General features: G+C 40.5%; 7 protein-coding genes and 2 long non-coding RNA genes across 17 annotated transcripts in view; 5 read left to right on the top strand and 4 right to left on the bottom strand.

Annotated features, from left to right (window-relative positions):
- LOC125296124 (alpha-tectorin-like) overlaps positions 1-945 on the top strand; it is a 4,291-nt gene extending 3,346 nt beyond the window's left edge. Inside the window, exons 7-8 of the mRNA XM_048245817.1 lie at positions 271-373; positions 735-945. Of these exons, the coding sequence (XP_048101774.1) occupies positions 271-373; positions 735-847 (216 nt within the window). The 3' untranslated portion in view covers positions 848-945. The remainder of the gene's footprint in view (positions 1-270; positions 374-734) is intronic.
- Positions 946-23,771: 22,826 nt separating this feature from the next.
- On the bottom strand, positions 23,772-27,846 carry LOC125296756 (kallikrein-7-like). The gene is made up of 5 exons (XM_048246837.1): positions 27,782-27,846; positions 25,916-26,210; positions 25,506-25,777; positions 25,288-25,388; positions 23,772-24,005 (listed from the first exon to the last, which is right to left on the bottom strand). The coding sequence occupies exons 1-5, from the start codon at positions 27,825-27,827 to the stop codon at positions 23,838-23,840; spliced, it is 882 nt and encodes a 293-aa protein (XP_048102794.1). The 5' UTR covers positions 27,828-27,846; the 3' UTR covers positions 23,772-23,837.
- Positions 27,847-48,731: 20,885 nt separating this feature from the next.
- LOC125296686 lies at positions 48,732-49,814 on the top strand. The gene is made up of 3 exons (XR_007193829.1): positions 48,732-49,062; positions 49,200-49,295; positions 49,567-49,814. It is a non-coding gene; the product is annotated as an uncharacterized LOC125296686 (long non-coding RNA).
- Positions 49,815-49,877: 63 nt separating this feature from the next.
- LOC125296685 lies at positions 49,878-51,451 on the top strand. The gene is made up of 3 exons (XR_007193828.1): positions 49,878-50,443; positions 50,827-51,010; positions 51,138-51,451. It is a non-coding gene; the product is annotated as an uncharacterized LOC125296685 (long non-coding RNA).
- Positions 51,452-57,646: 6,195 nt separating this feature from the next.
- odad4 (outer dynein arm docking complex subunit 4) lies at positions 57,647-106,376 on the top strand. 2 transcript variants are annotated; one of them, XM_048246776.1, is made up of 12 exons: positions 57,647-57,859; positions 64,310-64,441; positions 65,859-66,012; positions 66,091-66,149; positions 84,772-84,928; positions 85,762-85,986; positions 93,155-93,271; positions 93,356-93,434; positions 99,298-99,384; positions 100,424-100,620; positions 102,932-103,032; positions 106,265-106,376. In XM_048246776.1, exons 1-12 carry the CDS (start codon positions 57,743-57,745, stop codon positions 106,298-106,300), a joined length of 1,461 nt encoding a protein of 486 aa, XP_048102733.1. In that variant the 5' UTR covers positions 57,647-57,742; the 3' UTR covers positions 106,301-106,376. The 2 variants fall into 2 exon arrangements, with proteins under 2 accessions (XP_048102733.1, XP_048102734.1); XM_048246777.1 differs by lacking the exon at positions 102,932-103,032.
- On the bottom strand, positions 66,871-159,091 carry LOC125296715. Of its 3 annotated transcripts, XM_048246783.1 has the most exons (6): positions 158,952-159,091; positions 70,383-70,469; positions 69,548-69,706; positions 68,082-68,177; positions 67,879-67,962; positions 66,871-67,326 (listed from the first exon to the last, which is right to left on the bottom strand). In XM_048246783.1, exons 3-6 carry the CDS (start codon positions 69,578-69,580, stop codon positions 67,015-67,017), a joined length of 525 nt encoding a protein of 174 aa, XP_048102740.1. In that variant the 5' UTR covers positions 69,581-69,706; positions 70,383-70,469; positions 158,952-159,091; the 3' UTR covers positions 66,871-67,014. The 3 variants fall into 3 exon arrangements, with proteins under 3 accessions (XP_048102740.1, XP_048102741.1, XP_048102739.1); XM_048246784.1 differs by lacking the exon at positions 70,383-70,469; XM_048246782.1 differs by lacking the exons at positions 70,383-70,469; positions 158,952-159,091 and adding an exon at positions 92,623-92,817.
- Positions 125,105-150,192, top strand: LOC125296714 (diencephalon/mesencephalon homeobox protein 1-A-like). Of its 4 annotated transcripts, XM_048246779.1 has the most exons (9): positions 125,105-125,394; positions 125,567-125,724; positions 126,193-126,298; positions 126,458-126,624; positions 140,007-140,149; positions 140,235-140,413; positions 149,028-149,108; positions 149,208-149,328; positions 149,460-150,192. In XM_048246779.1, the coding sequence occupies exons 5-9, from the start codon at positions 140,017-140,019 to the stop codon at positions 149,834-149,836; spliced, it is 891 nt and encodes a 296-aa protein (XP_048102736.1). In that variant the 5' UTR covers positions 125,105-125,394; positions 125,567-125,724; positions 126,193-126,298; positions 126,458-126,624; positions 140,007-140,016; the 3' UTR covers positions 149,837-150,192. The 4 variants fall into 4 exon arrangements, with proteins under 4 accessions (XP_048102736.1, XP_048102735.1, XP_048102737.1 ...); XM_048246778.1 differs by lacking the exons at positions 125,105-125,394; positions 125,567-125,724 and having other exon boundaries at positions 126,138-126,298; XM_048246780.1 differs by lacking the exons at positions 125,105-125,394; positions 125,567-125,724; positions 126,193-126,298; positions 126,458-126,624 and adding an exon at positions 139,218-139,246.
- Positions 159,092-166,337: 7,246 nt separating the features above from the next.
- On the bottom strand, positions 166,338-193,341 carry pif1 (PIF1 5'-to-3' DNA helicase homolog (S. cerevisiae)). 3 transcript variants are annotated; one of them, XM_048245824.1, is made up of 13 exons: positions 192,487-193,341; positions 192,283-192,396; positions 190,664-190,793; positions 189,995-190,120; positions 188,697-188,850; positions 187,260-187,374; positions 186,145-186,251; positions 181,672-181,811; positions 180,882-180,988; positions 176,577-176,664; positions 175,604-175,749; positions 170,078-170,269; positions 166,338-166,486 (listed from the first exon to the last, which is right to left on the bottom strand). In XM_048245824.1, the coding sequence occupies exons 1-13, from the start codon at positions 193,045-193,047 to the stop codon at positions 166,457-166,459; spliced, it is 2,010 nt and encodes a 669-aa protein (XP_048101781.1). In that variant the 5' UTR covers positions 193,048-193,341; the 3' UTR covers positions 166,338-166,456. The 3 variants fall into 3 exon arrangements, with proteins under 3 accessions (XP_048101781.1, XP_048101782.1, XP_048101783.1); XM_048245825.1 differs by having other exon boundaries at positions 180,894-180,988; XM_048245826.1 differs by lacking the exon at positions 192,283-192,396.
- A 5,117-nt stretch (positions 193,342-198,458) lies between these two features.
- Positions 198,459-272,406, bottom strand: kdm4ab (lysine (K)-specific demethylase 4A, genome duplicate b). Its single transcript, XM_048245633.1, has 22 exons — positions 272,328-272,406; positions 256,369-256,513; positions 253,160-253,335; positions 242,858-242,972; positions 242,189-242,382; positions 241,281-241,330; positions 240,975-241,078; positions 240,743-240,880; positions 239,964-240,178; positions 239,698-239,879; positions 237,765-238,222; positions 237,550-237,676; positions 235,514-235,707; positions 235,006-235,210; positions 226,892-226,968; positions 225,209-225,264; positions 222,265-222,373; positions 221,338-221,526; positions 216,808-216,978; positions 208,711-208,830; positions 208,424-208,516; positions 198,459-198,809 (listed from the first exon to the last, which is right to left on the bottom strand). Exons 2-22 carry the CDS (start codon positions 256,501-256,503, stop codon positions 198,684-198,686), a joined length of 3,234 nt encoding a protein of 1,077 aa, XP_048101590.1. The 5' UTR covers positions 256,504-256,513; positions 272,328-272,406; the 3' UTR covers positions 198,459-198,683.
- Positions 272,407-288,358: the final 15,952 nt, after the last annotated feature.

Here is a 288,358-nt window from a genome sequence, read left to right as displayed (position 1 = left end):
GTAGGCGAATTATATTTTGAGTATTGTCAGTAGTATAAAATAGCACTTGTTTTTTGACGTGCTCCCTGACCTCTTAGCCTTCACTGTAAGCTCATTCAGTGATAATGCAAATAAACGGTCTTGCTCAAAACTCCACCAATTAATATAATTTTGCTCTCAAACAATTTTGAAGTTGTTAACTACCATAAAAAGACCCTACAGTAGGTTGTAAAAAGGACATCTATTCTCAGCTGGTCCGGCAACATTTCCTCTTTCTCTTCCTGTTTACAGCACTGTTACCCAGGTTACCATCAGAGGCATCGACGTTCTGTTGATTTCCATGACAGCGCCTCCATCTCACTGGGGCCTCTGGTTTTGGCCAATGGCAATGAAGGTAAACAAAGATGATTCAACACTGACTGTTTGTCATTTACTGTAATTATTGTGGTCTGAAATTGTTCCCTTTGTTCCAAATGTAATTCAGCAATGCATGACAACATCCATAACTTTAACAGCTGAGAAAACAGCATCTTTGTCATCACTGTGACACTAGTTTTGCTGGTGTTGTTGCAGTTTGTCAGTTTGTTTACCTGAAAAAAATTGTCTTTGTTATTGATACTTAAAGATTTCACTTCACACTGCTCTCTTACTGACTGCCTCCATAACTGGAATAGGCTACCAGCAAGCGTGCCTCTTATTAGCAACATTTGACATTCTTCTATCAATCATCTCATTTGTTTTTTCTCTTTTTCCAGAGGGAAGAAACATGTTTGTCCCACAGCCTGTGAGGGTGTCTAAGGCCTCGGGTCTGACTGCATCTCTGATGGTCCTGCTCTCTGTTCTCCCTCTCAGGGCTCTGCTCATCTAACACACAACACAACACAACACAACACACAGCTCAGCTATATAAACAGCTACACAACACAACACACAGCACAGCTACACAACAGCAACACAACACAACACAACACAACACGACACAACACAGCTAACAGCAACACAACACACAGCACAGCACAGCTATATAAACAGCTACACAACACAACACATAGCACAGCACAGCAGGGCTATATAAACAGCTACACAACACATAGCACAGTTATACAACAGCAACACGACGCAACACAACACACAGCACAGCTACACAATACAACATAACACACAGCACAGCTGCACAACAGCTACACAACCAACCTGGTCTGACACACACACACACACACATTCAAAAATGAAAGGACAAGAATTTCACACATATAATTTACATTATGGCCCTTTGTGTGTATGGAAAATATATTGGTTCATTCAACAGTGATCTTACTGTGACAAAAATGCACAATTGTATTCAGTCTTTATAAAGGACTGTTGTGACACTCAGTGAACAGTAACCACAGTAATGGGAATAGGTGAACAGACATATGGAAGGACCCACAGAGAAAGTGTAAAGAGTTTCCTGACACTTTTATATGGGTACGTTTTAACATTTGAAGATTTAAAAATACTGTGATGATATATGGGCTGTATGCAGTGTTTTAGAACCCTAGGCTTTTTTCAGGGCAATTTTATAATAGCTTTGATTTTTAAGCTCTTATTTTGGTCATTATAAGGGCCATCTTTGTATGCTATATCAGATATTTTTTTAGGACAGTCTAGGCTCCCCAAATCCGACATGTAGCCTATGTGTAATACTTATATGATGTAATAAAATGTGTAAGGGATAATGTATAGAACGCCAGTCATTATCGGAAAATAAGTCCCGACAGCGCGAACAACGCCCTGAAGGACTTATTTTCCGATAATGACCGGTATTCTATATACATTATCCCACTTATTACACGGTTACTTGCCTAAACGAAAAAATAAACTTCATGATATGACTCTTTACATTTATTTGCTACTGTTTCATCATGTTTTTTGCTGAGAAACAAATAGTTTGCAACACATGCTGAACTTGAATCAAACATTCTTTAGAACACAGCTGATAAACTGTCTGCTTTCACTTGTGAATGAAGTTCCATTATTGCTACACAACATAACAACAGCTACACATCACAGCTATCTATAAAACACAGCAAAGCTAAATAACACAACACAGATGCACAACAGCCACACAACACAGCTACACAACCACCTGGATCTGACAACCACACATTCACAGCATTCATAGCACACAACCAGGCCAATCAAGACGGTCACTGCGAAACAGACTACATTTGAACCCTGAATACCTGCACATTGCCTATTTAGCCTATAATATTAGCAATTTACCTCAATTAATTTAGCACCAGCTCCTCTCTGTGGTAATGTACAGGAGAGAAAAGCTAGAAACTCATGTGGCAACTCCGTGTCTCAACCAGGAGGATCTGAACAGGGCAGGGCAGTGGTAGTGTAGTGGTTAACATGCTATCCACCGTTTTTACACTAAATTTCTTGGTTGGGAACTGTATGTTACACATGTGTAATGTTCACATTCAAAAGCATTCCAGTAAAAAGCAAATCAGTTTTTTCCCTTTACTGTTTACAGGTACAGTAGAAATACTGTTTACAGTATGATAGAACAGAAAAGGTTTTACAGTATTGCTTACAGTGAACAAAATATCCATGAAACACATAAAAGCTGAACAAAAAACAACAGCAAAAAGCCAGATAAAAAGCGGGGGAACTAAAAATAACACAAAATTACTGTATCTAATCTCTGCAATCTTCAGAGTTAGGCCACACGTTTTCATCAACATCACATCTGATCAGATCTGATGCACCTGGGATAAAACCATTTGGAAGCAGAGCAGAAGCAGAGGTTTTTATACTGTATCTAAGGTTTGGAATATTGTGTTTGCTATTGTGGGATGTTGTGTGTTAACATTTGTAAATACTACAAAAACAATCCATAGTTTTGTTGGGAGGTATAGCTTGTCTGTTAAGAAAATGTAAGCATTGTGGAAATGTGTTCACTGGCTGCATATTGTGTGAAAACGACATGAAATGTGTGAATGGTATGGCCACAAAAGACCGACGCTGTGCTAATTGTGTTTAGAGTTTTGAAAATGTGACAACTGGTTAGACAAACGCTTGTTAGCACACACTAACTTTACCAAAACACTGGAAATCTGACTCAAAATGAAATTATTCTGTCAAAAAATAACACTTGTTTTCACTTCACAAGGTACATGCAGTCAATCAAAGTACACCAGGTTTCAAAATACTGGCTATTGTTGACATTACAAAAACTGCATAGACTTTTATGTTTCAGTTTTACAGGTATTTGCATGCCATTTTTACACTAAATTTCTTTGAGAACTGTATGTTTACATGTTATGTTAACATTCAAAAGCATTCCAGTAAAAAGCAAATCAGTTTTTTTCCCTTTATACTATTTACTACAGGAGGTACAGTAGAAATACTGTTTACAGTATGATAGAACAGAAAGGGTTTTACAGTATTGCTTACAGTGAACAAAATATCCATGAAACACACAAGAGCATTCTGAACAAAAAAACAACAGCAAAAAACAAAAAAGCCAGATAAAAAGGGGGGGAACTAAAAAAAAAGCACAAAATTACTGTATCTAATCTCTGCGATCTTCAGGGTTAGGCCACATGTTTTCATCAACATTGCATTGGTTACATGGTCAATGATAGTGGCACGAATTTCATTACTGATAACTGTTCTTGCAGCCTTTGGAATGCCACCACCACGCATTCTTACACCTCTACCTTGCCCTCTCTTTGGGCCTGCTCTTTTCCCTGGCCCTGCTCCTCTCACTGCTCCTGCATCTCTCACTGCATCTCTCACTGCTCCTGCACCTCTAACTGCACCTCTCACTGGGCCTGCTCTTCTCCCTGGGCCCCTTGCTCTTCCTCTTCCTCGTCCAGACATTACAGTGTTTGTCTTTTTCTTTTTCTGTTTCTACCTCAAAATCCTCCTTTTACTGTATAAGTGTCAATGTAATAGAAAAAATAACCCCTGCCACTGAGTCTAAGCCAGACTGGAATCAGCTGTGGTTGGCCCAATTTACCCAACATAAATCAGTTGTGTGTCAATTATTCAATTGTTTGTTTATTATCAGCTGAGATATATTGTTTTTGAACTGATATCATTGCAGAAGCAGAGGTTTTTATACTGTATCTAAGGTTTGGAATATTGTCTTTGCTATTGTGGGATGTTGTGTGTTAACATTCGTAAATACTGCAAAAACAATCCATAATTTTGTTGGGAGGTATAGCTTGTTTGTTAAGAAAATGTAAGTATTGTGGAAATGTGTTCACTGACTGCATATCATGTGAAAACGACATGAAATGTGTGAATGGTATGGCCACAAAAGACCGATGCTGTGCTAATTGTATTTAGAGTTTTGAAAATGTGACAACTGGTTGGACAAACGCTTGTTAGCGACTGAAAAAAACTGTTATAAAACCATATGCCAGGGTGAGATCACGGTTCAGAGTGACGCATTATTTTGAGCGCGGGTACTTTTTAGGATATTGTAGAAGGATAGATCGATGAAGGTGGTTTAAATTATATATTTTTGGAATGCTTGCAGTGTGCAGGTATGATTTAAGCTATAATAAGCTATATTCCACCCTTCTGTATGCTTAATAAAACCATATGCCAGGATGAGATCACGGTTTAGAGTGACGCATTATTTTGAGCGCGGGTACTTTTTATTGTAGAAGGATAGATCCATGTGGGTAGCCTAGAAACATCTTTATTTGCATTCACAGCTCTCAAAATTATTCATATAATACCTACCAAGCCTTTTCATGACTCCTTCATGACCACACCTTTTTAACAACAATCTGGGTTTTCAGTCAGAAACAATTATTTGCCATCAGTCTGGCCTTGGGCTCACTTTTTTTCTATAAGTAAACGGTAACACTAAAGTAAGAGGCTACATTAAAATTTGGAGGAAAAGATCAGGCAGTGTGCCAAGAGACTTGCCCCATTAGGTGGCATTTTGACCATTAAACCACACAATGATCCAAAACATATAGCCAAACAAGGCAAGAAATGGTTTACAGAGAACAATATCAACATTTTAGAGTGGCCCAGGCATAGTCCAGACCTCAATCTGTCAAAAAAAAGTTAGCACAAGGCCAGAGTGATGGCAAATGAACGTTCCTGCCTCAAAACCCGGATTGCTGCTAAAAAGATATGGTTTAGAATAATTGTGGAGACATGAAGAGGCTTGGTATTGTGTTATATGAACCATTTTGAGAGCTCTGATGGCAAATACATATGTTTCCAGTGATTGTTTAAAACGGGTATGAATAATTTTGGACAAACCATTTTTCATAAAAATGTTAAAAGATAAAAACGCTTGTTTTTTTATTCCATCACATTGTCTTACAACCTTTTGGCATGTGGCAGTGTCCGTTTCAGTCAGAACAAACATATTGGTCAAGAGAAAATCAACATTAAATCAATATTTGTTAGGGGTATGAATAATTTTGTTCTAACTGTATCTCTTTTGTACTTTGAGACAGTTTGTGCTCCTCTTCTTCAGGGCCAGGCTCCACAGATTGTGTTTTGGCTGGATGAAGCACAATTAAGGTGTAACAATGTGTAAATATTCAAATACTACAATACAAAAAATATATATAACCAACTGTCAACACTGCAGTTTTGGAAGAATATGTGCAATTCAAATGCAGGAAAATACAGTACTGTGGACAAGGAAAAAAACTTCATTGCACATAATGCAATATTTTGGACACTGAAATATTAGTGTAGGCCTACTGCATTCTACTTCAGAAAAATGGCAGTAGTCGTTTTTGTCCTTTGAATGCAGATATTTTTTGTACAGGAAGACCCAAAATATTTAAACAAATAGGCTAGCAATATGACTGATGTAATGCCAAACATAACACATAACTGTAAAAGTCAAACATTATGGGGCGCCAAATGTAACATGCCTTATTTCGTGGACAGAATGACTTTCGTGTGACGAAATACATATATTCATTACGAAACCATGTTACATCGTAACGCCTTTTGTCCAAGGAATGCACAAATTGGTTTGCATTGTGTCCACGAAACACTGAAGAGAGCGCATCATTTCGTGGACGAAATTGACTGGTGGCCTTTTTCTTTCGTGGACATAATGCTGAATGCAGTATTCACTGTCGTAGACGAAATGTTTGGTCAAAAGTAATTCTGTCTACGTGAATACGGCATGTACCTACACGCATCGTGCATCCTATTTCAATTTCGTCCACAGAATTAGTGTTGTGTTACAGAAGGCATTCCGTCCACGCAACAGTAACTTAACAACTTACGAAATGCATTCAGTGACATATGCTTGTTGGAAAGACACTTTAAGTAGAATGCTAATAGAATGTTTTTTGTGTGTTTTCTGTTATCATGCATGACGTAATCTGTCAGTTGGGTTTTGATTTGAATTTAAATGTCCAATTAAGCTGTAACCGTCACTCCCGTTTTGGATGTATGTGAAGTGCAGGTGTGCTTTAAGTAAAGGGGCTTTTTCTTCATTTTAACCCTCCACGAGAGTCATCTCATTATTATTATAACCAGTAGGTTATGGGCCCAGGACATGCTGAGAAGAAGCCATAAGAATTATTTGAGAAAACTTTAAAAGAAAGAAGAAGGATGGCGGAATTGAAAGTTTCAATTATTCCGCTGAACGGCTCTAACTATCCGACGTGGAGAGTGCAATGTCAGATGGCTTAGTGAGAGAGGGCCTGTGGGGAATTGTGAAAGGCGAGGTATAGGCCTACAGCCCTAGTCGATCAGAGAAAGAAGAATTTGCGAAGTTTATTTCGAAGAGAGATCGCGCTCTGTCTACGATTGTGCTGTCAATCCAACCATCTCTGCTTTACCTAAACGGAGAGCCTACGGATACCTCCGTTGTCTGGCGCAAGCTCGCGGATCAGTTTCAAGCAAGAACGTGGGCAAACATACTGGCACTGAGGCGAAAACTTCATGCTCTACGCCTGATGGATGGTGAGTCAGTTCAAGATCATATTCAGTTATTGGAGATCTGATAGATGAAGATGACCGTGTAGTTTGTCTGCTCGCAAGTCTGCCTGAGTCATTTAACATGATAGTGACAGCGTTAGAGGCAAGTGTGGATATGCCGAAAATGGAAGTTGTGACTGAGCGTTTGCTGCATGAGGAGCGCAAAATGAAGCAACGTGACACTGATACAAGCAGTGATGCAAAAGCAATGACCAGTAAGCAGAAATTTAAAGAGAAAGGTCCAAAATGTCACCACTGTGGAAAGTTTGGCCACATCAAACGAAATTGTAGAGATTTGTTGAAAAATGAACAAAATGGAGATAAACGAAGTCAAAAGGGATCAAAGCATAAATTAAACAAGGCTGAAGTGAAAAGAGCAAATGACAATGAAGACAATGAGTGTGTTGGTCTAGTAGTGAGTCATGCATTATCAGTGAAATCTGCTGGAAAAAGTAATAGCTGGATTGTGGACTCTGGAGCTACCTGTCACATGTCTAATGATAACAAGATGTTCATTAAATTCAATAGCTTACAGCCAACACAAGTAGTCACTAGGTGATGGCTATTCAGTTGAAGCAACAGGTCGTGGTGTTGTTATGCTGGAAATGATTCTTGCTGACACAACTAAAAAATGCAAGCTGAACAACGTGCTGTATGTACCACGCCTGTCATACAACCTGTTGAGCGTGTCCATGGCAACACAGTCTGGGAAGATTGTGAAGTTCATTGAAAATGAGTGTAGTTTAATGGATGTGAATGGAAAGCAAATTGCAGTTGCAAAGAAAGTGGATAGCCTGTACTACATTCATTGCCAAGAACAATTGCCAAAAAAAGCTAATTCAGTTGCTACGGAGAGTGTGCACAAGGAGAGAAAAGAAACCATGGTAACACTTTATTTTAATGTGTCGCTGTTACAGTGTACTTACCTAATTAGGTACAGTGGTACAACCTGTGTAACAACATGTACTATCAGGTACTATCATTGTACTTGCATAATGTATTTGTGAGTACCTACATATAGTTGTTACATTGTAATACTGAGTGCTTTTACAAAACTTTGCCAATTTGCCTAAATTTTCATCAGAGGCAAAGAGCTGACCTGAGACCTGCTGGATGGGGTAAATCGGGTCATGATAGATTTGATATACAAAGCATGCTTAGCTCCAGTCAAGGCCTCATTGTCTTCAGTGTACATGTAACAGCTGTGCTGCTACAAACTTGTTACTCTTTGATACAGTGGAATAAACTGGAACAGGTCTTGTCTTGGAACAGGTCTACTAATTCACATGTACTGTGTGGTGTAACAGCAGACACATTTTAACACATCAATTACAGGATGTATATATGTAGATGTAAGTACTTAACTGGTACACTTTATTTTAATGGGTTTATTCCACTGTATCAAAAGAGTAATAAATGTGTACCAACACAGTTGATACATGTACTACAGTATGTAGGGTAATGGCTGACATGTTCCAAGACACCAATGACACAACATACATGTAATATGTAATTGTAAGTACTTAACTGGTACACTTCATTTTAATGGGTTTATGCCACTGCAATAAGTGTGTACCAACACAGTTAATATATGTACTACGTAGTGAATTAGTAGACCTGTTCCAAGACATCGAAGACATAACATACATGTCATATGTACATGTAAGTAATTAACTGGTACACGTAATAGGTTTATTCCACTGTATCAAAGAGTAACAAGGTTGTAGCAGCACAGCTGTTACATGTACTGAAGACAATGAGGCCTTGACTGGAGCTAAGCATGCTTTGTACATCAAATCTATCATGACCCGATTTACCCCATCCAGCAGGTCTCAGGTCAGCTCTTTGCCTCTGATGAAAATTTAGGCAAATTGGCAAAGTTTTGTAAAAGCACTCAGTATTACAATGTAACAACTATATGTAGGTACTCACAAATACATTATGCAAGTACAATGATAGTACCTGATAGTACATGTTGTTACACAGGTTGTACCACTGTACCTAATTAGGTAGGTACACTGTAACAGCGACACATTAAAATAAAGTGTTACCGAAACCATTTGGCATCGTCGTTTTGGTCACCTTGGACAGCAAAATTTGAAGAGGCTGGCTAAAGAGCAGTTAGTGGAAGGATTGGACTACGATGTCCTGAAAGACACTGACTTCTGTGAGTCATGCGTTGAAGGAAAACATCATCGTGGCAAATTTCCAACTGATGGCAGAAAAAGAGCTAACGAACCACTTGGCTTAGTGCACAGTGATGTTTGTGGAAAAATAAATGAGAAGTCACTGAGTGGAGCAGAATATTTTCTAACATTCATTGATGACAAGACTCATTATGTGTGGATGTATGTCCTGAAACGCAAAGATGAAGTCTTCAAAAAGTTTGTTCAGTGGAAAGCAGAAGTGGAAACATACACTGGGAGAAAACTAAAAGTTCTTCGCACAGATAATGGAGGAGAATACACTTCGAAGGAGTTTGAAGCGTTTCTGAAAGCAGAAGGAGTGCGATATGAACTAGCCGTGCCAAAGACCCCTGAACAGAATGGTGTTGCAGAGAGGATGAACAGAACACTGGTTGAAACGGTGAGATCAATGCTGGCTGATGCAAAGCTGTCTCAGAGGTTCTGGGCAGAAGCTCTCGCAACCGCAGTATACCTGAGGAATCGAAGTCCAACAAAAGCAGTAGCAGACATGACTCCATTTGAAGCCTGGGCTGGAGAGAAACCTACTGTGAGTCATCTACGTGTATTTGGATGTGATGCCTATGCCCACATACCAAAGGATGAAAGAAAGAAATTGGACTCAAAGGCAAGAAAATGTGTTCTGCTGGGCTATGGAACAGAAACAAAAGGATATAGATTGTATGACATAAAACAGGCAAAAGTCTTCTACAGCCGAGACGTGATATTCAACGAATCAGTCTGTGGTGCTGAGACATCTGACTTATGTGAAGAAAACATTGAGCACAGTTTGGTGGAATTTGACTGCATTAACAGTGAAGAACCAGATATCACTGAGACAGCTGAGCCTGAGACACGAAGGCCAGAAAGAACTCGAAAACCGCCTGATCACTACGGAGAGTGGGTGACAGTTGCTAACACTGACCTGCGTGAACCTGAAACTGTGTGTGATGCGCTTACCAGTCCTGAGAAATCGAAGTGGAAAGAAGCAATGCAGAAAGAGATGGAGTCTCTATATGCAAATGAAGTGTGGGACCTTGTGGAATTACCTGAGAACAAGAAAGCCGTAGGGAGCAAGTGGGTCTTCAAAGTCAAAGTTGACGCTGATGGAGAAATCGAAAGACACAAAGCTCGCCTGGTGGCTCAAGGTTTTTCTCAGAGATTTGGATCTGACTATGATGAGACATTCAGTCCAGTGGTCAGGTTTGAGTCTGTCCGCACAGTTGTTGCACTTGCAGCGCAACATGGACTGAAGCTGCATCAACTGGATGTAAAGCAGGGCTCTACAGTGCGCCCATTTCACTTGCACATGCGAGTAAAAATGATGCCGTGCGAGTGCAAAAAAAATATTTAGGCGCACTGGTGCGAATGACTTCTAACCATGTCAATGTTTGTCTACAAAATACACCGCAACATCGAGAAACATTACTGGTGCAAACCATAGAATCGCGTCGCGAATGCAGCATAAAAACTACACCTCCCATCAACGTTAGCAGTTTCGCGTTGTGACTCGCTAGTAGTCGCTTCAATCAAATCCAAGAGCGCGCAGAAAAAGCGGAAAGTTAGACTACCCAGCCAAGATGCAAAGATTGAAGAAATTAGTTCTTCTATCCACCGAATTCATTTGATATAAGAGGAACAGGATGAGATTCTGAGAATGCAGTGAGAGAAGAAAAGGTAACCTAACATGCCTTTCAGCCCAGTTGACGTATTGGCTGCAATATGCAAAATATAGCTGTAGCGAACCGGCACAAAAGTAGCCTCCTGTAATACTCCCATTTTATTCAAAGGTAGAACGCTACTGACAACTCCAGGCTTCCACGCATGCTTGTTTGTTTACACCGAATACAAGCTGAAGTGCAAAACGAAAGTAGGCCTAACGTTTGCCTACTGCCCCTATCAATGCAGATATTTCAAATAAAAACTAAAAGTATAAAACATATATCCTTGATTAGCCTATGTTGGGTTTTGTGGAAGAGAAAATGGGCTGTTTTAGTAGTAGTATTAGGCAGTATGCAGTCAGATAGGTCACCATGGGCATATTTGGTTTAGCTATAGATGGATTCACAAATAAATAAATTAGCCTACATTTGGCAGGATACTTGATATACAAGCTAAATGCAAATATGGCAATGTATTATATTATTTTACATTAACAAAATGTAGGAAAATAGAACAGACTGAAAATAAAGTAGACACTGATCTTTAAAATCCTGTTTCCTGTAGCCTAAATGTTGTCAGTCATTCTTAATGTGACTTAACTGACTGTGCGCCCAAATTTTTTGTCTGTGCTCCTAAATTTTTTAACTTGGGCGCACAAGTGCTCCTAAAAAAAAATGTTAGTGTAGAGCCCTGTAAAGACTGCCTTCTTGAATGGTGAACTTAAAGGGGAATTGAACTCAAGACTTTCTAGCCGTTATCACGGGTAATTTATTTCTATTTTGCATTTTACTTGAGAAAAAAAACGAAATTTGCATTATTTCGATAAATTAAATTAGATAGTGTGTTGAAGCAGAATTTTCGGAACTGTTTTGATGGACTCATTTAACCAGAATGCACTGCGCTAAACTAAGTCAGTAGCTCCACCCACTAACCACGGAACGACGCGACGTTCAGCTTCGTTTACCGCCGCTCTCAACTCAAGTCAACTTGAACTTTAGCCAGCAGACGAAACCAAACCAAACTCCGTTTTTACACTCTCACCAAAAACCGTCGATAAAAAAATAACTAGAACCTGTACAGTATGTGGATGTAAGGACAACAAATTCAGGCCACCGGGAGTTCGTTTTTATAGTTTACCTCAACGCGACCCTCAGCTCTGCACCCAGTGGCCAACTGCATTAAATTTGTTAGTTGACACACCGCCAACAGACTCTAAAATCAGAAAATGCAGCCAGCACTTTCGTCAGGAGGACTTTGAATACTGTTTTTCAGCCCAGTTTTTGGGAAGTGCGGTGTCACAGGCCAAAAAATTGAAGCCAGGTGCGTTACCAAGGAACATTGCAGTTAGCAACTCAACCCTGACTGAGTCTCCATCATCCACCCCTGGCTTCGACATCGATATGGAAGAGATGCCGACCACCTCCACGCCTCAGAGTGTCCCGCGGAGTCAGGTAATGTAAAATGGTCACTTGTCTAAGGGGTGTAACCATCCCTTATAAACATTGCCGTAGCAAGGTTTGCTATTTTAAGGGTTTATAATTTGATGCAGTGGATGGGAGATATTTGTAATGATCAGTCAGATTGTAAGAAATTCAACCAGTAATTTTGGATTGATATGCAACATCCTAAATTATGTGGGCCAGAAGAGGTGAGTCTGTCTTATTAACAGTGTAGATGGAATATAGTTATCTACAGTAGATGGAAACAGGCATTAAACATGTACCAGCTTCCCCAATGCTATGGACAGCACTAATGTATTTCTGTTGTAGTTTGATTTCACCTAATCTCTTTCAAGGATGAGTCAGGGCACCCTTTTATTTGTTGACAGTAAAGGTAATCTAATATATTACATCTCTGCTGAACAACCATGTGCCTTGGAAGTATTCCACAGTTCCTTCTTGAAATATGCTCCAAAGAGACAGTGCTTTTCCTCAAGAGTATGAAGCAGAGAACAAATTTGGCCATCATGCATCATAATGAGAACCTGAATCAGAAACCAAAGCTGGACTCAGAAGGTCAGTGTTAGAATTGCATTTGTGTGTGTGAATATATATATATATATATATATATATATATATATATATATATATATTAAACAGACTATAATTGCTCAAATAATCCTTTCATATCTTACAGAAAAACCTGTGATCGTTCAAGAATGGAGCAAGCGTTCAAAAGAATGGGTCACAAGAAAGATGTATCAGCAAAACACAGTCAACTTTAGAACAAAATTGATGCAGTTGCTGTTGGAGAGGAGGAATGATCCTACAGTCATCTTCAGAGACACATCTTCAACTCTTCTAAAACCTGACCTGCCTGCTAACATAGGAACACTCCCCAAACCATCCCCAAACCATCCAAAGATGATGCTGCCCGGAAACACAAGAGTCGTTTTGCTAAATGAGTAACTCAGTGTCAGTGTCTATTTATATTGTATATGTACTTTCTGTACTTTTTTACTGTATCTGTACTGTAAAAAAAGTCTTGTGATTCTCTCATTACAGTTTGCTAATGCATCAGTGGCCTGTGTCATTACTTTCATGTTTATTTACACGAGTGAAATGGCTTTGGCTTACTTACTTTGGCTTGAATTCCTGCAACCTAAAGAATGTGTGTCACCGTTACATGTGGGGCTAAAAATGACTAGACATGTATAATTACTAGACTGTGCATTTGTGAGGTTATGATCAAGAAATAGCTTGGCTATGTGTATTCAGGTAAGTGTATTAAAAAAAAAACACAGGGTCGAAGAACAAAATAAATGTTTATTAAGAGCACCCAGAACTATTTACATTTGTTGAGTAGTAGTCTACTCGATTCCTTCTGCTGCCTCTCTCACCTCGAGGAACCCAGTGTATTGGCCGTCAGGGGACGCATACCTTACATGCCTTACAATATCAACGAGGCAGGCGGGGAGTACTGCTCGGTTGTGCTTCCCCAAACGCTCGCCTCTTAGCACCCATTCCAGAAGGATACGATAGCCAACCAAACGAAACTGGTTAGAAGAAAATAGATAAATTAAATGGCTTCCTAGCACATTTACTAGCTGAATTCCATTTCATATCAAAAATGAGAGATGGTAGCCCTGTAACCGCCTCCGTTTCAGAACATGCAGTGACTGTAGCAGAGAGGGTTCAAGCGGAGCTAGTAATCAAGGATCTTTGACTAGCACTAGTCTACTCTGGTGTTGTTTTGTTATGGGCTTAGCAGCTACATTACGGTACCTATTAGCAACCAGCAGACATAACGTACAGAAAAACAGAAATATGATTAACTTACTTGTCTGTTTGACATTTGTCCTACTGGTCCCTGTGATCTTCTCTTTTTCCTCCAATTAATCATTTCCAAGTGGAAAAACGTTTCCAGGACCCCTCTGTCCAGATGAGCACAAAAGCTGCTGTGTTGGGTTAGGCAGGACAGCTCGGATGCGTCCCCCATCTCATCTGCCTCTCTCAGCAAAAACTGACCGCAGTCCCACTCCTGACAACAAAGTGACTCCACTTCTGTTGGTTGTGGTGGGCAATGTTGACAAGAGCACCACCAACTGCTGTCAACTCGAGGACGGTCAGCCGCAACGATGGCGTTAACGTTACTGCTACTATCCAGAGCTGCCTGCTGTTGTTCCCTCCGTTGCCTTATTTCCTCTGCAGAATATTCTGGCTCAAATAAATAGCCTTCAAAATCTTCGGCATTAAGTTCCTCAGCTACCAAAAAATCACCGTCGGTATCGTCCATTTTTTGTGAGGCTCACCTGCTTTGGTTATACTTAGGCTAGGCCTAGCCTAGCTGCAGCTGTCATCCAAAGAACGATATAATCTAACTGTCAATCATCTCGCCTCAAGACCCGCCCCATTCAGAACGTTCAGAATTGTAGTCGTGCATTTTCATTCCGGTGATTTGATAACGCGTCAAATCACCGTTACTGTAACAGTTAAAAACTTAACTCTTTTATATGGAGTCAGTACATTTGATGGCAGTGCAATCAGCTATATATATGTGATGAAATATTGTGTTGGAGCATAATGTTGTTTTAGGGTTGAGTTCCACTTTAAAGAGGAGGTGTACATGAAACAGCCAGAAGGGTTTGTTATGAAAGGAAAGGAACATTGTTTTGGATGAGAAACTAAGGAAGATGGGATTCCTGCAAACAAAGAGTGATCCCTGCATATACACAGCACCTGAAGGCGAGACGTTTTTAGTTGCAGTGTATGTGGATGATATTATTTTGGGTGGAGGAAGTAACAGACGCATGACGGAGGTGAAGAAGGAGCTGGCAAAGTACTTCGATATGAAGGACATGGGAGAGCTCAAGCACTTCCTGGGAGTGAAGATCATACAACGTCAAAATGGAAGCATTTGGATGGGCCAGACATCTTACACGAAGAACATTCTGGGAAGATTTGAAATGGAGAATGCTAAGACTGTCACTACCCCAACAGACACAAGTACAAAGCTTGTCAAAGCTTCTGAGAATTCAGAAAAAGTGGAGAAAGCACTGTACCAGAGTGCCGTGGGTAGCCTGCTCTACCTGTCAACAAGAACAAGACCTGACATAGCATTTGCTGTAAGCAATGTAGCCAGTTTCTGTTCTGACCCAACTAAGCAGCACTGGACAGCTGTGAAGCTAATCCTGAGATATTTGAATGGAACACAGACACTAGGTCTACTCTACAGCAAGAACAAAGAGAAAGAGTGCATTGGATACTCCGATGCAGATTGGGCTGGAGACCTAGATGATCGAAAATCTGTGTCAGGATACATGTTCAAGATGAGTGGCGCAGCAGTAAGCTGGAAGAGTAAGAAACAGTCATGCTCTCTCTACAGCAGAGGCTGAGTATATGGCATTAGCCAGTGCTGCACAAGAAGCAGTCTGGATGTGACAGCTGCTTTCAGATCTAAAGAACTGTCCTGCAGGAGCAACAGTGATCTATGAAGACAACCAGTCAGCTATCTGCATGGCCAGGAATCCGCAATTCCATGGGTGTGCGAAACACATAGACATAAAGCATCATTTCATTCGAGATCAAGTTGCGAGTGGAGCTGTGGATCTAAAGTATTGCAAAACTGATGACATGATTGCTGACATGCTGACTAAAGGCCTAACTCAAGTAAAGTTCATAAAGCTGAGAGAAATGGCTGGACTGAAACCATTAGAGTAGTTTGGACCTAGATGGATATTCTACCTGCAAGTGAGAAGGAGTGTTGGAAAGACACTGTCGTAGATGAAATGTTTGGTCAAAAGTAATTCTGTCTACGTGAATACGGCATGCACCTACACGCATCGTGCATCCTATTTCAATTTCGTCCACAGAATTAGTGTTGTGTTACAGAAGGCATTCCGTCCACGCAACAGTAACTTAACAACTTACGAAATGCATTCAGTGACATATGCTTGTTGGAAAGACACTTTAAGTAGAATGCTAATAGAATGGTTTTTGTGTGTTTTCTGTTATCATGCATGACGTAATCTGTCAGTTGGGTTTTGATTTGAATTTAAATGTCCAAGTAAGCTGTAACCGTCACTCCCGTTTTGGATGTATGTGAAGTGCAGGTGTGCTTTAAGTTAAGGGGCTTTTTCTTCATTTTAACCCTCCACCAGAGTCATCTCATTATTATTATAACCAGTAATGCTTTCATTCTGTGGACGAAATGCATAATAGAATCACGTACAATACATTTCGTAAGTCAGCAGTTTACGAAATGAATTATGTGTCATGATAATTTCATTACGTGGACGAAATGCATAACAGAATCACGAAATCAGTTTTGTGACCTGCTGCAATACATTTCGTGAGTCAGCAGTTTACGGAATGAATTATGTCATGATAATTCCATTATGTGGACGAACTGCATAACAGAATCATGAAATCAGTTTTGTGACCTGCTAAAATACATTTTGTGAGTCAGCAGTTTACGGAATGAATTATGTGTCACGATAATTTCATTACATGGACGAAATGCATAATAGAATTACGAAATCAGTTTTGTGACCTGCTAAAATACAGGTTGAACTAGAGGTCTGCGCGGGACTGATTTTTCCCGCCCCGCCCGTCCGCATCTGTAACATGATGTCCCGCTCCCGCCCGCTAAAGCCCACATGCAGGAGGGATAGCCTATTCAGCTTTTCTTTCTGTCTCACGAAAGGAGCACACACACACCTGAGAAAGACTCCAGATGTCAGTTTCTTAGTTCTGAATGTAAGCTAACAACTGAAGTAGGCCTAGCCTGGTGCCCTCTTCCTCTGTCATGCTTTCGATTTCGAGTTTTGACAATGAGCAGCAGGAACAAATTGAACCCACGTAAACGACAATATAGGCTATAGGCCTGCTATCCATCAGTTATGCTACCGAGGTGAAGTTAGTTTGATATTTGATATTCGAATATTGGACAGATATTCTTTTTTTTTTAATGCGGCCGGTTTTACCCCGTGTTTGCAGACAATGTACAAACAGATGACCTGTCTACTTACTCCCAGCCGACCTACTAAGGGACCGTCTATAAAGTACCTTCTGAATTACCTTCATAGTCTTTTTTGTCAATAGCTCTGACATCATGACATCAGTTGCTATAAAAAGAGGTGTGTCTGATGAGTCCCATATAGGATAACTATTCTGCATTGGTTTGGAGTCACTAGGTCATATGGCTTGGGAGGTATTGAAAAAAGGAGACTGTTTCTTATTGGAAATAATGTATTTTCTTTAAAATATTCCTATAAAACACAGTGTGCACATAGTCGCTATAAAAAGAGGTGTGTCTGATGAGTCCCATATAGAATAAATATTCTGCATTGGTTTGGAGTACCTAGGTCACATGGCTTGGGAAGTATTGAAAAAAAGGAGACTGTTTCTTATGGGAAATAATGTATTTTCTTTATAATATTAGTATAAATCACAGTGTGCATACAGTGACTATAAAAAGAGGTGTGTCTGATGAGTCCCATATAGGATAACGATTTTGCATTGGTTTGGAATCCCTAGGACATATATGGCTTGGGAGGTATTGAAAAAAAGGAGTCTGTTTCTTATATGAAATAATGCATGAAGGTAATTCAGAAGGTACTTTGTAGACTAAGTAGGTCGGCTGGGAGCAAATAGACAGGTCATCAGTTTGTACATTGTCTACAAACACGGGGTGAAACCGGCTGCATTAAAAAAAAAAGAATATCTGTCGAATATCCGAATATCAAATATCAAACTAACTTCACCTCGGTAGTTATGCTTAAACCACGTTATTTAATGCTGCCTAACAGAACATCCAGCTGAACTATAGTTATGAACACTACTTTAATCATTTCCATATTTAATTGTACGCACTTATTTAATTTGCTGGAGTGCAGTGAATCATCGGTTTGTCCCGCACCCTCGAACGCACCCGCCCGCTCCCGCAAAGAGCCTGGCCACTCCGTATTAAGTCCCATTGTACCGAATTTTAGTTGCAGTTCCACCAAAGTTCCACTGGGAGCGATCGCCATGAGTGCAAAATGAATGGGAGTCAATGGAGCTAGACGGCTAAATTGGTCTCTTTCACCTGATTGTCGTTGACAAATCTCCAGTGTTGAGGAGTAACGGAATACATGTAGGCCTACCGGCGTTACGTATTCAGAATACAAATTATGAGTAACTGTATTCCGATTTAGTATTTGGTATTTAGAATACAGTTACATTGTTGAAATCAATGGATTACATGACGATACTTCTCTATTTCATAAGTTTATTCACTCTCTAAATAAATTAAGGCAACTCCATTTCCCAGAAGCTCCTGAAAGCAATCTATGATAAAATTGTTTCCATGTTTAAATCCAAGCCCCGCCGTCTTGCACTTGCCTTAAAACGCAGTCAGCACGCATTATGGACGCGTCATCGGAGACCCTGACATGACTGTTTGCACAGCAAATTAGGAGTAAAGTAAGTGGAGGTAACTCCTGTTCCTCACTGATCGTGGCTCCTGATGTCTGTTCAAAGGATATTTTCCCAAGTATTAACAGCTCAAGCTACTTTGGCCAATCGGTTACACAGTTTGCTAATCAATAAACAAAGCCTAGTTCACGTGTTGATTTAGACCTAGGCCTACAATAAAACCAATCTCTAAAATAGGCACTGCATTCTAAGTTTTTTATTCTAACTTAAAATAGATTTATGGATTTTTTTATTTTTATTAGATCTACATTTACGTTTTAAAAAGAATTATATGGTGCAGCCTCTGAAGAATTATTCTTGCGAGTAGCATATTAACGTGCGGTTTTTGATTGTCATTACGCGATCACGTTCATTTTGAGAGCCCTGATATACAGTAGCCTATAGTGTTTACATTTACAGGTAATTTGCGTTCCACCTGTCATATGCGCCCCTCACTTGTACTGGGTTGATGCCACCAAAAAATCTCACAGGCACATCTTAATTATAATTTCTGGCTACGCCCTTAAAGTAGCCTATTTATTTTGTTTGTTTTAATTAGCCTAGTCGCCTGCTGTAGTTTTAGTGGTCACCTTGCTATTTTAAACTTTATATGCCTCTGGTTAAGTCTATGGGGAAAATTTGAGTAGTTTTTAATTAATAGTTTAAAAAGTATAAAAGTTACAAAGATGAAAAATACAAAGCCCAGTTGTCCTAAGTAAGACCTAGGTAACATAGTTTGAATGAAGTTTCTACGTTAAACGGTTGAAGCTGCATTAACTGCGTTAGAAGAAGAAGAAGACTTCGGATAACAGAACAGTGCATTTCCATGCACTGTAATAATAAGCTTTATTTACTGTATACATACAGGGTCCTTTTCTTTATTTATACCTGAAGTCATACTCATTAAACAGCTACATATTTCACAAATATGTAGAGAGAACATGGGAAAAATAAAATCAAGAAGCCAATAACAACTTTTTATTGAGCTTACTAATCCTCTCTCTCTCTCTTTCTCCCACTGTCACACAGGAGTCTTCACAGCTCCAGTCAAAGGGGCCTACCATTTTGTTTAATTTATACATGGCCATGCTTCAAGAATTGTAGTAGCCACTCTGTATAAAAATGAAGAGGGGATTGTCAGTCCTTACAGCTACACAAGTGGAAGTATGACTCCCTCTAATGGAGCTTCTGTGCTGCTGGAGATGGGAGATGTGGTCCAGGTGAAGCTGTGGGTCAATGCGTGGCTCTATGATAATACAGCCCACCACACCTCCTCTGGCCACCAGATATTAGATTTGGTGATGGCCTTGGAGTCTGGCTGGCTCATATTCAGTGAGGTGAAGTTTCATGCAAGAATTGAGGCTGTCACCATTTAAGGGCAACTCCGCTCAAAACTGTCATATCCATAACGGCAACTAAATACCATGGCATTGTGTTGGTGTTATGGATGTGACAGTTTTGCGCGAAATTTCCCTTAAACGTGAGCGCAGGTTTGTCTTTATATTTTTCATATGTGAGAGATTTCTCACATGCAAGTGGAACCGAACAGGGTTAACACAGCAATACTAACTCGTTGCAGTGTGCGATATATAACGGGCAGTTCATTTCGCATTTTCAGAATCTGTCTTCGGATGGAAACTTTCCCATTTCAGCCCGCTTGTGTTCGCGCTCGCAAGCTGTGGTCGCTGACGTTTCCTTTTTGACATTTTACGGCGAAATCCTAAGATATCTGGAAAAGAAAGGTCTCATACCTCTTCCAAGTGTATTGAGTCATTTGTGTTGAATTCGGTGCACTTTTGTAGTGTGCAGGTCAATTCTGGGTTTTAAACTTCCTACATAATTATTATTTTTATAGTCAGTAAAATAGTAGGCCTACTTTGTGTGATTAAGTCCTTCATTTTTTGTTATAGTTAATTTACATTGTGTTGTGTTTTGCCAATAAAGTAGCTTTAAATAGCCAAACTAGGCTAGATCAAGGTCAGTGTTGAAATTACTGCATGCAAATCACTGAATGCTATGCAGAGGGGCCTAATCTTTAGGCCTTCTGATGTACAGTATAGGCTTCCCTAGGCCTTCCCGTGTTCATGGGATTTCTTTGACAGTTGCAAAGGGAAAAATGTGAGGATAGTCTTCTTTGCGCCCAGTGTACAAGTACGACGTTCCAACCACTCAGGTCTTTGTCAGATAGGCCTACACCATTACCTGTTGCAATTGTCTGTGTGCATTCCTACATTAGCCTATGTCTATTTCTTTGATAACATGATTTGCTACCACGTAACAATAAGCCGCTATTATTATTAGGACTCAACACGCTTTGGTGGTATTGTATGCTGTGGGCTTTAATTAGCGCATTTCGGGAAGCCTATCCTACATCTGGGCAATACTTATTGAACAAATTGCAGTCTACATGCCATGACAAATATTACCAGTAGTACTGACCGAACATGAAATAGATTGTTTATAAGTTGTGGTAATGTTATTCTGGCGTGAACTTTGCGCTTTCATCACGTTAGCACCCTATGATTACAGCTCGTTATGTCTCGTCAAAATGATTACAGCTCGTTATGTCTCGTCAAAATTCATTGATGAAGGAAGGTTCGCTTTATCCCAGAGAACCATACTGGTTTCACTTAGGCTAGACTAAAACAGAAGAGAAGAACTTGACACTAACCATGTAGTCGTGTTTTCTATAGCATATTCGTTAACCTGTCGTTCTTTGAACAAAAATGTTGGGATATGTCTGCGAGGTGTTAGGCCAAGTTCCATGCGTAGCCTACTGCTTTTAAATGACTTTGAAACATATTTCACAAACGGGCCTCTGTGTACCTGATGGCTTGCCTTCACTTTTCGCGATGTATCCGAAAAAGTTGCAGATTTCACTTCACCTTTTGTTTTATCCACAAGGCCGAGGACGGTCGGCAAAGAACTACTGTATGTTGACGTTAGCTGCGCACTCACTCACTCAGAGCTGGCTGCTTGACACGCCCACTTGCCTAGATGCGTGCAAGGAGCAGTGAGAGCAGCAGTTCACGCAGACACAGAACGTTAATTTTAATAAAGTATCGATTCTAAAAACGTCGGAAATCGTATCGTTTTTTGCGTGAAGGCATCGTGATACCTTTTTAGTATCGATACACCGTGCAACACTACACAGCACTCAAAAAATACTCCATAGAAATGCATGGGGCTAGTTTGTCACGCCAATATGGCCGTTGTCTACACATATCCCACCCCTTCCTCGGCAAAACGCTGACATGTGAATACATTGAGCCAATCATGTGGTGTGATGTGAATACATTGAGCCAATCATATGGTGTGTTGTGAAGACATCGTGCCAATCATGTGTTGTGATCTCGCCGCTGGAGCAAGATTGGTGTCGTGAAGCCTTGTGCATGCGCAGTTCGACCCAAAGACTGTGCCCGATGAGTGACCATAAAACGTTGGTATATGGCCGCCGAGTGGAGGGACTTGCCTAAAAGGACTTTGATTAAACTACGTGAACATATATTATATTTCGAACACTATTTTAACATTTTGATTTCAGTAGGTCCATTTTTTGACCTGAGATCAAAGAGCCGCGGGTTGCCGACCCCTGCTGTACAGTACATCGACGTAACCGTGAACTTCAGCGGTAGAGAACAGACATGGGATGGATTAAACTACGTGAACATATATTATATTTCAAACAGTATTTTAACATTTTGATTTCAGTAGGTCCATTTTTAATTTAATACAGTACCAAAATTATTCATGACTGAGTAAACAAATGGCAGGTTTGTCCGAGAGCCAGATGCAGTTCCCAAAAGAGCCACATATGGCTCGCGAGCCATAGGTTCCCGACCCCTGATGTAGCTGTACTGTTCTAAAATGTACCAGCAATGTAGGTAGGTAGTATAGCATAACATATTTCCAACAACAGGCAACAAAGTTGCCATGTTTATTTTGTGTTGTTTCAGTTGTCCTATTGTGATAACTGGTATAAATGACATTAAGGTCTACCACAATCTAGGTAATTTGGCTCTTTACACATAGGCTTCAGTTATTTTTTGGGGCTGCTATAAATTGAGCATTGTATAGTTTAAATGTAGCCTATTGAATTATTTGAAATGATACTTTGAATTCAAGCAGAAACTCTTCTTTCATAGTTGCTTGTATAGCCTACTTGAATATGGAGATCATGTGCTCCATGGCTACCTCTGATCAGTCAGAATGGTGGCCAAAGAGGCCTACATTTGCCCACTTTCAGTGCTTCACGACGCTTAGTTGAAAATATATGCATATTTCAGGGTAATGCACAACCAATGCAGGGATTTTGTATTTAATTAGGTGTGCCCGACCGATAAATACGGATTTTGTGTTTAATTAGGTGTGCCCGACCGATAAATACGGATTTTGTATTTAATTAGGTGTGCCCGACCGATAAATACGGATTTTGTATTTAGTTAGGTGTGCCCGACCGATTAATACGGATTTTGTATTTAGTTAGGTGTGCCCGACCGATTTGAGGGCCGCTTGGGCCATTTTTTGGGCCACTCCGTCCCTGAAGAACGGTGCCCCAACAAATCTAGCGGAATCGTGAAACATTATCTTGTCAGTAGATATAGCTCTTTGGAGATAAGTCACTAACCAATTCGTCTGCTGCAACTCAACCTTGTTCCTGGAAGTTAGCCTACGGGGACTATTTTCAGGTGCTGCATGATATCATTGTGCTACTGTGCCAATGGAGTTCCTTGATTATTATGCCGGAATTAGAGTATGGTTCCATGCATGTCAAATCAGCCTAGAAAATCACCACGTTTAATTTTCTGTTGGTCTTATTACACTTTCTAACTTGAGAGGAGAGAAGCTTTAAATAGGAAAATTACCGGAAATCTTAGTTGCTATCAAAATGCTAATGGTCTCATCCGGTTCAATGATCTATGCTAGGCTGAAGCTAAAAGTGGTATCGCCAGACTCAGAGAACGGCTGGATGACCTGGAGAAAGGTCATGTTAAGTCTAACATGTCAAACATGGACCAATCAGTAGCCTCGTTGCTACTGCATCAACAGAATGAAGAGAAATAGTGAAGATATTTGTGCATCATTTTGAGTTCTTTATTCTTCATTATCATCAAACAAAGCACCTTTTGAAATTACCTTTGTAATTTCAAAATATGTTTTTGTACCATTTAGAATTCTTTTCCATTATCTTATTGATCCACTTCTGGTAGAAACAGATACTTGAGTACTTGATTGAGCAAGAAGTCTTTTTCTCTTTGGCACTGACTACTCCATAGAGCAGTCCATCATAGATAAGTGCACCGCCAGAATCCCCCTGTGTAGAGAGAGAGAGAGAGAGAGAGAGATGAAATACATGTTGTAAGATAGAACCTTAAAAGAAAAAGAGCAATTAGATGTAGACACGACTAGTCATTAATAATATGATACAGTACAGTGAGTAGAACTTTCTCAGTATCTCTGTGGCAATGTACTGCATGTTTCAGCATTCCTCTGTGTGTCTTCCATGCAACAGTGGACAGTTTAGAGAATGACATTTATCCCGGTGCATTTTCAAAAGTTCTGTCTACTACACAGAAAGGCAAAATAGAGAGAAAACTGCAACTTATAGCCTACAACTAACATATTGGACAAGATCCTAAAATGGTTTATTTGTGGAATCGAGGAATGGGTTTGGGCAATGTGAAAATGTGGTCTGGCTTCTACTTCTGCAAAGTGAATGTACTTTTATTACCCTTGCTAAACGTTTAGGACCCTAATTTGTTTGTCAACATGTAGCATGTGGGAGAAATGTGTTAAATTAGCATTGAGCTGACTCATTTATATTTGTGGTTAAAGTCTTGCCCATGGTGTTAAATTAGCATTGAGCTGACTCATTTATATTTGTGGTTAAAGTCTTGCCCATGGTGTTAAATTAGCATTGAGCTGACTCATTTATATTTGTGTGACCATAATAGCGCATTTATTTGTGGTTAAGGTTTTTCCCATGGTGTGTCCATATCAGCACCTTTTCCCATGGTGTGTCCATATCAGCACCTTTATTGTGCCGAGTTACTAAATGACCTTTGGTTAGACTTAAGACGGCACTGCCCATCATTCAAACAAGGGCCATTAATATTACTTCATATTCAACTAATCAAGCTCTTTGGTCACTTCCCAGAGAAAAACACAAATTAGAACTGAGAACTCTCCTTTGTTTACACTACTTCTCCAAGTCGCAGTTAAGCTCAATTTAATATCAATATGAGATTTTGCCCATTATCTCTCCAACTTCAGAGAAATAGCTTTTAGAGATTTAGTTTTTAGGCACATGAGGCTACTTAGAAATTGAACAAAATTGGCTGATTGCAAGAACTGTTTTTAGATCAGCACTACAATTACATCATGTGTTTGTATCTCAGTGTCTAGACCTGTTTCTGTGTGAGTGTACCTATGTGTGTGTGTGTGTGTGTGTGTGTGTGTGTGTGTGTGTGTGTGTGTGTGCGTGCATGTGTATGTGTGCATGCCTGTGTGTGTGTGTGCGTGCATATGTGTGTGTGTGTGTGCATATGTGTGTGTGTGTGTGTGTGTGTGTGTGTTAAGAGGTGAAGGCCACTTACACTACAGGCATTGCTGTCGTCACCCTCAGTGCAGAGTAGTTCAGGCGAAGCCCCACATTTCGTCACCTTCAGGTCCCCACACATGGCAAAGGGTAACCTGTCTGTGGAGGGTTGGGCAGAGCTAGGCATCAGCATGTACATGTGTGTCAACAGCCATTGGATCAAGAACAATATCATTAGGGATCACAAGATTTTGTGTGTGTATATGATTTCTTAACCTTTATTTAGTGCTCCACCCTGTCTTTGGACATTGGTGGCTTCCTTCCAGCCAATGAGATGTATATTGTTGTCGGGCGCCGGGTTGGTGCACGCCCCCTTGGCTGGCATGCTGATGAGCGGGTATTTTTTTAGCCGTTCGAGCAAGGGGTTGTCCAGTTGCAGCAACATGATGTTGTGACTACCAGGCTGATCGTAGGTATACTTTCCCTTGATCTTGTACACGACCCGTTTCTCCAGCTTGAGGTCTTTACCAAGCACAGCCACCAGATCACTGCATTTGGCAAGAAGAAAAATAGTTATTCCCTTTGCTGCCTGTCAGTCAAAGCACCTTGACATACATAGGACATATACTGTATTACAGCAACCAACAGTTTGCCCCCCCCCCACCACACACCCCCAGGCTCCTTACGGATGGTCACAGTTGGCAGCGGTCAGCACCCAGTATCGGTCAACGAGGCTTCCGCTGCAGCGGATCTGGCTCGGGGTCTTGCTTTTGGGAAGCTGTGTCATCAACAGCACCTGGTGACTGGACTTCTTGGTGGTGCACTCTGTCCTGGCTCCACCTGGCTTCGCCTGGCCTCCATCGCCCCAACCTCCTCCACCCTGAGACTCTTCACCACCACCACCACCGTCTCCCCCCTGGCCTTCATCTCCCCCCTGCTCCTCGTTCTCCTCCTCTCCCAAGACAACTCCTAGCTGCCAGCCTTTGGAAGGAGGCAGGGAGAGACCGCATAGACAAGAAGCAATTTAATTTGATTTACAATGAAACGTTACATTTAGTTTAAATCTATTAAACATGGCAACAATCAATGGTTTTGGTTGTTGTTATGGCTGTTTAAGATGAAGTTTCTTTGTTGGATATGGGCTTAAGTAACAAAGTATGAGGCATACTAGGTATACTATAATGTTAATTATGCTTGTCTTTATATCTACATCTTTATTATACAATACAGTACAGAAATTATGGAGGCCTGGAGGTGTTATTGCAAGATTGTTTTGTATATTGAGAGAATGTGAGCTCATTTTACTAAATTGTGCTCTTAATGTAGTAAATAATGTGCTAATTTTACTCAATTGTACTCTCAATTCACTAAAATCGTGGTTAAGATGACTGCCTCTCAGTCCTCTGGGTCTGAACCTGTCAGATCTAATCTTGTCTCACGTTTCTCTCCTCCCTAGCTGCTCAACCGTCTCTTCAGAGTGTCAGATTGAATTGACAAACGTACCCCGATTTGTTAAACCATGCTCAAAATTAAGTGGTGCAACATAGCTCGAATTCAATTTAAACCTATCTACAAATCCTAGATTAGACTTAAACCAAGATTCATTTAATACTTGTTGGTGGAACCCACCCTGGATGCTTCATGGATTATTGGAATGCTGTGGTGAATATTACATACTGTGAACACAATTGTTTACTTTATTTTATTAGACAAGGAAAACAGATTTAATGATGGTTCTCAGAAAAGAAGTTCTCCCAAAACACCTTTTCCTTTTTTAGCTTCATCAGCAGGTGTAGTTGTACAAAAGAAAGACTTATAATTGCAGTTGCACTATCTACACTGCCTAAACATGCTTTAAGAATCAACGCCAAATGTGTGTGTGTATTTTTCACTTCAGTGCACATGACGCATCGTGTTCATTGGCTGAAATTTTTATTCTTTATTTAAAGACAATCGCAGTGAGTTTAGTATCCACTCAATGCCTTTTCTTGTCATTCTTTCCTTAACCTCACATCTCTCTCTCTTTCTCTATTCACTTCCTTCTCTCTTTTCATCCAACCCCTCCTCACTCACACCATTCCTCTTCTCTGTTCAGTAACAATTTACTTGACAGTATCGACATAAGAGTGACATGACACTGTCATGACACATGAAACCTAACCCTAATCTCTAACCCTAACCTTAAATTGGTATGACAAAAACCGAATGTCACTTAATAACAGAAGCGTTATGTCATAAACGTTTATGACTTATTTATGACACATTCATGACAGTGTCATGTCACTCTTATGTCGACACTGTCAAGTAAAGTGTAACCCTCCATTCTCTTTATAGATGGTCGCATCTTCTCCCTCCTCACTCTTTTCATCCCTCCATCTCTCCCTCCTCACTCTTTTCATCCCTCCATCTCTCCATCCTCACTCTTTTCATCCCTCCATCTCTCCATCCTCACTCTTTTCATCCCTCCATTTCTCCATCCTTCTCACCGACAAGTTTGGGCAAAACCCCTAAAGTAGTTCATCCTCTAAACAGAAGATTAAAATGGTTCTCACCTGCCAGCACCAAAACCAAGAAAACACAAGTCTTCAATGAAGCCATGATGGACTTGCTTGCATCCGATGATGATGTAGGTTCACAGTGTCAGGACACTGTGAATTTGTAGACCACAATATCGGTCACCCCAATCACTGTCCAATCAGATTTACGCAAGTCAGCCCTAGTTTCATCTCTCATTTGCTGGGCAAGTACACGTTGACACCTCTATTTTTGAGAAGCCATTGGGTACAGTATACAGCCTACGTTGATGATGTCATTTTGCTCTGTACGACCGCTAACGTTCAATCACATAGGACACACCCACAACGTTTCCAAAAGGATATTATCTAGTAGGTGTCTGTGTGGCCCTGAAGCTATGACAAAAGGCCTTTGCACACCAAACTCTATATTTGTTGGATGCGCCCATAAGAATATGTCAAATAAAGAACTTGCAGTAGGAAACCTTGTTATCTTTGCTGACAACATATGGATGTGGAAAAATGCAAAATTCTAAACTGCTCCAAAAGCCTTGTTGACGAACAAACATTCTAACATTGAGCGACACAGTATGAGGCTGTATGCATTTTTAACATTGCGACAATTTCAGCAGAAATATACAGACTTAGAATACAGTGGCATTAGGTGAAAGAAGGCAATCTTCATTATGAGGCTGTTAACCCCTCTTCTTCCAAACCTAGTTGGAATTGAATTAGGTTGTTAATGTACATATCACAGTCACCTGACAGAGTCAGCTAGGCTACACCTATTCTTTCATAACCATTGTGTCAGTAAACAGATTGAATCTCCTGTGATTGTGAATTAAAAACTAGAGTGGGATTGCTACTGGTCTTACATACTGAAATCAATGATTTGGTTTTAGTTTGTTTCCCCTAAAAAGGGACATGGTGCTGAGAGCTTTCTCTGTATGACTATTGCCGGTCCAATGTAGGCCTATCAGATTCACACATTTGACTATGCTCTCTCCTCACATTGTTTGAAATATGATACCTTAAATATTTTCTGATAACGGGGGTTGCAACTGTAAGGGATGACACAGACGCTCCTCAGGATGAGAATTGCATTGGCCATCAAAGGTTTAAACGTGTATTAAACAATAGGACAGACTGGTCAAGTTGTGGTAAATATTACGAGAAACAATGATTAATCATCTGACCCCATAATCAGAATTTGTATTGACCAAGTATACTGTACTAACCATGCACAAGGAGTTTGACTTCGGTAGGTGTTAGCTCTCTATACATTCAACAAATAGACATGTAGTGGTATACATTCAGTAGACAAATAGTAAAATAGACATATACCGTACAATAGAGACAGCAATATACATATAGGCACACATTTTGACCTAGAATAGAAGAGAAGAGAAGAGAAAAGGCAAAAGTGAGAAGATTCAGTGTTCTTCCGCTACTTAACAACAACTTAACATATTAACATATAGATGCCATTCGTCTAGAAACCCCTGAATCACCAGGGCATCTCTGTTATTTGAGACCAAGGGGTGTGGCCGCATCTCATCAGAGAATGCATCAAATATCTCAGGTTACAGAAACATCATATGCATATACTGTTCTACAGCTGAAAATACAGTATTTCTCGCATGGAGACTTTAAAAATGATATCCAAAGGCCTTATCAAACATGCAGAATGTGCTCACCGCTAGCCAATCAGGCTGCCCCCTCCTCAGTCAGTTCTCACCGCTGGCCAATCAGGCTGCCCCCTCTTCAGTCAGTGCTCACCGCTAGCCAATCAGGCTGCCCCCTCCTCAGTCAGTGCTCACCGTTCTCATTGCTTTGGAGACGGTTCTTTGACATGCTCCCATTCATGTGTTTCACATATTGAAATACTGTGTGATAAAGGGGTTGCAACACTTAATATGATGCATCATTGCCATATAACAGCTAAGGCAGCTAAATGGCTCACTGCATAGACAGATGATGGGGCAATTCCAGGGAAAATTGACTTTTTGTCACATCCATAACGCCAGTGAAATGCCTTGGCATTTGTATGATGTGAATGATAACATACATTTTTTGTGCATTTCCTTCTCATGTACATTCTTCAGCCAAAAATAGCAAATGCTCAAATTTCATGTAATCATTCACATCATACCATACCATCACATTTTATTGGCGTTATGGATGTTACAAAAAACGTAATTTTCCATGGAATTGCCCATAGGCAAATGTGCTCATAGCGGCAGGCTCTACACTTGGGCCCTTATCAAATATATTTGAATAACCAACAGACATCTTTATTTTTTCTGGGTAGTGGAACTCTTACTCTGTTGGAAATATTGAAATATTATGTGATAACGGTGTTACTACACTTATAGTAAGTGTTCATTGCCTACAATGTAAGACTTCAACAACAACAACACACACACACACAATGAGGATTCTGAAGGTAGTCTGTTATAGAATGAGGAACTGGAGGGCATTTTGATTGTCTTTTGCTTGCCATGACACAAACACACGCACACACACACGCACACACACACACACACACACACACACTCCAGTAGTTGCCATGAGAAGCACTGAGACTGGTTGTTACGGCCTCGTAGACGCTAGGTAGACAGGAAAGGTTGAACTATTAGGGGTTTGCACAGCGTGTCATCAGATCACAGCAATTTACCGATGTACAGCTCCCATTGACTTCCATTCAACACATCAAAACAAGAGGCCTACGTCAATTATGTGCTCAAACTAACGCCACTGACTTATGCCAGCAACCATCACTTAAAGTAGGCTTACATTTTGGTACAACATACTGTATATATATACTGTATATATATATACAGCAGGAATAACAGAATTTGGCTGAAGCAGTGAGGAAAAATTATACACCGGTTTCCCATTTACCAACAAAACTAGATGCGCACGCAGCCGTGGGGCAGAAGACGCTTGGTGGCCGTCCACAACGTTATAAACTTAACCTAAATAGTCGGCTGCTGTAAGCTACAATCTGATTTTATTGTATATCCCAGTTGTCTCAATGATAATAACATCTCATTTCAGACTATATTTCAAAGTTTGCCGTTCATTTGCATTATTAATATAACATTGTATTTTGTCATTTTTGGCGAAGACATGCATTCCGTTAGAGATATTGAACATATTTAACATTCTCTAACCATCGTGATTTCGAATTGGTGCAGTTTTCAGCACAAAAACTCATTTTATTCTTGTGCTCTTTTGCATTGCTCTATGCTGTTTTATGGTGCTTTCTGCCTCTTGGTTGCGCACGCATGTTTTCCTGACGTTGCATAGAAATCCATGTATATGCAAAGTGTCAGCCTCTAAGACTGTGCCCACTGCTCAAATTTATGGTCGTGTAATGTCGAATGTCAGAGTAATTACATTCAAGAACATAAGAAGAGTTCAGATGCAAAACCAGCTAAACGCCACCTCCGTGAAAAATGAGATAACGTTGGTTACTGAATGCTCTCCGCACCTAAAATACGTTAATCAAATCATTTTGCTTCAAACCCCTCTAAATCCATAGGCAAAAAATATGTAAAAGATGTAGTAAAAGATATGGACAGAGTCATCACGTAGACGTCAATCGAGGCGGGTGAAGCAAATTTCAACCGTTTCCTATTGGTCGACGAGGCTTTCTGCGCAGGCTCAGGGGACGTAAATTTAACGTACTGTAGGCACGTAGTCTGACTCGTGTAACTCTTGTGATAGCTGCACCGAGAGATTGGGTATGTAGCCACTTACTTCGTTACCACCATGTCTACATTACTGTTCTAAATGTCCTAGTTGTTCATAGATAAATGTGATTTCATATAAACAGCACTCGCCACATTCATAGCCTAGGCTACTGTCAATCCATCAAAACTTCGCAGAAATGTGCTCCGATGCTTTCGTTCTTATCCAGAGAATACGGTTATTTTGCTCCTGTGCGACGCTTTCACCCGCTCTGGTTGTATGCTCATTACATCACTTTAGCATTGATTTCAGAAAAAAGTTTATTACTCAGCCGTTAAGTCAGTTACGAGGTTATGACGGCAATTACACAATGTTGTATTACTCTGAAAATAGAAAAAGTTCATATAAAGGCTTAAAACGCTTCAGCTGTAACGTTATTTGATGTCAAAGTGGCGCCAAAATTGAATGGGCTTCAATGGGATGGCTAGGTGAACTGGGGGCCTGTACTATGAAGCGGGGTTACTGGCTTATCTGGGTAACTTCGAGAGTAACTTGATCACGTGTGGCATAACTTCCCGATTAACCCGTACTACGAAAGGTGGATATGTTTTAACCTAGGTATGCTGCCATGGCAATTTACCCTGCATCTCAAACCTGCTCCGACCAGGTTATGTTCTTGGTTAACCCGAGGTTTCCGTTAACCACACCCTTTATAAGTACCACCCCTCCACTAACAATTCGAGACAATGTCGGCGTACCTGGATGATCCATACGACATTGGAGCACAAATCGTGAGGGGCTCTCTTCGCAGGGCAAGGGGTTTTAGAGACCGCCATATATAGACTATATCCTATATATACATATATACCCGGACGATATTCTCTATGAAGATATAGATTGTCAGCCGAAGGAATTTGTTATCTTTGTCATATGATCTAGGCAGAAGTCTTTAATGTCACCCGTCATAGCAATGCCCTTACGTGGACATTCATGTATTCCATCTAATCGGTGATGCTGGACATAGATAGATAGATAGATGGATAGATAGATACTTTATTGATCCTCAAGGGGAAATTCAAGGGTCTCAGTAGCATACAGACATCACACAACATGCACTTACAGCAGAAATGGTAAACATAAGTATAAGTATAAACATATAACTAAACTCCACTGTACAATAAAGACAGTAGAAGATAAGAAAGATAAGAAAACTAACAAAACTAAATACTAAATACACTATATAAATTAAATTAAGAAAGTCCAATGTGCTTGAGGGTGATCAAGCATAAGACGCTTGTAGTGACAGGGCCGGGACTGGTGAGGTGCTAAAGGGAGTGAGTGTCATGGTGAAGGTGCAAACAGTAGTCCAACCATAGTCCTTAGTTATGTGTGCCTGGCAAGGTGCTCAAGAGAGTGAGTGTCATGGTGAAGGTGCAAAAAGTAGTCCAACATTAGTCCAACAGTGCAAGAGTAAGGTCTAGAGACCAGCATAAATAATATGGACAAATAGGAGAGTAAAGTATAATGTAGACAAGGTAAAAAAAAAAACTATTTCAGTGCAAGAACAGGTTGAGGTAATAGGGTTATAGCCATTCATTCATTCAGTATTGTAGCAGAAGCCTGACCTCAGCCATTGATCATGTGTGCAAATATAGCATGAAAAACAGTGTAGCAGTAAAACAGTAGTGAAAACATTAGGCTGTGTACATTAGTAAAACAGTAGTAAGCAGTAGTGGGCAGTCAGTACTCAAAAAACATGGACATGGAGAGGGTGGAGAGGCAGACAGACTAAGCAGAGAAGTCTATCTCTCCTCTTCCCTTTAGTGATTGAATTGAGTGATTGAGTTTGCACCACTGCACAAAGTCCTCCACCAAGCTCCTGTACTTCTCCTCTTGCTCGTCCCTGATACACCCCACAATTGCAGTATCATCAGAAAACTTCTGCATGTGGCATGACTCGGTGTTGTAGCAGAAGTCAGATGTGTACAGGGTGAACAGGACTGGAGAGCACAGTTCCCCTGTGGCTCGGTGTTGCTGATCACAGTGTCAGAGAGGCAGTTCTTCAGTCTGGCGAACTGTGGTTAAAATTTCGGTCAGGTAATCTGTAATCCAGGTTACCAGGTGGCGTCCACACCCGATCTGCAAGAGCTTGTCTCCCAGTCTGAGGGGTTGGATGGTGTTAAAAGCACTTGAGAAATCAAAGAACATGATTCTCACAGCACTTTTCCCCTTGTCTAGGTGAGAATGTGTCCTGTGTAAAAGATAAGTGATGGCATCGTCCACGCCCACTTTCTCCTGGTATGCAAACTGTAACTGGTCTAGTGCATGGCGTATCTGGGGTCTGAGCATACCTAAGACCAGCCGCTCCATTGTTTTCATCACATGTGATGTTAAAGCGACAGGCCTGAAGTCATTAAGCTCGCTGAGGTGTGGTTTCTTGGGAACGGGGGTGAGACATGATGTCTCCCACAGTGTTGGAACTTGTCCGAGACGTAGACTCCAGTTGAAGATGTGCTTCAGTGGCTCCCCCAGTTCAGCAGCACAGGCCTTGAGCAGCCTTGGACACAGTCTGTCAGGCCCGGCTGCCTTACGAGGATGGAGTTTTTTTAAAAGATAACTTACTTGATCCGCTGTAATGATGGGGGGGATGAGGGGAGTGGAGGGTGAGGAGGAGGGCTGCTTCTGTGAGGGTTGTCGTGTGGCTAGAGACTGATGGCCATTGGCTGAAGCCATTGTTGCCGCACTACTCGTGGTCACCATGTGGGGGAGAGGTGCGATAGCCTGATCAGCAGTGATGATGGAGGGGAGGGAGGGGAGGGGGCAGCATCTGGGGTCTGTGTGTCTGATGGCTGTTGACTGAGATCGTTGTCACCTCGTTGTTAAAATTGGGTCGCCATGTGGGGGAGGGGTGCAATATCCAGTGATGGTGGGGGTGAGTGTTGCACTGGTAATGAGGTGGGGTGGGGGCTGGGGGATGGGCAATCAAACCTGTTGTAAAAGTGGTTCAGCTGGTTAAGCCCTGTCCAGGTCTCCTCCACAGAGCTGCTGTTCTTCTTAAGGCCAGTGATAGATTTCATACAGTCCCACACCTCCTTCATGTTGTTATCTTGCAGCTTCTGTTCCATCTTCCTTCTGTAGTCCTCCTTAGCCTCTTTCAGCTTATTCTTGAGTTCCCCCTGTACTCGCCTCAGCTCTGCCATGACCCCCTCCTTAAACGCCATCTTTTTCCTATTGAGAAGGGTCTTGACATTACTGGTTATCCAAGGCTTGTTATTTGGATAGCAGCGTACAGTCCTTATTAGGAACAACAATGTCCATACAGAAGTTCAGATAGTCAGTAGTGCAATGTGTGACCTCCTCTAAGTCCCCTCCATTCAGTAGCACACTCCAGTCAGTGGACTCAAAGCAGTCTCTCAAAGCCTCATCCACTTCCGGTGTCCACTTCCTGAAGGTGCGCGTGGCAACTGGTAGCCTCTGAACTTTTGGCTTGTATATTGGCTGCAAATGAATGAGGTTATGGTCCAACTTCCCCAGCGGGGGAAGGGGGGTGGCACTGTAAGCATCCCTCACGTTTGCATACATGAGATCTATTGTCCTGTTTTTCCTAGTTGGGCAGTCGACAAACTGGTAAAAGTTTGTGAGGGTGGAATGCAGTGTAATGTGGTTGAAGTCACCAGAGAGAGCAAAGAAGGCATCACTGTGCTGAGTTTGGAGCCTAGCGACTGTAGAGTGAATGACGTCACACGCTGTGTCCGGGAGGCCGACATCTGAGCAAGAATACTGTATGTCCGAAAATAAATCGGACATAGGCCTAGCCTAGCCTACAGTATGCTGAACATCTGAGCAAGCCTAAAATAAATACTAGGCCTAATAAATTTCACCATTTTAACAAACTTGTTGAATTGAATGTCATATTACTGTACCCTGCACATAAAGGCTACACATTTCCACAGCACCAGAATCCACAATCGGCCTTCCACTATTATTTGTGATGGCCAACTCCTCTGCTACTGTAAAACACTCCTTACGCCTAGGCCTAATAACCAACTCCTCTGCTACTGTAAAACACTCCTTACGATGTCCAACTCCTCTGCTACTGTAAAACACTCCTCACGCCTAGGCCTAATAAATTTCACCATTTTAACAAACTTGTTGAATTGAATGTCATATTACTGTACCCTGCACATAAAGGCTACACATTTCCACAGCACCAGAATCCACAATCGGCCTTCCACTATTATTTGTGATGGCCAACTCCTCTGCTACTGTAAAACACTCCTTACAGTAGTGTTCAAAGACACCTTTAGGCATACACTAAATCAGTCAATGGGGGCTACTTAAACATTGAATTATCCTATTACTGTAATCTATATGCCCACTTCTAAATTGTATTGCATCTGTAGGCATTTCTATGAACTCAAAATAGGCTATTTAATTATTTCAACTCATTTCAGACATTCCGCAAGCTATTAATCCTCCGTAACACATATTTGAAGAACGTGGAAATAAAACTTTACTTTTAGGCATTTAGGCTCACAGCGATCTGCAATCGTTGCCAACAGCCTTGCCTTGCTTTTTTTTCACTGCCGGCGTATTTGATTTTGTTAAGAGAGTGGGTTTAATTCCCTCATAACTTGGCATAATAATTGTGCATTCCTCATCCGTGAAATAAGGTGATCGTCATCATTGAAAGTGGTGACTTTAGCTGCAACCCGCCTCTTTTTATGTGAACGCGCACAAACTCAATTAGGTTAACCCCCAGCTCAAACAAATCAACTTCATAATCAGCGTCGTAGTACCGATTAACACCACTTAAAGGATAATTCGGTGTGATTTTTTGACCTAAAGTATGTTGGAAACATGATGCAGTGTGAATGTATGTCTCATAGCTCACCTCGGCTTGTCCCTGCACTCAGAAATCTGGCTAGTTAGCCAACGCTACCAACACAGTGTTTTAGTTGTGGTGCCTCGGGGCATCGGCTAGCCATGCAAATAAATCACTGTTTTACACCATTTACGAGGCTCAAAGTAGCTCCATACTTCATTAGTAAACTTCGAGGGGCCTTGACATTTTAAAACGAGACATAGAGAACTTTGAAAAGCACTGGTAGTTTATTTACAAGACGATTTATACAGACAGTACCTTAAGGAATTTTACCGCTCGACCCATCTTGAATTTAGGGTAACGATAAGTCGAAATTTGTGCACTGAACCAACAAGTATGATAAGGAATCAGATTCCAAAAAATAATTCGGGGGGAAATGCATTTCTACTGCGAATTATTTTTGGAATCTGATCCCTTACCTGTTCGGCTCGTGTATTGTCGCTCAACTTAAAACATTGCTTGGTGTGGGATATTTTGAGGCATTTTAGTTGAAAATTGATAGTTTTAGTGATGGAGTACGATGAAATGGATCTAACCTGTCCTAGTGACAATAAATGGAAGGCAAAGATCGCCGGCCTCTAATTCTGCTTTGTAAGGCAAAAGAAAATAGATACAGCGGAATGGCTTGGTCGCAAGCATAGCTTTGCAACCATAATAGTTTGTCTTGTGCTGCTGCTAGTTTAACGGCAACGGACCTAACTTACATCAAGGGAGCAGCTCTATTCAACAACCGACAAAGTTAAAACAAGATGCCATCCTGCTGTCTCATATGGATGTCAAGCCGTGCAAACGAAGGAGGCATCAAGTCGAAGATGAGGAGAAGAGACGCCGGAGGGGCGGTCATTGAAGTACGCGGTTTTAAAGGAAGATAAGACAAAGTTCCTGTCTGTCAGGCTTCCTTCCTGAGCATTTTCTGTAAGTACTTTGTTTTGATTTGGTGTGGCTTTTTTACTGGTCATAGGTTTTCTTCAACCAGTGGCACAAGATATTATCGGTAGCCTAGTAGACTATCTGATGATATGCCTGATGCTGATCTGATGATGAGTAAGGGTTAGTCATGATCACTCATGGCCATAGCGTACCTAAATTAAACATGTGTTATTCATGTTGTGAAATTGTGTGGGTGAATTAATGAATTCTTCATGGAAAGTCTAAGATAGATACATAACTTAGATAGATACTTTTGTTTATTCATCCCAGAGGGAAATTTTAGACATCCAGTAGCTTATAAATAGCCTACACACACATACACACATAACTCACACACAGAAGGAATGTAATCACTCACAGGTATATAAAAGTAAAGGGTAGAGTGCAGAGTAAATGTGATTACTAGGCCTGATAAAGAATGATTCTTGACCATGATAAGGTGCTATGGTGGGAGAAGTATGTGCAGTGGTGGTAGTGAAAAAAGTAAACAGTGCAGGGACATAAATAGTGCAAGTATTGCCTGTTGTTAAATATAAAAGGAATATATATATCTGTAATATAGAATAAAAAATAGTAGTAAGTATAAATATGGAACACAAGAGTATGAACATGAATTGGACATGAATGAACATGAAATGTCTAGAATTATATAATGTTAGGAACAATGATGATAAATCTCTTCCTGACGTGAACTGTGTCAAGGAAGTCAAAAAAAGAACACGCCTTGAAGCTGTTGGCTGAGATGGGTGTCCCCAGAGCTGTGAAAGATTTTTACAACAATGTCCTTTCAACTGCTGGTGACAGAGACATTGTACAAGACCTTGAGGATGAGTGAGGTGTCTTTTTCACAGCAGTGAATACAGTGATTATACACTACACCATTTGAATTTAATGTGTTTTTATACTTTGAGTCTTCATAAAATGTTTTGCACTTTGACATACTTGCTTATACACTACAATACGGAATCTAATAAGCTTTTTATACCAGAGTTTTAATCAAATTATTTTGCAATGTTCTCGTGATACTTTGAATCTAATGTGTTATTTATACTTAAGTCTTCAGCAATGTTTTGCACTTTGTTTACATATTTGCTTATACGCTTTACAATATGCAAATCTAATAAGCTTTTTTATACCAGGGTTTTATCAAGTTATTTTGCAATGTTCTCGTGATACTTTGAATGTAATGTGTTTTTATACTTAAGTCTTCATCAATGTTTTTGCACTTTGTCTACATACTTGGTCATACACTACAATATATGCATCTAATAAGCTTTTACAACAATTTTTATCAGATCATTTTGCAATGTCATACTTACCGTGATTACACACTACTGCTGTATTTGAAAGTAATGTGTTTTTTATACTTGAGTCTTCATAACAATGTTTTGCACTGTTTTCTTTTATACATAATTTATATTAAATATTGAATGTGTGATCTTTACCCATTTTCAGTGTTTCCTAATGCATCTTAAGTGATTTTGCAATGTTCTACTATGTATTGTACAAAAATGTGGATTTAGAGGTTTTTGCTAAAAAAGGACCGGTGGATTTAGCTGGTTTTGACGCAAAAGAAAATCTAATTTGTTAAAAAAATAGTAAATAAATTTACATTTTTAAGAAATATATAGTTTATTCATTAACTAATAACAGTATCATCTTTAAAATTAAATTACTTAACTTGAACATAGAAGCCTGGTAAAAAAAATGCTAATTTAACAGAAAAGTGGTCAGACGGATTTAGCTGGTTTTGCATCTGAACTCTTATTAACTTAATGATACACCACAATTTATAAAGGAACGAAGTAAAAATAAAAACACAATATATCAGATAAATTACACAAATAATAATCAACGGCCACTTCTTCTAATAAATATAGTGGGCTATATTAAATATTTTAGGCCACCAGATGGAGGTATGGCACTGCACTTTGGGCCTTTTCTGGATGTAAAAGCAAGCAGTGAAATGGCGCTATCTGGTGGCTGTACAGCGCAATAGCGCCATGACATTTAATTTAAACATCGGGCAGACGGTGAAACAAGGTGTTAGGTTTCTTAATCAGTCATAGGTGTGTTTTGGGCATAACATCATTTAAACCAATGACAATGAGCAGCGCAGCTTTAAATAGCGATCGGTATTTTGATAGTCAGCGCGATTTGAAGTAATCTGCTTGCACACCAGTATAGAACAGTCCATATGGAACAGCCCCCACCCCCACCCTGAAAAACTGAAAAGACTAAATGTATTGAATAAAAAATGAATTGTATTCATCCCTCCCAAGTAACTGTCATTGACATTTAACACCTACAGTAAGCACCAAGACAAAACACATTTAATTGAACTACAACTTGCCATTTTTCATTGAAATACCTGGACTTGTGAGCTTTTATATTGTTTTCTTCACCAAATAGGCAATACAGCACTTTATCTAAAATGTCCTTAGATCCATATTTGCAAATATCAGCATTAGGGCTGTCAAAATAACTGATTAATTTCCCCGATTAATTAATTTGAGAAAAATAACTGATTAAAAAAATAACGCAGATTAATCGATTCCATTGATGACCTTTGACCCCGAAATGCTTCTAGTCAGTAACCATTAGACTATAAAATGAAAGAGAGAGAAGAAAATGTACTGCCTAGATCATTGATTGGAACATTTACTTTTAAAAAACGACCTGATGGTGTTGATGAAAATAAAGTGTTGATTAAAATAAAGTCCTCTGCAATGTCTGCAGCAAGAAATTTGCATATCACTGGAGTTCGTCAACTCTAAAGTCGCACATCAATGCAAAGAAATAGTGTTGACATAGAGGGAGGTTAATTTATTTTCATTGTGTCCCCTAGGTTATATCTGTGGCCTGAAATGCCTTGTATGTGAAAAAAAAAACTTATTCCCAAAGCACTTTTGAATTTATTTCCTCAGCATATTAGGTCATATCATAGATTATTATGGCCATTATTTAAACAGTGAAAATAATAATAAGAGTGTTTTTTAACTTTAATGTCACTAATGCTGATTATTCAATGATTCATTTGAGTTTAAATATTTAAAATACTTTCACAGCAAAAATTATATATGTGATTAATTTAGATTAATTAATCACAGAGTATGTAATTAATTCGATTAAATTTTTTAATCGATTGACAGCCCTAATCAGCATAGAACAGACATGGTATCTCTTATGGATAATGAATGATTGTTGATTGAAGAATTGTGCAAAGGAGTTTAAGAACTCCTTTTGTTTGGAGTTTGGAGCCTAGCGACTGTAGAGTGAATGACGTCACACGCTGTGTCCGGGAGGCCGACATCTGAGCAAGAATACTGTATGTCCGAAAATAAATCGGACATAGGCCTAGCCTAGCCTACAGTATGCTGAACATCTGAGCAAGCCTAAAATAAATACTAGGCCTAATAAATTTCACCATTTTAACAAACTTGTTGAATTGAATGTCATATTACTGTACCCTGCACATGTTAAAGACATTTCCACAGCACCAGAATCCACAATCGGCCTTCCACTATTATTTGTGATGGCCAACTCCTCTGCTACTGTAAAACACTCCTTACGCCTAGGCCTAATAACCAACTCCTCTGCTACTGTAAAACACTCCTTACGATGTCCAACTCCTCTGCTACTGTAAAACACTCCTCACGCCTAGGCCTAATAAATTTCACCATTTTAACAAACTTGTTGAATTGAATGTCATATTACTGTACCCTGCACATAAAGGTTGATTACATTTCCACAGCACCAGAATCCACAATCGGCCTTCCACTGTTTTTGTGATGGCCAACTCCTCTGTTACTGTAAAACACTCCTTACAGTAGTGTTCAAAGACACCTTTTAGGCATACACTAAATCAGTCAATGGGGGCTACTTAAACATTGAATTATCCTATTACTGTAATCTATATGCCCACTTCTAAATTGTATTGCATCTGTAGGCATTTCTATGAACTCAAAATAGGCTATTTAATTATTTCAACTCATTTCAGACATTCCGCAAGCTATTAATCCTCCGTAACACATATTTGAAGAACGTGGAAATAAAACTTTACTTTTAGGCATTTAGGCTACGCGATCTGCAATACGTTGCCAACAGCCTTGCCTTGCTTTTTTCACTGCCGACGTATTTGATTTTTGTCGTAGAGTGGGTTTTAATTCCTCATAACTTGGCATAATAATTGTGCATTCCTCATCCGTAAAATAAGGTGATCGCGTCATCATTGAAAGTGGTGACTTGCGCTGCAACCCGCCTCTTTTATGTGAACGCGCACAAACTCCAATTAGGTTAACCCCAGCTCAAACAAATCAACTTCATAATCAGCGTCGTAGTACCGATTAACACCACTTAAAGGATAATTCCGGTGTGATTTTGACCTAAAGTATGTTGAAACATGATACCGAGTGTGAATGTATGTCTCATAGCTCACCTCGGCTTGTCCCCTGCACTCAGAAATCTGGCGCTAGTTAGCCAACGCTACCAACACAGTGTTTCGTTGTGGTGCCTCGGGCATCGGCCTAGCCATGCAAATAAATCACTGTTTTACACCATTTACGAGGCTCAAAGTAGCTCCATACTTCATTAGTAAACTTCCGAGGGCCTTGACATTTAAAACGAGACATAGAGAACTTTGAAAAAGCACTGGTAGTTTATTTACAAGACGATTTATACAGACAGTACCTTAAGGAATTTTACCGTTCGACGCCATCTTGAATTTAGGCACGATAAGTCGAGCGACGAGTACGAACCAACAAGTATGATAAGGAATCAGATTCCAAAAATAATTCAGTGGAAATGCATTTCTACTGAATTATTTTTGGAATCTGATCCCTTACCTGTTCGTTCGTACTCGTCGCTCAACTTAAACATTGCTTTGGTGTGGGATATTTTGAGGCATTTTAGTTGAAAATTGATAGTTTTAGTGATGGAGTACGATGAAATGGACGAACCTGTCCTAGTGACAATAAATGGAAGGCAAAGACGTCGCCGGCCTCTCGACTCTGCTCGTTGTAAGGCAAAAGAAAATAGATACAGCGGAAATGGCTTGGTCGCAAGCATAGCTTGCAACCATAATAGTTTGTCTTGTGCTGCTGCTAGTTTAACGGCAACGGACCTAACTTACATCAAGGAGCAGCTCTATTCAACAACCGACAAGGTTAAACAAGATGCCATCCTGCTGTCTCATATGGATGTCAAGCCGTGCAAACGAAGGAGGCATCAAGTCGAAGATGAGGAGAAGAGACGCCGGAGGGACGTGTCATTGAAGTACGCGGTTTTAAAGGAAGATAAGACAAAAGTTCCTGTCTGTCAGGCTTCCTTCCTGAGCATTTTCTGTAAGTACTTGTTTTGATTTGGTGTGGCTTTTACTGGTCATAGGTTTTCTTCAACCAGTGGCACAAGATATTATCGGTAGCCTAGTAGACTATCTGATGATATGCCTGATGCTGATCTGATGATGAGTAAGGGTTAGTCATGATCACTCATGGCCATAGCGTACCTAAATTAAACATGTGTTATTCATGTTGTGAAATTGTGTGGGTGAATTAATGAATTCTTCATGGAAAGTCTAAGATAGATACATAACTTAGATAGATACTTTATTCATCCCAGAGGGAAATTTTAGACATCCAGTAGCTTATAAATAGCCTACACACACATACACACATAACTCACACACAGAAGGAATGTAATCACTCACAGGTATATAAAAGTAAAGGGTAGAGTGCAGAGTAAATGTGATTACTAGGCCTGATAAAGAATGATTCTTGACCATGATAAGGTGCTATGGTGGAGAAGTATGTGCAGTGGTGGTAGTGAAAAAGTAAACAGTGCAGGGACATAAATAGTGCAAGTATTGCCTGTTGTTAAATATAAAAGGAATATATATATCTGTAATATAGAATAAAAAATAGTAGTAAGTATAAATATGGAACACAAGAGTATGAACATGAATTGGACATGAATGAACATGAAATGTCTAGAATTATATACGTTAGGAACAATGATGATAAATCTCTTCCTGACGTGAACTGTGTCAAGGAAGTCAAAAAGAACGACGTCTTGAAGCTGCTGGCTGAGATGGGTGTCCCCAGAGCTGTGAAAGACTTTTACAACAATGTCCTTTCAACTGCTGGTGACAGAGACATTGTACAAGACCTTGAGGATGAGTGAGGTGTCTTTTTCACAGCAGTGAATACAGTGATTATACACTACACTATTTGAATTTAATGTGTTTTTTATACTTGAGTCTTCATAAAAATGCTTTGCACTTTGACATACTTGCTTATACACTACAATACGTGAATCTAATAAGCTTTTTATACCAGAGTTTTAATCAAATTATTTTGCAATGTTCTCGCATACTTTGAATCTAATGTGTTATTTATACTTAAGTCTTCAGCAATGTTTTGCACTTTGTTTACATACTTGCTTATACGCGACAATATGCAAATCTAATAAGCTTTTTATACCAGGGTTTTATCAAGTTATTTTGCAATGTTCTCGCATACTTTGAATGTAATGTGTTTTTTATACTTAAGTCTTCATCAATGTTTTGCACTTTGTCTACATACTTGGTCATACACTACAATATATGCATCTAATAAGCTTTTTACACCAATTTTTATCAGATCATTTTGCAATGTCATACTTACCGTGATTACACACTACTGCTGTATTTGAAAGTAATGTGTTTTTTATACTTGAGTCTTCATAACAATGTTTTGCACTGTTTTCTTTTATACATAATTTATATTAAATATTGAATGTGTGATCTTTACCCATTTTCAGTGTTTCCTAATGCATCTTAAGTGATTTTGCAATGTTCTACTATGTATTGTACAAAAATGTGGATTTAGAGGTTTTTGCTAAAAAAGGACCGGTGGATTTAGCTGGTTTTGACGCAAAAGAAAATCTAATTTGTTAAAAAAAATAGTAAATAAATTTACATTTTTAAGAAATATATAGTTTATTCATTAACTAATAACAGTATCATCTTTAAAATTAAATTACTTAACTTGAACATAGAAGCCTGGTAAAAAAAATGCTAATTTAACAGAAAAGTGGTCAGACGGATTTAGCTGGTTTTGCATCTGAACTCTTATTAACTTAATGATACACCACAATTTATAAAGGAACGAAGTAAAAATAAAAACACAATATATCAGATAAATTACACAAATAATAATCAACGGCCACTTCTTCTAATAAATATAGTGGGCTATATTAAATATTTTAGGCCACCAGATGGAGGTATGGCACTGCACTTTGGGCCTTTTCTGGATGTAAAAGCAAGCAGTGAAATGGCGCTATCTGGTGGCTGTACAGCGCAATAGCGCCATGACATTTAATTTAAACATCGGGCAGACGGTGAAACAAGGTGTTAGGTTTCTTAATCAGTCATAGGTGTGTTTTGGGCATAACATCATTTAAACCAATGACAATGAGCAGCGCAGCTTTAAATAGCGCATCGGTATTTTGATAGTCAGCGGCGCATTTGAAGTAATCTGCTTGCACACCAGTATAGAACAGTCCATATGGAACAGCCCCCCCCCCCACCCTGAAAAACTGAAAAGACTAAATGTATTGAATAAAAATGAATTGTATTCATCCCTCCCAAGTAACTGTCATTGACATTTAACACCTACAGTAAGCACCAAGACAAAACACATTTAATTGAACTACAACTTGCCATTTTTCATTGAAATACCTGGACTTGTGAGCTTTTATATTGTTTTCTTCACCAAATAGGCAATACAGCACTTTATCTAAATGTCCTTAGATCCATATTTGCAAATATCAGCATTAGGGCTGTCAAAATAACTGATTAATTTCGATTAATTAATTTGAGAAAAAATAACTGATTAAAAAAAATAACGCAGATTAATCGATTCCGTATGACCTTTGACCCCGAGCCGTTCTAGTCAGTAACCATTAGACTATAAAATGAAAGAGAGAGAAGAAAATGTACTGCCTAGATCATTGATTGGAACATTTACTTTTAAAAAACGACCTGATGGTGTTGATGAAAATAAAGTGTTGATTAAAATAAAGTCCTCTGCAATGTCTGCAGCAAGAAATTTGCATATCACTGGAGTTCGTCAACTCTAAAGTCGCACATCAATGCAAAGAAATAGTGTTGACATAGAGGGGAGTGTTAATTTATTTTCATTGTGTCCCCTAGGTTATATCTGTGGCCTGAAATGCCTTGTATGTGAAAAAAAAAACTTATTCCCAAAGCACTTTTGAATTTATTTCCTCAGCATATTAGGTCATATCATAGATTATTATGGCCATTATTTAAACAGTGAAAATAATAATAAGAGTGTTTTTTAACTTTAATGTCACTAATGCTGATTATTCAATGATTCATTTGAGTTTAAATATTTAAAATACTTTCACAGCAAAAATTATATATGTGATTAATTTAGATTAATTAATCACAGAGTATGTAATTAATTCGATTAAATTTTTTAATCGATTGACAGCCCTAATCAGCATAGAACAGACATGGTATCTCTTATGGATAATGAATGATTGTTGATTGAAGAATTGTGCAAAGGAGTTTCACACAGGTGTATCAGAGATTCAGACTTACTGTATGCAAGGAATATTTAAACCATGTGAATAGGTTCCTATTCCTAGTTTTCTTTTTTAGCACAAGAAAATCAATAGAGTTTGGGATCTTTGAATGACATCTGTGACATCTGTCTTAACTGTGTGAACCCAATGAAAACGTGTGAGCCCAATTGCAAGAGATGACTTCTGCTGTGCAAAGAAGGTGTTAATGAAGACCAAGTGGATCCCAGTTTCTTTAAGCAGGTCAAAGCAATCGAGAAAAACTGTAAAGCGATGCCGTGCTCTTCAACAGTTCAGGGGCCGGTTCCCCAAAACGTTCTTATCGCTAAGTAGTTCTTAACCTATTCCTTAACCTCTCTCTTAACGTTATGGCACGATTCCCGACACGTTCGTGCGCTAAGTATATCATCTGTAAGTCACACTTTCGTAAGGTTGGTCTGGACCATTCGTAAGCTCTCTCTTAGCGTTGTTTGAGCTCTCAAGGCGCTAGTCGCCGCCACTGTGCAGCAGTCTTTAGAAATCAGCGCAGCGCAGTAGCCTACAACACTATGGTACAGTATGTTGATGATGTTGTTGCTCAACGGTGATTTTATGTTATGGACATTTTCAGGGCCGTTTCAAGGAATTTGGGGGCCCCAAGCAAAATGGACATGGAGGCCCCCCGCACGCAAAGCCAACAGGAACCACCGCATAGCCATACAGTTTAAGTTCACCCACAGTTTACGTATATAAATACAACATTTTGACAGTGCAATACTGCAGTTGCATATATATATATACTGTGCATTAGTTTTGAACATTTGAACATTTGCAAAAACACCATCGTACCATAAAATACAATATAAATGTAAAAAAGTGCACAATAACTAAATCCAACATACTTAAACACACACACACTCACATTAACATTTTTCAGTTCTCACAAAGTGAGAAAATAAAACACTGCCATCTTATGCAGAAAAAGTATGCATTGTTCAAACTATAAAGAGTGCAGGTTGTTTAGAAATGTAAAAATCCAACATAAATACAAGTACACACACACACACACACACACATAAGATTAACCTTTCAGGCCATCTTGATCAGTGGAGGTATCCTTAGGAAGAGCCTGAGGGCTGAGAAATTTAAAAAAAAGCAAAGCACCTTGAGGGAGAAAGAAAAGATATGTTAGCATTTCCATATTTTGATATTTAGAAGGGATGCAGCTGCTTTCACAACTACCAATTTACCAATTTGGTAAATAGATTATCACGGTCGAATAGTTTCATCAAAACCTATTACAAAGCTATAGCAATGTTATGTCATTAAATACGATAAACAGTGATTCTGGAACAGATCTGCGTCTTCCTTATCCTGTTAATAAACATATTACAGTATGTAACCATATTCCGTCCGTTCGAAAAAAAAGTTGCGCTAACTGTTCTAGTTTGTTACAAGCAGCATGGGCCGTCAGGCAGGTAGTTAACATAAACATTTTTTGCTACAGTAGGCTAGCCTTCCTGCTGCGACATTTTTTTATTTATTTATTTTTTTAAAAAGAAAATTTATTTCAGACACATTCTTGAATGTCAACAAAAGAGCTGCATTCTTGCAATTAGAGTGGTATTCAAAGTACAGTTATAAGGACCTTATGATGGCAAATACAAAAAAAACAAAGCAAAACAAAAAAACTAAAATATGATAGACGTACCTACCAACCTACATACACAAGATATTGTGCTGTGCACCTTTGGGAAAACAGTTAGCTACTTCCATAGTTTAAATCCTCTCCCTAAAACTGCTCCAGGCTAGAACTACCACTAAGAAATAAAAATAGGACTGAAGACACATAGTGTTAACTTAAAAGGAGAATAACACTGTACATCTTAAAAACCTTTCATATACACAGCCTAACATGTCTTGTTCCTGTTGTACTTTGAGAGGTGAAAGTGTGTACAATTGGGTTTAATGGCACCAACAGGAATTCAGGCTATATCAGTAGCTAATCTATTCATCCTGCTGCGACATTACACCATTTGTACAAGACAAGTAGAGCTATTGTATCCAGTGTAATTTATCACTTACCACTATCTTGTTTTTTCTTGTCATCCTATTCCTTTCTCTTCTGGCTTCCGGATGCATAACTCCGCTTCATCATGACTGCCTGTTTTATATTTTCGCGGCAGCAGCAGAGACCACAAACCTGGCTGGCTGGCTGCTGTCAGCGACTACTGAGAGGGGCCCTCTTGAGGGGAATCCCGGTATTGCCGGTAACAGTGTGGTTGCACTTTACTGCATTGACTATCAAAGGGGCGCTCACAGTTTGTCGTTGCATTTTATTTTTAACCAGTCGTTGTCTTGGGGCCCCTGGCCAGCTCGGGCCCCAAGCAATTGCTTGGTTTGCTTGCCTTCTAGCGACGGGCCTGGACATTTTAAGACTAATAATAAAATATGTTCGCAATGGTTGCAGGCCTATTTATGAAGTTTACTTGATTTGGTATCAGAACTAATATGTGGTAAGCCTAGGCTATTTCGTAATGTCATTAAAGCGTTCAAATTGGCAATCACTTTTGATAATTAAAAGCTGGCAAAGAATTTGCCTTTAAATGGCTAAGATCTATAAATAGGTAAGCATGGTGTCCAGTAAGCAACCAACTAGGCCTATGGCAGCGATCCAACGTGTCCTTGTATTGAATCAAAAACGGCGCCGGCCACGGAGCCGTGTAGTCCATGTCGCTCCATATCTCTTTTTTGTTGCTGTTGCACAAGTTACTTAGCCTAGAAATCTAGACGCACCCTAGCAGCGGCAAATTCATTTGCTCAGGATGGCCCGCCAGGCAAATTAGCTGGGTTTCAGTCACGTCATGATTATGATGCGGCCAGGCGGCGCGATTTCAGATGGAGGGCAGGGTATGAAGTTAGATGAAGTAAACATGAAGGACACCGTTACAGAGAGCCCGTATTGTATAGAGTTAGAGCCCGTTTCAAGACATAGATACAAGGAGTTAATTGACAAATATGTTGGACGTGACCCGTACCTCATGAAGATGAGTGAGTTTTCGGTGGAGCTTAAAGATTTGCCGACAGTGGAGGCCGTTGACATTACAAACTATCTGGTCCTTCAGACATGTATTACACCAAACAGCAAATGAAGGCCTATAAAAGTATGGAGGCATATAACTTTTTTGTCCACAACCTCGGCACCAAACGTCTCCACGACGATCATCATTTAGTCTTCGCCAGGGTGAGTGTTTGTTCTTATATTGTTTTATGTGTTAAAAGATGCAAAAAATGCAAGCGTTAGCAGTAGCGCTATAATGTCAACGATCATGCAACACATCTTAACAACAACAATAGCCTGACAGTTGTTTATGTTTCAAGGTAAACCACTCTCAACGATCAAGCGAAACACCTCTGAAGACTTATTGCGAAGAAGGATGGAGAAGTCATTGCAGCTCATTGCAATTGCATGGCAGGGTAAGTAAGGCTAGGATGTTTATCACGAGATCTCTCTCTCTCACACACGTAGCACTACTACTAGCATACTGCCAGTGTACTTCAGAACCAGGGAGAGCTGTAACGTTAAGGGATAAACATGTTTATTCATCAATTAAAGGGCTACTCCATATTAGTATAATTAGGCTATATTGCACATCATCAAAAATGTGCTGATATAGATTGCACTTTGCTCCTGGTGTAGATTGCATTTTGGGGTTTAAAAAAATGTCATATTGTATTCTATTCACAGATTATCAGAATCATGTTCTCATGTAGGAGCTGTGCTTTTTTCCATTGAAGCTGGGGTAAAAATGTGAGATGCAGCTTCCTGCACAACAGATCAGTGCAAGTGGCTGATGCCATCACATGTAAAAAAGGTAGGGTGATAATTTACCTGTTGGGCAAAGAGGAGCTAAGACAGCAAAGACCCACATAAACACAGTTTGGCATCTCAATCCTGTGATGATAGCCCTACCTGTTTTCCTCACAGCCATCAGATAAACGGCAGATTTATACTGCATATAGATATGTTATGAAATATAATGATCTTATTTGTATTAACTTATTTTCAGATTCCTGCTGCTCCAGTAGCTCAGATAGACTTCTCCTCAGCAAAATAATAATAAAAAAAAGCTTGACAGTTCCATTGAAGGCAGGACAACTAGAAACAAGGTTGGGAAATCACTTCCAGTTCCATGCCCAAGAGTGAAGAGAGGGTCAGAGACATATGCTAGTTTTTTTGCAACATTAAGCAAAAACTTCCAAAGGAGTGCAGCATTGATGGCTAGGGAGCCTTACCACAAAGATTTCATTCCCGTATCTAGCATGCTTCCTAAAACTCTTCTTGAATACAGAACACCAGACACACTGCAGTTACCCCCCAAAGAGCTTGGAGAGCTATGCCAGGATTTCAAGCTAGAAGAGCTCACCCTGTCCCAGGTCCAGGCTGTAGAGAGGGCAACTCGGAGTCAGAGTGCAGGCAGGACTTGGTTTAGACAAAGAGCTGGGCGCATAACTGCCTCTAAGCTTAAACAAGTACTAAAGACCAACCCCCAGCAACCATCAACGAGTTTGATCAAGGCCATATGCTACCCAGAAGCATAAAGGTTCACCACAGCCGCTACAAGGTATTTAGGGTTTGAATTAGGGTAAGGCAGAGGTAAGATTTGGGGTATGAGGCTGTCTACATTAAGAATTGTAACTAAAAAAGTGTTCTATGAAGTGGGAGGAGAGTCCATACCACAACTATAAAGCTGTGGTCCTTACTATGCCATCTACTGTAGACCTTTTTTTACGTTAGAACAAATGTTTACTGTTTTCATAGTTCATTTGTGGTATGGACAGCTCTGAAGAGTCAACATATGTTATAGGGTTATAAGGTTAGGGTTATGCAGGAGTAGAACTAAGTATAGGGGTTAAGGTAATGGCATTTAAATCACTGAACTGGCTCTACACATCCAATACTAAGTAATAATTTCTTTTTCATGTTTTGCATGTGTACTGTGTACAGTTATGGATGCAAACATGAGGCACAAGCCAGAGGAGCATATGAGAAGCTGATGGGTCGGGAGCATGCTGGCTTCTCCTGTATGGACAGTGGTCTCTGGCTGAACCCCAAGTGGCCATACATGGGATCCTCTCCTGATGGGATTGTCGCTTGTGACTGTCACGGAACTGGCATCTGTGAAATTAAGGTGATAATACAGTCTCTGTTGTAGTAAAGTCCCTAAATCTTCGAGTCTGAAGTCCTGAACTGAGCAAAAAAGCAGAAAATATATTTGCTAATCTATTGTTCACATGTCCTTCTCACTGTGATTTTAGTGCCCATACTCTCACCAAGATGAAGCCAATCTACGTTTGTGTGCTGGGAGAAAGGGCTTCTGCCTTATCAACGATGGGGATCATGTCATGCTGGACCGGAGTCATGATTACTACTTCCAAGTTCAGGCACAGCTTCACATTGTAGATGCAGAGTACTGTGACTTTGTTGTGTGGAACCACAATGACATTTTTGTGGAAAGGATTTTGCCTGATTTTGAACTTTGGGATGATGTGATTCCTAAAGTTGAGTGTTTTTTTAGAAACAGTGTACTTCCAGAAATACTGGGACAGCAAGTTACAAACGTACATGTGTAATGTTTACTGTTAAGATTAAATGCCATTTGAGAAGATGAATATTACATGGTGGTTTATTTACAAGATTAGATTTGTCAACAATTGCCTTTAGACCCCTCTTAAAACACCTAAAACTATCATTACATTTCAAAACATATTTACATTACATTACATATTTACAGATTGATGTGTGTCAGGGCTCAGGTACTGGACTGACTGATTATCCCTACCCCCCTCCTCCTTACTCCAATGGGACGACAGACTGAGAAAGATTAGACGAGAGACAGCAAATAACCCCAATCTTGTCAATCAATGCTAGTGCCTCACCTGGTTTTGTTGCCATGTGCTCAATCAGAAATTTTACAGTATGGTGATGCTTATAGTTTGACCACGTTTGTGCTTGGGCTAGTAAATTAGAGGGCTTCTCAATAAAAAATTCAAAACAGTCAATTATCACAGCAACTTTACATCCAAATGCCTGTCTGAATCCCATTGGCATTGTAGCTTGAAGTACATGTCGCTCTGGCCACTCAATTTGAAATTCTAACCTTTCATGAAGTATGTCAATTATTTTATGCCAAACTCTAGAGGCGGTGGGCAGAGAGATATTGAACCTGAAAGCTAAATCTTTCAGTGGGAGATTTAGTCTCAGCCTCAGCAAAACTAAAATTAACTGTTCAAATTTTGACAGCACAGACATAGGACCACAGGTAATGTAGGGTTCACACAGCTCAAAAATCTGAATTAAAACTAAGAAGTTGGGGAGCCCTGTGTAGAACTTTGTCTTGTCTTGTTCAAAGGACTCCTGGTTGAACTGTGTGTCCAGTGCTTTGGTTCGAAGATCTCCCAGCTCTGTTGTGTTCTGTCCCAGAACATCCTCCATCTTCTCAATGTCATCCATTGTTAGCTCAGTCTGGCATCCGGCATCTGCATAGGCTGCAATATGTGAATTGCTGTGAAGTTATCTTTTTGACAACCTTTTTACAAGCATGCAAGTTCTCATAACATTTAATAATAATGCTGTTTACACATCTTAGTACAATAATTTACCTAGATCATTTAATGTCCCATTGTCCCCACTGCTGCCCTCTGATTGTGGGTTGTCAGCTGGCTGCTTCGGTTCAGAGCAGTCGGCTGTCTGCGTTAGATTGGAGCTCATACCCAGGCTCTCAGCTGTCTTTTGGAGATCCGCCCCGTAACTCATTTTTTTTCATGGGTTTTACGGGGGTTTACGGCTTAGAGTAATGTTGTCAAATAAGCCATTACTTCAATTCATCGTGTTTTCTTACTATCTGACAACATATGGAGATCATTTTTGGAATGGTTACAGTTTATTTTCCATTAATTCCTACATACTGGACCTTTAATTATAGGATGGCCCGCCAGGCTACAAGTTACTCCGAAAGCTGGAAAACAGTGTCACCTTGTGCAAGCTCACCTCGTCCAGCAAAATTTCAAGTTCCTCTGACGAGAAGCTTGGTGCCTTTTTTTTTACATTGCTTCCCCACCATACTGTAGGCTATCTAACTCTCTCTCTGTTCATTATAGATAGGTTGCTTTTTATTGACAACATTAACCAATGGCAATCAATACCGCATTAAACAGAAGTAACTGCAGCTGCTTGCCAATCAATTCTAATTGTAAGGTACCTTACCATTAATATAAGTTTATTACATAATTTTTGAAGTCATTAAACCCATCAAGAAGCGGCACAAGTGGCACAACGGGATAAGGAGGGTGGATGATTAGCGAAGCGAGGGATACCCGTCACAACATATCGTGTGAACATATTACTCACAATTTGATAATTTAGTTAATAGTTTATATTTGACTGATAACTTATACTATGTTAAAATAAATGTCACTGGAATAATTTGAGGAATGTTTTATTTGCAGAACATGTTGTCTTTCTTAACGCCGTCATGCACCTTCGCGTAAAGTAGAAAATCGATTCCTGAGCAATCGATGCCAACTAATTCAGCACCTTCACTTGGGACAGCACCTTTGTAACGTTGAACGTAAGAGGCAGCGTGTTAAGAAGCTTCCTAAGCGACACTTCGGGAAACACACTTAGGAACATAAACAACTTTGGAAAGATATATCTTTTGAGTCTTCTTAGCATGCCAAGAGTGAGCGTTATCAGGGAACTGGCCCCTGATCGTGCATCTGGTGGCCTAGTGTAGTCATACAAAGCATCCACTAGGGGGGGGCAAAAGTACTTGGCATTAGTACTTGACAGACCGATACTGAGACATGAAACCATAAGTGATCTTGGAGGTATGATTATTATACGATTATATATTAGACCTACTCAACATATTATAGCCTACTGAATATGGAGATATTGAATGATTGAAGTACTACACAAAAGACTTTTCAAAGTGAAATTCAGAGTGACATAAATGTTGCTACTGTCACAAACTTGACTGTTCCGTCTGCCCGTCTGTCTGTCCGATCTTGAGAGCAGCACTGCAAAGCAATCCAGTGGTTGGCACTGGACCCCAAGTCCCCCCCCTCCCCGACACACACACACACACACACCGGCCTACGGAGGGACCGAGACCGAGACAACAAGCAACAACAAGCTTTTTGGTGGAAAAGTGGTGTTTAATTTCCATAAACTTTAAGCGCTTTCAGACATACGTGTAAGACCGGAGGTTCTGCGGATGTTAAATGGTGGGGCCGTATATCTGAACGACATAACCGGTCATATGGAAGTCCGAATTTAGCCGGTTGTTCTACTACTCCCCACCTAGTATTTCCTCCGGAGATTATGTAAATGTGCTGTGTCTGAATGAAGCGTAGAACATGCAGTTAAAATTCACACCTAGTGAGAGGGCGTGTCGGTGACGTTTCTTTCGTGCGTCCATGTGGTTAGATCTGACTTAAATGCCAGTGTTATGATGGAGTGGCATAGTGCTGTCCAAAAAAATCTGACCTGGGAAGATGCAGACATCACGGAGCTACTGTCCATGAGGGCATACGACATTTTGATAGAACACATGAAGGGAACGGCAAGAGACACGTTGTAGCCTACAACTGCATGGCAAGGCCAAACGAATTCAAAAGACTGAATCATAATAAGCAGAAGGCGCTGAAAAGGCAGTAGCCTACAGCGACAGCGACGTCGTTGACGTCAATAACAGGACTATTTAATAAATTGTTAGCCAACACGGTTTTCTGTTCATTGATAGCCTTCTCATGACCTCACATGCTGAGCTCGCTGATATTTGTTGAGCATTTAAATATGCCTAGAGAAAATGAAAACGAAGAAAACCCAACGTTGTTCCAAGCTCCTTACTTAAATGCAATAGACACATGGGGAGAGGATGTGTTTGGAAAAAATAAACCATGAAAAAACGAACCACTTCACTGTTATGTTAGTATTTTGTTTGTTGCTTAAAAACGTTGTATATGATGGCCTTGAAGTCTTGAGTTAGCCTACTAAATTGGCTGGTACCATAAAGTTCGTGCATGCTCTCTCTCTCCAGATTTGGGGTTCCATATCCAAGTAATTCTGCTACATAACGTTGAAAACAGATAAATGTGTTTATTTGAAGCACACATACAAATACTGTAGGTCAATTTCAAGTGCGCACTTATGTGACTACTTCAAGTATTAGCCTATTATCCTCTTCTTTAGCCTACATAATGCATACACTTTGTAAACAAACAGCAGCTGTGACAGGCAGCGACCGCATATATTCTGCGTCATATCTCGCATCTTGTGAACTCTACAAGCCCCCACCCCTCACGACAACCACACGGAGATTCTGTAATGTGCGTGTATGTCGTTCACACATAGGTCCGTATAAGGTCAGTATAAGGTCCGCAGGTTAGCATCATATCTGAATCATCCGGAGGGCAGGACCTCCGTTTGACAAACCTCCGCATATACTCTGGAGGTTATATCTGAAAACGCTTTTTGTTTAGTGAACGCATAAAACCGTCAGTTTGTAAGTGAAATCAAGAATTACGATCTTTGAGTTTGTTTATTGTTAAACACCACATTTCTATCAAAAAGCTTGTGTATGTTAAATGTGCTTTAAAAATAAAACTGACTTGACTTGTGTAGGGAATGGGAGAGGCCGCTGTGCGTCCGCGCATTCTAAAGTGCCCCATTGTGCCACTATGTATATTTATTATATTATATGATTCATTCTATGTATGGCCTGTATTAAGCCAAAGCTTATGATAAAGTCATAGTATAAATCTAAGGGGCCTGACTTTGTTATTTATATTTATTTATCATATTGTATAACTTCTGTATAAATGAATTTTTGTCATTTATATCTAATTATTATCATATGAATAACTTATTATTTATAATTACTGGTGAGTTGCAAAGTGGAAGCTGTAAGGGGGAATGGGAGAGAGACCGCTGTGCGTGTGTAGCGGGTGTGTACTCTCTCTCTTGCGTTGTGTTATATAGACGACGAGGCGTTGACTCTCTCTGGCTACCACAGCCGTTTATTCTGATAGAACAAATGTCTCACAGTCACACACATTTGCCATAGAGAGCTCCAGCACGAGAACAGGCTACTGCATACTGGTTAACAGTATTTACACAAGACATGAACAAAAGTATGAATCACGAAAATAGACAACTGTACCTGATAGAACAAATGTCTCACAGTCACACACATTTGCCATAGAGAGCTCCAGCTAGCAATACGAAAACAGAAATGATTCAGTTCACGGTTCGTAAAGTATTACAAAAGTTAAGCTATCGAGCTAGATTCTAACCAGACTAGCAAGCCAGCACAACGTGGCGAACTATTTCACTTTAAAGCTAAACCAAAAGAAACAAAACAAAATTGTCTCTAATATACAATTAGAGACCTCCTGTGTGGATTTACTACATGCATACTAGCATATTATTACACTGGACACATTTATTTACGCTATAACAGCGGAGCTCAATATATGCAACTTACCACGAGAACAGGCTACTGCAGACTGGTGATTGCGTGTAAGAACCTATTTTTTACAGTCTATGGTAAGAACTCACCCTAAACGTCAGCAGAATAGCACCAATAGATGGCGCTCGTGTTACATGAAAAGCCTGTCTCATAGAGAAATTACTAGCTAAATGAAAAGTTACATTTTTAATGGCAAGTGGAATTTACTCCGCTACACGTGCACGGATTATAAAGTGCCCCATTCTGTGCCCAGTAGACAGAGTTGCAGATATCCTTCCGTGTGTGTCTGTGTGTGTGTGCAATTCATTCGTCTTGACCTGTGCATTCAACGGATCCTAACCACTTGACATCTGCTACACTGGCACACCTGCAGTATCACCGATTACAGCTGTTACAAGCATAGACAGTACAAGAAAACAAGAGGTTACAAGTGCAGACATCCCAACCTGCAAAAAGTAATTTCAGGGAGGTATCACGAAGTCCCCAAAAAAAAAAAAATAATAATAATAATAATAATAATAAATAATAATAATATTAATAATAAAAACGTTTGCCTACTTAGTTACTGAAATACAGATTAATATGTTTGTTCAATAATGTCTAGTCAGCACACCAAATAAGGCCTATAGATAGAAATTGTGAAAATAAAGTATGTAGATTTTGGTAGTTTGGTCTTTTCATGTAGCATTGGCAACTAGCCATCTAGTATAGGCCTGAATAATATGCACATGAATTGACACTAGTTAAACTCACCTCAACATGTTTTTTGCAATCATTTAACCCGCCATGGGCAATGCTAAAGTCACTGTTACAAACAGTGCAGCGTGCAAAACTAGGCCTATCATTCTTTTTTACTCTTATGACTATGAGACAAGGGTACACTTTGAAATGGGTCTTACATTTTCCTTTTTGGGGGGCACTGACTCTGCCATGACGCTCCTGTTCCTAGATACACTGAACTGATTAAGTTCGGGAGAAAAGAGATAAAAAGCTCGCCTACACTGAAAACTGATTGGTTGATTTAGCGAAACACCGCACTCGACCTGACACGCTGCTTGTCAGAATAAACCAAACCATTTGTTTGTCATATTAAAATGTGTTTCTTTCCCCTGACGTGATGTATGTGCACAAGGCCTTTTATCAGGCAGGCAGCACAGATCGCGTACAGACAACTCCCCCTACTTGCCTTCTTGCTCGCAAAGCGCTGTGCACCGTATCAGAGTTCCGACCAAAGGTTTGGTTCCGACTTGTCCCGAACGCTTCTTCCTGTGTTTTGCAGTGTTGCTAGGCGACGTCGTGCGAAGCATTTAGTTCCTGTCTATGTGTTAGGCTAGGCTTTACAATTGTCTCTAACTTTAATGTTATAAAGTTAAACACTCTCGAAGAGAAATGTCTGAAAGGGAAGGAGAACAAGGTCCCAAAAGCACCTTTTCCACTTATATGGCAGAGGGTGACCAACTATTCCACAAAGGAGATTATGTGAAAGCAATTGAAAGTTACACCACGGTAAGATCTTCTAACCTCAGAAAACCTGAAGCATTGTCTTAACACCTCCAATTATCACTCATTTCGTTCGAAAAATCTAAAACAACGATGTTTTTTAATACTTCCAAATAACATTTGATAAATGAACCTTACATTTTTTAGTAGCCATAGGTGTGTAGATTTGAACAACATCTGGTTTGGTTCTTACCGGGGCTTTTACTGCCTGAAATATCCGATTTTGTTTATCGCGCTCGGAGGTGGTGGGTCGTCTGCTTTCACACTTTCAACAGCACATGAACGGTTAGACTCGTCGCTACTTCAAAATTCCACTGGAGCTCCAAGCGTACACGCTGCCTTACAAGACTGTTTACAGCTCTTCGAGTCACGGTAAAATGTAATTTTTGGTACATAGCTAATTTAGATACATTTATGGTGTGGGTGCTTGCGTTTCTTTAGGAATCCACCATCTTGGTTTGTATAGAAATGAATAGTAAGTGACAAATACACTAGAGCAGGGGTATTCAATTAATCTTCAGCGAGGTCCAGTTACGGAAAATTTCCTCAAGCAAAGGTCCGGAGCATCATAATGTTTAACGTGCGTGTTTAGGCTATGTATATGTATGTATAATATTAGGATGGATGGATGGAGCCTAGTTGTAGATAGATAGATAGATAGATAGATGGATACTTTATTGATCCCCAAGGGGAAATTCAAGAAATAGAAGATGGCCAAGGCCTAATGTTTAATGTGAAATAAAATAAGTAGCCTAAAAGGCAACATTCGAAATGAGGAGAAATAAGGCAAGATAAGAGTAGCCTAATTGGGGAGAAAAACTGAGTAGCCTTGGCTATTTTTAAGATCTTAACGTGAACTTAAAATAAAATTTGAGCTGAGACAAGGATGGATATTCCACAGCTGGTTCCTTAAACCCATTAATCAGCAAGTTTAATTTAATTTGTTTAGTTTTTTTTATGTTGACCCGAAATCCTGGAAACCCAGGAATATCACGTTGTTGAATATCACGTTGTAGGATCATTATGACACCCTCTGAATGCACGCCAAGTTTCGTGGAATTCCGTTCATGGGGGGGCCACACAATTAATTAATTTATGTTACTATACACCAACCGGCCTGTAGGTGGCCGGAGACAGTTTTCTGTGAATATCTCGAGAACCGTGGGGCCTAGGAGGTCCACCTTTTTGTATGTTGGTCTTAAGGGGCATGTCAACCCATCCCATTACCACTTATTTCATGTATAAGCCACCTAGTTAAAAAATTAAAAAGCAAAAAATTAGGTGTTTTCATCACAATATCTCTGGCTGACATGGTCAAAACTGCACGAAATTGAAAGTGTAGGATCATTATGACACCCTCCGAATGCATGCCAAGTTTTGTGAACTTTCTTTCATGGGGGGCCTTACAATAAAATAATTTATGTGTACATTTAGTGACCGTACACCAACAAGGATTCCCGGGACACTGAAAGACCGGGGTACACGAAACTTGGTGGGCATGTAATCCCACATGGATAGCATGGAACCATCGTTTTTCGTTTTGATCTGTAGCCCCCGCTGTACTGGACCCCCCGAAAGGAGGGTAGGGCAGACACAGTTTTCTGTGAATATCTTGAGAACCGTAGGGCCTAGGATGACCAATTTTTTCCGTATCTTTGGCTACAGGGGTCATGTTAACCCATTCCATGTGCACACATGTGCATAAACAGATACACACGCACACACATACATTCACAGTAATCATACGTATGACACACTCACACAGTAGACATATGTACGCATGCACGCACATGCACAAACACACATACGCAGGCAAACACACAAGCACGCACACACACACACACACACACACACACACACACACACACATAAACCTAAACGTGTACACATGCACACAATTCAAGAATTTCTCAGAATTATGAACAGGCAAGATGGGGGTGGGGTTGTATAAAATGAATTTTACATGTGAAATCTATGAACTAATCATGTTTTGGTACTTGTTGTCTAGCAGATACCAGTGAGAATTGAGTGTGGATAATGCAATTTAGTGAGACAGTTAGAATCATATAGGCCTTTCAGCGTGATTTATTTTTGTGGAAAAAATGTGCTGGACTGGGCGGCGGTCATATTTTGTACTGCTCTGCGGTACATCTAGTTGAAGAACATACTGTCAGATCTTTAAACATGTTTTTCTTATTTTTTATCCTTTTTCTTTTTATTCCCTGCTATGTCATGAGAGAAATCCTTATGTGGTACATATGCTGTAACCATTACATCCCTTGTTCCTGTCAAATAGTTATGAACTGTTTGTGATATATAGTAGGGACAGAAAAAAGGGCAATGAGGGGAGATAACTTAAGTGGATGTATTATCTATGTACACCTCCTGAATTGTAATATTCCTATTGTCCAATAAATAAAGAATTAAAAAAATTAATAATAACAAAGAAAACTCATTTGTGGATCCATTCATACTCAAACCTGCTCCAAAGTTTAATCATTGAAATCATCAAACTAATTTAAAAAAAAAGTTTATCTCCAGCGAATGCGAGGTAGAAGTGTTTATCCGACGAAATGGCAAGAATCTTATGTCTTTATCATCTGTAATTAATAACAAAACAAAAAAAACAGTGGTGGCAGAGCGTAGCAGTGGCTAGGTATAGGGTCAGAGACCGTGGCAGAATTATTGGTCAGTCTGCAAGTAGGTGACAGGGTTCGCATAACTGGGTTTGATGCATTTGAACACAACTGCATTAATTAAAAAAAAAAACATTAAATCAATCGTGTCCAAGTACGCATCGCGCACTCGAGGTGGAATAAACAAAGTTGATCCAGGCCACATCGCCACAACATTATGATATGTATGATATACTCGAGGAAAGTCAAAGTATCCTATGCAGTCAATCACACTAAGGGAAATAGCTCATATCTGCGCGTATTAGTCAGCCTATCTATTCTATCAATATGTGTAGGCTATAGGTTTCACATTACCTTTTAATTCGTATCCTCTAATAAGTCTACAGTTGAATTTGAGCATGTTGCATGTCCATTTATATAGAAACATAGGACTACTTTCGAAGTGTTATCATTTTTAATAACTCACGTTTTACAATATACTGTGCAAATAAAGGCCTAGACTCGTGATCAACTAATGTTGTTGCGCTGCATTGCCTCTAAGGCTACGTTTATACAGTGACGATGAAAAGAGAAGACGCAAAAGTGGTTTTATTTGCGTTTAGACGAGCATTCTCAGGGGGAAATCTTTGTTTATATGAAGACGCAAGAGTATGTGATATTCGATTGGATATGCTTTCCAGACCGCTGGGTGGTGGTGTGATAGAACCCGATGCGTCCACGCACAGACATTCTAATTTGACAGTTTAGCCAGAGAGGTAATCAAGGATCTTTGGTTTAGCCGTTTAGGCGGAGGCGCGAACCGGGTCGTCTTCAAAACTCTACACTCTGGAAGGAGTCTTCAGATTTTTGCGTCTTCAAGCCCCGATGGCGGGGTCGCCGTGTAAACGAAAGGCACTTATGATAAAATATTTTGTCGTCTTCCTTCGCAATCGTTCTCGTATAAACGGCCCCAAAGTGTCGCCAACTGACGATACACATTGGAAATGTGTGTACGCCAGACATGAAGTTTGTGTGGAGGACATCACATTCTCACGTTCAAGTCAGTCTTTGTACATCCGGACGTGAGTGTGAGAAGTGGCGTACGCAGCATTTTTGTGTGCACGCAAGCTTTGTACATGAGGCCCCAGCACATTTTCTTCACAAAAATAAGTCACGTTTGTCAAATTGTGTTCATGTCATACTTTGTTACTTTTTTTTGTGTTTGTAATTGAGTGTGTGCAGAGTGTGTGGTTGTTTTTGTGTATGTTTGCTTCTGTGTGTGTTTATTGAGTGTGTGTGCCTGCATGTAATTTTTTTGTGTGTGTGTTTTTGTGTGTATGTGTTTGTGTTTGTGTGGGTGCATGTGTGTGAGGGTGTGTGTGTATGCATTGGGGTGATGTCACATATTGCGAAGTGTAACCGCAGCCTTTGTGGTTAGAAAGTCGTGTTTCATCATATCACAATATTATTGCAAATGCAGTTAATCGTTCAGCCCTACTGCATATTATCAAACTACCCAGACATGGTTGAGCTGCTGTGCTCAAGAATCTGTGCATAGGCGCGATTATAAGCCCAACTGTACCGTGCTCGAATCCACCTCCTCAAGCGGACCCAGGCACAGATAAGCGTACTGTGCCCGGGTACAGTATGGAGCGATCACACTGGTCAAACAAATCGGAATTTGGGGGTCAAACGTACTCGGGTACGGTGCAGATGGCATTGTGTGAGTATGTCCTTAGTCCTGTTGTACTAACTCTCCCATTCACAGAAATATGTACGGTCTTTTAGATTTGGTATTGGAATTCATATTTATTCACTAATTTGTTGTGTTAGTGACTAAAATTGTCATAAGGTTTGACATGAAAGTTATTGTGTGTAAAATTATAATTGAGTAATTTTTTTATGTGAGTCAATGTATCATAATCTTCTATCATTACTTCATTAATATTTAACATTTACTTGTGCAAATGTATTACATTTTACAGTATATTTCTTCGGCAATACACAAAGTAAGGCATTTGTCCTCAATCTTTCAATAAACTTAATATGTTTTTACCTTGAAAGAAAGAAATTGCTTGTGACTTTTGCTGACGCTTTTTCCCATCTTTCCCATTGAGATTTGTATGATTTAGACCCAAAAAGCCTTTTTATTTTCATAATTTCTTCATGTCACACCAAAGGATATGGTGTCATGCTATTATGATAAATCACACCACTGTTAATGCAAAAATGTGTATTATATGTATTTCACAAACAACAAGACAGTCCAAGACAGGTAACTTATATCACTTAAAGGCTGTAGTGTGAGTGAGTGATTGTGTGTAGGGGTGATTTCTGTGTTTTATGTGTGTGTGATTCACCATACATCATGTAATAGGTGCACATCTTAAAGAATAAAAGTTAAACAATTTTAAATATGTATTAACTATTGTATTTAAATATATATTACACCTAACTATCAGTTAAACATAGGAAAAAACATTATTTATGTAGGAAAAGCATATATGTAATGTTTATATGTAATGGAATGGAAATGGGTCACACAACTTTCAAATGGTATCATCAAATCAGCCGGCGCGTTCGATAATGCAGCGCTGTGCAGATCTGGCTGAGTCTTTTAATACAACGTACATTTAGCCAGATTTGCGCAGTGCTGATTCGAAACGTGCCTGTTGATTTAAACATACCAGACCAGGAAGCCATGGAATTTTCTTCCTACAGATACTGGTCTTGTTATAACCTCTGTACACTTTCAAAGTTAACAATACTTTGATTTGCGATGAGTTTTTTTAGCAAACAGAACTTTCTCAAAGGATGCATCATTGACAAGGCATTTATACCCTGCTGTTATTTTCCACCGGCAAACCATTCCATTGTATTAGCTAACGTTAGTGTTGTGGCTAACTAATCCTGTCAGTATGGTCAGAAAATGAATGGGATGACAGTCAAAAGAGACAATTGCAGTGCTGTTGTGTAGTTACTCAGTATAACTGCGTTTATGTTTCACAACTACACCAACAATCAAATTAGCCTTCATCACTCAGCCAATGCTAACGTTTACGTTATTTTACCTTTGGACGTAGGCTAACATTTGGATGTTGACCAATGGCTCTAACCATAACGTTACTGCAGTACAAACCAAGCATGTCTGATAAACACTCACACTAAACAGGTTTATTTAGGCTTCCAGAAGAAATGGCAGTGACATTTCACGTGAAAATCACCCAACCGTGAAAACACAAGCCACCTCATAAAGCCAAGTGTTGTCATTGTAGGAAGTGAAAACAAGTCGATGTGTCTTGCAGCAAGAAGCTGCACCATCTGGTGGACAAACCACGCGATGACAATACTGGACATGTAAATGAAAGATCGGTTTTCCTTTACTTAATTTAAAAATATTTATCTGTTATAGCTGTTCTAAATGCCGATACCAATAGTTTAGAAAATGGCAAATATCGGCCAATAAATCAGTCGGGCTCTAGCCTAATGTGTATTGTTTGTGTGATAATATTATTCATTACATTACATTAAATTACATTACATTACATTTAGCCAAAGCGACTAACAACATGGTAAATAGTTTAAGTTTTAGAGCAATTCTCAACAATTTTAGGACAATTTAAAAAACATTAGAGTACAGTAAGAATAAGTGCGTCAGTGAGTGCTGTTTTTAACAGTTACGTGTCAGTTTAAGACGGCTGGTGAGTGCTAGGATCAGCAAGACTTGTTGTAAGTGGTGCTATGAGAGGAGATGTTCTCTAAACAGCTGGGTCTTCAGGAGTTTTTTTAAAAAAATTATTCATATTCATCCATCTCCATCCATCCATCCAACCTCTTGTAGGCATTGATTTTGCAACCCGATGAGAAGAACTGCCTTGTTGCCAGGTCCAGATGTTATGTGAAGATGGGGGATTCTGAGAATGCCTTACGAGATGCAGAGGCTTCCCTCAAAGAAGACAAGGAATTTTTCAAGGTGAGTTTTATAACATTCTGTATTAGCTGCTTATAAACAGGGAAGTTTTCCCTAAATTAAAGAATATAAAAGAAGCATAACAGATGGCCACAGAAAATATGCAGCATTCAGTTAAAAAAATATGCTATTCCTATAATAATAAAGTTTTCCTTTAATGACTAATACAGTGAAAAAAAATTACTGCCTACTTGGATTAAGCTACGGATAGTTGACTAAATGCCTACATGGTGTATGCTGAAGTGTTTCGATTCCCAGCACTAGTAGGCATTTTAACAGCTATGCGTAAAACAGGCTACCTCCCGTCAGAGCAGCTTAATTAGTGATATCGTGCAGTGATAGTTTCATAGCCTCTTTGACAGCTCGGGAATATTAATGCAGCATAGGTATGTTTGTCACATGTTTTTAGCATCAAATTTCTAGCATGAGCTTCAAATTCATTGTGATGATATGGGCCTCATGCATAAAAATTAATGTCATCATCTAGTTTGGAAGTTATCGGAACCGTGAAACAAAGTTTTCACATTGCAACTTTGCAACATTTTTAAATAGATGCCAGTTAGAACATTAGCAAGTTTTTGTGTAAACTAGGCTGTTGGTGTTGTTTCATAGCCTTTTGCTTGTGGGTTATTTGCTGGATTTTAACAAGAGCTTGGGATATTGCTTTAAAGTAGGCTACTTGGCAATGGACAAACCATCGTGACCCAATTCACATTAGGCATGAATTGGTCCGATTCAATATGTTTTGGAGTTGTTGGCCTATTTAAAAACAAAAACATTAGGCTATGCACTAAGCATTAGGCTATGGTTGTCCTTGTCGTCTTCAAAAGTTGATCGAACATTATAGGCTACCTCACAAGTTATAGGTAACTAATAATGTCTCACAAGTTGTACCGCCTGCCTGAATGGAGCCTTTAGAAGCTGCGCTGCGTTGTGTAGTTCGGATCTTTTTGGATTCTGAATTCAATCTTTGGCTACAGATTTCTTTGGAGAACAGGCAACAGAGATTGACAGCGACAGCACTGGGGCTATTTTAATTACAAAGGCAAAAGGAACTTTATCAGGATGCATAGTCTTGTGGTGATTGGTTGAGGGGAAATAGGCTATACATAATATGCTCATTTACACTTCACAAACTTTAAAGCTGATTTTTTTTTAAAAACTTGTTTTTTTGCTGAGTTGAGGATAGCTTTCACATTTTGGCCAACATCTCTGGGTTCAAATTAAATTAAACAAATGATCCCTTGTTTTAAACCCTAAGGTATGTGGATTATGAATATCCAATAAACCCATTATTTAATTTTGTCGAACTGGACTCATTTCGTCGTGGAATGACCCAAATGATTTGTCATAATTCCAGCTTTAACATACAAACATGTGAAAATGCCACTTGAAATTATACTGTTTACTGCTCCCCAAGGGTTTGTACCAGAAGGCAGAAGCATTGTACACCATGGGGGACTTTGAGTTTGCACTGGTCTTTTATCACAGAGGGCACAAACTCCGCCCTGAGCTGCAAGAGTTCAGACTGGGAATTCAGAAGGCACAAGAGGCCATTAACAATTCAGTGGGCAGTGAGTATATGAAACATAAATGATAGTTGAAACAAAGGTCAGGGTAGAATTCTGAAAACCTTCTCTTTTTTGATTTAGGCCCATCATCTGTCAAACTGGAGAACAAGGGTGATGTCTCCTTCTGTAAATCCGATGAGGTAACTAAACATTTTTTTTGTAGTTGTGGTGTAATTTTATATAATACATATGTCAAAGTATGATTGGTTTCTCATTTAATGACACACTGTAAAAAAAGAAATGGTTGCGACAACTCAAATTTTCTAGGCAACATGATGCAAGAGATTTTTGAGTTTTCTCAACTCAAGTTTACTACTGTTGACCTTACAAAGGTTTTTGAGTTTAGCCAACTTAGTTTATTTTGTTGCCCTTACAAAGGTTTTTGAGTTTAGCCAACTTCGTTTTTTGTTGCCCTTACAAAGGTTTTTGAGTTTAGCCAACTTAAAGTTTTTTGTTGACCAAACTAGGTTATTCTCCTTACAATAACAGCATGTAGTTCTACCTTCAACAGTTTATCTTTCTCAAGTTACCTGTACCCTAAAATTATGAAATGTTAGATATAATTGAAGTTAATTAAATACATTTAGGTACATTTTCCTTAACATAATTTTCAGTGTCCCGCTGGTTACCCCCCCTCCCCCACCTCCCCAACATTCTAAATCAATTGTATGCACCATATTGCTATGTAGCATAGTAATGTTATACACCATTTCAAAGCTTTGACTCTTGGGAATCCAAAAATGACAACTTTTTTCATGTACAATCTGTAGTGCTTTACAGTTTCAGATTAATCTTATTATGTCTCAATTAAATTTGATCTAAAATTAATTTGAATAGGCATTTTACAAAACGGTGTGTCCATACCATGTTTATTTCTGAGGAAACACGTAAAACATTTGGCACTGAGCATATATGCAACTCTTGCTGGGAACTGCCTAAACAGACAAATGTAACTTCACTTTGACCAGAGGGTGAAAGAGAAAGGACTCAACAGTCTACAAACATTTAGTGCAAAAGCTTTGTTTTGAGAGACCTGATGCGCCGTGAGCATCGGGACCCAAGCTCAAAAAAGATGGTCTGAATTGCTTCGAAGGTATACTTCAACAATTTTGGATATTCAATGTTTATGGCATACAAAAGGCCAAAGAGGTATGCAAAGGCAGTCTGGAGGTCAGGTAAGTCATGCAGTATGATGCATCCTTCCAACACAACAGCTACATCTCGCACAGTTGGTGATGTGGAGGCATCATCATCTTTATAGACAGTCAGAATGCCAACAGACACACCTTGGACCACAGCATTCGCAGGGTCAGTCTCCTAAAGAAATCAGAAACAATATTAAATACAAAGCAAAACAGTTACACCGATATTCTACCATCATTATGCTACGGACTTTTCCATTCAACTCCCAACTCCAAAAGCAACCCAGTAGAGTGTGGGAATTAAAGGTATTATCTGGAGTGGATCCACCCGTGGGCCTGTTGTCTCTTTTGCCGAGTGCTGCCGATAGGTATGAGAACGATAGAATTTCATGCAGGGTTGACCAAATAGCGAAACGGCAGCCAACTCTAACCGAAGAGGGCATGCAACTCATTGCTGTCGTTATGATAACCATCAACAGCACTCAGCAGCCTCAAAGAACAGGGATATGGACTGACTCTCCAGAGTGTTCCTTTAACGTCACTGAAACTGGCATTGTGATATGTGTTTGGACAACATTCATGAAGAAAGCAAACACAGGGATCTGGGAATGGTGTAGAACTTTGTGTTTTAAGTACATGCAACCCCATGATAGATTTAGCTCTGTCACAATCTAAAAGGGACAGATGCTAGAGCATAAATACCATCACCCATTAGTATACCAGTTACCAGAAGTAGTTTAACATCAATCCTTGCAACACACATCTGGACTGATGAACCGCTCATGGAATGACAGAAAGTGCGTTTGAGCATCTGGGGATATGTTTCAAAGTTTATTATGTTCAAAATTATCAGAATTCGCTTAGAAATCATATCATTGGTAACACCACAGATACATTTTTTAAAGTCTATTAAACAAAGAAATCACTTACCAAACACTTCAAGAAAAACTTTGATGTGTCCTCACGGATGAAGATGGGTAGTCCTCTCAGAGCTATTGTCTTTCGTTGAGATGCAATGTCACTTGTCTAAAAATAATAACAACACACAAATACAAACACCATTCACATAGTGCAAAACTGAAAATAAACAGTGTAAATGAAATGAAAAATTAAACTGTAGATATTAAATGTAAAACGTGTTTGTTTAGCTGTTAACATTTCTACTGAGGAAGTATGGAGTGCTGCTGGAGTTAAGCTACCATTTTCAGCATTAATTATTCATAAAATATGACATTTTCATCCAAGTCATTAGTATGGAAAAACACAATGTTCTCAGTCTAAAAGTGCAAAAGTAAATATTACATTTATCATCAAGAGAAATGATCCATAATACTGTAAATTCACAATGCTAGTAAAAAAGCAAGTGAACTGCTCTTCAGAAAATGAAAATTTGCCAGAGCACCTTGCTACAGGGAGAATGTTTTGTGGAATGGTAACAATGACCAACATGGCACTGAAAAATGAAACAAACAATCTGCTCCCTTTGTATGTGCAGTTGATGGAACATCATGACTAATTTGATGCCTTACAGACAACCTCCATCAAAAATAATTCCCAAGTTTATCAACATTTCAATAGCCTAATGACCTTAACCAGCTGCTACATCAACATCATTCTCAACACATACTAGGAACATGGAAATAGTGTCATGGGAAAGATACCTCTTGTATACTGGGCAGGTTTGATTTAGTTATCAGTAGCCCAGGCTTGAGTGTAGGTTCAAACAGGATTAATGAAAAAAGTTCACTTTTGCCACCAACATTATGTAAAGTATGGATCAATAAAGACAAAACATAGTCATCACTTTTGTGCTGTCAGCTTCAACATACTGAGTTTGGGATTTAGGTCACATGAGTGAGGCAGCGGCCATATTTAGGGACACCGAACATAAAGTGATTACTAATGGGAACATAATTGCTCACATAACTGTCCATTAGTTTTGTTCACCTCTGTGACAATTAATTAGCCTAGAAATCTAGACGCACTCTAGCGGCAAAAGTTTGAACTAGCCAACTAGCTCCGCTGGTGGGAAAACGCATGGGACTCGCATTGAGGATAGAGCGGTCCTATTGCGTGCAGAGGGAATTTGAAAGACAACCGATTATCCCGCCCCTGGGACTGAGCACTGCGAACGGTGAGTGCCCAGACCCTACATTTTAGTGTGGTTCTGGCTCGTCAGGCTAACAATTAATGCTACCATTAGTAATATTGTTTTTGGCAAAGTTCAGGGTCCCTAAATATGGCCGCCGCCACACTGATGTGACGTAAATCCCAAACTCAATTGTGTTTATCTACACTAGTGACTTGGATGAGGCTCATAACCAATAAATGCAGAAAACTAGGCAATTGCAAAGGAAAGAGTTCACATACATAATCAGCTTCAGGCACTTACTTACCTCTTCATCAAGCTTATCCAGGAAGTCTTCCATCTCTGGACCAAATGTTCCCTTCTTTGCCCAGTAGAGTTTTAATAGGTGAAGCACATATTTGTCAAGTGATGCACGGAAAGTGACCAGGAGGTTCTTGCTTGTGATCCGATAAAACTCTTCAGAAATCTAAAAACATTGATTGAACAAAACCATGTATTTGATGCCATACATCAATATAACAATGTCTAAAAGGATCTGTAGTATAAACCATCATGTTGCAGTTCATCTGTGGCCTAAACCTTGATTAAGTCAAACTTTAAAAATGCATTCTAGGAACATGCAACACTGTTTGCATAGAAAGAAACAAAGCAGCCAATTTGTGTTCACATTTTCATCAAACTCTTGTACTTCATCTGCGCTAACATTATCCTGTGATCCTCCTACTTCATTATCCTGTAATTCTCCTACTTCAAAATTAACTTGTTCATCATCATCATCATCATCATCATCATCATCATCTGCATCATCTAAAGTGCTGCTTCTTTCTACAGTTCGATAGTCTTGAATTGAACAATTTCTATGATTTCGACTTCTATGGGAAGTAAAAGTGTGACGAATGTTTGTTTTAAAAGTACATTTACGTATGGGACATTGCACAGTTTCCTGATTTTGTAAGTGGTGTCCAAGATGCTTTCAAAAATCTTTCCACTGCAGGTCTCTCTAAAGTCACATAGCTCACACTGAAATATTGAACTTGGTGTATTTGCAGTCTCTCTGTGTGATCTCGAAAGGTGTGATCTAAGTGCACCGGGTGTTTTGAACACACAAACACACGCCGTGTAAATGCACGGCCAGTGATCACCTTTGTGACGGAGGCGACAATGTTTCAGTAGCAACTCTTCAGAAGAAGTGTCAAACTTACAAAATTGGCAATGCATGCATACCACTTCTATAACACAGAAACACAAGAGACACAAAATATTAAGACATTTTTAGTAATAACTTACACAAATTTTAACTTTTAATGGGAAAAATGTATGTCTGCACTGCACATCTAGTAGGCTATGACTGGTAAACTAGATTTACAAAATGCTCAGATCAAAAGTATGTCTACGATTGTATCTTGTATTAATATTATGGTTGTTATTAGTCAACAACTGTGATATTCTTTATAGTATTCCGTGTAATTATTATAATTACTTATTGAATTGCATCGTTTTACTATGTAGTCTACAGATAACAATATTAGATCAATGTAGATAATAAACTGAAGCCAGGTTGAATTTGGCTTGAAGGGAGGATGGCTAACTATAGGAAGTTAGTTAGGCAAACTAACTTACACTATGCAGTTTGTACCCTCACAGCTCTAACTCATTACAAAGTTCATATTCCATGCCTGATGCACCGATGTCTTAGCTAAACTTAAGTGAAGCAGGCCTTCTCACGCCCGTTGTCAAAGTCCCACTACTAGAGTTAAAGTTACTGCACACTGGTGACGTTACTGCATGCAGACATTGCCAGTCACCCAATTTAGCATGTAACCTGCTAACTAACGTTACTATCATTTCTTCTACTTGGAAGATCCGTCTCCCCAATACCTTACTCCCCCATTAAAGCACATTTAACGGTTGTGCATAATTTAGAGTAGGCCTATGTAGCGTAATTATTTCAGAAATTCTACAAAGATGGCCAATGCATAAAACCCCATCTATAAATTCATCTTAACGTGTTAAATCGCCGTTGTTAGCTAACGTGGCAAACGTGTCTAGCGAAGCTAAGGTTAACAACAATGTTGACAATGCCAACTTTTCTAACATTCGTCTGAGATGATAAACGTGCTAACTAACTGAATCCTTCACGCATTCAAGTACACAATAGTGATGGGACATTCGACACTGAGGCACCGAAGCTTGTATCACTCCCGTGAAGCAAATTGTTTCGACACAGTGTGTTGGAGCTTGTATCAAATTGGAATAAGCACGTGACTGGTGACGTCCGAAGCTTCGAACGTCACCGAAGGGTTTTGCTGAATTCGAAAGTTTGCTGCTGCGCTGATACCCAACAGGAGCAACACTGCTGTATTCTCTGTAGCCTACTGCTGTAATTTAACAAAACCTGTGTCACGTGTCAATCATTGTTGCTAAAGAACTTTTTAAAGTTTTAAAGTCAAATTTCAAATATTTTTTGTTATTGCATAAGCCTAATAAAAATTCCTTGTATAGTGACTCACGGGGTTTGAACCCACGTCGACAGATTTATCGTCCTCATCACTACCTCTACTCTATCGTAGGTATACGGCAAGAATGGATGTTCATGAACTATTTATTTCTAACAACGGCCTGTTTACTTCTAAAACACACTACCTAAATAATGCCTCTTGGTTATGAGTAGGCTATGACAGTTTATTGGATAAGGCCTACACTTTATTTATTTAAAGTAAATTGATATTGCCACATAGCAGACGGCTGCATTTCTTGCTGCAGTTTGTTAACACCAACTGAACACACGTACATTCAAACGCTGAACACACTAGGCTATATTCAAACATTATACCCTAGTTCTAATTAATTTATCTAATTTTCAGTCATCTCATGCCATGTGTCCATTCTGTCCCTCATGTTCATGTTGTAAGCTTCGTTCGGGTGTGTCGAATTCATAGCCGCTGTCATTTCTGCTGACCACCAGATGTCACTGTGTTGTCTTCGATGCTTTGATGCTTCGGATCATTTTGCGATACAATCAGGAAAAAGTTTCAAAAGCTTCACAAGGCTTCGTTCACCCATCACTATGGTATTAACACGTCTTATATCAATATAAACACCACTTACCAAAAAAGACAAGGCTATGTCCACCGCAAGGTAATCAGCAAAATCCACAGGCATGAAAAGTCATGTCCACAGTTGAACTTGTCAACTTGTGAACTTGTCAAGTAGGCCCCTGCTCAGAGGTACGGAAACCCCATAGAGTACTGCAACGCACATGCCTGTGAGGCTGAAGTTCTTACAACTCAGAAATCTTTGATACTTTGATTTTAAAATTCTAGTGAGGTCATTATGGAGACAAGTGTGTTAGGTAGACTTGGTTTTGTTCATTGTAAGTGGAAGCTCTTGTTTCTAAGTCAAATAAATTCTAAAATCTATTTAAGAGCAACAATTGCCAGTATCCTCCTTTTTTTGAGTAGTATTGAGACATCCTTTTTTTGAGTAGTATTGAGACATCTCCTTTGTCCCTAGAGCCTTCCTCTGTGGAATTTCTAGATATTGAGAAATATGATTGTTGGTCATCACATAGGGCAAGAGGGGTGACTAAGGGGCTTTGCGATGTCCATATCTCTGATTATATTAACTGGTTGGATGGACTATTGTTATGGGTAACCCTTACAGAAATTTCAGGTTTCTGGCGAACAGTTGCCGCAAGTTTGCGGCAAGGTCATATTTTCACATGCAAATTAGGTTTCTGGCAAACAGTTGCAGTTAACTTATGGCAATGTTGCAGCAAATTTGCAGCAATGTCATATCCAAATTAGGTTTGCCGCCAGAAGTTCACTGGAGGTTTGCCATTATTGACCGTTCGCAAAACCCCGCCCATCGAACGCAGATGAGCCAATGGCAGTCCAGTAGCTCCATGCAGGCAGACATGGCCCATCAACTTCACCTTATGGCTCCATAGAAATGTATTGGGAGCCTTGATATTTGTCCGGTTTTATGGGATTTTATAGTGATATGAGTTCAAAAGGACAGTCAAATGATATGTGGGATTAACACAATACCGATACACAGAAAAATGCCTTTTAATCTTGATTAAGTTTTCTGTAATTATGTTAAATCAGATTAAATTCTCTCGTCCCAGATCTCCACTATTTTAAAGCAAAGGGTTAACATTACTCCTTAGCAAACTATAACGAAAACAGTGCTCCACCACATCTGTGGATTAAGCCACACAGTCAACTCTAAGTAAGTAAGATAAATAAGGATGTTAATTGTTTAGAGCATTGCCAGCATTATATAAAATGATGCCGTCAATGCTCTAAGCAAGACTTGTAGATAACTAACGTTAGCATAGTTAGCTAACTGTGCTAATAACGTGCTAGCTTCGTCACGTCAGAGAAGCATGGGGCTGTGCTATAGATCAGTGGGCTGTGCACAGTAGTATAACATTTATTCACCATATAATAATAAAGTTGAAGTGGCTCTGCAATTTAGGCTATGTTTCCGTTTTTTTGGCAGCACCATGTTCCTTACATGACATGGCCCAGTGTCCTAACATGCATGCAAGTCTATCTAGCACAGCTAATATTAATATCAGTGAATCACACTCGCCTCCCGTTTAAGTTTGTCATCCAACAAAGCTAGATATGAGTTTTTATGTGTCTCCATGTCATACTGCAGTCTTTCAACAGATTGTAAATGATTGAAAATTAATTTAGGTCTGTGGCTCTCTAAAAGACCCTCTTGTGCTGTAACTTTTACAGAGTCTTAACAGCTACTGTACGCTACTGTACCATTGAATTTCTAGATTTCTAAACTCTCTGAGTTTGACGGGCTTAGTAACAATAACTAGGGGGCGTGGCTTTTGCAAACGGTCAATTGGCAAGTGTGGTGGCAAATCACTGGCGAACATATTTGTGACTAGTGGCAAACTTCTCATTGTTGCCAGAACTTTGCTGGAAGTTTGCCTATAGCTATGGAGTCAGAACAACGCCAAAAAGATTGTGTGCCCGTGAAAAGATATTCACATGTGGAATAGAGTTTTGTCTTCGAGAATATGATTTGCACAAGTGTAGAACCGTTTTGTAACTGTGGAATTAATTTGTCTGTGTGCAAAAAAAAATACGTACCTGCAGAAATATTTTGTGCACTTGTGAAAAACATTTGTCCACAGGGATTTAGTTTGAATGTGTGTGGAACAGCTTTATAGCTACAGGCATGGGAGAAGTGCGACATCTATCTTTCGTGTGCAAACTGCATCTACGAAGCTACTTTTTTACAGACACGAATTTTGGCAGTGTTTTGTCGTCGTTTCTGAAGAGCCAATCAGCGAATTTTGGCACTGTCTTGAAAGTTTCTGCAGAGTCAATCAACACATTGCATCGCCTACTGACTAGCCAATCAGGGGATGTCCTGTGTCACATCTCTCGACCAGGGTCGGCAGGCACAGCGCTAGCGAACTTAGGTCTTAAATCTAACAAGTTATGCCTTTTACAACAAGGTTTTTGATGGAGAAGTGGTGTTTAATTTCCATAATCTTTGTTTAGTGAACGCATAAAACCGTCAGTTTGTAGGCTAAGCAAGAAGACTAAAGAATTATGATCTTTGAGTTTGTTTATTGTTACCTAGCAACCGAGGCTTTAAGTGTTAAAAATGATTGCCGTTTCAGTGTATACAAGATGTGCCGTACCACAGATGTTAGAGGAGTTATGGCAGCCGGATGAATAAGGCGAATAGTGAGGTAGGACTAGGCTATTTGCTGATTATGGGTTGGTTGTGTTGCTTGGGCGGTGGCGATTAAAACACAATAATTCACAAAGCTGTCTTCTTTTAATGTAGGTATACCTTCATCAAAGGCTATAGGCTTACTTCAAGCCGGGACAGGATAAGTCTATTTGAGTCTATGTGCGAGTGGAAACCATTATTATTATTCCATTCTCACAGTTTTATATGGGCTTATCATGGTAAAGTAGCTTATTATCAGTTGGATTTATTTTCTCCTCCAAGGCAGTGCTTCACGTGTGCGTGCGTGAAGGTGAGAGAGGCTGACGTAAAGGAAGAGTCCGGCAGAGTAACATCAGTTGAACTTGTTACAATTAGCCGTGGAATGCAAGGGCTTTTTCGTAATGTTTGCTGAGCCTATAGGAGTACAGTTTTCCTAAACTGCATTAAAACGTGATCCCTATATGAGGCGTTCCTGACTGTAACGTTGAAGATATCAATTTGCGGGTTGCCTCGGGTGGGGTTGATATTTAATGCACATATTGGTAGGTCGGGTGGGTTGGTATAACAAACTCTTATTTGGCTACTTTTACAAGCTTTTGTGTTGGCATGTAAATATCCAGTCCAAAACTAACATTGGCAGAATGATTGATGCTGGACTTGAACCAAAGATCCTAATTTTAACTCTTAAACCCTCGGTTGTTAGGTTACGATAAACAAACTCAAAGATCGTAATTCTTGATTCTTCTTGCTTAGCAAAAAACGGTTTAAACGCATAAAAAGACGGTTTTATGCGTTCACTAAACAAAGATTATGGAAATTAAACACCACTTTTCCATCAAAAACCTTGTTGTAAAAAGCATAACTTTTAGATTTAGATTTAGTTAGATTTAAGACCTAAGTTCGGTAGCTATGTGCCTCCCGACCCTGATCGAGAGATGTGACGCAGGACGTCCCCTGATTGGCTAGTCAGTAGGCGATGCAATGTGTTGATTGGCTCTGCAGAAACTGTCAAGACAGTGCAAAATTCGCTGATTAGCTCTTCAGAAACAATGACAAAACACTGCCAAAATTCGTGTCTGTAAAAAAGTTTTGTAGCTTCGTAGATCCAGTTTGCACACGAAAGATAGATGTCGCACTTCTCCCATGCCTGTAGCTATAAAGCTATTCCACACACATTCAAACTAAATCCCTGTGGACAAATGTTTTTCACAAGTGCACAAAATATTTCTGCAGGTACGCATTTTTTTTGCACACAGACAAATTAATTCCACAGTTACAAAACGGTTCTACACTTGTGCAAATCATATTCTCGAAGACAAAACTCTATTCCACATGTGAATATCTTTTCACGGGCACACAATCATTTTGGCGTTGTTCTGACTCCATATATAGCGGCCAACAATGGCAAACTTCTGGCAATATTTTCTAGTGAACTCATTTGTTTTCCACAAATCAAGGTAAGGGAACATCTCTTGATTTCTGTTTTGTGTTTAATAATTGGGTTTATTACTTGACATTGATGGCTCTTTTCCATTACGGACCAGGCTGGCCCAAGGCTTTTCCTGGGTCTTATTACACGGCTCTTCAGAGTGCTGCAGAACGTTCCATTCACATGAATGGGCCTTCCCAACGTTCGGGCCTATGTTAAATCTACATAAATCACCGGCAAAGCATTTAATGACCGCTGTCAATGGCAACGGGTTTTGTGCTTCTGATTAACGTCTTTCATATCACTACGCAAGGACTGGAACTTCATTCAAACGTGAAAGCAGACGGTTGATCAGCTGTGTTCTAAAAAATGTTTGATTCAAGTTCAGCAGCGTGTGTTGCGAACTATTTGTTTCTCAGAAAATGCCACGATGAACGGTAACAAATAGGCTAGGTTATGTCGGCTAAAGTCATATCGTGGGGAGTTTATTATTTCGTTTTGGCAAGTAGCCGTATAATAAGCAGGATAATGTATAGAACGCCGGTCATTACTGTGAAAATAAGTCCCTTCAGGGCGGAACAAGACCCCTCCGCTGCGCGTCGGGGTCCGGTTCGCCCTGTCGGGACTTATTTTCCCAGTAATGACCGGCGTATCCCTTATCCCTTACTTAAACACCGGTGTTTGGCCTTAGCTAACAATGCTAGAAACTTCTAAACATTGCTTAGCAACGACACCGCGAGCATACGTCAAATTAATTGCAAGGACATTTAAACAAGTAACATTGTAAGAACCTGTATCCTTAATTATTTTACAGTTTTTATATATATGTAGATCTTTTTCTTAGGCAACCCTAAACAAATGCTAACGGTCTATTTTTATGAGGTTTTACCCCATAGTGGGTAGCACATCCCCAGTGCCGTGAATAAAGCTACAGTCTCACACCTAATGGCGGCCTTACATTGTACGATTTTGGTCTGTTTTCACAGTCGGCGACTAAATTTCCAAAGTCGGACAGAAATCATGGGAGTTGTACTGGAATCGCGGCGCGCTCCCATCAACTAGATCGTTAAGTGTAAGGTGCCAATCTTAGCGGTTTTAAGTCAGTCGGAGTCAGTCCTTTTCTAGTTTTGCCGTTACGACAATATTAAACATGTTTGATATTATCGCAAGTCTTTCTAGTCGTGGCTCATGCAAATAATGACATGAACTATAAAAACCAATAGTGACCTCTCTTCAACACCAAGCAGGAAGGGGCAAAGTAGGCGACAGCTGTAGCCTATATGATTATTTGTTATTCTTATAATATTTGTCATTTCTTATACATATTTAGTCGGCTCTTCCACGTGACAGAACAACTCTATATCGGTTAGGGATTGTGAGAGAGAGGCTTTGCAACCCCCAACTCACATTTAAGGGATGGGCGTGTCCAGAAAACTCCAGTGGTTGAAGGGTTGGCAGACAACAAATAGCTCTCGAGTTTTAAGTGATAAAGGTGCAGGTTTATTTACAGTGCGCAGGTGCAATATATGAAATAACAAACAAACAAAAATACTTTGGAAAAGAAAAGAAAACCGGCCATCATAGGCATTACAAACTCACACATACAGCCTCGCAGCAAGCTGACGCAGTACTCTGCCATTCCAAACTACTTCTTCCATTCCACTCTCTTTCTCCCTTAAATAGGCCTACCAATCAAAAGTGAATTGGTAGAGCTCACTGTCCAACAGGGTGTAATACATAAGGAATAACTATAGACCTTTTCCATACACATGCATAATATATATGACACAACACATAATTTTACCATACAAAGTATATAAATGGCCACACATATACTTTACATACAGACAGGTACTTTACATGCAACAATCAGAACAAATAATAAACTAATTAAACACACGCCAACTCACCACCCCCGCGCCAAACAACCCACTTTCCACTGTCCCGGGACAGTGAATAAGGAACTGGCTCCAATGCGGTTCGTGTTTCCCCAGGGGACCAGTATTCGGACATACCCAGCAGAACGTTGGCAAACAAGATGCGTGAGTGTTGTGTATGTTTCAAAAGTGAGTTTATTGCTACTACGGAATGAACAATGGAGCTGAATCAGTGGGTACCTCACTGTTCGCTATGTCTGTTGATAAATAAATGTAGTAGACTGAACTGACATGCATTGTGGTTGTTTTAAATGTAATGTTTGTAGCGTCGCTAGCACGGTAGGCTTTAAAAACCGCCGGTCGGTGTATGTGATGTACGCCGGGAACTGTAATCAGTGTATATGCTATGTGGGAGCTCTGGGAATTAAGGCTCACTAACGGTGGGACCCGTGAAAGCGAGACCTTCGCTTTTCACATTTCTTCCCCCCTCAGAAGGCTCGTCACTAGGGTGACGAGACAGGAAGTCTGCAACAGGGTTCTGTTTCCCTGCCCTGTACTGAACCTGAAATCTGAATGGCTGCATGGACAAAAACCATCGGGTTATGCGTGCATTTGAGTCTTTCATTTTCCCAACCACTGCAATGCCCTATGGTCAGTTTCAAGTATAAAGTCTCTACCCAACAGGTAATACTTAAAAGTGTCCAAGGCCCATTTCACTGCCAGGCACTCCAGCTCCACCACAGAGTACCTGGTCTCACGGGGAAAGAGCTTACGGCTTATGTAAGCCACAGGCTTTTGCTGCTCCGCCTCCCCTGTAGAAGAACCGCCCCCAGTCCAACTCCAGAGGCATTCGTCTGCACAGTAAACTGTCTCTCAAAGTCCGGACTCTGCAGCACGGGCTCACTGAGCAATGTCCTTTTTAAGTCCTGGAAAGCCCGTTCATGCACCTCCTCCCAACGGACCTGTACAGCACCCGCCTTCCGGGTCAGATCGGTGAGAGGTGCTGCTCGGGTAGCAAAGTTCGGGATGAACCTCCTGTACCACCCGGCAAGCCCCAAGAACGACCTTATGTCCTTTTTGGTCTGGGGTCGCGGACAGTCCCGGACAGCTTCGACCTTATCCTTTTGAGGCCTTATCACCCCACCTCCAAGAATGTGTCCAAGATACCTGACCTCCTGTTGAGCCAGGGCACATTTTTTTGGCTGGATTGTCAGCCCTGCATTGTGAATGCGCCGCAGCACCTCTGCCAAATGTTCCAGGTGCTCCTGCCAGGTGGCGCTATACACAACTATGTCGTCCAGATATGCCGCTGCAAAGGTACCAGTGCCCTCCAAGACCTGGTCCATTAGTCTTTGGAAGGTGGCTGGCGCCCCCTGCAGGTCAAAAGGCATAACCTTAAACTGGTACAGGCCTTGTGGGGTACGGAAGGCAGTGTATGGCTTAGCTCCCTCAGCCAACGGGACCTGCCAATAACCCTTACAAAGGTCCAAGGTAGAGATGAAGTGAGCCCTTCCAAGGCGCTCTATGAGGTCCTCAAGCCTCGGCATTGGGTACGCATCAAAATTTGACTGAGCATTGACCTGCCTGAAGTCAATGCAAAACCGAATGCTCCCATCTTTCTTTGGCACTAGGACTACTGGGCTGCTCCACCCACTGTAGGAGCGCTCAATGACCCCAAGCTGCTTCATCACCTCCAACTCCTCCTGGAGTGCAGGCAACAAGCATTCAGGGATTCTGTACATCCTCTGTCTCACCGGCCGGGAGTCTTTCAAGAGGATGTCATGCTCCACCACCGAGGTACACCCCGGCTGCTCTGAAAACAGGCCCTCAGGCATGATGGCCTTCAATTCCAACACCTGCTCAGCAGTCAGGTGTGAGAGGTCCAACTCAGTGGCGGCGACACCCGAAGGGAAAAACTGCTCCGGAGTTTCCTCCTCCTCCACCACTGCTTGCACCATCAGCTGGTGGCTGAGCGGCAACTCCCGTTCATGCCACTCCTTGAGGAGATTGACGTGGAAGACTTGCTTTGTCTTCCGCCTCTCTGGCATCTCCAACTCATAGGTCACCGCCCCAGCTGACGGTGTAATCCGATAGGGCCCCTGCCATCGGGCCAGAAGCTTGTTCTCCGGCGTTGGCAAAAAGCAAAAGAACCTGCTGTCCTGTCTTGAAGGTCCTCTGCCTTGCTGACTTGTCGTACCAGCGAGCTTGGGTCTGCTGGGCCTGCTGCATGTTCTCCTCCACAAGACTTGCCATCTCCTCCATTTTGTCCCGCATTCTGAGGACATAGGTGAGCAAGCTGTGGGTCTCGGCAGGCCTTGGCCTCACCCAGGCCTCCCGCAGTAAATCCAGAGGGCCCCTCACCTGGCGCCCGTACAAGAGTTCAAAGGACGAGAACCCAGTAGAGGCTTGGGGCACCTCCCTGTAGGCGAAGAGGAGGTATGGAAGCCATTGGTCCCAGTCTTTGCCGTTGGCTGCAACAAATTTCCTCAGCATACTCTTCAACGTCCGGTTATACCTCTCCACCAGCCCATCAGTCTGAGGGTGGTAGGGAGTGGTCCGTATTCCCCTTATCCCCAGTAAACTGTACACTTGTCTGAGTGTTTTGGATAGGAATGCCGTGCCCTGGTCTGTGATGATCTCCTCTGGAATGCCTACCCTAGAGATCAACTGAAGCAAGACACGGGCAATCGCGCCAGCTGTGATCTTGCGCAAGGGGAAAGCTTCGGGGTATCGGGTAGCATAATCACACACAACCAGGATGAATCTGTGACCTGACTGCGTTCTCTCCAAGGGCCCTACTATGTCCATCGCTATTCGGCTGAATGGAATTCCAATAATGGGAAGTGATTGCAGAGGGGAAGGCTTAACCTTATGGCTGCTGGTTAGCTGACAGGTGGGACAAGATTTACAGTACTTTTGTACCTCACTGTATAGCCCTGGCCAATAGAACCGCCCAGCTATTCTCTCCAGGGTTTTAACATTACCCAGGTGTCCTGCCCATGGGATATCATGGCCTAAGGCCAGCACATTGTCTCTGAGACCTTTTGGGACTACCAGCTGCTCAACACCGCCCCCTTCAGGTTGGTGGTACAATAGGCCCTCCCGGATAAAATAGTGTTCCCCAGATAAAGCTGTGGCTAGACCTGTCTTCTTGCCCTCTACCTCTGTCACTTTACTGAAAGGCTCAGTTAAAGACTCATCGTCTTTCTGCAGATCACCAAAGTTACTGGGAAGCTCTGACCAGTCTTTTCCTGTAACCTCTGGAACTGGTCCCTGCTCTCCCATCTTCTGCACTATTCCCTGCAGTTTTTCTCGTCGCCTCTGTCTGCGACTCTTATGCATCTTGACACACTCAGGGGGGCTAATGTCAGCATGGCTATATGGCATGTCTAGTAGTGTTGTCATATCAGGAGTCTTCTCTGCCTCAGCCTGTGCTTGGGACCGTGTTACCACCATGCTAACTGGCTTGGAGGAATGCACCAGTAGTATCAGCACATCCTGCCCCAACACTACAGGATGGCTTAACCCCTTCACCACACCAGCCGTTAGACAATAGGCCTGTCCTCTGACCTCAAGATAAATCTCTGCCACAGGATAAACATGCTCGTCTCCATTGACACAGCAAACCCTTAGTTGCCCATTCCCCAGCTCATCTGACCTCTCTATCAGATGAGGCTGAACTAAGGTCTGTGTGCTGCCTGTGTCTAGGAGTGCCACTGTAGCTCGGCCATTCACCCTAACGGGGGTAGTTTGGACTCTTCCAACATACTGTCCAGCTTCCTTACCAGGTCTAGGTACACTGCACATGCTTGCTCCCTTGGCTTTTCGGACGGGACAGTCCCTAATCATGTGCCCTGCCTGATTACAAAAGTGACATATGACACTGGCTCTATTCAGGGGGGTTGTATGTGCTGGGGCCTGTCTAGGCTGTGAAGTGGAGGGAGCAGGGTAGGTTTGCCTAGGATGTGTGGTAGAGGGGGAAATGTAGGTCTGTGTGTCAGGTGTCCTACCCTGCCCAAAACCCTTAGGACCAACTCCACCACTGTATCCCCCAGACTTACCTCCGGCTAAAGCTCTGGAACCAGAAGGTCTTTGGTCCTCGACGAGCACCCTGGAATGCCTCCACGAGCTCTGCAGCTTTCTGGCCTGTAGTCGGGTTGTGCTCCTTCACCCAAACATGCACCTCCGGAACCAGGGAACGCAGGTACTGCTCCAGGATGAAAATTTCTCCTATCTCCTCCACAGTCTTCCCTGCTGGTTTAATCCACTTTCGATAGAGGTCCTTCAGGCGATTGTATAACTCCCTAGGGGTCTCCCCTGGTCGGACTTCGGGATCTCGGAACCGTTGCCTGTAGATCTCCTCGTTGATCTCATACTTTGCTAGTATGGCCTCCTTAACATTACCATAGTCCATGGCCTCTACCATGTCCATAGCCACATAAGCAGCCCGAGCCCGCCCTGTGAGATAAGGCACCAGGTACACGGCCCAGTCGGCTCTCGGCCACCTATAGGCCATGGCCAGTCTCTCAAAGGTGGTGAGATATTGTTCAATGTCATCTCCTTCCTCTAGCCTAGGCACTGCTGCCCTGGTCCAAGCTGCTGGAGTCGGTGCGGCTGGGTCGGGTGCTGGATACTGTGGGGCTGCTGGAGGTGCCGCTGGAATCTGTGGATCTGCTGGTGGGAACCAAGCATTGTCTGGCACCGGCTGCCTATGTCCATCATCGTCGCCCCTCCGTTCAGCCTCCAGCTCGTCTCTAAAGCTGTTCAGCTGGACTTGGACACTCCGCCACCTCTGCTCCTGCTTGAAGGCCTCGCGCTCCTGGGTCTGTAGGGACTTTGTGATGAGCTTATACAAAGAACCTAGGTCAAACGCCTCTGGTCCTCCTTCTGCTCCCTTCCCAGCTCCTGGCTCTCCTCCTTCGGTTCCGTCCTCACCATCATCACCGGATGGCTTCTCTTGCAGGCCCTCCTGGGCCAGCCGTTTGAACGACATTGCCTGCCTCGTCAGTTATTGTCTCTGGACTCCCTTCTTCTTCAGCTTCCCGGAGGGCGCCACTATCCCACCACTGCCACCAATTGTGAGAGAGAGGCTTTGCAACCCCCAACTCACATTTAAGGGATGGGCGTGTCCAGAAAACTCCAGTGGTTGAAGGGTTGGCAGACAACAAATAGCTCTCGAGTTTTAAGTGATAAAGGTGCAGGTTTATTTACAGTGCGCAGGTGCAATATATGAAATAACAAACAAACAAAAATACTTTGGAAAAGAAAAAGAAAACCGCCATCATAGGCATTACAAACTCACACATACAGCTCTCTCAAGCAAGCTGGACGCAGTACTCTGCCATTCCAAACTACTTCTCCATTCCACTCTCTTTCTCCCTTAAATAGGCCTACCAATCAAAAGTGAATTGGTAGAGCTCACTGTCCAACAGGGTGTAATACATAAGGAATAACTATAGACCTTTTCCATACACATACATAATATATATGACACAACACATAATTTTACCATACAAAGTACATAAATGGCCACACATATACTTTACATACAGACAGGTACTTTACATGCAACAATCAGAACAAATAATAAACTAATTAAACACACGCCAACTCACCACCCCCGCGCCAAACAACCCACTTTCCACTGTCTCGACAGTGAATAAGGAACTGGCTCCACGCGGTTCGTGTTTCCCCAGGGGACCAGTATTCGGACATACCCAGCAGAACGTTGGCAAACAAGATGCGTGAGTGTTGTGTATGTTTCAAAAGTGAGTTTATTGCTACTACGGAATGAACAATGGAGCTGAATCAGTGGGTACCTCACTGTTCGCTATGTATGTTGATAAATAAATGTAGTAGACTGAACTGACATGCATTGTGGTTGTTTTAAATGTAATGTTTGTAGCGGTCGCTAGCACGGTAGGCTTTGAAACGCCGCGGGTCGTGTATGTGATGCACGTCGGGAACTGTATGCGTTTATCAGTGTATATGCTATGTGGGAGCTGCGTGTAGGGAATTAAGGCTCACTAACGGTGAGACCCGTTTTCACAGGGATGTCACGCATGAAACAATGCTGCAGAAACACGAAAATATGGCTTTGAATTTAGTAGGCCATCATTTCAGTTCCTGTTGATATCTATTGCACGATGGGTAATAATTTAAAGGAATCTAGTTGCAGTCTTGTAAATAGTGACCCTGCAAGATCCCCAGTCATTGCAAAATCATAGTCTGTGACTTAAAACTCTTTTACTTGTCTTTAGATGTGAGAGGGTCTGAGACTGTAGTCTTTCAAAAATCTTTTCCAAATCTTTGCAAATCTTTCCAAAGTCTGTCAGTGTAAGGAGGGCTTCAGTTGTCTTGGGTTTTTTTTAACCACATACTCATTAGCACTGTACTAGAGGAAATTGCACACTCTGTATTCTGAATTAACTTTATTAGAAATAAAGTGCTAGTTTGCATTACAAGTAAACTTGTTTACATATTGTAAATAGACATTTTCATGTATTACTGCAGATGAAGAAGAATCGTGCCAAGGTTTTAATCTATCCTCTAAAGAAGGACGACAGGTTGCATGGCCAGAAGACTCCAAAAGCTGAGAAGACAGCCAAACAGCTGCTAGGAGAGCTGTATAGTGATAAAGAGTACCTGGAGAAGCTTTTGAGAGATGATGGTATGTTTAATTGCCTGCATCTGCTTTTGGCAGTGATTATACTGACCTGAATTCACAGTGACAAAAGTCAAGAAGTGTGTTGTTCAAAGCCTTTCTTTTTAGTAAACTAGTGTTCAAAAGTAGCCCGGGTGTTCCCATGCTGCCTTGCACGCGATTTGATTCACGCTGCTAAGGCAGCCTGGAGACCATGGAGCAAATTTTCGCCTGAGATAGGGAACCAATCACAGAACAGGTGGGAAAGCAAGACGATGATGAGCTACGCACAGACGCATTTGATAGACATCCGTGGCACCCAATAAACGGATCTGGGCATTTTTTTCAAATACGAGAAAATGAACGTTTGGTTCCCAGACCACGTCTCATTGAGAAGTGGTGGCACTAGCCAGGCTAGTTCAAAAGGCCATTTGACCCGACAACAAAAATACGGTCAATCTTAAAAGTGGCACTTACATTGTAATTATGCTTTTAAACAAAAGTTTGACCCGGGTACATTCACAAAAAGACCCTAGGTTGCATTTTGGCGAGAGTTATGCTTTAAGAGAAAAAGTTTGTTTTGTGATGTAAGGTAACTTATTCAGACCAGAACTGTTCCCCTTTTGCTCCCATAGAAACAAATTACATTGCTCTATCTTCGTCAGTAATCAAGGATCTTTGGCCCTAGGTACAGCATATAATAATGACTTACAGTCAGACATTTCTTTTGAGTTTGAACACTTTACCTCTGCCACTTTGTTATTCCAGTATAAAATGAAAGCTGAGATGGGAAGTCCATTGCTCCTGCCGTTATGATGTCTTTTTTTCTTATTATGTCAAATATGTATGTTTTTCTTTAGACCTGGTAAAAGGAAGGACCAGCAGTGGGGAGCGTTTGCAGGACCTTATTTTAAGTTGTATCTCATATTTGGACACACGCACAGAGTTCTGGCAGCAACAGAAGCCCATTTACGCCCGTCAGCGGGACCGGAAGCTTCTTCAGCAACAGCGGAAAAATACTCGATACAATCCCCTGTCTGACCCCACACGCTATGTTCTTACCAACCTGGAGCAAATTGACAATGGTGGGTCTGAGCTTTTAAAAAGTTACAACATTTTACAACTCTTGATTTACATGACCTAGTCTTCATCATAGTCACTAAGTCAACAATTATTATATTTATGTTTATTTTATTTAGCCAACACTTTTGTCCAAAGCGACTTACATTATATTAACATTAAAATGAACAGTTAACCCTTACGTGCCTGACCGTTCAAATTTTGTTACTATTGTAACGATGACCAATCGAGTAATATGTCAGCTGTCCAATGACTGATTTTATTTCTGAAATCTTCCCCGTAATGCTGACAACATGAGCTTTAATTTGATATGATTGGTTAAGAGGTTTATGGCACAAAAATGTTGGATACTTGAAGATGAGTCATGAAAAAATAATGTCACTTCAGTCGACTTGGACATTGAAGTGGACAGCCGGACGGCGTCTTCACTTCGGGAGATTATATCGATTGATACCCACACAGCTGGATAAACTGAGGTAAGATATATTTTAAATCAGTTCTAGTTATGGTTCATCTTAATTTGTAGTCCTAAAATTATGTTATTTGACAGTAATATGCTTTCTCATCAGCGTCAACATTATGGCATTGCGGGGGCTAGTGCACACCTTGTAAACTTTAGCTAGCTGCATTACTCTGAACTGCTTGCAATATTCTCGTTTGGTTTTGATGTCAGTTATTTTCATTTGACAATTTCATTTCAAAACCTGTTAGTATATAACCTAAGTTTGTTTTCTAGTACCAATTTGCTTGTTAGATAAGCATTATATTGGCAAGTCAGTATAGCATACCAAAGCTGAATACATCAATGGGCGCCGCGTTTCTAAGTTGCATTACGTTCTCTGACATGAAATAAGTTGAGCGATATTTTTAATCCTCTCAATATGTAGTTCTAGAAAACAAGATGTGAAATCACATATTCTGTCAGAAATGCAATTACAGTGCATGAAAATGCACTGTTCTGTTATACAATGTCTTCTTCTTCTTCTTCTTCTTCTCCTAACCAAAATTTCTGCATCTAATTCAGCTTCAACCATTTGACGTAGAAACTTTGTTCAAACTTTGTAACGTAGGTCTTGAAAAGGACACTTGAGCAATGTACTTTTCATTTCTGTAAACTTTATACTTTTTGAAATATTAACAAAAATCAAGCTTATTTTTCCCCATAGACTTTGCAATGGCACTGTGACCTCACAATGAGCTAATTAAATTGATTTGCACCTGTATCAACTGCCAGCTGCTCAACTAGGCCCCCTCAAAGAGTCAATTAAGCTGACTGCACCTGTATCAACTGCTTTCTGCTCAACTAGGCCAACTGTCTCTGTGCCTCTCCATTCTACAAGGATATAAGGCACATTCCATCCAACTTATCTTGAATTTCCCCTGGGGATCAATAAAGTATCTATCTATCTATCTATCTATCTATCTATCTATCTATCTAACTTTTTATCCATCCATCTTATTTAAACCATTCATTTATCCACCCATTAAACTATCCATCAACATCCATTAAACAATCTGCCTATCAACATCCAATAAACTGTCTATCAACATCCATTACACTATCTACATTCAACTACTTCAACTATCTACTCTGTCTCAGGCTTTAAGGCTCTCTTAAGACATATATGGCTCTCTTTAAGACTACAGATCCTGTTTCCTCTGCCCACAACTGTTTCAAAATAAAAGTCCGCACTACAATAATTTCCTTATTAAGTAATTTAACCAATTAAACAACTCAACTTTTTAACTGTTCAGCCATTCCAACTGTCAGTTATCACCAACAATGACTCCTATGACTCCCGATCAGACAATCAGATTTAGGGTAGCTAAACCCATGTGTAATAAAATGACTTTTCATACTTCTAAATATTTTGAGTTACTCAGAATGCTTCAATAGTTTAGGCTACCTCTTCTTGTGTGTGTATGTGCATACATGCACACATCTGTAGTTTTGTGATTTTATTTTTTAAATTAATAAAGGTATTACATTTGTATGATTTTGCTGTTGTTTCAGATGGAGGATGACAAGACCTACACAGACCTTCTTGCAACCCTCAAGAGGAAGAGGGAGCTGACTGCTAATGAGCTTGCGCTCACAATGCTGAAGACCATGAGGGGATGGGGGAAGAAGGTATAGATTTAGGTGGCATGTATAGGGTGGTGCAGACTGCCACTAAAACACTGTCTGAAATAGACTTGTTATGTTTTTTTTCTCACGTTATTGTCTCAGGTATATTATGTGGTATTACCAACCGGAAGGGGTGGGAGCTTGTGCAGGCCGACGTATGCAAACAGTGCAGGGGCATGGGACGAAGAGGACCCCAGAAGAGTTTCACAGGTTTCTGGGATTGATCATTTACATTGGGTTCACTTCCCTCCCTAATATCCATTGCTACTGGGGAACCAAGTGTCTGCAGGGATCATAGGCGAAATTGTTTATGTCGCGTAATTGTTTTAAGGCTTTGGCTGCCTAGTAGATCCAGCTACAGAAAACAAATCAAGATTGTCTTAGAAAACTGCATTATTTGATGGACCACCTCAAAAATAATGGGGACATGAGGTGGCGTAGAAGAGGGTCATGTCTTAGCAGTACAGTGGAAGGTCCAATTTCCACAATGCGAATGATTTGACTGATGTATGTAGACTAGTGAAGAACAATTCAGTGGTAAGTGATTACATGATTACAACAAATACATGGGGGTGTTGACCAAATGAGTACATAACTAATACATAAATAAGTACACTGTTTCTCCATTGACTTTGCTGTTGTCAGTAGTTTCTTATTGTTTCAAGTTTGTTAGTGCAATGCAGAACTGGTGTTGAACCTAGGTTTTGTAGCTACAGCCAGAAAGACTTTGGGGAAAGTCTATCACAACAGCTGGCAGGCATTTATGTCAAAATTTCAGCCTCACCTTCAGCTGCTCTAACTACTACTCTGTCGTCTTTCCATCAAGTACATATTTCTGTACAGCAGGAGCCACAAAACAATTGTTGGCTTTGTTATAAAAAATGTACATAATAAAACTAAAGTAGCTTGTATGGCCCCGGAGTATAACAGTAGGCGACTTTGTTATATTGGTAAACAAAATTGCTGTCAGATTTGGCATTCTGCAGAAGGGGATGCGTTTCGTAATGAGTCATAGCGCTTCTGTGTTCAACCTTCAGGTTCCCCAGCCCACCTTTCCCTATCCTCCTCTGTGTGTGTGTGTGAGAGAGTTTGTGTGTGTGTGTGTGTGTGTGTGAGTTTGTGGTATATGTGTGTATGTGTTTATTCTCCACAAGCTTGTTCTATGTAATCGACTTTCAAATGTTTAGAACACATTGCTTTTTGAGTGATGTTGAAGTTGATTGTATTCTTAGCTTTTCATAAATAATAATACATTTTATATATGTATATCGTTTTCATAGTATACGGATTTATATAAGGAAGTTGTATCTGTTTAATCAAATGTATTTTATCTCTTTTCCAAAATGGTCTTCTGTATTACTGGTAAAGTATGTTTTTTTTTACGTCATTCAGCATTTGCTTATACAAATAAATGGTTTATTCTTATAGACCAAATAAATCTAAACCATTGTGTCTGACTTCATTATTAGTTTTTATGCATACTATGTTATTGGTGAGAAAAGAGAATGTAAATTCTGTCAACATTCTAAATCCTGTTTCCTGCATTTTTTACACTGATCACTAAATTTATCATAACTTTTGAAAAGTTAAGGATATTCCAATTCAGTCTATTTTGTTAAATAACCCACAACTTGCTGAACGTCATACACTCTATATTTTTCTCTATCTTGTAGAGAAATATGATGAAAATTCATTTTTATGTGAATGAAATAAAATTGACAAATTTTGGATATACATTGGAGAGGATTTTCATTACTATATCAACATTACCATATGTATTTTACATCATTTCATAGAATCCTTCTGATTACAATGGTATGTATATCCCATTGATGGTATGTATTATACTCAATAAATAATTTTTTTTGTGTGAGGAGGTCATCCAGCAACAAAAATGGAATGTCTGGCACGGGCACAAAAGGGTTAAATAGTAAAATCAAATCGCCTAAAAAATACAAATATTACAGACTGATATTAACAGAATAATGAACAAGATGAACAAATAAGTCTTCAGACGCTTTTTGAAGATCCTAAATGCTCTATCTCAGATGTCGTCAAATGGCGGACCCCGGTCTGAGTCCGGACCCGGACCATAATAATTTAGATTTTCAGAGAAGATTTCAAAGCTGCGCTAAATGTTTCGTAGGTTAGGATAACAGCATTTACTTCAGTAGGTTCAGGAACCATCATCTCGCTTGCTGCTACTCAGCCAGTGAAATCTGTGCATTCTGATTAAGTCGGGGGCAATTATCATGCAAAACTGTGACAGTCATAGTGTCAACTAAATACCATGGCATTGTTTTGGCGTTATGGGTGTGACACTTTTGCGCAGAATTGCCCTGGACTGACTCTTATACATATTCTGAGACAGGTAATTGTTAAAAGCGCCAATTTGAAGCACCTAGTGCCAATTTGAAGCTAGGCCTACCCATTCAACAGTGAACTGAGACCACAGAATATTTACGATTTAATTAAGAAGGCAATATGATTGATCCGCCACAGTCTTAACACATCCATTCACTGCCCAACAACTTGATGTTTCTTAAAGGTTTCCAGGATTTTGGGTCAACATTAAAAAAAAAAAATTAAACTTGCTGATTGATGGGTTCAAGGAACTAGCTGTGGAATATATCCATCCTTGTCTCAGCTCAAATCTTATTTTAAGTTCACATTAAGAGTTATTTGTACACTTATCACTTGTGGTTTAGTGTCTAGTTCTATTTGAAAAGAGCATCTTTGATAAGTATTATTAGGGGTGAATAACTGTTCTTGTGGTACTACCACCTTACAAGCCCCATACTGAGCCATGCATATTTAGGTCATAATTTATATGCAACAACTTATTTAATAACTATGAATACGGGGTAATTAGGAGCTTACATAGGGGACATTCTTAATTAAGGGTCTAGTAGGGGTAGAATAAGGTCTTGCAGAATAAGGTATTAATTAGTGACTTATAATGACTAACAAATGGCTAGTATGCTACTAATATACATGTTAGTAAGCAGCTAATTAATGGTGAATATGTGTGTCTTAATATAAAGTGTTACCATAACATTTACATAAAACAGGTACAATTTGGCATAGGAAGGTTTGTGATTACAGATCTGAATTGATTATAGGAAAGTAGAGAGTTAATTTTGATGCTACATTTAAGATTACTAGTGCAGTGCCTTTTCAAACATGCTATTCCTTTAGCCCAATTACATGCTTGCAGGTAGGCCTGCTTTAAAAAAAAGGATGATAGGGAAAAACATAATTCCAGGTAAGCATTCAATAATGAATACAGATAATTTAATAATATAATAAATGTGAAGTGAGCAGAATTTAAGCATGGCTGCATGTGACATTTTAATCAAAATGGCAGTATCCTAACAGCTGTTTTGAGTCAAGGCTATATGCTTAGCCTATTGAATAACTTGATGATAGAGAAAACAAACCATTTTGTGGAATAATGAATTATCATATGAAATTTGCAACGATGTGATTCAAAAACAGTCTCTGGTGGCCTATAAGTGACATCACACTCTGTCTGCCACTCGTTGCTTGTCGCTGGTTAAGCTTTGCATGTGAGGCATTCTGAGACGTTCTTTAATTCGGAACCATTTTCGCTTGTTTCAATTTAGGACCTTGCAGTTGGAATTGTCGTTTGCTTATTCAAAGTCTAAAGACAGTCCAAAGTAGCCTGGGCTATTCGAAGTGTCTGTTTATTGCACATCATTTTTTACGTCGCTTTGAAGAGCCACTGCCTACCTGTCACTGCAGACCTGTGTTGTTGCAAAATCCGCGGAGTCATTTTATGCAAGCAAACCGCATACAGGGGGTCTTTATTGTTGAGGTCAGACATGTTAACACATCTTGCACTCGCTTAACTTTGTTGCAAAATCCGGCGAGTCATTTTATGCAAGCAAACCGCAAACAGGGGGTCTTTATTGTTGAGGTCAGACATGTTAACACATCTTGCACTCTTTTAAATTTTTACCCGTGTAACACTGATCCAGTTCTGCCAAAGACTTGCTTCTATCCTCACTGGTAGCTTACAGTACAGTGCTGTGTGGGAGGGGGAGTGGCTAGCGGCGAAAGCCAATGTGTGCTTCTTTTACCGATATATTTAACAATATTTTTTGCATTTCTTATTCAAACAACGTCAAATTTGGCACTGCACTTACTCATGCCCGTAGCAAGACACCTGCCAAGTTTGAAATCAGTCTGACAAACGGCCAGCGAGATATGCGTGCCACAGACATTAGGACAGACACACAGACGCTTCTTGCTTTATAGATAGATTCCAGGAAGTAGGGGCACCATAACAAAAGGCCGACTTTCCCAACTCAGAGTGGATACGAGGAACCTTGAGCATCAAACAGTCATTTGATCTGGTCTGATAGGGACCAGAATTCCAAACAAGCCTATTTGAAATATAACCTGGTAATTTTCCAACAATACCTTTGTAAATTAACAGATACCAATGATTATGTGCCCTGTACTGTAAAAGATGACCAACCCACTTTACCATAGAGGACACAATGATGAGTGCTATAGCCAGTAATGAATCTCAGGGTAGAGTTCTGCTTCAACAACTTGCTTCCTACATTCCATAGGGAGGCTGGCTTCGTTTCTGTAGAAGAAAACAATTTTTTATCTTTTTTTACTAGGACGGCTATATGGTAATTAAATGTGATTCATCCAGCCAGATACCGAGATATTTGTATTCAGAGACTCTATCAATGCTGGAACCATTTACAGTGGTATATATGATATAGTAGTAACACTATAAATGACTGTATTTATCCATATATTCATTCTTTTATAGTTTGTTCAACATAATAATCACACAGTTGTCTGTTGCTTTATTTTAGTCTTCTTGCCTAATCTGTGCCGGGAGCAGTGTAGTAGCCACATGACGGTGTGTGTGTGTGTGTGTTGGTATCAGTCAAGTCCCAGTGCTCACCACAATTTTTTTTTAATTATTATCATCATAAATTATTGGTCTGTATTGCAACCACAATTAATGTGTGTTTTTTCTCCTGTTTTATGGTCCATAGGCAGTCCACAGGAGACCCTGAAGAGGGCAAGTGAAGTGCTGAAAGTAGTACAAGGATGGACAGAGGAAGCTTTGCCCAATAAGAGGGAGATACTGGGAAATCTACATAGCTGCATTGGTAGTTAAATAAGCTGCTGTAAACTGTGATTATAGCATCTATAAGAAGCATCTACTTTAAGAGCCATAATCTTTCTTTGCTAAGGTAATGCACTTATGGACCTTGGGGATATGGAGAAGGCCCTAGACCACCATCATAAAGACCTGGAGTTAGCCACACAGAGGTGAATATCATGATAATAATGTGATAAAATCAAATACTCTATAATTGTCCTACTCTGTAAATACTCTATAAATACTCTATAAGAGTCATCAGGGTCACCAATGAAGTGGAGTCAACTGGGGAAGTGAAAACCTTGAGCTAGTGGGTTTAATGGTTGCCTGAACTAGGGAGCCTTGTAATCATGATGCACCTACACATACACATACACATAAAGCACATACATTGCACATGTTGCCTGACAATATGTCATCAACGACACAACTGTCAACAGCATGACATACCTGACCATGTTCAAGTATGAAAATGAAAAAAAAAATCATGAAATTAAATCAAATTGCATCATCCTGCGCACATTACTCTCGTTTGAATTACTTGCGAACCCTTGATCGCATAGATATGGCAAGCATATCTATATATGCTATGCCATATCAGCCAGTTAAGATATACACATCAACCTACCGAAATCAAAGTCCCTCTGAAATCACCGGTGTGTAAGTATTAATTCATTCACGTCAATTAAAAGTAACTTAGCCTACTCAACTTAGCAAGTGAAAAGGTGATTTAGTTAAGTAATTTAGATAAGTACATATTCCATGAACACTAACCTTGGGTCTCTTCGGAGTGTGCTGAAACAATCAAATAATCATTCTGTGTTGTTTCATTTCACTATGTTCACGTCTCTGTTTTAGCCTAATGTTAGTTCTGTTTACATTACAACCTCGCGGTTGGAGGTTTCAAAATAAAAAGCGGTTTCAAAATAAAAGCCCCCCGAAACAGAAAAGGAAAAGGCCAAAAAGAGTCAATAACATATAAGGAATGCATTAATAGTTATATTAAAAAAAAGATCGAAAATCGAATCGAATCGTGACTTTAAAATCGAAAATTACATCGAATCAAGGATTTGGAGAATCGTGACACCCCTATCATGTACACAAACCAACGCTGCACACCCATTACTCTCATTTGAATTACTCGCAGACTGGATAGATATGCTACGCATGTCAGATCAAAGAGGAGACACAGAGCTATCATTTGATACCAAGTACATCCTTCTGGGTGATAAAACAGATGAAGTGACAGCAAAATAATAACTTCATATAGCTGGACTTACCCCACGTTTTTGTGTGTTTTTGTGGCAAAGCATGTAATAATCCAACGCTATGTGTTTCTCTATGGCAAAGCATGTTCAAAATCTGGTTTTGAGATCCTAGCCAATTCCTGCATGGCATCCAATTCAAGGCTCATATTGCATCCCAATTTGTTCGATAAAGAAACACCTTTTTTGCCTTTACTTGGCACATGTACATGGCAGTAAAAAGTTGTTGTAGAGAATCATCATGAGTGCACACACAGGCTAACACGCAAACGCGGGTCAAGTCAGGTCAGATCTGTTCGTCACAGATATGGAGTGGAGAAAGGTAATTTTTCCTCACTAAATAAAAAAAATGTTATTTATTATGACCGCCGTTTGCGAAGTTAGCGAAGCGGTCATATAGGGATTGTCAAAGTTTTTTTTTTTTTTTTTTTCATCTACTTCCTGAATTTTTGGTCAACGATACCCGGGACACCGAACCACCGGGGCACATGAAATTTGGTGGGTATGTAGCCCCACTAGACTTTTACGGAAAAATTTCGTTTGGTCCCCAGGGGCCACTCCCCCACCGCGCTGGGCCCCCCGAAACCCAAAAAATGCAGTTTTTCCTAAATAACTACCTGAACTGTGGCACCGAGGATGAAGAAATTTTTATGGTATGTTGGTCTCACAGGGCCCACATCAACCTAGCCCATAATCACTCATTTGTAATTTGCACCCCCAGTAAAAAATGAAAATGCAATATCATTCTGCTTTAATCGCCCCTCTCTTCGGTTAAGATGTTCAGAACTGCACCAAATTTTATGTGTATGATTAACCTGACATTCTCTGAGGGTATGCATATGCCATTTCATCCATGGGGGGGGTCTAAAAAAATTAAGTTATGTGTACATTTAGTGACTGTACACTCATTGGCCTGTAGATGGTGGTGCAGATATATACACACGCACGCACGCACACACACACAGGAACGCACATACCATCAGTATCGGCAATTACAACGGCCGATACATAATTACAAATTCAGTAGGATTAAAGGAAAACCAAATATTCATCATAATAATAATTTGGCTGCATTTCCAGTATTGGCGTCACATAGTCGTTTGTCCACCAGATGGCGCATCGTTGCAGTGAGACGTAATTTTGTTGGAAGTTAATCTAAAGTGGGTCGGAAAGACATTATGCTTCCTACAAGGACAAGACTGTAGTTTACCGCTGAGAACGTCTAATAAGGGTAGGATGATTTCTGCATGACATGTAATTCCCATTTCTTCTTGAAGCCGAAATAAATCTGCGAATGTTTATCGGACATGCTTGGTTTTTACTGCAGGTAGGCTACGTTAATCTTAAGTTATATCAATAGCCTAGAGTAGGTAAAATAAATGTTACCGTTAGCATTGGTTGAGTGATAGAGGCCAATTTGATTATTGATGTATTTGTAGAAAACCATAAATGCGGTTATAGGCTACCAAGAACATTGATAACAGCACTAATTGCATCTTTCACCTGTCATCTCATTTGCTTATAACCATAACCTAGGCTACTAACAGGAGCTAGAAGTGAGTTAGCCACAACACGTTCGCTACGTGATGGTTTTCTAATGGAAAATATAGGCTACCTGAAAGATAACCTGATGATGCATCCTAAACACCGGGCTGGGACATTTAGCTCAAAGTCTCAAAAAGCATCTGAGTCAACGTTCATTCCCAAACACCCATATACCGTAAAACTCCAAATAATAGCCCGGGCTTTTATTTTCCCAAATCGCCAAACTGCACCGGCTAGTATTAGAGACAGGCGTCTATATGAGACAGGCCTTTAATTCCCTTTACACAAAACTTTTCCTCTGCAAAAATGGAAAATATTATCGAATTAATTATTTCAAACACACTGAATGTCTACCTATGACTCGGCTATCTGATGACAATTACGGATCATCATTCATTTAGTGTTGAGATGTTGTTCATTGAGTGAGATACAGTAAGATCCAAATAGCAGGGATAGCCAGAACAGATGAAACACGTTTTAATTACGTAATTTACAGAGATCGTATCACACTGAAAGCTCATATTTTGTCACTAGCAAATAGCCTATATCGGTCCTTTGTCAAATACAGTTGTATTATCAGCCCTGACCAAAACCGTTCAGGAATTATTTATGCAAAAGTGGAACGTGCTTAATGTTTAATTCTCCCTCCTTTTCGGCATGAATGAAACAGCATGAGAGAGCATGAACCATATTGTTTCTCCCGTTTTGTATTTGCCAAATTTGACAACAGTCTACATTCAAATCATAGCCTACTTCCAGGCGCGCGCGCACATATTTTTGACCAGGGGTGCTGAATAACAAAATAATCATGGATGTCCGACGATTTCTCCCCCAGCATATGATTCGAATTTAGACAGGTAAATACGCCATTTCACCGCCGTGTATAAGTAGGTCTAAGAGTGAGAAGTTTTATAATGCCCTGGGCAGCCACATTCCACTGCAACTATGCGCTTGCCACTCCGACTCATCAATAAAAACTGTGCGTGCACACACCAGTCCCATAGAAGCGCACTTGACTTTACATCATTAACCTATTTCAGTATATAGCCAGAGAATGTCCGTAGACGGGCTCTGATATAGCCTAGTCTAAGGCTATATTTTAAACACAAGGGATGAATTGAACGATGACAAAGTCGGACATATAGGCATAGTTCATATTGAAAAAAAAAGCTATACAATTTGGAACTCTAGCTTTTCACCGCAGTCTTTTAATGCCATAATCATAACGTGGGCAGTCTGCGCCATACTTAAACCCAAATCACACCCAAGATTCACTACGAGATGAGCAGCAACTTGATGCAACATTCTAAAACCTTGCAACTGTGACCAGACAAGGTGAATGCTTTGCGACGGCTTGCAACGATGTGCAACATCTAATTCACACTGCTGTAACCTCCTTTTTGTAACGGTTTCGTGTCATTGCGAATCTTTAAACAGACGATCTGACGGGTTTTAGAAGAATAAATACAACCCGAAACTAAAAAACAGACCAGGCCTCTACTGGAAATCGGCCTTTAACCCAAACCTGTACCCACGCCAGGCGTTTAAAAGAGACAGGCGTCTCTTAGGGACTCGCCGATTATTTGAAGTTTTACGGTAGGCTACTTCAATCCTCTATTTTCAAAGGTGATTCAAGTAAGGAAGAGCATGGCTCAAAGTAAAGTAACTAGGACTGAAACTACATAAATTCGTCAAAGTGAATAATTTGTGTCAACTCGCCGCAATGTAGATTTGTTAACGCACCCGTGATCTACATCTCCATTTAAATGTTTTAGAGCGCACGTTGAGCGATGTATCCTGGGCAGGGCTGTACCTACACATATTTGTCGCACGTGCTACAAAAATCATTCTTTGTGATGGATGATTTAGTACCAACGTTACACCGGTCCAATACAGTTTTGCCTATGGCTATACCGTGAGACTGAGACGTTTTTTGTTTGTTCGAAGTGAGTGTTTAGGCTGTGATTTGTGATTGAATAATACCGTTTAGTTGTGGACATTGCAAATTACGTTATGGGTGGTGATGAATGCTGTTAAAAAGCTTAGTAAATTCCACACAATATGGCAAGGCACGGTGCTTTCTGCACCCAGAAAAAATCGGTATCTGCGCTGTCTTCGTACATCGGCCCCACAGTGTTTCCCATACGTTGACTAGTCTGTGGCGGGGCGCCATGAAATCAAAACCGGCCGCCACACATTAATGTTCTATGTTGTAGCCTACTATTTAAATTAAAGATAAGATAAAATCCTTTCTGAGCCGCACTTTTTACGCACGCAGCCATTTCTTGCCCCGGCCCGCTCTCTCTCGTAACGAGCCCACTGCCCCTCCTCTGCATGTGCATTTAACAAAACATTAATGATTGTTGAAGGATTGTTGTTGCCACATAGAAGCATTGCATAGAAGACGGCGGGCTAAATTGCTATTAAATCCGCTTAGCATCGTGACCATGCTGCGCTAATTTGTTCAAAACTGCTGCATTCAAGTTAACTCTGCTAAGTGTCATGACAACGTAGTCGGCCTACATTGAGGAGACTAAACCAGAGACTTTCTAATGACGAGACACAGCACTCAAAAAATCCTCCATAGAAATGCATGGGGTTAGTTTGTAACGCCAATATGGCCGTTGTCTACACATATCCCACCCCTTCCTCGGCAAAACATGTGAATACATCATGTGTGTCAATCATGTGGTGGGATGTCAATACATTGAGCCAATTATGTGGTGTGTTGTGCAGACATCGTGCCAATTATGTGTTGTGAACTCGCTGCTGGAGCAAGGTTGGTGTCGTGAAGCCTTGCACACCCGCAATTCTGCCGAATAGGATGCCCGATGAGTGCCCAAAAAGCGTTGCAATATGGCCGCCGAGTGGAGGGACTTGCCTAAAAGGACTTTGACTAAACTAAGTTAAGTTATGCACTCAAGCAGTATCTCAAAGCTAACGTTAGAGTACTGTTAGCTGGATGTCGATTTCTTGTCAATTTCGTTACTCATGCAGGCGGAAAAGTGTTTTCCAAGACTAAAAAGTGCTTGTCCCAAGGAGAAGTCCGAACCTTTGTTTGAACTAACTACGTAGAAAACGTTATGAATTGCATCCACACATCAGCAGCCTTTTTAACTGTGTTACAATGACAAGGCCCCCCCCCATTGTCCAAGTCAGCTACCGCCACAAATTGAATCCAATTCTGTGGGAAACACACCCATAATGTCTGTTTTCTTTGCAGCAATTGTTTGGATCCAAAATCAAGAGCCCTGGACAACATTGGTCGTGTTTATGCTCGTATTGGCAATTTCCAAAAGGCAATAGAAATGTAAGTATAAGCACTTTGTACTTAATTGCCATATTATGCAGAATTATGCGTAAACAATGTGAGTAATTTATTCTAAATGTTGTGACTTTGTGGTTGCATATTTAGTGATTGTCTAAATTAATTGTCAGGAAATTTATTGATGATTTTAAAATGCATTCTGGAGGTTTTTTTGGGCTACTTTATGTAAGCTAACTAGCTGACAGCTATTAGACTTTCCATCCAAACATCCAATCAACGGTGCAGTATCACGTTATTAAAGGCACTTATCCTTCAAACCGATTACAGAATCATGCTGTATAATCACTCGCAACACTGGTGATGTGTAGCTCAAGCAAATCGGTGCAAACAAGCGACGTTTAAGGCTATTTGGCGCATAACAGTAACAGTATACATGTATGTGATTGAACTTGCATGAAGTATTGCAAGACATAAGTCATGTCACTTGATAGTGAAGTTAGCAGACGTTTAAGTTAAACATACTGCTTACACGTGGTCACCTTCTTAAAATAATGGCATAAGTCATTTTTTGACTTTTATTTTTTTTGTTTGCCTAAATCATCTTCATTCAATTTTTGCTTAACTTTTTTTGTGTTTTCCGAAATACCTGAAAAGGATTTTAGGAAGGTGATGGCATCCTGCCTTGCATTTTATTTGTGAATGTAGGCCTATAGTGTTCAGAATAAATAACATGTACATGAAATTCAACAGGCACTTTTGCATCCTGATGTTTGTTTAGCTTACGGTTTTGCCACACCGAGGTGGTGCGTCAAAATAAAAGTTTCAGGAGATATTTTTTCTTATTAGCACCATTAGATTTTTTTTTTATTAGCACCATTTATATTACACCATAGACATGTAAAATTAACGCCACATGCATGACAGTTACTATCAAATGGTGTAGAAAAAACAGCAAGGATGGGATTCCTTTTAGGATGGGATATCCACATACAGTATTTTGTAATTTCGTATAGTTACAAGAGTTAGTTTTGTCTTTGTCCGAATGACTGTTATAAAAAATGTCTGATTTTGATTGTTTTAGCTGGGAAGAGAAAGTGCCATTGGTCCAGGATGGGCAAGAGAGAGCCTGGCTGTTTCATGAGATTGGGCGGTGTTATCTTGAGCTGAAACTGCATGACAAGGCACGGAACTACGGCTCCCAATCTCTCACCGCTGCTAATGACATCAGTGATGAAAAATGGCAGATGAATGCCAATGTGCTAATAGCACAAGCTGAACGTAAGTCCACATTTTTTAACTTGGAGTATACCCAGTGCCGTATTAAGGAGTTGTGAGGCCCGGGGCTATGTGCCAGGAGGAGGCCCTATATCGCCAGCCTTTCTCAAACTTCTTGGACCTGAGGCCCAGTCATGGCAGACTTTGGGGTCATAGGGCCCACCTACACAAACACCCCCAACCCCCTTCAAATTATCATTATGATTATCATTATCACAATTATTATTGTTATGCTTGTTATACATGCACTTCAAAGCAGTCAAAACTAGGGGTGGGCGATATGGACAAAAAATAATATCTCGATATTTTTTGTGATTTTGACGATGACGATAATTAGTCGATATCCTTTAAAAAATTGTTTTTGTTAAAGTCTGAGTTACTTTACAGCTCATTATTTATGAATAGCATCATTACAATAATAACCAATAACCTAACCTGTGACTTTTTAACCAAATCAACCAATGCATGGTCACTCTATGACACATTTCCAATTCTGCCCCCACTTGTGTGTGTGGCAATGACATGGTCTAGCCAGCTACATTAGAGAAGATGAATAGGCCTAACAGTTTCCCAAGAGAAAGTCTGAAGCTGAAGTTCCTTCCAAACCTTTACATAGGATTAATTGTAAAACTAAGCAGACCAACAGAGTATATCTCAGTTATTTCCTTCATGTTTTGTTTAAGAGCAATCATAGGCTAGCATTCCAAGTTACAAAATAGAAACTAATGTGTTAGCTTATGGCTAATGTATATGAGAAATCCCATAGAGATGCTAACGGTTAGCATAATCGGCAAACATAGATATTTAGAGCGAATTTCAGTCCATTTACAAGAGTTAGGCCTACATGAGAATAGTCAAAATCCCAAGTAGGCTACTCTCGCAGCACAAAATAAACATTAGGTGTGCGTGTGACAAGTTGTGACCCATTAGTGATCACGTGACACTTGCTCTGCTGCAGCCAGGGGCTTCTCTCGCATACACCTCCTGGGAATGTATGAGTCTTCAATGCGTGATTTCGAGTGTTTTTTTCCCCATAAGTAATTTAAATACTCGATAATGTCAATTTGCACATCGTTAAAACAACAATCACGATATTATCGCAGACGATATATATCGCCCACCCCTAGTCAAAACACATAATTGTAGTATGTTGAAGTATGATGCTTGCATGAGAAATACTTCTCAAAACAACAGCAATTATATGGGTGCCATTTCTTTGGGATGTTTCCCTCATGCAAGCATCATACACTGGTTGGCAAAAGGAAAAAAATATTGATATATATATCCTTTTCAATGAAATTTCATTCGAATGCCTGAATGTAAGGATTCAGGAAACACAGTACAAGCTTTTGTGTATGATAAATGGCGGACCAGATGGGCATAAATCACTGATCTGGAGATATTTAACAGGAAGACTAATTATGCTACAATAGCTTTTGGCCAGGTTATATTCAAATTTGACTATACTATACTCAATGTTAGACAGTGTATTAAATAGTCTCTGCTCTTTTTTTTGAAGTTGAAAGAATCCACGTTGTTCTATTAAAGGAGCATTTCACCGATTAGCATTAAGCTTTGTATCAGTAGAAACCCAGTAGTATCTTCGAATGACCGTGCTTCCCTCCCTCATGTCCTCCTGAGACGAGAGATATCTGTATTTTTAGACGAGAGATATCTGTATTTTTTTGTCTGGGGAAAAAACCTCTGATTACGCAAAAATCGTCATTCGTCAACTATGATGGGGGAGGGTAGTTTTGAAACTGATGTGACAAAAGGTAATTTTGATATGGTGCAGGAATCCGATTCTCATTACTGCCTGTATGAGCCGCGATACAGCGACGAACAGGAGGCCTGCAGCAAGACCTGTCTGTCGATTAGTAGGAAAGCCCGGGCCGACTCGAGTAGGGGTGGTGTCAGTGCTCTCGAAGGTAGAGTATGTACGGAGCACTTTAGCTTTGGAAGCTAAGTTGGCTAGGCTAGGCAGGCAAGGCTAGGCTTTTGCCCTGCGGAGAAAGCTGATAAGTAACGACGATTTCAGCCTCAGCAATGAAGAGGAATGTTCAAAGAATATGTCTGTAATGAGTGAACCCATCATGAGTGTAGAGGGGGGTGGGACCGGGATGCCAGATACTCCTGTTGAGCTTTTTAAAGTTGTCGTGGGCCTAATTCAATGAAACACCCATGAAGGAAATGTATTATTGTTGTTGTTACTATTATCTGAATTATGATTATCAAAATTTAAAGGGTAATATACATACATTCCATTCTTTCCTGTACTCTTAACAAAACCATAATTGCTTTTATTCTGTTGTAGTGAAACTGAGCAACTATGAATCATGTGTTTCTCATTTTGAGATAGCACTTGATATAGCAAAGTTCCTGCAAGATGGCCCAGCCAGAGATGCAATACATAAGGTATGAATCCATCTAATATGAGGTTCATCTACAAGGGGTGTGCAATATTGGCGAAATGTCTCGGATTTTGTCGATAATGATAATTAGATAATATTTTGCATCCTTAAAACCTGTTATGCAGCACATGTTCCAGTACCGGGTCATTTACCCCCCCTCCCCCACCTCCTCCCAACATTCTAAATCAATTGTATGCACCATATTGCTATGTAGCATAGTAATGTTATACACCATTTGAAAGCTTTGGTTCTTGGGAATCCAAAAATGACAACTTTTTTCATGTACAATCTGTATAGTGCTTTACATTCTCAAATTAATCTTATTATGTCTCAATTAAATTTTATCCAAAATGCCCCCCTCCCCCTCCTCCACTTTTGGTGCTACCCTGACCTCTGGCTGCAGCACAATAAGTAGATGCAACATATTGGGTACTGAAATGTTCACAAAAATCCATAGAAATTAAATCTTCATGTTGTATCATCCAATATTAGTTGTACAGATGTATAGTTTATCTTATACACACTCATTGAACCAACAAAGTAAATGCAAAAATAGAGACTTTTTTGTAATTATTCCATATTTTGTGTAGTCAGTCTATATCAAAACACCTGCCATACATTATAAATAGTCCACAAGAAACCTCAAAGTGTTGCCTTTCATTTGAGACCAGGATTATGCTTCTACACAAAGGGGTTCATGTGCAGTAAGCATTTGAGTGTCAGTATGCATTTTGTATAACAAAAAGTCCCATGGGGAGTTTCCATAAACATTTTACAAAACGCATGAGCATACCGTGTAAATAATGGTCTAAAGCACTCATATTTTCATTCTATATTGATCTGCTTTTGCACACAGCCTCACAAGACCTGGTGCTAGGGCTCAGTTGTGTTTCTAAGGGATATCAAGTGACCCAGAGGGCTGAAATGTGGTCAGTTCAGAGATGCTTGTAATCCGGCAGAAAGCAAAAACTATATTCTAGCCTCTGTAACTCTGTTTGAGTACATCACACAGTTATTTTGACTGTTTCCTACGAAAACTAACAATGGGAACAATGCCCTTGTAAATAGGCACAGTGCAATTTCGGACAAAAACTTGAAATTTGTATTGAGATCAATGTGGTTAAGAATAAACTTATTTTAAAGACGTTTAATCCTAAAAGCAAGTAAATTTGTCTGCCAGTGAGTTAAAAGGTTGTATCAGCGATGGTGGGGTAACATCACTTCTGTTGATGTTAAAACAAAACAGCTAGCTTGCTCCCTCCCCCTCCCTCCCGTGCAATTGAAACTCCTGCAAATCTGCCCAAAAAATATGCAAATTTGGCTGCCAGTGCGTTAAGTAAATTTGTCTTGTTAAGACTCCTTAAAATAAGTCAAAGTCTTCTTAAATTAAGTCAAAATGATTTTCCGAGAGAACACTAGGTAAGTCTATTCATACTTCAAATAAAACCAAATAGATTTTTTTGATCTTAAAGTGAGACGCTACAGGTGAATAGGGTGAAATTTGTTTTTTTTATTACAAATGTTCTGTAATTTAATGTTTACATATGTAAATTAGGCATTATCTAGTTAAATATGCGCTAATTTGCATATTTTATTTGCATACATGTTTTCATTGTGTTCACATATTAGATGGGGGGAGAAATTAAAGGGATTATGGACATCTACGTTTGTTATACTGTAAATCAGAATATGCTGTCAATAGACTTTAAAAAAAATGATTTTGTCATGTTTTTAGGCATAACATGTCATATAAATCAGGCTAGGAATAATATATCAACATTTCGTTCTCAGAGTGGGAGAGGAAACTCATTTTGAGAAAACAGCCTTGAAACACAGCCAATGAGATTCCGTTCTCAGCCTAGACTCGCCTTTGAACGTTCGCAATTGGTTGCTGATAGAAAGGAAGTGTCCATATTTGGATCACATAGCGTTACACAGGAGAAATGGAGCTTTCCAACGGCATGTTTCGGATCACGGTCGCAGAAAACTATACAGGTGTGAGTAAACACAATGTAATGAAATAAACACCTAAATGTCTAAATCTGACTTTTTTTGTTGTAGTAGTGTGAAAAAATACATGCTAAGGTAGCAAACTAGCCCAAAATCTAGAAATTGGCAAGTGCATGAAAAAACAATGTTGTCACCTGCCATGTCTCGCCTTAATATTAGAAAACTTGATAAGATTTTATTTTTTGCAGTGTAATCTTGTATTAATATAACAAATTATAGTTGGTATAGTTTTTTATTACTTCCTTTTATCAAGTGCAGTCATACAGTATGTCACAAAAAATATTTTGGGTAAGGTGCCACAGATAGGTCTACTGAAAGGTTAACAGTCTACAGATATCTTTCATCCTAACCATAATATATGTGAGGTAAGATCGTTATCTCAGCAATACCACATGCATATACGACATTTGGTAAATTAATATGTAAAGTAATTTTCACATCGCAGATGACCATTGTATTAAAATAAATAAATAAATAAATAATAAAATAATAATAATAATAGAAAAGGAATATATAATATTAAGGGGAAAAAAGAAAGTGAAAACACACACAACATAAAAGTGCACAAACCCACATAGGGAGAAATAAATAAAGAGGGGAGAACTCACAGTAGTTTTCTATCATCATAGCTCTGGAGATGGTCATGGGAAGTTGTAGTTTTTTCCTCGCAATTGACCATATGACCAGTAATATTTTTTCAGGTTAGTCAAGTCCAGGCTTCCATTGTTTTTTGGGCAGAGTAGTCTTTTACATTTAAGTCTGGGTTACTTGCTTTGTCAAATAAACTTGGATAGCCATTTATCCAATAAAGTAAAGGTAGAAGCAGGAACATAGATAGGTAGTGATTGAAAGAGAAAGAGCAACCTCAGTAAAATGTTCATTCTTATAGTCTCTATTCTTCCTATCAGGGAGAGTGGTAGGATTTCTCATCTTGTAAGGTTTACTTTTATGTGGCCCATCAATTTCCCATAGTTGGCTTTAAACATTTTTGATAGGTCTGTCGTTATAATAATTCCCAAATATCTAAATCCTTGAGACCAGTGGAAATCAAGCCTTCCTGACAATTGAATTGGCCAATGTCCAACTAACATTATTGCCTCTGATTTTGAATGGTTGATTAGTTAACCAGCAGTTTTTGCAGTGTCTATATCGCACACCCCATTATCTACATGTTTGATGGCAACTGATGTTTATGTTTGTGTGTGTGTGTGGTGTGTGTTATTTAGGCCCTATGTGAGGCGAAGAACCATATTACACAATGAACTGAATCAGGATGGCTGAAGAAACTGCTGAGGCGAATAAAACATCAGCTAAATAAAACATGCATATTGAACTGTACTTTTTGTGAATGTGTTCCATTCCCAACCCTTTAATTAGAATAAAACAAAGGTAACATTTTATAATAACTTCACACTAGGGATGTAACGGTATGAAAATTTAACCTCACGGTTATAGTGACCAAAATTATCACGGTTTTCGGTAGGGACGCACGATATATCGGCGCCCGGTATATTATTGGCCGATAAGTGAAAAAATGAAAATATTATTATCGGTCCGATAACAGAACTATGGCCGATAATTTGCGCCGATATTTTTTAAAGTCCTAATTTAGGCCTACATAAGGTCCATCTGGCTACACTGAGCTACTTGAGCTTGGTTGGCTATACTTTTTCCTCAATATAATGTCAGTGGTGTGAATGTATTTCACCACTCTAACAAAATCTGTGGATATGCGTTCATTTGGGAATCTGTGCATCTCAAAATCCTCTCGTGAATGATCCACCATTTAACCTTACCAGAGCGGAGCTCATCCCTATCTAGAGTCGTCTTGTGCTGATGTGTATGCACTTTACCGCGCTGGTCGAGGAAACAAATAAACAAACTTGTTAGTGGACGAGTAGGCCTAGTTCTAAGTTGTGTTTTAGTGTTATATTTGCATTACTTTAGCTTGGGTTTTGTATTATTACCTAGAAATATGCTAACCATTCCTGCTTCAGTTCCAGACAGGTCATCATAATAAGTTATTAAAACCTTCGGGGCTAACCCCTTTCAATTTCTGCTGCAGCAGGTTGTGCGCAACAGAGTAGACGGACAAGATACAGTCTGAGGAGTTGCAGCTTTATTCAGTTACCCGCAGTTGAAACTTTCCCTCACAAACTCTGATTTGGTCGCTATACTGTAGCTTATTCCCAGCTGAGCCGTTTATGAGTGTTTAGTCCTAAATGAAAACGATTCATACTCTCTAGCCACTCACTCGCAATTCACTGACGTCAGGTTCACTTAAAGGAGCCACACATACTGTAGGGCTAGGCTACTGTTATGTTGACTGCTGTACTGTTTTGAGGACTATTATGAGTTCTGTCCATCATTTGGTGGTAGGTAAAATTACTGCAATACAATTATGCTTATTAAATGCTTTCCCCAAATCACTTTTCACAATTTTTTTTCAAGAGTAATATTATCGGTTATCGTATCGGTATCGGCCACAACAAACCAATAAATATCGGTTATCGTTATCGGCCCTAAAATTCCATATCGGTGCATCTCTAGTTTTCGGTATTATCACGGTATTGTGTCCGGTATTATCACATTAAAAGTGTGTTCAATATGTTCAGAAAGCACTGATAGGCCTACACAAGCTGAAATAGTTTCAAAAAGTGTCCCGTTCACTTTTTCATGTTTAATTGGCTTAAATGTGCTTATAGCTTAACTTACCCTACCATGACTTGGAGGTTGCTATTACTGTTATTTGGATCCAATGAGTGAGACCAGGCTTGGAATTTCACCATTCTGGGGGCAAGGCCACTTGGTCTTCAGTTGGGCATATTTGGTGGGGGGCACAAAGGCCACATGTCAGGGCACCACTTGAATTTCCCCTAGGGATCAATAAAGTATCTATCTATCTATCTATCTATCTATCTATCTATCTACCAAGGCCAAAGTTAACTATACAGTAGTAGGCTATAAAAATGATCAACGTTGTATAGTCTATTCACTGCAGTAGACCTGCATCACTGTATGAAACATTACAAAAACATAAAACATGACATATTCCATAGAACTGCAAATCATCTAATCATCTCATATTTACAGTACAGATATCTAAGCTATATTTAACATTTATTTTATATTTGGCCTGTTATGAAATCATGTATTGAACAATTTAAGCCCAGTTCAGCAAACTCAAATAGCCTAGATGCATGCTTAGCATTTTGTGATCATTAAGGCTACTTTCACAAACTCTTAGTCAGCTGTCCTCTGATTTACCGATATCTAGGCGATATTTGTAACATTTATTTTGTATTTGGCCCGTTATGAAATCATGTGGAACAATTTAAACACATTGTAAAACGTAAAGCCCAAATTTGGACACATCCATGCATGTCGAAATGTACTGCAAATTCAAAACTGGATTACTCTGGAACGGCTAACTGGACAGGGGACTGCTTTACACCTTTGTGTTCAGTAAGGTCTGCTGTTTATTCTGATATATGGTTTTTCATGTGCTAAACGTGCAAAACCTTCAGTAGAATTTATGATTAAATTGATAGGCCTACTTGTGATGTCTGTGTGATGAGTAGGCTACTTCACGAGTAGTTCTACTGAGAAGAATGGGTGAATTTAGACGCACTTTCTTTCTTGCGCTGACACTTTCTCCACTGCGTAAAAGACTAAATTAATTTGCGCTGTGAATGCTAAGATTATTTTGACAGGCCATAGGCTAAATAAAAATCGCTATTAGTAGGCTAGGACGCAAAGCAGAATATTGAAAGAAGGGCAAGGCCACCGTGGCCTGTAAACCTCTGATTTTCAAAGGGACATCACGGCCAACGCAAGGGGCAACGACGTGGCCACCGTGAAATTCCTACCCTGAGTGAGACCAAAGTAAGTGTTAGAAATAAAACTTCAGGCTACTGCGTTCTCCTGATAACGTGAGTGGAATGGATTTAATGTGGACACGAACATAAAAAGACGCAGAGTGACTAAATGATACAGTGCACGTTTTGCATGAAAATGTTCGCCTTTTAAAATCAGGTCGAGCCTAATCCAAATAGCAGTTAAAACCATCTAATCAATTAGACAACAGAATCAGGAGGGTATCAGTTTTGCTTCATTGTACCAGGCCTACTGTATGTCAAAAGCAGGCTCCGATGAAGCTGGGAAGGATTAAACACACAGTTTCAACACCATGGTAATCAACCGTGATAATTATGATATTTCAAAAGAAAGCGATAATTGTTATCGTCAACATTTGTATCACGGTTTATCATTATACCGGTAATCGTTACATCCCTACTACACACAATTCACCATTTATTAAGCCTTTGTTACTTATTAGTTAATGGTTTGTTCATTCTTCCGCCATGGAAGTCAATGGCAGCCCATAGAACCGTCTGGTAAAAAGTTGTGAAATTTGGCACACTGATTAGGGACAGTCCCATGATTAATGTCACCAAGTTTCATGATGGCACCTCAAGCACTCTAGCGCCACCAACAGGCCAAAGTTGGACGTGCGTTCACGCAAGTAACTTTTGACCCGTTTGCCCGATTGTCAAAAATGAGGTATCGTTGGAATCCTTGGACCAAGCCGAGTTCAACGCACCCTATGACGTCATTTTCCGCCATTATGGATTTTCCGCCATATTGGATTTTATCGAAAGTGAAACTAAAGTTTCACGCCTCACATAGTTTGTCCGATTTTAACGAAACTTAATACATATGATCTTCAGACCAATCTGCACAAAAGTAATCGATTTTTGTCTTCGGAACTAAAACCGTTCGCCCGTAACAACCAATCGAAATATGCGGCGAAGCCGCCAAACAGGAAGTGAGCTCATATCTCAGCAACCCTTTCATCTGTCATAACCAATCTCAGTACATGGACTTATATCCCCATCTGTAGAGCACTCAAAAAATCTGGTGACCTTTGACCTCTAGGGGGCGCTGTAATTAGCGAAAATGCATTTTGGCCTGTAGCTGTTGATGTGTTTAGAATTAAAAAATACTAGTGGTGTCTGGTAGTACTTTTGGATGTCCTTAGGCTGACCCAGGCCAACTTATGATGTCAACATAATTGATTCGGCCGCCATATTGAATTTAATCAAAAACAATAAAAAATTTTCACTGGTCACAAATTTCATCTGATTTTCACCAAAATTGGCTCAGACCATCTTCAGACCATGCCTTATCAGTGTTTAATTTTCTGGAACGATTGACAAAAGCATTCGCCCGTAACAGCCAATCGAAATTGGTGGCGAAGCCGCCAAACAGGAAGTGAGCTCATATCTCAGCAACGCTTTCATGTATCAAAACCAAACTTAGTACATGGTCCTCAGGACCCATCAGGAGGACGCTCAATAAATTTGGTGACCTTTGACCTCTAGGGGGCTCTGGAATTGGCAAAAATGTATTTTGGCCTGTAGTTGCTGCATTATTCTGCAATGGAGGTCAATGGCAGCCCATAGAACCGTCTGGTTCATCCTGATGATGCACAAATAATTTGGTGACCTTTGACCTCTATTGGGGCATTGAAATCACAGCAAGCATGATCATATCTCAATCGATCTTTTATTTTTGATGTGAAACTGTTGACAGCGAGTTCCATCCAGTTAATTCTAATGCGTGCATGCAAGGGTGGGGCGGGGTGGGACGGGCAGGGGCGATTGCGGCGGTGGGTTGGCTGGGTGAGGGGGCGGCGACACTCAGCCCTGGTTCAGCCACACAAAATCAGTTATGTTTTGATGTGAAACTTGACCTTGTAACTCAGCCAATACTGGGTTGTTTTACATGGAACTTGTTGTGACTGCTTAATGCTATATGCCTGATGCCACGGCATTGAGTTGCATGGCAAATCTGGACTTCTGGACTGCTGAACTGCCTGCTTGGCCCCCTCATTGCTGCTTGCAGCTATATTTATTAGTAATTTCTTGTTCATACATTATCATCAGTAAAGCTTTTGTTCACACAGTTATAAATGGTTTGTTCATAGAAAAAACATATCCAAAAATATGTTTGTAAGTACATGATTTATACATAATAAATAATGAAACAATCACTTATAAATTAAATCATTTTCACATTATTAACCAGTTGCAAACTATTACACAATGCTTTGTTCATCATTTGTGAAGCTTTGCTTTTATGTTAATTCTCATAAATAAAGTATTTGTACACACAGTTATAAATGGTTTGTTCATAGTAAATAAGCCTATATCTAAAATATGTTTATAAATTATTGTTAATACTTAATAAAATTATGGAGGGACCTTAGATCTGACAACAACTGCGGTGCGTTGGGAGAGAAAAAGGAAGAACACAGGCTACTATTGGCCAATCCTCTCAAATTCATTAGAATTGGACTCTGGGCGTTTGGGAACAGCTGAGGGAGGAGGCTACTTGAAACGGCGAGTTTTTGGTCGGTGTGAGTGAGCGGACTTTCAGAGGCCGTTTACACGACACCGCCGGGTGGATTTTCTCTTACCGCTTTCACACCTTTAACGACTCCGGCAAGAAAAAACCTCTCATGTACACACAGAGGTGTAACCGGCTAAATATGCTGTAGTGCATATGCCAGACCAGTCGATGGCGCCGCTGTGCAGAAGCTTCACAATAATTTTGCGTGAATCGCGTAGAAGAAAACATTGTTGAAACAGTTTGTTCAACTGCCAGAGAATGTCTAATAAGTGCTCTGGTTAAGCAGTCGCATGAAATAAGGAGACTACAGACAATTCAGTTTTTAATTCAACTGTTAAACTAATAAAGTTCATTTTCAAGGTATGTGACTACTATGTGAAATTTCAAATGCTTTGCCTACGCATTGCATTAGGTCTGAGCACCACTGGAGAAAACACTAACATGCAGTAAGCTAATGTTTAACTAAGTTAAGCTAACGTGTGCTTCTAACTTAGCCACTAAAAGCTGATAGGCTACATTGTGCACATAAATCATGACAGGGGAAAGAAAAACATTTTAATATGATAAATAAATGGTTTGGTTTGTTTTGACAAACAACATGTCAGGTCGAGTGCCGTGGCTGAGTTGAGAGGTGGGGCTATGTCGTCATAAAGTTGCCGGCTTCGCACCTACAGGCGCCTACATGGCTTAAAGTTAGCCGGCGGTTTCAAAAGTTCCCACTTCGAAGCCGGTTTCAAAAGCTATCGGTTTCAGTCTCCTAAACTGCCGGCGTCGTGTACATGCAAGGCGTAACCGTTAACAAAGCCTCACCGGTTTCACAAAAACCGGCGTCGTGTGCATGGCCCCTTAGACATGAAAAACAGTTAAAGTTATCTCACCTCAAGTTTATGCTGCTCTGCTTTGAAATTCCAACATAGATTTCTTCTCACACTAATTCCGAACATTTCTGTACTAACGGTTTTGACCAGCGCCATCTAGTGGCTGAGATATGACATGTGTGACAACTTACCTGTGTGACATCTAACCCCGCTCTCCCCTATTCCTACATTAATTCTCATCTGTAAATCATGTTTACACACAGTTAAAAATGGTTTGTTCATAGTAAACACGCATATCTATATTATATTTTTGAATTGACTGCTGTAATACCTCTGGGCAGAGATAGTGTAGTGAATAAGGAGCTGGGTTAGCATGCAGTAACCCATGAAGTTGGGGGTTCAAACCCTGGCATCCACCTATGTGGCCTTGGCCTTTAATTTCATTGACATGTGAAAGTGTCTGCTTTGGGTGAAATTATCTGCTAAATGAATAAATGCAAATTTTGCTTCATTTCATCACATTGTTATTAATCATTAATCAGACTGCAGTTAACGTGTCATCCACTCATCTATCTCTCATGCCTTCCTAGGCAGCTGCATTCAGCTGTTTGAGAGCTGGTGCTGGTTCTGAACTGCTATTGGCTCGGCTGATCTCAATAGGCAGGATTTAGCGAGACGGTGACTTTGGCAAAGCAGGCAGGGAGGCAGACAGTGTGATGCAGAGAAGTGGGTAATAATAGAGTGCTCTAGCCTCCTTAATTGGTTTGCTAGAGAGATTGACTTCCTAAATCGATATTATGGATAAATGTTTGACAAACATTAAATTAGTTAATTACATTAAATTAGCCCAATGTAGCCTAATCACAACTGTGTGCACTCATAGGCTTTGTCTGGAATAACAATGGAAAGTGACTGACTGTGGTGGTAGTGTCTTCAGTAGCCCTAAAGACTACAAGACTGGAAATGAAATAGCCTACTATCCAAGATCGTTATTAACTGTCTGTTAAAACGGCAAGTAGCCTAGCAGCCATCCAATGTCAATACTATGAATTTAGGCCAGGATACTAGCAGTGTCTCCTTGAGGAATTAGCTTACTAGGCCTTCTGGTAAACAGAAAAAAAACCCTCACATTTGCCTAAAGGGGTTTTAGCCTACATTGCAAAATATTTTTAAGCTGCAGCTTTTTTTGAACGAATGACCAACAATGTATAGGCTAAAGTGACAATGATTCTATCATTTCATGTGCCAGAATGAAACAGGCATTCTTTGGGGAAAAAATATGCAGTGAAGGATAAGACAATGTTTTGAGAGGGTTGGTTGTCTTTTTTTGTCAAGTGGATGTCATTTTGGTTGTCAATCACAGAATTGTACACAGTTCCATAAAGAATCAAAAACAATAAATTATATGTATGTGGTTTTGATCTTGAAAAGGAAAAAAAAAACCAGCTTAACCCAGTGCCCACTTAAAAATATGGTTTGCACAATGCCCCTGGATGTGACACAAACAATGTTATCATTGTCAATAGATCATTTGAGAGACACAATACTCCTAAAGTGACAGTGCACCATTTATAAATTAGATAAACAGCATCACATTAGTAGTATTTCGTAATATATTAAAACAAAATTACTGTGTCAATATTATCATTTAAATAATATAAAAGTGTTTTACATTTGTCATAAATATACACCCTTTGTGGTTAGTCATTTGGTGATTTATTTTGTATTTATTATGCCCTTTAAGAAGCTTTAGTCTTTAGGGGGGAAATAAAAAAAAATAATTAAGGGAACACTTCAATCATACACTGGATCGGTACTCTGACACTGTTTGGTTCTGAGCACAAGTAAAACTTTTGAGATGAGTGTTTTATTTCGCAAGAACTTTACTTTTCATATTGCATGTGTGTTTACAAGTGTAACCCTGTCGAAAATACATAGTTAAGTTTCCTTTTGTTTTGTATGCATTTAAACACTAAACAGGCCTCACACTATAGCAGCGTCCTTACAGAGTAACAATTGAACCACCAACTCACACATAAGACAACGTCCTTACAGCAACAACTGACCTACTCACCTCAGGCCGCATCCTTAAAACCACACCATTTTCAGTGTCCCGCCGGCGGGACGGTTACCCCCCTCCCCCACACATTCTAAATCAATTGTATGCACCATATTGCTATGTAGCATAGTAATGTTATACACCATTTCAAAGCTTTGACTCTTGGGAATCCAAAAATGACAACTTTTTTCATGTACAATCTGTATAATGCTTTATATTTTCAGATTAATCTTATTATGTCTTAATGAAATTTTATCCAAAAAGCTGCAGCACAATAAGTAGATGCAACATATTGGGTACTGAAATATTCACAAGAATCCATAGAAATTGAATCTTCATGTTTTGTTATCCAATATTAGTTGTACAGATGTATAGTCTATCTTATACACACTCATTGAACCAACAAAGTAAATGCAAAAATAGAGACTTTTTTTGTAATTATTCCATATTTTGTGTAGTCAGTTTATATCACAACACCTGACATACAATCTAAATAGTTCACAAGAAGCTTCAAAGTGTTACCTTTAATTTGAGACCAGGATTATGCTTCTACACAAAGGGGTTCATGTGCAGTAAGCATTTGATTGTCAGTATGCATTTTGGATAACAAAAAGTCCTATGGGGAGTTTCCATAGACATTTTTCAAAATGCATGAGCATACCTTGGCAAATAATAGTCTAAAGCACTCATATTTTCATTCTATATTGATCTACTTTTGCACACAACTTCACAAGACCTGGTGCTAGGGCTCAGTTGTGTTTCTAAGTGATATCAAGTGACCTAGAGGGCTGAAATGTGGTCAGTTCAGAGATGCTTGTAATCCGGCAGAAAGAAAAAAATATATTCTAGCCTCTGTAACTCTTTGTGAGTACATCACACATTTATTTTGACTGTTTCCTACGAAAACTAGAGGTTCTCAGCTTTCTATAGGAGGTCCAACATTTGATGGTAGGCCCCAAAAGAGGTGGGAACAATGCCCTTGTAAGTAGGCACAGTGCAATTTCAGGAAAAAACTTGTATTGAGATTTAACGATAGGTAAATTTGTATTGAGATTTTACGAAATGCAGCAAAATACTGGACAAGACATCCTTGCTGACAACTTCCTTACAGCAACAACCAACACAAAATAAAAACCATAGCCTACTATTTGCTACACCAGCACAGTTAATTGACAACAAATCCTGTTCAGGCGCTCGGGAACCTATTTTTGACCAGGGGTGCTGAATAACAAAAATAATGGATGTCCGACGATTCCCCCGATTCGCCCCTGGGCAGCCACAAATGGTTTTCACAACAGCACTCCAGTCCAGAGATGACATCATTGGCCTATTTCAGTATAGCTAAGGAAAATTACTTTTCTGAAAATAGGCTGTTAGGCTTTAAATAATAATAATCAGCTGCAATGATCTTGCAAATAATTTCTGAATAGCCTAAAGTGTGTCGTCTCCACAGCAAGTAGGCTATGTGTCCTAATAATTTCTATCTTAGCGACTAGGATAGTGAAATGATTTCACTAGCTATGCATTTATTATTTTTGCAAAACTGTAAAACACAATTAAAGTTTCTTTCAGCTTATCCATGTTTTTTTTGAACGTGTAAATTGCATAGAATATGTAGGCCTATATCAACCGTAGGCCTACACACTTGATCGCTATCACATAGATGAAACCACGCTATACGGTTATTACAGTAACTGACTCACGTTCACGTTGAACTCTATAACTGACAGCGAATTAGTAATTATTTTAAAATATATATAATATTTTTTAAAAATCTATCTCCTGCCAGCAGTGCTGCAGCACCCTCAGCACCCCCCTTCCTGCGCCCGTTCACTTTACATGGGCTTACTGTACGTCATCCGTCGCTGAACTGAATTGTGGGTCCGTTGCGTCCCGTTGCTCCCGTCGCTCGCGTTGAGAAGTTCAACTTTTGCTGCACCGACAAGTACACTTGAACCCCTAGAGTTAGTTGTTGAGAGAAGAATGTTGCAAAAGCTCCTTAACATTATGGATAACATCTCACATCCACTGAACGAACTACTGGTCAGACAACAGAGTGTTTTCAGCTGGAGGTTGCTTCAACTTCGCTGTAACAAGGACCGTTATAGAAAATCATTCCTGCCCAACTATTTACAACAACTCTTTAACAGGGACTATATGCAATTGTATTTATTTATTTATTTATTTGAACTTGTATGTATGTATATGTGTGATATATGTTTATATTATCAATTGTTGCTGTAACACCATAATTTCCCTTTGGGGATGAATTAAGTAATTAATCTATCTATTAGCATGTGGTTTACTGATCAATTCTCAGAATAAGTAGGTAAACAATTGTGTCTATTTATTCTGTGTTTCTCAATGACATTGATTTTCCCCTGAGCATAACAATGTAATTGATTTGGTAGGGATGGAGAAAAACATTGTTTTGTGTTCCCATCTTGTTTTACCCTCCTACTCCAAATAACCATAACTCATTTATTTGTACATTTATTTGAGTGATTAATACACTCAAGCATGCCACAATATTATAGTGGCACAATTGGAAAAATATTCTACATCATAGCACATTGCAGTGATATGGCAAAACTACAAATGAAATCAGTAAATTGCATTACATTACATTTTGACACTTTTTAACCCAAAGCGACTTCCAGGGAAACAATCAAGGTAGAGTGATAAGTTAGTGCAGCAGTGAGTGCTATTTCTGTACAGTCAAGTGTCAGTTCCAGTCAGGTGGTAAGTGCTTGAATTAGCAAGTCTAAATAGAACAGACGTAAACAGACAAAAAAGACGTATCAACGAAAATCCACAGTACAGCACCCTGGCTTTTGACATTAGACGAGTCATTAGAAAACACTGTCTTCACATTTTGTGTTCCTAGAGCCTCCCATGTGACCACGGGGCAGCCGTGGCCTACTGGTTAGCGCTTCGGACTTGGAACCGGAGGGTTGCCGGTTCGAACCCCGACCAGTAGGCACGGCTGAAGTTCCCTTGAGCAGGGCACCGGGATTAGTGTGCTGGGATTAGTGTGTGCTTCACCTCACTGTGTGCTTCACTAATTCACGGATTGGGATAAATGCAGAGACCAAATTTCCCTCACAGGATCAAAAGAGTATATATACTTATGTTCTCCTTTAGGAGGGCGCCCACTCTCAAGGACAAACTGATGAAAAGCTTGTCCCTCCTGTCTCTCCTTCTAAACCTTCCTCTTGGCTTCGGAAACCTAAGGGCACGTACAGATGTGGCTTATGTAATCATTGTGATAATATTGCTCGCCAAAGCTCATCTATTGATGTGTTCAGCCAAAACATAATGTACTCAAAAGACTTTGCTAACTGCAACACCACATTGTTTACAGATAGGAGTGTGCATGTTTTTATGTGGGACACACTATACATAAGCTTCGCGATAGACAGAATAGGCAGAGCACAAGTACGCCATAAGAACTGAGAATCCTAACTATCCAGTGGCACTACATTTTAAAGGCTGGTCACACTGATTTAAAAACTTGTGATGGCCATTGAGGTAATCTCTAAGAATTTAAGAGGTGGGGACAGGCTCAGTTTCTCGATAACGATTGAAGTAGGTAAACAATTGTGTCTATTTATTCTGTGCTTCTCAATGACATCGATTTTTCCCTGAGCAAAACAATGCCATTGAATTGGTAGGGATGGAGTCAAACATTGTTTTGTGTTCCCATCTTGTTTTACCCTCCTACTCCAAATAACCAGCTCATTTATTTGCATTTATTTAAGTTGAATTGAAGTATTCACTTTCAATTCAATTACATTTATTATTATTTAAAGTGCAATATCACCATTGACCATGGTCTCAGAACACTTGGTATAGTTAAAACAAGCAAACAGCAGTAACACATTAAATAAAATGAGAAACAAACAGACAATCAAACAAACAAACAAGCAACAAAATTGATACAATTAGTATAAAAATCAGTAACAAATGTAAAAATATATAAAATAAGATAAAATAAAGGATAAAATAAAGGAAAAATACTCAAATAATAGTTACAAAATGTAAAAATGGGCAAAGAAAAAACTGAGTGGTATTATAAGTTTAAAACCGGGCCATAGTGTTTGGAAAAAATAAATGTTTTCAATCTGGATTTAAAAGTGTCTACAGAGCTTGCTTCCTTGACGATGCATTCCATTGAAATGCATTCCATTTTGCCATGGTAATTTCGCAATTTGATTTCCAATGTTCAATGTGAGCTTGCATTTTATTAATATATTTGGAAAATGTGACAATGCTACCCTGAAATCATTCTGGATTACTTTTAAATAGAACATTTTTTTTTTATTTAACATTTTGCCAGTGTTTGAGCGCATTTATTCAAATGGAAATGAAATGGCGCCCCCATGATTGCATTGCACTTTGCCACTCCCTGTGCATAGCAAAATTCAAATGACAGTTCAATCAGCAAGAAAACATTGCATGGAAACTACATTGCAATCTGTCAGCCCTCTAATCAATGCGGGATCTACGTCAAGTCTTTGTTATTCGATACAGATCGATTGGTCAGTCCTTTCATCAAGGCGGGTATTCCTTAATCACGTTGAACATTCACATTGAACATTGAATTTCTAATTGCGAAATGACATTTGAATTATGAGACTGAAGTAGGCTACCATGGCAAAATGGAATGCATTTCAATCCATCTTTATTCCATTTTTTAATTAAAAGAATTAAAATTGAATTGAGGATCTCATAGCCAATTTGCATATTAAAATAATACATTGTAGGCTACAAAGTGTTTGAAATTGCATTATTGAATTGCATAATAAATTGTCAGTTGCATAATGCAATGTTTTATTGAATTGGAATCGCAAATTGCATTGCCATTTATGCTACATACAGGTGGGTCTAAAAAAATTTGAATATCGTCGAAAAGTTCATTTTTACTGCCTAATTTAGTTCAAAAAGTGGATCCTTCATATATTCTAGATTCATTAGATATGAAGTGAAATATGTCAAGCCATTTTTTGTTGTGATCTTGATGATTATGGCTTACAGCTCATGAAAAACAAAAATGAGTATCTCAAAATATTACAATAAGGTTATAATACAGAAATGTCAACCTTTTGAAAATAAATGAACTAATCTGACTAATCTAAAACAGTTCATTTATACACTCAATACTTGTTCTGACTGCTTTTGCACAAATTACTGCATCAATGTGGAGTGGTATGGAGGCAGCCTGTGGCACTGCTGAGGTGTTATGGAAGGCCAGTTTGCTTTAATAGCGACCTTAAAGGAATTATCCGGAGTAAAATGCACTTTAGATCAATTTATGAATGATTGGGAGTACATACGTTGAGTTGACATCCAAATCATGTCATTCAGATGTGTTTTGAGAAAGTTTGATGTTACCGTTTTTAGTCAAAACTCGTTAGCCTGGAAGTGACGTGGGCATGTAATTTCGCTACAAAACGCTATTTTTATACCTCTTCTAGTCGATTGCTGAGTGTGGAGTAACACGCTCTGGAAATTCACTATTTCGTCGCCGTTTTTTTTTTTTTTTTTTTTTAAAACATAGTCCAGTCCATACAACTTCATTTCAATTTCGAAAGAAATACTGGACTATGTTTTAAAAAAAAAAAGCTTAATTTAAATTGTGAATTTCCAGAGCGTTACTCCACACTCAGCAATCGAACTTTCCCCTGAAGATGGCAGCAAAGATGGCAACATTTCCGGAAAGGTACTGGCTTGATGAAATTCATTCTGGACTCTCTATCCGACCACTCTATAAGACCTCGGGATACTTCGGTTTGGCTTTAGGGACCCTCTACTCACTACCACGTAAGTGTAATGTTGTTTGGAACTGTAGAGGAGGTATAAAAATAGTGTTTTGTAGCGGCAAAATGACATGCCCGTGTCACTTTCAGGCTAACGAGTTTTGACTAAAAATGGTAACATCGAACTTTCTCAAAACACATCCGAATGACATGATTTGGATGTCAACTCAACGTATGTACTCCCAATCCTCCGTAAATTGATCTAAAGTGCATTTTACTCCGGATAATTCCTTTAAGGTCATCTGTAATGTTGGGTCTAGTAGAATGGAGAGACACAGAGAGAGTTGGCCTAGTTGAGCAGAAAGCAGTTGATACACTGCAAAAACTGCTTATCTAACAAAATCTAACCAAGTGTTATTAATCTTATATCAAGATAAACAAAACTAGTTGGTATTGTTTTCAGTATAAAGAGACTTACCTAGTGCTTTTTTGTGAAATCATTTGACTTAATTTAAAAGAAATTTGACTTATTTTAAGACATCTCATCTTGAAAACAAGCAAATTTGTCTGCCAGTGCGTTAAGCAAATTTGTCCTAAAAACAAGCAAATTTGTCTGCCAGTGCGTTGAGCAAGTTTGTCTTGATAAGACTCCTTAAAATAAGTTAAAGTCTTCTTAAATTAAGTCAAAATGATCTTTTGAGAGGGCGCTAGGTAAGTCTTTTCATACTAAAAACAATACCAAATATATTTTTTAATCTTAATATAAGATCAATAACACTTGGTTAGAATTCATTTTTTGCAGTGTACAGATGCAATCAGTTTAACTGGCTCTTTGATGGGGCCTAGTTGAGCAGCTGGCAGTTGATACAGGTGCAAATTTAATTAGCCCATGATGTCATAGTGCCAATGCAAAGTCTATGGGGAAAAATAAGCTTGATTTATGTTAATATCTCAAAAAGTATAGTTTACAAAAATGAAAAATAAATTTCTTAAGTGTCCTTTTCAAGACCTACGTTGAAGAAGAAGAAGAAGAAGAAAACTTTGGATAACAGAACAGTGCATTTTCATGCACTGTAATAATAAGAAGAAGAAGACTTCGGATAACAGAACAGTGCATTTTCATGCACTGTAATGAATGGATCCGTGATTTAAAATGAAAGTTTGATGGTCATGCAAATTCCAGGACTTTTCCGGGCGCCGGGAGATGACCTTGAAATACGGGAGAAACCCGGGAAAAACGGGAGTGTTGGCAGGTAGGTACACCCTACACATAGACCTCTGAAGTGCGCCTACAAAAAGCTACCATCTTTGCCCAAATAAGGGGATCTGGTATCTTGAGAGTGAATCTTGAGGTATCTTGAATTTTCTATAGGAAAATAGAGGGAATTTTGAATTATTGCACCTGTTAAACTCTTGCGGGGACAAAGAAATCGGAAATGCAGACGTTTTGCTCTACACAGTTTTGTCCTCTGTCTCCGAGTGGATACTGTCATCTTCAGTAGGTGAAGACGGCACACTTTGATCTTTGCTACCCCAACACACTACACACTGCGCAGCCACTGAGTCGCAAGCAAGCAAGCGGACTAGTTGAATAGCCTATGTTGTAAAATTGTAAGAGAAGAAATTGTATGATTAACACATCACATTATACCTGTTATTGAGTGTTGTTGATACACAATAGGCAATAGTGCAGGTGAGACTTCCAGGTAAAATAGCGGGATACGGGTGGGTCGGGTCAAATTTGCTAGATATCAGAAAGTCCTGTTGGATTTTGTTTTTTTCCATTACAATCCTATTGGATAGTGGAAATCCTAAAGGATTTATTGTCATACCAACAGGATTCCAATAGAGTGTGTATTGTGATTGTTAAAGTCCCATTGGATTCTAAAGGGCTGGAGGGTGGTTCTATGGGATTTGGACTTTCCAATAGGATTTTCATCATGACTTTCCAATAGGATTTTTTTCTCCCCAATGGGTTTATTTGTTTGGCTTATACTTTCCAGGATTTTAGCCTCTTTAGCTTACTTTGAACTATTACAACTTATAACTTTTTATTGAAACAACTGATCATGGCTATATGATGCAAAGATGAACTGAAAGTACAAGTCTTCATTAATCAGACTTTATTTATCATTTGTGAAGACATACAACAAAAGCCATTGGCCTGTACAGCAGCAAGAGATAGGGAAAAAAAGGTACGCATGAAAGGGGAGTTCATTGCAAAAGATTAATCTATTTCAATGCCATTTGGCTGAAGTGATGCATCCATCATTTTCTCAAATTTCATAAATACGACCTTTCTGAGTATGTCACTGTATTTCACTGCAACTTTAGCGGGGGTTGCAGTAATCAATTTCAAATACCCCACGGTCTCTGATGCAAAAATTGCATTTTCAGAATGAAAAAAGTTGAATAACCAACACAGGCACATTACTTTCTAAGCTGATGATAGATAGTATTTTCCCAATGCTTCCGTTTTTCAGTTCAACTGTATAGCTATTGTGTTTTTGCATGGTTCCATATTTTTCTGTTGTGAAAGGTCGCCATATAGGAGCTAGCAAAAACTGCTCAACATTATCAATTTCTTTGTGGTGTGGACATCCAAGTAGTACTATTTTTGTAACTTTAGAGCTTTTGATCTTTTACATTACATTACATTTGGCCATTACACATTACAACGCCGCCGCGTTCTGGATCATCTGACGGGGTTTCACTGCGCAGGCTGGGAGACCTGTCAGGAGGGCGTTGCAGTAGTCAAGTCATGAGATGACTATTGCCTGAACCAGAATTTGGGTAGCATCTTGAGTCAAGTAAGTCCTGATTTTCCGTATGTTGTAGAGTGCGAAACGGCATGACCGGGCGACTGAGGCAACATGGTCTGAGAAGGTTAGTTGGTTGTCGAGATTGTTTGTTAATAATCGTTTACTACTTTAACAGCACCGACAATCAAAAAATCTAGTGGAAACTAGATGGCAGAAGTATGTAGGCCAATCGGCCCACCAGCTTTTTCTACTTTGCCACCTACAGAGTTTGACAGGTACGATATTTCGAAACGCCATGTTATTTCCCATAGACATTTGACGACCGGACACGGATGTTTCGGAGGCGGGACTTATTCCGGACTGGTCTGTTTATAAAAGTAGACTTATGGGGCTAACAATTTATGGGGAACCTTCGTTTTTGGTTCCCAAACGTTCCCTGAAGGTTAGTTTTTGAGTAGGTTTTAGTTCCCATGGAAAGTTTTGGAAACGTTGCAACCTTTAGAGAACCTTCCCCTAACGTTCCCTAACCGTTGCAACCTTTAGAGACCTTCCCCTAACGTTCCATAACCATTGCAACCTTTAGGGAACGTTCCCATAACGTAAACCTGCACTATCGAAGGCAGAGCAGATTAAGAAGTAGGCAGGAGGGGTCTCATCAACCTCGCTAAAGGCCAAACCTGGCTTAAGTCTTGCTAATTTTAGTGAGAATTCCGTTCCATTAATGAGGTTAATGTGAATCCCAGCTTGGTAACCATGGGAATTTATGCCACAGAACTAACTCCGTAGCAGGTTAACTTTGAAGATAAATTAAGCTGTGTTGCAAAAAAAAACAATCAGTCGGAAAACGAGTCCAAAAACATGGTTCCGACCTGTGCTCTCGTCACCTGTAGCCTACAACTTCAAAAATAGAAGTAGGCCTAGAAATGTTTTTTCTGACCGTGCACCAAGCATGGATTTACACGTTCACTAGCTCCAAAAAATGTAGATTATGCGATTAAAAATGTTTTAACTTCACATGCGTGTGGTTCTAGGAATCGTGCTACACTGTGTCACTTACGTTCGGTGGTGGTGTAACGTGCAGCGAGACGGCTTAAGAAAGGAATTAGGCCTACATTCTTGAGTGTTCGCTGGTTCGCTTCCCATACGAAGTATTAAGGCTACATTGTTTATCACCTTAATAATGGCATTTTTAGTTATAATCTAATCTAATGAAAGACATATGTCTACTGCTGATAAAGGGTCATGCACATTTGGTAGGCTGTTCAGTGACAGCTTTGCCAGTGGGCTATATTATATCTGATGCAAGCCAAAGGATAATTATTCTGTAGCCTAGGCAGCTAATAATTACAACTGCTTCATGTGTCGACGATTGTTCATGAACGTCAAATCAACTGTGTGCTACACAGATTAAATACTAGGCATACATTGAATTGAAAGCCATTGCATTTCAGATAATTTTATTTCAAACACTTTGGGACTTATGGGAGACAATAGGCTATTATGTTGATACTAATTTATTTTATGACCACCTACACCTAGACAATAATTTGGAGTGAACTCTTAATCTAAGAACGTAAGATAGATAGTTTTGAATATCCATATGCATATCAATAAGTTTTTTGAGTGTATACTATTTATTCATTCACTCGTTTTGTTCAAGCATAGACTGTAGTCTTCGTGTTCAAGAGTGAAGCCAATCAAACTCGCAATTGATTTCAAATCATTAGCATTGTTGTTTTAAATGTATGCTTTCATTATTCTCCCATTTCTGTAGGCAATCTATTTTGTTCTCTCAATGTTAAATTTGATGATTTTCGATGAAAATCCTGTAGATGGCGCTTGCCAAATCTAACAGAAATCGTCTAGTATTGTCTTAATTTTTCGACTCTTTTCGCCAATCTACTGATTTGGTCTACTGTTCTACCTTGTGCAGGAGCAGAGATGAAGCTGACTTAAACCTCCCTTGAATAAACGAGGCCAAGATGCCGCTAACTTGAGTTAATGGAATGGCTTCAGCTCCAAGTGAAAGTCTACGCTAGTTCAAGCCAGGCTATTTCTGTTAAGCGCCGCCTTCTTTAGCGAGGTTGATGGAATACCCCCAGGGTCTTGTTGAATATTCACTGATTTTATGCAAATATCACCAGTTAACCTTCTCACCATCTAAACTGGAACACTGGCAGTGACTTATGTTAAAAGTATTTATCTGAGTTAAATGTCAGGCACTTATTGGCTTTCATTCATAACAGTAGCACTGCAGCTTCGTTAGTAATGTTAACGTTAGCCCAATGTTATTGTCATGCGATGTAGCCTAGTAGGCTAAGTTACAACGTTTCATAGCAGTAGCCTAGTCCAAACAGTCTTGGTTCACATTTCTCCCATCTTTTCCCAGAACACGATGTTCATGTTGATTGAATGGGTTTAAAGATCCCCCAACCTGGGATGTATTGCCTGTAAAGAAGGTAATTTACGGCGAAATCGAGGTTGGTAATATATGCGATGTGGAGTATTTGGAGGAGTCAAGTCCAGCCAGAATTATAGAGTTAGGTTGGTATTTAAGTCTATTCACAGAAGCATATCCTACAACTCAATATAGAAAATAGTAACATTTTGTTATGTTCACAGATGCCACTTTTCAGGAACAATGTCTTGCTAGGAAACCTCTAGGAACTGTAATGAGTTTTTTTGTTGTTGATGTTTTTGTTGTTGTCTTTATTAGAGAGCAGAAAAACGTTGCTAAAAGCACTGGGATAACTGGAGAGAGACAGGGCAAGAGGCCCAACAACAGCACCCGGGCCAAGTGGCCGTGGTCAGAGAGAGAAGCGCGCCCCCTCGACACCATACTCACCTGGTGGCATCACCAGTGACAATGATGAGGTGAGTATACGTGAAATTCAACAGTATGGAAACAGATGCTGCTGAAGTAGTGATATGGGCATATTGATGGAAGGTGTTACTGATTCCATGCCAGGGTAGGCTTATAAAAGGATGGTGGTTGAATCAGTATCTCAGCCAAGATGTGATAGTTATACACTTGCTTCACCGGAGAACCCATAGAACCCAATTAATTTGGTGACTGATTCAAAGTAGAATATGTATTTGTCACACATAATCATATTTTCTCATGTCTTACAGTGTGTCCCCATGAAACACAAGAGTCCTTATCAAAATAAATTCTAATGGAATACCATGTACAGACATTGTTTGTGGTTCTTCAGAGCTGTAGCCTACAGTATGTGGACTATTATTTGTGTCATATGTTTACAGTGTTTTCTAACGATGGTTTTCAGCGCAAATCGTGCAGCCCTACTCATCAGACCAACTCATCCTTTTTTGTCTCTCTAGGATTCAGCTACAATCAATAGCATGTCACACCAGCTTGATGAGATCTACAATATATTAATTGATATGAACCACAGAATTAGCAGGCTGGAGAAACATATAATTACAAGTAAGACTCTCATACTCAAGTTTTTGTTTTTAAAAGAGCTCTTCTTAATATTTTATATTGTTGGTTGGTTTAATTTCCAAGTGTATTGTGATAGAATTTGAATATCTAATTTAAAACTAAGTGGGTATTAATGAATTAATTTTTCATTTTATTGCACAGACCACAAAACGCCTATGCCAGCAGGAGCGTCAGTACCACCAACAGTGCAACACCCACTGGCTGCACCACCAACACCAGTGTGCTAACCAGCACCAGTTTCCAAACCAGCACCACCAGCACCAACACCCCCATCAGCAACTACCATCTGCAGCACCAACAACACAGATGTATGTATTGTGCTTGTGTGGTGCACTTGTGTGTTTGCTCACGATAATATGGCCATGTTGGTGGCACCCATACAGAAAAATAACATATCCACATATATACAGCTTGAACATATTCCAGTATGAGCACATCTATGTTAAATAAATATATTTCCATCTATGTTAAATATATTTCCATGTATTTATCAATATATTTCTAAATAATGTATTAAATACACATATCTATTAAAATATAAGCTGATTGCTCATTAACATTAGGATTGATTATAATTAGGGCTGTCAAAATAACATGTTAATTTCAATTAATTAATTACAGAAATAATATGTTAAAAAATGTAACGCTGATTAATCGCATTTCATAGTGACATTTGACCCAGTGCAGTCTAGCTTTCATGACTGAAGGAGGCAGACGAGAAAGCACTGCTTTGAATAAAACATTTAGCTTAGGCTTTAAAAGAACGCCCAGACCAATGACTGAAGGAGGCAGACGAGAAAGCACTGCTTTGAATAAAACATTTAGCTTAGGCTTTAAAAGAACGCCCAGACCAATATACTGTTGACAGAAGCATCAATCTACTATTTCTGCAGTAAGGAATTTCCGTTAGGCCTACGAGTTAGCACACTGATGATGATAATGCTAGCCGCCAGCCTTGTCAAAGTTAACTTTGCTAACGTTTTGCTGAGCCTACCCTATGACCGACTAACTAACTAACCGACAAACTCCCTTAATAAATTGACTACATTTGTTGCACACTTGAAACAAAAAGTCTTCAAAAGTATGTATAAGGTGGTTACATTTATTTCCATTCCAATAACTTGTAGGCTATGCTGCTTTAATTTGTTTGTTCCTACTATTTAGTTTATTTTCTTGAACTGCTATTTCTTATCCTGGACTGCCACCTACTGGATAGAAAAGGCAACAACCTAGTGATTATGTGAATTAAAATCTACACATTTGAATGGCCAAAAAAAGGATTAATCATAGGTGTATTTCCACACATTACCTTGGTGTTAGGGTAGCCTACTCTGCACATGCCATTGACAGTGAGTGGTAACTTTAGTCATTTGCATTTGTCATGCTAAAAATCTGGCACCAGGCACTATGCTGATACCTATCAAAGGGGAAATTATAATAAAAGAGAGACACGTTGATAGCCTGACGAGCCAGACCCACATTAAAATGTAGGGTCTGGGCACTCACTGTTCGCAGTGCTCAGTCCGAGGGGCGGGATAATCAGTTGTCTTTCAAATTCCCTCTGCACGCAATAGGACAGCGACAGCGCTATGAGTCCCATGCGTTTCCCACCAGCGGAGCTAGTTGGCTATTGTAAACGTTTGCCAACTTAATAAAAGCTTAACTCGTGTCACACTGTTCGCCAACAGCAACATCCATCTTATTTGTTTTCAAGTAGCAGGGAATTCAAGCCAAACCGTTGCAACTCTGCCATCAATCATTATGTTAAGCCCACCTAACAGACTCTATACACGATTTTATTGGCCTGATTAAGTTTCGATTTCTGGAGCTCACAAGCCAACGGAGAGTTGCTAGACCCTGGCAGCAAATGTAATTGATGTAAATGTAATTGATGGAAATGAAAATTGATGGAATTCTTTTAGATTAATGTCACAGAGTGTGTAATTAATTCGATTCAATGTTTTAATCGATTGAGAGTCCTAATTATAATAGTCTCCCTTTACATACAAAGTTTACATACTGTACTATGTTGTTTTTTTTGTGGTTTAGGGAGCATAATACTAGGGATGCTATCTCCTGCTAAATGTAATTTTTGTAGAGGTCTGTGGAATTGTTTTTGAGTCATATCTAACAACAGTTGTGGCTGACACAAGTGAGGAGTAGCCATTTCGTAATCAAAATTCATGTGTATATCCACACATGTTGCCACACTCACGTTTACACTTAACTGTAGGCTAATTAGAACTAGCCTACATTTAGATTAATTAGATTAGATATTGTGCTGCCAAAATCATCCCGGTTTTCTTATTATTTTCTTTTAGTTGCAGTCGGTAGCCTACCGTTTAGGACAGGTTACACCATCGAAACTTATCTGATGGTCAGCAAGAAGAGTAATATCGGCACGCTACTTTGCGCAAGTTTACAGCAGAGAGCTGAGGTGTAAGGCATGTGTTTGAGTGTGCGCGCGCGCCTGTGTGTGTGTTAGTGAGGGAGGGAGGAGAGAGAGGAGGGTTGCTTAGGCTACTTTGCTTTGAAGTCCAGACGTTTCCGTTGTAGGCAGTTTAACATAGCCTAGAATGTTTTAGACAAGGCTATTGCATACCTGTCAACACTCCCGTTTTCCCCGGGTTTCTCCCGTATTTCAAGGTCATCTCCCAGCACACTCCCGTTTTGTTATTTCTCTCGGAAAACTCCCGTAATTTGCATGGCCATCAAACTTCATTTTAAAATCATTTAAGGTAATGGTAAGGTAAAAGCAACGACCGAAATGCAGTGTTGAACGTGTATGAAACGTATTAAATATGCAAACACAGATCCGGTATAAACACTACCCCCTAAAAAAAAAAAACCTCCCGTTTTTGGAAGTTGACAGGTATGCGCTATTGACTGCATTTATTTATTTATTTGTTAGCCTACATGTATGTCTTGTGAAGTAGCCTAAAGTAGGCGAACATTAATTTTGGCTACATAATATTGATGCAACCACGTTACTTATCATTAAAATTAGGAATTTGCGGGTGGGGTCGGGTTTGGATCAATGTTAAACGCATATATTGTCAGGTTGGCGGATTGGCTCACTAAAATGAAGAAAAAGAAAAAAAAAAACAGACCCGCGCATAGGCAAATTGTGTCCCCGGAACATAATCTGACAGCAGCTTTGGAGGGAGGCAGCAGGTGTAACCGGCATGCGTAGGCTATCTCTTTCGGTAAGGTAGGCCAACTTGGCTATAGATCGGCCTCAGCTTGTTTTCTAAACGTAGGCCTAACATGCAATTGAAGAGAGGATGGTCTATTAGGCTAAACAATGTGAAAAAAACTGTCTCGATTGACAGCCTTAAGGACCACTAATAGGCTAGCCTATAACATGTCAAGTGTTCTTTGAAATCCCTCCCTGCCAGTCCCCTAGACCTGCACAAGTCGGCTATAAAGTCGCAGGCTGTGCCTTGTTTGGAGAACAACCGATTGAAAAGTGGAGGACGAACAACAAAGGTTTATTGACAGCTATGACTTATTCAGCCTAGCTCAGATTGTAAGAACTGTCGAGAACAATATGAATCTTTGAGAAGACATAGGTCTATTTGGATGCCTTGAAGAGATGGATCACGCAGGTAAGAAATTTAATCCAAAATATGTTTTCAGCGGGTATAGGCCTGGCCTACTATGTCACAGCTACTGATGAGAACCCGTAAAGCCGGCAGAACTGTAATCTAACACAAGACAGAGTGAAATGGGGGCACAGACAGAGGCCCCACACAGGGGCGTCACTAGATCTCGAGCTGCACTGGGGCAGAAGACCCCCAGGGGGGTACGGGGGCATGCTCCCCAGTAAGAAATTTTGTATATTTTAATGTTTAAATGTATCAATCTGGTACACTTTGAAAAGAAATCCAGTGGTTAAAATTGATTATTTGTATCTCCTTTCACCTAAATTCTGAAAATCTTCCCACCTGACCATCTCAGAATTTCTTGAAAAAATCTAGTAAGATGATACACTTCTTAATAGGACAAATACAAAATATTAGGTCTTTACTGGTAGTTTAGTCGTTTTTGGGCATTTTTTTGGCATCAAATGCTGAAAAGCCATTTTTAAACAGCAATATCTGGACAACTCTCTCACCTGTAGCCTTCAAATTTTCTACAGTCAATTCGTGTTACCAATAGCATCCAGACATGAAATGTCAGGGGTGTAGCTCAAGTATAACCTAGAATGGTCGGTACTTAAACTTCTTCCGAATTGGAGAAAAAAAATAGCACATTGAAGACATGTTGAGCCCCCAGTTTTTCAGATAGAAGACTTAGATTTTACAGTAAGCACCTCTGGTACCAGGTTAAACACTGTACAACATTTGGTCACTCTTAGATGATTAGTTTCCCAGATTTTAAGGCTCAAAAATGAAAAAAAAACACATCTTCGCCCAACTTAAAGAGCCATATTCCAAAAAACTGAAACAGGTATCAGGTCCAAACTTAATTTTTGAAAGATCAAATTCTTGTTGAAATCATATAAAAAAATTGGGAGGGTGTTCAGCCTTATTTTGTCAAAATAGTACATTTCAGCACTCCATGAAATTATGCAGAAGGCCTAGTGGTCACCTGTGTTGTTCAGCTAGTTAACATAATATTTAGCTAATTATTTTGGCCATCTATACATGCTATATATTCCTTTTTCAGGATAGTCTGGGACACAGCACTTCAATTCTGGGGCACGTGTCCCAGTAAAATGGCCCCTAATGAGCAGCTGACAGTGGATCTCGTACCAAGAAGTGGCAGTTCAGTCCAGTTTAAATATATTTCAGAATAGGCCTTTGTCCAAAGCAAACAAAAATAATATTTAAATTGAACTGTAGCCCATTTTAATTTTGAATGGTGTTAGGGACACAAACATTGTGGTTATGTAGGTGTTATCACCAAACTATATCATATCCCCAAGTAAATAGCCTCAGAGTGACTGTCATCAGCAATTGTATACAATTAGTTAGGTTGATGCACAGGAGATAGGCCTAACATTAAATCACTGACCTCAATGTCCAGCTCATTTCAGGTTATTTCTAATAGTCTAGCAATTTCATTTGGTCTAATATTGGCTTATTATTTGCATGCTGTTATTGATAGTTTATTCTACAATTAAATTAGTTACCATTTCAACTCGTAAAGGGTAATGTGTGATGACACAGAAGGTTGCAGTTTGGTGAGCTAATTCCTTTTTATAGGCTGTAGTTTTGCCCCTTGAAACCCCCCGTAGGCAACAGTGCATCTCGTCTGTCTCATCCTTTAAACTATTACTTACCTAAACCTGGCTGTTTTCTTAAAAAAAAAAGAAGAAAAAGGAAAAAAAGAAACATATATCCATCTATGGGGAAACAGATTGTGTATCAGGGTTTGTTGTTCTAGTGTTTCAGTTCACGGATATGAATGAGTCTGATGATCCGTCAGGTCTAGCTAGCCTACTTTCAGAAAAATTAAACTGAATTTATCTGAAGTTATCCAAAACTTATTTTGAAGAATTTAACAAAACTGCCAACACGAGCCTATAAAAACTTTCAAAACCTATAAAAAACCTTTTGTTTGTTTCATTTGTCTTAGCTCTCCCCTACAAAAATTTAATATAAAACATTAAGGAGGTAGGCCTGGTTGATTGTTTATTTAAAGATTTTAAGGTCAAGGGGCCCTATCCGTAGCTTGCAGTGGTGAGATACATGTCAAAATATAAGAATTTTTATAATATGCTTTTTGTATTTTTATTATTTCAAAATTAAATCAATGCAAGTATTAATACATGAAATTGTGGCAGATATGGGTAGCCAAGACTCTGCTGAAAAAAACAAACAATATATAGCTATGTGTATGGCACTTGACCAGGATAAATGCTTCTAACTAAAGGTAGTGGAAATGCCCTTAAAACAGTCTAGGGCTCTAAGGGTTAAACATACGCTCATAAATCTTAAATAAACAACTGAATTTGCTTAAACAGTGTTTCCCATACATTGACTAATCTGTGGCGGGGCGCCACAAAATAAAAATCGGCCGCCACAGATTAATATTCTATGTTTAATTTAATTTAAATTAAATATAAGGTCAAATCCTTGCATTCCCATTGAGCTGCGCTTTGTACGCACGCAGCCTTTCCTTGCCCCGCCCCGCTCTCTCTCGTAGCCCGCTGCCCCTCCTCTGCATGTACATTTAACAAAATATTCACGATTGTTGAAGGATTGTTGTTGCCACATAGAAGCATTGCATAGAAGACGTCTGGCTAAATTGCTATTAAATCCGCTTAGCATCGTGACCATGCTGCGCAAATTTGTTCAAAACTGCTGCATTGAAGTGAACTCTGCTAAGGTCTTATCACAACATAGTAGGCTACATTGAAGAGACTAAACTAAGTTAAGTTATGAAATCAAGCAGTATCTCAAAGCTAACGTTAGAATACTGTACGTGAACCTTTATTTTAACTATGTAGAAAACGTTATGAATTGCATCCACACATCAGCAGCCTTTGAACTGTGTTACAATTGCAAGGGTTCCCTCAAACGTCTTAAAGTGACAGGCACTCAATTAGACCTATACACTACCAAGACAATCTTAATACCACCCCACCCCCCCCCTTTGTCCAAGTCAGCTACCGCCACAAATTGAATCCAATTCTGTGGAAAACACTGTTAAAAGTCGCTTTTTAAAGAGGGATTATCCAAAATTGTTGTACATGAAGGTCCACATGGACTACAATTGAATACAAAGTGACAAAATAAGTGATTAGATGACAGGACCACCAGTGGCCAACTCTGTTAGCAAACTTTTGGTCCGTTCATGCCACCTCGGAATATTACGCCCCTGATCCACTAGCGATGCGAATTCCCCAAATCGCGACGCTACCCTCCATGAAGACGCTTTGATGGGCGTTCCCTTTTGTAGATGTGTGGAAACGGCAGGGCAAGAGCAGGTAGCCTAGTAAAACAACCAAACAAAATGTTTTCCTCCACTATTTTGAAATCACCGAGGGAAAGTCACATCTATAAATTAGTTTGCAAGTTGGGCGGTCATTTCAATCATGAAGTTGTCCCTGTAGGATTCTAGCCATCATACAAACACGGGAATGTAGACACTGCTATGATTATTTTTTCTCATCTGACAGGCCTCTGTGCATTGGCGGTAACCACACTACCGGAAAATTAGGTTTTGTTTAGGCTACGTGATGATGGACCTCCCCTGCGTTTTGCCTCGCGATGGACGGATTCATTTGCATAAAGTTGGGGATTGCTGAACTTTTTTTGACGCGCCCCAAAAGCCAGCACTCGTCGCACCGCATACCCAGAATCCTATGCGGGTGCGGAATTCGCTTCTCATAGAAATGAATAGGGATACTGCGTCGCGGTGTTCACATCGCGTGCTAGTGGATCAGGGGCGTTAGGCAGTCCCTCCAGGAATTTGCGATGTTGCGATCGCAACAATTAACACAAATTCAGCAAATCCTCGTGAATTCTGGGCGACCTCGCAATTTTGTCTAAACACCGAAACTTTTTCGCAAATTTGACCAATCATCGTGGTTTCCCCGTGAAATTTCACCTACCAGTCCCTCGTGCAGAATATTAAGTCAGATGCCACACTCACTTCTGCAGACACCAGAGACTGCCCTATGTTCACTCCTCTGCAGTCTTATAATGACAATAAATAGAAGGCTAACGTTAATGATCTGCTTTACTTGCGCATCTCTCAACCTGGTGTTGCTAACCTACCTAGGCTATGAAAGTAATTAAGGCCTACTTTTACTGACGACATTTGAGTAGGCTACAGTATGCAACCCATTGGCAAACGTTTACACCTGGAGATGTCTTTTAGCTCATGTCATGTTTGCTAGCTTGTGGGCTCAGTTGTGTAGTGCTACCAAAATCATAGAAATTAATAACATTGCAAGACATTTACCTCTTCTGTGATCCAAGAATGATTTCACTCTAGTTATTTTTTTACATTTATTTTAACTAATGACATAGAAACATCCCAAATTCCATCCACATATCGTAATGCACTATGCAAAAAGTTATTTCCACTCGTAGCCGAACACAGTGCAAGCCTTCCAATCCACTTAGAAATGTAATTATGCTACTCTCACGTCCTTAAAGTGGCAGGCAGTCAATTAGACGTACACACCTCGGAATATTACGCCCCTGATCCACTAGCGATGCGAATTCCCCAAATCGCGACGCTACCCTCCATGAAGAAGCTTTGATGGGCGTTCCCTTTTGTAGATGTGTGGAAACGGCAGGGCAAGAGCAGGTAGCCTAGTAAAACAACCAAACAAAATGTTTTCCTCCACTATTTTGAAATCACCGAGGGAAAGTCACATCTATAAATTAGTTTGCAAGTTGGGCGGTCATTTCAATCATGAAGTTGTCCCTGTAGGATTCTAGCCACACATCATACAAACACGGGAATGTAGACACTGCTATGATTATTTTTTCTCATCTGACAGGTTCCTGTGCATTGGCGGTAACCACACTACCGGAAAATTAGGTTTTGTTTAGGCTACGTGATGATGGACCTCCCCTGCGTTTTGCTCTACTATTGGATACTCGCCTCGCGATGGACGGATTCATTTGCATAAAGTTGGGGATTGCTGAACTTTTTGACGCGCCGCAGCCACAGCACTCGTCGCACCGCATACCCAGAATCCAATGCGGGTGCGGAATTCGCTTCTCATAGAAATGAATAGGGATACTGCGTCGCGGTGTTCACATCGCGTGCTAGTGGATCAGGGGCGTTAGGCAGTCCCTCCAGGAATTTGCGATGTTGCGATCGCAACAATTAACGCAAATTCAGCAAATCCTCGTGAATTCTGGGCGACCTCGCAATTTTGTCTAAACACTGCAACTTTTTCGCAAATTTGACCAATCATCGTGGTTTCCCCGTGAAATTTCACCTACCAGTCCCTCGTGCAGAATATTAAGTCAGATGCCACACTCACTTCTGCAGACACCAGAGACTGCCCTATGTTCACTCCTCTGCAGTCTTATAATGACAATAAATAGAAGGCTAACGTTAATGATCTGCTTTACTTGCGCATCTCTCAACCTGGTGTTGCTAACCTACCTAGGCTATGAAAGTAATTAAGGCCTACTTTTACTGACATTTGAGTAGGCTACAGTATGCAACCCATTGGCAAACGTTTACACCTGGAGATGTCTTTTAGCTCAGGTCATGTTTGCTAGCTTGTGGGCTCAGTTGTGTAGTGCTACCAAAATCATAGAAATTAATAACATTGCAAGACATTTACCTCTTGTGTGATCCAAGAATGATTTAACTCTAGTTATTTTTTAACATTTATTTTAACTAATGACATAGAAACATCCCAAATTCCATCCACATATCGTAATGCACTATGCAAAAAGTTATTTCCACTCGTAGCCGAACACAGTGCAAGCCTTCCAATCCACTTAGAAATGTAATTATGCTACTCTCACGTCCTTAAAGTGGCAGGCAGTCAATTAGACGTACACACCACCAATGTAATAACATTAAAGAAAAGTGTAGTCTAATAGTTTAAATCAATATACAATTATGCAAGTCACAGAATATGAATTATTACAAACATATGAACTTAATATGAATTACAACAAATATGAATGTATTGAAACATGACATGATGCCATCTTTTTAGGGGGCTGTCTTTTTTGGACAGTTCTACGAAAGGTTATACTGCTATGTGAATTACCCCAGTCAAAGTATTTACACAAATAAAGTAGGCCTACCTTGATTTTCTGTAACCCTTACTATTTACCTTTACTTATCCTTTTTATTAAGCATCAAGATGATCAGTGTGATTTTCGTCTTACTAACCTTAATTACCCTCAATTAAAAAAAAAAAAAATCTATTTTTGCAATTTTCACTTCCTCCCGCAATTTCTTCGCAACAAACAGCTAAAAACACCGCAACTTCCATCGCAATTTTTTCGAAAAGTTGTCGCAAAATCAGGCATTTTAGATCGCAACAATCTCAAAAAATCCTCGCAAAATCCTGGAGGGACTGATTAGGGACCGCCTCTGTGATTGTGATGTTTTTTGACTGCAAGCGTTCATGTGCTTTGCGGTCAGAATGTGTGAAAAACATGGACACCACAACGAAGGTTAAAACATATGTTAAAAGTAGGGTGTAAGATGCTTGTGAAAGAAGGATATGCATCTTTCAAATTACAAAAACGGCAACATTAAAATGGTTGGACATGGACAAATTAACTAGGCTACAACGTGATGACAAAAGTGACGACAAGCCCACTACTGGGCAACTCCGTTAGCAAACTCTTCCTCCAGTTTCCCACCAGTTATTCCCACATGGGGTGATGTCAACAATGCCATTTTCATTGGGCCATTTTCATTGTTTTCCATGTGCATGAATGCACCATTTTCCCACCAGTTCTTCCCAAATGAGATGACATTCACAATGTTTTCATTGGAAAAAATATTTTTCCCATGTGCATGAACGCACCAAAAGCCCACTAGTGGCATCTGACACGCATCGGCAACAAAGTTTAGAAAATTGTTCTATCTTAAGTGTCAAATCCATAGGATTGTCATAGCTAGTTAGTCAATCCCCATGGGCCAAGGGTGGCCATGGCCACCTCAACATAAACTCTGGCCACCCCTGGCTATGTAGGTGACGGACGCAAAATGCGTCCAAATTCACAACCATTATTCTCTGTTGAATTGCCCACCAAGTATGTGTCATACACAAATCACCTGTGCTTTCCAATGCTATTAGCGGCTAGGTGCTGTGATAAACGGTTCACGAGAAAATTAATGTTAGATATCAGGGATGGATTACTGCACGGTCCTACCGGGCCCCAAGGGGTTAGGGGGCCCTGAAGCCCAAGCCTTTGCATGGAATCATTGCCTCAATATCAACAAATCAGGATGTAGGCTATGAATCTGATTGAATTAAAGTATTGGCCATCCCCAAAATGCACCAGAATACAGGAAATCACATCATACAAATAAAAAAAATTCTGGGGGAGTACCCCCAAACCCCCTTCCCACACATGTGACAATTATACAATTAAAACAATTGGGCCCAGGGGCCCGAAAGTTCATAATCCGTCCATGTTAGATATACATGACATTTAATCATATTTCCATTCTGCACACAGCGCTTCGTCCATCTCCACACCCATTACTCTCAGTGGTATATCTCACAAACACTTTACTCAACACATAGCAAACAATCAAAATAAACAGCAGACCTTACAGGACATGAGGATATGAAGCATGCCAGATGTTCTTGAGTAATCTGGTTTGGAAATTGAATCAAATTTTTACATGGTATCCAACTTTGCCAAAATTCTAATGTAATAGCAGCTAGTGCTGGGACGGTATGGATGTTTTCTTACCGCGGTCGGTAAGAAAAATTACCGCGGTTTCGCGGTATACCGATTTATGAATTTTGTTATGGATTATGAATTTTGTGCCGCCATCAGCCATCATAGCCAATTAAACTTTAGACAGCCGCAGCAACTTCAAAGACCACTGGACCAAATGCTTCAGACATGAAAGAAATAAGCAGTTTATCAACAAGGCTATCACGATTTTAGAACTGTTACATTCATGACGCTTATGCTAATGTTACAACAGTAAGTGTCCTTGTCCAGCCGTGACCCACTGGTTAGCACTCTGGACTTGTAACCGGAGGGTTGCCGGTTCGAGCCCCGACCAGTGGGCCGGGGCTGAAGTGCCCTTGAGCAAGGCACCTAACCCCTCACTGCTCCCCGAGCGCCGCCGTTGAAGCAGGCAGCTCACTGCACCGGGATTAGTGTGTGCTTCACCTCACTGTGTGTTCACTGTGTGCTGTTTGTGTTTCACTAATTCACCGATTGGGTTACAGTAAATGCAGAGACCAAATTTCCCTCACAGGATCAAAAAAGTATATATACTTATACTTATATAGTAGGCTACCGCACGTTTTAATGGCTGTGTGGCTGTTGCAGGCTTCAAAACCCATCACTGAATTATGTCTATATTTTGCTGGTGCTAGCTAAACTCAAACTGACTTTCACAGTGACAGCCATACAAAGATGCCAGAGAGAGGCAGCTAAGTTAGTCATGACAAACGGGACAATGCTAATGTTAAATATATTACACTTTCATATTTTTATTTTGTCATTTTCTTACATCAATATGATCGTCACTGACATCAAAACATGGTGGATGCACATCAATACCATCTCATCTAATGAGAACAGACGCGGACACTTGTTAGAATCCATGACTCCAGAGGCACCCCAACTCCTCAGCTGGTCAGTCAACAGCGTGTGTAGGCTAAACTCAAAAATATCGGAGAAATGTCAATAGGGACCTAGCCATTTAAGTGTGTCAAAATAAAAGTCTAGTCTTCATGTATTCACTAACACTGTATTATTTCATGGATGAAGGTAATACTGTAGCAGATGTCTCTAAGAATTGCGGCCGGCCGCGGCCGTTACATGAGAATATAGCATGGCCTTCGACAGCCGCTATGGGGTATAGAGGGTTAAGGCATAAACAAAGAAATGTACAAAATGACAATTGACACAAGACAAACGATGACGGATAGAGCGGCGTAGGCTAATCGCCAACGTACCCGAGACACCTAACAGTAGATATACAAGACAGACGGCAAACAAAAATGAACAAATAATAAAATAAATAAATAAGAAATAAAAAAAAAATAATAATTTAAAAAAAAGTCTGTTAGTCCAACTCAGTCCAGTGGCAATGATAATGGCACACAGCTGTGTCTTCAGACCAACCCGGAGGATTTAACGTTAACGTTAGGCCTTGTAGGCTGCTGCAGTCTGGAGATCACTGGAACCATAACAGTCTGAAGTCGTGGGCGATCTTACAGATCAGCAACTCGGTGGACTTTTGACAACGACAGTTTGCTCCGTGAGATTGAGTTCTTCAACTTTAACGGTAACCTTAGTCCGCTCAATCCAGACTCTAGGCAGTTGGCATGGCAGCTCGCAGGTCAGCAGCAGCTCGGCGACCGCGGCAAATCTTTCGCAGAGTAATCTTTTCCCGAGAAATCCCCTCGACCAGACAGTGAAGTGCAGCCCCGCTCACGGATGGATGGAAGAATGTCAGCCCAGGACAAAAGCTAATAGCCATAACAAATTCCCAATGGACCAACGTTAACGACATCAGCCGACTTGGAAGCAGTAGAAGGGACTAAGAATAACATGAAAACTATGAAACTACAAAAATAGCGTAAATAAAGAGAATACATTTAACTAGACAAATTAATACAAAAAATCAACATGACATTACATAAAATTACGAACATTACATAAAAAAAACCTAGCAACCTATACCGTTACATGTCATCAGAGGACGTTGCTAGCTGTAGTTAATGCGACAAGTGTTTCTCACTTCCAAGATGTCATCGCCAGCTACAGTAATATCAGAGAGGGTTAAAGCTAGTAATCAAGGGTCTTTGGTAATATTGAGTGGTAAAAAAGGTTCAGCTAATTTTGCTGCTGCTGGATTTGAATTTCGAACATGGTTTGCTGTCAAATGTTGTCACAGGGTAACAGACATGGAAATGTGTAAACATGCGCGACTATTGGGAAAATCAGCAATAATGATGTGATGTTAACATTTGCAAACTTAGCGATTTTTGGCGATCACTGGTCACAGTTCTCTCTTAAAAGGAATATATGTGTCTCATCCACAGATGTTTTGCTATGCAGCACTGTGAAGTGAATGGATGCAACCTTCATGCAATGAATTCTTTGAGTGCTATGTACCAGCATTTACAACATTCCCGTAATTGGCAGACATCTGTTCAGGCATTAACTCTTGCTGAGAGACTGGGTGGTAAGTGCGACATAGAAACCAAATCACACACATAGCCTACATTATCACACTATTCCAGTTAAATGAACATAAGTACTGTTTTAAGACATCATTCTAGAGGCTCGCTATGGTTCTCAGCACCGGAAACAGCGTCGGAGCCGCACAGCATTCACAGCACAACAGTTAGAAGCATTGGAGAGGATATTCCAGAAGACCCACTACCCTGATGTTGTCATGCGTGAAAGACTGGCCATATGCACAAATCTGCCAGAGGCACGTGTTCAAGTAAGTAACCCAATTTGACGTTTTAATTTGACATTAATTGCACTTACATATTAGTTTAGGTCATTCATTTAGGTCAAGATTTGCTGAATGTTTTCCTACCTGAAGGCACACGGCATCCAGAGGTGGTTAACAAATTGTTTAGGTCATATACTGTATGATGTTTTTTAATGAGGTCTTTCCCATTTCACATCTAAGCCACATTCATGCTGCATTGCTATCAATTGTATTACCAGTGAAATACCATTTAAATAAAAAAACATTGGGTAACACTTTACTTGACAGTATCGACATAAGAGTGACATGACACTGTCATGACACATGAACCCTAACCCTAAATGTCACTTAATAACAGAAGCGTTATGTCATAAACGTTTGATTTGTTTATGACATGTTCATGACAGTGTCATGTCACTCTTATGTCGATACTGTCAAGTAAAGTGTAACCAAACATTGCTCATTGTACTCATGACACATTTCTGCAATTTATCATATCAGCCCAGGAAACACATAATAGCCTATTTTTTAAACTTCTGTTAGGGCCCGGACACACCAACCCGATTATTGGTCGTCGGGCGAGGTCGGTGACTCAAGTTGGTTCGGTGTGTCCCGTGCTGTCGTCAGTCGGAGTCGACGTTCATTTTTGGCAATTTGACATGTCGAATCGGCCAAAGGCAGTCGGCCTCAATGACCAATCTGATTGGTGGAGTGCTAGAACCCTTGACTAGCCTAAACATTATCTCAGATTAGTAGGCCTATGACAATTAACCCTACATTCAGCGATGTAAGTTATGAACCCATTTTGATAAACTATCCTAACATATTTTTGCTAGAACTAGTAGACTACCACACAGATGCTGAACGCATGTTATTTCAGGTTAGTTTGCAACAACATACAAGTTTAACCAAAGTCCTTAGTTGCTACCCTGCTAGCGAACATTCCCATTCACTTTTTGTTTACTGCTAACGTTAGCTAACTCGGTTCACGGGCACAAATAAATTCTTTATTCCATGTCCGAAAGAGTGTTTCATTGGCATCACACACAAGAAATTACAAAAAATACTACACAATATATATTCGTATTTTTATTATGTTCTTATTGCTTAATCAAAGTCAGAAACTAGTGCTATTTCAGTCCATTGGCTGCTGTTATAGAAATGTATTACGTCTCGCGCGCACGCAGAACGTATGCTCGGCGTCGGTGTCACTTCGGTGTGTTCCGCGTCACTTTTTTGACCGACTAAAGGAGATAGGAGCCGACTGATCAGTCCGACTGCTTTTCTGCCAACGGTCAGTCGTTAGGTTGGTGTATCCCGGCCCTTAGACGTTTCACTGAACGCCTAGCCTAGAAATCTAGACGCACCCTAGTATGGGGGGTTTTTCCTGCCATTAATAAAATTAAAATGAAAACAGTGAAATTAAAATGAAAATCTCGTTTTGCCATTTAATTTTCAAAGTGTTTCAAAGTGTCAATTATCCTGCCAAATTTAAAAATAAAATGAAATATATACATTTGGCTTTTAATTTTCCTGATAAACACGATACATTTGTGACAAAAATAAAAATAAATTGAAAACGTCTATTTGTCATTTCATTTTCATTACCATCCTGGTATATTACTGCCAAAAATGAAAATGAAAATGTTAGTTGGAAAATGAAAATGCAAACTTCACTTTGACTTTGCCTTTTCCTGACAATGCGCACAATGTATGCCAAAATGATAAATAAAATGAAAACTGACACCTGCTTGCGATTTATTTTCCATTTCTCGATTTTCATTTTCATTTTCAAGTTCACAACATGCAAATGAGCTGGATTGTTAATGAGATGTATGTGGGTGGTGCTCTGGTGACGACAAATTAAATGCGCCTACCATGATCATGATTTAGCTTTAGATCAATAAACGCGGTTGGTTGACGGCAAGATGGCAGCCAGATCGGTCCAAGACGAGGCCGTGTCCCCTTGTATCACACGAGGCCGGCCCAGGCAGGATATCCCTGCCGAGACGATTACAGCTTATGTGCAGTTAGGAATGACAGCAACAAAAATCGCGAGCCTGCTCAATTCGTCGGAGAGGCATTAACTTTGGTTGGTATCATTATCATATTGTCAGAGCATTTTGTTTTAAATTGGGCTTGATTTTCAAAAAGCCCGTTTTCATCTTCTCATTTCACCACGTGGACAGTTAATAGGATTTTTTTACATTTTACCATATATCATTCTGTATGCGAGGATCATCTGTCCAAAATGCTGGCTTGTTGCTTAGTTTCTTTATTGAGATAAGATTTTTTGAAAAACATTGTCTATAAATCCACTGAATTTGTACTGGATCTGCAGTACCACTTTGCACCACATGTGGTGCTCTTTTAATACAATGGAAGTCAATCTAAGAGTAAGAGAGTCACTTGTTTGCTGCACATATCCAATCTAAACACACAGTTTATGGTTCATAGTTGAATTGCTCCAAATAATAATTGTAACATTAACAACATACTACTCATACATAAATCTTATTTAGAGGAAATAAACTGATCAAGTAAATAATAAACACATACGACTGACTGGTCATCATACATGCAGCAAGAGGATTTAGTATAATTGCCATCTTTGTAACGAGTTTTCAACACCAGCTTCAACCTATCAGTGCCTATGTGAGTACTTTGATAATTACTAGCCACCTGGTTAGGTCCTCTGTGAAACACAGACAAAGAGCATCAAGATGGAGATCAGTGCTTTGTCTCCATGTGATCTGGGAAAGAAGTTGGAAAATTAATGTAACAAAGGAACATATAAAGAAAAAGAGGTTTCTAAAATTCAGTGCATTGTCAGATGCAGAAAAATCAATACTAAGGAGTTATCTTCTTTTTATGAATGCTTCTTGGATCCATACAAGCCCTCATACCTTGTTATGAATACTTCCATGTGATGGAAACACACATGGTCATCTTCATCAAGTGAAATACCTAATCTCAACTGAAGTAACGCTTCAATCTGACAATGCACTGAATTTTAAAAACCTCTTTTTCTTGAATATGTCCCTTTATTACATTCATTTTCCAACTTCTTGTTGTGTGTCCTGTGTTGTCAATGTTGTTGGCATCTGGCGGTGCTTTTTCTGTGTATGCGTTTTAGACATCCTGCTGCACACTAAATTTCCTTTTCTAAGGATAAATAAAGTGAAACTTTAACTTGAAAGCGAGTAACATTTGCTTAATTCAAGTCAAAATTATCTTGCTGAAAAGGTACAAGGTAGTCTTTTTATTTTTGATCTTAATATAAGATTTATAACACTTGGTTAGGTATGTAGTTTTTGCAGTGTAATGGTGTGTGTGTATTCAATGAAACTTGGCATACCCCCAGAGGCTATCAGGGTAATCATACACATTAACCCTTAGAGCTTGATTGTCGCAAAGTGCGTGAAAAACACATCCATTCTTTTCGGTTACATTGCTCTGCAACTATTAGTTGCAGCGAGATGAGACGTTAATTGCGTTAATTGCGTAATTGCTTTTCAACGAGACTGAGCACTTGTCTGTACGATCAAGTACGCACATTTTAAAAAATCATGAAATCAAATTGCATCATATTTACAGTCTATACTGCTTTGCTTGCACCTGCGCACCCATTACTCTCGTTTGAATTACTCGCGAACCCGTGATCGCACAGATATGGCAGGTATGTCAGATGAAAAAGGAGATAAAGTTAATTGATACCAAGTACATCGATCCTTCTGGGTTATAAAAACAGACGAAATGACGGCAAAATAATAACTTCATATAGCTCCACTTACCCCACATTTTTGTGTATTTCTGTGCCAAAGCATTAGAGATGCGTGGATGGGCTATTATTTTATCCGAAACACAACACAAAAATCATCATCATCTGTCCATCCAACTGCACCAATATTTTTTGACCAATTTTCAAAACCGCACCCGCCCGCCATCTGCTGGTTGTTTTAAGGTCTATAAGCGATGCAAGGCGCTCTTGCCTGTTCTAGAAAAGAGACTGATCCAATGCAGCAAAGACATTTAAAAGCTAAAGCCCCTATAGTAGTAGCAGTGTTGGGGTAGTTACTCAAAAAAAAGTTATGAGTTACAAGTTAGTTACCTCTAACTTGTAACTCATTAGTACAAGTTACTTGTTACTCGTTAGTCATTTTGTAAAGTAACTTGTTACTTGTTACTTTACTTGGTCTCTAACCAGGGTGCAATATTCAAAGAGCTAGGCTACATTGTTAATATTCGCAATTTCAGGTTCAGTACTGGTCAGCTAAAAGTAGCCTAGGCCTACTTTCACACCGAACAATAGCCTAGGCCTATATTCATTTTGTCACCTTTGATAAATTTACATTTTGTTTACTTTTATTTTACCGTTATGTGTGTGTGCTTTAACATCAGTAAAGCTTTGGGCATCATTCAGCATTTTGTTCTTCCATCGGAAATGACTCCTCTACATTTGCTGCCTGCATCCTTTCTGTTTTTGTTGTTTAGAAAACGTTTTATACTATGGCCTTGAAGTCTTGAGTTAACGCATTAGGTAAACATTGTTTGCTGGTAACCCGCCTCAAATAGTCTACACTGTACGATGCAGAAATGTGCACTTGGCCAAACAGGTGCTTTCTCTTCGTCCTCATAAATTAAACTACAGGTTCGGTAGAGATGTTTGAATAAATTAATGTTTTGCGATTGACAACGCGATTGACAACTTGTGATAGGCTATACTAACTTTGCAAAGTTAGCTTAATGCATCAATTGTGAACAAAGTTGTGTAGGCTACACAGCACCAGTTACACTCTTTTTACATCCTAAATATGGTGTGCAACCATACAGAAACAACATTTTTCACATGGTAATATGATACATATTTAAAAAGTGGATAAATGGACCCAAGGTTCAAACAAATTGTGTCATTTAACAAATTCCAGATTGACAAGGGAAAGGTAGAGTAATGTCTATACTCAGCTTGCCTTTAAGAGCACAACTCCTTACATTTGTAAGGCTTTTGTTTTTAAGTCAGCAAGTTCCATGGCCATGTCACATCCATAACGTTTATGGGAAACGTTTATGCTTCACATACAGTGTTGATGCGACAATGTCCATAGTGTCTGTGCAAAGCTGATTTATGTGATGACCAAATTGTGCCCCTTTCTTACTTTTAAAACCTTTAATGGTGCGTTATGGATGTGACGTTATGGATGTTACATAATGTGAATTTACAAGACTGGAGACTTTGTTATACCTCAAAGCCGATAAAACGTCTGTTCTAGTGGCATGTCAGTTTCAACGCATTTCACCTTAGTGTTTAGGCCTACAATTGACATTTCAAAGATTATTAGGTTGATCAAAACCACAAGGCCTTGCCTAACTATTAGCAAAACAAACATAATATTAAAATACCTCCAGTGATTAGCCTAGCCATAGCCTATTTTCAAGTGGCCTAATAACGAAAATCTGAGCGATTATCTTCCTGTAACTGTCATACTGTTGTTGTACAGTAACTGGATTATCGTGTTAGCTGGTGAAGATGGCTGACTTTGCAGCTGGAGTTAACATAGTAACCTCCTTCTGTTGCAGATCTGTTCAGCCTGCCGCTCACGTCTGCTTAACACAGTTTAATTTTAATTGTGACGCGATATGCCAGCATTTGAAGTGTCAGGTCCTCTGTAGCTAATACCCACAGAGTAACATTAGTAACGGTAGCAATAAACTAGATGTACCGCATAGCGGTACAAAATATGACCGCCTCTCAGTCCTGCATATTCTTTTCGCAAAAATAAATCGCGCTTGTCAATTTGTCTCCATCTCCTACTCCTGCAACTCATGTGCATGTAAATGAGTGTGTGCATATGTGAGTTTGCTTTTGTTTATAAGAGTGTGTGTGTCTGTGTGTGTGCATGTGCATATGCGTGCCTGTGTTTGTGTGTGTGTGTGTGTGCGTGTGTGTGTTTCCATGCGCACATGCGTATGCGTGCGTGTGTGTGTGTGTTTATGTGTCTGCATTCATGTGGGTGGGTGTTTGTGCATGTGTGTGTGTGTGTGTGTGTGTGTGCTTGCCTGTCTGTATGTGTTTATGTGTGTGTGTGTGTGTGTGTGCTTGCCTGTCTGTATGTGTGCGACTGTGCGTGTGTGTGTGTGTGTGTGTGTGTGTTTGTGTGTGCATGTGCGTGTGCATGTACTTTATATGTGCAAATCACAAATGAGTGGGTATGGGTTAGGTTGATGTGGGCTCTTGAGACTAACATACCATAAATATTTTGTCATCTTGGGTGCAACGGTTCAGGTAGGGCTAGTTATTTAGGGGAGTGGCCACCAAGTTTCATGTTCCCTGGTGTTTCAGTAACCCGGGAATCACTGACCAAAATTGATGACGGTAAAAAAAATAATATATATATATATATATATATATATATATATTTTTTTATATATATTTATATATATTTTAAATGACTTTTTTTTTTTTTAATATTTTAAAATGATTCTCCTCTTCCTGTGGATCTTATTGGGCACTGAGGAAGCAATAATTTCATCGCTAGTTTTTCATGATTACTATTTCAATTGTTTCATATCAAAATTCACTACTTAATTATGTGTTTTATGTAGTTTGTCGAGGACTGGTTCAGACACGTCACATCCATAATGTGAAACCGTCACATCCATAACGCCAGTATTTCCTACATAATGCATTACGAAAATGACGCATAGTTTCAAAAACACACTTTTTGTGTTCATTCAAGTCTCCTTCATGCTACATATATCATAGGTTCGGCAGTTTCCTTCAAAATTCACAGAGTTTGTAGAAAACCTGTAATCTCTCACAAAAGTGTGTCCATTTCATGCCACATCCATAACGCTGATAAAATGCCTTGTATTCTTAGGATGAAATTGATTATGTGAAATTTGAGGATTTCTCAGCATTCAGAGGACAGAGGTTACATTAAAAGTTATGCAAATTAATTCACTGATACTAATTTTGCCCCCACTCTAAGGCATTTTGTTTACCAATATGAGTCCAATTGTCACATCCATAACGCTGGAACTGCCCATATAGGTGTGGGCTTAAGCCAACCTGTTTGAGGGAGAGCGATGCAGGAAGAAAATGCGTGCTCTACCATGTGCACTAATAATGTATGTAGGCCAGGCTTGGAATTTCACCATTTTAGGGGGAAGGCCACTTGGCCTTCAGTTGGGCATATTTGATGGGGGGCACAAAGGCCACATGTAAGGGCACCAAGGCCAAAGTTAACTATACAATAGTTTAGTTTAGTTAACAAAAATTATCAAAGTTGTATTTAGCCTATTTACAGCAGTAGACCTGCATCACTGTATGAAACATTACAAAAACATGAAACATGACATATTACATAGAACTGTAAATCATCTGATCATCTAATATTTACAGATATCTAGGCTATATTTAACATTTATTTTATATTTGGCCTGTTATGAAATCATGTATTGAACAATTTTAAGCACAGCTCAGCTTTAAGAAACTCAAATAGCCTAGATGCATGCTTAAATGTCCCACATACTCGACGCATCCGACCAGAAGCGCGACAATGTGACGTCACAGAAGCGCCTTAACCATTTATACTCGCGCGTGGTGGTCGCGACACTAGTTGCAATATTCTCCTGAACAGAGGTGTCGCTGTTGTGAAAAGACTAACGCTAACTACGTTACACAACAGAAGAAGCTGCAGTAAGAAACACTAGTAGCTACCTACCGACAGTAGCTAGCCTCTGTGATGGTACTTCAGACATTGGTTGCTACTATTCACTAACTACCATCTTCATTATCATCTAGTTTCCAAGGTGTGTGCACAGGTAGATAGATAGATAGATAAATGGATATATAGATAGATACTTTAGTCATCCCGAGGGAAATTTTAATAATTTAAACAGTTTTGTTAGCTGGCTAGCTAGCTAGCAGCTGGCTGAGTTTGTGTAATTTCCTGAAGTGGAAAGAGATTTTGTTCAGGCCTTAATAGATATCCTTTGTTTGAAAATAAATCGTTTCTATTCTTTCCTCTTAATTCCATGTGTTGCAACTCTCACTGGTAACTTTAACTTATCCAGCAAACTATTAAAAATTCACGACTGTAGCAAAACACTGCAACTCTCGCTTGCCCTCGAACTAGTCCATCTTCCTGTTTCCGCCTTGTCGCTACTGTCTGAAAAAAAGTGGTGGCGCTACCTCGCGCTACCTGGCTTCAATCCTGGCGCGCCAGCAAGATCTACGTCATTTTGACGTCACGTTGTCGCGCTACCGGTCGGGTGCATCGAGTATGTAGAAGCCCTTAGTATTTTCTGATCATTAAGGCTACTTTCACAAACTCTTAGTCAGCTGTATATCCTCTGATTTTAATATTTACCGATATCTAGGCGATATTTGTTTTGTTTTGTTTTGTTATTTGTTTTGTATTTGGCCTGTTATGAAATCATGTAGAAAAATGTAAACACATTGTGAAACTTAAAACCCAAATTTGAGAAATTGCCCTGAGAAGTTGGATTTGAGCGTATGCACACTTTAAGATCAAATCTGTGTAAGAATGTTTTAGGCCCCAGATCACTTATTTATGTGACGAGCAACTATTGTTTTTTTGTTTTTTTTTATCTCTAGGTATGGTTTAAAAATCGCCGTGCTAAATTTCGCAAAATACAGCACATTCTTCAGAAAGAGCAGTTGCCGAAGCAGAAAGAGGTAACTGCAAAGAACATTTTTAAATCAGCTGATGTGAAGAAACTGCCCTCTGTCATCACCTTTGAAAATTATTTGTCATTTTCCTCTACATTAATGGAGGAGGAGCCTAAACACAAATCACCTACAGGCTTGAGCTCAGTAAAGCAGTCCAGGGAGTACAACAACAAGGACACCTCTTACAAGCCAGAAGAATTAACAGATAACGTCCAGTTCCCCTACTGTAAGTACAATAGTCCTTAACCAAGTGACATATTTTCTTTCATCTTCAGTGGAAAATAAATGTAAAATGTTAGGACTCATCAAATAAAAAAGAAAACCAAAATAATTTCAATAAAATTGTTCACTCCACAGCAACCTGTTTAGGTGTCAGCACTGGGATCTCTCAAATACACTCCTACACCTCTTCACCAGTCAGCCTCCTCTGCCTGCAGGAGCAGTTTTCCCAGAACACAGCCACCACCAACAACCTGATGCATGTCCCCTCTTTTCAAATGTGTGCTCCTGTTTCCATTCCACACCTAGGAATGAATATCAGTATTCCAGCAACTCTTTCTTCCGTGCCCTGTTCTTTCATTCAATCTCTACCCCATCATTCACGATTCTGGAATGCCCAACCCCTCCAGGCCTCAGATGGGCTTCCTAACCATCAAACCACCAGCATCGAAAACTTGTGTCTTAAAGCCAAGCACCACACAGTAGCTCTTGGTTTGGACACTCTATCCAACTAAATGCTATCTGGTGTCATGGTCTGACCAGGAAAATCACATCCTTCGAACACTGAATGCAAGACTAAGTTGGCCACTGTTTTGTGTTGGTCCTTATTCATCAAAGATCTACATTTCCCAGATATCTTTGTGAACACACAGATCTCACAGAATATTTTATTAGAATTTCGTAAGTTAGGTTTTATCACTTCAGTTGAGTAGCATGTGCAAATAAAAAAAATGGCTTAGGTAAATGGGCAATTATAGTAGATTGTGCACTTGTATGAGATCTTAAAGGTGCCCTGCCACACGTATTTCATTACTTTGTGGTAATGTCTGAAGTTCTACCATGGACTCTAACATTTTTTGTCGAAAACATAACTTGGTTACCTTGTTTCAAGCCATTCTAGCGTGGTATAGAAAGCCTGCAGGAAGACTCGATTTGCGCCAGTTTTTATTAATATTCAACGAGCTAAGCTGCTTGACTGTGATTGGCTAACAGCTAGTCAGTTTCGTCCGTAACATGATGGCTGTTATCAACTAATTCTAGCTTCATGGCATGAACTTAGCTTGGCTAGCGAGTGCTAGCATTGTCCAAATGGGCATTAAACCTACTAGCCTAGGATAGCGAGTGCATTAAACCTGTATAACATAGCACTTCCTTGAGTTGACAATAACGTTTTACTTACGGACTGGGCACTGGTCGTAGACTGCCGCGATGGTAGCCTACTGCTCCAGGCTTACAGCAACCTTTTTGCAAAGCCTGTGACATTGTTCCAAAAAATAAACTGAAGCCATGGTCCTCAAGTCTGGGTTATTGGGCAAAATGCATTGTTGAAGTTATATTCGTGCATAGCGCACAAGCCCATTGACATTCAGTCATCCTTGCATAGTATTTCAAACATATTTTAAAAAAATACAAGTAAAAACGGTTTTGTGTGGCAGGGCACATTTTAAGGGTTGTACTGTATTCTAAAAGCTAGAACTGTCTGAGCTATGTGATATTTATAATTTTATTCAATTTCAGTGTCCCATTAATAGAACTCTATGGATAATATATTGTAACAATCTGCAAGGTTGTCTCAGAATGGTTTTTATTGGTTATGCACCAAAACACACGAACACATAATTCTGGGCCAGACCTGGCCCTTATGCTCCAGCACTAAACATCTATGTGAGGCTGTATCTACAACACACACTAGTTAGACCTGGTTATGAACACTGTAATCAACTATAAACATAAACACAACAGACAGGACATACAACGTTGTCAACCCACCTGGTTTAGAACATGAACATTACACATACAGTACTGCACAGCATCATGGGAGCACAGTCATGAACAGCTAGGCTCAGATCATTACACAGCCCCCCGAGACTTAGTCCATGTCCCCTTGACTCAAGTCTTACCCTACGTCAGTCCATGAGCCTGGCTAGGACGCGACACTGGCGTTGTGGGCGCCCCGCTGTCGCGGCGGTGACTTCCGGTGAAGGCTGCACGGTGACCGGTGTTAGAGCCACAGCTCCATTGTCACCAAGTTCCACAGGGTCAGTGTCAAAGTCTCCACGACCCTCAGCTGAGGCCAGGGGTCGATACGGGGCCAGTCGATCACGGTGGAGAGCCACAACTCTCCGACGCTTAATCAGTCTCACACGATAGACCACTGGCTAGTGAGTTTCGGGGAAATGCCTTTCTTTCTCTCCGGGCAGTACACCCAAACTTTATCGCCGGTCTGGAACTCCTGGCCACGACAGCACGTATCGTAAGCTCGCTTTTGACGTATTCCAGCTTCACTCATAGCCTGCCGGGCCAACTCGTGTACTCCTTTCAATCTCTCGCGTAGCTGCTTGTAGTATTCCAGCCCTGGCTTACCTCCAATCTCCGCTTCCAGAGGCGAACCGAACACCAAGTCCACCGGCGTGCGTAGCTCTCGCCCGAACATCAGAGCTGCCGGTATGCATTTCGTTGACTCTTGCACCGCTGTGCAATATGCCCAGAGCACCAGGGGCAAGTGTAAGTCCCAGTCCTTTTGTCGGCGGTTGGCCAATATGGCCAGCTGCACTGCTAGCGTCCGGTTAAACCGTTCGACCAGCCCATCGCTTTGTGGATGCAGAGGTGTCGTTCTCGTTTTCCGGATGCCCATCCGCTGGCAAACCTCAGCAAACACCTCCGCCTCGAAATTCCGCCCTTGGTCGCTGTGGAGCTCTTCCGGTGCCCCGAACCGGCAGAACATCAGTGACCAGTCTGTCCGCTGTCGTGTGGGCGCTCTGATCTGGCACTGCATACGCCTCCGGCCACTTAGTGAAATAGTCCATGGCCACGAGCACGTAGCGATTTCCCCGCTCTGTGACTGGCAGTGGGCCCATGACATCGACAGCTACCCGCTCCATGGGAGCCCCGACTGCGTATTGCTGCAGCGGAGCGTGCGAGCATCGCGTGGGGCCCTTCTTCGCTGTGCAGGCGTCACAACAGTGAACATGCAGTTCAACGTCCAGCCTGCATCCCGGCCAATAGAAGTGGCTTCTCAGCCGACGAAGAGTCTTCGCGAATGCGTAATGAGCATTACTGCCCCACATGTTCCAGTACACAGGCTCGTAATCCAGCAGGAACCAGCAACTGGAAAATGTCAGATTGTCTATCGGGAGCTCGCCAGTGTCTATACAACAGTCCTTGACGTGCTACTAATCCCGGCCACTGTGAATAAATCGCTTTGGTCTCTGAATCGAGTGCTGATACGTCAGTCCATGGCAGTCGCTGACCGGCTTCGATCCATGACCACACTCGGCCGAGCGTGGCGTCCTCCGATTGCGCCTTCCGGATCTCCTCCCTTGACATCACGTTCACCGGCGACTGCGCGTCCGTGGCCCCAGCTGCCGCTCTGCAGTGCTGTGTTGTGGCGTGGGGCTGCGGTGCGTTGTCTCCGGTCTCTCGATCACTGTAGCTGGTAGCGGAAGGCGGCGAGACGACCTCGGGGTGCTGCTGGCGAGCGTTGACCCTCTCGCTGGCGTGAAGCTGGCGAGCGGTGACTCTTGATGGCCTTGGGCCTGGCGCTGGCGTAGCGTTGAGTCTCGCTGGCGTGCTGCTGACGAGTGTTGGCTCCCTCACTGGCGTGCTGTTGGCGAGCGTTGACCCTCTCGTTGGCGCGGCGCTGGCGAGCGTTGAAAACAGCGACTCTCTCTCTCTGCCAGTGGTGATCCAGCCTGTAGCCGACGAGCGGGCTCCGGTTGAGCCGCGGCCAGGCTCCTCTCCTCCCTCCGGTGGCACTGGTACTGGCACTGGTCTGCTGCACACGGACGCCTGGACAGGGTGTCCGCGTTGCCGTGAAGGCGACCCGCCCGGTGTCGAATCTCCATGTCGTAGTCCTGGAGCGCCTCCAACTAGCGAGTTCAGCAGCCAGGTGAGAGACGTGTGGTCTGTTCTCAGCAGGAACCGTTTGCCGTAGAGGTAGGTTCGGAAATGGCGCACTGCCACCACCACAGCCAACAGTTCTCTGCGGGTCACGCAGTAATTCTTCTCCGCTCGGTCCAGTAAGCGGCTGAAGTATGTGACCACTTGCTCGCCCTGCTCCTGAGAGGACGGCGCCGACGCCCACGTCGCTGGCGTCGATGTCCAGGATAAACGGCAGACGAGCACTGGGGCCTCTGGGGCATCCCTCCCGCCGTGCCACCTCCCTCTAGTTTGACTGGGGCCGAATCGTCGTTGCAGAGCGGCTTCGATTGCGGTCCAGCTTGCTTGCTCTGCCGGTGGCAGGTCTTCTAATACTTGTAGCGCTTCCCCCTCCAGGGCCAACGCCACCTGTACGCCCGTTCTCCCCGCCGACCAGCCATTCAGCTCAGCTGCCAGACGGACCTGCACCAGGTATGTCGCCAGCGGCCTCTCGCCACTGTAGCGGGGCAACATGGCGTTGGAGCGCCCTTCCGCCGCCGTCGCGCCGGGGACCGGCCGATTTCCCTCGCTCCCGTGTGGAGCGGGTTCCAGTGGCGGGATGCTGCCATCAGCCCGGTTCGTCTCCTCCTGTGGCCTGGGGCGGGCTTCTTCGTTACGGTCACGCTGCAGGCTGGCTCCGTCTGCTGGGCCCAGCAGGTGGCCATGGGCGAGCGCGCTGTCGAAGAGTCGCCTTGGCAGGAAACTCATCATCGCCGGAATATCGGTTGCAGCTTTCTCCTCCCGTCCAGTAGGGGTCGACATCCCACTTCTGACACCAATGTAACAATCTGCAAGGTTGTCTCAGAATGTTTTTTATTGGTTATGCACCAAAACACACGAACACATAATTCCGGGCCAGACCTGGCCCTTATGCTCCAGCACTAAACATCTATGTGAGGCTGTATCTACAACACACACTAGTTAGACCCGGTTATGAACACTGTAATCAACTATAAACATAAACACAACAGACAGGACATACAACGTTGTCAACCCACCTGGTTTAGAACATGAACATTACACACATACACACACTGCACAGCATCATGGGAGCAGTCATGAACAGCTAGGCTCAGATCATTACAATATGTTCTACAATTTTGTAGAACTTAATATTGTGTGTTTACAGGTGATGGTAAAATGTTGTTTACTTTGTGTTGTCTTCATTCCTTGCCACTGTTGCCATATGGCTTGTAGGGGGTTAAGGGTTAAGGCTGCCAGATCTCAGGTTGTTGTGTTCCTTAAACGTCTGTATATTAATTCATATAATCACAACAATTACTAATGACTAAGGTGGCTGTGTTCTGGGAAATTACAGAGTGCTGTATTGTTAAGTATTTCTGATATTGCTTGGTATGTTAATATGTTGCTGATTGGATCATAAACGGCCATGGCAACGAAGAGGACTGCCTGAAGAACTTGTAGGAAATTGTTGGTATATTGTGGGGGCCCGCAACAAGGGTTTCCGGTTTGTAGGGTTATGTAGACATTTGTTAGCAAAGCCTATATACTACTCCTATATACAACTTGGTGCATTAGCCTCAAAATGTATTATTATTACTATTTTCTTCTCTATTATTGTGTTAAATGTTCCAAATGTAAAGCACATTGAACTGCATTCTGTGTATGAAAGGTGCTATACAAATAAATATTATTATTATTATTATTATTCATAATGGTCAATAATATGGGTGATTATCTATGATTATTCGTTTTATGTATCATCATAAATAAGAGACACTCACATTGTAGAAATATATATTAGCTGAGCTCCCACACCTACAGTATTTAGTTATGGGACAATATTCAGAGGATAACACATAATTATGTCCACCCTGTCATGGACCTATGCATTACCATAAATATGTTGTCATGGAATTTTTTTGAAAAATATGAAAAGTCCCTATCTAAAAGAGGGTTATACATTTGCTTTAAATTGTAAGTAAAACATTTTACATAAACGTCTGTTTTTTAAGTGACTCATACAGTTCAGCCACACACGTTTTTTGAATAGGGAGAAAACGTTGATATTTGGACATACTTTTTTATTTGTATATTATTATCCCCTACTTATGGATAAATTGCCGTAGATTGTATATATATTTTTGGTATTATTATTTAGTTATTTCGCTGACGTTTTTATCCAAAGTGACTTACAGGCACAGCGCCAGGATTTCAGTTTTGGATGGGCCAAATCAATTTTGGATGGGCCTTATATTTAGCCTTCATAAATTAGTAGCTTGCTGCTTGCCTTACTTAAACAACACTGATTGATAACATGCTATTGGCGGTTTAAAGCAAATTTGGTTGCTTATACTATTAAATATTTTTCCATTACGTTTTCAATGCTTATCTGTGACGCTCTCCACGTCCCAGTGGTTCTGAAAGACGCACAATACAAACAGTGCAGTTTTTCATTGTTGTTATTAGCTATAGCCTATGTTTAGGTTCAAGCTCAATATTGATAATGTTTAATAAAAGCTAAATATATTGTCTTTGTTCTGCAAAGTCATGCTTTTCACCCTATCACAAAAGGCTGAATACATCATGACTTGTGTTTTAATTATAGTTTACAGTGCCATACACACAGATTTTTTTCATTTAATAGACAACAGGCTACACAAATTTAGAAACATGGCTCATTTTACTTCACAAGGCAACAAAACAAATACCGTAGTGTAGCAGCTGACAAATTCTCTTAGACTATAAAATTTAGTCAGGGCACTCAGGTGCGTAGGTACACCATACCTATTCTAAGTAGTTTTTCTAAAACTGATAGTTCCGGTCCTTGACTGTGATTGGCTGAATCACGTTCGATGCCGTTGTAAAATGCAGCATAAACATACACCTTGACCGCATTTCATTCTATATTACTGCGCTACCATAACTTGATACAAAAGTTAAAGTAGCCGCATCTCGATGTTGCTTGGCAACCATTCAGATAGAGGAAATATATTTCTTGGCGGAAGAATGATTATCTAGGAATAACTCGTTATATTTCTAGTTACTGTGCCTTTACTTTATGAAACTTTGCCAGGTATTTATAATAACAGTTTTAGAAAAGCAATAAGGCACTCGGGTCCGTAGGTTACACTGATTCTACAACAGCTAAGGGGGGTTTTAGGTACTCCGCTAGCGCATCGTGCCTAACAACGCCCCTTTGCTGTTGTAGAATCAGTGTAACCTACGGCCTCTCTGGGCTTATTGCTTAATATACACTATAATGTTGTATTTTAGTCTAGAGATTCAGTTCTAGGAAATGTCTATGATGTGGTTATTAGTTTATTTCAATACAATCGTGAAATATTCCAAAGTCCAACTTTTTGTAAAGAAAAATTTAGGCTGGGCCTGTGGAAAAGTGGATGGACTCAGGCCCGTTGGGCCCACCCATGACGCCATACCTGTTACATATATCTATTATTACAAGGGATAGTCCCTCCGGAGAAACTCAGGGTAAATTATTGCAACGCTTTGTATGCTGGCTGCAATAACACCTGTCTAAAGAGCTTACAGCTTATACAAAATGCAGCTGCTCGCACACTCACTAGAACTAAAAAATATGAACATATTTCCCCTATCCTGGCATCTCTACATTGGCTGCCTGTTAAAAGTCGCATTGAGTCGTATTACTTCTAACGTACAAAGCCATTAATTGCCAGGCACCAGAATATATTAAAGATCTCCTAGTCTTATATAACCCACCCAGACCGTTACGATCACAGAATACTGGCCTTCTTGTAATTCCAAGAATCTCAAAAATGACAGTAGGTGGCAGAGCTTTTAGCTATCGCGCACCCCTCCTCTGGAATAATCTACCCTCCTCAATTCGATTAGCAGACACCCTCCCTATGTTTAAGTCTAGACTTAAAACATACCTCTTTACTGCCTCCCATAGTTAGGTATGGTGTGGTGTGGAACTTCACCCATCTCGGGGATTTTGGAATGGACCACCCTGCTGAGTCCTCGTGTGACTGGCACCCCAGTCGCGCGTGAGATGGTGGTCACTGACCATACCCAGAGACTTTCTAATGTGGAGACACAGCACTCAAAAAATACTCCATAGAAATGCATGGGGCTAGTTTGTCACGCCAATATGGCCGTTGTCTACACATATCCCACCCCTTCCTCGGCAAAACGTCGACATGTGAATACATTGAGCCAATCATGTGGTGTGATGTGAATACATTGAGCCAATCATATGATGTGTTGTGAAGACATCGTGCCAATCATCTGTTGTGATCTCGCCGCTGGAGCAAGATTGGTGTCGTGAAGCCTTGCGCACACGCAGTTCGACCCAAAGACTGTGCCCGATGAGTGCCCATAAAACGTTGGTATATGGCCGCCGAGTGGAGGGACTTGCCTAAAAGGACTTTGCCATACCTGCGCTGGTGTTGACTACCCCTCACCATGCCTTAGTTATGCTGCTATAACATAGTGCTGTCATGGACTTCTCATGTGCCATGCTGTACAACCCCCTCCCCTCTCCTCTCTCTCCTACCCTCTTTCTCTCAACTCTCCCTCTCTTGCCCATTCTCACTATGATTTACTGTAACAATATATAGCACTACTGATCACTTCTTGACATTAACCACATTGATTTCAAGTAATACTAACCCATTCTACATTTCTCCTTCTTCTCCCTTACTGTACCTCACTTGTGAGGTATATCATCACCAGTCATCAACCATCCGTGTGCCTGGCCCTCCTCTTACCCATCCCACCTGAAGTCCCATCCTTGACTGCTGTATTACTGTCCCCCTACCTAGATTTCTGGCCCGTACAGCCCCATCACCTGCCTATGACAACTCTGCCCGGATTCTGGCCTGTCTGCTGACCCACCACTTGCCCCATCACAACTTTCTTTCCTGGACAATTCCGACGCCGGACTATTGCACTTTCTCTCACTAAATCATGATTATGCTTTATCATACCGGACACGTAATCATCCCACCTTCTGTAACCTTCACCTCAGGTGCTTTAAACACCATGTCCTTCCCTCCACACCTGACTGTCATATGCATTTGTCATTGTTATAGACCTTACTATCCATATTGACCCTAGGCAGATGGGTCAGGCCCTTGAGTCGTGGATCCTTCCTTCCTTCTTTCTTTCTTCCTTTTCTTTTCTCCCTCTTTTCTTTTTCTCTGATTGCCTACATTCTGTAAAGCGCCATGATACATGTGTAATGTGTTGGTGCTATATAAGCACAATAAATTGAAATTGAATTGAAATTACCTTGCTCAAGGGCACAGCGATGACAGTTTCTGGCTACTGCATGCTACAGTAGCCCAGCTCTTTTATCACTACGCTACCAACAGCCCTACATGTAGATATTTTATAGTGTGATTGAATTACTGAAAAATAATATCTTGAATATATCAGGGTGGACCAATGTATTTAGGACCAATGTGTGTGCACAAAATGTCCACCCTGTCAGGTAAATGTCCACCCCGACAGCGTGGATGATGTTTGACATTTTTTGACAATGATGGGGTGTGTTAGGAGGTCGCCTAGGCGCAGCATCCAAACTAAGCTACGCTTCACTGTCTAGGGTATATTTATTAGCTGAAGCCCAGACCACAACGTAACCTGATGCAAAACCCCAAATGCTAACCTACACACTGGTCCTACTGTGCTGTACAGACGTGGAAGTAAGACTTAGGTGTGTGGTTGCGTGTCAGCTTGGCAGAGCTTCAGTGAGAGGTCACTTACCTGTGGCTCTCACTGACCCGGTATAGCTCCTGGATAACCTAAGCATCGTTTTCTTGTGTTCAGTTTTGTTGTGGTGGGGTGATAATCCAAAGTAACCGAAAAGGTTCTAGTTTGCTATGGGCAAACTCAACAAAGGGAAAACCAGGCCACCAGTCTTTTACAAAGGCCTGCAAACTGATTTGGAGTCCCAGGGGACCCAGGACAGGTGTCCCAATTAACCCAATTAGCCACAGGTAGTGACATCACTGAAGCCCCGCCTGTAAGTCAGTGCTTGCCCTCTCAAACCTCTATTTGCATAAGGCCTTTCTTCTTGGTCCTCCAGCTCATGCCCTGGAAATCGTTCGAAGCCCGACGTCATCAAGGACATCTCATTCATCTAATTGCAACTAGAGGAGGCAAGACCGAGGAGAGAGGAGGGAGGTGGAAGGCCTGATACACGAGGAAACACAAGAGTACCCTACGTGGAAGCATTTTCAGTTGAAATTTTGCGATCATTGGTCCAAGCTGCCAAGGTAAAAAGTTCCCACGTCTGTCAACTTTCGGTTTCAAACAAGTTTGAAGGGATTTATTTGCGTCAATAAACTAGTAGATAGACCAAAAACTGTAACAGATTAACATTCTGGCTTTGTGAAACATAAGGCAATTTATTTTTTAGATCATGTAGAGGAAAAAAAATATAGTGTAGTATAGTATATATACTCTTTTTAATCCCGTGAGGGAAATTTGGTCTCTGCATTTATCCCAATCCGTGAATTAATGAAACACACTCAGCACACAGTGAACACACAGCGAGGTGAAGCACACACTAATTCCGACGCAGTGAGCTGCCTGAGGGGTTAGGTGCCTTGCTCAAGGGCACTTCAGTCGTTCCTACTGGTCGGGGTTCGAACAAAGTTTTGTGTTTGTATAACATGTTCTAGCAATTTGTGGGTTAATTAAGTGGCAGAGAAGAGGCAAACATTAAGGGACAAAATTAAGTTGCGGGTAATAAATAAGTAGCTATCACAACCAATAATTGTGTTTTTCTTAAGTCTCTATCTCTTATTCAAATACATTGTGTTCACTGCCAAAATATATGAGACTGGGTGAAGTATGGCGGTAGTCTCCATAAAGTGACATAGTTGGCATCTATGAATAAGACAACATAATTAACATTAGAATTAAGACCAGACTAGCTGTACAGAATAAATCCTCATGGTAACTTATATGCCACCTCTTTAGTGAAACCAAGTCAAGACCAAATTCAACCAGGATAACCAGGCTTACAGTATGTAAGGTACGGAGCATTCACTGTCGTGGATGACATTACTGTTTTCAGTGGGAGAGAGTAGGCCATTATTATCTAGCCTGCAATTATCTGATTATTATGTAATTGCATCCTAATATCTGTTTATATTCGTATTTGCTTTCCTCTCGCAAATTCTGCACACATCATTGACAGTTCAGTAATTCAATAAACTAGATGTACCGCAGAGCGGTACAAAATATGACCGCCGCCCAGTCCAGCACATTTTTTCCACAAAAATGTCACGTTTGTCAAAATGTGTACATTTCCTACTTTGTTCCTTTTTTGTGTGTTTGTAATTAAGTGTGTGCAGAGTGTGTGGTTGTTTTTGTGTATATGTGTGCTTCTGTGTGTGTTTATTGAGTGTGTGTGCCTGCATGTAAGTTAGTTTTTTGTGTGTGTGTGTGTGTGTTTGTGTATGTAGGTGTGTTTGTATGTGTCGTGTGTGTGCATGTGTAGTGTGCTGTTCAACTACTTTACCAATAACCTGGACCAGTGAATCACCATCATTTAACAATGTTAACAAACATCAAGTGTTATATATATATATATATATATATATATATATAGGGGTAGGGAGGGGTGAGAAGGGTTAATGTAACAACAACATATTACAGTTATAGCACTTTTCTTGACACTCAAAGTGCTTCACAGCAGAGGCGGAATCTCACTAAGCACCACCAATGTGTAGCACCCATCTGAGTGCTGCACAACAGCCATTATGTGCCAGAATGAACACTAGTTTCAGGTGGAGAGTGAAGGAGTGAATGAACCAATCACACACTGGGAGAATGATTACAAGGCCAAATTGAATGAACCAGGTTGGGAATTTAGCCAGCAAATCAGGGAACCACCAACTCTTTGCGATAAGTGGCATGGTATCTTTAACAACCATGGGGAGTCAGGACCTCAATTTAATATTCATGCAAAGGAAAACATCTCCTGCAGTAGCCTACAGTGTCCCTGTCACTGTAATAGGCAGGGGCGTCACTAGACCTTATTCACTGGGCCACGTAGGCTACGTGCCTTGGTAAAAGTGCCCCAGTAAAATTCTAGCGCGGCTCTAGCTGGAAACGGCATTCATGAGCGCATCTCCGTGCCTGCTTTAATCATGGCTCGAGCCTGTCACTTACCAGCCAATAAAAAAAAGGAATAAAGAAAGGGGCCATAATAGCCAATCAGGAAATAGCACCTCTGTAGCTGGGTAAGATTGAACGCAACAACCAATGAAAATCGTTCACATGATTCTTCCGAGTGTTTCGTTGTACTGCACACACATACACTTTGGAATCCGGCTGGAGCTCGTTACATCACTTTGAGCACAGAGTAAGTCGTCCCCTGTTTAATGTTACAACAAATTCACAACTTGTTTGACAGAAAAAATGACAAGTTGATCGCTGTTAGAGAGTGTTACCCACATAACTAGCATCTGTTTTTCAATGCTTAGCGTCATTGTAGCCTAAATTTAGCAACAGTTTACCAGTTTGTGCTCTCTCACTTACACACACCATGCGTAGGCTGCATGCACACATGCGGACAATTAATAAGGATTTATACGTATACTGTAGAGAGAGTCCTGTAAAAGTAGCCTATACTGTTTGTGAAGCTGTCCTACTGTAAAACTAAACATAGCCTTCTGATAAACTATTCAGAGATGGACATCAGAAAAATTCTTCCTGAACAGAGGCAGAGGGAGAGGAACAGTGAGGAGGATGAGGGAGGTATGATAATTTTGCCCACATTAACGGTAACATTAACATTTATGCTGGTAATAGCCAGTGCTGTGATTTGATCAATGGTTTAATGGCAAACTTAAATAAGTTTGCTGCATTGCAAATGTAGCCTATAATACTATACACAGAATCAGAGTAGCCATCTGTGTAGATTATTATAGGCTACATTTGCAAATTATCACCAAAAGTCAGTATGAAGGCTTTAGTAGGCTATTTAAGCTACAAAAAACTGCAGTATTGCCAGGATGTCTATAAGACCCTTGCCTGGGAGGGAAGTATATCTCAATTTTGACTAAAAATAAGCTTCCCTTGTGTTAGTAGGAAAGCCTATTAAATTCATGCAGTGAGTATAGGCCTACTTATGCCTATGTGTTTGGATGTTGCTGGATAGTGGCTGCTACAACAATTGAGGGAGAGAGTGCTGGAGGAGGAGGAGAAGAAGGTCGAAGAGAGGGAGAAGAGAGGGGAGAAAGAGCACAGGCTGGGCAGTCCAGTACCAGGCAGGGGGAGGAGGAGGAGGAGGAAGAGGAGGAGAGAGACAGGAAAGAAATGGGTGAGGACATGATTGGGGCTAGTAAAACTATTCAGAGTATGGAGGAGGATGTCTGTGACCTAGGGGAGATATGTGATGGTCCAAATCAGGCTAGCCATTTATTTCATATTGCGCGCACAGTAGAAATTTTTTTAATGTATTGGGAGTTGGGGGCCTGTGCCCCAGCAAAGCTCTAGGTCTAGAATCGCCCCTGGCAATAGGGCATTGGGATTGACATTTGTTTGGTGGCTTTTGGCCACAGGGAAGAGTGCCACCTACTGGCCAGCCACCAACACCACTTCCAGCAGGAACCTACTCTTCCAAGGAGGTCCCTTATCCAAGTACTAACTAAGTCTGCTTAACTTCAGTAATTCAGCAAAGTCAGGGTATCTGCTGGTCTGGCTGCTGGCTAAAAACAAAAGGTGAAAGCCATATATGATTCTAACCGTCTCACTGAATTGCATTATGCACACTCAGTTCTCACTGGTATCTGCTAGACAACAAGTACCAAAACATGATTAGTTCATAGATTTCACATGTAAAATACATTTTATACAACCCCACCCCATCTTGCCTGTTCATAATTCTGTGAAATTCTTGAATTGTGGGCATGTGTGCGTGTACGTGTTTATGTGTGTGTGTGTGTATGCGTGCATGCCTGTGCATGCATGCATATGGCTACTGTGTGTGTATGTGTCATACTGTGAATGTTACTGTGAATGTGCGTGTGTATCTGTTTATGCACATGTGAGCATATGGAATGGGTTAACATGGCCCCTGAAGGCAAACATATGCAAAAAATTGGTCATCTAAATGTACACATAAATTCATTTATTGTATGGGCCCCCATGAACGGAAGTCCATGAAACTGGGCATGCATTCAGAGGGTGTCATAATGATCCTACACTTCCAATTTCGTGCAGTTTCGACTATGTCAGGTCAGAGAGACCTGCGATTACAACATCTCATTTTTGCTTTTTAATTTTTAACTAGGTGGCGCTATACATGAAATGAGTGGTTATGGGAAGGGTTGACATGGCCCCTTAAGACCAACATGCAAAAAAATGTGGTCCTCCTAGGCCCTACAATTCTTGAGATATTCACAGAAAACTGTGTCGGCCCTACTCTCCTTTCGCGACGGATCAAAATGAAAAAACAATGGTTCCATGCTATCCTTGTGGGGCTACATGCCCACCAAGTTTCGTGTACCCCAGTCCTTCAGTGGCCCGGGAATACTTGATGAAAATTACTCATGCGGGGGGAAAAAACGGAAGAAAAAAACTCTGACTAAACCTACAGTATATGACCGCCGCTTCGCTGCATGGTAGTCATAATAAGGAGCTGGATTCTTATACTGGGTTAGATTTAGTACATTTTAAGTTTACTGTGTGTCTTTCACAATAAGCTAATAAAACACTTTTAATTAGAGGTGTGAATAGTCACTGATCTCCCGATTAGATTACGATTATCATGTCAGCGATTTGATTTTGATTCTTCAATGCATCACAATGGATCACAATGCGTCAAATACATTTTTTTTTTACAAAGTCTGAATGCAGCAGACATTACTTGTCAACAAAATACAGCATTTCCTGAGTAGGACAAACTTCACATGGAACATCCATATCATCAAACAATGTAAACAGAAATGTTGTTAGGCCTACATTTAGCAAACACATCTTTACAATTTTATGTCAACACTAATTACCATATGTACAGAAACCAATTTTACATTTTCTACATAAAATTACATAGCCCTTCAGTTACACAGCATATTATAGGCTACATTGCCTAATGAAAGTGGAAAGTTAAGAGACATAGGCTACCGAAGTTGTGTGCAAGATCTGCTCCAGGGAAATGTGTGTAAATGGACAGACAACCAATCTGAACACTTGCGTGTGCACCAACCAGTGGAATATTCCACATTGTCAGCTTTCGCTGAGCCTAGCAATACAGCTACTACTACCGCTTTCGTTGTTGTTTAAAGATTGAATGGGATTCGGAGCCAAAGGCTACAATTTAGACCTACTCCTCAGACTCCACTGCTGATTATACGATACAAAAATGCAACTTTAACAGAACCTTCAGGGAATGTTTTATAGGGAGGGAAAGTAATCTCATCGCCATCTAGTGGTTGCGTTCCTAGAGTTTAGCGGAGTGGATGGGATTTTTTTTTTTAGAAAAAATATATCTCAGTGCACATTGGGATCATTTAATGCCTTCCATATGTTAGGCACTGGTGTCACATCTATTGCTTCAAGTGGTCATACCTTATTTTTAGGATCAGTTTTGTTTTGAGTTTTTGTCTTAACACGGTGATAAGGAACTACAGCTGCATGTGACGTCACATGTTTGGGCGCTTAATCTCTAACTGATCAATACGCAATTTGCTTAACATATTTTTGTGATAACGGAACGTGATGTAAACCGCGTGGTGATAACCTTTATTTCAGGATAACTGGTGTTGTGCTTCTACTCACATGAAGAGCTAGCTGTAAGTGTTAAGTGTCAATGCTAACCAGGCTAATAAACAAACCATGCTACCGTGAGTAACGTTGAAGGGTAAAGTCATGTGACTTCTTTTGTAGTTCGTTTTTAAAACAAAAGGAGCAATTTCGATTTTCTTAAATAAGGCAAAATAGGGTCTGACATTTTCACAGTTAGAATATTATTACTGTATAGACACTGAAAAATATTTTTGGTGGATAACATCGCTGATTTGTCTTCACAATATTTTTTTTAAAATAGGTCTATGGGACCTGCTCTTCGATAGGAACGCAACCACTTGGGACGCTGGTTTTCACTTTCCCTCCCTATGGTTCGACAAAATAACCATTATGACTTAATGGGAATGTTGGTTATATTAAGATTACATTTTGTATCCTTTAACAATAAGGGAACTTTCTACAAAGATCTGCTGAAGGCTACACAAAACAACTTCTGGGAACGTTTGCTGAAGGTTACACAAATTTAAACCTTTAGGGAACTATCTATCTATCTATCTATGACGGGAACGTTTGTCTATCCGTGTGTGTGTTTGTGTTGCATCTCTCTCAAACTGTTCGTCTGACTGATTTCAAACTTGGCAGGTGTCTTGCTACAGGCACGAGTGAGTACGTTTGACATGGCACATTGGGTTATTTCCTGCTTTAAATGCTGTAGCCACTACCCCGCTCAAACAGCACACTGCAGCACTGAAACACACAGCAACACATTGGTAGTCAAGCAAGTGCTTTTTAGGGCAGGCTAAGATGTTTGGATGATTATCATGTCTGACCTCAACAATACAAAGACTGCCTCTGAATGTGGTTTGCTTGCATATAATTATTCTGCAGATTTTTAGCCTGGGAAAACCCTGACAAACTTCCGGCAAGAAGGGTCCGGTATCAACCAGGCTAGCGGTTTTTGCAACAACACGCCATCTTAAACAGGCATGCAGTGTCTATTCCAAATGATGCAATGATTTTTTCATAAACTGACAGCCTACTTTGGACTGTCTTTGGACTTTGAATAATCAAACAATTCCGATTGCACAGACCTAAATAAAAACAAGCAAAACAAAACAGATGTTTTCAGAATGCCACACATGGAAAGCATGACCAGCTACAAACAGTGGCAGAGTCTGAAGTCACTTACACCAGAGACTAAAAAATAATTGACTAGATGATTAGTACAAATCAGATTTGACTATGTAAACATCCCTACATTTTCAGTACTTAGTTAGACTTCTTGGTGTGGCTTTAAGGATTTATACATATTTTATGGATGAATGACGAACAGTAACATAACCATTCACACTGTTTTTTAAGAGTTAAAAAGAACAGGCTGAAATTGTATAATAAAACCTTTTTTATTAAAAGCTTCAGATCCATGTGGATGTAAAACTGTAAGTGTCCATTTAAAAAATGCAGGAAATTAAAAGATACGACTTGAATCCGTCCTCTCATTTGGCTTGTTATGGGCCCAAAAACGTATCCATGGAAGACTAAAAACAAATAGATAAAAAAGGGAAAACATCAGTATGTTAGCAGTTTGTTTAAGAGAAACAAATTGAAATCATAATATGCTTAAAAGGTATCCTATGCCGTTTCAGGTATTTTTGGCGACTGTAGAGCTCCCCCTAGAGTCGTGATGTATATTAATATTTCACTCTGCCATTGTAAGTAGCCTACTTCTCGTGGCTTGTTAAATGCTTTTGTTGTGGAAGCGAAGGAAAGGAAAAGTCCAAGTTAATGAGTCACGATTCTAGAGAGATGTTCTATTGTTCTGTTCTTGAAGTTACATGGCCAAACTGTGACACCTATGCTTACTCAAGATATCCATGTCTTCTAATAATTGGTTTACAGAGACATGGCAAATTCTCTGGCACTGGTAATTACACTGGTGTGAGGCTATTTCTGGTCCACTCTTAAGAAGGATATGGAAGAAGTGGTTTTAATAGTATTCTATCAAATGTCATGGCCTGCAAACGATTTTTCTTGACTTTAATTTCTATTTTAAATTATGCATCCACACATCAGGTGCGATGTTGTCGGCAATGTCAGCCTAATGACCCCATTAAGACAGTGCCACCTGTTCTCCAGGGGCCTCATTACAGAAAAATATCCTAACTAGATCTTAACTAGATCTTGAACAATATTACTGGTTAAAAAAATGCTATTTGGGAAGCGTTTTGCTCATGGCCTTTAGCTAATTCACTGTTTGCTATTTGGGGCTATAGCGTATACCGGAGCAAGCTCTGTAGTAGTTGATCGATGAAAAATACTGTCTCCACGGCCTATTTGATGTGTTTTAATGCAGAAAAACACCGGTGGGTCAATTTTCACTGGAATTACACTTTAAGATGGGATTTTTTCCTAAATGCAGTTAGGAAACTGACTTTTCGCTTCTGTAATACCAAAAATCCTAAATGCCATCCTAAACTGAACTGAGGCCCCTGGTCTGCCTTGGTCTACAATTGCAAGTGTTGAAATATTTTTACTTCAGTCTATAAACTCTGAGAGAGAAGGTTTGTTTCTTGTTCAGAAAGTTCAGTTCTTACAGAAACAGAAGTAATAAAGCAAAGCAAATTCCTTCATTGTTATTTTTCCTACGCAAGGTAGTGTACTAATATTCAGGGTTCTAAATTAACTTTTTTGATCACCAGCCAGTGTGGCTGGTAACTTGAAAGTTACCAGCCAATCAGAATTTCCACTAGCCATTTTTTTTACCTTCACGATTTCATTTTTATAAGTTTCTTGTATTAAAAGGAGATATCAATTATCATCAACAATGACAAGCCAGCTGGAACCTGCCACTCCTTTTCTCTCCCTCTTGTGCGCAAAGTATCATCTTTATGTAACATGCTGTTGGTTCATGTTGACATTGTAAACTTTCTCTAACAAGAGATGGTCCCTCCTCTGTCTCTTGGTGCCCTACGCACAGTGCGTGATGCGTGTGGTGGTAGCGGCAGCACTGATCAGGCAGCTTTTTTAAACTGAAACTTTTCGCCTACAAGCTCCTCACGTTCCTCTCCATCTTCAGCTAACTCCATAAACAATAAAATAAACAATCTTGCAGCTTCAGTTACATGACATCAGCCCCCCATAAAGGAAATAGGTAGGCTAAAAACAATGTGTTAACGCAATTAATTGCGTTAATATTTTGTAACGTCGTTATCATTTGTAATCGCTGTGATTAATGCGTTAATTTTGACAGCCCTACTTTTTATTTTACTTTACTAGCTAACTCTAGTGTTAATTTTGTCACCTATTTTTAATTTAGTCTTAGTCTTGTGACAATGTCCTTTTTAGTCTTTGTCATATTTAGTCATTCAAATATCATTTTTGTTAGTCAAGTTTTAGTCAACTAAAAGTCTCGTCATTTTAGTCTAGTTTTAGTCAAAAGAAAACTAAAGCCATCTTAGTCTTAGTCAGTTTTAGTCAAAACATTTTAGTCTTTTTTTAAACAAATTATTTCTGATTACCATTTCAGTCAAATAGTGTTTCACACATCTCAATTTTCTAACAATATTGTGTGTCCACAGAGCTACTCGACTGTTATAATTACTCATTCTGATTTTTTTGTCAGTCAGTACATGCACAGGTAAGTCGAGCTACAGTTATAGCTCGGCGGGGATTTGGCCATAGACAGTAAAAGATTTGACTGGACCACTGTTATGATCTTCATAGACCAGTGTTTCACAAAGTGTGGTCCGGGGACCACTGGTGGTCCGCAAGCTATCCCAGGTGGTCCATGAGCAGACGTGGTAAAATATAATATAGATGAGTTGTTTGCAATATTGAACCAACTTGTATGTAAATTCAAACTGTTCTACAACACTGTCTATGTCAGATATGCCAGTTTAAATAATATGAATCCTCTGACACAATTAAACAAAGTGCAAAGACAATAAGCAAGGTGGTTCAGTGAGTATTGTCTAGGCTAATATACTGCTAGGTCTATTTTTTTTTTTTAGCTAGGTGGTCCGTGCGTTTCTTTTTTATTGATTAGTTAAGTGGTCCTTCCTCTGAAAAAGTTTGAGAAACACTCTTTTGGACCCAAGTATGAATGTTTTACTCCGCCACGCTAGATGGCGGTATGCGCCCAAACACAACACAAACTCTCAATCTTAGCTAACTTGCTAGCGAACGTTCCATATTAGCTTACTTGTTAGCAAACTTTGCATCATCAGTGTAACTAGTTAAATAGTTGACATTACTTGCTGAAAATTTTCGTATGGACATTCTGGGGGATGTTCATTTGTATATGTATGAGAGAAGCTTCAACTTCTGGGTATGTAGCATTGTGGCATAAAGCCTAACTCTGGCAGAAATCTCCAGGGTTCTTGTTCCATTTAGTTTCCTGCTGCAGCCACAGGGTTGCAGCGACAGCACATAGACTAGCCTACAGGAAAGCTGCTGCGCATGAACCATGAACTCATTCGGAATATTTTGAAAAGGTAACCGCTATTCTGTCTTCTCATTTTGTAGACGAAAATGGAAGAGAAATTTTATCTTAGTTTTTATTTCATGCAAAACATTTTAGTCTCGTCTTTTTCGTCAACAATAATGCATCTTAAGATAGTCAGTGTTTCAGGACATTAGTGCAGTCTCGTCATCATCTCATCTTAGTCATGGAAAAAAAGGTTGTTGACGAACATTTTTCCTCTTGTCTGACAAAATTAACACTAGCTAACTCCTTCCTCTTTGTATGCTCCCTGCTCTGGCTCTGTTCGTTCTTCTTCTTCCTTGTGTTTTTTAGTAGACGCTCCGTTCATTTGCATTTTAATGGTCAGGACTGACATCAACATTTTCAAAAAGTTGTGATTTGCCTGTCTATATAGCAACGCCAGGGTGGCATTTAAAAATATTTTCACTCTGGAACCCCTTTTCAAAAAAGCGGCAACTTGTTACCAACATGGTAAAAACCTTTAGGGAAACAATAAAAACAATATTGATTGTAATCGTCAGTCATAAACATACTATTACTACAGTAATAGAAAGGAGGAGTAGACTGCACAGGACAAAGGAAAAACTGCAAGGACAAACCAGAAAAGTAAAATGGAAACAGAATGTGTAGGGGAGCAGGCACTCACCTGCAAAATCAGCCTCTCTTTTCTCATTTTATTGTAAAATGCCAAGACATCTTGGTTGGCCTTCACAACATGTGGATTGAAGTCAAGCACCCGCAACCCCTCCAGGCTTCGTGCACGAGACAGGGCTACGTATGCTTGACCACTTTCAAACACCCGTGCCAGGGAAATTTCAACACAGTCCAAAGTCATGCCCTGTCACACACACACAAAATGATGACCACATATGAATTGAGATAATGAATTAAGGCATGAGTTAGAGTACCAATCAAAAGTTTGGACACATACTCATTTATGGGTCTTTCTTGTTCTGACTATTTTTAAAGTATTAAGTAAACATGTATGGTAATGTAGTAAACAAAAAAGTGTAAACAAGGCCGTCAGCATCGTACTTAGGGCCAAATTACAACCGTGGTGATATCCTTTACCAACACTACTCCCACTCGTGTCACATTGCTTACTGTGTGTGTGTGTGTGTGTATATGATTATTCACAAATGTTTTCTTGTTCTTAGGTAAGAACAGAATCTATGAACACTCAAAAGCACTCTTACGCACATTTGAGAACTGACTTGTTTGTGAAAAATAAATGGTTATTGCAATTTCATCATTTCTGCAGGTGTAAAATATGATAGAATTTAAATGATAACTATATTTTTTTAATTTATGATATTTTTGAATAAAAATATACTTATTTTTTAATAAAATAAATTCCACTATTTTACAAAGCATTAAAGTATTTTGAAATAAATTAGCACAGCAAATAACACCTTTTTTTTATACTAACTACTAAATATAAACACTCATTTATGGGATTTAGCATGATAAGAACAAAAATGCGAACGAATCTGAGGTTTAAGAACACCTTTGTGAATCTGTTTAAGAGTTTTCGTGGGACCTTCTTAAGAACAAAGTTAAGAAAATACTTAGGAAGATATTGTTGAATGAGGCCCATTGTGCCTAGCCTAAAACAAGTTGTTCAAGTGGTCAGTGCCCAATCTATTGCTTGAGGTCTGACTACTCTGGCTTACCAGTGCCGCATTTGTAACCAACCATTTTGAGACTGAAGTACCATGGCAAAATGGAATGCAATTCAATCCATGTTTATTCTATTTTTCAACCAGAATTATTCAAATTGATTTTAGGATTTAGGATTAGGACACTTTGCAAATTAAAATACAATTTGTTGGAAATTATTGCAAATTGCAATATTAAATTGCATAATGAATGGGCAATTGCATAATGTAATGTCTTTTTGAATTGCATATTGCAGATTGCATTCTCATTTGAATAAAGCTACACATATGCTTCCATAAACCATGTTGGTCGTGCCTGTTCTGTGGCTGTGATACTTTTAAATGGCTTTGCAAGAAGTGCATAGAATATAACCAGCACTGCTGTCAACTTCTTTAAGAACCTCTCCAAATACTTTACCCGAACACTACAGGAGGGTTAAAGGTGCTATAAGCAATGCAGGGTAACATCACTTCTGTTCATGTTCAAACAAAACAGAGAGCTAGCTCGCTACTCCCTCCCCCTCCCTCCCGTGCAATTAAAACTCCCAAAACGCGCATCTTGTCAGTGATTTGCTGGAACAGTTTGTTATGTTTCTATGGGCAAGGTATGCCCAAGTTGTTTTGTGGCCGTTTTTGGAGCCTAGACTGTCCACGTTCTTTTTATAGTGTATTAGGGGCACAGGCAGCAAGCAGAAAAAAAAATGGTATTAGCTTAGAAACCGCGTTACATCGCTTATAGCACCACAATGGAAGCATCTTTATTTGCCATCACAGCTCTCAAAATGGTAAGCCTAGCCTTTTGAATCCTTTTGCATTCCTAAAGCAGATGATTACAGAATGCCTTTTGAAGTCAAGGTTCCTGTTTTCATTTGATTGTGGCTATTGTATTAGCTGCCATTTGCCAGGAAACTCCCAGCCTCCTGCCATGTCTGTCCCTACTCCTGAACTCAACTACTGAAAACTGAACTGTAACTGTCAAATGACACATGTATCTGTGTTAAGTATCATGTTTAATGTCTCAGTGTGAGAAGTAAGAGGGTTTCAGTTGTAGAATTGTAAAGTAAGTAAGTAAGTAAGTAAGTAAGTACATACATTATATATGTCTTTCTGTGATCTGGGAGAAAATGGTCCATTTTCTGATGGAAAACTCCCACCACCTCTTGGTGATCTGATAAGGATACCCTGTGGAGACTGGAGTCTCCAGATGTAAATACCGTCTATATGTTAATTTCTGCTTTGTAATGTAATGCAAGATGCCTCTGTTCTGGCTGGATACTTGAAGGTGGAGAGAACTTAGGGCTAGTCCACACGTACGAAACCGATCTTTTTTTCCTCCGTCTTCCCTGAAACCGCATCAAGAATATTTGCGTCCAAACGGATCCATCTCAACACAACTCAACACGTTACTTCATACCCCAGGCCTATAGGTGGCACTGTTTCTTTACAGAAATTGACCAAAGTTTGTGCTTTACAAACAGACAGAATAGGCTATGACAAAATGGCTAGTGCAAGGAAACCAGAATTGTTTGTGTGGACTGATGGTGAACTGTAGTCAACTGTAAAACTAATAAACTTTATTTTACGGTTTGTGAAGGATGCAGTCCGTCCTTTATTTGGCTAACGAGGTAGGCCTACTAATCACCTTTTACTTTCTTTGGTTGTAGGATAGTCCGTGATTCATATTAGTTTTGGCTATCACCGCAATTAGGCTACTAAACGCAAGGCTTACCCAAGTTCTAGGCTATTCGGGTCGCCACATTTATAATATTGCTATAAAACCTTCGTTAGTAACCGCCAATACGCTTTGCCTGCATCAAATCAAATCGGCGCATTTGCATTCAGTGTGCTACCATCGGGCTTAACGTGAGTTCTAAGCGCCTTTGTATGCTTATATCTCTCATTTCTGTGAATGCATGTATAATGTTGTAAGACATGTAAAATAAATGAATGACACTGGCACTACGCACAAATTAAATGTAGCCTAAACTTACACCGCAATTTCCTAATAACTTAAGTTCTCTCGCGTCACTGACAGTAGCTAGAATGCATTAAAAACACCGGAAAAAACAGTGTTCAGTCCACCAAGTCATAAGCTATCGGCTCCAAGCAGCACCAGTTGTGATATTTATCTTCACGGAGTGTAATTGTAGGTAATGTCATGTATGAAAACTAGTATTGTTAGGCAATAGCCTACTATAAGTGCAAGTCCAGGGCAGCTGAGGTGTGGCGATGACATCATCGATGTGCGGCTTCGCTCTCTAAACAAATTCAAACGGGCTACGGTTTCAGATTTCTCCACTCTGGGACCAGGTTTCAGAAAAGTGCGGTTTCGGGCAGTGCGTTTACAGGATTCGTTTGGACGCTCGGCCAAGACGAAGCAAAACCTCTGCGTTTAACCTAAAAAGCCTCTCCGTGTGGACGGGCCCTTAGTTCAGAGAGTTTTTCTGCTTAACAGAACTCCAATCTCTGTAGTCAAACCTATGTTAGGGAGTCTTTCCTGCTTCTCAGGGCTCCCACTTCTGGGTAGCTGAATCTCTATGTAGGGAGTCTCTCTGCTTAACAGAACTCCTTTGTGTATATTGTTGAAATCTATGCCAGGTCTGTTATATTTTGATTATTAGGTATATATTGGAATTATTTAATTGTCTTTGATACTTTATCGTTTACTGTGTGTTGAATATTGTTTACTGTGTGTTTAATTGTTTTAATTGTGTGTTGATTTTTTTTAAATTGTAGTGTATGATTATTCCTGACATTGCAATAAATTGTTAGCCTATGTTAATCTGTAGCATTACTTTCCGGAGGTTATATTTCTAGTAAGGAATCTGCTTAATCAGATACCAATGAATGTGTGAATTCTTAGTTAAATGGTATATATATTGAGTGCTCGTTAAACCAAGCACAATCAATGAACCGTCTTCTGTAATTGCACCAAGTCATTGAACATCATTGAACCTGAAGTGAATTCTGGGCAAAGGCTGATTACGGTTAAAATGTCAAGGTCAATGAACGGGCAAGCGATATCAAACTCAGTATGTTTACCAGTAACCAGTCCCTGAACTAAGAAATATTGCTAAAGGTGTTGGGGTTGGATCCTATATGATTAACAGTTTTTGATAGAGAGATAATCCTTTGGAAACACATATTACGGATTGTTGATTGACATTTCACAGCCAACAGTAGATACGTGGCTAGCCTTTAAAATACAAAATGGAGTCAGATAGTTAACCAATAAATAATAGTTCCACTAAACCTCATTGAAGCACCGGATAAGACAGAACACGTAGTTTCTGGGAATTAAGTTTGCAATTTCCCGGCTTTCAAAATAGTTCTTATAATACCTACCAAGCCACTCCATGTCTCCACAATGATAGTAGTTTTTAGCAGCAATCCGGGTTTTGAGGCAGGAAGGATTCTTTGCCATCACTACTCTATTAACTATTTCTTGCCTTGTTTGGCTGTATGTTTAAGATCATTGTGTGGTTTAATGGTCCAATGCTGCTTATTGGGGCAGGTCTCTAGGCAGACTACCTGATATTATCCAGAATCTTAATGTAGCCCCTTGCTTTAGTATTACCATTTACTTTGAGAAGGTCACCAGGTCCCACTGGTTGAAAAACATCCCAAAAGAATAATTTTCTCATCCCAAACAATTAAAATGGACATGACGACATTGGGATTTACTGCAAAGCCACATTTATTCTGGTCTTACTGTTAATACACTGCATTTATTCTACTTACTGTTAATATACTGTACATATTATCCCTACTGTAAACCATGCCACTTGCTTAACTGTATACTACTGGCTACACTGCACTATACAGTATGTAGGGCAGCCGTGGCCTACTGGTTAGCACTTCGGACTTGTAACCGGAGGGTTGCCGGTTCGAACCCCGACCAGTGGGCACGGCTGAAGTTGAGCAAGGCACCTAACCCCTCACTGCTCCCCGAGCGCCGCTGTTATTGCAGGCAGCTCACTGCGCTGGGACTGCGCTTCACCTCACTGTGTGTTCAGGAAACTCCCAGTGCTGAGTGTGTTTCACTAATTCACGGATTGGGTTAAATACAGAGACCAAATTTCCCCTCACGGGATCAAAAGAGCATATATACTATATGCCATATACTGTTTACACTCCACTACCTGTCTATACTGGTTACACGCCAACTGCATTTTGTTGTCTCTGTATGATGTCTCGTCTGACTCTGCATAATGACAATAAAGTTGAATCTAATTCAATCTAATCTAAATCTATGAAAAATGTTGCTAGTACAAGTCAAAGACATCAAGTTTGATAGTCAAGTCAAAGTTATTTTTAGTTTGAAGTAAGTAAATCTTAAGTCTGACTCAAATTCAAGCCATGTGTCACATCTCTGGCATCTCTTTTCGCTTTTTGGCACAAGACTGCAATCCAAAGTCTATGGAAAATCCATTACAGGAAATTCTAAATGCTGTAAAACAACCCTCTGACAGTCTGGGAAATAAGCACGGTGTTTTAGTTGACTTAGTACTCACTTGACTTTTGTGAATGGAGATGGCCCAGGCTAATTTAAGAGGCAGCTGCAGTCTACTTATAAATTGGCCTCCATTGGCCTTAAGCACCCATCGCTCCCGTCTAATCACTTCTGTGACTCCACAAAGGAAGTGTACACGTGGAAGACCTAAAAAGGAACATAAATAACAAACACTTAGTCGATGAAATGAGCAGTGTTCACAGCACCTACTGCCAATGGTACTTTTACCAACCGAACATAAATAGCTGTTTTTTAGACTAATAGGTTTATTTGTGTTTGCAGTCAACATGAAATATGCATAGCAGTGGCACCTGATTTCAACAACAAGCCCATGTTACATGCTGCGCCTGTGCGCCCACTTTGGGGGACTGTGGTTTCCTGTTACACTGGTGACTGTTACATCCCTAGTCACATGCAGCCATGCCTAAATTCTGCTCACTGCACATTTATTATAAGCTTATGTATTATAATATAATATTTTGCAGGCTATTGTATTATAAGCTTATGTATTATAGTATAATATTTTGCAGGCTATAATATAATATTTTGCAATTTTTTGCCCTTTCTTGTGTTTTACAACTAGACAAATTTGGGGATTATTAAGTTCCTCTAACCACTGTTCCTGTAACTCTTTCAGCTCTTACTTCAGGGCAGGGTCTTTTCCCTTTTCCGCATAGGAACCCTTAGTGACCTAGGTCTACATTGATTGGCCCAACTTATAAGTCACGCCCACTGTCAACCCAAGTTGAATGAGCAATTTGCAATTGAAATGGGCAATCAGTTCCTATGGCCACTGCGAATGCAAATGGCTAAACCAGTTTTGGGGGAGAGTAGTTAGTAGAACTGTTTCGAAGTGGACTGTTCCTATAACTACGTTCCAGTAACTACTTGGCTAATTCTTCCATAGACATAGACAGAAAAATGTATCCGAATTCCCTTCTGGCCCTAGATTTGACATATTATCATTAACATACCTTGATTGCCAGGCTGAAAGTCCAGCACAACCCCTCTAGCTCCATTGACAAGACCTCTCTGAACATCCAAATTCTTTGTCAGCATAACCTGGATGTAAGAGGGCAGAAAATGAAATCCCTGACCCCAAATCATTTTCATTACCTGTAGGAAGTGTCATGAACTGGTTAAACATACATTTGAGAGTTAGCCAGCTAGCTAGCTTTAAATGTGAATCTAATAGCAAGGTAATGGCAACTGTCTCAACACTCCAAACAGCTACATATGTGGGATCCATTAAAGGAGAACTCCAGTAATTTTTCACATACAGGTAGATCTCAAAGAAATTTGAATATTGTGGAAAAGCATTGACTCTGGACTGGATTTGATAAAACACTGTGAACCAACACCAGCAGATGATATGCCACCTCAAATCATCACTGACTGTGGAAACATCAGACTGGACTTCAAGCAACTTGGATTCGTGCCTCTCCACTCTTTCCTCTAGACTCTTGGGACCTCGATTGGACCTTGATTGGACCCTGATATCCAAATTAAATGTAAAATTTGTAGTTTGGACCACTGAGCAGTGATCCAGTTCTTGTTCTCCTTAGCCCAGGTAAGACGCTCTAACCTTGTCTCTTGTTCAGGAATGGCTTGACACTAGGAATGTGCCACTTGTAGCCCATTTCCTGGACACGTCTGTGTGGTGGCTTTTGATGCACTCCAGCCTCAGTCCACTCCTTGTGAAATTCCCCCAAGTTCTTGAATCGGCTTGACAATTCCTTCAAGGCTGCAGTCATCCTTGTTGGTTGTCCACCATTTCCTACCAATTCCTTCCCTTTCAATCAACTTTCCACGAATATGGTTTGAAACAGCACCCTGTGAAGAGCCTGCCCTTTCAACAAAGACCTTTTGTGGTTCTCCCTCCTTCAAAGATCTTTTGTGATTCACAATCCTTCTGGAGGGTGTCATGAGTGTCTTCTGGACAACCATCATGTCAGCAGTCTTTCCCATGATTTTGGTTGTGTGTACTGAACCAGACTAAGAGATTAAAGATGTCAGGATTAAATTTCTGTATTGTATAACCTCTTTATTCTAATATTTTGAGATACTGATTTTTAATTTTCATGAGCTGTAAGCCATAATCAGACATTAAAACAAAAAATGGCTAAATAGAATCTAGAAGATATTAAAGATTCACTTTTAAAAATAAATTATGGAAAAAATTAACTTCACATTCTAATTTTTTGAGACCCACCTATAAATCTCTTTCTCGAGGTCACCAAGTATTGTAGCTATGGAAAATAAAACAGTGCTACCTAGCTCGAGTTGCAGCAGCCAACAGCTAGAGCAGTCAGGCAGGTACAGTAAAACCCAGTAGGAGTAGAGGTAGAGGTGTGCAGGTTCACACTCTGTATAGATAGCAAGACTGAGGCCTCATCAACATGAGAACAAAACGTTTTGAAATCAATATTTCTCCTTTGCGTCCACTCTACATTATTTCCAGAAATATCCTCGTCCAGACAGAAACACAAAAACTGGGTGGAAACGCTGTAGAAAACATTCCTTGTCGGTGTAGAGGTTTCACACAAACTTTCAAAGAGACAACACCTGGAGCATGTGTCCTATGGAAAAGTCGATTTTTAATTCAACTAACATTATTATATTTTCAAGATCAAGGTTTGTGATGGCTATGTGGAATTACTTTGGTCATTTTACGTTTGGCATAATGTCTGGTGTAGAGCAAATTATGCTAGGGAACTAAAACTAGCTTGCCATGCTAGAGCCAGGCAACCCTACCCTTGCAGTAATAGTAACATAAACGGTGTGCTTCTAGTTCAGCTACAAAAGGCTGCTGCTTGCTGCTTGGACTGAACGGGCACAGAGTCTTTATTGCAGACTGCAGACAACACAACAGATGTTTCAAAAGAATGTAATTTTTCAATGCATAAGCATATCCAAGACCCATCTTAATATTTGAATATCAAATTTGCATCATGCTAACCTAATCCCAAAGATAAGCATTATAGGCATTAACACACTCTGGGATCTTTTTGTAGTCCCTATTTTTTGTAGTTTTTGTGTGCACACCACATGGAACTAGCACTTTAATTTTTTTATTTTGGGGTAAGGTCTTTTCCCTGTGCATAAGAATCATGACTGATCTACATGTTGATTGGTCAAGCACAAAAGCCAACTTGGCCAAGGCAGTAGAGGCATCATTAAAAGTCAGTGTAAAAAGTAATTCAGCTTTTGTTCAAATTTGTAAAAAAAATTTAAAAAAATAATAAAAAAAAATGCACAAGACTGCTGCAAAGGCTGACAAGATAAATACTTTCTGGACAGATGAGAAAAAGCGTTCACAAGCATTTTCACAAGCGTTTCACAAAAGCGTGGATAAAAGCCCTCGGAGCTGACCTGTTTTTTTCCGCAGTGCTGAAAGTTGAAATCTGTTCAACTTTTAGAACAGCGCTGGGCTTGTCAATGTTACCTCTCTTGTCGACCAATCAAAACTTCGGAATCTAGCAACAATAAACACTTGACTGAAGTGCTCTGAAAATTAAAGTTGAGCGCAGCATCAGTGCAAAAAACATGATTGGTGGACACAGGCCCTAACAGTGTTTCCTGATACCATAAGCTTCTAGTTTGTCAATAAACTTCAGTAAATGCTGCAGTAATGCCGTATCCTTCTTTACTTTAATGTTCATGTAATAAATAGCTATTACCCTTAAAGAAGCAGATATCAAGTTTTTTGATATCAACCCTTTTGATGTTAATTTGGTGTTTTTATGGATTACAAAACATTATGAATGAAATACACCATCAATTCTGGAGGATTTCTGATTTGAACTGTCAATGTTATGTCTCCAAATAGTGAATTATATGAGCTTGGATTTTTTCATCAGTGGCCTACTCCCATAGGGGGAAGCTTTGTATTTACCAGACTATTCAGTTTAAACACCTGGCTCACAAAAACATGCTTTTCAGTTGGGATGAATTTTATTGACAAGGAATAGGAACCCCCAAAAAAAAAAAAAAAAAGAAAATGTTGAAAAAATGACTCCTTAAATGGTGACTTCTGGTGGATTTTGTGAAAGAAATGGACAGATTGAGTGTTACAAATTATGACAACCATCAACACAAGCAGTTACATGATGTATGCAGTACAGGATTATTCATGTTTTTCTTTTACCTTTCATTTACATTATTAGTAATTAGCCACTGTACAAACTATTACCATTTAGAATTATTTACAATACATGATACATTCAAAAATAATTTATGTCCTATTTTTTTTTTTAATTAAGGCATTGAGACAAAAGGCAAAAGATGTTTTTTATTCCTCCCTTTAGTCAATTTCAGCATGGGTGTCTTAACTTTTGCACAGCACTGTATAACCTATATAGACTTCTCTTTCATGTCATTACATTGTATTGGTGCTGTGCAAGTCGAATTGAGTGCCTGTCACTTTAAGGCCGTGACGGCCCGGGGGGCTCGCTTGATTCTCACGGTTTTAAGCTAATTTAGTAGCGTTGTTGTGCATGGTGCATAAGAATATGTGGATGAAATGAATTATGTTTTCCCGAAGAAAATGTATCTTGGATTATAGGAGATAATCTTGTGTCTTGTATCATTTCTATAATTTTGGTGAGCTCTACAGGAATTACAAACTATCTCCAGATGTATGGTTGCGTATCCTATTACTCAAATTCAATTAAACCCACCAATAGGCTAGCTAGACCTTAGTTTCACAGCCTAGGTATTTTAGCAACACAGGGCTTGAAAGCATTGCCTGTATCACAAACAAAAACGAAGCAATGCGTGGAATTTATCTGGGAATAGGCTACTGAAGGTAGGGGCGAGCTACCTCGCTGGCGTGTTTAATTTGGTTCCTTGGTTAACATAATGTAGGCTACGTTTTTTTTGCACAGAATTGCATCTGCTAATAAACTTAAACATAAACACAAACAAGCATGACCTCCTGTGGAATCCCTGACTGCGCCTTCAACGTTAGCCTACTATTATTTGTTGACATCAAACCTGTTCCTGAAGTTCACTTGCGTGTTTTTTTTTTTTAAAATTAGGCAACTTTTCAAGCTTGAATTCCAAATGGATGTCATGTGCATGAGGAGATAACATCTATCAAATCTGCTGAGAGGCTATCAGGAAGGACTTGACTTGAGACTTGACCAAATCCTAACTGACTCAGGTCAGCTCAGGAAGCTGTGAGTGAAGGCGTACAGGCAGGCTACAAAAGGGACGTACAACAGACGTGACAGCGGCAATACATTGAAATTGAACTGTAACCTCACACTCATGCTCACCTGTGCTCCTACTTTTAATTGTAGTAGATTTCCAATCTGACTTTGGGCATCAAGGGTCCTGAGCATGTTTGGGTTGCTATCCACAGCCTCAAATTGATGAAGAGTACCTGAGCAGAGAAAGGGCAGCATATGCTATGTGATTTCAGTGGGAATTTATTTCTGGTCAAATTCTTGATTTCCTTCAATGAAATAGAAACTTTGAGAGAGTAAGTCTCTCCTTAGGTCTATAATGAGGACAGCCTACCTTTTAAGAAAATGAGATGTCTACCTCTTTGAGGCTAAATGTATCAACATTTCGATAAAACTTGCCATAGGGCCATATCTAAGTCACATTCCTACATTTTATGAGGTTTTACAAATACCTCGAAAGTCCAATTTTCATATATTTGAGCGCATGTCAAGTCAATATGGACCTGGACATATCAATATGCACATGAAAAGTGCAAAATGCCCACTCCCACAGTAATTGTGACCACCCCTACATAATTTATTTTGTCCCAAGGTCCTTTTATAACCGTCAAGGCCTGACCCTTGACAGTCCCCAGCTCAAAAACGGTGATTCCAGAGACTGGTGCAATAGAGGGATAGAAGAGACAGAACAGGAGGGAAGGGAGAAAGAAATAGATAGATAAGCAAGTAGACAAATACATAAAGATCAGTCGAGTCATGAGGAAACATATTAGCATACAAGGCTGTCAGTGGGATGCAATACTTATAAATGAAGTTAAAGCAAAGAAAGATGTAAGTGCAAATTGAAACAGAAATACTGAAATTGATAAAATAATCAAACCTGGTAATTGCTGGAGCTTGTTCTCATTAGTAAGTTCCACATCATCTTTATGTGTGCAAAGCCTGGTTGCTAAGATGCCATCTCTCTCAATGTTGTGGTTAGCACTCATTATGAGCTTGCTAGTGATTTCTGTGGTGACTCTGAGAGACATTGCAAGACATTAATACACAGGGATTAAAGTTAAAAATGGTTTAGGAGTTATAAAACCTTCAATACTTTAAGGAACCTTTATATTCTCAAAACAAACAGTACAGAGTGCAAACAAAATACAAATAGAATACATTACAGATACTTTGGCACCATCAATGTCAGGCTGTATTCAGAGTGTGAATTATAGAATGACAACCAGGAAGGTCAAGTTCTTCACATTACTATTAAGTAAATTGACAATTGTACACAGGTTTAAAGAGCAGGGTATGCTTAAAATGCACATGCATGGCCCGTCATTTGACTCCTGAACATTATCCCACCCATTTTCCACACACGAAAACATTAAACTGACAAGGGAGTGGACATGGGAGAGGGTCAGACCCCCTAATGACCCGTTATTTTAACTTTAGCTGGGGAGGGGGGTCTACTTCCGACATGGCTTTGCGTGTGCATGTGTTCTTATGAAGTTTTTACCATTTTTACTTTCGTTTTGTTTTTATCGGGATGTTGAGTAACAGAATTTTATCTGACATATCTCTGGATAATGATCGCCCAGCAAACACGTTCATGCGTTTTCCCACCAGCGGAGCTAGTTGGCTAGTTCAAACTTATGCCAACTTAAAAAAAGCTTAACTCGTGTCACGCTGTTCGCCAACAGCAACATCCACCTTCTTTGTTTTTGAAGTAGCAGGGAATTCACGCCGAACCGTTACAACTCTGCCATCAATCATTATGTTAAGCCCACCTAACGACTCTATACATGTTGTAACTGGCCCTATCTAAGTTTATTTTTTCCAACGGAGAGTTGCTAGACTAGCCCGGGCAGCGAATTAAATTTGCTGCCACTAGGGTGCGTCTAGATTTCTAGGCTAAGAGATTACAGGCTTTCTACAAACTCTGAATTTTGAAGGAAACTGCTGAAACTGGTCTATGTAGCATGAAGGAGACTTAAGAAGAACATAACAAGTGTTTTGAAACTATGCATCATTTTTGTAATGCATTATGTTGTAAAAAACTGCCGTTATGGATGTGACAGTTTCACGTTATGGATGTGACGTGTCTGAACCAGTGTACATAAAGCACATACTGTACTTAAGTAGTGAATTTTGATACGAAACAATTGAAATAGTAATTATGAAAAACTAGCAATGAAATTATTGCTTCCTCAGTGCCCATTAAGATCTACAGGAAGAATCAGGACAAGTCATTTAAAATATAAAAAAAGAAATGTTTTTTTCTTTTACAGTCATCAATTTTGGTCAATGATTGCGGGTTACTGAAACACCAGGGAACATGACATTTGTACTTGGATGGGAGACGACCTTGGAAAACTAGGTTGCTGCTGGAAGTGGTGTTGGTGGGTGGCCAGTAGGTGGCACTCTTCCCTCTGGCCAAAAAAGATCGATCCCAATGCCCCAGTGCCGTGACGGGGACACTGCACTGTAGGAGATGCCGTCCTTCGGATGAGACGTTAAACCGAGGTCCTGACTCACTGTGGCCATTAAAGATCCCATGGCACTTATCGCAGAGAGTAGGGGGTTCCCTGGCTAAATTCCCAACCTGGCTCATTCAATCTGGCCCCCTAATCATCCTCCACTGTAATTGGCTCATACACTCCCTCACTCTCCACCTCAAGCTGGTGTGTGGTGAGCGTTCTGGCGCATAATGGCTGCCGTGCATCACCTAGGTGGGTGCTACACATTGGTGGTGGTTACTAGTGAGGTCCCCCCATCCATGTGATGCGCTTTGAGTATCGAGAAAAGCGCTATATAAATGTAATGTGTTGTTGTGGTTATTTGTTGGCCACTCCCCCACTGCGCTAGGCTAAATAATTAGCCCTACCTGAACCGTTGCACCCAAGATGATAAAATGCTTATGGTATATTAGTCTCAAGAGCCCGCATCAACCTAGCCCATACCCACTCATTTGTGATTTGCACAAATACAGTACATGCGCGCGCGCGCGCGCACACACACACACACAAAGACAGGTAAGCACATACACACACATGCACAAACACCCGCACACACATAAACATGCACGCGCACACACACCCACAGCACCCTAACACACACACACACACTCTTATATACACAAAAGCAAACTCACACATGCACACACTCATTTACATGCACATGAGTTGCAGGAGTAGGAGATGGAGACAAATTGACAAGCATGATTTATTTTTGTGGAGAGAATGTGCAGGGATCATATTTTGTACCGCTATGCGGTACATCTAGTTTATTGCTGGCGTTACTCATGTTACTCTGTGGGTATTAGCTACAGAGGATCTGACACTTCAAATGCTGTCAATGAGCGTCACATTTTAAATTAAGCTGTGAACGGCAGGCTGAACACGTGCAACAGAAGGAGGTGGCTATGTTAACTCCAGCTGCAAAGTCAGGCATCCTCACCAGCGAACACCATAATCCAGTTACTGTACAACAACAGTATGACAATTACGTAAGGGATAATGTATAGAACGCCTGTCATTATCGAGAAATAGGTCCTGACAGGGCGAACGAGACTGACAGCTTTTTAAAAGCCAAAACCCGTTTACAGCCCGACATTATTCAAATGTCTGCACGCGCGCAGCTCTTTTGCCTTCTTTTTAGTCATTTATACATTTTTTAACATAATTTATTCATGACTAAAGGTAGGCTAGGCCACTTGGAAGTTGGAACAAAGAAATAAAATAGCATAAGTCCTCTGTAACATCATAACATCTCAGCACTCTGAAGTTTGCGGGAACCCTCCCATACGCAGTCCCGACATTAATTCGTTATTGCGCCAGCTCTTCAAACCACTCGCCATTTACGATATTAAAAGGCCTTATCTGCATGTACTGTATGTTTTTCTTCACCCATTGGGTGTTCATGTTGTACTTTTTGTCCTGTGTTGTCTATGGATGTCTTGCTGCAAACCAAATCGCCCTTAGGGGACAATAAAAGCTTTAAGTAAGTAAGTACATCTTTACGTAACCATTTGTTTCCCCTTTGCAGGGTTGGGTTTTGTTGCTGTAACAAACGATGTGATTGTAAGTTGATCCTGGGCACTGGCAGGTGTGGCCAAGCGTTGATCATCATGCCTTATCAGCGACAAATTCCCTGTCTTTCTGCAGAATGTTGCATTCTTTGGATTTCACATAGGCTAACCCACTGGCTCATTATTCGTCAAAACTTTACCACACCTCAGACTTTGCTTTCTTTGCCAAATCAACTAAAATGTAATCGCCAGAGGCCAGCCTCCGTTTTACCTCCTTAGCATCCATTTTTGCATCTTTCTCGCAGCTAATCGAAACGCATCACCTCACCGCTCATTTAGCCTATCGCGCATACTGGCCCGAGCCTGTGTGAAATGATAGAAATTAAGCCCGAACCCGACCGAAACCTTCGGGTTCGGGCAAACATCTTCAACTCTAGTCCTGATTTGATTGAACACTATTGGACAATAATAAAAAGTTATTGTTTTTTTAAATGTAAACGAATGTATTTTAAATTATTATTTATTTTATTTAGCCATTTATTTATTTATTTATTTATTTATTAATTCATTCTTTTTTGTATCAAATATGAGCTCTTGATATGGCAGGTAATCCACTGCATGTTCTTTTATGGGCATGCCATGTGCATATCATCATTACCATCTTTGTCAATAATCTATGAAGTTTGAGTCATGTCAAGCAATGCATGGACAATTTTTGACACATTTCCTGTTTATCTGGCGAGATATTTAAATGAATTGTGTTGCCATTTTAGCATAATTACAACATATCTAAAAAAAACGTTGTAATTTAGAATCAGCAACATCTTGTCATCATGTACACCAACTTTGACATGAATCAGATGAATCGTCTAAGAGAAGTGCATAAAAATTGATTGTTTGATTTCCTGTGGGCGTGGCTAATAGAATGTATACAAGTTCTTTCATCTTTGGGAGTTACACACACCTACCAAATTTGGTGTGTGTACCTGAAACTATACGCCAACCAATGGGTCCGTCACGTAAGGCGGCTAGAGAGTCCCTGGGCCACCATTTTGTCCTTAGAGCTTTGTCAGATACCTGTTGTGTGTGCCAAATTTCATGGGTTTTCGCCCATGGGAACCAAAGGGCAATGTACAGTATGCAGGGAAAAAACAGGGAAAGGGCAATGTACGCGTAGTGTAGTGAATGTGGCAACAAAGCAAGTCATTTTCTTGTGCATTAACTTCTGCTACCCAAACACCATGTCACCAATTATCCTCTACTTAGTAATCAGACTTAGTTTCATATTTGATCGTGCATTAGGTGCTTGAACATTTTGAAAAGACAAGAGAATAATACCTGCCCACTCGTACAGCCTGCAACAGAGAGATAAAGGCTTGGTCTGTCTGCCTGCGCACCTCTTTTAACTCCATATTCAGCTGAATGCACTTCTTCCAGCTTCTTGCCTACATTACAAACAAATCCCAAAAACAATGTAATAAGTACAGGACGAAGGCGAAGGTGGCGAAGAGAGCTCAGCGCCGCCTGTACTTCCTGCGGAAACTCAGGCGAGCAAGTGCTCCACCAGCCATCATGACCACATTCTACCGAGGCACCATTGAGAGCATCCTCTCCAGCTGTATCGCCCGTGTGGGCGGAAGCTGCACTGAATACAACAGGAAAGCCCTGCAGCGCATAGTGAACACAGCTGGAAGGATTATTGGTGCTTCACCCCTCCCTGAAGGACATTTACACCACCCACCTCACCCGCCAAAGGCGACCAAAATTGTGAGTGATGCAAGTCACCCCGCTCACAATCTGTTTGATCAACTGCCCTCTGGGAAGAGGTACAGAAGCCTGCGCTCCGCACTACCAGACTCACCAACAGCTTCATACACCAAGCTGTAAGGATGCTGAACTCTCCCCTCCTCTCCCCCCCCTCCACCCTCAGCTACATAACATCCTGGACATTGGACCCAAAATGGCCGCCTGCACTACTCCACTTTGCACACTTGTACACTTTACAACTTGGTGTTGTTGTCTTGAAAACACAACACTTCTGCTGCTCTTACATAACTTGCACCACTATGCCACTTTCTTTCTTACTTAGGTCAAACAGAACTACCCAAGCCTTTTATTGGCCTGACTTTGCACTAGTATTTTATTGACTGTCTATGCACAATTTCAACCAAATTTTGCTGCTCTTATTTTTTCATTATTATATGTGCCCTCTTATTTACTTATTTACTTACTTTTTTGTTTACTTGAATGTTATGTTTGTCTGTGGACCTAAAATTGGCAAAATATGTCTTGTCTTCACCGTGGGATAGTGAAGAAACGTAATTTCGATCTCTTTGTATGTCTGGAACATGTGAAGAAATTGACAATAAAGCTGACTTTGACTTTGACTTTGACACATTAGGAGTTTCTAAACATACTGTGGCTTAGGACAGTGGAAGACTTTGATCCTTTACCTGGAAGCAAAACTGTGGTTTGTCTTTTCCTTTACCTACGGGTGGTAGTTGAAAGAAGTCTCCACACACAATTAACTGAATACCACCAAATGGTTCTGTGGACCTTCTGATGGACCTGAAGCAAGGAGAAAAGTCAAGGGTCAGGTTAACATCTCACCAGTAGGGTTGGGCGATGTTCCCTTAATTGTATGGATTAATTGTGATGGACAATGTTATCGTGTGTGTGTGGGGGTTGGGGGGGGGTGTAGTAAACAGTTTACCATGTGTCCGTACAGAAATAAATATATCATTTTCTACATAAAAAATATTATGTAGGCTATATATGGCCTGATGAAAGTGGACAACTAAGACTGACTAGGCTACCGTAGTTATGAGGAAGATCTGCTCCAAAAAACTCCTTGTAAAAGACGGATAGACAGCCAATCTGAACACTTGCTTGTGCACCAACCAGCGGAATATTCCACATTGCCAGCCTTCCTTGGGCCTAGCAAAAAAGCTAGGCTACTTAAGACTATACCGCGGTCACTCATCTGGCCCACTCTGTACCAAATTCATGCTACGCATCCCACGTTATTAGGCTACCGGCATGCCGACTATGAGCGCAGCGGAAAGTGAAAGTAAGGGGATGCGATCGCACAGTCCAGGCTAGGAGGACGAAGTAAACTACTTTTACAAATAACGAATTCCGATTACCACTCCGCTGCTGTCTGGGGCTTTTGCTAAATGCAAATCATAAAATACAAGCCTTACAGTGAAAGACGGATATCTTCGTATCCTATAAAATACAGGGGTCATAAGTATTGGCACCCCTATGTTAAATTCCCATAGAGGCAGGCAGATTTTTATTTTTAAAGGCCAGTTATTTCATGGATCCAGGATACTAAATAATAAAATTTTGATCAACTTTGAGGGACAGCTATGACAATGCAGGATCATCCAGACCAAACGTGACGAGTTTGCTATATACTATTCCTATTTATGTACAAGCATGCAAAATTTGAGCCTCCTACATGGTTTAGTTCTTGCGCTATGGGCTTGTGAACTTTGACAAAAAAAGAAGCTGAACAAAATCGACACCCCCCCCCCGTAAAACTGGCTGTATCTTGGAAAGTATTGATCTTACATAAAAGTAATTTTACAGTGTCTCCTGGGTAACATAGGTACACCTGGTATTTTTTTTGAGACCTAAGTGCATGGGCCCTGGTTGAATTAACATAGAATGACCCTTATCCAAACAACGTCAAACTCTCAAGCCTGTAGCAAGACACCTGCTTAATATGGAATCAGTCAGATGAATAGTTTGGGATATGCGAATAACAGACAAACACAGACATTCCTGTAAATAATAGATACCACAATATCAATAAACGTGCCTTTTACATTTTCAAACCATTCCATCACTAATCTGTGACAAGGAAATGCAAAAGGCCCATTTACCTAGCAATAGCCTCCAACTTGTCAAAGAACTGGGCGTCAACCATGGATATTTCATCAATGATAAGGTGTCTGCAGCTGAGCCAGTTCTGTACAACACCAGGCCTCTGAGCCAACTCAAGACAGCTCTCCAGAGAACCTGATCCAGACCCAATACCTGCCAGGGATAAAAAAAAAAAAAAGTATTTTCAAAGATATTTTACAAGAGACAGTCTACTGAACACCTGTGATACAAAGTTCTTCCCCTTCAAAAATAGCCTGGTAAACCAGACCCTGGAATCTTTCAGATTAAGGGTCTGGCCACGAGTAATGAAAATGGCCCAATTCGAGGGGCGGCACCAAGCATGCATTTGAAACTCTCACAGATAGATAGATAGATAGATAGATAGATAGATAGATAGATAGATAGATAGATAGAGATAGATAGATACTTTATTGATCCCCAGGGGAAATTCAAGGTCTCAGCAGCAGCATACATACAATACAAACACATTCTTTAACAGCAGAAAGAGTAATTAAAGTATATAATATAAAAACACAACTAAGCAGTAAGGACAGTAGAAGATAAAGAATATGCTAAATATACTAAAATACAAATTATACTAACACTTAATACAATATATAAAAATATACTAAAATACAAATTACAAAAATACAAATTATACTAACACTTAATCTAAATCAATTCTAAAAACAGTATCCACATAGTGGTGATTAATAAATCAGAGGCGCTTGCAATGACTGAGGCAGGGACTGAGCCTGTGATTCTCTGTGCATAGTAAGGTATGGTAAGGTGCTCTAAGGTGCTCTGTGTGAATGAGTGTCATGGTGGTAGTGCAATGATGATAGTGGTCATGGTGATAGTGCAAATGAGTAAGTCAACAGTGCAACAATGCAGAAATAAAGTAAAGTAAAGTCTATATATTTAACTATTTAAGAAAATGTATAAGTGTGGCCACAGTTCGGCTGTGGCATGGAGGGGGTTATGCATATGTGCTGATGTGCTAATATATATATATCCACTGCACGCAGTTGGATAACGCTACGACCAATCACAACAATTCATCAGTGTAGCTCGCCTTTGTCCCGCCTACACCGATTTGATTGGTCCCTCTCGCTCGAGAGATAGAAGAAATTTGGATCATTGCTCGTGGCCAGAGTATCTTGCGGGCACAATTCAAATTGTGCTCTCGCGAGAACTCTGGATTTCCAGGGTACTTCAAAAATGTATTTCTTGCCAATAGTACAGGCGAGGCCTACTCAAAAGTTTTAAATAGGTTTACTAGGTAAATCCATCAAACCTGCAAAGTTGTGTAATGTTGTTCCCCCAATATGACATGCCGCTACACCTGTGCTTGCAGTGGCATAAGTGCTTTTGGGAGGAAGGGATCCAATAATCCTCTTCAACAGGAAAGACTTTCCTGTACCTGTGAAAGTAGTTATTAAAAGAAGAAATATGAATTAACCAATATGTTAATGGCACAGTTGTTGTTGAAAAAATATCAAGGAAGAAATTGAATTGTTAGGGTAATTTATAAGATTTTGGGTAACACAGGCTACATTGGGGTTGCCACGTTTTTTTTTTTTTGAGTGACAGTCCCGGAATATAATCTTTGCCGACATGAATTGCCCCAGATTTTAGTTATGTTTATACATCAAATCCTGAGTCCATACACAGATACAAAAGGCATGTCTTTATTTGAACAGTAGCAAATAGGTCTGTGTGTACCTATGTCTGTGTGTACCTATGTATTTCATGTCTGTGAGGCTTGTATGGTATGTGAAAACTAATTTCCTATGTAAGGACAAATAAACAAACTAACTAACTAACTAAATAATCCTGTCTGATCAATCATCCAATTCAGATCACTAGCTTTACTGACCTGGAGTTCTTCCAGGAGGGCTGTGCCTGCAATTGGTCTTTTTTATAAAAAGGGTCAGCCTGTTAAATGAAATGAAAATAAATGTACCAGCACTCCCGGTGAAGAAGACATTCTTTCCACTGAGGACGGCATTCAAGACAGCTAACTGCTCTTTGCTGAGTTTTCGTCCAGAGGATAAAGCAATAATTGGCTTTTTTCTTGGATGTAGAGATATATTCTGTAACAAGGAATTGAGCATACTGTAAGTTTCAAAAGGCACGATACATGGAGAGTAAAATGTTCTATCTTCTGTAGGTCATGAAGACACTGTATCTGTCTAGTAATTCTTTTCACCAAACTGAGGATCAATCACAAAGCTGTTTTAATGGATCCTTAAAGCAACAATTCAACACTTTTGACAATCCGACTCTCCCCTAGTGTCACCTAGATTTAGCACCATCTTGGATATTCATCTGATGGTACAGTTGCACGCAAAGGTGTGGACACCCCAGGGCAAATTATTTAATTTTTTTTGTGATTCTAAGACCATATGAACCAAGAGTGTCCGTCTCCGACTTTTGCATTGAAGTGAGCTTCGATGACAGTATTTTCTTGTGTCTTGCATTGTATACTGCTTCCTCTAGCTCATTGTAGTGCCAACTTGAATGGCACTAATGACAAAAGGCTCATCATTCAATTTAATGTGGATTATTCCCTTCACCATTAGCCATAAACTCTTTAGATATAATGTCCAAAAATGCATAACTCCAAGAAACAACTCACCGATCTTGTCGTCGTCACAGAATTAGAATATGTCAATAACTCAATTTTGACAAAAATATTGATAGAACCTTTTAATTCTAAGGGGACGTTTGTTTTGGTCTACTTTTCTACATTGTGCACGAGCAAACATGAAGCTGCCTAAGATTGCTTGAATAAACGGCAAGATGGAGCTAGCTGAAGTTAATGGAACGGCTTCAGCATCAAGTTTAAGTCTACACTACTTTAAGCCAGGCTATTTCTGTTAATCGCTGCCTTCATTAGCAGGTTGATGGAATACCCCAAGGCTATGTTTCACGATTCTCGCAAGATATATCCGGGTCGACGAGACCTGCAGTTGCAAGGCTGGTTTTCCCATGGTCATGGTAGGGGAACGATTCCCCTACTACAAGTTAATTTACCATCAAATTGGCTTCGAAGCTGTTTTATTAAAGCTGGACTTAGCCAACATTTTGAATGTTACAACTCTCATGTCCCTTCCCCACTACCACCGAGCACCCTCTCATTGAGTTTATGCTTGTCAGTATGCATCAGACTGTGATTGACGGTCAGATCTCACACAGCCCTGGTCTGATTGGACCAGAAGAATAGGGAGCTGTGGATTTTTGCAAAACAAATAACAGGCTCTAGGTGGAGGTAAAAGTGTGTTTTTTTTTTTCTAAAACCGGCTGATTTAGTTCTGTCGGAGCTTAGTGTCGGTTTCAGTTAATATGCTCAAAAAAACTGCAGCTTTAAAAAGGTAAAAAACTTGCATAGTGCTGCTTTAAGCCCAGTCATTTCACAAAATGGTGATTAGCCTATCGCCACAACCCTATTTTTCCTTAAAAGAGCTTATGCCGACAATATGGCCCTTACAAGAAATAACTGCAGTTTTTGTTCGAAGTAGACTAGGCTACAGTGCAGTACAATATTATTTGCATTTCTGCAGTAGGCTACAGTAGGCCTACCTTACTATGTAATGTAATGCAGTTGATCATGTCCAAAATGTTGCATTTCCTGCAATAATTCCTCCAAAACTGCAGTTTTGATAGTAGGCCTACTTGAAGTAGTGATGTTATTTTCTGTAAGGGAGATGGCCATATCTTCTACCTTCTCACAGAAAAATAGACGATTTAAAATAGGCTAAATTGCAGGTCAAATCGCATACATACCATACTATCATCATGGTCTGCTCTTGGTCTCTTAACTTGTAGACGTCCATTCATCGCACTGCAGTTTCTCTCAGTGCGCCCGGCGAGCCGCTGGTCACTGGCTGTGTTCTTACCATGAGCTCTCTCTAGCACTGCTACATCCTTTTGCTGGAGAGGACTGATTGCGACAAAACTCCGTGGAAGTCCAGCGAGAAATTTGTCCCGATCATTTAAAGGCTTGCTTGACTTCCATGCCAGATGCTTGATCCTCAAAGTCTTAATAAAAATGTATAGTTGATCTGGAGGGCAGTCTGATATTAAAATCTGGATGTTGTCAGGCAGAATTTTCACGGTACACTTGCCATCCTTTGAAAAACGTGTAAACAGTTGCAGATCATGAAGTGTGAAGTTCTGATGAGATTTGCCATCATGCAGTCGTATAACAATTTCTTGAAATTCATTTCGTTCCAAACTGATTAAGGCACGTCGAAGAGATCGACTTGTTGCAGCCAGACCGGCTTTGTTAAGGCGCTCTATAGTGACACAACATTGAAACTGAATAACAGTGTCCCCCTCTAACATTGTACTTATGTATTAAAGATAACCTACAACGTACCCTACAGAATAATTGTGTCTCAGCAAGTAAAATAAACTGTGCAAGCTGCAGAACAAGAACGTAACGTTCGTTAATCTAGTTCGGGTACTTTAAAAACCTACTACTACAACATGCCGGCAGATCAGGCTCTCCACGAAACTACCCAAATAGATATTGTAAGAGAAAAAAACCGTAACGCATAGTTGAGTTAACACTGTGCTGCTGTCAAATTGGCAACTACAAACAATCACACAACATCTTCTGGTTACTCGACAAAGGCATTTAAAATATCAGTGACAGATTTTAAAAGTTACGTTTAAAGACGTTTAACCAATGGAAGTGCTGCATTTTTAGCGCATTGACGTCAGTCATAGCAATCCGTGTTGGTTGGCTGAGCTCGTTGGCTGCCATGCACCCAAAGAGTAGGCTTGTTCAACCAGATGCAGTTCTGCATAGATCTGACTTGATCATGGAGGTAGCCTATTAGATATAACTGGAGAGAATGACTAAGTAGACTCAATTGGTGTACTTTCGTGAGGACACTTTCGTGCAGCACCCTATGTGTGCTTACTAGCGGAGTGCGCAAATTTTAACAGAATAGTAGTAGGCTTGTTCGGGATGAACTGCGTCTGACTTTGGCCAGAGAATGTCTAATAAGGGGAGAACTGCCACTCTCGGAAAACTTCCGGTTTCTGAACTGGTTGCAGTTCCTTCTGCGGTTCCACATGAGGGCGCTCGTCCACGAGTGCAGAATGCATGGAGGTCTATGGAGCTGTACCCCTCAAAATCCACTTTTCTCGGGATATAATTTTTTTTCAAGTAATTTGAGTATTGTATTCGAAAGGGGAGGCAAAGAAAATACACTTGTTTGAGTATTATATATTTTAAAGTCACTTAATTGTTCTTAAAAGCCTTTCAAATGTGTCAGTGACGTCATTCATTAGCACAATGCTAGCGTGTTATGTGCAACAACGACACAACCTGTAAGAAATCAAAAGGGCATAAGTACTTGTTCATTCAATTTTTGACCTATAACCCATGTTGAAGTTATACAAACTACAATCAAATCTGAGATTTGTCAACGACAATCAGGTGAAAGAGACAATTTTAGCCGTCTAGCTCCATTGACTCCCATTCATTCTGCACTCATGGCAATCGCCCCCAGTGGAACTCTGGTGGAACTGCATCCAAAATTCGGTACGATGGGACTTAATACGGAGTGGCAAGGCTCTCCGTAGACGGGCTCTGCTTTGGCTGACTTTCTAATCTACATCAACGTGAACTGCAGAGGCTAGCCTGGAGGAGCTACAACAGACGGCAGCTTACCTAGCGTTCATGGCAGCATCGGAAAAACCAGAGCCCGTCTACGGAGAGCCTTGGCACTTCCTATTAAGTCCCATTGTATGGAAATTGGTTGCAGTTCCATTAGAATTCCACTGGGGTGATCATGGCAGTGCAGGTTGAATGGGGTCTATGGAGCCAGGCGGCTAAATGTATCTCTTTCACCTGCTTGTCGTGGAAGAATCGTAGATTTTATTGTAGTTTATGCAAGTTCAATATAGATTTTAGATCAAAAGTTGAATGAACGAGTACTTATCTCCTTTTCATTTCTTACAGGTTGGGTCATTGTTGCCCATATCACACTAGCATTGTGCTAATGAATGATATCATTGACATATTTGAAAGACTTTTTAGAAGACTTACGTGACTTCAAAAAACGACCATATCCGTATCCGGTCGGCAAAACGGCAAATACATCCTTCTTTGAAAGGAATGACTTAAGTGCATTGTGTTGCTCAACTTTCAAAGAAAAGCACAAGTCGAACTCCTCCAAAGTTGGCGCCAGCGCTGATTCAAACAACGGCTCTTAGTTAAGCCATAGCCACCTTCCTTGTTGTTCACCGTCGCAGGACTGTCGTCATCCTGTTAAGCCCGCCTTAAGACTCTAACAAAATAGAGCACTGTGATTGGATGACGTCCACGGCGTCAGCCAATAGAAATCCCTATGGTTTGATACTAGACGTACAGGCTGAGCAAATTAATTTGCTGCCGCTAGGATGCGTCTAGATTTCTAGGCTATTTTTCCCCATCAAGAATCAAACATTCTTTAGAACACAGCTGATCAATTTTGAATGAAGTTCTAATGCAAGAAGTGACCGGACTAATTGCGGAGTGATATGAAAGACGTGAATTAGAAGCACAAAACTAGAAGAATTAGAAGCACATTTTCCTTGACAGCGGTCTGTTATACTTAGCAATGGTCTGTTATCGAGAAATATCAGACCACCAAACATTGGAAAGGCCCATTCAAGTGAATGGAGCATTCTGCAGCATTATGAAGAGCCATGTAATAAATTAGTTTAATGACCATGGAGCACAATGAAGAGAGCAGCACAATGTAGAATTGTATTACAATCTGACTGCTATAGAGATGTCACCGCACTGGACCGGCATATTATGCACTCCTGACTGGCCTGAAATGAAGTACCGGTAACAACAGGGGCATAAATGTCAAGCATATTTTGTGGATTACATTCTGCTAAAACTCCTTGAATTACACATAGCCTATAGCTTCATATTTAAAACACTGGCAAACAGGACCCACATTGTCTAAAATAAAAAATAAAAAAAGAGCTTGCAGCAATGGAATTGTTCACTCTGCAAGTAATACCTAATTTGTGATTTATCTACTTGCATTATCTCAAGACCTTGGAACAAACATTGGTGAAAAGTCTAGACCTAAAACCTCCTACAAAGCCAACTGATGCAATATAATGTAGCCAATATACCAATCTACCAGTTTGCTTATCAAACTGGTAGAAGTGTTGATGATGCAAAACTTTTTATTTTAGATACAGTATATAAACACTTGGAGAAGCCTGGGTCCCATGTTAGGCTTTTATTTGCAGATTTTTCTTCTGCTTTCAACAAAATGCAGCCACATATCCTGATCGAGAGACTAGCAAATGTTTTTCAGGTACCGAATCAACTATTGCTGCTACTTTTACATTTTTTAACAGATAGAACACAGAGAGTCTTAGTAAATGGTCAGTTGTCCCAACCTATTACTTCAAATACTGGCTCGCCGCAAGGATGTGTACTCTCTCCCTTGTTATTTATTTTGTACACAGATAGCTGCAGGTCTTCCCAACAAGGAAGCTACCTAGTCAAGTTTTCAGATGACACTGCACTGCTATCTTTATTCCAAGGTCCACATTCCAGTCATGGGCTAGCGTTAACATAATTTGTGAAGTGGTGCGACAATAATTTTTTAGATTTAAATGTAGCCAAAACAAAGGAGCTCATAATTGATTTTAGGAGGACAAAGGCAGAACCAATAGCAAGTGTCATACATGGGCGGGATGTGGAAATCGTTGATTCTTACAAGTACTTAGGTACAATATTTGACAGTGAGCTCAAGTTTCATGTAAACACTGAGACAATTGTCAAAAAGGGACAACAGAGAATTCATCTGCTGAGGAAGCTTAACTCCTTCAGTGTCTCTAAAACCATTTTACGTAACTTTTATCAGTCCTTTATTGAGAGTCTTTTAACTTTTTCTTTTTTATGTTGGTTCAATAGCCTATCAGTCAAAGACAAGAACAGTCTCAGCATCATTGTTAACACTTCATCAAAGATTATTGGAACACAGCTAAATAGTCTGAGTGCTCTGTTTAACAAACCAGCAGTCCAAAAGGCTAAAAGTATCATCAGTCAGCCTGATCATGTTTTAGGTGGTGAATTTTCATTAATGCCCTCTGGGAGGCGCTATTATTCTGTCAGGACAAAAACAAAAAGGTATTCTGGATCCTTCATCCCTACATCCATTAGATTATTAAATAAGGTTGAAGGGATAGAGTACACTACTGAAAATTTTGATTTACTGAGCGCTGTTCATCACTGACAGGACAGAGTGCCTGACTGTATGTGTGTGTTAAGATGTATATGTCTTTTATTTTCTAATTTATTTTATTTTCTTTAGGTCTTGTATTTCTATATTTTATATTACATAACTTTTTTAATTTATTTATACTATTTATTGTAGATTGATGGAGACCGGGACTGCAAACTTAATTGCCCACTGATGGGATTAATAAAGTTTTCTGAATCTGAATCTGAATATGATACCATGCTGACTAGTTGAACAGATTGAGAGACTAAATGGAGACTGTAGGATTGGTATAACAGGCAGACAAAATGATCTGTAAATACTTTAAAACCAGTAGATGCATATGTGTTTTGTGCTTGTGCCATGTCTGCCTTCTTCAGGGCACATTAACAAAAATACTCGGGGTGAAGGCTGCTCAGGTTAAAAAGGCTAGGGTGCAGGTGCCTGTAATTAGTCCTAACAGAGCTATAGTTGTCTATTGAAGGAATGTTCTAATTTGAAATCAGTATAACGTTTGAAATAACCTAAATTATGGTGCACTTGTGCTCTGTGAATGTTCACAATTTTTTAGTGTCATGTGGTTCTTTCATTATGTACTGAAGATGAATTAATATAGTATGTGGGGACTGCATTTTGGGGGTGTCTGGTGGACCTTAAGCAGCAGAAAATTGCTTGCTGATAGTTGTACTTTGTGGATGTGCACAATTGGTTCAGAAACTGTTTGAAGTGGTACTCTCAACATTTAATCTAGGTCAATTGTATGATATTGTATATTGGGGCCGCATTTGAGGGGTGTCTGGCAGGCCCTTTGCAGCAAGTAATTTGTCTGGCATGGTGATTTTTGGGTTCGGTGGGATGTGCTTTTTCATTTCAAGGTGGTTTCATGTGGTACCTCCTTCGTTTAAGCTAGGCCATATCTGAGGGGCCCTTTTTTGGTGTCCGCCGGGCCCTTCGCAGCAGATCATTTGTCTGGCAGGGGCCATTCATTGCTCCGTGAGACCTGCTTGTTCATATCAGATTGGTTTGAGATGGTACTTTTGAATGTTTGCCAGATACCGTATAACACTGGCACATCCAGACTGTTTCATACTTTGACAGGTGCCGCTTTGGCACCCTGGAGTATTTCTCAAAAGTGACATCATTCAAGAGCCTTTTTTACCACATAAAATCTACAGAACTGTAGTTTTAGAGATAAGCATGTCATGTTTGTGGTCAAGCTGGATTTTAATTGCCAGCCATTGTTGAGTGAGCCAAATTAAACTTTCACATAAGGAGTTCAAATGTAATGTAATATTATATATTTATGTAATAAACACTTTGTAAGAGTTGACAATATTTTATTGATTTTTCAATTTATGTAGCCCTGTGGGTGAAGTACACAGTGAGAAAAGAAAGTGTGGGTAGATCTGATACAAACTATAGGACTCCAAAAAGTGTTACAATTGTAAAAATCTGTGTATGTACAATGTACAGGTGAATGCTGCTCAGTGACTGAATGAATATTCTGTGTTTCCCCAAAATAGTTTAATGCAACACCATCCAACACAAAAAAATATTGTTAAGAAATAAAGAAAAGGATTTTCAAATAAATATATAGACAGTATTTGTGCATCCTTGGGTTGAGATATTGAGATACCACATACTTCTCATTGTCCACTCAACCCTACAAATAATTATTGGTGTTTAGAAATTCAGGGTTTTGTGACATGATAATGCAGTCTACTCCATGATGGCTCAAAAAATGACAGGCTCAATGTAGTCTTCTCTATAGCGTGAATTGATGACTCGCTGTCTCTTGGAATCCTGGTTGACCTCCTTCTCCACAAAAACACCTTTGAAGCGCATGTCTGAAGCAACGGACTGCAAAGAAAATCAAGGAATAACAGTCAGTGAGTGAACCAATGTTGAATGTTCATCTATTAAATAAAAAAATTAAGGCACATCTATGATTTGACGGTAACACTTTATTTGAATGTGTCGCTGTTACAGTGTACCTACCCAATTAGGTACAGTGGTACAACCTGTGTAACAACATGTACTATCAGGTACTATCATTGTACTTGCATTATGTATTTGTGGGTACCTACACATAGTTGTTACATTGTAATACTGAGTGCTTTTACAAAACTTTGCCAATTTGCCTACATTTTCAGAGGCAAAGAGCTGACCTGAGACCTGCTGGATGGGGTAAATCTGGTCATGATCGATTTGATATACAAACCATTCTTAGCTCCAGTCAAGGCCTCATTGTCTTCAGTGTACATGTAACAGCTGTGCTGCTACAACCTTGTTACTCTTTGATACAGTGGAATAAACCTATTAAGTGTACCAGTTAATTACTTACATGTACATATGACATATATGTTGTGTCTTCGATGTCTGAAGAGTCATGCGTGTACATTCAAGGATCATTGTACAAAAAATTAAAAGGTAATATGTTTGTAAGGAAATATTGTATTGCTAAAGAGTTCCCAGCACATATTCCCAGGCACTTAGTTACACAAAATGTACTACCCCAAATACCTCACATATACAGAATAAATAAAAGATTTCTGCTATCAAGAGAGTTTGTGCACATTAAATACAAATTCTAGAATTGTTCAGCCCACAGTTTCCCAACAAGACTGATATTGTAAACAAATGTTGGTGTCAGGGGCAACCGGCACTCTGAACTATGGTGGCAGGCTGCATTTTCAATCTACACTGCAAAAAGTAAAATCTAACCAAGTGTTAATCTTATATTAAGATAAAAAAAAAAAAAAAAAAAATTTAATATTATTTGAAGTATGAATAGACTTACCTAGCGTTCTCTCGAAAGATCATTTTGACTTAATTTAATAAGACTGACTTATTTTAAGCATTTCAAGACAAATTTACATAACGCACTGGCAGACAAATTTGCTTGCTTGTAGGATGAAACGTCTTAAAATAAGTTAAACTCTTCTTAAATTAGGTCAAATTATTTTACAAGAAAGTGTCAGGTAAGTGACAATCATTGAAAGTGACAATCATATTCAATGCAAATCAAACCAGCTAATAGGATAACTGAAAGAAAATCATTGCACCACAGCGCTATGAAGTCCCTGGTCTACACCCAGGGCCAAGCCTTCTTTCCTGGGTGCTATGGTCCTATTGTGCATGCCAAATTTCATGAGTTTTCGCCCATGGGAAAAATATGGCCGCTAGCGACAATGATGGGCCCGAGCACCCACGGTTCTGTGAGCCGTGACATTTCGTAACCTAACAATACATTCACTTATTATACGGCTCTTCACAATGCCAGTAGAACGCTCCATTGACTTGAATGGGATTTCCCAACGTTCTACGGTAAAATAAATTCATGTAATTACCGCTGCAAACATATAATTGCCGCTGTCAATGGCAACGGGTTTTGTGCTGCTGATCATATCACTCCGCAAGTATTCCGGTCACTTCTTGCATTGGAACTTAATTCAAAAGTGAAAGCAGACGGTTGATCAGCTGTGTTCTAAAGAATGTTTGAATCAAGTTCAGCGCGTGTTGCGAACTATTTGTTTCTCAGCAAAAGCCACGATGAAACGGTAACAATTAAGTGTAAAGAGACATATCGTGGAGTTTATTTTTTCGTTTTTGGCAAGTAGTCAGATAATAAAGCGGGATAATGTATAGAGCGCCCGGTCATAATGGGAAAATAAGTCCCTTCAGGGCGAAACAAGACCCCTCCGCTGGCGCGTCGGGGTCTGGTTCGTCCTGTCGGGACTTATTTTCCCCATAATGACCGGCGTTGTATACATTATCCCTTACATATGGCGTGTGAGTGTGTGTGTCAATTTATTTTGCTAGTTTTATACACTAGAAGTTCTTACTTCCAGTTGGATGGTGCTACACCAAAAATATGTGATTAAGGCTGCAATGATGCACCTCAAAGTGACCAATTTATTACATACATTTTGTGATATGCATTGTAAAGGTAGACAAGTTATCCTAAAACCTGTGTTCAGCCTACCCACCATGGGGAGGGGGGATTGTTGTTGGAATCTTGCATTCTGATTGCCTGTTGGAATCCTGCGATCTGATTGGCTGGCGGAATCCTGCATTCAGATTGGCTGGCGGAATCCTGCATGTTGCTATGTTACGGGTACACAGGTGAGTAACGCCACTACGTCCAGCGTCTTTGTTTGATTTTTTTTATATTGTCTGTCTATAAGGAACTGTAAGGAACATAGGTTATGATAGCCTATGTGAAAGTGTCACTTTTTTGGCATAGCACTTCTCTTTGATTCAAGGCAACTTTATCATCATCTCAGCTATAACCTATAAAGACAGTGTTTCCCAAACTTTTTTTCTGGGGACCCACCTTTTAAAAATGACAGACCATCACAACTAGCCTGACCCACATTAAAATGTAGGGTCTGGGGACTCACCGTTCGCAGTGCTCAGTCCGAGGGGCGGGATAATCGGTTGTCTTTCAAATTCCCTCTGCACACAATAGGCTAGTGCTACAACTCATGAGTCCCATGTGTTTTCCCTCCAGTGGAGCTAGTTCAGACTTTTGGCGACTTAAAAAAAAGCTTAACTCGTGTCACACTGTTCGGCAACAGCAAAATCCATCTTCTTTGTTTTCAAGTAGCAGGGAATTCACACCGAACCGTTTCAACTCTGCCATCAATCATTATGTTAAGCCCGCCTAACGACTCTATACAAGATGTGATTGGCCCTATAGAAGTTTAATTTTTCCAGCTCGCAAGCCAACGGCGAGTTGCTAGACTAGCCCAGGCAGCAAATTAAATTTGCTGCCGCTAGGGTGCGTCTAGATTTCTAGGCTACATCACAACCCATTTCACTTCAGATCTACCATGCAACCACCAACATTGTTTTAGGCCACAGGTTCTCAAACTGTTCTATGCCTCCACCAACCATTCTACAGTGCCATATCTAGATAGATAGATATGTGGCCTAATAGAGTCTGGGTCTGAGTACTAGGTCTGGCCTACTACCACTATTATTACAGGGATTGGTGATGCACTGACTCCTCAGTTTCCCCACAATTCTGCAATCTCGTTTAAACATAAAACAATGTTAAATATTTAAAATTCTCGCTCAGTTTTGTACACACACACAACCTCAGGTTGTCCTCATCCTGCTTTGAACACGGTTGTGTTCAGCATTTTGAGCACCATCAGCGTGTAAAGTTGATGGCCTACAGCGTCCTACATACTCGCCGTTCCCGACCTGTAGCGCGACAATGTGACTTCACTAAAGCGCCGTAACCATTTATACTCGCACGTGGTGGTCGCGACACTAGTTGCAATATTCTCCAGTACAGAGGTGTCGCTGTTGTGAAAAGGCTAACGCTACCTACGTTATACAGTAGAAGAAGCTATCAGAAGCATTGGCAGTAAGAAACACTAGCTAGCCTCTGTGATGGTACTTCAGACTTTGGTTGCTGCTATTCACAACTACCATCATCATTATCATCTAGTTTCCAAGGTGTGTGCAGGTAGATAGATAGATAGATAGATGGATATATAGATAGATACTTTAGTAATCCCAAGGGAAATTGTAATAATTTAAACATTTTAGTTAGCTGGCTAGCTAGCAGCTGGCTGAGTTTGTGTAATTTCCTAAAGTGGAAAGAGATTTTGTTCAGGTCTTAGATATCCTTTGGTTGAAAATAAATCGTTTCTATTCTTTCCTCTTAATTCCATGTGTTGCAACTCTTGCTGGTAACTTTGTTAACTTATCCAGCAAACTATTAAAAATTCACGACTCAGTCAGACTCAAGTTCAGTCAGACAAAGAGGAATTGCAAGGTGTGCTATGCTACTACAAAAAAAGAACTAAAAGTTCTTTCTTTCTGCAATGCACCACAAGGCCAAGTTTATCTGCACTGCACCGCAGATAAAAACTGCTTTGCGATATGGCATAGCAAATAATATCAAAACGAAATGTAATGTAATTAATTTTTTGACAAACATATATGGCAATCAGAGGAGGCTCCTTCATTGAGGAAATGGAGGAACACCCTCCCTAAAATTTCAGAAAAAAATAAAAAAATATATAAAGTGAATTACTAATCTGATAAATTACTGTTAATATTACCATTTTTAACACTTTGAATGAACAAAATCGTTCCCCTAGGTCAAAATGCCAACAGCACCCCCTATCGCAATTGAAAATTACTGTATGGAGGAGCTTCCTCCTCAAGCCCCTCATTGAAGTCCATTATAAACGGCTCTGACTCAAGGGGGCAGGCGAATTCCCGGAAGTAGAAGCATCGATGTAGCAGTGGTTATCAACTCTCTGCTAACCCCATAGAACGCCCATTCATTTAGGATTTTTTTGAACTCCCATAACTTCATATAACATATATCATGTGCCGATATTTTAGCTTCTGTGTTATCTACATAAACAATAAAAGGCAAAACAAGACTCGACTACCTCGTACGTAACGTTAGGTTTCCGTAAGAAGAATGTTTAGCATGTCCGGTTGAAGGGAAGCTAACGCACTGAAGGGAGATAACCGTATTGTTTGGATAAGAAGCGTAGTCCAGCCAGCACGGAAACTCGTGAACAAAGCTATGTAGCCTACAATAGCATTGTATGTTAAGGTAAAGCATAGAGGCAAGTAAACCTAATGAAAAACAGTAGTTTTACCGTTAGGTAGTCTAACGATAATCATTTCAGAGGTTTTCGATGGATTGACCGTAGGTCAGAAAAGTGGAAAGAAGATTAGCTTCAAGGCTAGAAGCTATAACTTTTTTGTTTTGTTTTACCATGACTGTTTTTGAAGATGATCATGTGTGGTAGTTTCAACATTAACACGACTTGATATCACTTGTGAGGATGATATTAATAATAGTACATAAATAAATGTTTAACTTTGATGACTTTGAAGGCGAAGGAAGTGTGAGAAGAATTTCTGTGTATCTATCATATGAGTTACAAGATTCAGTTCGATGGCTAACGTCACAAAGTTAAGTGCGAGTCTGCGCAGTACTGGGGGGACCAACTGAAAAATGACTCGGTGCCCTCCCATTGAGAACGACGGAGTCTGTTCGTCCATTTCTTTTACTGTCTATGCTCTGACCCCAGCGGGCGTGAATCACGTCGTTTTCAATGGCCAAGGGAGGAAGCTCCTCCATACAGTAATTTTCAATTGCGATAGGAGGTGCTGTTTTTAGCGGCAACGGTGCAAGAACGTTATCTGCAGTCATACAGCTAAGAATCTTGTGTTGAACGGAAAGCTCGTTTTTTGCTCGTGAAATAAACAGTACAATGGAATCAGAGGACAATATCCATCTTTTATACATTCAAATATAGTGTGAAGGTTAGGATCAAAGCAGGAAGACCAGTTCCAAAAATTCCTATTCCAAAAAAAGATGGTAAGGCTAGTGTAGGCTGCTGAATGCTACATAGTATGACAAATGGCTAACTGGTAACGTTAGCACAGAAAACAATCAGCTATAGCCTACAGCTGCTGGCCTGTCACAAATGTGGACAGTTCATTTGGTGATAGGCTAAAACATTTTTGGATAGTTATGCGTTAATATAATCATCCAAGTTATGCCTTCACTAAACAATTGTTAAATAATGTTCTTGTTGTTAATATGTTATTGTTACTAACTGTATCTTTGGATGGTAACATTGTTAATGAATGTTTCAGACCATGATGCATTCCTGTAATGACGTCTTCAGTAACATTTGCCTTTTGAGTATAAATTCTCACTTAGCTTACTACCTGTCTTTAAATTATAGCGATTTGGCTTTAAAAACAATAGCATGTTACAAATAACCACATTTAAGGTCTACTTTTTAATGGTAAATACTTACATGGTTTTATAAAACAAGTGTCTATTTTTAGTGTTAAAGACTTTTCTGCAAATGTATTACATTGAGCAAAACCTCCAGACTTTTCATAATTTTGCTCATCTGGAAAACAGTATTTCATAACTAGACCTACATATCTTCCCTGACTTCCCAGACCTAAATTTACATTTACATTTATTAATTTAGCACTATTATCCAAAGTGACTTATTGCACAACATTGCCAGTTAAAATGCTACATAGTACTGCTGCTATAAATGTGTCGGGTCGGTGGCCTACATCTATTCACATATTGCCACTAACACCAATCAAGCGGACATTCCTTCCGCCGTTATTTTTTTTAACCACCGGCCGCCACTGATGGCAATGGTTTCTCTTGCTCATGTACGCTCTCTATCTCTCCCTCTTCCTTTCTCCATCTTTCTTCCTGTCACTGTACAGCTCGAAATTACTTGGTTTTTTTGTTGTAAAATTAGAGTGGGATTATAAGAGTGGGACATTTCTATAGTAGCTGGGGGTGGTGGGATGGTTGATGTAATCCTAGACTGGAAGCATATGTATGGCATTTGTGGTGCCATATAGGTAAGGGATAATGTATAAAACGCCGGTCATTATTGGGAAAATAAGTCCCGACAGGGCAAACCGGCGCGTCGGGGTCTTGCTTCGCCCTAAAGGGACTTATTTTCCCAATAATGACCGGCGTTCAATACATTATCCCGCTTATTATACGGCTACTTGCCAAAACGAAAAAATAAACTCTACTATATGTCTCTACATTTATTTATTACCGTTTCGTTGTGGCTTTTGCTGAGAAACAAATAGTTTGTAACACACGCTGAACTTGAATCAAACATTCTTTAGAACACAGCTGATCAACCGTCTGCCTTCACTTTTGAATTAAAATCTGTTGCCATTGACAGTGGTCATTATTTAGAGGTCCTTAGACGAAATAATGACCGGTTTTCCAGGAGAGAATGTGTTTGAGTAAGAATTTAAGAAGAAAGGTTTACGATAGAAAAAACAGCTATGGTAACCTACTTACAATAAGGATTTGCTTGCAATACACTAAATAGTCTACCTTGCACTGCTGTTTGGTTGTCCCGCATACAAACTTGGAAAAACCCATGCTGTTTTGAGTGAGATCAGGGTTTCTGGATGTATCCTGCCTTCAGCCTCCAGGGTGAGCTGGTCAAAATCGGCAAGGCTTTTGACGTCACAAGCCGAAACATTTCAATATTCCCACCCACCACCTCCTTTTAGGGCAATTACGTTACGTGGATATAATGGAAACCTATGGAGCTGCATCGAAGTGGGAGGGAAAAGGATTTATACTTACTAAATCGTTGAACAAACATGAATAAAAGGCACAAAATAAGGTTGGTTTAAGAGTTATCTGTTTGTTCATGGGATTCATTCTAATTCCATCACTTACATATTTCCTACAACTAGGTGAGATAGCTAAGCTTATGTTGTAGGCTACTGAAGTTCCACTGTTAAATACCTAGCTAGCAAGCTAACCGTTTTACATAGAGATTATGGTAGGCTAAGTGTTAGCTACGGGCTATACTATGTAAAACGAAGGTGTAGTAGATGTTAGGGGATTTTGAATTGGCGGGTTTCAGACGTTGCATAATCAACACCCCACCTCTCCACACAAAGCCTACGAGTTCAACTGTTTTTTAAGCCTACATATCTCAGAAAATAATGTAGATACAAGCTTAAACCTTTGCACAGTAGTTGTTGGGTAATATTTAGCATTATTGACATAAAGTATGAAGCAAACCCAAGATGGTCAGGCTAGGCTGGAGGCATTTGTTGATTTGACACGAATGACCCTGGTAACAGTTAATGGAGTGGGGCGTGGGTAAGTGAGCAGCAGCTCATTAATATGTAATGAGCAGCAGAAACAGCACACTTTGACAGGGACTGAAAAAGAGTGTAATAGAGGTAGGTAAGAATCTTTTCCTACAAGCTATTTCCAGCAAACAACTTCAGAAACATGTTTTCTGGAACTCATAGACCTATTTTAACTTGTTGAAAAATAGTCATAATATGGGCACTTTAACCGGCCAGTTATCAATCTTGAAACCCGAACGGTGTGAAAAATAAAGCTGATGAGTTATTTTCATGACGAGCACGTTAATGAAATGAACGGAACGTTGAGTTTTTAAGCACCAGAGTTCTTTATCATTATCATCTTCTAATGTATCCTTATGCTGAGAATCAGGGAAAGTCCGCTCCCTTTACCCCAAACACAGGATATCATTTGTGTGTGAAGCATGTTTCAATCAAGACATTACATAAGCTATTTTTATTGTGGTATTATATCACTGCTTGGTTGAATTTCACATCGTCATGCATTCTTTAGAGTGTGTAATAACCATAGGTTATTTCATATCACTCCTCAAGTAGTCTGGTCAATTCTTGCAATGGAACTTCATTCAAAAGAGAAAGCAGACAGTTGATCAGCTGTGTCTGAAAGAATGTTTGATTCAAGTTCAGAGTGTGTTGCGAACTAATTGTTTTTCTCAGCAAAAGCCACGATGAAATGGTAAACAAATTAATTTGCAGAGTCATATCATGTGGGGTTTATTTTTTCATTTTGGCAAATAGCTGTGTAATAAGCGGGATAATGTATAGAACACCGGTCATTATCGCTTTCATCTATGTAACAATGTATCTATGTAACAGGCCAATGCATTTTAGTCTTAGTATTTCAGTAATGTTAAGAATTAATTTCAGAAACTATTGAGAGGTATGCAAAATGAAGAGAAAGGGTGACGTTGCACGTTTCTTCCACCCAAAGAAGAGGGATCAGCGTGACACATCAGCGTGTTAACATACCATGAACAAAATAGGCTCAGTGCTCACGGAGACTGAGGTTCAAGTCTGGCTTGAGGTAATTTCCTGAACCCACACCTCATCTCTCTCCTCGCTCATTTCCTCTCATCTCCTTACTATTTTGTCCAAAAAAAGGCTAAATGGGGTGAGCTTTATATGATGACAGAGGCTGCAATTATATTATGGGGTTACGGTTGAAAACATGGACATGCATTTTCTTTGAAATTGAGCAAATAAATGCATTTAAAACCTTTTTCTTTTGCAAAAACAATATATTTTTATGGGAACTGACTGGGCGTTGAGTCAGACAAAACAGGTGCTCTTCGGCGCAGGGATTCCAGATTATATTGTGTAATATATGTAATGTGTATTTTGCTAAACTGTCATGCTTCATGAAATGTTGTATCGTGTATCTATTTCGGGGAAAACTGCGCATGCGCAAGGCTTCACAACACCAACTTCGCATCAGCAGCAAGATCACAACACGATTGGTACAATGTATTCACAACATACCACATGACTGGTACATATTCACATGTCGATACATTATGAACCAACCCTATGCATTTCCATGGAAGGTTTTTTGAATGCTGTAATGCCCATTAATTTTAACAGTTGGGCTACACCAGATGCACAACGGTAGCGTTCTATTTACAGAGTGTGTGCTGCTACAATTAGCTTCCACTATTATCAATGGCTCCACCAGAGACGAGAGTTGTATGCACATTTGAAAAAAATTAGACCAGTTTTCTAAAATTATTTTTACGTTCTGATCTTCTTGGTGGAGATACCTATCTATATATTGATATTATTTTTGGGCTGCTTACCAGTCGTGTCTTCACACGCTTTGGTAGATCTTCATTCAGGCTATAGACATCATCTCTCTTCACACTGAGTTGTGAGCCATCTTCAAAGTCCACCTGGCAAACATTACAAAGTTAGAGGAACAAAATTAATAGCACACTACACTCATCACAGATGTCCTCATGGCATAATTTGAAATAAGGACACATACTATGCAACATGTAAGCATGTTTCAGCATCATTACAAAAGAAACCTACAATTTCAGTCAAATTGTCTCCAGGTGAATAAAATGTGTAGGACTCCTCTCACCATATACATTGGAATCACATGTTCTGCTACAAATTTGGCTCCATATACCAGTCCGTCTGTCCACCGCACCTGAACCACAGTGCCCTCTGGTGGTGGGCCGAGCTCTACACAATCCCTGTTCTAAAAAATCCATAAATAAAAGCATGCACTACAATTTAAAAAAAGAGTTCACATTACATTAAAGAAATACCAGTGCTTACAATGTCGCAAAAGTTAAGCTTTGTATGAAAAGATCAATAGCTTAAAAAGAACTTAAAGGGGCATTTTGCAATGATATAGACTACATGTCACAATGACCCTTGCAAGTTTTTCAGCTGCCTGACAGGCCACCAGATAATTTACAACCCCAACACAGAAAAAGTTGACATTGTGTAAAATGCAAACAGAATGTGTTTTATCTACAAATCTCATAAACCCATATTTAGCTGCAAAAATATCAAATGTTGAACATGACAAATTTAATTTAATGGAAAATATGTTTATTTTAAATTTGATGCCAGCAACATGTTTCAAAAAAAGTTGGGACAGGGGCATGTTTACCATTGTGCTGCTTCACTTCTTCATTTAACAACATTCTGTAAATGTTTTGGAACTGAAGAGACCAGTTGCTAGAGTTTTGAGAATGAAATGTTGTCCCATTCCTGCCCAATACAGAATTTCAGCTCAACATTCTGGGGTCATCTTTTTTTTTTTTATTGACAATTTGACAGGTCTAAATTCCATTTTAGCACCTGGACCTTTCCTCTATGGAGAAATACTGTTTAAATATGTGCAGAATGAATGGCATTTGTTTTCCTGAAATATTCAAGGTCTTTCCTGAAAAATACATTGTCTGGATGCCAGTGTTTGTTGCTCAAAACCTCTGTCAACCTCTAACCAATAATTTAGAATTGATTGTGCCTTACCAGATGTGCAAGATGCCCATGCCGTAGGTACTTATGCACCTCCACACTGTCATAGATGCTGGGTTTTGAACTGAGCATTATAACAAGTTGGATAAGTTGGATAGTCCCTCTCATTTTTAACCCAGATGGCTACATAATGTCAAAACAGAATTGCACATTTTGATTGGTCTATCCACAGGACCTTTTTACCTCACTCACACTTTACCTCAGTCCAATTTCAATGACCTCAGGCAAGGTGGCATTTCTGTATCATGTAAATACAATTTCTTCTTTTGCAAGGTAAAGTGTACACTTGCATTTGTGAATTGAGTATCAAACTGTGCTCATAGATAATAGGGCTTTGACTCCGAACTTCGTTATTCAAATATAATTCGAATATTTAAAACAATAATATTCGAAAGAATATTAGGCAGCCCTTAATATTCAAACCATTATTTTAAACCAATTCATTATTTTTTGTAAATGTGTTTGCTTGTTAACGTTGCTTTCAATTCAGATTCCGAGGCTTTTTCACGCCTCGTGAAGTTGTGAATCGCGAGCTCATTAGCAAGGCAATGGTAGAAGGCTGCATTGACTCTGCACTTCATAAAACGGTCCAGCATCAGCAGATGACGTGACACCCCAAATCATCACTGACTGTGGATATATTAAACTGGACTTCAAACGACTTGGATTCTGTGCCTCTCCACTCTTCCTCCACACTCTTGGGACCTTGATATCCAAATGAAATGCAACATTTGTTTTTATGTGACAAGAGGAATTTGGACCACTGAAAAATCCTGGCTCTGGCCTTGGTTGCTCAAATACGTCAGGGGTGTCACTTGGAATTTTGGGCACCCAAAATGCAAGGGGGTTGTTCTGAGCCCTCCCAGCCCCCCAAACAAAATTTTGAAAAATGAACCCTTTAAACTAGAAATGCAATTCCGAGGAATTGCACGAGGGGATGCAATCTGCTGGTTAGGGTGTTGGTGGGGCTGTTAAGCTTGATGCTAGCTGGTTGGTAGGGTAATTGTGATACCTGCAAAGGTGCTTTTGGAGTAACCAAATTTAAATCTTGTGTGACATGGCATTCTTGAGATATCACACTCAAGGTGTTTTTGACCTTGACATTTGACCTTCAACATCAACTCACTTCATCTTTGAGTCCATAAAAACACTCGTACCAAATTTGAAGCATGTACGTCAAGCTGTTCTGGAGATATAATGCTGAATGCATGAGATATGGCTGGGACTTTTATTTTGACACACAGGAAACACTTCAGGTAGAGCTAGATTGTATGCTTAGAAGCTGAGACAGTTGGAGTCCTCACAGGTGACACCTGTGCCAGTGTTCTGATTAGAGATGCACCGATAGATCGGCTGGTGACCGGAATTGGCCGATTTTCACGTGATCGGCCATGACCGGCGACCAGCCGGTCAGTCTGAGACATGCCGATTCTATGCCGGTCAAATGCACTCGCCCGCTGCAACTGTAACAACACCCAGCTGAGTTTGCAAAGTTTGAAGAAGCTACACAGAAAGCACTAATAGGCTATTGAGTTTTTCTATGCAGCGAACGTTGTGCTTTGCCATATTGCGTGGAATTTACTAAGCTGTCACTTCATAGGCTATGTAAACATCGCTCATCACCGCCCATCCCTGCCGCTAATTGCGTGCCCACAGCTGAACCACAAGCGCAGCTGAACGGAGATAACCGATTGCGACAATAAAAAGAATCAAAGTTTAGTGATCATAAGCTACATGATAATAAGATGTCAACAAGCAGCGACATACAATAGCCCTAGTAGTTCTACTCCACTTAAAAAAAATACTAGAACTATTTACTGCAAGTAGACTAGGGCTATGCCTAGCAGATTGAGAAGCCTATTAGAACGGCAAACAAAAGTTAAAGTTGCGTTTGACATTGTAGCCTACAATGAAGAAAACTGATGCTCTGAATACTGAATCAGCAGTCTCTGAAAGTTTCTATAGCCTAATTGATGCATTTAACCGGATTTAAGTTTTTCATCGCAAAACAGACGTGCGCTGTTTTCATATGGTGGAGCACCTAATTGCTATTAGCACTTCTCCTCCCCTGTGTTTGCGTGGCCTACTCCCACTTTTCCCTCGCCCTCCCATAAATTCTTCAATGCATATGAAAATATGTTCCATGCAGCATGTTCAAATGTATCATGAAAATTGTTCTTATTGGATATTGGATGTCAGAAGAAAAAAATGGATGTTCTATAACAGTGCATTCATATTAGTAGTCTGTGAAATGAATGTCCCACACTGTAGTTGGCATTATAACATATGGCATTATAATTACACTGGCATTAGTTTTATAGCCATTTCATTATTGATAAGTTGATTAGGCCTACATTTCTATATGAACATGTTCTATTAAAGAAAAGATAGAAAATAACTATTTGTGTGCGCTGTAAAATGGTTAGAAGAAATGAAATCGGAATCGGCTAAAATAGGGCTGGGCGATATATCGGTATTACGACTACGACCGATATATTTTTGAAAACGATATGTAGTTGAGACAATATCGTAATACCGGTATTATGTCAAATAATGGGCCATTTAATCAAAGCCACTTGCTCTTCTGTGTTCAGACCATTCAGATAGCCGCAGCTCTGCTCAACTGCGCCCCTTGCGTGTGCACGTTCTCCCTCGCAGCACTACAAACTTTCAAACATGACGGACACAGAGTCAGATTTTGTTTACCTTCGAGTCAGATTTTGTTTACCTTGATCAGAGGTTGGTGCTGATGCCTATTTCGTCGGCACATCAACGGCTAGACCGAGAATTCTCGTTGTAAAAAATCAAAATTCCACTGGAGCTCCAAGCGGTTTTGTACATGCAGATTTAAGTTACAACACTGTTTACAGCTCTTTGACTCACGGTAAAATGTCATTGTTGGTACATAGCCTAGCTAATTTAAATACACTGATGAATGCTTGCGTTTAGCGATATACAGTAGCAGATCTAAAGTCCTCAGGGAGACAACCTACACGCTGATTTTATTAAGAGGATATGCACACGACTCGCGAGCAGTTAGGGCATCATTTTTTATGATTCCTGAAACCCCATTCAATCGTTTTTTTTCTTCTGAACGGAACATGCAAAAATGAGCGATACAAAATGACGGTAGCGTCTATCACACTCTTGATGAGTGACTCAGTTACGTTGTTTAAGTAGCCTAATTGTTTAAGACTATTTTTGTTGATGATAGCAACATGTCTAGGCCATCATAGTCTACATTTGCTTGTCATCTAGGCCCTATCAAACCCTTACAGGTAAAAAAAACTGCATTGTGTGACAAAACTGCAGGTTTTTTCAATATTGTTGTGCCCAAAATAGCCTATTGCATTGTGCAGTACAATGTAGGCCTGCGTTGTCAGTCAGGGTCAACTTTTGGTCTTTTGTTATTTGCACAGCTTTATCAGAGTAACTGTAGCCTATTGTAGGCCATGTTATTGTTTACACTTTTTTGCACAGCTGTTAGAGCAGTCTGAAATTAATATAATTAAAACTGCCTGTGTTGTCATAATTGTTGTGTTGAGTGAATATATGAAGCACTTCGCTCTTTCTGTTTGAAATATCAATATCGCCAATCAGCCCCAAAATATCGGGATATCAGTTTTGGTCCATATCGCCCAGCCCTAGGCTAAAATCGGTATCGGCAGGTGAAAATCTATGAAAAATCGGAAATCGGAAACGGCCCAAAAATTGCAATCGGTGCATCTCTAGTTCTGATTAGCCTGGGAACTGCACTGAGAACTACTTAACGAGCGCAGCTGGCTCTATTATGACATCACAGCCCCCATTCAAGTCTATGGGGGAAAAATACACTTTTAATTACAAATATCTCAAAAAGTATAAACTTCTCAAAAATGAAAAACGGATAGGACGGTAAAGCCTTGGAAGATCTATGAAACGGTGTTTCAACCAAATTTGTACGTTAAGCGGTTTGAGCTGAATAGCGCGCACAAAAAGGTAAAAAGAAATATCCCCGGATTTCAATAGAGGGGATGCATCCCCTCTAATTATAACTTCTGGTGCATTTTTTGGAAACAAATTGATCAATTAACAAATATATTTCATACATTTTAGCATAAATCATGCTACTTTAGCAAAAGTAGCCTACGCAAGACTAAACCATAGAGGGTTTGCCAACAATGATGTACAACCATAAATTTGTTCAGTTTATAAAATGTTTTGTTGATAACTTGAACCAACACGTTTTTCCACAATATTCAATGTTTTTAGATGCACCTGTATATCTCCAGAGCCTTGTCCCAAATTGGCTTTGGATATTTATACTAGATCCTGCTCAATCTGTTAGGAATGCTCTGCTTCTCATCAGCGTAGCGAATGCTGCATTTTACATTTGCAAGGACTGCAGAGCGTGTAGGCTACCTTCTGACAAAGTGTGTCACGTCTTGACTCTCACTCACTTAGAGGGCCCTGCACCTATCATTTCCCTCTCTTCTCCTCCTCTTTCTCCTCAACTGCCTGATTTCTCCTGTCTTGAATTTCTTAAAACAAGTCTCTAAATTACTGACCAATAATTGATATAATCTGACAATAGGGCCATGTTTGGGCCATGAGATAATATCAATCACAACATTATTTATCCATCCTATATAACATTAATATAGCTTGTTAGCTAACTGCATCTCCACTGAATTTTAAGTTAAGATGTTTATTACAGGTTAGCATGTCATTGGTAGCCCTAATGCATCTTATATTGTATTCAACCATTACCTACCTTGGTCGCATTCATTAATTAGTTTAGGACACATGATAGCAGTCTCTGCTTCTGTTTCTAAGGAAGTTCCAAAAAAAACAACGTCCTTCCAACAGACACCACTTTGGTTTTGACATGTCAGCTCATACCACTTAGTGTAGGGGCTCATGTTTAATGACATATCTGCAACGGCGTTTCTTAATCAACTGCGCATTATCGATGGATGACTGTCACTCCGCGTTGATGCAAGGATCATGGTCTCTCGGCTATTTGTACTTAATAAATGAAACGAATCTTGAAGAAAAATACCATAGTGTGACATGCGTGGAAACAATGGTGTGAATGGCCTTTTTTTTTTAAGTGAGCCACGTTTGCATGGGCAATGTCCTCTACTAAAATAAATATTATTTTATTGCATTTGTATTGGTTGTTTAGCTGCAGACTCCAGCCTCAGTCCACTCCCTGTCAAGTTCCCCCAAATTCTTCAATTTGCTTTGCTTGACAATTATCTCAAGGCTGCAGTCATCCTTCTTGCTTGGACACCTTTTCCTACCACACTTTTCCCTTCAACTTTCTATGAATATGCTTTGATACACCACTCTGTGAACATCCTGGCCTTTCAGCAATGACCTTCTGTGGTTTACCCTCTTTGCGGAGGGTGTCGATGAGTGTCTTCTGGACAACTATCAAATCAGCAGTCTTTCCAATGATTGTGGTTATGTTTACTGAGCCGGACAGAGATTAAAGGCTCAGGAAACCAATATTTCTGGTTATTATATTATAACATCTTTATTCTAATATTTTGAGAAGCTGTAAGCCATAACCATCGACGCTAAAACAAAACAAAAAATCCAATCTATATGTAATGAATCTAAAATATATGAAAGATTCAGTTTTTAAAAATACATTATGGGAAAAAAAAAACTCTTCCACAATATTCAAATTTTTTGAAACCCACCTGTATATGGGTATACGAGATTTGCAAATTGTCACATTCTGTTTTTATTCACATTTTACACAACATCACAACGTTTTTCTGTGTTGGGGTTGTAGACTGATGGTCTTACAACTAACCTAGGCAACTAGGCATAAATACCGATCTTTAAAAGAAGAATAAGTTAATTTTATCGTTCAAATTTGTTTTCCAAGTTATACTCCTTTTAAAAAGAAGCATTGCAATTTATCTTTAAGTGTTCAAATGTTATTCAGCAGACACTCTAGACTGTGTTTAAACAAAATGTGTTGATTCTGAAAAGCTGTGTAATCAATAAGGAAATCAAGAAAGAATTGGACCAACAAGCAGAATCAACAATGACATCAATATTGATCAAATCTAAATACTAATTAGGTGAGATAATTCACTCCCACATATTTGACTTCCCAATCCCACCTGATGACTACTATTTCCATTTAAGCGCTAAAACGGCACATAACTTGGGTGATACTTGGGTGAACGGCACATTACTTGGGTGAACTACTAATCAATTACATTTCTCTGATCATGTGGCCTCAGTCTAAAAGTCATATAGGTTTATCCGATACAATCTTCAGAAAGATCACAGTCTAGGCTCTTCTGTAATCTTTTATTTCTATATCTGAATGGCTGGTGGTCTAGTATCTCTTGAGAATTTTCTGTTTTGACTTATTTTCTTTTATTATTATACATTTATTGCTTTTATTTTTTTCTGTGTTTTATTTATTATTTATCATTACCTCTAAGTTGTACTTGAATGTTTATGCCAAATCACATTGCCCATGACTTTTAGGTGACTCTCAAAGGATGTTTGTAAAAACAAACTCTAACAAAGCAAAACAATGAACAAACTACTTTGAAAGCACTTAAAGTGATATTCCCCCATTTGGGGAATTACACTCATTTTCCACCTCCCCTCGACTTAAACAACGGAGTCTGGCGATACCACTTTTAGCTCCAGCCCAACATAGATCATTGAATCAGATTAGACCATTAGCATCTCGCCTGCTAGCATCACGTTTAAAAGAGACTAAGATTTCCGGTAATTTTCCCATTTAAAACTTGTCTTTTCTACATGGATGTATACTCTCATTCTGGCGTAATAATCCAGGAACATTGCGAACGTAACATGGGCGCTGCAGCACAATATCACGCAGCACCTGAAAATAGTCCCCGTAGGCATTCCAGCAACAAGTTTGAGCTGCAGCAGATTATTACGCCTGGGAAAATTACTGGAAATCTTAGTCACTTTTAAGCGTGACACTAGCAGGCGATATGCTAATGGTCTAATCCAATTCAATTATCTATGCTAGGCTTAAAAGTGGTATCGCCAGACTCAGAGAACGGCTGGATGAACTGGAGAAGGGTAAAAATCAATTGTTTAACTCGAGGGGAGGTGGAAATGATGGAATATCCCTTTAAATTACCATAATCTCTAAAACGATACACTTACAGTAATGCTTCAACTTTTTTCCTCTTACCGTGATGTCTTCAGGGAAGAGGTTATCACTAAAGGAGCCATCATCAAAGATCACCTCATAGAAGGTTGCCTTTGTCAGCTCCACTACTTCAGCTTGGTAATAGCGTCCATTCTTGTGTTTGCAGATTACTTGCTGGCCCTCCACCAAATCTTGGAGGGATACCTTGTTCCGCTGAAGGGAAATACAAATGGATGGTTGACGTTTTAGGGGGGAAAAAAAAGTTTTTGAAAAAAAAAAAAAAAATTCAGATATTAGGCATGGAAATCACTTAGTCCTGTTGTACTGACTCTCCCATTCCCAAAAATATGTATGGTCTTTTAGATTTAGTGTTGGAATTTATATTTCTTCACTAATTTGTTGCATTAGTGACTAAAATTGTCCTATGGTGTGACAGGAAAATGATTGTGTGTAAAATTATAATGGTATTTTTGTATGTAAATCAAAGTATCATAATCTTCTTCCATTACTTCATTAATATCTAACATTTCCTTGTGCAAATGTATTACATTTTACAGCATATTTCTTCATCAATACACAAAGTATGGCATTTGTCCTCAATCTTTCAACAAACTTCATATTATTTTTGACATACAAGAAAGACCATGCTTGTGACTTTTGCTGACCCTATTTCCCATCTGTTCCATTGAGATTTGTATGATTTATACCCAAAAAACCTTTTTATTTTCATAATTTCTAATGGTGTCACGCTATATGATAAATCACACCACATAACACATCTGTTAATGCAAAAAATGTGTATTATATGTATTTCATAAACAACAAAAGACAGTTTAAGACGGGTATATAACGCAAGGTTCACTGTTAAAACTGTGTAAAACAGAATGCCACCAAATATTGTATTTTTGTGGCACTTTGGTGGGGTAAATCAAAAATAAGCTGAAAGAGGCTAAGGAGGACTACAGAAGGAAGGTGGCACAGTAGTTGCAGGAGAACAACATGAAGGAGGCATGGGATGGAATGAAGACCATCACTGGCTTTAAGAAGAGCAGCAGCTCTGTGGAGGGAGATCTGGACAGGGCGAACCACTTCTACAATAGGTTTGACTGCCCTGCTTCAGCTCCAATGGCAGTGGTCTGTCCACCACCCCCTGCTGACTCAGACACTGCTCTTGCTTGCTTGCCTGCCCAACCCACACTTCACCCCCAGTGCAACACTCACCCCCACCATCACAGGCTATCGCACCCCTCCCCCATATGGTGACCAGATCAGGTCAGAGGACAGCTGATGAAACTTTGCCCTAGGAAGGCAGCCGGGTCTGACAGACTGTGTCCAAGGCTGCTCAAGTAGTGATAAGCAAATGAAGCTTTGGTGAACCACTGAAAGACAGCAGTGTGAAGCTAGCGACACTAATTAAAAAAATCCAATATGGCCACCACATGTAGATTTTTCAACATAAAAGTCCTTACACAAACCAGTATATATAACCAAAAATACTGGTTTACTTAAGGACTTTTATGTTGAAAAATGAATGTGTGGCGGCCATCTTTTTTTTTCAGCTAGTGTCACTAGCTTCACACTGCAGTGGTTCAGTGGTTCACCAAAGCTTCATTTGCCCATCACTATGCTCAAGGTCTGTGCTGCTGAACTGGGGGAGTCACTGAAGCACATCTTCAACCTGAGTCTCCGTCTCGGACGAGTTCCAACACTGTGGAAGACATCATGTCTCACCCCCGTCCCTAAGAAGCCACACCCAAGTGAGCTTAATGACTATAGGCCTGTCACTCTAACTTCACACGTGATGAAGACAATGGAGTGACTGGTCTTGTGTATACTCAGACCCCAGGTACGCCATGCACTAGACCCGCTACAGTTTGCATACCAGGAGAAAGTGGGCGTGGACGATGCCATCACTTATCTTCTACACAGGACACATTCTCACCTAGATAAGGGGAAAAGTGTTGTGAGAACCATGTTTTTTGATTTCTCAAGTGCTTTTAACACCATCCAAACCCTCAGATTGGGAGACAAGCTCTTGCAGATGGGTGTGGACGCTCACCTGGTATCCTGGATTACAGATTACCTGACCGAGCGGCCACAGTTCGTCAGACTGAAGAACTGTCTCTCTGACACTGTGATCAGCAGCACCGGAGCGCCACAGGGAACTGTGCTCTCTCCAGTCCTGTTCACCTTGTACACGTCTGACTTCTGCTACAACACTGAGTCATGACACATGCAGAAGTTTTCTGACGATACTGCAATTGTGGGGTCTATCAGGGACGAGGAAGAGGAGGAGTACAGGAGCCTGGTGGAGGACTTTGTGCAATGGTGCAAACTCAACCACCTTCAACTCAACACTGCGAAGACCAAGGAGATGGTGGAGGATTTCTAAGGAGGAGGTCTAAGCCCGCTCTGCTACCAGTCTCCATTGATGGGGTCAATGTGGAGGTGGTAAACACCTACAAGTATCTGGGTTTACACCTGGACAATAAACTGGACTGGTCAGCCAATACTGAGGCACTCTACAAGAAAGGGCAGAGCAGGCTGTACTTCCTGAGGAGGCTGCGGTCCTTCAATGTGTGGAGCAAGCTCCTCAGGATGTTCTACCAGTCTGTTGTTGCCAGCATCCTGTTTTATGCTGTGGTATGCTGGGGAGGAAGCACAAAGAAGAAGGATGCTGGGTGACTAGACAGGCTGGTAAGGAAAGCTGGCTCTGTAGTGGGAGCTGAACTGGAGTGCATCACTTAAATATCAGATAAAAGGACCCTGAACAAACTGATCAACATTTTGGACTATGACTGTCATCCACTCCACAGCACTATTACAAAGCAGAAGACCTTGATCAGCTGGAGACTTCGCTCACTATCATGCACAACTGACAGACTGAGAAAGTAATTTGTCCCCAGGGCCATTGAACTGTTTAATGCTTCACTTAAGGAAAGAGGAGAGATATACTTCTCCGCATAGTCTGTCTGCCTCTCCACCCTCTCCATGTTTGTGTACTGTCTGTCCACTAGCCACTTTTTACCACTGTCTTACTGCTACTACCACTGTTTGCGTGCTGTATTAGCCCATATGCATAACCCCTCTCTCCATCCCACAGCCGGATTGTGGCCACACTTATACCTTTACTTAACATAGTTATATTTCTATAGTTTTTTTTATATTACCTTGCCTACTCTCTTATATGTCCATATTTATTTTATGCTGGTCTCTAGACTTTATTCTTGCACTGTTGGACTTACTCATTTGCACGATCACCATGACACTCACTCTCACAGAGCACCTTACCTCACTATGCACAGAGAATCACAGGCTCAGTCCCTGCCTCAGTCATTACAAGCGCCTCATGCTTAATCACCCGCTATGTGGATTCTGTTTTAGACTTGATTTAGATTTAGTGTTATTTAGTATAATTTGTATTTTAGTATATTGTTTATCTTGTACTGTCCTTATTGCTTAGTTGTGTTTTTTTATATTATATACTTTTAATGACTTTTTCTGCTGTTAGTGAATGTTGTGTGTGATGTCTATATGGTACTGAGACCTCGAATTTCCCCTTGGGGATCAATAAAGTATCTTTTTCTTTCTTTTTCTTTCTTTCTTTCTATCTATCTATCTATCACTGCCGCGTGTACACACAGGGAATCCAGACTGTTTTCATTTGAGGTCCCCCAATGGTGGAATGACCTGCCAAGTGCCACCAAAGCAGGGGTGTCCCTCTCTGTTCAAGAAGCTCTTGATAACCCAACTCTTCCAAGGATATCTCCTCTCTTAACACTTCTAACAATCTAACACACCTAACATGAACTTCCCTCTCTTCCCGTCCTCTACCTCCTCTTCTACTTTGATTAGATTTTATAATGCTGCCACTCTTCTCTAGTAAAAGTATTGACAGATAGTAATTCCTACCTAAAATCTCCACATATACTGTGGCTTGAATGCTATTCTCTTTCTGTAAGTCGCTTTGGATAAAAGTGTCTGCTAAATGAATAAATGTAATGGGTTGCCCCAACCCTACTCCCTAACCTAAATATGTGCATTAGATTTGTAAAGCAGTATGTAAGAAGCTAAACAGATTAATGACACGGATGAAAGGGGACACTAATTTACCTCGATGGCCCAAGTGTTCTGCAGCAGAAATACAGCCCTTGCACAGATCTCAACTCCTATATCCCAGTCAGTTCACCAAATGGGAAAAATCCCATAAATAAAACGAAAAACTATGTGCCCGACAAAAGGGACACACTCGGAATTTAAGTTGTCTGGCCTTCCAATCACACCATGTTCCACACCAAAGCCTCAACAGCCTCCAGACAGGTGGCATTCTAGTTTTCTACTTAGTGCTATACTTGTTCATGCAATGAGATGAGGTTAATACACAAATGGTGCACATAAAATTAGTACAAAATGTTGGAGCTGTCCATCAGCATGGCTATCTCCTATATTGGCCAATTGTTATCTATATAACAATTATGGAAGCTTTGAATGTCACAAAAATTTCACAAAAAATGTCATGGTTCACATGGATGGAAAGCTAGAATAAAAACACTAAGAACAAAAGAACACTACCTCTGGGTGTGAAATACCCTTATGACGATGGCAGGTGATATATACTACAAAGGGCCAGTCATCAGGATACATGAGGACACCTGCGGCTTGGGCACAGGTTGGGTGGAAGGCAGTTGGACAACGACCATGTGAGCACTGTACACAGCAACCCATTGTCTTCTTGGTGAACTTTCTACAATAGTAACATTTCTACAGAATGGATACAGGAGAAGAGTTTTAGAACAGAGATCTAATGAACTGTAAAAAACCTGTAAAGTTTTTTTAATTACCAGTAATCACACTTATGTTCTGTCTAGACTGGCAGTTTCAAATTACAAATAATAATAATAAAAAATGTATAAATTCTTACAATGCTTAATTTTCAGAAATATTGCATACAGGCTACACCTATATCCTATAACAATGAGATCACTATTAGTCCAACAGCAAGGCAACAGAATTAATTATGACTGCATCTGTATTTTATACATTTGAGCGCAATGTGCTAATTGGCACAGCACTCAGCAGAAATGGCTGTTATTGTTGTAATGAGGAGAGGTGCATGAAGAGTTATGGATGAACTAAAGTCTGATTTAAAAACAATTTCAGAAATGATAATTACTAGTCATTACATATTATAAAATATTATACTGTACACAACTTGTTTCCATTCTAACAATGAGCATCTGTACAGATATCAAAAGCCTTCGTGTACATAGCCGGCTGTGTAATGGGTTCATCCTTGGCCCATACTACATCTTTTGTCAAGTTTCACGAAAATTGGGCTAGTAGTTTTATGTTATGCTACAAACAAACCAACCGATTATCAACTTGATGGAGCATCTCATGTGAGGTCCCTGGCGGAGGTATGCACTTCACTACCATTTTAGCTTTTGGCTAGTAAATTGTATTCATTACCTGATTAAAATGCTGCAGAATCATACTCACAAGTTTAAACCTCTGCAAAGGGATCTTGCTGAGGTCAACAGGACCACGGTCTACCACGCTTACAAAGCGGGCTTCCAAAACTGCCACAGCACATAATACATGCACCCACCTTAACAGACAAAATGAATGGATAACATTGGGAAAAAAAAAATAACATGACAAATTAATACCTATGCATACCAGGCACACACAAAAGCATATAATTAAGTTCTAATGAACACTAAGGTGGGATGTTGTGAAATATTAATCACCCTAATGTTAAAATGAGTCAAAGACAAACTTGAGACATGTTTTAGATCTTTCAAAAAATTAGCTTTTCAAACTCAAAGGCCCCGCCCCTTTGCCTCTACACTATATGGACAAAAGTATTTATTTCACCATTGAATTCATGCGTTTCACTCAGACTCACTGTCATAAGTGTATAAAATAATGCACTTAGTCATGCAGCCTACATGCAAAAACATGTGAAAAAATGTATCAGTCTGAATAGTTAAGAGAATTCAAGCATCATAGGGTGCAAAAAAAGGTCCATAAAGACATGGTTGGATGGGTTTGGTGTGGAAGAACTTGACTGGCCCACAGAGCCCTGACTGACCTCAACCCAGCTTTCCCAGCCAACATCAGTGCCTGACCTCACAATTGTTCTTCTAGATGATGGGGGAGATAACCCAACAGACACACTCCGAAATCTTCCCTGCAGAGTGGAAGCTGTTATAGGTATCCTATGCCTATAGATTAAAAATGGGATTTCATAAAGGTGTCCCAATACTTTTGTCCATATAGTGCAATTTAACACAGTTCATATTCAAACAGATCATGGTGTGCTATGATTTGGACTGTGCTGAAAGTAGTACAAGCCCAAATCAGAAAAAGTTGGGATGTTGTGTAAAATGTGAACAAAAACAGAATGTGATAATCTGCAAATTTCTTAAACTCATATTTAGTTGCAAAAAGGATACAGATACCATATCAAATGTTGAAAATGACAAATTTGACTATTTCATGGAAAATATATGTTAATTTTGAATTTAATTCCAGCAACATGTTTCAAAAAAAGTTGTGACAGGAGTAACAAAATGCTGGAAAAGTTGTAATGATAAGGAAAACAAAAGGAGGAATGTTTCACAACAAATTAGGGGACTGGCAACACGACAAATATCATCCCAGAGAGGCAAGGTTTCTTAGAAGTAAAGATGTGGGGGTATTCATCACTCTGTGTAAACCTGTGTGCACAAAATTGTTAAGTATTTGGGGAGTTCATCATCTACAGGACATAATGTTATTAAAACATTCAGGGAATCCAGAGAAATCTTTGTAAACAAGGGAAAGAGCTGAAAAATTGGAATTGGATGGCCGTGGTCTTTTGGACCTCAGATGGCACTGCATTAAAACCAGACCTGTTTCCAGACCTGTCAATCAGCACGTTTTCATGCCGGGAATAAATCGTTTTGAATCAGTTTATTGCCCAAATTCCGTTTATGTAAATATTTCGTTTAACCTGTTTACAAGCAAGTAGAATGTCACAACTGAAATCCTATATCCTATACCAATTCTTTTTTAAACATGTTGCTGGCATGAAATTCAAAATAAACAAATATTTTCCATGAAATAGTCCAAATTTTAATTTTCAACATTTAATGTGTTGTCTGTCCTTTCTGCTGCTAAACATGGGTTTATGAGACTGGTATTTTATCACATTCTGTTTTTTTTTTTGCATTTTACACAACGTCCCAACTTTTTCTGATTTGGGGTTGTAATATTGTAGTGCTCCACAGCATAATGATTATCTGTGTCGCACTAAAGACTGTTTTGCTGTTTGGAATTGTGGAGTGTCATAAAAGCTAGACTATGGAAATAGCTCATTGCAACACACATTAACACTTTGTACAATTTTACATAACCTGAGAATCCTCAGAGCCACTAATCATTGTATACAGTTATGAATGCATTATGAATATAGTTCTGAATTCATTTTTTTAAATACATGCAGGTCTCTTAGTTTTCATTTACTTTGATTGAAATTTTGGATAAAGACTGAAGTATGAGCTACACATTTCAGATAGAATTTTCATCATAAGGAATGAAGCTAGCAGATTTATCAATACATTGAAAATCATATCACAATTTTGCCATTAACTGCCATAAATGATGCACAGTGCTTGGACCCGTAACAATCAGAATAAATTAGGGTGACCAGATGTCCTGGTTTAACCGGGACAGTCCCGATTTTGAGTAAACAAAAAGCCTTTCGAGGCACAAAAATGTCCCGGTTCACACCAACCACTATCAAAGTGTCCCGGTTGTCAGCGGGACATACCCGGCGTGGTCTACCCCGATCATTAACTAAACCCACATAGAAAGACTAGCCTAGAGCGCCCAGCGTATGATTTTGACAATGTGTGCGCATGTGTGTGTGTCCGTCAATCGTAGTGGTCTGCATAATCTTTGCAGCCAAAGTTACAATGTATCTCTGTAAACATTGTTGCAATGCCTCTTCATGTCTGCCTTGTTTTAATGGTTAGGCTACACTACAACAATGCTGAAGAGAAAGTCATCATTCTCAAAATAACCTATGGCTGTGAGTTAAATGTTTTCATGCATGTCAGGATAATGGGTGAGGAATGTTTAGGAGGCAAAAAGGACCTATTCTCTGACAAAGTGCACAGAACTTGTGTATTTACATAACAATATTTAATACATTTTCCCAGGGGTGACACCCGTTTGGCCTAAACGCGAAATTGTCTGACCAGGCGCATGTTCACGTTTAACGCGGTCACGTGTCAAGTGTCTTGGTTTTAGTTCTGAGAAGTCTGGTCACCTTAGAATAAATATGAAAGGAGTCATGTCGCTTCCCTGCTTGCTTCCACTCCCAATAAATAACAGTTATAGAACGGTCACAACATGTTTCTGATAGTTTACATGCACAATCAGCTTGAGTACTTACTTGTTGTTATTGGCTCTTTTCAGGGCTCCTCCTCGTAAAGAACATAAACAACAATCCTATTGAGGAAATAAATGAAATGCTGTGTGGGTCATTCCATGAAACAGGTGCCTTTTCCATTATACATTGGTCAAAATTTTCATCAAAACTACATCAAGACATGAGCACCCTCCAAAAAAATCATATTTGCCCACCTCAGCCATACTAATGAATGGAAGAATGAATGGAAGTCTATGGAGCTGTTGCTGTCAAAAAATCAATTTTCTCGGGATATAATTTTTTGTCTAATGCATTCGAAAGGGGAGGCAAAGAAAATACACACTGCTGAGTATTATATTTTTTAAAGTCGCTTATTTGTTCTAAAAAGTGTTTTAAACATGTCAATGATGTCATTCATTAGCAGAATGCTAGCATGTTATGGGCAACAATGACCCAACCTGTAAGAAATCGAAAGGATATCAGTACTCTTTCATTCAACTTTCGAGCTATAATCCATATTGAACTTGCAGAAACTACAATAAAATCTGCGATTTTTCAATGACAATCAGGTGAAAGAGACATATTTATCAGTCTAGCTCCATAATCTCCCATTCATTTTGCATTCGCTCGCGATCATTGGAACTCTGGTGGAACTGCAACCAAATTCGGTACAATGGGGCTTAATAAGAAGTGAACAGGCTCTCCGTAGAAGGGCTCTGGTTATAGGCTACTGGTAGTGCGTGTTTGGGGATATGTTTTGTGCCAAGGCTGAAGTGCCAGTAGAGAAAGCATAGGCCTACAAAAGAACAATATACGACAGTCAGAAATATTTAATTCCAATCTTTGAGGGACTGATTTTCTCAGTATTTGATCCCTTCTCCAATTCTGTCTCAGTCATGAACACCTCCATGTGTAGGCTAAACTGGCAGAAGCAGATCTTGAAATGAGTAGTCTTCTTTTTTAGTTTATTGGCAGATTGAATTGTTCATTTCTTGCATACCGCCACCTGTACAAGAGTGTGTAGTGTTGCGAAGTCATTGACTGCAAGGTAATTCATTATTCATAAGGATGTCCAGAAAACCACGAGGGGGCGCTAAATCTGCCAAAATGGACTGTTTTATTCTCCAGCCTAATTATAGGATTATAACTGGGTTTGTGAAATAACATCTGAGCATTTCTTGGACTGACCTAAGTTGTATACTTTCAGTGTTAACATCACAAAACAAGGTGAAATGCTCTGTTCATCCATTCACCCCTTTAAAGTGATGGGGTGGTAAGTCAAACCAGGGGATGCGAAATATTTACCCCCAAAAAGATCAAGTATATTTCATTCTGAATATTACAAATGTTTGATAATAATATAACATTTATGTGGTGATATTTTAGATGTAAATGTCATGTTGGTCAATCCGGGCATGGAAATGGTCATGGACTTGTGAAAAATGGTTAAAATAGTGTGATGCTCTTCAAGAATAGTATTTTCTTGTTAACAAGAACCCTTGATTATTGACTTTAGGCTTTAGAAACACACAAAAGGCTCTAGTTTGTGCCTTTTGCATCTCATCAAATGCCTGAACGCAAATGGCACCCGCTTCATAGAATGACCCGTGTGATACCCAGTGGTAAAAATAGCTGGAATTAGTCATCATCAGAACATCAACTTTAAAGGGCCACATCTTTTAGATCAGAAACTTTCAGGATGCTAACCTGAGTAATTGCACTGGCTTCACAACGTGTGCACCTCCAACCATCCAAAGATGTGTCATTGGAAATGCCATAGCAACCTTAAGAACACATGTAGAAAAAGAAAGGTTTTAAAAAATTGCTGTTACATGTGCTCTTTAAATAAATTGACATTCACATTGACAATAATGGAATATATGATATGCTGCTTCTGAGTTAAAGGGGGAATATGCTATGGGCTTGCAACCAAAGGGGCAGCATGCTAAGGCAACTGCATATGTTATAGAGATGCACTGATTGCAATTTTCTGGGCCAATTCTGATTTGTCATAGAGTTTGACCTGCCCAAACCGATTTTGGCCGATCTTTTCTTTAATAGAATATTTTAACATAGAAATTGAATCAACTTTTCAATAATGGAATGGTTGTTAAAACAAGTGAACAAACAGATTCTTCTTAAAGAAGAATCTCACATCCCTTATCCATCTAAAAACACAAAAAGAAATCATGATACATTTGAACATGCTGCCACAGAACATATTTGCATATGCATTAAGGCTTAATGCATTTATGGGAGGGCGAGGGAAAAGTGGGAGTATTGCGCAAACACAGGGGAGGGGAATTGCTAATAGAGATTGATTAGGTATTCCGCCATATCAGAGAATGTCTCATAAGACGGACTCTGGCCATACATATAAAAACAGCGCACGACTGCTTTGCAATAAAAAAAAACCTCTGCCTGTTAAAAGCAGGTGTAATCCAAATTCCGGTTAAATGCGTCAATTCGAAAAAATTTCAGAGACAGCTGAATCAGTATTCAGAGCATCAGTTTTCTTCATTGTAGGCTACTGTCAAAAGCAGCTTTAACTTTTGTTTATAATATTGTATTTTCACTTCCCATTCTGCAAGACTAGGGTATTAAGTCATAACCATAGTCTACATGCAGTAAATAGTTTGAGTATTTTTTAAGTAGAGTAGAACTACTAGGCTGTCACAGACTGAGCTGTGACGACACGCCAAGATGTAGCGCTGCAGAGCGCCGCAGGCGCCATTTGCCGGCATCTTTAAATCACTGCTGTCCTGTCCTGACGCTACTCATTCTCATTACCGTATGTACTGTTTATCTTCTTAACATTGTCATTAATCACCATTTACCATAGATTACTTACACAGGGCCGAACTTAGTTTATAGAGTGCAGGGAAAGGCCTACCAGCACTTCTAGATGGCTATAGTTTGTGCAGCTCACTGATTCAAACATTCACGTAAGATATATTGTCATTCTCATTTCTCTTCTGTATATTCTTTGTCTAGTATCAACAAGTAAAATAATGCACACTGGCTGTTAAAAACTTAATTTATTGATTAAACATTTGCCATCACAACTCCGTAAAGCCATTCACTCACCATACATTAAAAACGTGCTTCGCGTTGCGTGTGGGGGAAACAGATGGACTGTTCCATTGGGAAGAAATAGAGGGGTTTCCCGGGTTCATTGTGGGGCAGCCCATTGTTACGGGGGATGTTTTAGGGGTAATAAATTAAAGCTATTTTTAGGGGTTTAGTAAGGTGTTTTTGTACATGTCAATTATTGTATGTGTTTGTGTATTATGTGTTTTCTTGTTTGATTTGTTATTTGGTAATTACAATGTTGTTATTTAGTTAATTGATTATTTTGACAGTGGGGTTATCCAGGGTGCGGGGCTACGGATAGCAATGCTCTGTATTAGGCCCCAGAGCCTCACTATGTCGGTGATGGTAGTGATGGGAACATGTCTGTCAATTGATTGTGGTTGATAGTGGTTCAGGGTCTGAGGACTTAGCCTGGCTACTTATGCCTATTTCTTTTGTTTTGCTACAGTTTTGTTTTGTTTTGGTTTTTTGCTTTTAAGCCAAGAGGAAAAAGAAAAAAAAAAAAACATTTGGTTTAGTCTCCTCCGAACTGTTGGGATCCTGCCACATTTGGGAGATATCGGGGAGATAGAGGAGAGACAAAGAAACCAAGGAAATGACCACAAGGAAAGAAAAGAAGAAAGTTGGCGAAGAAGAAGGAGCAGCAGGGGGCGCCGCCGAGCCTACAGTACCTGCTGCACCACCTGAGAAGGAAGATCCAGCTCTTGGTCGGCTTGCTAGGATGTTTGAGTCCTTCATGGAGGTGCAACGGGCCAGAGATGAGCGGCTGGATAAGGAGTCTACGAGGCAAGCCCACCAGTTCCAAGTCCTCTCACATCAGGTGAACCAACTGCAGCTGGATGTAGAGACGGCTCGAGAAAGGGCAGTTACACCAGTTCCTTCAGAGCCGCGTGTTCCGACACCTGAAGCTCCAGCAGAGGCCGCCAAAGGAGGGAGAGGCTATAAATCAAAGATGGCTAAGCTAGAGGACTCCGATAACATTGAGCATTACTTGACCACCTTTGAAAGGCTAGCTACTGTCTTTGAGTGGCCAAAAGAAGACTGGGCGGTGCACCTGATACCACTACTGACTGGGAAGGCCCGCAGTGCCTTTGTTGCCATGGATCCTCAGAAGACCTTGGACTACGATTCCCTGAAAGAAGCAGTGTTGAAGAAGTACGAGATTAGCCCAGAGACGTATCGTCTGCAGTTCAGAGCCCTGGAGACCAGTCCGGATGAGACCCCGCAGGAACTTTACATCCGACTGAAAGACCTCTTTTGCAAGTGGGTGAAGTTTGACCAGAGCAGCAAGATGGCCCTCATGGAGACCATGGTGCTGGAGCAGTATCTCCGCGTGCTCTACCCCGAAGTGAAGACCTGGGTTAAGGAGCACAACCCAGCAACAGCAGCAGAGGCCGCCCAGCTAGTGGAGAACTTTGTGTCAGCACACCGAGGCCCCAGGAGATACCGGTATGCTGGAGTGCTTGATCGTCAACCACGGGGTAAGTCTGATGGTGCTGGTCGAGTTGGTTCTGATGCTGCCCCTGCTTATAATAGCGCCCCATCACCCCGTCCCCCAGCCAGTGCTCAGCTTAAAGGCATATCTTGCTTTAATTGTGGTAAGGAAGGTCACAAGAGTCCTGTTTGCCCCCTCAGGAAACCTAAGCCCGGCTATCTCTGTTATGTACCCCACCCCACATCAGCCTTTAAGACCCAGCAGAGCAGGGACCCCACTGTTAGCATAGAGCTTAATGGGAAACCTGTCACTGCACTGGTAGACACAGGGTGTTCACAGACCTTAGTACAAGCTGACCTAGTCCCCCTAGAGTCCAGAAACAGTAATGACAAGCTTGCCATTTTTTGTGTGCATGGTGACCGGAGTGAACTCAGCACGGCAGATGTGTATATTAAAGTAAGTGACCAGACTTACCTACTTAGGGTAGGGCTAGCAACCAAACTCCCTTATCCAGTACTATTGGGTCAGGATTTCCCAGTGCTACTTGAGCTGGTAAATAAGAGCGCATGGTGTGGTGTTGTCACAAGAGCTATGGCCAAGGGGCAGCGGCAGGCACACATGGCAGAGTTACCTTTCTGTGGCGAGGATATTGTTGTGGAGCCCATACGCACCAGGGAAGGAAGGTGTGAGAGGCGCAGGCAAACAGTGGACCAGGTGTTGAAGCATACAAAAATACAGACTGAGTCAGTAGAGCCCCCCTGTTTAACTACTGAAGACTTGATGTTTAAAAGTGATCTGGCTGAGGAACAGCGTGTAGACCCCACCCTGGTCCCATTGTTTAAGAAAGCTAATGGTTCTTCTTTTATTCCTGTCCTGGGTAGAGAGGGGTACACAGTACAAAACAACCTCCTTTACAGAGAGAGTGAGGAAGGGCTGCAGCTGGTGATTCCTGAGAAATACCGTGAGCAAGTACTGGAACTGGGTCACACCATACCCTGGGCCGGACACTTGGCTTACATGAAGACCCTACAAAGGATCAGTAAGCGTTTTTATTGGCCAGGGCTCTTTGCTGAAGTCAAGAGGTATTGCAAGTCTTGTCCCCAGTGCCAGCTATCTGGAGGCAGAGGCCTCGTACATGCCCCTTTGATTCCCTTGCCAGTTGTTGACACCCCTTTCAAAAGGATTGGAGTCGATGTAGTTGGGCCCCTTGAGGAGTAAGTCAGGGAAAAGGTTTATTTTGGTTATTTGCGATTATGCCACCAGGTATCCTGAAGTATTCCCCCTGAGAGATGTAACAGCTAAACGGGTAGCAACAGCTATGCTACAGCTTTTCTCTAGGGTAGGTATACCCCAAGAAGTGCTAACAGATCAGGGAACCAACTTTATGAGCAAGATCTTAAGGCAGGTGTATGATCTGTTAGGAATCAAACGCATCAGAACCACTCCTTACCACCCACAGACCGATGGACTTGTTGAGCGGTTCAACCAGACCCTCTTGAACATGCTCCGGAAGTTTGTTGCGGATAGTGGAAAGGACTGGGACCAGTGGCTACCCTACCTTATGTTTGCATATAGGGAGGTCCCCCAGGCTTCTATGGGGTTTTCTCCTTTTGAACTTCTATATGCACATCAGGTACGGGGCCCACTGGACGTACTGAAGGAGACCTGGGAAGGTGAGACCTCAGGCCAGACCAACATCATCTCTTATGTGCTGAAGATGCGGGAGAAGCTTGCAGCTGCATCCGCCTTGGCACAAGAAAACCTGCAGAGGGCGCAAGATCGGCAGAAGATGTGGTACGACCGGTCAGCCCGAACTCGCTGCTTCCAAACTGGTGACCGGGTTCTGCTGTTGCTACCCAGCTCTGACAACAAACTGCTGGCAAAATGGCAGGGGCCCTATACAGTGACGCGGAAGATGGGACCGGTGACCTATGAGGTTCACATGCCAGACCACCGTAAAAGGCACCAAGTCTTCCATGTCAACATGTTGAAGGAGTGGAGTGAGCGGCCGCAACCACAGCCAGAAGCGTCTGCCATGTTCATCCAAGCGGTGGAAGAGGAGGAAGAGTATAGCGAGCAGTACCTGCCTGGCCGTGAGGAGGAGAGCAAGCTGGACCTAAGCCACCTGTCAGAGGACCGTCAGCGGGAGCTCTGTAGCATCCTGCCAGATGAACTCTTCATGGAGAAACCCGGAAGGACTGAGCTGGTGGAACACCGGATTCACCTGAGGGATGAGCAGCCGGTGAGACAGCCGTCTTACCGAGTCCCAGAGCGTCTGCTTCCTGTCCTGAGGGAGGAGTTGGACAAGATGTTGCAGCTCGGCGTGATTGAGCCCTCCTTCAGCGAGTGGAGCAGCCCCATCATCCTCGTGCCCAAGAAGGACGGCAATCTGCGGTTCTGCTTGGACTTCAGGAAGGTCAATGCCCAGGCCAAGTTTGACCCTTACCCCATGCCAAGGGTTGACGACTTGGTTGAGCGTTTGGGCAAGGCCAAGTTTTTGACCACACTTGACCTTTGCAAGGGATACTGGCAGGTGCCTTTAGCAGGGGACTGTAAGGAGCTGACTGCATTTAGGACCCCCTTCGGGCACTTTCAGTTCACCGTGCTACCGTTTGGGTTGCATGGGGCACCTGCCACATTTCAGAGGCTAATGGACAGGGTCCTCAGGGGGAGTGAGGGCTTTGCCGCCGCCTACTTGGATGACATCATCATCTATAGCTCCAACTGGGCGGAGCATTTGCAGCACGTACAGCAGGTCCTTTCCTTGGTGAAGGAGGCGGGCCTGACCATCCATCCAGACAAGTGTGCCTTAGCCAGGGAGGAGACGGCCTACCTTGGCTACGTGTTGGGCCGAGGTGTCATACGACCTCAGGTGGGGAAGGTGGAGGCCATTATGGCTGCTGAACGCCCAACCACCAAAAAGCAGGTACGCTCCTTTTTAGGGCTGGCGGGTTGGTACAGACGCTTCATCCCCCATTTCTCAGAAAAAGCGGCTGTACTGACTGAGCTAACCCGCAAAAGCCAGCCAAACAGGGTGCTATGGACTGAGGCCTGTGAAGCAGCTTTTAAGGACTTAAAGAACTCTTTGTGTCAGGAGCCTGTGCTCCTCAGCCCAGACTTTGACAAACTCTTCACCTTGCAAACGGATGCCTCTGAGAGGGGCTTAGGTGCTGTGCTGTTGCAAGGGGACCATGGACAGCTCCAACCTGTGGCCTACGTAAGCCGCAAGCTTCTGCTCAGGGAGTGCAACTACTCTACCGTGGAGAAAGAATGCCTGGCTATAAAGTGGGCACTGGACTCTTTTAAATACTACTTGTTGGGGCGCAAGTTTGTATTAGAGACTGATCATAGAGCATTGTCTTGGTTGGGCCAAATGAGAGACACTAACGCCAGGATCACTAGGTGGTTTTTGGCAATACAGCCTTTTGAGTTTGAAGTGTTGTACCGGGCTGGGAAATTGAATTGTACCGCTGATTTCCTGTCTAGGATGCCACAGGGGGCATCTTTAGAAAGGGGGGGAAATGTCACAGACTGAGCTGTGACGCCTTTCTGCATGTAGCGCCGCCAAGCAAGGCATTTGCCGGCATCTTTAAATCACTGCTGTCCTGTCCTGACGCTACTCATTCTCATTACCGTATGTACTGTTTATCTTCTTAACATTGTCATTAATCACCATTTACCATAGATTACTTACACAGGGCCGAACTTAGTTTTTAGAGTGCAGGGAAAGGCCTACCAGCACTTCTAGATGGCTATAGTTTGTGCAGCTCACTGATTCAAACATTCACGTAAGATATATTGTCATTCTCATTTCTCTTCTGTATATTCTTTGTCTAGTATCAACAAGTAAAATAATGCACACTGGCTGTTAAAAACGTAATTTATTGATTAAACATTTGCTATCACAACTCCGTAAGCCATTCACTCACCCGCCGTTAAAAACGTACTTCCGCGTTGCGTGTGGGGAAACAGATGGACTGTTCCATTGGGAAGAAATAGAGGGGTTTCCCGGGTTCATTGTGGGGCAGCCCATTGTTACGGGGGTGTTTTAGGGGTAATAAATTAAAGCTATTTTTAGGGGTTTAGTAAGGTGTTTTTGTACATGACAATTATTGTATGTGTTTGTGTATTATGTGTTTTCTTGTTTGATTTGTTATTTGGTAATTACAATGTTGTTATTTAGTTAATTGATTATTTTTGACAGTGGGGTTATCCAGGGGGCGGGGCTACAGATAGCAATGCTCTGTATTAGGCCCCAGAGCCTCACTATGTCGGTGATGGTAGTGATGGGAACATGTCTGTCAATTGATTGTGGTTGATAGTGGTTCAGGGTCTGAGGACTTAGCCTGGCTACTTATGCCTATTTCTTTTTGTTTTGCTACAGTTTTGTTTTGGCGATTTTTCATGCATGGTTGACACTGTAAATATTTGCACGATTTTAAGAAAAGAAGAAAAAGAAAAAAAATAAACGAAGCCTTTCGTTGAAATCTGTTTGGTCTCCTCCGTCTTCTCCACTGCTGTGGCTATCCTGCCACATAGGCCTACTCTGTATGTCGCTGCTTGTTGACATCTTATTATCATGTATGATCACTAAAATTGTATTCTTTTTAATGTCGCAATCGGTTAACTCCAAGTGCGCTTGTGGTTCAGCTGTGGGCACGTAATCTGCATTGTAGAGGGGCAGGGAAGGGTGGTGATGACAGCTGTTTATGTAATGAAGTGACATCATGCAAACTTGTTGTCTTCTTCACACATGCTGAAGAATTTCCGCGCACCACAGGAGTGCATTTGACTGGCATTAAATCGCCATCTCTCAAACTGACGGGCCGGTCGCCAATCATGGCCGATCACGTGAAAATCGGCCAATTCCAGTCATCAGCCAATCAATCGATGCATCTCTAATTTGTTATGTATTTTCTTGAAGCAATGCGTTTAAAAAGTCAAACTTATCAAACCTGTTTTCATCAATTTGGCCTAAACAATGATACTAAAGCATTTAAAACACAGATATACACTTCCCATAAGTATAACATTCCATCTGTCTCTCAACACATTTTAAATTACCTTATTTTCCGGACTATAAGTCGCATGGGAGTATAAGTCGCACCAGTCAAAAAATGTGCCATGAAGAGGAAGAAAACATATATAATATAAATATATATGTTGCACCTGAGTCGCAGGACCAGCCAAACTATGAAAAAAAGTGTGACTTATACTCTGGAAAATACGGTACGGATTATTTTCTGAGTCTGAGTATGAAACTACTGACAAGGATTAAGAGGTGGGGGCTTACTAGCGTGGACTCGAACGCAACACTGCACACAGCTGACCAGGTGGCTGCTTCCATCCTCCTGTAGGTATGGGGTGGAGAGGTGACCTTCTGTGCTACCACTGGAGTTAAAGCACATTTCAGGGATTAAGGGCAAACTGCTTTGCCTCCACTCTCCTGGGCCCTTACTGTTACAATTTCTGTTGATGCCACTGCTGGTAAAATCACTCTAAAAGTCAGTAGACAAAAACACAAAGAGGTTATCGTCATGCTGAAACTATGTCTGATCCATGAGAATTATTCTTAAAACTTGATTAATGAATGCAATGGAGCAATTAAACCGAAGGCCCTAAAGGTTAGAGCATGAAAAACAGATTACACTGGAGAAAAATCACACATTCTACAATAGTTCTCTTCATTTCATTTTAAACGTTCCTCAAGCTTTTCATCACTACACAATCAAGAGTATTCCGAGAAACAGCCTGGTTGTGGGTGATTAGTAACCAATTACAAACAAAGGCCGCTGCCATACCTGGTTGTATGTATAGAAGAGCGTGCAGATTGCACAATATGGGGGTTGCTGGCCCATGCGTTGATTGTATGATTGTTCTGCCTTTATGTTGTGGGGCTGGTGCTGCCACAGATTGGTGAGGAGACGAGTCCAAACCTCACCCTTTTCTGCATTGCTTTTCTCATTGTCCTGATTGGATGTCTCATCTGATGGTGCTGTGTATGGTAGATTGAAATACATTTGTTAAACTATTAAAAAAAGATTTAAATAGCCAGAGGTGTGGGATATTATCTACAATAATATCTCTTGTAGTGTTACACATGTGCAAGCTGACATTAAATATTTCTTAAACTGACCAGTCCACAACAAGGAAACTTATGGTTATTTACAGTATATAACCTTGGTTCTCTGAAGGAGCTAAAACCAAGACAGAAATTGGTCACAGAAGCACTGAGTCACCGAGTATTGTCGATACTAGGGCTGTACCGAAACACCAAACTCACGATTTGGTTTGTATCACGATTTTTGACCCACGGTTCGATACATACCTCTTTTTTTTTTTTTTTTTTGGGGTAGACTTTTTATTAAATAACATTTAATAGCCTACCTTGGAACACCAGAGGATTAGAATATAATATTGTATATCTGTATTATTTTATATCCTGATATAAAAAGAGGGAATACTGAATTTCTGATATTTATGACAGGCTAATCTGCATAAAGTGTGCTATAGCCTAGGCCTACTATTTGTATTACAACTCTCCCTCTTTCATCCAGCTGTCTGGTTGAAACCTGGAAATATTGTAAACAAAGTATTGTAAAACCACCAATTACCAACCCTTTCGTTCGAAAATTCTAATACTTCAATTCTAATACTATTTTTAATACTTCAAAATAACATTTGAAAAGTTAATCTTACATTTTTCAGTAGCCAGTTTGGTTCTTACCGGGGGTTTTACTGCCTGAAATATCCAATTTTGTTTACCACGCTCAGAGTTTAGTGCTGGGCTGGTGGGTGCCTATTTCCAACCTTTCTCACGGCACATCAACGGTTAGACCGAGAATTCTCGTCACAAATCAAAATTCCACTGGAGCTCCAAGCGGATTTGTACACGCAGCCTTACAACACTGTTTACAGCTCTTCGAGTCACAGTAAAATGTAATTTTTGGTACATAGCTAATTTAGATACACTTATGGTGTGGGTGCTTGCGTTTCTTTAGGAATCCGCTGTCTTGGTTTGTATAGAAATGAATATTAAGTGACACATACACGTAAGAGGTTGGAAATACGGGACGGTTGGTAATAGGTGGCGTTCCTATAGAATAGTTGGCTAGCTTATCATTGTCTACTGGTTGGACTGTTCAGTTTCCCCATGTGTGTTTTAGCTAAGTTTCAAGGTAATACTTGTTCTCCTTGGGACAGGCCCTTTTGGGAAACTTTGGTATTGAGATGACCAGTCAACTTGAATGCAAGAGTTTTAAACAAATGTGTGCCGCATGCTAATGATGCTAACTGGATTTAATAGTCATTTAGCTAGTCGTCTCTTATGCATACTTGCTTTCACGATTGTGAATGTTTTATTTAGATTGTGCATGCAGAGTCGCATGTGTCCATTGAGCGAGCGAGGGAGAGCGGGGCAAAGAGAGGGGGTTTACTTCTATATTGTTTAGTAAAGTTGCACGCATAGTTTACAATGAAAGCAACGAGAGGTACGGAATTATTTGTTGGCTACCAGTAAGTTAGGCGAGAGATGTGTGTTGCTTATGCGGCCGCGTAAGCTGCAAAGCGCTGCGTGAAACACTAGAAAGGGTGTGTCACGATTCTGCGAATATCCCTTTAAGTGTGAAGTATATGAATATGAAGTGGAGTACATGACTGAAGTAACACATCCTGAAGTATAATTTGCTTCAAAAAATTACATTCATACCCCACTTCACAAGAATACTCTTATTCCACTAACTTCTACCCAACTAACTATGACAATATCGTTAGTTTTAACAGGGTTAAACAGGGTTCAAGTTAAGTTAATCAAAAAGAGGGAGTTGAGGAGACAGACCAAGTAGTGTTCTCTCATCATGATCATTGGTGTTTTCTAGCATCAGAGGATGCTGATGAGGAAGCTTGCTGAGTTGATGGCGCTGGCTCTTCATTGGTTTCTTTTCCTCAATGCCTTTCAACTGCAACTAATAGGAAGAACATGATTTCATTTTTAACTTCACGTTTCTAGAGAAATCATCAAACTGTATACAATATCTTTTATAATGAGCTGACCTTGACTGGGCTTGTTTTTATTACTGTGTGTGTACTAGACTGCTCTGGTCCTTTGTTGGGCTTTTCCTCCAAGTTGATGTCAGTCTTTACACTGGCTGGTAAGTCAGATAATGGAGTCTTCTCTGAGTTGTGCTGATAACATGTGGCTGTCTGTATAGAATAGTTGTGCACCTGTAGGGCTTCACTGGAACTCAGAGTTCTGTGAAAGAGAAGACTTGCCACTCCTGGTTTTGAAACAGATCTGGGTAGGGCTGAGAGGGAATGCAGCACACTATCCGTTTCTTGGTTTCCAGCACTGGTTCTAACCAAGGGGATATTTAAACTTGTCTTCATAGCACACACAGGTAATTGTCTCTTTTCCATTTTATTCAGTGTAGTATCTTGAGGTAAATGCTCAGCTATTCCATGTTGCTCATCCAATTTGTGCTGACTGGTGAGGCATGTGTAGTCAGGTACACCTGAAATACATTAAAAAGAGAATGAGAGTGTGCTTTCCTAAAGACACAATAATGATTGTGTATGAAGCTTTTTCTCTTAAAGATAATATGTAAATTATGGACTATAACAATGAAAAAACATGGTATCTGCTCATTCATATTTGCAGGAAATACAAAATTCTGTGAGCTGACGAAATAAAAATTGCCGAGGACAAACAAGAACATAAATATAACTAGAATGCATTTTCAAGAAAATACAAAATGTGATGGAAGATGTATCTTCAGCAGTTGAAAGAGGGCATAGAAAAAAAAATGTAATCAGCCCAAGGACCCCTTGGCTGAGAGAGACACTGAGCACGGATCCCCGCCCCACTCGTATTCAAATTTGCCGTCAATGACAGTCAACTCATTTGAATGTCACTCAGCAACTGTAGGATGAAAGAAACATGTGCAGTGGTCTCTTAATTTTTTCCAGAGATATATCTTATATTGAGAACTAGGGACGTCATGATACCAAAAATTCAGTAGTCGGTGCCAATACCAGTAAAATTACACTATTCTCGATGCCAAATTCGATACCACAGTAAAATAAAATCCCATGTGCTTAAACATGAACTTATTTATTAAAATATTTGTAAAATATCAAAATGGCATTTCTATAACAAACATACAGAGCATAACAGTATACAGTACAATGATTGGCCTTAGTGCAACAACTTAAGATTCATACATTCCAGAGGTATCATTTTTAATGGCTACTTTAACCCTGTCTTCACCAGTTCAAGTTTTTTTCTTTTTTTTTTGTCTGAAGAAACTAAATTATCAATGTCATGTTGGTGTACATATGCAAGAAGAGAATATACAGCATCTAATTGCAACCATATCACATACACGTAATTAAATCAATTAAATTACTTTTTTTAACGAATTGTGCAAAAAAAACATAGCCACGTAGCAATATTGAGATTTTAAAGGTTACTGCAATCTCGTCTGACGTCGGTTTTTATCAATTTTTGTTAATCCACTTCAGCCTGGCTCTGCCCACCTAGGTCTGGCTACAGTGGATAGTTCGAGGATAGTTCAAAATCATAACTGAGATAAACACAGTCATTGTCTCAATTTACATTCCGGGGAACCAGCTAAACTGATGAAGACAGCGCTGCAACGTTGGAGGACAGTACACATTGGTCGTAGTGTTATCCGTTTGCGTCGAAGTCTGAAATCATTCAGAGTATTGAGTAAACCAGGTCTAGTGTTATCCAATTGCCTGCAGTGAGATTTTTAAATACATGCTTGTTGCCGCCCCACGAGTTGGGCAATTACATTGTTCGTGGCCAGACCCTTAATCTTTCTAGATTACCAGGGTCTGGATTTTCCAGGCTAAGATTTTGCCGTGGCGGTTTACAAGTAAGCCTTTTTTTTTTTTAAATGGTCCTGTATGTGTAAGTGAAAAAAGCTATTCAATTATAAAAATAGTAATGCATGCAGGCCTTCACCTCTGATTCCACAAGATGCTGACAAAGTTGGCCAATGTAGATAGGCCTTCTTTCCATACTCCTTTTCATCATCCTCTTCAGATTCTTCTTCCTCCTCCTCAAATGTGCCTTTGAGGAGCATGTTCTCCGGAACCTCTAAAGCTATTTGGTGTCTCTTCAGTCCAATCCTATGTTTGGTCGGGCTGTTTGAAAAAGAGTGTGCATGGGGCAATGGTTAACTTATCAATTTTAGTGATAAAACTGTCTCTGAATGCATGATCACAAACCTCTTTGTCGGTTCTCCTGCTGTGTGGTCGTCTGTGTTGTGTTGTAAATTCTGAGCATAATCACTGCCTAAAAACTCAGCTGCCTCTGGTGTGGGTTTGGAGTGGTCAACAAGACCAGTGTCTTTCCCTGCTAGCCACAAAGCATAGCGTTCTGGCTGAAACTTCTGAACAAAGACATCCATGGAGATCTTCACCATGTCTTTCCTACATGAGCACTAGTATGAAAGTGAAAACGTTATAGGTTATATACATTGCAAGTATTACCTTTTACAACCAAGACATACCGCAATGGCAAATTAAACCAAGCCAAAGGATCTTAATTGCAAAACAATTTTCTTAGGAATGTTTTTCATGTTTTGCAAGCATGTCAGAATCAGTCCTTTGGAAAGATACAATGAAAGATAGCAGCAGCTACTCAGCAGCCCCACATCAGAAAGGTTCCTGGTGTGAATACACACATGCAATCGGACTGCAACAGTGGCGGTATGCACATACCATGGATTGGGTATGAATGAGGAATGAGTAAAAGCCTCTTTCAGTGCGTTTCCAACTTAAGTCCCATTTCAAAATTAAAATATATTCACCATTCATCTACATGCAAGGTGTACATTACAGAAGATTGTCTTTAAAATTAGAGGAAAAAAAAACCTTTATATTTTGAAATTAAATATATAGGGCTACCTATATATGCCTTATGTTGATTGTATAATTTTACAGTATTAGGCGGTTATAATAGCCCCCCACACACACACACAATATGTTGTATGGGTAAATCTCACCAGAACAGCATGTTTTCCATAATCAATCCATCTCTGCATTGCAAAATTTGTTGATTCAGCACAGTTGAATCCATGGTTGAAACCAGCATGGTAACTGTATGGAAATGTGACCATAAATTCTCCTGCTTCCTGAGTAATCTAGTCCAGGGCAGAATACATTAGACTATCATTAACTTCCAATACACTTTAAAATAACTTCAAAAAGGAAAATTACATGATTGCTGAAACATACTTTTTCAAATGGAATGCCGTATTTCCGTAGAATTGAGGGAGATATAAGAGTCATCTTGTGTCTCAAAAAAGCTTCACAGTTCTGTGAGCTTCCAGGAAAAAAACCTGAATGCATGAGCACAGGTTAGAAAAAAACCTGAATGCATGAGCACAGGTTATATGTAGTCATACTAATTATTATTACTACAAAACGATAACAAAAATGTTTATAATAATAATAATAATAATAATAATAATAATAATATTATTATTATTATTAATGACAAAGCATAAAACTGTAGACCGGACATAATCCACACTTACTTACCTTTGGCTAGACGCTCCAATCGTTTGCCGTGCTCAGGGGGAACACAGTACCTGTTTAGTACAACACATTATTAAACTTCTAGTGTTGTCTCTTAAAGGAAAATTCCAGGTTTTAGCACTTTAAGGCCCTTTTCTGGTTTGTTTTGGATGAACTAGAGTGGTGGACACCGAAATTTTGACGATTGGTCCTGTCTCGACTTTGCTGACTCGTTTTGAATCGCCTTTTCACTTCTCAGGGTGGCTGGCAATGGGCATACTGTAGTAGGCTACTCAAACATGTCCTAAAACAACCCTTAACGTTCGTTTTCAAAACTGTGCAACTCACCGAGTGGTTAGTGGTGTTCGTTGATGTTCCAAAACAAGTAGCGTAGCGAAATACAGTTTCTGTCGTCTTTTATTTGGCATTTTGTAAAATCCCATTGATTTCTGTCATTGCACGTTGATATTACTGCGCCACCGTCTATGCTTTAGGTTCAAATACGAATCATACATTACGCCGATATATTTGCTTTTAATAGTCAACGAACTCCACTAACCACTCGGTGAGTTGCACATGTTGGCATGGTCAGTCTTTGACATGGTCATAGTCAAGTGGTGTTTTTTGTTAAGAGTAAATGCTCTTTCAATCAAATGTTCACAGACATCCATTTGAGGTATATGTTACAAAGAGGTAGGATGGTTATATATCTAGTATGCTATTTCAAATAGTCCAGTGTAGGGAATGAATTGTCTACAAAAATAAGCTGGCCTGCTTGTTGGCTAAAAAGTTTCTGAATCTACAACACTTAATATAATAAAATCTTGTTGAAATATCTTGTTGAGGATATGAAACCCACTGTCTTTTGGAACTCACCAATGCCATTTCTATACAATGAAGGGTGAACAATAAAACATAAAAACTATTTTTACCAGGATTTAGGTTCTCCAAAATGTAGATAGTTGATGCTGTACAGGTCCATGTCTTCAGTATGCCAAGCAAATGTTGTTTTCCACATGCCAAAGTACAAGTAAGGCGTGTTCACCCCCTCAATCGTGATTCCACTCTCCCTCTCCACTGTATCTAAGATTGTTTGAAGGCAACCCACGTTCCACTCCTTGACAACCTTAACAACAACAAAAAAAACATTTGTCTTTACTGCCAAACTGAGTCTAAATTTCCTTTAAAACAGTAGGCCACAATAACATATTGTGTTGTGTTGTATCGATCCACTATATAGGGCCTAAACATAATATCGACATTACATACAGTACATGCTATTTGATTGGAGGCCAGTATCACTTTGTCCCACAGCAACATTAAAATAGTTCAGATTTGTGTACATTGTTTCTGTTAATAATGTATTGTATTAAGTGTCCATTTCATTATAATATTCAGATTTATAATCTTTTGGCTTGACTAAAAAATGTTAAAATACAGCCTTTCTGGAATGGTTCAGGAAATGCAAGGTAGCCAAGATGGCATTTTTTTTTTGAAAGAAACAAGATCCACTGATAACTAGTCTGTATACCAATGTGTACAATGCACATTACATATAACCTTAAAAGTCATTACAAAAGTTAATTCAGTTTAACACTCACTGGGTCATACAATGTTCCATTTACATCTGCACCATAAATAGGAGGATTGAAGGTCACATTTGTCCAGTATTTTCTTTCCAGCTCTTTAAAATTGTCATAGTGTGGGCTGCAGAACCTTTGGGTAAAACACATACCGTGGCAAAGATTAGTTAAGGATGTACAGTGAGTTGAATGGGGCAAGCTGAGCTTTATAACAGCCTGTTACGATAAATTGTATGCATCAAAACCGAAATCACGACACACATATCCACGAACCTGTGTCGCGGTGTGAGAAGGCAGAATCGCGACACACCCCTTCCAGTGTTTCCCGCAGCGCAGGCGGCCGCCTAAGCAACATTCGTCTCCCGCCTTAACTACCTGTAGCCTACATTGTCCAAAAATAAATAAATAAATAAATCATAATTTCATAGCTCTCGTAGCTTTCATTGAAGAGCTATGCCTGCGACTTTATCAAACAGTATAGAGATTGCTAAGACACGTGACCAAGATCATGGGTACGTTTGGCCGTTTGCATTGGTTTCCATGGGCATGGATTGCCGCGGATCCCCAAAATGCTTTGCGTTCACCAATAGACTGTCTCCAGAATAAGTCCCGCCTCCTAACTTCCGTATCCATCCAACCTTCGGTCGTCAAATGTCTATGGGAAATAACATGGCGTTTTGAAAGATCTGTAGGTGACAAAGTAGAAAAAGCTGGTGGGCAGATTGGCCTACACACTTCTGCCATCTAGTTTCCACTGGATTTTTTGATTGTCGGTGCCGTTTAAGTAGTATAGTCTATAGTATACTACTTAAACGGCACCGAAAATCAAAAAATCCAGTGGAAACTGGAGAGGTCTATAGGAAAATGCCATGATGACGACACATTCTCAATCTCTCGCTCTCTCGCTCGCTGGACACACCCCTCAGCATGCACACATTAAATCCAAATTAAACAATCGTGAAAGGCATCCACCCTATAACGGCAGCGTCCATTGACACTAAATAGTCGTTGACTGATCCCATCACTTATGAGAGTGGCAGAGTGCACTGCACGTACGGTAATGGTTAGGATTCAGCTCACAGCAGCTGCCCAGTCAGGAAACATATTATTGCACTTTGAGATCAATATCAGAGGTAAAGTCCTATGCAAATATAATGTATGATTATTCTTTGCATCATTACAACATCTGGATCTTAATGATTGTATGTGAAAACAAAATCTTATAGTTTAGAGGAAAGCAACTATGTTAGAATTATACATTTATTGTCACAGAAACAATGCAATTGTGCAAAACAGACCAGCATACCAGGCCTCATAGCATTCATCCTGCAGTGAGAGAGGGGATAAGAGAACATATCATGAGCTTTCCACGCCAACCGAACCACTACTCACGGATGAAGGGAGATGTGGAGAGGGAGTACCTGAGCCCTGATTTGAACCTGCTCCCGCATGTACCGCCTGTACAAGGAAACCAATCCAACATCCACTACAAAGTTCTGGCTCTATAGGGACATATTCAGGCAGCAGAACCTCAGTTTTGGGCAGCCAAGAAGTGACACTTGTGAAAAATGTGACGCCCTGTTCTCAAAATTAGCAGCTGCTACAACAGATGGAGAAAGGTCGAAGATTGCAGCCAAGAGGGAGCTTCACCACCGGAAAAAGCATACACCCAGTTGCAGGCTGACACAGAGTGGGCCAAAGCCAATGATGACAGCCATGTAATTTGTATCAACATGCAGGGGGTAGTGCACACGTCAAACCTGACACACTCCAACGTGTACTATCAAAGACAGCTGGCCAACTACAACCTGTGTATCCAGGGGATGGGCACTGACGATCCTCTTACAATGTGGCTCCGGCATGAGGGCATCGCTCACAGAGGTTCCATCGAGGTGGCAAGCTGTCTTTTGAAGTAGGCAGAAACATCTTTCGCTCCCCTAGCCCAGGCAAAGGAACAGAAGCTCATCATGTATAGTGACCGATGCTGTGGGCAGAACAACAACTGGCGAGTCCTAAACCTCATGGCCCTGCTCGTATCTAGAAGGTACTTCGGTCAGATAGAGCAGAAGTTTATTGTGTGTGGTCACTCCTTCCTTCCCTGTGACCGTTCCTTTGCCACGCTGGAGAAGAGGCGTAAGGTGTCTACTCTCTACACCCCAAGCGATGTCGCCGAGATGATCCGTGGAGCCAGCAGCAGCATCCATTCAAAGTGATTGAGATGCAATGTGCGGACTTCAGGCAGTTCCCTGATGCAACACTAAAGCGTCCATCTGGCTTCCTAAGCACATCCATGATGTGGTTGAAAGTGACAGGTAAAAAACTGAAGAGTTGGGTTTCTGAGATTAAAATCATGGGGATATGTGCGTGAAGGAAGAATCTTTATTGAATTTCTTGTTGAATCATGATTTCAGCTGAGGGTCTGAATACTTATGTAAATAGAATATTTCAGTCTTTTATTTTGTATAACTTTATGGAACACTCCAAACACCTGTTCTTGTGGAGTGGTTGGAGTATTGTGTGTAGATTGATGAAAAAAAAATTAAAAGAATCCATTTTAAGATCAATCTGAAAAATAACAAAATGTGGAAAACTTGAAAGGGTCTGAAAACTTTCCGGTTGCACTGTATCTATGATGAAGGTTCATTTGAAACATTGTTGAACGTTCAGATGAACATGGTGACATTTTTGTGAAATTCATTTAGTGTCAACAACATCCTCACATAGCCATCAGACCAAAGACAGATCCCCTGTTGGGTACCATTCCAACAGATCATTTGTTGTGTCAGTGTGCCAGACATCTATGGACGCAGTGCTCGCCAATACAAACTTGACCAAAAGGACCATGACAAAATGATGTCACTGCTTCCACAATTTCTTGGATAATAGTTAGACACTATTCAATTTAATTTTCAATGACTTATTTTCAACAACCTAGCAACCAACTGAATTATCATAGCAACAACCTAGCAACCACCACAGCAAGCAATATGATTACCCCAGCAACCATCATAGCAACCGTTTTCTTTTGCATAGCAACCACCATCACTATGTCAACCTAGCAACCACCATAGCAACCAACAAGATTACCCTAGCAACCATTATAGCAACCACTTTATTTTGCATATCAACCACCATATGTTCCCTAGCAACTACCAGGCAACCAACTGAATTATCATAGCAACAAACCAGCAACCGCCACTATGTCAACCTAGCAACCAACATGAGTACCTTAGCAATCAGCATAGCAACTGCTTTATTTTGCATAGCAACCACCATATGTACCCTAGTAACCATATGATGTACCCTAGCAACAACCTAGCAACCACCACTGAAATGTCAGCCTAGCAACTACCATAGGAACCCACATGATTACCCTAGCAACCACTTTATTTGGCATAGCAACCATCATTTTTGCTATTACATTATACACTATTGTAACTATCTCTGCATTATCTGTTTTAACTCTGTATGGTATTTTAAAATCATATTTTTTGCATTTTCATGCACTGGTAATTCCATGGGAATTGCATTTCTAGTTATTGTTGTTATTATGTAAGGGATAATGTATAGAACGCTGGTCATTATTGGGAAAATAAGTCCCGACAGGGCACCCTGAAGGGACTTATTTTCCCAATAATGACCGGCGTTCTATACATTATCCCGCTTATTACACGGCTACTTGCCAAAACGAAAACTCCCCACGATATGACTTTATCCTACATAGCCTAGCCTATTTGTTACCGTTCATCGTGGCATTTGCTGAGAAACAAATAGTTTGCAACAACACATGCTGAACTTGAATTAAACATTCTTTAGAACACAGCTGATCAACCCTCTGCTTTCACTTTTGAATGAAGTTCCAGTCTTTTTCTAGTGATATGAAATACCTGAATTAGAAGCACAAACTCCGCACTATTTTTTCAGGAGGTCCTTTCCTCAGAAATATTGACCGCTAGAACTTTGGGAAATCATATTCAAGTCAATGGATCGTCCTACTTGCCTTGTGAAGAGGCGTGTAATAAATTATATTATAGATATAGATAGATAGATAGATAGATACTTTATTGATCCCCAAGGGGAACAATATTATTATTATTTTCCAACCTATTCTTCAATAAATCTTTCAATCCTTCATGAGACATGTCAATAAATTATAAATAAAAAAAAACAATGACATAAATTATGAAAAATATTTGTTTAAATAATAAATTGAAAGATATATTGATGTATATAAATTACGGACATATGTATTGACCAATACATTGTCACATACAATGATGAATTGACACATAGATTGATACATAATTAAAGATATGTCACAAAAAATCCTCCAAACTAAATGTGATTAAGTTTTCAGTCAGAATTTTCATTTCAAGCATTTCTTTAGGATGCAATGTTTCATGCCGATACAGGCTAATTGTATGTTCACTCAGAAATCCATTCTGAAAAAGCAAATCACTCGCCCAGAGACACTTCACTCTCTCATTCATTGACACACACACACGCACACATATACACACACACACACACCTCACTTACCCACTCAATTCAAGCTGCTACTCAGTGTTCAGGGGCCGTATTCACAAAGCCTTTTATCTTACCACTAGGAGTACTCCTAAATCGCACTAAAAGATTTTAAGAAGAGTTTTCTCTTATTTTCTAAGTTATTCACAAAGCCTTTCAGACCTACTCTTAGTAAGGAAAAATGACAACTCCTAAACTAAGAGCGAGTCTTCGTTGCTATGGATGACGTCATTACTCATGCACCAGCTTGACTGAAGTGACCACCTTGATTGGCTGATGATTGTAACGCGGGAATGATTCCAAACACCTCCCTTACGATGATGAGTGACAGGTGACAGGTCTGAGAATGTAGTGCAAAGGACGGAAAATGATGAATAACTGAATAAAAAGGCCTAGCCTTAATGAATAAAGAGTAAGGCAAAACAAATAGCCTAGTAGCCTAATGAAACATTGGCCTACGGATTGATGCAGTAGGCTAGGCTATCTTTGCAACATTATTAAATTAACCTGTCACCATATACCTACGTTTGCAAAGAGGAGAATATTTTAATTTGATTCACAATGAAACGTTACATTTAATTTACACGTTGACAATGAGTAGTTTTGGTTGTTGTTGGTGGCGTTATAGCATCCTTTTTATGCCTACAATGCAAAATTGTTCCCTCGCGATTGGAAGCTCCTGTTGCCGCATACCCATTTCAAAACATCGCAGCGTGAAATGCCACAAAAAGCTGTTTGTGAATAGGTCTTAGTGAGTTAGGAGTCCTCTCGACTTCTTTTAAGCTGTCCCATACTTAGGAGCTACTTTTAGGTCTAAAATGCTTCGTGAATTACTTTTAGTGAAAAAAATTAGGAGTGACACGCCCATTATTTTAAGGAGTTGCTCCTAAATTCGCCACTTAGGAGCTACTTTTAGCCTTAAAATTCTTTGTGAATACGGCCCCAGAAGTCTAAGCCAGTATTTAGTATGCAATCTAACTTGTTTTGTCCGAGAGAAATTTAAAATTTTGTTAGTCGCTGGGCTCATTTGAGTTGGAACATTTTTAAGATATCTTCAATTGGAAAAAAACTGCTTAGTCTTTGACTTGGACTGGTAATCCCTAAATTGAGACTTCTCCATCCTTGAATTTGGACTGGACTGGACATGCCTTAATCCACCTCTTGCTCTAACCCACATGTCTTGTTTCATTTGATTAAATTCCAAGGCCCGCATCCACAAAGCTTCTTATCTTATAGCTAAATTGCACTAAAAACTACATTTCCTCTTGAAAGTTATTCACAAAAAGACCAACCTTTAGTAAGAAAAAATGACGACTCATAAGATGAGAGAAAGATTCTGTTTCCTATGGTTGACATCAATGTTTGTGCACAAGCTTTTTTGCTGTGACCTCAGAGATTAGTTGATGAGTGATAGGTCTGTGCTGGTGAGTAGACATGCGCTAAATGACTAAATAAAGATTACAGGCTACATATGAAATAATAACGGATTACATAAACAATTGATCCAGTATCTGCAACAGAGGTGGGACCAAGTCATTGTGGCTGCCACACAAGTCAAACCGTTCACTAGGTTCTCGGCAAGTTCCAGTAATCAACCGATCACATAAGCCTTTCTAGTGCATAAACTAGATGATTATATTCATGGAAATTTTATCGATGGGAAAGTATTATATCACATACCTACAAATAGCCTACACATAGGCCTAATGTTATCGTGGTAGTTACTTTAAATAAATGCTTAGAAGTGAATGACTGTAGGCTGCAGGCTGTCACGAGGATGAGACCGAATGTAACCGTGCATGCTGTAGGCCAATGGTTCTCAAACTTATTCTTTCATTCCCCACTTTGATCAAGGGGACCTTTTCGAGCCCCACCTATCCCTCATCGCTCTAAGAAAGTGGTAGGTCAAGCTTAAAATTGTCAAATGTACTGACATAATGACAAGTTCTAAATATATTCTCTTCACCAGAGTTAAAATCAGCTGGTGCTGCAGATATAATAATAAATAAATACATAATGTGCCATTGTAAATTAAAACACACATATTTCTGTTTTCCAGCAACATATTAGGAAGCATAGGCCAATATTTTACAGCATTGTACACTATATTCAATGAAAAACCAACATGCTGCATTAAATGGATCCATAATCCAGTCATACTGAGCACTGCTGGTTGGGAAATATTTTTGAAATAAACTTTGCAGGGATGTGATGTAGGCCTACTGTTTAATACACGGGATCACAAGAGTGGCTCCCGAAGCAGACGTTTCAGTCAGATTCTCAAAGGCATAATACTGTTGCGATCGAGTCGCCTGTCCCATACCTCAAGTTTTTTGGTGAAGGCAGTAATCTTATCTGCTAGGTGAGGTAGGTGCTTGTCTTTGCCTTGTAACTGGAGATTTAACTCATTGAGCTTTCCAAATGTATCGCTAAGATAGGCCAGCTTCGTCAAGAAATGTTCATTAGTGAACGTGCTTGCAGATTCAAACATACGCTCTTCCTCCAAGAAGAGGCGACTCGGAGCTCAAACACGCGCGACAGCACTTTACCTCGGGAAAGCCACCTTGCCTCGCTGTGAAACAGTACAGCCTTTTGGTCAGCTCCCATCTCCTCGCAAAGTGCGGAGAATAGACGCACTTTTAAGGGCCGGGTCTTGATGAAATTCACCACTCTCAACCTCGTTCAAAATCTCATTCAGGTTGTGACTAAGCTGCCTTGACACGAGCGCTTCCCTATGAATAACACAATGCGTCCATTGCGCATCGGGTGCTACCTGGGCCTAGGCTACAGATAAAAAAAATAAATTAAAAAAAATGTTTTTCACGTCAGCATGTCACCCCACCTGGCATGTCTCCAGTTTGAGAAACACTGCTGTAGGCTACCCTTTCGTGTCTTGGTTCTCGGCAAGTTTGATTCATTATAACCAGCCTTGTGCATCGTAGATGATGGCAATTTACACATTATCGATGGGAAAGTAGGTCTACATCTCATATTAGCCTACACGTCATGTTATCTTAAAGTTAAAAAGTTAAATGTTAAGAGAAGTGAATGTTGCTGGATTCATAGTAGCCTAATAACGAAGACAATGCCAGGCTGAATGAGACCTTAACTGAGGGTGATCTAATATTATCAAACGGTCTAGATTCTCGGCAAGTTCGTTATTAACCAAGCCTTAGGCTATTCTAGTATCGTAGATGATTGCGTTCATGGCAATTTACACATTATTGATGGGGAAGTAGCCTACATCACATAGGCTACAAATACACGTTATCTGGGTAGTTATAAAGTTAAATGTTAGAGAAGTTAATGTTGCTGGCTTCAGACCACGCATCAGGCTAGCCTACTTACTGAACAAGACCATAACCGAGGTATAGGCTATGCGTCTATGTAATCAAAACGGTTGTCTAGGTTCGCGGCAAGTTATTAACCATGCCTTGTTTTTAGTGTATCGTAGATGATCGTGTTCACGGCCATTCACATATCGATGCCGTCAGATCGAAACAACGTGGATCTAATTTGATTGGATGTCGTGCCACACACACGTCATGCACACAGATGCACACAGGTGCAAAAGGAGATAGAGCGGTCAGTGTTGTGTGAACATACTTTTTAATCTTTGGGTTCGAGGAAAGTAGCGAGTCTTTTCAAGTCAAAAAGTTCAAGTGAAGTCACGAGTCACTGATGTTAAAGTCCAGTTAAAATGTTACCTCAGACTCTCCCAGGTGTTTAAGAGTGCAAACTCCACCAAAGGCAGTCTATGCATTATGGGGAGGGGCTTTCCACACTCATCCATTCTTTCCCATCACTTCACACTCGAAAAAAGATCTCTCACTAGAACACTGAGCAGAAAGATTCTCAGGGCACAGGTGGGAAAAGAATGACTCACATTCACAAAATGAATGTTGTACATGACAAAGCCCCTAGCTGAATACAGTGCCTCACACAGTACAGTGCCTTTATAAAGGCTATCAGTGATGTTGCTAAAAAAATGGCATGTCTAAGGTTTCTACCATTGTAATTTTGGTTTGAGTTCAAGAAAAGTCTCAAGACTTGGTGAGGCTGCAGGCTGACCATGTTAGCTCTGGCATCAGTTAACTTTACTTTATGCTTCATAAAGACCTCTTTATGAAAAGACCTCTCCTGGACCACCAACACTGCATCACTGGCGAAGAAAGCTCAGCGCCGCCTGTACTTCCTGCGGAAACTCAGGCGAGCAAGTGCTCCACCAGCCATCATGACCACATTCTACCGAGGCACCATTGAGAGCATCCTCTCCAGCTGTATCGCTGTGTGGGGTGGAAGCTGCTCTGAATACAACAGGAAAGCCCTGCAGCGCATAGTGAACACAGCTGGAAGGATTATTGGTTACACCTCCCACCTCACCCGCAAGGCGACCACAATTGTGAGTGATGCAAGTCACCCCGCTCACAATTTGTTTGATCTACTGCCCTCTGGGAAGAGGTACAGAAGCCTGCGCTCCCGCACCACCAGACTCACCAACAGCTTCATACACCAGGCTGTTAGGATGCTGAACTCTCTCCCCCCTCCACCCTCAGCTACATAACATCCTGGACTTTTAGACCCACAATGGCTGCCTTGCACTACTCCACTTGCACTACTCCACTTGTACACTTGCAACTTGTTGTTGTTGTCCTGTTGTCCTGAACACTTCTGAACACACTTCTGCTGCTCTTACATAACTTGCACCACTATGCCACTTGCATACTTAGGTCAAACAAAGCTACCTCAGCCATTTATTGGCCTGACTTTTGCACTATTATATTGACTGTCTACTGTATGCACAATTGCACAATTTCTACCAAATTTTGCTGCTCTTATTTCTTCATTTTATGTGCCTTCTTATTTTTACTTTTTATATTGTTTACTTGAATGTTATGTTTATCTGTGGACCTAATTGGTAAAATATGTCTTGTCTCCACCGTGGGATAGTAGGAAACGCAATTTTGATCTCTTAATCACTCTTTGCAGCAGGCCAATCTCTGATGTCAGGCTATATCCTCCACTCCTTAGTAGATTAACATGACGTTGACTTATGCATGTGTTTGCCATTATTTTATGAGTTGCACATGAAAGTTTTGTAGCCTATCTGCCAGCTGCATGTTGACCTATAGTATTTTTTTTTAATTGCCCTACAAAATCCCAAAGTCAAATGCTATTTCTATTTCTCATCAGAAACAGGTGTGATGTATCACAAACGTTATTTACCAAAACTTCAGCAAGGCCTCTTTGCCGGAGTTTGTTATAATAACAAGATGTGGTAATAGTCTGCATGGATTGCAGAACCTGAACCCAGTTGTGGGTTTAAAGATACGGGAACAAAGGGTGGCGGTGTTGTGCATGTTGTGTGATGACACATACATAAACAACGACTCGTATGTACACAAGGATGTAACCCAACGTAACCTTAACTCAGCCAGAACTTTCCTGTGAAAAAGGGGTAACATTCAGTTCTCATGTATAATGCACATCCCTAATATAAGGTTTTTAAAAATAGTGGGAAAAGGGTGTATTTTTCACAAATTTTTCCAACCAACATTGTGAATGTTTAATTATGTTTTCAGTGTTGTCAGTAATTCATTGTTTTTGTTCATTATTGTAATTCGGATGAAGATCAGACCCCATTTCAAGCCAAATGTATACCTAAATTCTGGTAATTGCAAAGGGCTTACTGACTTTTCTTATCACTTTACACACATGTATAAGTGTGCATTTTAACTGCACTCCATGCTTGCATGAATATGAATTAAAAAAAGATGAAATTAATCAAAGTCTTACCGATCACTATTGGCAGTCTTGCGAAACTCTCTGACTGTCATGGCCTTTTTCTGGATGTTGTATTGGGTAAACAGACCTGACTGGCCTGTGACCACCTGCTGAATTGGTGCTGGGATTAACAGATCATCAATATCATCATAAGACTGTCGGGGTTTCCACTCTTTAGGGGGGATTACCTGGACACAATAAAGTTATGTTTTTTTAGCATAAACATGAACTCTGGAAAAAAAATATCACTTTCCTAATTCTCATCTCAAATAGGGTGGCCATTTCCATGCCAAAAAGGAGTACATTTTGCGGCATTTAGCAAGAATAATTACATAGGACTAGTGAATTCTGAAATACTCTCTTCATTGCAAGACAATTTGATCTACAACATATCATGATGTATGTGTAACAGAAGTGGAAAACATATTACTGAAAAGACAAAAAAACAGTAGCCTATTTGTATTTATTCAATACATTGTGGTGTCCGTTTCAAAAACTGACCAGATGAACCTGCCTTGCAAAGTGCACAGTGCCACAAAGCATTTCTGGATTTGCGTAAATTTGCGCAAAAAAATGTGCAAATTTAGCTCACATGAAAATAAATAACAAATAAATGAATGCAAAAATACACATTTCAGTTCTTAATAGTGATGCACCAATATATCGCTTTTTTGCTGCCATCAGCCATCTGCGAAACGGCCGATATTAGTAGTTCAAACCAACCTATTCTAAGAGTGCAAATCTAAAAACTTTCCATAAGGGTGTAGCAGAGGGATATGCTAGATTAAAGTTCTTTTCTTTTTGAGGTGAAGTCTCAAGTCAAGTCTGAAGTCACTGTTTGTGCAAATGAAGTGCATCTCAAGTCCGAGTCTCAGACTCGAGTCCCCATCTCTGCGCCAGTTGCTGCAGCAAGCATGTTTGTGAGCCCCCATGTTCATGTCCCCAGCTTAAAGTGCATATGTCAGGTTAAAAAACATTTTTGACAAATGAAGGTACATGAAGCAAGATAGTAGTGAGTAGTGATGTCTCTTGAAAAATCAACTTTAAATACAATAGAACAATATTTACAGTTATTTTTATCACTGAATTTATGAACATTCCAGACAGTGATGGACCTCATAAGAGGGAGTCCAGCAAAGTTGAGCATAGGGGAGAATGGGTTTTCACTGCATTTTCTTTTACACTTATAAGGCCAAAAATGTCCTCTATGACATACCAGTGGTTCATAAGCATGAGCCTGACTGGCAGGGACAGTTCATCCTAGGGTGTTTTTGTGAATGTACAGGAGTCAAACGTTTGTTTAAAAGCATAATTACGTCTGAAGCACCACTTTCAAGCTTGTCCGTGTTGTCGTTTTTGGGTCAAATGGAGTTTTGAATGGGAACTATTTTGATACATGATTGCGTCAAAATCGCTATTTTTAAAACACTAAGAAGGCTCGACACAACATAAAACTTTGATCTTAGTATCATCAGTGTCTCTACACATGAACTCGAGCATTGAGAACATTGTTCGTGTACACAGCGTTCACTAAAAGAAAGGTTTTGAACAACTTACTTGGATTTTCTCCTCACCGCCATCATGACAGTCAAGGAGTGAGTTGTCCAATACCTTTCTTTTTAGTAAACTATGTGTACACTAACAATGAAACCTCTCTCATAGGAAACGGAACTTTACATAAAATAAAAAGTACTAATATCTGATGATTATTAAAAAGTTAAAGTGGTTACAAATATGGGAGTCCTACCACATAGACCGCAACAGTACCGCCCACTGCTGATTCCGGAAGTAAGAATTCAATACAATTTCTTCATTGACAACTGGAGGATAAGCCATAAAACCATAACCGTCCATGGTAGACCTTAAACCAGCTATGACATGACTAAGCAATTGTACATGCTCATATTAAGGCCAAAAGTTAATGGGGCATCAACCTTGTTTTGAGAAAAAAAAATTTTATTTGCAATTTAACAGAAAAGTACTACACTACCCAACATCCTAACATGTAAAAGCTGGTAAAAGCAGAGCCCTTCATTGGTAGAGATCGCCGTTGCCTTGGAAATGTTTATGCCACTGTTCCCGCGCCTGTCGAGGCTGTCAGAACTAATGTGTGGCCAGCCGATAAAAAAGTTTCTCATCTTGAAAGTTGAATTTACTCAATGAAAACCATAAGAAGTCAGTCATCTTCTTGTGTGAGATTAAGATATAAGCATGTTAAACTATTCTTAGGCTGCGAATGTTCGAAATGTGCAAGTTTGAAAAGGCTCATGGGATGGTAGTTCCTTCACTTGGAATTTAAAATATGTACACAGTCTTGTACCTTCGCCTTTATTTTGAAATGATGCGTTATGATTATGAGTCACGTCCTAGCTGGTTAGCCTACCTAAATACCTAAGGCTAAATTGCTAAATACCGGAATTATCCTTTAAGCCAACTGATGCGGTGAACTACGAGGTAGCGTAGGCCGCTCAAAGTGCCTGTACTTGTTTGGAACATGCTGATGTTAGGCACTTTTGCGAAGTCCTCAACTCCTGTGTTGCCTTTCGAAGTAGGCTACTCGACAGGTTTGTCTTTGACAGGGTGCTTTGTTTCCATGTGGCGTTTTAGTTTCTCTCATGTGCCAGCAATCCACTGCACACCACACACTGGGGTTTCTGTCCCTTGTTGTCCTCAACAAAAGTAAATTCATACTTCAAATATTCAGGGTTATTTTGCCATATTTATGGCAACGACTGGCATACAAATAATGTTTATCAAAATAAAGGTCAGACATTAGATCTAATAGCGTTTTTTTTTTTTTTTTTTTTTTTTTTAACCACAAGCTCCGCGACCCACCCAGAACGGTTCTGCGACCCACTTTTTAGACCCACCAGTTAAGAAACACTGGCCTAAGGCATGGTCTAAAACTCTTTATACGGATTTGTCCAGACGGTGATTGGAGAAATGAATGGGAAACTTACTTCCCGAAACTAAGCTCTCTCGAAAGGGAGGCTGGACTGTTGAGTTTACGGGTTGTGTTTAAACAGTCAAACCTTTTCTAAACTCTAAAATCTAAGCAGTCGTACAGAAAATAAAGGGCCCTTATACCAAAGGCTAATTATCTTGTAAGGGCATACAAGGTTGTACAAAAGCACAGAAATCAAATGTCATGAGTTATGTTAACTAAATTTGAACAAGATAAGTGATCCAAGGCATACACAGGGGACACAACTGACACTTACTTTGGCCAACCCAGCTCTGTGTGCTCCTTGTGACTCCATGTAGGCGATGTACTGACTGAAGTTTCCAAATTCTTCTTTGCTAGGATAGAAGGTCATAATGCCTCTAGACCCACAACTAGACTCTGTGGCCATCATGACAAAAGACCTGCAAAACAGATGTGAAAACGCTTGTAACGTGATGCAAGAATAACATGTTTAACATCATTGGGGAATAGTCATGGCTTAAAGGTTCTAGAGAAGCTGATCCTAGAGTTGAACTGGCAAGAAATATTTGGGCAGGGTACTACTACAACTACTATTACTACTTGCTGAAGGTGTTCAAATATCAGGGTAGTAGCATTAAAATCGGAAGTCCAAGCCTTGTAGAACCCAATAATGTAACAAAGAATGTAGTACAGACACTTTTTAACCCAAAGCAACTTCCAACAAGGGAAACAATCAAGGTAGAGTGCAATAAGCTGCTAAGTTAGTGCAGCAGTAAGTGCTACTTCCATACAGTCAAGAGTCAGTTTTAGTCAGGTGGTAAGTGCTAGAATTAGCTAGTCTAGTTGTAGGTAGTGCTACAAGAGGAGATACTCTCTGAAGAGCTGGGTCTTCAGGAGGTTTCTGAAGGTAGAGAGGGATGCTCCTGCTATGGTAGGAACTGGTAGTGCAATCCACCAACGGGGAACAACAGATGAGTAAAGTTTGGATTGCCCTGAGCACATGGGTGCCAGAACCAGACGTCATTCATCTGAGGAGTGTAACGGTCGGGAGGTAACATTAGGGCTGGGCAAAAAATTGAAAATCAAAAGGTTTTTTATTCAAATTTATTTATTTTTATAAAAATCGATTACTGAAAAATTATCTGGCATAGGCGATGTCAAAGGCTATAAATGATCTGGCATATGTGTGTGTGTATAGCATAGGCTATGTCCAATGTCTCTAAACCTTATCCAGTTGCTGATGGGCAGCAAAATAAGCAGGATCTGATGTCAAAAGTAATGGCACTCATTAATGAGGTCATCCATAATAGTGGGGGGCCTTAAGCACATAAATAGGTCATTTTGCGCAAATTCTTCTAAAAGCGCCAAATTTGGCACAGATGTAGCTCAAGTTATACTGAAATGATTTAGCAAGGGCGCCGGAGCCAGCGGCCCTCAGGGCCAAGATGGTGGCCAAATCCAATATGGCCGCTACCCGAAAAGGGTTCTATAACTTTTGAACCACATAAGGTACAAATACAAACTTGATGTCTTTTTCAACTTAATTGATCATGGGAAACACATAGGAATGTTTATATTTATGACCCAGTAGATCTGGACCACTTAATCCTCCAATTCCAATATGGCCGCTGTCCAAAAAAGCAGTTTTGACTGTAGACTGCCAGCGTCCTCTTCTATGTAGTGGTATGCTGGGGTAGCCTGACTAGCCACACCCACATTAAAATGTAGGGTCTGGGCACTCACCATTGGCAGTGCTCAGTCCGAGGGGCGGGATAATCGGTTGTCTTTCAAATTCCCTCTGCACGCAATAGGACAGCGCTATGAGTCCCATGTGAATTCCCACCAGCGGCGCTAGTTGGCTAGTTCAAACTTTTGCCAACTCAAGCTCAACTCGTGTCACGCTATTCACAAACAGCAACATCCATCGTCTTTGTTTTCAAGTATCAGGGAATTCAAGCCAAACCGTTGCAACTCTGCCATCAATCATTACGTTAAGCCCGCCTAACGTCTCTATACGCGATTTGATTGGCCTGATAGAAGTTTCAATTTTCCAGCTCACAAGCCAACGGAGAGTTGCTAGACTAGCCCTGCCGCTAGGGTGCGTCTAGATTTCTAGGCTAATGCTGGGGAGGAAGGATGCTGGGCGACTTGACAGGCTGGTTAGGAAAGCTGGCTCTGTAGTGGGAGCTGAACTGGAGTGCATCACTTCAATATCTGATAAAAGGACCCTGAACAAACTGATCAATATTTTGGACAATGAGTGTCATCCACTCCACAGCACTATTACAAAGCAAAAGAGCTTGATCAGCTGGAGACTTCGCTCACTGCCTTGCACAACAGACAGACTGAGAAAGTCATTTGTCCCCAGGGTCATTGAACTGTCCAATGCTTCACTTAAGGGAAGAGGAGAGATGGACTTCTCCGCATAGTCTGTCTGCCTGCCTCTCCACGTTTGTGTACTGTCTGTCCACTAACCACTTTTTACCACCATCTTACTGCTTCACTGCTTGCGTGCTATATTAGATAGATAAGATAGATAGATAGAGATTACTTTATTAATCCCAAAAGGGAAATTATGGTGTAATTAATACTAACATATGCATAACCCCTCCCTTCATCCCACAGACGGATTGTGGCCACACTTACCTATACCTATACTTAATACTTTATAATCAATACTTGTGTAACGGCTGTAACCCTATTACGTCAACCCATTCTTGCACCGATATAGTTTTTCTATAGTTTTTTAATATTACCTTGCCTACTCTCTTATTTGTCAATATTTATTTTATGCTGGTCTGTAGACTTTATTCCTGTTGGACTCATTTGCACCATCACCATGACTCACTCTCACAGAGCACCTTACCTTACTTTGCACAGAGAATCACAGGCTCAGTCCCTGCCTCAGTCATTGCAAGCGCCTCATACTTAATCACCCCTAAGCACACTATACTGTTTTAGACTCGATTTAGATTTAGTGTTATTTAGTATAATTTGTATTTTAGTATTTTTTATCTTCTAATGTCCTTATTGCTTAGTTGTGTTTTTTATATTATTTACTTTTATTACTTTTTCTGCTGTTAGTGAATGTTGTGTGTGTGATGTCTTTATGCTACTGAGACCTTGAATTTCCCCTTGGGGATCAATAAAGTTTCTATCTATGTATCTAGTTACACCCCATTGTTTGCGCCAATTTATCTACAATAAGCCAGTGGTTCCCAACCTGGGGTCCGCGGACCCCACTAGGGGTCGCCAGAGATTCCAGGGGGTATGCATAATGTTGTCTGGGCTGAGGTTGTAAGGTTACCAAAATTATATTTGTGCACATTAAATGTATAAAATCCCAATAACACGCCCAATTGGATAATCAAAATTCTGTATAATCCAAATTAACACATATTTTTGTTCCACATTTAAATTCATGTAGCTATTTATTACCTCTGACCTCTGAACTTAAGCAACCTGCACGTCGGGCTACAGTAGGCTAGGTATTGGTAATTCATCCCCGGACCCCGATTGTTGAATAAACCAATGTCTGAGAAACGTAAAAGTACCGATGATTCATCTGAATCAAAGAAGAAAACAAAGCAATATCTTGAGCGTTACCTTGATTTTAGTTTAATTGAAGGACAGGACAGATTTCGGCCAGAATGCATCATTTGTTGTGAGAAGCTAGCAAATGGCAGTATGAAGTCAAGCAAACTGAAACGACACCAGGAGACCAAACACTATGAGACTACTGGTGAAACTCGAGAATATTTTGAGAGGAAGAAGCAATTGGCACCATCAAGAAGATCCACGGATATTAGAAAAGCTTTTGAAAGAGCGGGTAGTGATTTACACAGAGCCACGGAGGCATCATTTGACAGTTCGCTGTTGATTGCGAAGGCTAAAAAGCCACACAATATAGGAGAGCAGCTAATCAAACCCGCCTGCCTGAAAATTGTGGAGAGGCTGTGTGGATTGCATGTTGTTGATAAAAGTGAAAACAATACTGTGAAAGACAGAATAAATAAAATGGCTGCGAATTGCCAAAACCAGCTGCATGAGAAGCTGAGGAATGGTAACTTTGCTATTCAGCTGGAGGAAACGACAACAGTGTCAGACGAGTTTCCTCATTGTTTATGTGTGCAGTATATTGATGGTGAGGACTTGAAACAATCTTATGTCTACGAATCTAGCAACAACAACAACCAGCCAGGATATATTCATGGCTGTGGACTCATATCTCTCATCCAACAATTTTGCCCTATGAAAGTGCAACATGCGACCAGGCTGACGGGCCGCTGCAATGATGGGCAAAAACAAGGGGTTTAGCGGCCCCCTGAAGGAAAAAGCCCCAGGGTGCGTGATTTTCCACTGCATGCTACACCGGCAAGCACTGGCAAGTAAAAAATTTTCAGAAGACCTTAGCAACACCCTGTCAACTGTTGTTAAAGTTGTAAACTTTATTAAAGCTCACCCAACTAACAAGAGACTTTTTGCCCAGCTGTGCGAGGATGAAGTGCATCAAACACTACTGTTACACACGGAGGTGCGGTGGTTGTCGCGTGGACAAGTGCTTGTGCGTTTTATGCTGCAAGACAAAATCAAGGAATTCTTGCAAGATCACAATTGACCACTGTGTGAACAGCTGACTGATGCGTTTTGAATCAAAGCGGCATACCTGGCGGACACGTTCACGCTCTACAATGAGACGAACAAGCGGATGCAGGGACCTGAATCTAATGTCATACCGTGCAAAGACGCCCTGGGCGCTTTTGTGCGCAAACTGGATTACAGAGTTGAAAAAATGTCAAAAGGGGAATTAAAGCACTTTCCACTGCTGCTGAAGCAGTCTGCTGGCACTGTGCGTGCGTCTTTACGCACCGAGTTTACCTGGCACCTGAACCTGCTCCGTGAGGAGATTAAGAGCCGCTTTGCAGACATCGCAAGAACTTCTCAAAGGAAGCGTAGGTGCTGGACCCCTACATTTCCAACCTCAAGGATGAATACCTCGGCTGTGAAGATGAGCTTTGTGACCTTCAATCTAATTCTGTGTCAAAAAAATATTTACAGGAAACGGATACAAAAAGTTTTGGATTATCAAAAGACAAGCTATTGCTCCCAGACTGGCCAAACACGCAGTAACCAGGGTTATTCTTCCCTTCAGCACTACATACTTGTCGGAGACAGCATTCAGTGCCCTTGTGACAGTAAAAACAAAAGCCAGAAACAGACTTGATGTCCACCAGAGGGGTATTTCACAAAGGCAGAATTAAGACATCCAAGATGGCTATTTCTGTAAAACAGCAGGAGTAGGCGTGGTAGACAAACTGAATGCAAATTTACATATGCACCCACGTGTGAGTGCTTCCTTGTCTCGACACGCAACGTCATTAAAAAAAAGCTCTTGCCACTGCAAAGATGCACATAGTATGATATACCTTTATATTATAGTTGAAAACACCTTCGAAAACTTGCCCCTTCACTTTCAATCAACTACAGTAGGCTATTCATCAAACGTCTATCAACAAAAGAAGCAAACAACGAGTACCTAGGCCTATGTTAATAATTATAAGGCTATCGATAGATAGAGATAGATAGATAGATAGATAGATAGAGATAGATAGATAGATAGATAGATAGATAGATAGATACAGACAACACATACACATTCTTTAACAGCAGAAAAAGTAATTAAAGTATGTAATATAAAACACAACTAAGCAATAAGGACAGTAGAAGATAAAGAATATGCTAAATATACTAAAATACAAATTATACTAACACTTAATCTAAATCAATTCTAAAAACAGTATCCACATAGTGGTGATTAATCAATCAGACCACTATCACCATTGCACTATCACCACAGAGCACCTTACCTTACTATGCAGAGAATCACAGGCTCAGTCCCTGCTTCAGTCTCTGCATAGTAAGGTAAGGTAAGGTGCTCTGTGTGAATGAGTGTCATGGTGATAGTCCAACAGTGCAACAATGCAGAAATAAAGTCTATATATCTATATATTTAACTATTTTAAGAAAAGGTATAAGTGTGGCCACAGTTCGGCTGTGGCATGGAGGGAGGGGTTATGCATATGTGCTAATATAGCACGCAAACAGTGAGGCAGAAAGACAGTGGTAAAAGTGGCTAGTGGACAGACAGTATCCAAACATGGAGGGGGTGAAGAGGCAGACAGACTATGCAGAGAAGTCTCTCTCTCCTCTTTTCTTAAGTGAAGCATTGAACAGTTCAATGGCCCTGGGGACAAATGACTTTCTCAGTCTGTCTGTTGTGCAAGGCAGTGAGCGAAGTCTCCAGCTGATCAGGCTCTTCTGCATAGTGCTGTGGAGTGGGTGACACTCATTGTCCAAGATAACCACCCACCCACTTCAAAGACAGCAGGAACGCACAAAGCCTATGGCAGGGCATTCAGGCCCTCACGGACTACAAGCCCGCGCCACAGAGCTGTGAGAGCAACATCCCTCTGCTCAACAACCTGAACCGCTTTTTGCTGCGCTTTGAAGCACAAAACAGCACCTGCCCATCCCCAAGACCCATCCCCTCTACATGAGCAGCCCCTGTGCCTCTCTGCCCGACAAGCGTGAAGAGGACACTTGCTGCTATCAACACCGTGTAAGGCAACAGGTCCAGACAACATCCCAGGTCGTGCGCTGAAGGACTGCAAGGGGGAGCTTAAGGATGTCTTCACAGACATCTTTAACACTTCCCTGAAGCAAGCCATCGTCCCATCATGTTTCAAAGCTGCCACCATCATACCTGTGCCGAAGAAAACTGCTCCATCCTGCTTCAATGACTACCACCCTGTGGCACTGACACCCATCATCATGAAGTGCTTTGAGCGCTTGTCATGTCACATATCAAAGCCATTCTCCCCCACCCTGGACCCCTTCCAGTTTGCATACCGAGCCAAGCGGTCTACAGAGGATGCAATCTGCTCTGCCCTCCACCCAGCCCTCACCCACCTGGAAAAAAAGACACTCATATGTGAGATTGCTGTTTATAGACTTCAGTTCTGCATTCAACACCATAATACCACAACAACTCATCTGCAAACTTGACAAACTGGGACTCAGTACCTACCTCTGCAACTGGCTACTGGACTTCCCTCTGTCAGAGGCCCCAAGTAGTAATGATGTTGGCAACAATACCTCAAGCAGCATCACACTGGAGCACAGGGGCCCACCAAGGCTGGTCGCAGTCCGCTGCTCTTCACCCTGCTGGCGCATGACTGCACTGCAACCTACAGCAACAATCACATAGTGAAATTTGCTGACGACACAACTCTGGTGGGTCTCATCACCAAGGGCTACAAGACTCAATACAGGTTGGAGGTCGACCATCTGACCATCGGGTGCAGGGACAACAACCTCCTGCTGAACGCCAGCAAGACCAAAGAGATTGTTGTTGACTTCCGGAGAGGTCACACCCAACACCTGCCACTGACCATCGACGGTGCTGTGGTGGAAGAGCGAGCAGCACCAAATTCCTGGGGGTGCACATCAGTGAAGACCTCTCCCTTGACCACCAACACTGCATCACTGGCTAAGAGAGCTCAGCCGCCTGCCTGTACTTCCCTGGCGGAAACTCAGGCAGCAAGTGCTCCACCAGCCATCATGACCACATTCTACCGAGGCACCATTGAGAGCATCCTCTCCAGCTGTATCGCTGTGTGGGGCGGAAGCTGCACTGAATACAACAGACAATCTTGTCTTCACCGTGGGATAGTGAGAAACGTAATTTCGATCTCTTTGTATGTCTGGAACATGTGAAGAAATTGACAATAAAGCTGACTTTGACTTTGACTTTGAGAAGATGTTGATCAGTTTGTTCAGGGTCCTTTTGTCAGATAGTGAAGTGATGCACTCCAGTTCAGCTCCCACTACAAAGCCAGCTTTCCTTACCAGCCTGTCAATTAACCGCGACCCTTCTTCCTTTGTGCTTCCTCCCCAGCATACTACTGCATAGAAGAGGACGCTGGCAACAACAGACTGGTAGAACATCCTGAGGAGCTTGCTGCACACATTGAAGGACCGCAGCCTCCTCAGGAAGTACAGCCTGCTCTGCCCTTTCTTGTACAGTGCATCAGTGTTGGCTGACCAGTCCAGTTTATTGTCCAGGTGGAGACCCAGATACTTGTAGGTGCTTACCACCTCCACATTGACCCCATCAATGTGGACTGGTAGCAGAGTGGGCTTAGACCTGCGGAAATCCACCACCATCTCCTTGGTCTTTGAAGTGTTGAGTTGAAGATGATTGAGTTTGCACCATTGCACAAAGTCCTCCACCAGTAGGGCTGGGACAACGCGTCGACGTAATCGATTACATCGACGCAAAATATGCGCGTCGATTTGTCAGACCCAAAACGCGTGCTGCCAAATATTTTGAATTTACACCTTCAGTGTTTCCCATACGTTGACTAATCTGTGGTGGGGCGCCAAGAAATCAAAACCGGCCGTCACACATTGATGTTCTGTGTTGTACTATTTTAATTAAAGACTAGATAAAATCCTTTCATTGAGCTGCACTTTTTGCGCATGCAGCCTTTCCCTGCCCCGCCCGCTCTGTCTCTCGTAATGAGCCCGCTGCCCCTCCTCTGCATGTGCATTTAACACAAAATATTCACGATTGTTGAAGGATTGTTGTTGCGACAGAAGCATTGCATAGAACACGGCTGGTTAAATTGCTATTAAATCAGCTTAGCATCATGACCATGCTGTGCAAATTTGTTCAAAACTGCTGCAGTCAAGTTAATTCGGCTAAGGTCTTGTCACAACATAGTTCATTGAGGAGACTAAACTTAGTTAAGTTATGCAATCAAGCAGTATCTCAAAGCTAACGTTAAAATACTGTTTGGATGTTGAGTTTAGCATGCTTACTTACAGCTGCTTGTCAATTTCGTTACTCAGGGCTCATTTTATTGACTCTGACACTGCATGTTTGCAAAATCCCAATGTAAATGGAAAAGTGTTTTCTAAGACTCAAAAGTGCTTGTCCCAAGGAGAAGTACAAACTGTTATTTGAACTAACTACGTTATGAACTGCATCCATACATCAGCAGCCTTTTAACTGCGTTAGTGTTACAATTGCAAGGGAACGAACGTCATAAAGTGACAGTCACTCAATTAGACCTATACACTACTGAACTTTTTTGAATGCTACCTCGGACTAAGAATGCATTACTTTGCACAATGTATAGTCTTTTATATAAGAGCAATAAACATAAATTGCAATGTTAAGGAATTCATGTTTTTTTCATTCAGATATATAAATCAGCATGTATAAATTGCTATTAGTCAATTAATGGGGAGATAATCGAATCGAAATCGAATCAGACTGAAAAAATGAATCGTTAGATTAATCGTTTAAAAAATAATCGTTTATCCCAGCCCTATCCACCAGGCTCCTGTACTCCTCCTCCTGCCCGTTCCTGATACACCCCACAATTGCAGTATCATCAGAAAACTTCTGCATGTGGCATGACTAGGTGTTGTAGCAGAAGTCAGATGTGTACAGGGTGAACAGGACTGGAGAGAGCACAGTTCCCTGTGGCGCTCCGGTGCTGCTGATCACAGTGTCAGAGAGACAGTTCTTCAGTCTGATTTGTCTGTGGTCGCCGGTCAGGTAATCTGTAATCCAGGTTACCAGGCGAGCGTCCACACCCATCTGCAAGAGCTTGTCTCCCAATCTGACGGGTTAGATGGTGTTAAAAGCACTTGAGAAATCAAAGAACATGATTCTCACAGCACTTTTCCCCTTGTCTAGGTGGGAATGTGTCCTGTGTAGAAGATAAGCAATGGCATCGTCCACGTCCACTTTCTCCTGGTATGCAAACTGTAACGGGTCTAGTGCATGGCGTACCTGTGGTCTGAGTATACCTAAGACCAATCGCTCCATTGTCTTCATCACATGTGATGTAAGAGCGACAGGTCTGTAGTCATTAAGCTCACTAGGGTGTGGCTTCTTAGGGACAGGGGTGAGACATGATGTCTGCCAGTGTTGGAACTTGTCCAAGGCGTTGGCTCAGATTGAAGATGTGCTTCAGTGGCTTCCCCAGTTCAGCAGCACAGGCCTTCAGTAGCCTTGGACACAGTCTGTCAGGCCCCGCTGCTTTATTGCTGCGCAATTTCTTTAGTTGGGCTTTCACTTGATCTGTTGTAATGGTGAGGCAGACAATCCGGTTTGTTTTGCGAGCAAATACATTTAGCAAATAGTATATAAATGGAATAAAGCTCCTTAAAAATGATCACGGAGATCTGATTTGAATGACACCTCGCTGAACCAATAAGACAACATAATTATCATTAGAATTAACTTAGCTTGGCTGTTAGAGTGCAGAGAATAAATCCCCACGGTAACTTATGTGCCATCTCTTTTATGAAACCAAGTCAAGGCTAAATTCATCCAGGATAACCAAAAAATCCCAGCTTAATCCCTTACAATCGATTGGACCAAACACAAGTTTCGAAAACTAAAATAGGTAATCGATTTTAACCAAATATGTACACTATTAATTTTAAACAAATTAAACAAATAAAAAGGAAAGATGTAACAAAATTGTCAAACAAGAATATAAGAATTCGGAAGTGCAGTAAGCATTGCGAAAGCTAAAAAGAAAATTCCCACCAATTTTACGCACCGGAAACAGCTGTTTCAATCAGCTGCTGTGCTGCTCGTGTTTTGCTAAAAAATGGAGGACAACACGATCAACCTGTGCGACATAAGAGAGACGAGTGATAGGCCCTAATAACTTGAGTTTGATGTGGAAGTAGGCCTACTTCGGGTTTTTGGTATATCAAACTATGGAGAAGAACAAAGCGGTAGGCTACGCAAACTGTGCAATCGAGTTCTACGTACTGTAGGCGAAATTTGTTTGACATTTCTAATCGTAAACACAGACACAGCTACGTTGAAGCCTGCAGTCATGTTTGTCACTGATGTAATGGCAGTCCACTCGGCTTATTGTTTTTCGAGAATGTTACACTCCTGTTTGTCATTGTGCACGAAACTTCACACCAATAAATCATCAGAAATATTGCTGGCTTGCGTCTACAAGCGCCCTCTTTACGTTCGTCCTAATGCCTGTTAGTTGTTGTTTGTGGATTGGCCTATATTTAGTGTTGAAAATGGAAACATCTTTAGACATGAAAAATCGATTTTACAATCGATTCAATGAACACTTATGTCTCAAAAATCCAACAGGATTTTTTCACAAAAATGACAGCCCTAGTCACAACCATCACACCTGATATCACATCCTTGGTAAAAGGTATGCAAGCCCAAGGTGGCCATTAGTTTATGAATGAATAAACTGGCACAGAGTAAAAAACAAAGGAATAACCTGTTTATTGTTATTTATGTTTATTGTAATTAATACACATAAATGTGTAAAGCTGTGTCCCAGCCTGTGTTGTTGATATGATGTGCAGGTGAATATCAACAAACTTGTTTAAGTCCCCTGTTTAAGTTAATTGTTTGAAGGAGAGCTGTGACAGAGCTGTATATATAGGCCTAGGTGCAATACATCTCTGAAAGTCTATCTTTATCTTCCTTATGTAAGAAGGTAGATGTGTGTGTCCACTCTGTACATCTGTTCAGTTGTTAAAGGAAAACTGTTAAAGTTTCATGTTTAGCCCTCACGAAAAGAGACATGGTTAAATGTCTTTGAAGTTATTATTTCTGTTCATATACACCTGGTGACAAACAGAAGGAAAGAAAACTATATAGATACTGATCTTAACAATGAGTCGTTATCTTTCTGTTGTAATGAGTTGGACCTATTCTGTTTGGTTGTCAAAAATGAAAGTGTGTGTGTGTGTGTCAGTGATACACCTGATAACATAAAAAGGAAGACATTTGTCTATATACAGTGTAAAACAAGGAGAAAAATAGAAAAAACCTACGAGTGCTGTTTATTTTTGCAAATAAAAGTTTGTAATTAATCACTTTATTCTTTTTGTGTGTGTATGCGGGTAAGAGTTCGGGTAGGGGGCCCTGGCTTGTCTTAGACACAGGCAAGGGGGCCTTCAAGGAGAAAAGGTTGGGAAACACTGCTCTAAGCGATGCTGGGTAACGTCACTTCTGTTGACGTTCAAACAAAACAGAGAGCTAGCTCGCTACTTCCTCCCCCTCCCTCCCGTGCAATTGAAACTCTCCTAAACGCACATCTTGTCTGTGATTTGCTGGAGCAGTTTGTTATGTTTTTATGAGCAAGGTTTGCCCAAGTTCTTTTGTGGCCGTTTTTGGAGCCTGGGTTGTCCAAAGAGATAGCTTTTTTTTACAGTGTATTCAGGACACAGGCAACTAGTGGATGGTGAGGTGATGTTTGCTGTAAGTGACAAAAAATGTTTTAGCCTAAAAAAACGTATGACATCGCTTAGAGCACCTTTAAAGATAATCAGGTCGCTGCCATGATTTTTTTTTATTTCATCTTATTACAGATTCCTTGTTGAATCGGTACCTCCTTGAAAATTCCTCAGCATCAGAAAACTCCATAGGGTTGAGACTAGGGCTGGGCGATATGGCTGAAACAATATAAGTATTTCATATCAGCCGATATCGATAATTATTGATTTTAAAAAAAAAATCTATTTCAGATAACAACCAGAAGAAAAAAAAGTTCAACTTAAACACTTTTATTTTAAACTTAACCTTCCTCTGATTTTAATCACCTCAGTTATCAATCAAAGCAAACAGGGAAAAGAAATAGCAACACAATCATGAAAAACACTCAAATAAATAAATGTGCACGTAAGACTGAATGAAAAGCAGCACTGGTTGAAGCCTGGAAATATTGTAAACAAAGTAGCTTAATTTGCTAGTTTATCATAGTCTACTGGTTAGACTGTTCAGTTTCCCCACGTGTTTCAAATGAATACTTTTTCTCCTTGGGACAGGCCCTGTGGCGACTAAACCCGAGCCGTCGGTTCCAAAACACCAGTTACCAGTTAGTTCAATTAACCCTGTGTTAGTTAACCTAGAGTTCTGCGCATTCACAGCGAACTTCTAAAGGCATCATCTATTGAGAGTCGAATCCATGAGTGAAACCGGCAAAACGAAGAGCACCGTATTTTTCAGAGGCGGAGTAGCAAGTTCTCCTCGAGGCTTACGAGGAGGAGAGAACTGTAATAACAAAAAAAGAGCAATAGCTGAGCGTCTGCCAAGGAACGAGACCTTGCTTGACAGAGAATAGCCTAACTGACCGTGTGTAAATGCATAAGTTTAGGATAGCCTATTAATGTCAAAAGCACAATTAAATAATTCAGTGGACATTACGTATTGTATTGATTGCTTTGAATGACGCTTTCTTAAACTAGCCTACCTTGCCACAGATTGAGTGGGCCCTTGAGAATCCCAAATGTAATTTTCTATTTTAACGCGGGTTCCGCAGCTGTGGGCCAAGTTAAACCTTTGCGCTCCAGCATCTGAAGGGTGATGAATGTCGGAAGGCATGGGTAGCCTATCCTCTATCCCCCAGTAGCATACCCATCAAGTTCTCCTGTAATTGCACATATAATTAATTAAGTTACAGCCTACACATTAATTAGTCTGTAGTGGATCTGATAATATTCTAGTAAGGTGTAGGCCTGCCCTAACGCACCCTGTTGAAATATTAGGTCATATTAGATTCCTGGTACATCCTGGCATCGTGTAGGCCTACTGGGCCCACCATTTCGGCTCCACGTTTGTGATAAGATGTGAAGCATCACATCTCATCTGGCAATTATTAAAATAAAAATGTGTTTTAAACACCAACACCATTAAGAGAGCATCCAAAAATAGAAGTGGCCTATGACCTATCCATTCGATCTTAAGGACATTCTGAAAAAGCCAAAGCCTGTTAATTGAAAGCTCACCAGCTAAGACAGCCTATTGTCGGTGCACATTTGGAACCTTAATATGTGATGCCGACACTTGATCCTCGTGGGTTTGTGTCCAGGTAAACGAATGAAGCTGCACCTGCTTTAGCACAAGGCAAACTTTACGCACCGACCGACAGCTTGCCGATATGCTCTGCGTCTTCAACACTACAAAAACTCCCAGTCGGAGAGCGATCGTCGATGAACATAATTTGGAGAGTCAAAAATTGTAGCCTATTAAAAAACGATTTTATCCCAAATGCAATCAACATTCTTAACCAAACTTAGTGACAACACACATACCTGGCTGAGCTGTTATGTAGTCTATATTTTAACTTATTTATTCATTTTCTATATGTTTTCCCTTTTTTGTATTGTACTTGTTTTAATTATATCTTCAATGTATCTGAGATGTTGTTTGTCCATCTGTCTATGTCTGGTGAGCCAAAGACAAATGTCCACTATGGTGTAGGCTAGCTAGCCTACATTAAAGATTTATTTTATTCTTCTAATCCACCATGCTTAATGTAGGTATGGAGAATGCTTGCGCCCTTGAAAAACTGGTTTGGAAAAGAAAGGATAGGCTATCATGTGATATCATGGTCTTATCGCCCTCGCACGATGAATTGCACGGATGAATATAACATGATTTTGTGCTTCTTTGTCAATCAGACCTTCGTCAAAATAAAACGCCATTGTGTGACAAGTGTAAAAATAGCGGCCTGGTTGAACATGCACTGAAATAACCGAACATAATTTAACATAACCTGAACAAAACTTACCCCCTACCAGGTTAAGTTCAGAGCCTATGTTACCATAGTTACTTACATAGCCTGATCATTTTTGAATGTTTTGGAACTGAAATCCCAGGTATATAATATAGGGATGTAACGATTACCGGTATAATGGTAAACCGCGATAAAAATGTTGACGATAACAATTACCGTTTTCATTTCAAATATCATGATTATCACTGTTGATTACCACGGCGTGGAAACGGTGTGATTAATCCTTCCCAGCTTCATCAGAGCCTGATTTTGACATACAGTAGGCCTGGTACAATGAAACAAAACTGGTACCCTACTGATTATTTTGTCTAATTGATGGTTTTAACTACAATTCGGAATAGGCTACACCTGATTTTAAAAGGCAGAACATTTTAACCGCAAAATGTGCACTGTATCATGTAGCCACTCTGCATCTTTTTATGTTCACGTCCACATTAAATCCATTCCACTCACGTTATCAGGAGAAAACAGTAGCCTAAAGTTTTATTTTGAACGCTTACTTTGGTCTCACTCATTGGATCCAAATAACAGAAATAGCAAACTCCAAGTTATGGTAGGGTAAGCACATAGCCAATTAAACATGAAGAAAAAAGTGAACGGGACACTTTTTGAAACTATTTCAGCTTGTGTAGGCCTATCAGTGCTTTCTGAACATATTAAACACACTTATACACATTAAACACACAAATACCGTGATATACCGAAAACTGTAATAGTTTTGGTCACTATAACCGTGAGGTTAAATTTTCATACCGTTACATCCCTAATATAACACACACACACACACACACACTATTATCTGCTCTGCTGGAGAATGGCCGTCACTGCTCCATCACTGCAGGCCAGGGCTAGGAGGACCCTGTCTGGCCCATCATGCACCACATACCCAGTTAAGTTCAGAAGTTCAGAGCCTATACCATAGTGACTTACATAGCCTGATCGTTTTGAAACTGAAATCCCAGGTTTACCGCTTACTCTGGGCTAACATAGCCTACCCAGTTAAGCCAATAAACCTGCTTTCTGGAAGGAATACCCCCCAGAAAGACACAGAAATGGGGGGTCGGATAACAGAACAAGCCCCCATAGCTCCCATTCATTTTGCACTCCCTCGTGATTGCCCCTAGAGGAACTATGGGTGAAATGCAACCAGTTTCGATACAATATAAGTTAACATGCTCTCCGTAAACAGGCTCTGGCGTAGTAGGCTAGTTTGGAAAGAGATGTTGTTTCACTTCGCCCTGGTCATCGACACAGAACAACATTTGCACTGTTTTCGAAACATCTGCACAAGATCGACACAACCAGAAACGTCATCTTAACGGATGGATAAAACTACATAGGCCTACATTGATTGGATTTCCAAGAAGTATGCTGCTGACTTCTTTAAAATGACTTGCAAGATGTGTTTCTCACCAATATCAGTAGTTAGTTAGTGACGGGTGACCTCGCGAGAGGGAAATGCCAGGTATCGTTAACGTCAACGTTAACTAACAAAATAGCATTGCATTGGCAGCTTGCACATGCCAAAATTTCAAGGACACATACATTACAGTTAACAAATGAATCTTACTCGACAATACATTCTCGAGTTGGTTCCACTCACCTTCACGTCTGTCAATGTAGGCTAATAGTCGGACTGTGCTTTCGTTCTACACTTCAACAACGTCCATAATGTGTGTGGCTTCTTCTTCATTTGGATCGAATGTCAGATAGGGCATATATCGCCATCTATAGTATGGACGTAAGCAAGGCAAGATACAGGCAGAGAATTTTCGGGGGAGAACAGGGTGGTACTTTTTTATTGCTAAAATAATACATTTCCAATTATAATACGTTTCCATTATATACTGTTTCTACTACAAAATGTTATTTCACTCTGTTTTTGCATTTCAAGCACTATGTTTAATTGAAATAAAACATTCTAGTGATCATTTAACAGAAACGACAGCTCTGGCTTTAGAAAAGGAAACGTTATTCAGCTAGTTTAAAGCTGCAGTTGGCAAGTTTTTTTTGATCATATTCACTGAAACCGACACTATGCACCGACAGAACAACATAAATCAGCCGTTTTTAGAAGAAGAAAAATAACGCACTTCTACCTCCACCTAGAGCCTGTTATTTGTTTTGCAAAAATCCACAGCTCCCTGTACTTTTGGTCAAATCAGAGCAGGGCTGTGTAAGATCTGACTGTTAATCACAGTCTGGTAATCACAGCAAGCACAAACTCGGCGAGAGGGTGCTCGGTGGTAGTGGGAGGGATCATGAGCAGGCGCCGCCTGCATGGTGTAATCAGGCTACACAACAACGAGAGAACATTTCCCTTGTGTGTGTGTGTAATGTGTATTCACACCAAATTGCCCCACCATACCTTCCAAACTATGCACAGTATCCCATTAGCTGCATGCCATCAGGCTACACAACAACGAGAGAACATTTCCCTTGTGTGTGTGTGTAATGTGTATTCACACCAAATTGCCCCACCATACCTTCCAAACTATGCACAGTATCCCATTAGCTGCATGCCATCAGGCTACACAACAACGAGAGAACATTTCCCTTGTGTGTGTGTGTAATGTGTATTCACACCAAATTGCCCCACCATACCTTCCAAACTATGCACAGTATCCCATTAGCTGCATGCCATCAGGCTACACAACAACGAGAGAACATTTCCCTTGTGTGTGTGTGTAATGTGTATTCACACCAAATTGCCCCACCATACCTTCCAAACTATGCACAGTATCCCATTAGCTGCATGCCATCAGGCTACACAACAACGAGAGAACATTTCCCTTGTGTGTGTGTGTAATGTGTATTCACACCAAATTGCCCCACCATACCTTCCAAACTATGCACAGTATCCCATTAGCTGCATGCCATCAGGCTACACAACAACGAGAGAACATTTCCCTTGTGTGTGTGTGTGTGTGTAATGTGTATTCACACCAAATTGCCCCACCATACCTTCCAAACTATGCACAGTATCCCATTAGCTGCATGCCATCAGGCTACACAACAACGAGAGAACATTTCCCTTGTGTGTGTGTGTAATGTGTATTCACACCAAATTGCCCCACCATACCTTCCAAACTATGCACAGTATCCCATTAGCTGCATGCCATCAGGCTACACAACAACGAGAGAACATTTCCCTTGTGTGTGTGTGTAATGTGTATTCACACCAAATTGCCCCACCATACCTTCCAAACTATGCACAGTATCCCATTAGCTGCATGCCATCAGGCTACACAACAACGAGAGAACATTTACTGTTAATCACAGTCTGGTGCGCTCTGACGAGCACAAACTCGATGAGAGGGTGCTCGGTGGTAGTGGGGGAGGATCATGAGCAGGCGCGCCTGCATGGTGTACGTCCGTACGCACTGTGCGTACCATCAGGCTACACAACAACGAGAGAACATTTCCCTTGTGTGTGTGTGTAATGTGTATTCACACCAAATTGCCCCACCATACCTTCCAAACTATGCACAGTATCCCATTAGCTGCATGCCATCAGGCTACACACACACATTTTGTCCGAGCAGGAGACAGAATACGCACGCAGGCACGCAACTAGGCTACTTGTTGTTTTCTTTTACTCGGCTATCTATATATGGTTATCAGCACACAATGTTGAGCTAATTCACTAACTCAATACTCATCATGGATATCACAAGTTTAAACAACGAAAACAAAAAGTGTGGAGGCAGCAAAACTAGGAGTTACTCCAGATGGGCAAGAACAAGGTAGGCAATTGGTGTGCTTGTCAGAAGATTAGCCTGGATTACAGCTGTTTAAAGGATACAAGGAAGTTTATTGTCACATGCATATAGTTACTGGAAGTAAGAAATGCAGTGAAATTATGTCTGGTGTCAGCCTATTTGTGCATTTATGGGGGTGGTAAAAAGTGCAGTAGAAGAGGGGTTTAGTAGATTAAGTGGCAAGGGCTGCATAAGAAAGGTGGGGGAGGATTGGGATTGGGGGGGGCACCAACATGGAGCACCCAAGAGCAACTGGGGCAAGGAAAAACTCCCTTACCAAGGAAGAAACCTTGGGCAGATCCACGGCTCAAGGGGCTAATCCAACTGCCAGGGGTCTTGGTGTGTGTGTTAGGGGGATGACAAGGGAGATGGGATAGTGTGCTGTGTATGTGGGGAGAGGGCAGTGGGCAATATGTGTGTTGGAGAAGCTTCCTCATGAGACAATGTGCTGTGTATTGGGGTGGGGGGGAGTTGGGGGGGGTGCAGTGTGCTGTAAGTATGTTGGGGATGTGTGTTGGAGAAGCTTCCTGATGAAATAATGGGTTGTGTATGTAGGGGAGAGGGGGGGGCAGTCTGTATAGGGCTGTATCAAGTTGTTCAAATGAATAGGTCATTGTAGACGTTGTTGTTGTATTATTGCATGTGGATGTCGTTATGCTATGTAGGCTACTTTTTTGCTGACCAATGCACGGGGCTAAAACCGGGAAAGGGACAAATATTGTCTACGCGTTTTTTTTTTTGTTTGCGGGGGACGGGGGGCAGGGTTGTGCACAATTCAAACTGCAATTCGGCTTCCTGTTTGCTACCTCAATTGAAATGAAACCATGAGTAAAAATGGCAAAGCACAGAGCAGCCTATTTTTCCGAAGCGGAGCAGCAAGTTCTGCTCGAGGCGTACGAGGAGGAAAGACATATAATCACTAAAAAAAGCAATACGTGCGCGTCTGCCAAGGAACGAGACCTTGCTTGACAGAGAATTGCTGACCGCGTAAATGCGTAAGTTTAGGATAGCATATGTATGTCAGAAGCACAAAAATTCAGTAGAGAGTAGGCTACATATTGACTGCTTTGTATGAGGCTTTCTTATACTAGACTACCTTGTCATAGATTCATAGACCGTGGCTGCGGTGGAGGATCCGGCACCGAGTAGGCCTAATGAATACAAAAACGTAAGAAATAACCATAGTTGGTCAACCATAATTGGTCTAAACATGCATTAGCTCCAATGCTGAACATGACTGGGATGTATTTCAGATGTCTGCAAAGGAACTTTATAGGTCCATCTCCAAAGGCAAATTGCTAAGGCAGATTTGGAGATGGATACTTGAAAGTAAAGATTGAGGTAAAGAAATGGGCTGTGCAGAGACTAGAGCATAATTTCTTCATGTTTTCTGTCAGTGCATTAGCCTGGCTAACGTCAGACCTCATCTCATTGAGATGGGGTCTGGGAACTAGACATTAATTTTCTCATATTTGAAACGTGGTTTACGAATGACCAGAGACATTGGGCGCTACGAATGTCTATAAAATGCGTCTGTACGTAGCTCATAACGGCTTCGGTGTGTCGTCATCGTCTTGCTGCCCTCCCTCCGTTCTGTGATTGGTTCCTTCGTTGAAAACGAAATCCATAGAATCCAGGCTGCCTAGCAGTGTGAATAAAATTGCACGCGCAAGGCGCATGCCCATTGCATGAAACACGCAATGGGCAAATAAATGTGACAAACAGTCTTACGTGCATTTTTTTTATTTCTAACTGAAGTGATTGTGACAGATTTCATCACGCATTCTTTGACCATCTCTGATATCAATTTACTAAATGTGTTCCTCGGGTACCAGCTCCTCAATATCAGGAACTAATTCATTGGGCAACGCTGCAATGTTGTGCAATATGGCACACGCAACAATGATATCACATGCCCTCTCAGGACTGACCCTCAGCCCACGCAGGCACTGAAATCTCTCCTTGAGAATCCCGAAAGTCATTTAGATTTGAACTCTTGTTCTGCTTTGGGCCACGTTGAATCTGGTTTGCACTCCAGGATTCGGATCAGGGTATGGGGTGATGAGTGTCGGAAGGCATGGGTATCCTCCATCCCCCAGAAGATACCCATCAAATTCTCCTGTAATTGCACATATAACATTAAGTTAGAGTCTACACATTAATTAGCCTAAAGTGGATCTGATTATTTGCATAAGACGTAACGCACCCCGTTGAAACTTGTTGCTCAAATTAGATTCCCGGTACATCCTGGCATCGTGTACTGACCCTGGCCATTTCGCCTCCACGTTTGTGATAAGGTATGAGGCATCACATATCATCTGGCAATTAGTAAAATTAAATGTGTTTTAAACATCAACAACATTAACAGAGCTTAAAAAAATAAAAGTGGCCTATAGCCTATCCATTACACCTACTTGGACATTTATGCTGTGGAAACCTTTCCTATTCACATAATCTGCCTCGTTTATGGATGGCGCTTTAATAGGCACTTGCGTCCCATCAATGCAGCCAATGATGTTTGGAAAGCCTGAAATAGCCAAGGCCCATTAATTGAAAGCTCACCAGCAAAGATAATTTCGTTGCAAATTTGGAAAAATGCTGCTGACCTGCCAGTTGGTGAAAGTCCACTTTGATGATCCTCGTAGGTTTGTGGCCAGCAAAACAAGTTGCGCATGAACCGCTTTAGCGCAGGGCAAACTTGACGTACCGCCCGACAAACAGTTGCCTTGCCGATATGCTCTGCGTCTCCAACACTGTACAAAAAACTCCCGGTGGCAAAAAAACGGAGAGCGATGCACATCGTTTGGAGAGAATAGACCTCTGAAGTTCTCCTACAAAAAAGCAGCCATCTTTGACATCCGGTATCTGGCGATTTTTCCTATGGGAAAATAACATGGAGATTTTTAATTATCGCACCTGTTAAACTCTCGTCTCGGGGATGAAAAAGTCTGAAATGCAGACGTTTTCCTGAACACACTTTTGTCCTCTGCCTTCGAGTGGATACTGTGATCTCCGGTACGTGAAGGCGGCACACTTAGATTTTTGCTACCCCAGAGCTAACTTGCAATGCAACTTGCCATGGGTAGTAAGCTTCAATTAACAACCGGATCTCTTTATATGGGCAAAGATGGCCGTTTTGGTTCTTTTTTGTAGGCGAACTTCAGAGGTCTATTGAGAGCGAATCCACGATGCGTAACGTTCAAAATGTGGGGATGGAGAATGTTGTTTAAATATATTAAAGATTCCGCAGAAAAACGGTAGCGCTCTCGCAAAAACTCATTAGGCAGTCCCTCCAGGATTTCGTGAGGATTTTTTGAGATTGTTGCGATCTAAAATGCCTGATTTCACGACAACTTTTCTAAAAAATTGCGATGGAAGTTGCAGTGTTTTTAGCTGTTTGTTGCGAAGAAATTGCGGGAGGAAGTGAAAATTACAAAAATAGTTGCGATTTTCTTTTTATTATTTTAATTGAGGGCAATTAAGGTTAGTAAGACGAAAATCACACTGATCCTCTTGATGCTTATTAAAAAGGATAAGTAAAGGTAAATAGTAAGGGTTACAGAAAATCAAGGTAGGCCTACTTTATTTGTGTAAATACTTTGACTGGGGTAATTCACAAAGCAGTATAACCTTTCGTAGAACTGTCCAAAAAAGACAGCCCCCTAAAAAGATGGCATCATGTCATGTTTAAATACATTCATATATGTTGTAATTCATATTAAGTTCATATATTTGTAACAATTCATATTCTGTGACTTGCATAAATTACTAATAGCCAACTAAGTATCTAGTAATTTTATATTGATTTAAACTATTAGACTACACTTATCTTTAATGTTATTACATTGGTGGTGTGTATGTCTAATTGACTGCCTGCCACTTTAAGGACGTGAGAGTAGCGTAATTACATTTCTAAGTGGATTGGAAGGCTTGCATCTCACTGTGTTCGCCACTCACAGTGAAAATAACTTTTGCATAGTGCATTACGATATGTGGATGGAATTCGGGATGTTTCTATGTCATTAGTTAAAATAAATGTTAAAAAATAACTCGAATGAAATCATTCTTGGATCACAGAAGAGGTAAATGTCTTGCAATGTTATTGATTTCTATGATTTTGGTAGCACTACACAACTGAGCCCACAAGCTAGCAAACATGACACGAGCTAAAAGACATCTCCAGGTGTAAACGTTTGCCAATGGGTTGCATACTGTAGCCTACTCAAATGTCAGTAAAAGTAGGCCTTAATTACTTTCATAGCCTAGGTAGGTTAGCAACACCAGGTTGAGAGATGCGCAAGTAAAGCAGATCATTAACGTTAGCCTTCTATTTATTGTCATTATAAAACTGCAGAGGAGTGAACATAGGGCAGTCTCTGGTGTCTGCAGAAGTGAGTGTGGCATCTGACTTAATATTCTGCACGAGGGACTGTTGTGGTAGGTGAAATTTCACGGGAAACCATGATGATTGGTCAAATTTGCGAAAAAGTTGCGGTGTTTGGACAAAATTGCGAGGTCGCCCAGAATTCACGAGGATTTGCTGAATTTGCGTTAATTGTTGCAATCGCAACATCGCGAATTCCTGGAGGGACTGATTAGGAAAAGAAAGGATATCATGTCGTGGTCTTATCACCCTCTCACAGTGAATAGCCAAAATGATTTGTGCTTCAATGTCAATTGGACCTTCCTCAAAAAGAAACGCCATTGTGTAACAAGTGTGAAAACAGCGGCCTGGCTGAACGTGGCTGAAAATACCCGAACATAACCTGAACAAAACCTACCCCCTACCAGGTTAAGTTCAGAGCCTAAGTAACTATGTTACTATAGTTACTTACATAGCCTGATCATTTTTGAGCTTTCTGGAACTGAAATCCCAGGTTTACCGTTTACTCTGGGTTTACATACCCAGTTAAGTTCAGAGCTTATGTTACCATAGTTACTTACATAGCCTGATCATATTTGAGCGTTCTGGAACTGAAATTCCAGCTTTACCGCTAACTCTGGGTTAACATACCCAGTTAAAGGGACACCAGGCAAGCCTGATGCTTTTTCTCTACGAAACTCCCCCTCGCTCGGTCTGAAGCTCTTTTCCTTTTCTTTGCGTCTTCCGTCAAGGGTTTTCGCTGCTTCTTCGCCGGCTCTGCCATTATACACACGTTTGCAACAATCTCTAGCGCCTGCCTCTGTGCTGTAAACTGATCCTGCTTCGGTCGGCGGGTAGGATACACCGAACTTGCAAGTGCATATTCTTTCTACAGGCAGTAGGGCGGGCGAGAGAGCCTTCATTCGCCCCGTAATGAGTCATTTAACCATATACCGACTTACTAAGATTATTAATTAACACAAAAACGTTGCCTGGTGTCCCTTTAAGCCAGTAAACCTGCTTTCTGGAATACCCCCCAGATGCCTTTCCATCTGACTCGCCTTGCTGCTGGCGAGCGTTGAAAACAGCGGCTCTCCAGCAGTGATGCAGCCTGTAGTCGACCAGTGGGTTCCGGTTGAGCCGCGGCCAGGCTCCTCTCCTCCCTCCGGTGGCAGTGCTACGTCTCACCGTCTCCACCTTAGCTGGGTCGGTGGCCACTCTGGCAGCCCCCACGACATGGCCCAGGAACCCGGTTTGCCTCCGGAATAGGTGCAGTTTGAGCCTAGCACCCCGTATGGCGTCGAACACCTTCTCCAGATTTCCTATGGCACCGGTGAAGTCTGTTGCATGACACAAGATGTCGTCCAGGTAAACCACACAGCATGTTCGTGGACTGCCCGCCAGGACACGCTCCATCAGCTGCTCGAAGTTCACTGGCCCGTTGCATAGGCCGAACGGAAGTACCCGGAACTGCCACAGCCCTTGCCCGATGGTGAACGCTGTCTTCGGCCGAGGTTCCGGGGCTAGCTCAATCAGGAGCGAGGGAGGGGGTAGGAGTCTTTCCGGGTCACCTGGTTGAGGCGCCTGTAGTCAACACAGAACCGCCACGAGCCGTCCTTCTTCCGGACAAGTACAGCCGGCGCAGCCCAGGGACTACTGATTGGCTCTATTACTCCTGCCGCAGCCATTTCCTTGATCTTTTCTTCAGCTGCTAGTCGTTTGGTGAACAGTAAGCGGTGAGGTTGAAGTCGGATGGGCCGGGCATTTCCAGTGTCGATATCGTGTTGGATAAAGTATATGGTAGGAGCAGGCTTCACTCAGTTTGAGAGTGCTTGGCCAAACTTAAATGTTAACTCAGAAAAAAAGGGACCGCACTTTGCATATATGTGTTTTATTGCACAGACGCGTTTCGGCTTAGCGCCTTCCTCAGTGTGCTCAAGTGGATACATATACAACCTCACTATCGTGTTGGACCAGGCTCGTTCAGGTGCAGTCCTCATCTCTTGCGGCGAAGATGTGGATGTACACTGCTAGTAGCCTCCACACCTTGCTGCCTTGTGCTTCACTCAGCCCCTCACAGCTACGAGTGCAGAGTTCATTTATGGCTTGTCTTGTCTCTACAAAGGGCAGCGCTCTCTGAGCGGAGAGTGGTGTTTGCTCAACCCGGTTGGCGTGAGCTGAGCCCTGGCGGACTCAGCAAGCGGACCTGGATGAGACCTGTTGTTTTCGCGGGCTTGCGTTTCACGGGCCAGCTCTCCGCACTTCATGCTCTGTTTTCCCCGCCGTGTGCAACACTACGCTGCTCGTCCCCAAATGTAGTGTGAACCGAGAAATGTCCACCACAGCCCCCCATTTCTCTAGCATGTCCAGGCCGAGAATGCACTCATCCTGAATGCTAGCCAACCAAAGCCGAAGGCCCGCCGTCTCACCGTTGATGCACACCACTTTTTGCCCATACAGTTCCGCTCGCTCTCCGGTAACTGTTGTGATGCGCGTTTTTGTCTCTTCCCAGCCTCTGGGTCAGCGAGATGGTGGAGCCAGTATCGATCAAGGCGCAACACTGAGTCCCGTCTAGCGTGCAGTCCACATAGAGTCCTCTTGTTTGGCCGAGCCAGCCCAGCAGGTATGTCGCCAGCGGCCTCTCACCATTGTAGGGGGGCAACTTGACGTTGGAGCGCCCTTCTGCCGCCGTCGCAACGGGGACCGGACGGTTTCCATCACTCCCGTGTGGAGCGAGTTCCAGTGGCGGAATGCTGCCATCAGCCCGGTTCCTCTCCTCCTGTGGCCGTCTGGGAAGGAAACTCATCATCGCCGGGGCATTGGTTGCAGCTTTCTCCTCACGTCCAGTAGGGGTCGACATCCCACTTCTGACACCAATGTAACAAATCTCAAAGTTTGTCTCGGAATCAATTTATTGGATTAACACACTCCAACACACGAACCCCGTTACACAGGTAACACAAGGGAGGTCAATCAAACAAGCATGATACACAAACAGGGTAGTCACATACAATACACGGGGTAAACACATGAGGTACAACCTAAAGTCAAGTCAAGTTTATTTATATAGCGCATTTCATACACAGGTCATTCAATGTGCTTTACATAAACAAAACCAAACAATAATAACAAATGAAAGCATAGAAAGGCAATATAGTCAAAGAATAGTTCAAAAGGTAAAGATCGTAATAAAGAGAAAACATAAAACACAAGGTAAAATCATTTAAAAATAAAGAATAATTAGTAAGCAAAAACAAAGGCAAAAGTAGTAAAAAAGTAATAAAAGTCAAGGTAGAATAATTATCAACCCAGATAGCAAACATACACTGGGACGGAACTGGGCCACACCTACCACAACGTCCGGCACGGATCTGCATAATGGACCTGATCCGGCGTCCAAACGCACATCGGTCCAAAATTGGTCTGGATCCGTTTGACGGATCTGGTACCAATAAGGGCTAAGACTGGCCCAGTTCAGTATGGTAGTCTGTTCCAGATCTGTTTATCATATGCAATACGGGTCCGCTTATTGTGTGTGGTACGGACCCGTTTATCAGACATCAGCCGGCTTTATTTGACATGTGAAATGTGATTGGTAATTAGGGCTAATTATCCTGAAAAATCTGTTTGCTACACATTTGCTAACAGGTTCATTATAGGTTCACCCAGGCTAAAGTTAAGTAGCGTTTTCCCAACAGCTCAACTGATAAACATAAGCTAGGCTACAAACACAAGGAGGGTAAAAAACTTTACACATAAGTGTCTTATTTTTTTATTCAACAACCTGGCTGTAGAAGTGCAATCCCAGACAAAGTTTAAGTTAGGTGTTAATTCCACTGTTCCCATCGATATTCAGGCTGTCCTCCTCAGTCATCTCCATGGTCAATCTGAAACAACACAAAATAAACATTAGCCATTTATTCCTTTTTGCAAATAGGGTCCTGACAATTACACTTTCGTTTTTATCATCATTGATCCTGTTAAGCGTTATCACTGTTTTTCCAAAATAGTTATTGTGATGGCTGTTTTGCTTAAGTTAAGCTAGTTGTTGCTGGAAAATAATAGTAAAGTTATCAATATTTCGGTTGCTTGTTGTTGTCTCTGAATAAACCAACAGAGATAAAAAGCAGATAGCCTACTACCTTGAAAAGTTGGGCTGTCCTAGTCCAACCCCAGGCTGGCAAATCATGTCAAAAGATTGATAGTGAGCAAACCAAAGATCCTTGATTAACATTACTGCTTGGACTTCTGCATGCGTGGCAAGAATATGGGGTTGTTTTATAGCACTGTTAGATCTGACACAAACAACAATTGACTACTTTTACCACTGCTAGGTAATAATAAAAATAATGAAACGAACATATGATCAATATTGAGCCAACTATATCTTCTTTTCCAGCCTTACTGTAGAAATGAAGTGGCCATTGCACCCCCATGGTTTCTAAATTTGTGCCATTCCAAAATACTTTTTTTTTCTTTAGCAGCCAGTTGACAATGAAGTAGGGAAAGGACAGTCAATTTAGCAGAATCAGCACCTTAATTAATATCATTACCACCTGGGTCTGCTGTGAAAAAATGGTCTTTCGGCTTATATCCGTATCACAGGTTTGGGCCAAATCAGTGTTTTGTATTTTAAACGTATCTCCTGACTTCCAGTTGAGTTGCGGAAATTGGACCTGGGACAAATCTGTAAACCGGTGATAAAACAGCATTGCTAGCAGAGCTGAAACCTGTATCAGGAGTAGACCTGGCCCACAGTCAGATACCGTATGTCCGCTACAGGCGGATCTAAAGGCTTTTATGCGGATCCGGCCCAAAGGAAATTGCTATCTGGGAAGGCAGATTCAGAATTTGTAATTCGGCGCAGTTAGCAGAAATCATCTGAGAACAGTTTGGTCTTAAGTCTACATTTAAAACTGGCTACAGTTGGGGCCTTTTTGATGTCATCCGAAAGTTGATTCCAGAGCTGAGCCGCATAAAGCTGCTTAGTTCTAACAGTAGGTTTTACTAACAGGTTTTTCACCTGGGACCTGAGAGGATGAGAAGGTGTGTACTGCTGAAGCATGTCTGATAGGTATTTATAGGTCCTGCTCCATTTACTGATTTATAAACAAGCAATAGTTTATAATAGTTAGTTAATAGTTAAATAATAGTGTTTCAAAATTCTGTGCCTTACTGGAAGCCAGTGCAAGGCCTTAAAGCCTGTGTTGCAGGTTAACCACCACTGTTGATTAATGGGTACATAAAGCACTCAATATAGGTATATCATTTTTAAAAATGTCTCCAAATGGTGTTAAATGCCAGTTTTTGTTGTTTTTAGCATTAGCGGGGGTTTTTTACGCAATTCGGTGATGACGTCACGTTGGGAACTACATGATCTGCGCTTCATTCATTTCAATGCATTTCAATGGACATCGCGGTTACACTTTCAACATAAAGTTTGTATATTTACACTTCGAATTTCGTCACAGCATTTATATCACAGCTACCCGATGATCTACCAATGGTAATAACGGTGCCTGATATCAATTTAGTAATTTTTTTCTGAATTTCGGGAGGTCTCGTTTTGGAGGGTATGTTTTACATTCATTCCTATGGGAAACAGTCGCGGTTACACTTTCAACATAAAGTTTGTATATTTACACTTTGAATTTCGTTACAGCATTTATATGACAACGACCCTATGGTCTAACAAAGATAACAATGTTTTCCGATTTTAGTTTAATGCAATTTTCTGAATTTGAGAGGCCTCGTTATGAGGCTACATAATGCACCTATTTAGTTCAATGCATTATGCTTATAATGTTACAACACTTTTTTTGTTACTGTCAATGAACAGCACCGAGTGAAAGTCAACATTTTCTTTATGTCTAGTAATAGTGATCATGTCGTTAGTTCAGATAAGTAGGCTACCGGGCAAACTTAGTCAGAAGATCAGAATATAAAGCATCATGATAGCTATGGGCTAACTTTCCAGTCCCACCTGTGAGCCACCCCTGTTGTTGCAAACTTAGCTTCTAGCCGCCGCCGATTAGGCTGGTCGTGTCTTCAGCATGAATATTTTCGATAACTACTACTCGTGATTGATTGCCATTGACATCGTCAGGGTACGGCTTACCAAAGAGGGAGATAATATGGGCAAGTCGCAGTTTTGCAGGTGCTTGTGTGGGCTGTGCCGTCCCGATGGAAACTGTGGTGGAGAGCTGCAGTAACTAGGGAAGCGAGTGCATTTTGGCCGCTGGTCGAGGAGCTCCCCCCGTGACCAGCATATGACATGATCTATCTAGCTATCTATCTACCTGTCTATATACATATCTAGGCTATCTATAGCCTATCTATTTATCTATAATCTGCGCTATCTACTGCTGAACAATCCCTTACTCGTCTCTCTTTACTCCTCTCTCGTTACTCTCAAGGGTCTCAAGGTGGGCTTTGGTCTGTAGCCTCCCCAAGGTGATGTAATGCAATGCATTGTGGGGGGAAGGAAAATCACTTCAAACGCTGTGAAATAGTACCTGCTTTTTCGTATTATATTCCGTATATATATCCATCAAATACAGTGGATAACAGTTTAATTGTTTATTACCAACAAGCAAATTCGTTGGAAAATGAACCCTGCAACACGGCCTTTAAGAATGAGTAATGTGGTCAGTTCTTTTAGTTTTTGTTAGAATCCTAGCTGCTGCATTTTGTATCACCTGAAGCTGTTTAATAGTCTATTTAGGAAGGCCTGTGAACAGTCCATTGCAGTAATCAACCCTGCTGGAGATAAATGCATGAATGAGTTTTTCTAAGTCATGTTTTGACATCAGCCCTCTGAGTTTGAGGTGGTAAAAAGCTGATTTAGTTATCGCTTTCATGTGGCTGTTGAATTTTAGATCACTGTCAATTAATACACCAAGATTTCTAACAGTATACTTTGCCTTCAACCCTTTTGTGTCAAGGAGAGTAGCAACCCTAACTCTCCACCTTTTTACCAAATATAATTACAGTTTTTTCTTTGTTCAGCTGAAAACATTTTTGAGACATGCAGGTGGTGATCTGTTCTATACACTGACACATAGATTCAAGAGGACCATAGTCGTTTGGTGACAGAGCTAAGTAAATTTGTGTAGCTATGATATGATATATTTACTACAAATTACTATATGATATAGTAATTTGTAAATCTGCATAGCTATGATATGAAAGCAAATTATTTTGGATGATTTGTCCAAGTGGGAGCATATAGAGGTTGAATAATAGTGGCCCCAAGATTGACCCCTGGGGAACACCACAGGTCAAGGATGTTGGTTGAGGTACAGTTTCTGATGGCAACAAAGAAGCTCCTTTCTTGTAGATATGATTTTAGCCAGATGATAACTATGCCTGTAAATCCAACCCAGTGTTCTAGTCTGTGTAGTAAAATATTGTGATCAAAAGCACTAAGGTCCAGTAGCACTAGGACTGATGTGTTACCTGAGTCTGTGTTGAGGCGTATGTCATTGAAAACTTTAATGAGAGCTGTTTCAGTGCTGTGATTTGCCCGAAAACCAGACTGAAAGTAATAAAAATACCCATTTGATGTTAGAAAGGTGGTTAATTGATTAAAGACTACTTTTTCAATAATTTTGCCAATAAAAGGTAGATTGTATATGGGATATAGATTGGATAAAGGAAGACTACACAAGCTAACACATACATGACAAGGTAAACGCAATTACACTCACTAAAACCAACATCAACATTCCACACACACACACTGCACAGCACCATGGGAGTTCACAGTCATAACCAGCTAGGCTCAGTCAAAGTCCTTTTAGGCAAGTCCCTCCACTCGGCGGCCATATACCAACGTTTTATGGGCACTCATCGGGCACAGTCTTTGGGTCGAACTGCGCGTGCGCAAGTTCCAATCTTGCTCCAGCGGCGAGATCACAACACATGATTGGCACGATGTCTTCACAACACACAATATGATTGGCTCAATGTATTCACATCACACCACACTTCCATTTCCAAGATGGCGGCGCGTACACACGCAGCGACCTCTCTCTGTCCCAACCGTACGGTGTTTTGTTCGTTTAAAAAGTGTTTGTCCGAAAGTTTTACGTGTTCGTCTTGTCTTACTACGTCGTACTACAAGTACAGCAGGCAGTTTTTAATTGACATCTGCAAAAGCAAGTTTTGCAGCGTTCTGGACTTTGCAACAGAGGCGCTAAAGGAACTTCGGACTACTCCGCCTGCAACAACACCGGACTGCGCCTGCTACTCCTCCCGAAAGAAAGCGTCGGAAGGTGTGCGAGGAAGCAGAAGAGGGGCAAGCGCGGGCGTCCGGGCCAGGCTAGCGGCCAGCCAACTTCGCCCAGCCATACCATCCATTCTCCTGGCAAATGTACGATCACTGGACAACAAAATGGATCACATACGACTGCTGAGATCAACGAACCGGACAGTAAGTAACTGCTGTGTGCTCGTCTTCACTGAGACTTGGTTAAATGACAACATTCCGGACTCTGCTGTACAACTGGAGCAGCTAGCATGCTATCGAGCAGACAGGGCCATTGTAAAGGGAGGTAAATCACGAGGAGGAGGAATCTGTGTTTACATCCGTGGCGAATGGTGCCGGACACTGTAGTAGTATGCAAACACTGCTCACCACTGGCAGAGTTTATGATCATAAAGTGCCGTCCTTTTTACCTGCCAAGGGAAATTACTGCGATTCTGCTAGTCGCAGTATACATCCCGCCTACCAACAACAACAGCGATAAGAACGCGGCTCTTAGTGAACTGTACCAGGCTGTCAGTGAACAACAGGCGGCACACCCAGACGGTTTCACCATCTTCACTGGAGATTTTAACCATGCTGATCTAAAAACTGTACTTCCAAAGCTACACCAGCATGTTGATTTTCCAACAAGAGGAGATAACATCCTGGACCTGGTCTACACTACACACAAAGGAGCATACAAAGCCACCCCCTCCCCACATTGGACTTTCAGACCATATCACTGTTATGCTAATGCCCGCATACAGACAAAGGGTAAAAGCGAACAAACCGGTTAAGTAAGCAGGTAAAAGTGTGGCCTGAGGGAGCCTCCGATGCTCTTCAAGACTGCTTTGACACAACAGACTGGGAAATGTTTAAGCAGGCAGCCACTTACAACAACCGGACAGACATAGAGGAGTATACAGACACTGTAACCTCTTACATCACCAAGTGCATCGATGATGTGACCCACACAAAAGACATCATCACTTTCGGGCTAACTGGAAGCCATGGCTGACAGGGGATGTCCTCAGGCTGCTGAGGGCCAGAGACAAAGCCTACAGAGCTGGGGATGAAGCTGGCATGAAAACAGCGAGAGCCAACCTGTCCCGTGGCATCAAGGAAGCAAAAAGGAATACACTCACAAGATAACCACCCACTTCAAAGACAGCAGGAACTCACAAAGCCTATGGCAGGGCATTCAGGCCCTCACGGACTACAAGCCAGCCCACAGAGCTGTGAGAGCAACATCCCTCTGCTCA

Source organism: Alosa alosa, chromosome 6 (assembly GCF_017589495.1).
Source record: "Alosa alosa isolate M-15738 ecotype Scorff River chromosome 6, AALO_Geno_1.1, whole genome shotgun sequence".
Taxonomy (NCBI): domain Eukaryota; kingdom Metazoa; phylum Chordata; class Actinopteri; order Clupeiformes; family Clupeidae; genus Alosa; species Alosa alosa.
The sequence above is the reverse complement of the archived record's forward strand: the minus strand, read 5'-3'. Positions and strand labels throughout refer to the sequence as shown.

Bases quoted from the DNA above. Each gene is read 5' to 3' on its own strand.
- LOC125296756 (XM_048246837.1), bottom strand. From the start codon at position 27,827: ATGGCTTCATTGAAGACTTGTGTTTTCTTGGTTTTGGTGCTGGCAG. The intron at 25,389-25,505 runs GTTAAGAAATCA...AACCCTCCACAG, and splicing joins GGGTGGAGCACTAAATAAAG to ACAGGTTACCCTTTGCCATG. The intron at 24,006-25,287 runs GTAAGTGGCCTT...CTCTCTACACAG, and splicing joins ACGACAGCAATGCCTGTAGT to GGGGATTCTGGCGGTGCACT.
- odad4 (XM_048246776.1), top strand. From the start codon at position 57,743: ATGTCTGAAAGGGAAGGAGAACAAGGTCCCAAAAGCACCTTTTCCACT. The intron at 85,987-93,154 runs GTGGGTCTGAGC...TATGGTCCATAG, and splicing joins CCTGGAGCAAATTGACAATG to GCAGTCCACAGGAGACCCTG. The intron at 99,385-100,423 runs GTAAGTATAAGC...TGATTGTTTTAG, and splicing joins TTCCAAAAGGCAATAGAAAT to CTGGGAAGAGAAAGTGCCAT.
- LOC125296715 (XM_048246782.1), bottom strand. The intron at 68,178-69,547 runs GTAAGTAAGTGC...TATTATTTTTAG, and splicing joins TGGATAAGCTTGATGAAGAG to ACAAGTGACATTGCATCTCA. The intron at 67,327-67,878 runs GTAACTGGTATA...TGATTTCTTTAG, and splicing joins TTGATGTTAAACTACTTCTG to GAGACTGACCCTGCGAATGC.
- LOC125296714 (XM_048246779.1), top strand. From the start codon at position 140,017: ATGCAGCACTGTGAAGTGAATGGATGCAACCTTCATGCAATGAATTCT. The intron at 140,150-140,234 runs GTAAGTGCGACA...TACTGTTTTAAG, and splicing joins TCTTGCTGAGAGACTGGGTG to ACATCATTCTAGAGGCTCGC. The intron at 149,109-149,207 runs GTAACTGCAAAG...ACATTAATGGAG, and splicing joins AGTTGCCGAAGCAGAAAGAG to GAGGAGCCTAAACACAAATC.
- pif1 (XM_048245824.1), bottom strand. From the start codon at position 193,047: ATGTTAGAGGGGGACACTGTTATTCAGTTTCAATGTTGTGTCACTATA. The intron at 187,375-188,696 runs GTAAATGGGCCT...TCCTTGCTTCAG, and splicing joins AAGTTGGAGGCTATTGCTAG to GTCCATCAGAAGGTCCACAG. The intron at 175,750-176,576 runs GTATGTTAATGA...GTTCCTTTTTAG, and splicing joins CTTTCAGCCTGGCAATCAAG to GTCTTCCACGTGTACACTTC.
- kdm4ab (XM_048245633.1), bottom strand. From the start codon at position 256,503: ATGATGGCCACAGAGTCTAGTTGTGGGTCTAGAGGCATTATGACCTTC. The intron at 242,973-253,159 runs GTAAGACTTTGA...TTTTACCCAAAG, and splicing joins AAGACTGCCAATAGTGATCG to GTTCTGCAGCCCACACTATG. The intron at 221,527-222,264 runs GTGAGTATGATT...TCCATTCTGTAG, and splicing joins CTTTGCAGAGGTTTAAACTT to AAATGTTACTATTGTAGAAA.